Source organism: Diorhabda sublineata, chromosome 7 (assembly GCF_026230105.1).
Source record: "Diorhabda sublineata isolate icDioSubl1.1 chromosome 7, icDioSubl1.1, whole genome shotgun sequence".
Taxonomy (NCBI): domain Eukaryota; kingdom Metazoa; phylum Arthropoda; class Insecta; order Coleoptera; family Chrysomelidae; genus Diorhabda; species Diorhabda sublineata.
Genome location: NC_079480.1, coordinates 32,126,501 through 32,359,538, shown reverse-complemented (window position 1 = coordinate 32,359,538; position 233,038 = coordinate 32,126,501). Strand labels below are relative to the sequence as shown.

Below are 233,038 nucleotides of genomic sequence, written 5' to 3'. Positions count from 1 at the left end.
TTCTAAAAGTAAATTAGATCAATGTACCACTGGTATTAATGACCATTTCCAGTGTAACATATTCATTGAAAGAAAATTTGTTTGTTACTTGATATTTTTTCACCTCTTCAATTAATAGATTCATTCTTCTTTCCCAAAATTTGTACTACGAAGTCTCTTTGCAATCATTTCAAGAATATACCTAAATACAAAAAAAATAATACAATTGAAAATAATAATAAATCAATCATATGAAACATTTGATACTTACGATTGAAAATAATTGTTGAATTGAATTGAAGAATCAAATTGATAAAAAGAAAACACGATAGCACGCCAAAATAAGTGTTAGTGACAAAACAAACACTTTTTAACACACACTTCTACGTTTCATTTTGTTTTTTTCTAACGTTTTTTCTGTAGTACCTATCAAAAATTTTCAAACTTGTCAACTTTCTTTTAATGCCTTAAAGGAGCCTTTACTTAATAGATCGTTACAAATCGATTCCGGGACCACTTCACTGTAAAGACTAAGTCAAAGGACCCTTCAATTTAAAGGAACCATTAGTTAAAGTGCTAATTAGGGTGGGATTACGAATAATGATGTTATTTATTACAATTGTAAGTATGAAAGTAAAAAGTGATACTACGTCTAAAAGCGAATTTACATGGGGATAGTAGCTAAAGCCACTTATCCAAGTTACTTACCATTTAGTATTTGTCTACGCGATATTTTAGCTCGCTCTGTTTAGTCACTGAATGAAAATGGCGTACATCGAAAGAAAACTTTTTAGATCAATCACAAAATAGTGTATAGTTGTATTATGCGCAGAAATTAATAAAGTAATAGAACGTGAACAAAAGAAAAAGAAGCGTATATGGATAAGAAAATGGTTATCTCGTAGAAGACCTCGAGGAGTATACAAACTACATGAGAATGCCCAAGCAACAATTTGACACAATGCTACATAAGGTTAGTCCTTCTATAATGAAGTCTGACACCAATGTCCAAGATACAATGCCGTCAAAATGTAAACACTCGCTAAAAACCCGAACCTAAATTTTAGTTACTGGCTTTAGTAATTTGCCAGTAAGTAAATTTGGTAACTAGTCTTAGTTACTTGTTTAAGCTAATTTCCTCATGTAAATTCGCCCTAATAGATATCAGAATATAACCATTATCCAGTGTTATATCTTTTGTTGACTCCACAAATTCATATGAGTTTTTTACATTATGTACAAACGTGGTGGTTATTGGCAATAACTATTTTATATAAATATATACTGTATACAATTACTTGTTTATCTACCCCAAAAATCGAATTGAAAGGTACCATATATTTTTAGATAAAGTTCAAATAAAATATAGAAACGTTGGTATTTAAAAAAAACTCTTAGACAGTTTAATTTTAAGTCATCAACTCACAACACTATTCGAAACGGTCATACCGTGAATTTAGTCAAAAATTCGTATGGTATCATGTATTTTTTCATGGAAATTCCGACAATGATATCAGTTTTTGAGCCTGAGTAATAGTTAAACACAAAATGCAATTTTCCTTTCTTAATAATGTTTTTTAACTTTCGACTGGACTTTTTTGGTCCTCGAACGTATTATTAGAAAAACTAAAATTAGTTAAAGGCTTTATTTCTTTTTTTTATCACTAAAAATTTTATGGCGCTTATGACCAGACGTTGAAGTATGATTACTATTATGATGATTAGAAGTTGATGGTTCCGTATTATTTTCAATTAATTCAACAGCACATTTTCTGGGAAACCAACCGCGTATCCTTTCGGTATGTTCATCTACTTGCAATTTTTCACCAAAAAGCCAATGCCTGTAAAAATTCCATAGTTTTAAAAATAATTTATATCAAAAAAAGAAACTCACTTTCTCCATCTGGTGACTATTACTGAATCTCCTACGTCTAATTGTATTCTAGGTTCATCCGTGAAAGGGTAACTCAGGCATACTCTAATTCCAAAAGATATCGGAAACCAATATCCCGAAGCTGCCTTCACTATTTTATATAGTCGAGATTTGAGTCTTTTTTCTTGCTTCTGTTCTATTTGTTCAATCTAAAAGGATCAAAATCCCTATGTAAAAAATTTAATCAGGAAAATATAATTAAGTTTTGAGATATAGCAACACCTAATTTAATTGTACAGGATGAATTTCGTGAAGGTCGTCCAAAATTTGCTGTTGTTCCAGAAAGCATGATGCGTAAATTGATTTTGCTTGGCATTACTTCCAATCGCATACATTCAATATTAGCTGTCTACTTTTTTATTAAGAAATGATGGTAGAACATTTTACCAAGTGGCAGAGAGTTCAGGGGTGTAAAAAGGGCAGTCGACCCCTGCTATCTATGCATGTTAAAACGAATAGTTTATCAACCTGATGGTTTCAATGACAATCGATCACACTATTTGAAATTTATCGTCAAAAAATCGTTTTATTTTTAATTTTAACACCCCGTATCTTGGAAAGGATACTTTTGCCTACCCTGATAGGCATAATTTGATTCAAGGAATTTCCCCTAGAGCATTGGCAGTTGAATTTAGTATGTATCTCTCTGTCTATATAGATGTATTTAGCGTTGAGAACTTTTTTTAAGTATCCAAAGCCACATTTGTAGCGTTTTCAATACTTGTTCGAAGTCACCTCAAAAATGGAGGTTAGGTTAAGTTAGGTTAGGGCGAAAAATGAAAAAAAGTCAAAATAATACCACAACTATTATATATAGGTATAGGACATGTATGTATGAGAGGATTCTCATTTTTATGACGTTCTATTAAAGGTATAATATACAGGATGTGCCATTTAAAAAAATCTAAATTCATACAGTAAAAAAAGATGATTCTAGACTCGAACATCACGAAAATTCAATAAAACTAAGTTTTGTGTTTAAAAAATAATTTTGACCATCTCCATCCTAGATTCCGACGATCTTCTACCACTTTTCCTCTTACAAATTCCTTTTATTATATCTTTTCTATGGATTCCTATTTTTCCTCGTACTATCCCATATCATTTTTTTCTCTATTGTGTCGAGTGCACTTTCCAAATCGACGAATGTCATACGTAATTATTCTCCCTGTTCTATTTTCATTTCTATCAAGTTCCTTAATATGTTTACGTTATTTATCGCTTGTTTTCCTTTCTCTAAATGCCTTTAGCTCCTCTTCCATTTCCTTATCAATCTATTTCCTTTGTCTCGATGATTCTTATTTGTCTCATATGTTTTCAATCCAAGTAACGATAATCATAATACTCTGCATTTTTCGCATATAAGGTCATCTCCTTTTTTATGTAGTGGTATCAATTGATTTCACAGTCTCTAGGTATTTTATTATTTATGTTCCATTATACTAAATTGATTTACTATCCCTGTTTGTCCTAAATATATTATCACTTCCGCTTCTAAGTTGTCTCCTTCAATATTGATTATTTCTTTTATCTCATCCACTTCCTCCTTCGTGATTTCCTCTCTTGTAGTTACAATTCCTCGTTTTCTTCTTCTCTTGTCAAGTTTTTACATCTGCCACTAAATTTTTCTTCCACGTCTATAATATGTCTTCCGTGTTTACTTTTATATTGTTTCTTCTAAATCTTATTCTTCTTATTTCCTTTCTTTTTTTGTTCCCAATGCTCTAATTTTGTTCAAAAAATTTTTGGTGATTGTTTTTATAGTTTTTCGCTCATTCTTCTCCAAATTGTTTACACGTTTTCTTTTCGGTTTTTCTAAATTTTTTTCTTAATTTTGTTTATTATGGTTGGTTTTGAATGCCTCCTGGTTTTCTTCGCTTTTATTTTCCGTTTTATCTTTTTCTGCTTAACCATTCTTCTATCAATCATCTGGTTTTGTCTTCCTTTCTTTTTAGTCCTTCCTCAGGAAATATTTACAGTACACAGTTGAGTCTTGGTTTAATTTTGTTGTTTCAGTGCTTTACGATTACAAAAACAAAAAATAAGAAGTAACTAATCCATATATTTACCGTTAATGAAAACTCATTACAACCTTCTGCCGTTGGCCAAGACATGATGCCATCACCAACAGGTTGGCAAGAGAAATTGATCACTTGACGTATATTTTTGATGGGTCCTAGATCGTAAGGAAATTTGAAGGATTCCCCGGAAGGTCTCCGTCGCGCAACCGCCTTTTCCAAGATCCAATCTTCTATGCCTGTTCTATTTTTTACAACTGCTCGAATCTATCAAAAAATACTACTTCAAAATTTATTTTCTTTCAAGATATCTCATACTGAACTTGGAAATATAACAGCATCCCAACAGCGGCTACTACTCCAATAGACAATCCGAGCGCTAGTACACAGCAAATCATTCCGTATAGACCGAATTGAACAGAAACATCCCCATAATGATAGTATCTTACCCTATGAATGGATCTGTATAAACAGCAACTTAAAATTACTGAAGCTTGAAAGCATCCCACTGAGGCGAACGTTAGGAAAAACACGAAATGAGCGTGATTTCCCCAACCGACACAATTGTTGATCCATGGGCAGTGATGGTCCATTTTTAATACACAACGACCACCTGAAACAAATGAAACAAAACTTTCCGTTTAGAGAACTTCAGAGGGTTCGTCGATCACAACAAATTGACCATGGAAATAGAAAAAACTTGACATTAAAATATTTATCTTTCCACTTTTCCAAATTTGAAAGAGTGAGTCTTCTCAAAACGCTATTTGAGTTGTTTAAAAATACTTGAAACATTCAACTTGGTCAAAAAATCGAATTAAATCGCAAACATTTTCATTCGCCGACTTTTGACGTGGATTAAACCAACAGGACGAGCTGTTAACAAGCCGTTGAGTTCCACATGGTGCCCGAGATTGCTGCTTACATCGCTGGAGGAATGTCTGGCGATTCGAAGAAACTTGAACTCTGCAGAAGGTAAAAGCTGGTGTGAATGTTGACAAACACCCTGGTTGCTTTTTAACATTCTCCACGTCTAATTGACGAACATATCGGGAAGCACATTCGTCCTGAGTACGAGGAATTGTCTAAGGACGAGCTGCTAGCGAGATGTTTGGGTGGAAACATAGAAAATGCGAACGAGTCGTTCAATTCCAATGTGTGGCGCATGGCACCCGAGATTGCTGCTTACATCGCTGGAGGAATGTTCGATGAAGGCCACAGTGCAGTATTGAAATCCATGCAGTTACTAGATTTGACAATTCCAAAAAATGACTTTTTTTCAATTTGCAAAAAATTGTCAGTTTCTCACTTTGTTGGTGTAACTAGAAACTATACTATTAAAAAATGAATTTTTTTTGGGTCCTTTGTTTCACAGATGGAAATTGCGACTGTATGTTTCCCCGCCACACGATAAATGCACACTCGAGGCGCTTTGGTAAAAAGCTTATTAGGCATGTTATCTTAATGAAAAAATTTGAGAAGACTGTTGAAATTTATAACAATAAACCCTGAAATTTTTGTTTCAATCGGATATGTCTTTCCTTCCCAAAAAAAGTCCCCGAAAAAATCGATTTTTTGAAGCATCTAAAGCAAGCTACTCCCTTAATTTTTAAACTGTTAAAATAATTTAATTAATTAGCATAACAGGTATGCTACACTCGCTTTTATGCCGCAGAATTCAATAAATAAAATCGATATTTATGACGAAATAACTAGCCATTACAAAGGAATCCATTTGGAACTGATGAATCTCAAATAAACCCCTGCTTTTATCAACAAATCAATTCTTTCTTGTCAAAATAGTGCTTTAGCCGGTAGCATTTTATCAAACTGCCGGACGTTCTCCCATATAATCGGCGCTGATGACGTAGTGCCTATTTGGAACCAATCTTGGGTGACATAAAACCAAACTTCTAAACTTTGTAAGTTAACTTGAAATAAACACCATCCTTCCTGTGAAATTAAGCCATATTTTTTATAATTAAAAAAATATACTTTTTTTAATAATTTTCCAAGCCAATTGTAATAATTATTATTGGTTAGAAATATAAAATCCAATATACCTACATTTTCTGCAATGATGAGATCTAGGTGCTTTATATCCTTGGCATTGAACACAAAATTGCAAAAATTTACAATATTCTTCTTTCTCCTACAATATTTTTGGCATTAATAAGCTTCAGAGAAGTATTGGTGCAGACTTGAGAATTTTTTACTTTATCTTGCTTAAAATATAAAAAGTTTCTAGTACATTGATTATTTTTACATATATAAACTGAAAATTGCATCATAGAAATTTCTAGAGGTGAATATTTAGAAGTGAGGCTCCATCCCAAAATTAATCCAAATATTTTTTCCCCATAAGGGTTATTTTTTAGTGTCCCAAATGTACTTTTATGGAACCTATTCCCCATCACTCTGGTGCTACATTGTTACTTTTTTATTATTTTCATCTTCTATTAATTTTTTTCAGCTATTTTTGTTGTTATCAATTTTATTATTAAAATGCTATGAAACTAATAGATAGGTAAATATTTAGGTAATGTTTCGTGGAAGGAAGAAATAGTTACAATATATACAAGTGACTGTGCCCTTAGACCCCATCTGAAATTAGGCCCTCTTAACTAAAACCTCCTTTTCCCTCCACCTCTTCTATTGTGAATGGTGAGAATTTATCAGCGATTTATCATTATTCACTAAAAGGGAAGGAGTTGGATTCCAAAAGGCCTAGCCCTAGTTGGGATCTGAGGGCAGTAGTGTAGATTATAACTCTTCTCTACTCTCACGAAATCTTATATAAATGTTCATACATTCATTACATTGACAGCTTATGGTGAAATATGTATGTACTTCTTTTATTTGATATAGGCTTCAAACCCTTAACAGTTAATCATACTTATAATCTAGTGGATCCTGATTCCTGTGCATACATAAATACAAAATGTGGACAGAGTATGGGGTGATGCCAGAATATTGTTTGTTACATCATGAAATTCTTCTTTAGATGCCTTTATGATAACCATACTAATTGCTTGTATTCATTGGATACAGAGATCCACGATTTTTCACCAACCTTAACATAACTGATTTTACCCCCTAAAAGGTTCTGAAGTGTAGCAAAAAATTCTTGGAATAAGTTTGGTGTGAAGCCCCACATTTAAATATTTACCTATTTGGAATAATTCTTAAACCCATTAGTTAAATATGTTTCAAAAAGTACAAAAATTTATGTAAAAACTTACTGGTTTCCATTTTAACTGTAAATACCCCGGTCCATGGTATACTGATGAGAGAAAGTTGTATAATGTGAGTCCAGCAAAACTTATAAAGCAGAAAAAATTTATTTTTCCTCCTATTGTGTTCCTTGGCCACCACATATTTGAACAGTGAATGGTCATTGCTGTTATTACCTTGATTATACCTAAATGTAAAATAAAAATTCAGATACAACAATAATTTAGTTAAACTAGATAACACACAGCATAAAATTCCTTAATTGAAATTAATGAAACAGTTGCATTCTGGAAGTGTTATTGTACTCAAAATTATGTACCTAGAGCAGTTAAGGGCCCCCAATGGCATATCCGAGTGAAGTGTCCTATAAACATTGTCACAAAAAGATATTTTTGTTGATGTGAATAGGAATGCTAAATATCACAGAGCAGTATAAATACATTTGACTATAAACCTGTAAATATATAAATATATGTTCTGCTTGACTTCATACTTGTAAATAACACACCTAAAAAAGTTTATCAACTCTGTATATAAATAATATAAAAACATATTAATAAAAAACATCAAGTTATTTCAAGTTTTTGTCAATAAAAACTTTATTTGTATATTTAAGAAATGTAGGATCGTTTATAAAAACATCCGTACTATCGAGGAGTAGACACCAACCTGTCAACATCAGAAATCAAAGCTGCGTTCGGTGATGTTGTTCGCGGAACAGAACGAGAAGTAAACGATTTGTATCACGTGATCATAGGTTGTAGATTGCCGAATAACGAAAAAAAACTTAACCCAAAATAATATATGTAAAACTTCTACACGAACAGTTCCTATAAGTGGAAGGTAAAGCGACTAAGTAAAATATATAATGTATCGTTCTCTCTCTTCTCCGATCGCTTCAGTTAGTTTTGTGCTTTTGTGCGGCAGTATAGATAAAATCTCGAACGAATGGATATTGTTGGCTTAAGAAACGTTTTTTGAAAAGTCGTTGGCGCAATTTAAGTAAAATATGGTCTAATCAAATTTTTCAGACCAAATATGACTTTTTAAACCATGTATGAACAACATTGGAAAAGTTCTTATACGAATCTTAAAAATTGTCCTGGATTGTTTTTCTGTACAATATATTTTGTAAAAGAGAAGAAGAAAAAGATCAAATATACATATAAACCTTGACAGGTATACGCTAAGAATTTATTTTTTTAAGAATATATCAAAATATTTACAAACTATAAAAACATGGACTATGATTATCTTATAAAATTCCTGGCTCTGGGAGACTCCGGAGTGGGAAAAACTAGTTTTTTATATCAGTACACGGATGGAGTATTTCATTCAAGATTTATATCAACAGTTGGAATTGATTTCAGGGAAAAGAGAATGGTACGTTAATAGTTTAATTTGTATTCAATTCAACAAAGTTAATATTTCAGATTTATCAGTCAAAAGGCAGAAATCACAGAATCCATTTACAGCTGTGGGATACTGCAGGACAAGAAAGGTAAGTAAGCAAACATTTAATTACAGGCTTTTCAAAAATTCAATTTTGTTTTATATAGAAAGGTGTAAAAAGTAAATTTATTTGTTATACTTTAGATTAAATTAGGTAATTTTTGTCATAAGTGATGAAACTAGAAATATATAATTAATTAACTTTCATTCCATAGAATCATCTGTACGTAATTTCTAAAGTGCTTTTGAATTGTAACAGATTTGATTGTCTTATTGTCAAGATCCTATAAAATCATGGTTATTGTTTCAAAATTACATATGATTTTTACGTCTTTTTTACTAATAAATAAAAATAAATTTTTGTTGTTAGATTTCGCAGCTTAACAACAGCATTTTATAGAGATGCTATGGGATTTTTACTACTGTTTGATCTTACAAATGAACAGTCTTTTATTGAGATACGTAACTGGATAGAACAACTAAGGGTATGGTTATAGTAGATAAATTCTGATATTTGACTTTATTTTGCCTGCTTGTAAGATCACAGCCTGGTAGCTTGCATATTTGGCTTTTGCCGTTGCACTTTATAAGTTTTATTTTCAATTTTGGCTCTTTTTATTGTATTTTATTATCCACATTTTCGTATTATTCATTGATTATTAATAATTACAATAGATTGTAAGTTTTATGTCTTTTTTGTATCAAAGTCAAATAGTTAATTAATCAATATCAAAAAATGTCGTGTTCACCACACTTCCTTGTTTGATAATAAAAATGAAATGTAATAAATTTGTTGATAAGGTTGGATAATATTAGAAATAACAAGTATAGGAAATATGTACCTAAAAAATCAGTTGAAATGAATGAGAGACATATTTTAAAAAAAATTGGTCACGGTAGGTCAATTTGGGCCATAATGGCGGCTGTTGTACCAATTAAATGGCGTATTCTCAACTTATATTTCCACATGGCACCACAGGGCACATATTTATTTAATTCGAATATATAATGATATCTCAGAGTTTGAAAAAAATCGAAGACATCGATTTTTTTTTGTTGGGTGAATAGATTTAGAGCAAGACTCATATGATTCGCATTTTATAACCATCCCCCTTCCGCCCCGAATGTATCACTAAAATGTACTGTACTTGAATCGAATTTTATTCTTCGTTATCATGAAAACTAACAGACAGACAGATTACGATTTTTTTTGCTCAAAACACGTTTTGTACTCATTTTAATGTATTTTAAATATCGATCCACACATAATTGTGCTGATGTATCGTGAAAAAGAGTTTAATCGATTCACTTTTCAATAATTTATGTGTGTACGTTAGTTTTGTAATATGAACGACGAGTTTCTCATCCAGTTGGTTCGGAAACGACCAGTTTTTTACAATACGTCACGTTGTCATGTTTGAACACGCACCGGTACGGTACGTCACGTCATGGTATATGTGTGAATCGACCTTAAAATCCTTAACAATATAACATTTTTTGTCGTTACTATACCATCAAACCAAAGGATTATTTTGGGAAAATAACCTGTTCAGAAGGCCTCATATGATCAAAAAAAAGTTGGAATATCTCTTGAACTTGACCGGTTTGTCTTGTATGATATAAAATTAAATGTTTAAGACTTGAAATATTACTTGATAAATCTAGTAATAACCATGTAACTAACGCCCTCTATGAGAGTCACACATAAAAACAAATTCATTGGATGCATCAGCCTAACCAAAACATAAAGTGTTGCCGGTAGTTGCAGCAAAATTGTAGTTCTTAGTTCCTTTAACTAAACGTTTGAAGTTGTCTATCACAATGCTAATAACACTGTTGTCAGATTTAACAGGTGCCATCCATAAATTACGTCACACGTTTTGGAGTCGAGAGGGAGTCGACGAAGTGTGACATTGCGTGACAAGGGGGTGGGAGTGGTCCTAAATTTCGTGACGCCACATTTGAAAATTTATTTTAATACAGGTGGCGCAAAAAGAACGGATGTATTTCAAATCTTTAGATTATCCAATTTATGACTTTGTTCATGTCCTTGGAATGTCGATATGCAATGTTTGTAGTGAACTGATCACTTTTATAAGATTAATTCAGACAGATGGCGTCTTACCGCGTCGATACACATCAAAATTCTTTCTTGGAAGTTTCCCATTACTTTTGACAATCATCGTTCAGTATGTGTTGCAACGAGCGTCGCGACAAGTTCAGAGCTGGGGCCTATACCACAATAATACTTTGCACTTATCACTTTGCAGTTTATAATATATTTTCAAATTCCTGTTCCACAATAACAAGAAGTTGCAAATTGAAAAGTGCAAAGTTGCAAATTATTATTGTGGAATAGGCCCCAGGAGTGCGTCGCCTAGTGGAGCGGCGAGGATTTTGAAGAACCGACGCCCTAACTCTATCGATATTTTGTGGGACTTATGCCGTGCGAGGACGACCAGACGACTTCGCCTTCATAAGTGATTCAGTTGTGCGAAAAGAGACAACCCAACGAAGTGTTGTGTTCCATTTCGTGGAACATTAAACCCTGTGCGGAAGAGCCGTTGAACAGTAATAACAGATTCATTACTTTTGAAGTAAACGCGATGCGCCGCGGTCCACTGCTCAATTGCTACTAAAACTGGACGCCTTAACCTACAAAACAACCAGCCCCTGCCCCTCGGCTCCTCCCACTACTCATGCGTTCTTTTTGCGCCACAATTATATCTGTGTAAATATAAGATACCAATTGTTTTGTCAACTAACATACCCTCATTCCTTTTCCCTGTATTCCTTATTTATACGATCTCGGGCGAGACGTTTTAAATCGAATTGTAAGTTTATTCTTTTTCGAGACAGCGAAGCGAGCAGATCTCGAACGACTAGATTCCAACGGAGCTAAGCTGCTCCTAGAAATTCGATACGCGCGGTTTAGTTTTACGTTTTGTATATATTTTCTTGTATATTGTTTTGTTGATGTATATATACCTCAAGACAAGCGCCCAATAATATTTTGGTTTGAATTTAATAATAATTTATGATAATTTTTTCAGTTACATGCCTATTGCGAAACACCCGACATAGTATTGTGTGGTAATAAAGCGGATATGGAAGATAAAAGGGTCATTACTGAATGGCGAGCTCGAGAATTTGCCTCATCTTATAAGTAAGCTTTCTTTATGTCACTTGCACCCGCTTGAACAGTTGTTACCTCGCACTTAAGTTGAATTTATAAACTCAAACGTTCGCGCTCGCGCTCTCGTTCGCGTCAAGTTCGAGCTAGAGTTTGCGTCGGAAACTTATTATAGTTTCTGAGTTTGTGACTCTCCTTTATCAGAGCCATTAAGTCACAATTTTACATTTTAAGCAAATTCTGAAATCGTAATTATTAATCATACACAAACATTTGTGTGGCTTTTTTAACCTAGTAGATAATAGGCTTTGTTATAAAGTATCGTCCCTGTATATCATATTTGTATTTATTGTATTATATTTATGTTATAGACTACCGTATTTAGAGACCAGTGCAGCGACAGGACAAAATGTAAATAGGGCCGTTGAAACTTTGGTAGAACGAGTAATGATCAGAATAGAAACCGCCGTAGATCGCGCTATGCTTCCAGGAAGACGAGGTCGACCAAAAGATTTGAACGAACACGATTCGGTACAGTCATCCCAAAATTGTTCATGCTGATGTTAGAATAATCAATTACTTGTCAGGTTATATCAAATAAGATATTCCGACCAAATTGGCGACAAGACAGTTTTTGATTAATATTTACAATTATTTATTTTTTTTTGTCACTATTGTCGTTTTTCTTTGGCTTGGTTGTGAAAACAAAGATTCCAAACCGATCAGAACAGTCCAGTCCAACAAGATGCATTTTTTCAACTTTTCATTCAGACCACCAGTTGGAAATGGCAGTTTTCACGAAAAAGTATTTGATAAAAACGAGCAGGCTAATTTTTTTTTGGATTTTTCGATTTTGTCCCAAGCGTTGATTATGTCTATTTCGAAAATGTTGAGAAATCTGGTTTTTTCAGGAATATTTATTTAAGATCGAAGAAATGTTATTGCATGAATGTTCGACAGTTTTTTGGAAAATTTTCACTATTCTGACGCTCTGAAATTGTTGATTTGACAATAAAACGTTTGCAGTAGCAGCAAGTACGATGGTGGTTCAAATATGAAGAGGAATTTGCCATTGAAGCTGAAATTTTTTACATAATCCAGTAAAAATAGCTGAAAATTGGCAGAGGCAAAAATCCCCTTCGATATTATTTCTGCAAAAAATTTTATTCAAGGTTAAAAGTACAAAATTGTTATCGTGAAAATAAGTTAGTTAAAAGTTGTAGATCATACAATTCTCTACAAAAATGGTCCAGTCGCTTTTTCTCTTACGACTCACAATTCGTGAGATATCGCGGTTTTAATCATTAGAAAATTCATGTTTTAGACGGGGAGCTGGCTACAAAAACAGGGTCGATAAGGTGCGCGCCATTTCAGGTTGTAAACTGGCGGCCCCAACTTAGTACATCCCCAAACGCCACTTCTTAAGGTTAGCATAAGTCGGATATGGAAATACCAGACGGTTTTCCCAGAAAAGTTAACTGAAAAACCTCATAACGTGCGCGCGCGAAAACTTTTGTAACGTGCGGCTTAAACCTCAAATACGAATACGAATAGCACAAGAAGCTTTGGAGAAATATCTGTTTAGCTACCCCAAATTAAAAAAAAATCGTCAGGATACGATGAAAACTGGCTGAAATATAATAATTTTTTATCGTGCGCGATTTGTAGTAATTGAAAATCAAATCTTAGGGTACCACGAGCCGTTACTTCATTCTGAGCAACTTTATCAAAAAGTATAACCATTCCCAGAAGTTTTAAAAAAAATTAGAGCCCGTTTTTTGCGTTGCTAGCGACGGCTCGAGTATGTGGGAAATGAGTAAGTGCTATAAAATCAACAGATATTTTGAATGAAGACATCAAAAATATTTCCCCATTAAGTCGAATACAAATAATTTTCATTTCAAATATACGCCGGTTTTTCCTCCAATTTTTTCGGATCGCTATCACACTGCTTAGTTGAGACCCCAAAAACCTAATGAAAAAGTTTCGCGCGCGCACGTTTTTCGAGGTTTTTCAGATGAGTTTTCTGGCACTTTCGATCACTTTCGCAAAACTTCTTGCGCTATTACATCGCTTGTATTTGAGGTTTAAGCCGCACGTTACAAAAGTTTTCGAGCGCGCACGTTATGAGGTTTCTCACCAAATTTTTCTGGGAAAATCGTCTGGTATTTCCATATCCGACCTGCGCTGACCTGCGTTTGGTGATGTACTAAGTTAGGACCGCTGGATTACAAGCTGAAATAGCGCGCACCTTACCGACTCTTTTTTTGTAGCCAGCTCCCCGTCTAAAACATGAATTTTCTAATGAATAAAACCGCGATATCTCACGAATGGTGAGTCGTAAGAGAAAAAGTGACTGGACCATTTTTGTATAGAATTGTATGATCTCCAACTTTTATCTAACCTATTTTCACGATATTTACCGTTTTCGAGAAAAATGGTGAAAACCTAAATTTTGTACTTTTGACCTTGAATAAAAAAGTAAACAAAAAGCTTGTCCGGAAACCTTCCGTCGATAGTGTGGTTGTGACCAGTGACCATGCGTGACCGAATTAGACAGACTGAAGTAACTAGTTTTCCGCACGAACTTCACGACCAAAGAAGAAATACAAGAGTTTAGAGGCTCGCAATTTCTTCACCTCCAACCTTGTATTTTCTCCTCGTGCAGAAGTGCTGCCAGGCGATGAAGGTTGGCAAAGTTTTTACAACCAATTTGTTTGATAGTGCCGAAAAATTTCCACATTTAATGCATCGTTCAAAATATTTCTTAATTGATATAACCATACTATTGATGATAACATTATTTGTTACATAATTCAAATTACAGGAATTTTAAGACTTCTTAACATATCACTTAATAAGTCGTGTGACTAACTAAGAAAAAAACTGTTTTTTGGCCAAATATCGATTTTATTCAATCTTTCCAACGCTTTTCTAGTTTCTCGATGCCGATTTGTCTTTTGCCTCAGCTTCAACAATTTCTTCTTCATTTGAGCTCAATTTTTTACCGGCGAGCATTATTTTGAGATCAGTGAATAGCCAGTAATCACTGGGGACCAGATCTGAACTATACTGTAGATGAGAAAGCAATACGTTCAGTTTAACCATCGTTGCTATCGATTTGTGAAGCTAAATTATTAATTAATGTCGTTATAAAGTTGGTACTTCATAAACGTCATATGGATTTGACAGCGCCATCTGTGTGTAAGTCACACGACTTATTGAGCGTTGTAATACATTCCTCAAATGGTGCAAATTGTTCAATTTTTTCATATTTTATCCTATGAAAGTTTCTACTTTTTTATATTCCATTAGATTTAGTTAATTAGCGCAAGTGCTATTCAAGAGATGCTCGAAGAATTTTGCGCATCTAAGCACGACGTTCTTCCCTGATTAAACCATTAACCTTAAGATAAAAAATGTTCTTTTTGAGTTACGATAACCAAAAAAAAACGTCATTTCAAATTTTGAATGAAACTATTTGATGTTCATTTCAATAATTTCACCTCATCTACTTTCTCAACCTTGGAGTGATCGAAAATACAACTTTTGTTTTACTGTCTAAGTAGTTCGAAAGATTTAATGATTAATACGAAATTTCCGTAATTTTTACTAATTATATTTTCAAATTTTAAACTATTAATTACAGGGTTTTTGTTGTCCTTAATTTGAAATTTATTTTTGCTTACAATTCTTGAAACGATCACTAAATTTAGGGAGAAAAACTTGTTCGGGGCAAAAAAAATTTTAGGGTATTTTTTAGGGACAAAATAAATGATTTCTTTGATCGATTTTTTTTCACATAAACAAACTAGACAGTAAAGATTGTAGAAAAATAAAATTTAAAGACGCCAATTCTTCTGAATATACAATTCGGTCCATATGTATGGAATAAATTCAATTTTATCGATATTCAAAATAATCCCTGTGCCGAATGGTTCTTTTTATTTTTTAGGGGTGAAAACTATCCCTTATCGTAAATTAAGCGTGTATTTGAGTAAAATGCTGTTTGAATGAATTATTCTTAGATTTGTTTATGATTAATCGCTATCATGCAACCACTCCAAATACTATCCTTCGAGGGTAGTAATATTGAAAGCTTTTTTTAAAGACATTTATTATAATCTCGATTCTAATGAAAATTTGAATTCAAGCTCTACTCACCTTCTTCTACGAAATCTACCCTGTGCCTAATAGGGCTTTTTATTTTTTAGGGGGGAAAACTATCCCTTATCGTAAAAGATTTGAAAATCTTCGATCTCGGGGTGTATTTGAATAAAATGCAGTTTGAACGAATGCTTCGTAGATCTGTCAATATTGTTAAACAAGTTTATGATTAATCGCTATTATGCAACCCCTCCAAATAGCATCCTCCGAGGGTAGTTATATCGAAAACTTTTTTACAAATATTCAATATAATATCGATTTTCATGAAAATTTTAATTCAAGATCTACTTACCTTCTTCTACGTAATTTTCCCTGTGCTTAACCGAGCTTTTTATATTTTGGGGAGTGTAAACTACCCTTTATTGTAAAAAAAATTAAGATCTCAGATTTTATGCATGTTACGGGTAAAATGAAGTTTCAATGTATTATTCGTAAATCTGTTCACATTCTCAAATACGTTTATAATCAATCAGATCCATGAAACCCCTCCAAATCATCCCCTAATCATATGAAAAATAATTTCGAGGATTGTTTTAGTAATTAAAAATTATTCAAAAGTGTATTGATATTGAATTGAGTATATTTCTTTTGCTTTTTAAATATTTCCACCCCTATGAAACCCAACTTCATAGACCCAAAATTTCAAAATTGCAGTTTTTTTACAGAAAAATAATAAAAAAATTAAAAATACTAGAAATCAATAATTTTTTTTATTTAAAAAATAATATAAAAAAGAATTTTGAATAAGTATATTTCATCATCACTAATATCTTCTCCCTCTTCTCGTTCGTGCCAGCTGTTGCTCGATTGTACGCTCCACGTTTCTTTTTTCCATTACTCCAAAATTCGTGCTCCGAAATTTTGAAAAAAAAAACTTTTGGTTTTTCAACAATAACTCGCTTAATTTTCGAGCTAGAAACTTTTTTAAAAAAGAATTTTGTAGGGAATTTCAAGTACTTCAACTTCATATCAATTAAAACTTGTTTTCGTTTTCGAAAAGGGTGCAGCTCAAAGGGGTTGCATAAATCACATTTGGTACGCGAACGCAAACATTGAACTAATATATCTCCTTCAATTTTTATGATACGTAGATTTAAAAAAGTTCAAAATTTTTGGCTCGAAAAATCCTATTTGAAACATTTTTCAATAACATGAATAGTTTTTAGGTTATTTAAGAAAAATTATTTATTTTTCAAGATTACGGAAATGCAGTGTTCAATTTAATCACTTATTTTTTCTAATATAAGCATTCAAAACCTGTCAAATCGCATGGATCTTTTCAATAATACATAAATAAAGATTTAATTGCTAGTGGATTAGGATTAATTTCAATTAGGGTGGTAATGGCGAGGGTATGATCATTTTTTTCAAATAAAAAGAAGGAAATTTATTTTTGTTATAAATCAGTCAATTATTATATAAAAGACTTTTGACATTGCTCGTTTTAAAGGTTTTTCTATGTGCTTTGAAAGAGTACTCTTGAGTTTTTTTCAAAAATTTCATCAATTTCTTGTTATTTGAGGTTAAAGTTTTTCAATTTCGGGGTTCTCCAAAAATAGACATTCTTCGACACAGTTATTATTGAATTTACAGAATCTCTTTGTTTTTTATTAGCTACATTATTGTTTTCAATGATTTTGTCGATAAAATGAAAATTTTCAAGGTTATTTACCAAAAACGGTAAATATTTTTTCAATAAAAAATTAGTAGTCTATTAACTCTAAAAGTAGCAACTTTAAAAAAAAACTTTGTAGAATAAAAGTTGCTTAGAATTAGTCAGTCTATCGATCTACGAGATTATTTTGATGAAATAAATTTTCATCACCAAGAAGGGTGGCTTTCATCCCGAGGGCAGTAGCAACATTCCACACAGGGTGGGTTTATAGGGTTATAAATATTACCTTCATACCCTATTTCAAGAAAATCGACCTTGATCATAAAAATTCCACGGGAAATCGGCTGGTACCTGGCCTATATTCAGTGAGAACATTGTTTGTTGATAAGACTGTTAAATGAAACATCATTTGATAATTGTTACAAAAAAAAACGTTTTTTTTTGTTATTGAAATTTATTATCAAGATATTGTGCGATGGATAGTTCTAAGTATAACATGCTGGCAAAATTTTTTGCATTATCAACAATATAAATTTTATATCAACGTTTCGAAATTAAAAGTTTTACTTCTAATAAAAATGTTGAGTTTCATACGAGATGTGATCAAAAATACGGTTGTATTTACATAAAAATAAAATATGTTGCAAGTTACGAAACGTTTTTTCCAACATTCTAACAACAAAGTCAATTTTTTTTCCGAAAGACACTGTATATGTACCATACTGTTAAACTTTGAAATTTCAGTGTTTCAATAGTCTATTGTTAATTTTAAAAAAGTTTATAATATTACGTATTAATGTGTAAATCGACAAATTAAAGATGGAGCTTGACTAATCTCTGTCCATCCAAGAAACAGGGTGTTCGAAAATATTCTCAAGCAAGCTGTTTGTACAAAGTCCACTGAAATGTTACAAGGGGTGCAAACCCCTTTTTCGCGATATCTCGGAAATTATGCGTCTTCCAAAAGATTCGTAAAGACATAATTTGTTGCAAATTGTTGTGCCCACAAATATGCTTATATAACTTTTTGCCCAAAGTTTGAAATTTAAAGAAGTTAGAAGCACAAAATTATTATAAAAATTTCTTTTTTGCTCTATAACATTTTACAAAAAAATTACTCCAGACAAATCTTGTTAATGATCTTTTGAGGACAATTTTTCTCTGTTTTTTTTTTAAATTTCATTCATTTTAAACGCTGTTACAGCGCTCCAAAGTTAACCGGGTTCGTCAATGCTCATGAGAATCCGGTCAAAACGAAATGTCAAAACTTATTTGTTTTTTTTTTATTGTAAATATATTTAAAAAAAATTATTGTTAAAATCGTACAGCTTCACTTATTCATTGCTCACTGGTTTCCCCGCTATCTATGAGGTAGAGACTGTAGGCGCGTGGCTGTGCCTCAGAATCTAAATGAATATCAAATGTTAAAGTTTGAGGGACGACAGGAGTTAAAATTGTTGTCATAGTGTTGGAAGTTTATCTTCGAATTCATTTTCTTCTATTAACTTTGACATTTCCATGATGTTGTTGCATGTTTCGCCAGAACATTGGAGGCACACTGCGAAGCATTTTCTGTACACAGTTTTCTTTGCATCTGCAGATAATTTCATAAGATCGGGGGTGCTTTGGAGCGCTGTAACAGCTGTAACAGATTATCTACAAGATTGATCTTAGTTATTTTTTTCTAAAATGTATAAAAAAAATTATAGAGCAAAGAATTTTAATAAAAATTATCTCATTTTTGCTCATAACTTCTTTTTTAAATTTAGTGATAGTCGCCCGTTTACCTTAATCTGTTGGTAACTTATCTTGTGTACATACACACAGTTTGTTTAGAATATAAGGTGATTCTTTAATACAGTTTAATACAGGTCATCTAAAAAAGACTTGCTTGGAAGAATTTATGGATTAACAACCCAAATGTTGTGTGGCCTGCGTTTACCCACGTTCTGTAGACACTAATTTTCATCAAATACTGTCGTCTCCACAATACTGTTTCTGATGCAACAAATTTTTTAATTTTCAAATCAAAACTAATTTTTTTAGTAATTTGTGGAGTTTCGACGTTTTGAAATTGATTTGGGTAGGTCAACTTTATCAAGTGCATGTTTCAAAACTGAACGTATGGTTGGAAAAAAAATTTCTCTAATAGCGTTGAAATCAAAATTGTCATATCAATTATTTTCCTTCGTATGGTTTTGAAGCCGGACAAGAATATTACCCCAACTTCATTTATAGTGAATATCCAAAATTTTCATTCTTCTCATTAATATCAAAACGCAGCTTTTTCGTCTTCTTATTAGTTAGTTAAAACGAAACTGACCTTCCGAGACTGTAGATTAAATCTTATTGGCCAGCGTTAGGAGGCATGTTTATTTTAACCAATAGATGCAAAGACCTGTGGTTATCATACTTCGATCACGCATAGATTGTTGTTTGGGTCGATCTGTTTGTTGGATGGATTTAGTATAGTGAAATAACTTTAAGGTTAAATAATATATGGCATAAAATATAAAATATATATTTATATATCTGTTGAATATTCGAAATATTTATCTACAACTTACAATTACTGCCAATTACCACAGTATTATGTTGTAAGAGGATATCTGTAACTCATATCAAGTGTTTTTTAGATATAATCATTTTTAAAGTTTTCTCAAAAGTCTCATAAACCCCGAGTTTACATAGTGTATAAATTTTAGTATCTCTTTGTATCATTACAGGTAGCACACCTACAAATAGGTCTTTTCAATGACAAGAATACTGGTAATTACAGCCCTCTAGAGTTATAGTACTCAAATATAGTAGATTCGCTTTGTAACGAGGACTTGAAAGAACTTGAGGATTTCATCGATATGAAGAAAGATCGTTATAAACAGATAGCATTAACGAAATCGATTTTTAAAATACTATCCAGCCCAGTAATACACATTTTCTAATAAAACAAGGTAGAATAATAACAAACAGTAATAATTTATAAACGTGATAATTAATTTTATTACATATTGATTCATGAAGTCTTCTTTTTTCGTCTTCCATAGCAATAATCTTTATATTGGAATCGCGAACTATTCTCCGTAGCCATTGGATCTTTCTCTTGGTGAGTGAAGAATTAGTCGATGATTTTAGCTGCATCTGTTGAGAAATTGAAACTGGTTCTACCTCTGGATCTCAAATTCCTCTTGGTCACTATCTTCATCTGAAACTCCAGCTATGGTAGCAACTGCTTCTGTTCCTGGGCACCACTCACCGTTCACAAATGTCTCCATATCAATGTCACCACTTCCAAAAGCTTCCACGGCGGCACCATTACCTACATAAACCATAGTTGGTTTTGCAAATTCTTTAAAATTTACAAACCAGGTCCGTCGATTTGTCATATGCTGCGAAGCTCCAGAATCAATGAGCCAATGATTTTGTCCACTCCCGGTAGTATTCCCAACAAAGGCTTCTCTCTTTTTACTTGACGAGCCTTCACTTTTATTTGGACAGTCCTTTAATAGATGTTTTTTGGAGCCACACGAAAAACAACCCCGACAGTCTTTAAACGTGTGGTTGTTTTTGCGGCATAACGAACAACGCGTCACAGAATCAGCTGAAGATGACTTCCCGAAACGATTTTTCTTTCCAGCAAACTTTCCTGAAACTAACGCTACTTTAGACTCATCTTCAACATTTTCTTGACTGCCAAATCTTAGTTCTTCAGTTAGTAGTCTTGTTGTCAAATTTTCTAAAGTACGTTTGCTTTGTTCTGTGGAATTCCAAGCACTGTGAAAGAAGTTGAATTTAGGTGGTAATGTGGAGAGTATTCTCGTTATCAACATAGATTCCGGTATCTTACCACCCAACTTATCCATCTTGTTTGCCAGCTGCTCAAGACTTGATATGTGACGCGCAATACCACCATCATGACTCCACTTAAATTCAAAAAATTGCTTTTGTACCAACGCAAGGCTCTCTTCGGATTTAAGATCGTAAACACTGTGCAGTTTTGACCACATTTCATGAGCCGTTGTACAATTCATAATTAACTGCAAGGGTTTTGTTTCAATTGTTGTGACAATCAACTTACGGGCAAGTTTCTCTCTTTTGATCCATTTTTTAAGTATATTCTGGTAGTCCGTAAATCCTTCAGTTGGCCGTTGTTCTGTCCCTTCACAAATTTCTAACGAGTCGTCACTGTCCAATAGCGTTTGCATCACAAACCGCCACTGCGACCAGTTGTCAGCATCACGCAGTTTATCTATTTTCGGTTTGTCAATTTCCATTATGGCAAACTTGACCGGCGAACGATAGCCGAATGCACTTAGTTTTTACTCAGTCGCACCCGCACTTCACTTTTCCGTTACACCGAAAAAAAACCGAACAATTATTTACTTCCACTACACACCTGGGCCCATAACCTGTTGTAGAATTTTTGTGGATCAGGTGAAGTAAATAATAAACTCGTGAAAACTGAATACTTTAATTAAAACTCGTAACTCGAACGTTTACAAGTAAAGCAAATAACCGACTGACTCTAGTAAAAATACGATACACTTTTTAGACCTCTTTAAACAAGAACAGAGCGTCATTCTGATCGTTAGCAAAACATACACATAAACGAAAAACTAAACCAGTAGATATAAAAACGGTCAATGTATCGTATCGATTACAATGTATGTATCGATTACAAAAAACTCGTATGTCAGCCTAAAAATGCCGACACGCTAGTCAGTGATGCTTTTAAACACTTCAATACTTCATAGATGGTTTCATAATCTTGCAGCTGGGGAACTATCGAGCTGAAACCGCAGGCAACTAATCGTCGTCGTCTTCTCTTACCGCTTGGTTCTCTTTTCTACTGCATGTTTCAATGAATCTTCTCTTTGTCACCTCATTCCATCTAAGTTAGAATTGCTGGAACCGTGATTTTCATACTGATTACACTGTTCATACCAACACTCACTCTCTGACGCATGTTTCGATAACCAAGTTATCGTCTTCAGAGACTGAAGGTAAACTGAAACCTATTAACTTGACTTACCTGTTTTATACTAAATTTTTCCACCAATAAAACTTCTCCCGCGAAAATTAATTCCAGCGGTAAAGAACTCCTTGGAATTCCCGCCAAGGAATTGTATTATGTCAAAACATTTGTACCAAATCATTTTTTAGCTTTTTTGTGCCATATAAATCTTGAAATACGTCTTCTTATAGCACCACTCCATAATACACTGGGCATAACTATGTACCACAGTGTTTTGTTTTATTATTGGTTTCAAAGATCTATTGTCGTTTTCATTTTTTTTTTATTGTTTTGGGGTTGAAGAATTCTTCATTTCTTAATTTGTTTTTTGAGGTTTTAGCACTATATTTTCAAATTTATTATCTTCATTAGATAGTTTTACAATAAATGACTTGATTTTTCATCAAATATTTCATTGTCATGTTTTATTTAATTACAATATTTGCAGTAATTAAAAATGATCTGGGTCAGTATTATTTTAGAATATCGTTGGACTGTGTGTTTTATGAGATTTTGATAAAACTTTTAGAATACAAACTGAATGTCTAATAAAATATCAAAATATTATGTGTGACTTCGAAATTGGCAAGTGTTTTTAGTTATTATACAAGGTTATTGAAAAAGGTATCCGGGATTTTGGAACGAAATAAAAATAGTATCAAAAAAGGAAAATACTTATTTTTAAATCAAACTAAGCGGAGAATATCTCAAATTTCCTTCCAAGTTTAATGTTCAGAAAATCTATTTACTTCTTCAACGATTAGGCCTCCATAACATAAATTTAAAAATTTAAAGGATTTGTATCTAAAACTCCCAAAAACAAAAGTATTAATATTATATATCAAGTACCTTGTACTGATTGTGAGCTGTCTATATAGGGCAGACATCTCAGTATTTAGAAAATAGACTAAAAGGTCATGAATACGATAAAAAAACTGCATTAACGAACCACGAAATACCAAAACAACATAAATTCGATTACAAAAATTTTGTATAAAAATCCTTCGACGTAATTCTCTATACGGATGCATCTAAAGCTGAATCCGGTGTCTATTGCGTAGTCACTACAAACCACGAACTCATAAGTTCTTTCCGATTAACCTCCACGTGTAGTGTTTACACTGGTAAATTATACAGTAGCTTTCAAATTTATCACTCCATACAACCATATTCACCGACCATCCAATAGTCCAAAACATTCACGACATCTACCAAACTCTCATTGTTCTTGATAACAGTCTTTCTCATCTGGCTTCAATCGCACACTGGAATTGCTGAAAACGAATCTACAGATTGCCATGCCAAAGAAACCACAAAGAATCCTCCCGAAATCCCAGTTCAGCTTGCCAATGATCTGAAGACTAACTCCAAAAAACCCTTTCAAAAATCTTGGCGCTATATATTGAGCTAGAGTACTGCTGCATTACATAACATCTATCCACTAAACTTTCTGAATAGGAGAGAAGCTGTGACAATAAGAAGTCTCCGCGTCAACCTCACGGCTATTTGTGGTCAGAAAGTCGTCCTATCTGCCAAAGTTGTAACGTTCCTGTGTCGGTTAAGCACACCGACTTCTACCGCATACCAGCAGTTTGATATGAAAACCAACCTCAAGGAGACACTTAATTGCCCGACGGAAATGAAGAAGTTTCTTGAAACTGTATGAGAAAATATAAAAAAAATTATAAAGATTCGAAAATTTTTGCAACGGAATCTACTACACGTAAAAGAAAATTGTCAGTGTCAAGTCATATTTTGATAAAGACCTCAACGTGAAATTTTCACCTTTTCGTTAAAAATAAGAGAAAAAAAAACCTAATTTTAAATCAGAAGAGACCTAAAATCAATCTCCGATCATATATAAAGGTAAACTGCGCTGTCTGCTGTACTGTATTCATGTTGATTGACCAGCTACACTTTTAAGTGTAAGTGTAATTTCCTCTCAATATTTTGAAACGAAAATTTCGCTTTGACTTTTTAGATTTGTTGGTCATACTGTTTACTACAATTAACATACATATTCACCTTTTTTGATGAAACGCACGCAGTCAATGTACTTACCATATTATTGTGATTATTGGTGTGTTATTGAATAGTGTGTTCAGTATATGATGCTCGATCTCTTTATGATTTCGTTTTTATAATTTTATTTCTCGAGCACTCACAGAACCAAATCACGATAAATACCTTTTCCGATGACCCCCGCATTAAAAAATATTTCATTTATCCTCAATGATCCTATCATTTGCTTGTTTCAAAAACAACAGGTAACACTACAACAAAACAAAAATGTTCAAACCACCTGTTAAATTAGCATTGGGATTTTTTACATGAAATATAAATATAAGCTTGAAGTTTTGTTTCATTATTAAGGTTAATGATTATCACACACACAAAAGTCGTTCTGCTGAACAGTGGCGAGCTCAATATTGGACCTTGGTCACCTTTGTGAGCAGCAGCCTTGTCAGAGAAAATTACACCTGGTAGGTTTCGGATATTTACAACGCCAGTGATCATAGCGAGATACTCTGGAAGATACCCACGAACAGAATTAGGGGATTAGCAATCTGCAAGACCAAAACAAATGGCTGGAAAACTAGCACTTTCGATCCAGGCGTTTTTAATAGCACTGAAAAATCACCGGATCGATACTGACAGTGCGGCGGCAAAAACAAACGAGGAATCACCAATGCCTGTGATGCTTCTATGCCTTGGAAGTGAGGAGGAAACAAGTCATCACCGGTGTACTGGTGGAGCGACTCAATCGAGTACACCAGAAGGAGAAGTCTTGCGAAAAGGGCGCGGATAAAACCACAATTCGAAGAACTGAGGACAAAATACAAAGGGACTCGACGGAAAATCAATAAAGCTATCAGATTCCTTAAGAAGCAATGATGGTGCGAGCTGCTGGATGAAGTGGAGGTAGGTCATGACGCGATTGAAAAACCTATATATGCCACTGCCAACATGCCCTCAGCTCATGCAGAAGAGTGTTGAAGTTTCGTTTCCAAAAATATCGAAACTATCTTTACGTAGAACAGTATGAGAGGGAAGACGATTCCGCCAATTAAAGAAGAAAAACTGTGAGAAGCTTACGACAGAGTGAAAAACGTAAAAGCGTCTCGTCCAGGTGGAATTCCCACCGATAAACTTTTTCCCGCGTAAATTAATTCCAGCGGGAAAAAACTCCTTGGCGGGAATCTTTACATTTATTCCAAGGAGCTTTTTCCCGATAGAATTAATTTTCGCTGGAGAAGGTTTATTGGCGGGAAAATTTAGTATAAAACAGGTAAGTCAAGTCATTAGATTTTAGTTTACTAGTCTCTGAAGACGATAACTTGGTTATCGAAACGCGCAAGTGTACTTGTGAGTGTTGTTGTAGTGGTGGTGTAAACAGTGTATTCAGTACCTCATTCCTGCTGATCCTTTGTACTGCGTCCAAGACAATAGCCTTAAAATTTCCATCTGTTCTTACCAATTCCATTAAAATCCATCTTCGGTAGTGACTTAAGGCTTTTTATGACAATTTTGTCCATTGGTTTATGGACACTTCTGGTGTTAGCACTTGTGGTATTGGTTAGATCGGTTATAGCAGGATGTACAAGGCAGGTATCTACCAGAAGCAATCTTATTCTTATTTTTTCGATCCCTAGTCCAGATGGTATTCCAAACATTTCCCTCAAAATAACCATCAACTCAGAACCAGTACTGATCCTTGATGCTCAGAGCATAACGAGTGTTTTGATGATGGAACATTTCCTACCACGTAGAAGCGGCAGAGACTAGGGCTTCTGTCAAATGAAAAGAGGCCATCGGATGAACCATCGTCCGCTCTGTATGCTAAATACGGCCGGTAAAATCCTTGAACGTGTACTACACAGAAGGATAGAAGCCGTAGTAGAACTAGGAGATAACCAAAACTTCGTCGTCAACACCGCAAAAGAATCGATCTCAGGTGCCAGATGGAAAGAAGGAACTAAAAACTAGAACGCCTTTAATACAATTAGATCGGACCGCATTATGGAGGCCCTTCGAACGATAGGATACCTGCAGAGGATGGTAGCTTCCTACTTCACCTACAGAATCCTCATCTAACATACAGTGAGCGGCCCCAAGAAGTACAAAATAACTGGAGGGGTTCCCCAAAATTCAGTGCTAGTACCATGGGCTACTAAAACTGATTTTGCCGAGGGAGGCTTGTAGCTTTCGCGGGCGACGACGTCGTGGTTGCAAAGCACACAATTTTACTTACGGTTTTTGACAGGATTTGTAAGTGGATGAATTTTTATTGTACAAAATGCGTTAAAAACAATCGCAGTACGGTATTTTGAGTTAAAGTTTATTAATCTTGTCTAGTGTTAATATGATGCGATCGATTTTTTGTAAAGATTCATTTCTATATTAGTCTGTACTATACTTTACTAGCTTTCGACGCACTTTCCTATATTAAGGTTTTATATTTTCCCTTTTGGGCTTCCCTATCACTAATCAAGTATCTCTTGTAACAATGAGGGCTGATTAAACTTCTTTTATTCTAATATAAGTACAACTGTGTTTTCTCTAATTGCATCGGAGTGAATAATGTCAAAAAGTAAAATTTTGTTTTTATCTGTTAGATCCGTTGGAAAATGTATTATATCTATAAAACCGTTATTAAAGTATAAACAGGATTTCATTTAATACTTCGAATTACAACAATTAACATATTCATAAATTAATATTTACATCTAGCTTTAATTTTTTAATTTTAATTTTAGCAGTCTGTAAGCTCAGTTCGGTTAGAGATAGCTAAATAAAAATTCTAATCACATTTAGAAAAAATGTACAAAATTGAAAAAGGTACAGTTTATCAAATTTCTGCTGCCCTTGTAGGTAAGTAGTAACATCTAATTTGTAACTAGTTCGTTTTTCTGTTCTTTATATTTTCATTATTACCATATACAGGGTGTCCCATGACGAGTTAAAACTATCTTATATATATACTTATAGTAAAATCATGAAAATTTCTACATTTGGATTTTCGGATAAGAACTAAAATTTTAGTATACTTTTGTCTGAAACTTTTTTCGAAAAATGCATACTTTTTGAGTTATTAATTTTCTTGTAAAAAATTTGACCGTTGCAGACCCTTATAAATTATTTTTTTACGACTACATCCTTAAAGATATGAAAATGTTTCCTGTTCGTTTGCTTTTAGCAAGGCTAGACGTATTTGAACCTATGTTGTAAAATTTTTCATTTTATACAAGGTGTGTATAAAAAGTGTTGAAAGTTTAACTTCATAAATATCAAATTTCTTTATTTTTTTAAATAGAACCACCCGGATTTTCCTTTTTTAATACATTCAGGGGTAAAAAATAAGGCAAATTCATGTATACTTTTCTACACCTAAAAAAACTTACCGTTATCTAGATATTAAATGTTTTCTCTAAATTTTTAGAGATGCAGGTGTGGTATAAATTTTATTTTGTCAAGGTGTGTGAAAAAAATCAAATTTTGTTTACAAATCCCATTCCAACTTTTACTCGTTTCCGATATATTTGAGGTTTTAAATTATTATTGTATTTTTTAACAAGTTTTAATTTTTCATGTATAGTTTTAGTAGGTTTCGTATTAAATGACTTTCGAAATGGCTCGTTCTCAATTTAATAACTGAGATTATGTAAATTTGCTTTTAATACATGGTGAATGTGACAAAGTTGTTACAAGAACATGTAGTTTATTTGCTGCATGATATCCAGATGGACCTCGACCAAACTCGCATACTGTTAAAAGAATTCTTAACAATTTGAAGCTATGCGGTTCATTTGAAGCAAAAGTTAATCGAATTAAACCAGTTATTGACCTGCATTGGCATTTCTAAAAATTTACAGAAAACATTTAATATCTGGATAACGGGAGGATTTAATTATACGAAAGTATACATGAATTTGCCTCATTTTTTACCCCCGAATGCATTAAAATAGAAAAACCGAGTGGTTCCAATTGAAAAAATGAAAAAATCTGGTAATTATGAAGTTAAACTTTGAACCCTTTTTATGCACACCTTGTATAAAATGAAAAATGTTTCAGCATAGATTCAAATACGTCTGACCTTGCTAAGAGTAACCGAATAGAAACCATTTTCACATCTTCAAGGGTATTCTCGAAAAAAAATAATTTATAAGGGTCTGTAACGTAGAAATTTTCATAATTCTACTATTATAAGTATTTTGCCATATACGGCTAGTTTTAACTCGCCGTGGGACACCCTGTATGTATGTGAATATGGATGGTGTTTCTAAAAAGAAAGATTGTGGACGGGAAAGTCACCAAAATAATTTGTAAATTATCATTAATATAACGTTGAACTATCAGATTGCCTGCAATAAACATAATAGGTGATCGGCTACAATAAGTAATAATCATTCAAACTGTTACTTCAGTAATCCGGTGCACATACCTGTCAACAGCAATTCCAATATAAAGTCGATACTGCGACGAAAAGGTCCTATACCTAGCAATAAATCAGGAACTCTATAAATATATGCCAAAGTTTATTATTATTAATGTTATTACTTATACAAATAAAACACATAGTTAACATTTTGAGTTTTATTTTAATTGAAAAGACATTATCGTTAGATATAATTATTTTCTCCTAGTAATTTATTTCCATCATCTTCAGAATCAAAAGAGCTGTTCTTGTCATCGCTTTCTCTACCATCTTTGGCGTCATTAATTTTGTCAAAACCACAGTGTTGCAGAAGCTCGATTTTAATAAATCCCTTGCTTCTTTAGGAAGGCACTCAATTTTTTTTCTTTTGAAATTTTCTTTTAATGGTTATGACGGTGGAAAAATTTTTCTGGAGCCCTGATAATGATTATGTCACACTGGTGTCAAGATAACTTCGCGTCCACTAAAACCGCTAGAGCGTCTTCCCCTGACATAATTTGTTTCTCAAGCGACTTCTTAAATGCTATCGACTCGCACGTGTCAAATATGTACTGGTAATATCAACACTTTTGAAAATTGCGTTTTTCTAGTAGCTCTTAAACTAATTTGAATGGCATAATTTAATACATTTATTGATGTAGACTATCTCAACTATTTTGTTTTTAGTCGTTTCGTTTGCATCGGAACTTTCTGGGCGATCTTTTTTCCTTTTAGAAGTCTTTACATCTTATATCATTTTAAATGGAATTGATGTATCAAGCCACTCAGCATTATTTTTGAGAAACCCCTTTTTTCTATTCTGAACGCTTTCATCCAGCGCGATTTAAATTTGAAATATGATAAAGTTTTATTTAAGCGCTTTAAAAGCTCTTCACTTTCACATTTCGTTCGTTTCATTATTTCATCTTTTAAATAATCAAATTGTTCATCAATTTCATTTTTATTTGAAATTCTGAGAATATTAAAGAGTTCTATCCTCCACAGACAAAAATTTTATAAAAAAAATAATTGAAAACTTGGACTACATTGGAAGCCAACTAAAAGCTTAAATATATTTTGTAAATTGTTAAAATAATATTGTTTTATTTTGTTTTTTGTTTTAAATAATATTAACTAAATACATAAACTTTTCTACGGAGATTATGTTATTAAAATGTTGTTACACACCTGAAGTCGAAGGTTCCATGTTGAAATTCAAGCAAAAAATTTGAAAATATAACTTTAAATCCACACAAAAAAATCTACAAAAATGCACGTACACTATCAATAGAAAACTGACTTTAGTACATGTAGTAAACGCTTGGGATTAATGTTAACATTAACATTTACCTGTGTTGTAATAAAGGAGATATTGGTTTCTCCAAAAATTATGAAAAGTAAACTTTTTATGCTAATTACTTTTTCGATTTATTGCCAGATATAGGACCTTTCTGTCCCAGTGCGGTCGCTCTCTTTTCTACGGTCGTCGCTGAGTACAATATTACGCCATTATGGCTCCAAGTACTGCTGTTAATAGCCACAGCTCAAATATTGACGACAATTGAATGGTGAGAGTGAAAGTGGTCATGAGTCAGTTTATGAGCAGTTTGAGTTCATCTAATATACAAATATAAATACTGTATCTTTTATTATATAGTGAAATAATGGGCTAAATTGACTCAATTCACTTTAATAATAATAACAATAATAATGACAAGTCCAATATGTAATAAATCGCCCAAGGATTTGTCTTTTGCCTCAAAACAGGCTTAAAATTCAGCAATTGCTTCTTCATTTGAGCTGAATTTCTTTGTTGTGTGTTAACAGCGAATAGCCAGTGATCACTGAAGGCCCGATCTGGACTATACGGTGGATGAGAAAGCAATTCGTTCAATTTAACCTCCGTTGCCATAGACTTGTGAATCGGTGCATTGTCTTGGTGGAACAAACGATCCAACAACTCTATGTAGTAATTGCTATTGATTGCCTCTCTCTTTTGGAGATAATTGATGAACAATATTCAATGCGCATCCCATAATACTGATGCCGTAACCTTCCCAGCTAACTGTTGTGCCATTGAACGCTTCGGACGTGGTTCATCGGCTGCAGTCCATTCAGATGATGATCGTTTTGATTACGGAGTGAAATGCTGGATCCATGTTTCATCCATTGTCACATATTGAGGCAAAAAATCTGATTTATTACGTGTAACCATGATTAACCACTGCTCTGAATCATCAACACGTTGTTGTTTTTGAAAGATTGTGAGTAAACGCGGCACCCACTTTGAAAAAAGCTTTCTGATGGTCAAATATTCATGCAAAGTAGTAAACACACTGCCTTCTGATATCTTAAGGGCCTCAGTTATCTCAATTTACGATGTTTTCTGTAGTAACAATCTCAATTGGACGACCAAAACGTTCACCATAATCGGTGTTTGTACGACCACGTTTAAATTCGGCAAACCAAAAACAAATAGTTCTTTTGATGGAACAGAGTCCGGATAACACTTTTGAAGCCATTGCAGAGCTTGTACTGTATTTTTTTATCAAGAAGCAATGATAAATTAACACCCGAAATTATTTTGAAAATAACTAAAGTAGTTTCACTTAAATGGCTGTCACTTTTTTCTGACTATTTGAAATATGAAAATTATGGAATGTAAAGTTAATGAGAACCATCTCCATATAGTAGCAAGCGGAAGAATTTAAAAAAAAAGCGCCACAAACTATTAGAGTAGGATAGTAAATTAAATTACAAAAATATTTCGAAGAAACTTATAATATACAAATTTATTCGAAAATTCTACATAAAATATATAACAGCTAATTCATATTTTCAATTGCTACACTAGCGCTATTTTGGCGAATTTTCGTATTATAATTTGCTGTTTTCAACTGGACACTTTTACAACTAATCTTCCATACAAGAAGGTTTTCCTTCTATGGAATATTACACATAGTCTTCTGACAGTTTGTACTTGACAGCGCTATCTGTGTATCAGTCACATGACTTATTGAGTGACATATTTAGTCGTACATTCATTGTTGGTCTTATGTTACTGGTTTGCGTCATATGCTTCTTCTTCTTTTTCAGTATTAGGTTAATCGATTTCTTTCATATAGTATGACAGGGGTCCAATATTTTGAACAACTTCAGAAATATTTAGATTTATAGAGAATGGACGATGCCATGATCCTATATTTTTAAGATTATTATTTATGCTTTAAATACATTTATTTTTTGTAGCTAATTTAATGGCAATTTCGGATGGTATGACTGTAGGGTGGACGTCGCCAATGATACCTTACTTTGTCAGTGGAAAAGGTCACATAACCATGACCCAACACGAAGCTGAATGGTTGGAAACGTGGGTTTTATTGGGAGCTATCATAGGACTTCCTTTTACCGTTTATTTAGTGAATAGAATAGGGAGAAAAAAATCATTACTTCTTGCTTCTTTCTTACTACTCGTAGCTTGGACTATTCTAATATTTGTGACAAGACTCGAATTTATTTACTTATCACGTGTGATAGCAGGAATGGGTGGGGATATGGCTTTTGTTGCAGCTCCTTGTTATATTGCGGAAATAGCAGATCAAAAAATCAGAGGATTTCTATCTAGCATAATATATTTGATGATGCTTACAGGAGTTTTAACTATTTACATAACAGGTCCTTACGCACCTTACAATACGCCACCGATTATAGGTATATGCTTGCTAATAATTGAATTAGCTATTTTTTCTTTGTTACCGGAAACTCCCTACTACCTACTTCTTTGTGGTAACCGAAAAGCGGCAGAAAAATCGTTGAAATTTTACAGATCCTACGATTCAGTTGAAAAAGAACTGACTGAGATTATGTTGGCCGTAGAGAGACAAAAATCTGAAAATGGCGGCATTAAAGATATTATCAAAGTAAAAAGTTATAGAAAAGCTTTTTTAATTATGACCGTTCTGAACGCAGCCCAACAATTCAGCAGTGTCAATGTCATATTAATGAATATGCATCAAATATTAGCAGCGGCCGGTTCGGTGTATTTGGAACCCTCATTGACGGCTATTATTTTTGCAAGTATAATGTTTTTGGCAGCTGCACTAGCCTCTAGTACAGTCGATAAATTTGGAAGGAAAATGTTGTTATGTCTTTCCAGTATATTAACAGGTTTAAGTCTTCTTAGTTTAGCCGTATATTTTCATCTGAAGGAATTAAAACACGATTCTATGGACTTTAATTGGCTACCCTTAGTTTCAGTTATGGTTTATGCTCTGGTTTATAAATATGGTTTAGGGATGGTGCCTATAGTTATAACTGCTGAAATTTTCGCGTCAAAAATCAAAGCTTTGGGCATGGCTTTGGTGGATACCGTATACGTCGGATCGGCTTTGATTTCAATTAATTTGTACAACATTATGAAAGATACTTACGGCATTCATGTTCCTTTTTATTTTTTTGCATCTTGTTCTTTTATGACTTCATTGTATGTTATTTTTTTCATACCGGAAACGAAAGGGAAAACTTTGGACGAGATACAGTTGATGCTAGAGAAGAATTAGTTAGTTCAAAATGTATTTTTCTAATTCTTTTTTGGGGTCTATTAGAGATTAAGACACTTGTAACTTTAACTTTTACTTAAAACTTACTGAAGTGATACAAAACAGCAAATATCCAAACTCATTGCAGTAAATATCCTACAAGATAAATAAACTATAATTTGAGCTGTCTAAATAATTGCTTCATAGTATAAAAACAGTAATGCTTCGATGGGATTGTCAGAGATGTATATTATAATGAATGTAAATAAACATTGTTAATTTTGATCTTAAATCTTTTACCTTTGTTAATTTGTGAAGGATCCACAATCATTATCCTAAGAACCCATTGCAATAAACAACAAGTTGAAATGGGTAAATATATTAATAAAAAAGACTAAGATGCACGTGCCAATTTTAATATTATTGTAATCAAATTTTTTTACCTCAGAAATATCTTTCCCAAGAGTATTGCTTAAATTTAAGGCAATTTCATCATTGGTTCAAAGTTTATGGAGGAAACTTCAATGATTCGATAACCAATTGTTGAAATTCACAACATTCGGTAGCATTTACCTATTATAGTAGCATTGGGGAAGAATTATTTTGAAAGTAGTAACCGAAAAAGAGGAATGGAATGAAGGATGATCAACTCCATCTTCTAGATATTTTCTTCCTGGCTAATGCCTCCACGAATATTGAATTACATCTTCTCTTGAATACGGTTTGGAATTGCAAGGAAAGTTTTATATCTACTACCCATTTTCGACGGTATTACGTCTCTCTAGTGTTCTATAACAAACCTCAAGAAGCGTTGCTATTTGGTTCACGTAATTTATTAGAATTAACCAATAAGATCATTTTACCGTTGAACAAGTTTTGTTTAGTTTTCTCTTTTTATTTTAAAAATCTAGTCGTTGTAGCGATGATCATTTTATACAGATTTTTGTACGTTGCTATTCAAATTCCCTAGCGATCGCTATCTGGCGCCATCTTCACTTTCACCTGCTCAAATTGCCCGTATTACGATATAGGCCAAACAAATCAACGAGTTTCCCTCAGAGTAAAGAAACTCTTGTTGCTGTCACCAATTCTGATATTTTCTTCACCCTTGCCGAACATCGTATCCATACCGGTTACACAATCGATTTGAATAGAAGTAAAATTATAGCTCTAGTTCGCTTCTTCAAGTTCAGGATTATTCGAGAAGCTATCGAAATAGAGAAACGTCCAAACTGTCTGAACACGAGAGGCGATAACCAAAGATTATCGTTAACACCTTCTTCATCCACACAACAACAACATTTCCTCTAAAACCCCCGGGAAATCGAACTCCACACATTTAATCCTCAAAACCTGCCATCGAGACTAGAAGTGATTGTGTTTAGTGTTAATGGTAAGCATTTAATTTTTATTTTCTATTTTAATCATTTCATAATTTTTTTGTTTGATTGAGACCACTGAATCGGAATACGAATGAACGAAACACCACCACCCTTCTCTTGATAATGGCTGGCTCCAAAGTGGGAGCCGAAATTCCAACGCGGCTCAATCTAATTCTTTTGTTCATCTATATGCAGATTGGGAGTAGAACTAAGACCAGAAAAAATAGTACGAATGAGGAAACATGGAATACGATGTTCTGGATGTTAAATAACGAGACTGCGCGCCTAGAGGGTGCCCTAGACGGGTGGAGTACTAAACGAGTAGAGCGTTGGGTATCTAGATATCTTGTCTATGCACTTCTATGACAATTCTCTATCCCGTGAGCGTGTTTTTGAGTGCTTTAAGCGCTTTAGTGAGTTCTGAGAGAGAACTGAAGATGACCAGCGCCCAGGTCGCCCTGTGACTGTTTCCACTCCGAAAACAGTGACCAAAATCAACGAAATTGTGCGTGCAGATCGTCGATTGAGCATCCGGATGATTGCCGAGGCTGCTAACGCCGATAAATAAACGGGTAGAAAAATTTTACACATGACAAAAGTCTTGCCAAAAAATCCAACTCCTGACCAAAAGCTCTTGCGTCAAAGGGTTTGCTCAGATTTCCTTGAAAGGTTAGAAAAAGATCTGCTTTGAGTCGATGGAAGCGGTAAAGCAAACAACGGCAGAGCTCCTGAAGGCCTTCACCAAAGAAGACTTCCAGCATTGCTTCGATCATTGGAAAAAATGTATGGAAAGGTATGTGGAGAGAGTAGGGGAGTATATTGAATATTTTTTAGTCCATTACTGTAGGTATTGAGTTTACCAATGAAAAGAATAACCGGTTTGCACTCATATTAGCTAGCTACCAAGAAGGCAAAAGCTTACTGATCCTTCATACGCTGTTTCCAATATCATATTAGCATATCTAGTTCATAGAAATTATAAATAAAAATTCCCTTTTGTTGGGAGTGAACGAATAATTTTTATATCTCTTCTATTTCATTTATCACCACTACAAGTTATCGTCTTCAAAGACTGAAGGTAAAATAAAACCTATTAACTTGACTTACCTGTTTTATACTAAATTTTCCCACCAATAAACCTTCTCCCGTGAAAATTCTAGCGGGCATAACTCCTTGGCGGGAATCTTCATATTCATTTCTTGACTACTAAACTATTGAGTGGGCTGTAAGGAATTAACCCAACATTGTTAAAGCTCTATTGTTTTCCCAAAATTCACAAACCTGGGAAGGCAATGAGACCTATTTGTACACCTAGTTTCAATATTTCCAGGTGGTTAACTAAGGAGTTTGAAAATCTTCCCATCAAAATTGAGAGTTTTTCAGTGAAGAATTCACAAAGTGAAGACTACAGAAATTAAAGATGGGGAAATTTTAATCTCCTTTGATGTAAGTTCCTTATTTCTCAGCGTGCCGATCCCGCAGACCTTCGAGTACCTTGAGGACTTACTGAGATCTAATAATTTGGGAGCTGATGTAATTAAAGAATATCTACAGTTAACCAAAATATGAATGGAACAAAACTATTTCCAATACAACAACAAAGTCTACAAGCAAGACAAAGAAACAGCAATTGGAAACTGCCTATCACCGTTCATGACTGAACTGTTCATGAGTCATTTTGAGAAGCAAATCAGTCAAGAGTTTCAGTATTTTCCCGAGGTATATAGTATAGGTATATGGATATTTTCGCCATAGAAGAAGGCAAACTAAACTCAAAATATCCATCTATAAAGTTCACCTATGAAATGGAAAATAATGGACAGTTACCATTTTTAGATACTTTAGTAATTAAGAATAGTTTAGAATTTGATGTATTTAGGAAAAACACGCTACGTGCAGGTATATTCCGACTGATTCTTTTCATTGTATCCATCGTTTAATCCATTTTCCACTTTCCATCGAGAGATAAAATAAGGAAAAGTCCTTCATTGAAGATGTAGCTGTAATCAATGGTTATGATAAAAGAATTGTAAATAGGTTAATAAATCGTCATAGGTTTAAGAAATCTCTATGCTAGACCAATTTTTTCCAAACCCAAAGTGAAAAACGAGGAAAATTTGCTCAGGTACATTTCAATCCTCTTTATACATACAAAAGGATTGGAAGGAATATTTAGCAGAGTGGGTTTATAAATCAAACAATACATTGAAAAAAAGTGGTACTTATATATGAAATAAACTGTGGTGATTATGACGGCATATCGGGCAGACTAAGAGATCCGTTATTGTCCGGTTTAAAGAGCACATAGCTCATTTGGAATATGGTCGGACCGGAAAATCAGTTATTGCCGATAAAGCTGCTAGTCACAATCATGACATAAATATTAATAATGTAAAATTGTTAACAAATGTATCCAATAATATATCGTTGGATGCATTTGAAAGCATGGAAATTGCTAGATGTAAGAGTAGCTTAAATAGGGACAAAGACCCAATTCCTTACAGTCCACTTTATAGTTTAGTAGTCGAAGAATGAATGCAAAGATTCTAGAATTAATTAATTACAATTAATTTTCTCAGGAGATTGTTTATTGGTGGGAAAATTTAGTATAAAACTGGTAAGTCAAGTCAAGAAAAACTAGGACGTTAAAAGATGATTGTGACATGTGACACGTGATTTTTACGTCTCCAGGACATAATTTGTGGTCAAAAAATAACTAAATATTGACGTATATAAGACGACACCTGGCTTATTTTGTGGCATTCCTGATGATTTCCCGTAAGCTCGGAAGTTCAATAAATAGTTCTCATTTCCAAATTTGCTGCTATACCGAATATCCTAGTTCTCATATACAGGGTGTTCATAAATTCGACTGCCAATACTCTAGGGTAAATTCTTTGGGTCAAATTATAGGGAACTTATGCCAGCAAACGCATCCTTTCCCAGATACAGGGAGTTGAAGTTTGAAAATAAATTTTTTGACGATAAATCTCAAATGATAGATTATTTTTAGTTTTTTACGTGCAGCAGGGGTCATTCACACAAACCCCGACTCCTAAAGTATAATTTGACCCAAGGAATTTCCTCTAGAAGCTAGGCAATCAAATTTAGGGACACCCTGTATTTATATATACACAGGGTGTTTTGTTAGTACGATAAAATTGAGTGCCTCATTTTTCCTTCGAGATATCAATTTAAAAATTTGAGGGATTATAGCGGTTACCAAATTATTTACAATCTTACAGGGTTTTTAAGAATGCTGTGCCTTATCGAAGTTACATTTTTTTGCATGAAACATTTTATATTTTATTGCATATTTTAAATTTCCAAATTTGAAGACTAATTATGGATATAATATCTCAAATGTTCAAATTGATATCTCGGAGGACAAAGGAGGCGCTTTTACACTAATCAATCACCCTGTATACATCGAATGAAATTATTTTTTGAAAACTTAGTGAACGGATATTATTGGTATGGGAATGGAGAGGTTTTATGGTATAGGTATTTAACACATTATTGGACCACTTGATTATGATGTGTTATCAATTATTAAAAATTGACAAAAAGTACAGAAAAAATCATGCTTATGTTTAAATTTCTAAAATTTACCTTTATACAATAAATAATATAGGCGATCGGGCCTTAGCTTATCACAATTGCTTAACAAAGTTTCAATATGAACTATAACTATTTAATTTTAATAAAGTAATTGGCTGGACATTTTCTATTATGTTTCTTCAACTTTCAAATCACTTGTAGGATTTTTGGTAAAAAGAATAATTATTAAATTCTCCTATTTCATTATTATACGATGTTAAGAATCGTAAGAATCGGTAATCGGTAAGAATTGCGTTGATAATCCAGTAGTTTATTACATACAAGCATAAATGGAAAATGTCCATTTAATCTTAATTAAAATTTAATCCTCATGCGTGATGTTGGTGAAGCTCTTGTAGTGATAAAAGAAAAATATAAGAAAAATTGCGAAGGCTGTTGGAAATGTAATTCTCGCTATGACGTCTATGGTCTTTGCTACTCGTATAGGATGCGGAGGCTCTTTTTTCCTGACCTGTAAAAAAGACACCTACTAAAGGTTAGATTATTTTTGAAAAGAAAACAGGTCCGATCTATTTCCTTTAAATAAACGAAAATCGAATTTTCGGCGACGTTCCAGATCCGAACTTAGTTTACTATGTATCACGAAATCACGTGCCACTGAAAAGTAGTTCTGAAACGTTTCCTGACATTCCTGTTCTATTCTATGAATATTCTCGTACTAATCCAAAATTAACACTTTAATGGCACTCTTAAATCATGCGAAAAAATTGTAGACATGCTCTATGAATTAAATTTGGGTAAAAGACTAACCAATGGAACTTTTAACACGTCGGCTAGATTAAGTAAAAAAAATTCTCTTCCAGTATCAATTTTGTGGAATAAATATATTATTTTAAGTCACTGTTTATTCATAAACATTTATCGATACTAAAGAGAAAATCTATTCCAAAAAACAAGGTGAACGGATTCACAATAGATCAATAGCTCAACCTCCTGTCAGTTCAATAGAAACTCTTCTTAATTTTTTCCTCCTCCCATAGTTCTATGGAAGATTCGAGAAAAACTTGGTTAGGTTAGGTCCTCAATTATAGCATCTTGTACCGTGTGATTTTTCTCGTCACTTTAATCATAAACATTTATCGATACTAAAGAGAAAACCTATTCCAAAAAACAAGGTGAACGGATTCACAATAGATCAATAGCTCAACCTCCTGTCAGTTCAATAGAAACTCTTCTTAATTTTTTCCTCCTCCCATAGTTCTATGGAAGATTCGAGAAAAACTTGGTTAGGTTAGATCCTCAATTAAAGCATCTTGTACCGTGTGATTTTTATCGACACTTTATTCATAAACATTTATCGATACTAAAGAGAAAACCTATTCCAAAAAACAAGGTGAACGGATTCAAAATATATCAATAGCTCAACCTCCTGTCAGTTCAATAGAAACTCTTCTTAATTCTTTCCTCCTCCCATAGTTCTATGGAAGATTCGAGAAAAACTTGGTTAGGTTAGGTCCTCAATTACAGCATCTTGTACCGTGTGATTTTTCTCGTCACTTTATTCATAAACATTTATCGATACTAAAGAGAAAATCTATTCCAAAAAACAAGGTGAACGGATTCACAATAGATCAATAGCTCAACCTCCTGTCAGTATAATAGAAACTCTTCTTAATTCTTTCCTCCTCCCATAGTTCTATGGAAGATTCGAGAAAAACTTGGTTAGGTTAGGTCCTCAATTACAGCATCTTGTACCGTGTGATTTTTATCGACACTTTATTCATAAACATTTATCGATACTAAAGAGAAAACCTATTCCAAAAAACAAGGTGAACGGATTCACAATAGATCAATAGCTCAACCTCCTGTCAGTTCAATAGAAACTCTTCTTAATTTTTTCCTCCTCCCATAGTTCTATGGAAGATTCGAGAAAAACTTGGTTAGGTTAGGTCCTCAATTATAGCATCTTGTACCGTGTGATTTTTCTCGTCACTTTAATCATAAACATTTATCGATACTAAAGAGAAAATCTATTCCAAAAAACAAGGTGAACGGATTCACAATAGATCAATAGCTCAACCTCCTGTCAGTTCAATAGAAACTCTTCTTAATTTTTTCCTCCTCCCATAGTTCTATGGAAGATTCGAGAAAAACTTGGTTAGGTTAGGTCCTCAATTATAGCATCTTGTACCGTGTGATTTTTCTCGTCACTTTAATCATAAACATTTATCGATACTAAAGAGAAAATCTATTCCAAAAAACAAGGTGAACGGATTCACAATAGATCAATAGCTCAACCTCCTGTCAGTATAATAGAAACTCTTCTTAATTCTTTCCTCCTCCCATAGTTCTATGGAAGATTCGAGAAAAACTTGGTTAGGTTAGATCCTCAATTAAAGCATCTTGTACCGTGTGATTTTTATCGACACTTTATTCATAAACATTTATCGATACTAAAGAGAAAACCTATTCCAAAAAACAAGGTGAACGGATTCACAATAGATCAATAGCTCAACCTCCTGTCAGTATAATAGAAACTCTTCTTAATTCTTTCCTCCTCCCATAGTTCTATGGAAGATTCGAGAAAAACTTGGTTAGGTTAGATCCTCAATTAAAGCATCTTGTACCGTGTGATTTTTATCGACACTTTATTCATAAATATTTATCGATACTAAAGAGAAAACCTATTCCAAAAAACAAGGTGAACGGATTCAAAATATATCAATAGCTCAACCTCCTGTCAGTTCAATAGAAACTCTTCTTAATTCTTTCCTCCTCCCATAGTTCTATGGAAGATTCGAGAAAAACTTGGTTAGGTTAGGTCCTCAATTACAGCATCTTGTACCGTGTGATTTTTCTCGTCACTTTATTCATAAACATTTATCGATACTAAAGAGAAAACCTATTCCAAAAAACAAGGTGAACGGATTCACAATAGATCAATAGCTCAACCTCCTGTCAGTATAATAGAAACTCTTCTTAATTCTTTCCTCCTCCCATAGTTCTATGGAAGATTCGAGAAAAACTTGGTTAGGTTAGATCCTCAATTAAAGCATCTTGTACCGTGTGATTTTTATCGACACTTTATTCATAAATATTTATCGATACTAAAGAGAAAACCTATTCCAAAAAACAAAGGTGAACGGATTCACAATAGATCAATAGCTCAACCTCCTGTCAGTTCAATAGAAACTCTTCTTAATTTTTTCCTCCTCCCATAGTTCTATGGAAGATTCGAGAAAAACTTGGTTAGGTTAGGTCCTCAATTATAGCATCTTGTACCGTGTGATTTTTCTCGTCACTTTAATCATAAACATTTATCGATACTAAAGAGAAAATCTATTCCAAAAAACAAGGTGAACGGATTCACAATAGATCAATAGCTCAACCTCCTGTCAGTATAATAGAAACTCTTCTTAATTCTTTCCTCCTCCCATAGTTCTATGGAAGATTCGAGAAAAACTTGGTTAGGTTAGATCCTCAATTAAAGCATCTTGTACCGTGTGATTTTTATCGACACTTTATTCATAAACATTTATCGATACTAAAGAGAAAACCTATTCCAAAAAACAAGGTGAACGGATTCACAATAGATCAATAGCTCAACCTCCTGTCAGTATAATAGAAACTCTTCTTAATTCTTTCCTCCTCCCATAGTTCTATGGAAGATTCGAGAAAAACTTGGTTAGGTTAGATCCTCAATTAAAGCATCTTGTACCGTGTGATTTTTATCGACATTTTATTCATAAACATTTATCGATACTAAAGAGAAAACCTATTCCAAAAAACAAGGTGAACGGATTCACAATAGATCAATAGCTCAACCTCCTGTCAGTATAATAGAAACTCTTCTTAATTTTTTCCTCCTCCCATAGTTCTATGGAAGATTCGAGAAAAACTTGGTTAGGTTAGATCCTCAATTAAAGCATCTTGTACCGTGTGATTTTTATCGACATTTTATTCATAAACATTTATCGATACTAAAGAGAAAACCTATTCCAAAAAACAAGGTGAACGGATTCACAATAGATCAATAGCTCAACCTCCTGTCAGTATAATAGAAACTCTTCTTAATTCTTTCCTCCTCCCATAGTTCTATGGAAGATTCGAGAAAAACTTGGTTAGGTTAGATCCTCAATTAAAGCATCTTGTACCGTGTGATTTTTATCGACACTTTATTCATAAACATTTATCGATACTAAAGAGAAAACCTATTCCAAAAAACAAGGTGAACGGATTCACAATAGATCAATAGCTCAACCTCCTGTCAGTATAATAGAAACTCTTCTTAATTCTTTCCTCCTCCCATAGTTCTATGGAAGATTCGAGAAAAACTTGGTTAGGTTAGATCCTCAATTAAAGCATCTTGTACCGTGTGATTTTTATCGACACTTTATTCATAAACATTTATCGATACTAAAGAGAAAACCTATTCCAAAAAACAAGGTGAACGGATTCAAAATATATCAATAGCTCAACCTCCTGTCAGTTCAATAGAAACTCTTCTTAATTCTTTCCTCCTCCCATAGTTCTATGGAAGATTCGAGAAAAACTTGGTTAGGTTAGGTCCTCAATTACAGCATCTTGTACCGTGTGATTTTTCTCGTCACTTTATTCATAAACATTTATCGATACTAAAGAGAAAATCTATTCCAAAAAACAAGGTGAACGGATTCACAATAGATCAATAGCTCAACCTCCTGTCAGTATAATAGAAACTCTTCTTAATTCTTTCCTCCTCCCATAGTTCTATGGAAGATTCGAGAAAAACTTGGTTAGGTTAGGTCCTCAATTACAGCATCTTGTACCGTGTGATTTTTATCGACACTTTATTCATAAACATTTATCGATACTAAAGAGAAAACCTATTCCAAAAAACAAGGTGAACGGATTCACAATAGATCAATAGCTCAACCTCCTGTCAGTTCAATAGAAACTCTTCTTAATTTTTTCCTCCTCCCATAGTTCTATGGAAGATTCGAGAAAAACTTGGTTAGGTTAGGTCCTCAATTATAGCATCTTGTACCGTGTGATTTTTCTCGTCACTTTAATCATAAACATTTATCGATACTAAAGAGAAAATCTATTCCAAAAAACAAGGTGAACGGATTCACAATAGATCAATAGCTCAACCTCCTGTCAGTTCAATAGAAACTCTTCTTAATTTTTTCCTCCTCCCATAGTTCTATGGAAGATTCGAGAAAAACTTGGTTAGGTTAGGTCCTCAATTATAGCATCTTGTACCGTGTGATTTTTCTCGTCACTTTAATCATAAACATTTATCGATACTAAAGAGAAAATCTATTCCAAAAAACAAGGTGAACGGATTCACAATAGATCAATAGCTCAACCTCCTGTCAGTATAATAGAAACTCTTCTTAATTCTTTCCTCCTCCCATAGTTCTATGGAAGATTCGAGAAAAACTTGGTTAGGTTAGATCCTCAATTAAAGCATCTTGTACCGTGTGATTTTTATCGACACTTTATTCATAAACATTTATCGATACTAAAGAGAAAACCTATTCCAAAAAACAAGGTGAACGGATTCAAAATATATCAATAGCTCAACCTCCTGTCAGTTCAATAGAAACTCTTCTTAATTCTTTCCTCCTCCCATAGTTCTATGGAAGATTCGAGAAAAACTTGGTTAGGTTAGGTCCTCAATTACAGCATCTTGTACCGTGTGATTTTTCTCGTCACTTTATTCATAAACATTTATCGATACTAAAGAGAAAACCTATTCCAAAAAACAAGGTGAACGGATTCACAATAGATCAATAGCTCAACCTCCTGTCAGTATAATAGAAACTCTTCTTAATTCTTTCCTCCTCCCATAGTTCTATGGAAGATTCGAGAAAAACTTGGTTAGGTTAGATCCTCAATTAAAGCATCTTGTACCGTGTGATTTTTATCGACACTTTATTCATAAATATTTATCGATACTAAAGAGAAAACCTATTCCAAAAAACAAAGGTGAACGGATTCACAATAGATCAATAGCTCAACCTCCTGTCAGTTCAATAGAAACTCTTCTTAATTCTTTCCTCCTCCCATACTTCTATGGAAGATTCGAGAAAAACTTGGTTAGGTTAGATCCTCAATTAAAGCATCTTGTACCGTGTGATTTTTATCGACACTTTATTCATAAACATTTATCGATACTAAAGAGAAAACCTATTCCAAAAAACAAGGTGAACGGATTCACAATAGATCAATAGCTCAACCTCCTGTCAGTATAATAGAAACTCTTCTTAATTCTTTCCTCCTCCCATAGTTCTATGGAAGATTCGAGAAAAACTTGGTTAGGTTAGATCCTCAATTAAAGCATCTTGTACCGTGTGATTTTTATCGACACTTTATTCATAAATATTTATCGATACTAAAGAGAAAACCTATTCCAAAAAACAAAGGTGAACGGATTCACAATAGATCAATAGCTCAACCTCCTGTCAGTATAATAGAAACTCTTCTTAATTCTTTCCTCCTCCCATAGTTCTATGGAAGATTCGAGAAAAACTTGGTTAGGTTAGATCCTCAATTAAAGCATCTTGTACCGTGTGATTTTTATCGACACTTTATTCATAAACATTTATCGATACTAAAGAGAAAACCTATTCCAAAAAACAAGGTGAACGGATTCACAATAGATCAATAGCTCAACCTCCTGTCAGTATAATAGAAACTCTTCTTAATTCTTTCCTCCTCCCATAGTTCTATGGAAGATTCGAGAAAAACTTGGTTAGGTTAGATCCTCAATTAAAGCATCTTGTACCGTGTGATTTTTCTCGTCACTTTATTCATAAACATTTAACGATACTAAAGAGAAAACCTATTCCAAAAAACAAGGTGAACGGATTCACAATAGATCAATAGCTCAACCTCCTGTCAGTATAATAGAAACTCTTCTTAATTCTTTCCTCCTCCCATAGTTCTATGGAAGATTCGAGAAAAACTTGGTTAGGTTAGATCCTCAATTAAAGCATCTTGTACCGTGTGATTTTTATCGACACTTTATTCATAAACATTTATCGATACTAAAGAGAAAACCTATTCCAAAAAACAAGGTGAACGGATTCACAATAGATCAATAGCTCAACCTCCTGTCAGTATAATAGAAACTCTTCTTAATTCTTTCCTCCTCCCATAGTTCTATGGAAGATTCGAGAAAAACTTGGTTAGGTTAGATCCTCAATTAAAGCATCTTGTACCGTGTGATTTTTATCGACATTTTATTCATAAACATTTATCGATACTAAAGAGAAAACCTATTCCAAAAAACAAGGTGAACGGATTCACAATAGATCAATAGCTCAACCTCCTGTCAGTATAATAGAAACTCTTCTTAATTTTTTCCTCCTCCCATAGTTCTATGGAAGATTCGAGAAAAACTTGGTTAGGTTAGATCCTCAATTAAAGCATCTTGTACCGTGTGATTTTTATCGACATTTTATTCATAAACATTTATCGATACTAAAGAGAAAACCTATTCCAAAAAACAAGGTGAACGGATTCACAATAGATCAATAGCTCAACCTCCTGTCAGTATAATAGAAACTCTTCTTAATTCTTTCCTCCTCCCATAGTTCTATGGAAGATTCGAGAAAAACTTGGTTAGGTTAGATCCTCAATTAAAGCATCTTGTACCGTGTGATTTTTATCGACACTTTATTCATAAACATTTATCGATACTAAAGAGAAAACCTATTCCAAAAAACAAGGTGAACGGATTCACAATAGATCAATAGCTCAACCTCCTGTCAGTTCAATAGAAACTCTTCTTAATTCTTTCCTCCTCCCATAGTTCTATGGAAGATTCGAGAAAAACTTGGTTAGGTTAGATCCTCAATTAAAGCATCTTGTACCGTGTGATTTTTATCGACACTTTATTCATAAACATTTATCGATACTAAAGAGAAAACCTATTCCAAAAAACAAGGTGAACGGATTCAAAATATATCAATAGCTCAACCTCCTGTCAGTTCAATAGAAACTCTTCTTAATTCTTTCCTCCTCCCATAGTTCTATGGAAGATTCGAGAAAAACTTGGTTAGGTTAGATCCTCAATTACAGTATCTTGTACTATGTGATTTTTATCTGTTTCCTAAGATAAAATGCACATTGAAACATTTGAGTCAGTTGAAGTTGTTGAATAGGAAACTATTTCAAACAATTTAAGATTTGCATGAAGCCTTGTAGAAATAGAACATATAATGAGGCATATATATATGAATTCAATATAAAAATCAATCATAGCATCAGTTTTGCAAATTATAATCAATCCTCATGCGTTTGACAGATTTTATGCATAAATTATATGGGACATTTCAACGCTTCAATATCGTTGAAGTGATCTACAGAGCAGTATTGATTATCCGTTCAAGTAATGTGTAAATATACGTGTTAATTTAAATGAGCGCAACTTAAAATTTAAAAAGCGAATGTTAAGGTAACATGCATATCAAACAACAATGTAATACCCCGTATATATAGACACAACAGGTCGAAATAGTCTTTTCCAGTTATATTGTGTGCGTTTTATACACCAAAATGTACTAACTTTAATATATTTCGAGCTTTCGAATACTTATGTATTAATCGTTTGGGAAATAATTAATTTATTTCAAAAATCAATATTCAAAATGCCGCTTGATAGATAAATCAATTAACTTGATGTTTCCATAAAGAATCAAATTGTATATTGATTTTTGAAATTGATAAATTCGATGTTTTTCAAAAGAAATGTTTTGTAATGTGGCGATCAAACACCAAAGTGCACTCTGATTAATATAATTTGTTTCCATGCTTTCGAATACTTATATATTCATCATCAGGAACTATAATTATGGTCATAGTACAATGTAAAAATATTTATAAAAAAAATGTAACAATATTAATATTTTTTTCTTAATCCGTGCATCCATGATAATTTGTTCTTAAGTGGGATCTACTTTATTATTTTTGCTCCATCCTCTGCACGTTCCCGTATTAAATCAACTGTTTTTCCTTAATTTATTCTGTAATTGTTTCTTTCAGGTTCATTTGTTATTTTAATGCGTCGTTTCTGATTAGATCTTACCTTGATGTTCTGTTTGCTTTTCTTAGAGTGTCCATTTCCGTGGCTTCTATTTTTTTTATTCAGTTTTCGGTCCATATACCAACGATTCTCTGTTGTTTTTCTATTTCAATATTCCAGAACATTCCATCCAGTGATTTAGTTATTGTTCTTGCTATGTTTATTCTCCATTTCTTTTCTGTATCATAGGTCCTATCTTTTACAAAAATAATTTTTAGATAGTCTTCACATATCGTTGTAATTTCGTTGTTTTCTAATTGTATGTCTGTTGTATCTTCTCTTAAACACAATCACTGTGTCTTTTCTTCGTTCATCTGCAATCTTGATACACCGTATTCTTCATCTAGTTTGCGTACCATATATTCTAAGTAATCTCTGTCTTTTGCACGTATTACCTGATCATCTACAAGTTGGATGGTGTATAAACAGGTGTCATCTTCGATTTGGATCCCCATTTTGTTGTTATAGCTTCTGAAACATATATTTTGAGAAGTGTTAGTGAGATGTAGTCTTAAGCCTTCGTTGACTGTGAAGGATTCCAATTTCTACTGCAGACTTCATATCTTTATACAAGACCTTTTGTAAATCTATAAACATTAGGTTTACTGGTCTATTTCTTTCTGTTTTATTCTCTATCATTTGCTTTAAAGAGAATATGTTGTTTGTACAGGACCTTCCAGTTGTAAATTCACCCTGTGCTTCATCCCCGTAATTCCTGATCCTGATCTATTAGTTTCTTTATTATTTTTGTACATACCCTGTTTATTATACTTGATATCCCACAATAACTGTTGTATTTTAGTTTGTTGTCCTGTTTATGTATAGATATGATGAACCAAACAAATATTTGTTTCACTAAAAAGTCATTTCCGAGGTAAATGAGATTATAAATGACTCGAATTTAAAAATGTTTTTACTGTTATACTTTCAAATCTGAGTTAGAGGTTTTAATTTCAATATGAAATAATCGTGAAGCGATTTTATCAATAAGGTCTCGAGTAATTTTAGCAAGGTCTTTTGTAGTGGTATTTCCTTGGAATCTTAAATCACGAATTATCTTACTATTCAAAAGACAAAGAGTGTATAAACCACAAAGAACTTCTACTTTAATATGTTATATGATATCAACAAATGTAATATTTTGAGGTTAACTAACTATCTACTGTTATTTTAATTACTATTTGAAAATAAAATAATTCTTAGCTACTGGCCGTTAACTGGATGGACAAAGTTGCCTGTTTCGAGCGCCCATCTATGGAAATAAATTGTTCCGCCATTTTTAAAATACTTTTCGTGGATTTTCTTGGTCTCTAATGCAACAATTTGTACCTTCATCTTGTGGTGGGGATCCTTGATGAATTTTCCGTCAATTTTTGTTTCATTATCATCCTCTTAATCCCATTTTATGTGGAACATGTTTATGGTCACCGGTTCCTGATTTAAAATCTCCATTCCACGAAGAAGTACAAATTTAACAAATTCTTGTTCGGCTGATTGATTTTGTTCTTTGTACGCGGTTAGGTTCTTGTCACTAATCACTCAAACCTATGATTATTTTCATGTTACGGCCAGTTTTTACTACCAGAATGATCCTCAATTATAAGCATTTACACGTTGAATGTTAATATTCATCTCCTCGTAAGGTATTTAAAATATTTCTTTTTCTTTCACACTTAACCTTTCATACATTCATCCGTTTATACATTCAATCTTTTGATATTTCTTTTTTCTCCATCTGGAATTGTATAAACACCAATTTTGTAGGGACTAAAAATGGTAACGATTTGTATTTACCTCTGGACATCCGTTATTTGCAGTGTGTGTACATGGATTTGGTCCGCAATTGGTGCACGTGATAATTTCGTTAGGAACCATTGAATCTCTTTTTTTGTTGTTCTGCTGCAAAGGCAAAATAAAAAATATTCATTATTTCCTAGAACCCCAACAAAATATTCGTTATAATAATGTTTAATATGAACGATTCGGTTAGGTTTTTCCAATTTCTCAATAATTATTAGTAAACGAAAAAATCGTATAAGAGTAAACCTAAGAAGCATTATGAAAGCATATTGCTAGAAAATAGTCAGTAACTCCAGAAGTGATACTATTAGAAAGAGTAATTTCCTAACCTCAATGTTTTCTAACAATAAATTGAGAAAAAACTATAATAAGAATGCTAGCGACTTTCACAAAAATAAATTTTCAAATCCTAATAGTACAAGTTTATGGACTATTTTTTATGAACAAGAGAGTAATAAAATGATGAAGCATTCGTAATACATAGACGTACACTTTGGCATATACAGAAATGAATAAGAAATACGCCGGTAAATGCGCCTTGCTAAATGATGGTAGTAGGGATTCGTACGGTTCCTCAAGCAAGACGACAAGATTTTCGTAACACAGTTGAGACCTTTATTTTTGAAATGGAATAATAGAAAAAATATTTATTAAGCCCTAACACGTACCACTTTTCAATAGCTTGATTATCCCTGTTTACATTAGCACGTATGTAATTTTATAAAAGGGGCGGCGGTTAATATCGGTAAATTTTATGGCCGAAAAAATACCTGTACCGTATTATTCAGAATAATAAACATAAAACTAACATTAAAAATTAGTATTCATATTAAATGGTTTTCTATTCATGGTACAAAAAGTTATTATAAAGACGAAAATGTCGCATCAAACGTGCCGCAGCTGCAAAATTTGTCCTGACCGATTTTGCTATATTTGTGGAGAATTTATGGTGAAATCGCAAGCCGAGGCCATGTTCGGAAAATGTGAAAAAAGTCTATTTCAAATATTTTGGTACTTTAATTGGAGACCAAGACAAGCAGAGTGGCCCCAACGCGTGCTTTGTTAGTTGTAGCGTGTCACTGGTGCAGAGGATGAATGGGAACAAAAAAACCTTCATTTTGCAATTCCAATGGTATGGCGGGAACCTATTGACCATTTTGACGACTGCTATTTTTGTCTAACAAAGACTAAAAGTTATTCTAAGAAAGGAAAGTACAAAATCGAGTATCCAAATTTGCACTTTGCTATACGATCTGTTCCCCATAACGAAGATTTACCAGTACCAATTACGCTTTTAAATCCGCAAAGTATTGTTTTAGAAGATACTAGAGACAACAAGAAATTCCGAAGAACAATGCACCGACCCTATTTTTACTCCAAGTACCAGTTCCACATTTGATTGTTCAAAGTAACAGTCTGAACTTCTTGCTTCCTGTCTTGTTAGCCAAAGAGACAAAAATTACGCCCATTAGAAAAAGAAATTCTATATTTTCTGCATTCTACAGTATGGAAAATTTGTTGTGTACGTGTACGGAAATTTAAAAACATCTGTACCAACTGCTCATTCTTCGAAGATGAAAGAAACTTATAAAAATATTCGCTTACTTCTAGACAAAATTAACTACAACAATTATAAGTGGCAGATATGTGGGGACCTGGAGTTGATTGGAGTTTTAATGGGACTTCAGAGAGGGCTTACGAAACTTTGCTATCGGACAGTCGGGCAGTAGATCAACACTATGTAAAAAAAATTGGCAATCAAGAAGTGAGTTTAAAACGGGATCTTAAAATGTTAAGTTTATACCCCTTGTGGATTCCAAAAATGTCCTTCTGCCCCCCTTCACATTCAACTTGGATTGATGAACAACTTTGTAAAGGCTATGGATAAAGAGAGTGATGGATTCAAATACCGTAGAGAAGTCTCTCCCCATTTGAATGATGCCAAATTAAAGGAAGGTTTTTTTATTGAACCACAAATAAGAAAATTGCTGGACGATAATAAAAAAACTCACCAGGCAGGATCTTAGAGCATGGAAGGCGTTTGTTAATGTAGCGAGGGGATTTTTGGGCAACAATATTGATCCAAACTACCAACAGTTAGTGAACTTCTAGAAAATTCATTTCCTCCATTCCCATCTGATATTTTTTGAAAATTTGGGAGTTGCCAGTGATGAGCAGGGTGTAAGGTTCCACCAAGATATTAGTACAATGAAAATTCGGTGTCAAGGACGATGGGATTAGGGTATAATGGGTGATAACTGTTGGTTTTTAAAAAGAGAAGGTGCAACCCGTCATTAAAGGAAAAAGTAGAGCTAATTGATATTTAAAGTATTTGTTTTTAATAGATGTGAGGCATTTTTATTAGCTGGAAACTATAAATATTGTCAATATATACGAATTAAAAAACGTGAAATTATTTTTTTCAATAAATATGAAATATTTTACCAATGAATATGGTTCTATAAACGTAACTTAAAAATCTTGCGTGAATTTTATTTTCGATTACCGAAATGTTTTTAAAAACTTTATTAAACTCAAAATTACAATAATTTTATAGAGTTGAATGAACAAAATTAATTTCACAAGCAAATTAACTATATTCGTTCATTGAATGAACTAAATTCATTAAAAAGTTATTTACAACATACAACATAAACAAAGTGTTTATGATATTTGCTCCTATTGCGTTTTATTTAAAGAATCTTCTGGAATTTCCTCCATGTAACTCTTCCATCCCTAAGAATGAAGAACAACGGAGGTATATTACACGTTTTGTTTTATTCTTTCTTTTAATTCGATTTCTTCTTTCTCCTTTTCCTCGAATTTTATTTATTTCAAATACTTTTCAAAATCTATGCTGGTTAAATTTGGAGATTTATAAATTTGATTATTTAAAAATTCGAAGTTTAATTTCGGTAATATTATCGATTTTCCTTTTTTTAATTTGTATGTTGGTTGAGAAAATTTCACTTTCTATTTGAATGCTGCAGTTCTTTGGAATTTTTATAATTGATGGATAACTTATTTTCAAGTAACGGTGGTCCGAAACACATTTGGAAATCACTTCAGTTTCTTAATTTGGAATTATTAAAAGTTTGTTATTTGTCACTTGTTCTAATATAGTTTCTCGGAGATTTATATTACTAACAACACAATTTTCAACATTTAACAATTCAACAGTATAATTGCCTTTTAACTTAAATGTTTCTTTGCAATAATATTTTTCTTCTAACGCCGGACATTCTTCTTTGATAAAATTGACTTCTTGATTTCTGACCAAGTAGGTTGAGGAGGGATAAATAATGTGTGATTTTGAATTATAGGATATAAATGGAAAAATTCGTAAGTTTTTGGTTTCAGGATTGGAACATGGGTAGCAAAAATAATTTTGGATTTGGAAAAGGTTACTTGTGAGCCCAGAAAGGGAAAATATTATTAAATTTTGGGATTTGTTCTTCTTTATAAATAGTAATTAAATATTTAATCATTTCTAAAATTTTTTGACTCGATATTACTGAACTGTGATTTGTATTTAATTTAGAAAATGTTATTGCGTGTTCAATAATATCAATTAATGTAATTAAACTCTGATTAATCCAGATTAATCTGTGAAATTGTACTATAAAATGTTATAAAATTATTCAAAGTTATTATTTTATTTTCTATTGAAATGTGAAATTTCTCTAAATTATCAGAAAGTTTCTGTTGATTGTTCCATAGAGTCGTAATCGATTTATTATAATGATCAATTAATTTTTTGTGTAACTATATTTGCAAATTAACTTCGTGAATTATTTATTTTTGATATTGTTGTAAAACATTTATATCGTTATCGTATCTTTTTTCATCATCTGAATCTAAAGCTCCAAAAAGCTATTTATCTAATTTTCCTACTGCATTTATTAAACCTCTTTTCAATCTTAAATGTGGATAAATATTTACTGATTTTTTATCTAAAATATGAATCAAAATTTCTGTTCCACTCATTGATTGTTCGGCTAAATTATGATACGAAATAGGATTTGTGGCGTTCGCTATTTTTTTAAACTATAATAATATTGTTTCAAATTATTAATTTGTTTATGAATAAATTCTAAATCTATATAATATAAAAAAGTGTGTTTAGTATAAATAAGGTTACTGGTTCCTAAATTAATGGGTAATAATAAATTGTTTACTTTCGTAATTTCTATATCTTCTGTTTTAGTTTTCTTGTAAATAAGTAGTATTATTAATATCGTTGCCAGTTTCATCTTCCCGTAACAAATTTATGGTTTTAGTTTTAGTTTTGTGTTTTCTAATTATATTTTTATGATAAATTCCTTTATCTGTTTCTAACAATATACCAGAGTATTTTATGATTTCTGCCTTTTTGAATTTGGGTAATTTTTTATCTCTTAATATAAGCTATGTCTTGGTTTGCGTAAGAATGGGGATCATTTCTATTTTAATTTCTTTTATTGATTATTTTTTCTTTAATATCAGCATTTCTATCTTCAATTTTTTCATATAATAATTTTGTGATTCTGAATATAATTCGATATTATTGAGTGATCTAAATACTCTAAATCAAAAGGATCAGGGTTATTTATGTGGTATTTAATAATTTCGAATGGTGTAAATTGTGTTACAGAATGAATGGAGTTATTATATGCCAATATTGAGTGTTTAATTAATTGATCAGGTGTTAAATTTTTACAAGTTTCTTTTAAGCATCTAAACTGTTCAATTAGAATAGAATGGAATCGTTCCACAGGTGAGAATTGCTATTAGTCGAATTTTTCAAGGAAAAATTAGACTATTACAGTAGGCATGACTAGAAGAAAAATGGGGGGCACATCATTTTCCCCATGTGTTGAGACCTCCTGAACAAGATAATGATGGTTTTTCAAATGTCTGTAGTTTATATATATAAATCTATATATCTGTTTAAGCTACAATTCTTATTTTCGTCTCTCGAGCAATTGCTATGGATCCGATTTGGTTCAAAATTAGCATACATGGCTTTTTTGACGCCGGATTGATGTTATTAGAGTTTGGTTGAAAACAAATGAATATTTCGAGGGGTCGCAGTGCAAAAAAAGTGGTTTTTGACCTTTGCTCGCCTCTGCAGGTCAAATTAAAAGCGACTGAAAAATGAAATTTCACATTTAGGTTCAATTAGTTGCGAGATGATTTCCTGTCCAAGGTCGAAACTTTCCATCTCCACCCCTCTCCATTTTATGGTCATTTTTGTTATATTTTCTTATTTTTTGGCCAGAAAAAGTTTAACTAGAGGGTTCGAACTTCGCATGCAAGTAGGGGTGATGTTGAAGAATTGTCTTTCTCAAGTTCAAAGTTTTCTTCTTCAGTTCTTCTAGCACAAAACGCCCGAAATCATTTTGATCGTTGTAATTGTTGAACTGGACCGCCTCCTATTTTAATGAATAATACGAGTATGATCGTTGCTAAGGTGATTTTTTTTACTTCCCATTTTCAAAATTTCTTGTCATTATGACAACTTCTTCTTTGTTGTCAATTGGAATTGAACAAGAGTGTTCGAGACCACCGGGCCTATAGAAATTATGAATTTTCATTCGAGAAAGAGAGTTAAATCGAGTTACTTATAATAATTTTTGAAACTAAGTTACAATTTTCTGCTTCAGCATGTGCAGCTAATACCCTGTCTATTGTTACAGTCTCAGAAATAGAACTCGTTTGCTGATGGAATTTTGTCTTATTACTTGTAAAAGTTATTTACGTAATTAATTATGAAAAGAGCGATATTGTTCAACAAACATAATATTTGCGAAAACGAGCACAAAGTTTTATCTAACTTCGCGCTTAATATTTAATAGAATCTTCAATTACACTGAAAATATTGATGTGGAATCAAATGGTGATAGAAGTTTTGTTACTATGAAAGCAAACGACGATTTTTCGAAACAAGTCAGAAGTAATTACTTGAAATGTCTCGAGTTAGCAAATCAGGCATTCCATTTGAAGTAAGAGTGTCTGTAAATGCTGCAGTGGGTAGTTTAATACCAAAAATTTGGAAAATAGTGCGATTTGAAAAATATTAAGGAAAGGTAGTACTTGCTTATTATGAAACCGTCAGTCCACGTGGACTCATCATCTCCACTAATTACCAATGGTAGAATTGAATTGGGAGTTGAGTTCAGGGTAAGAAGATTATTAAACAACAAATACCGCATGATTTTCATATTGTCGAGGATCATCATGCTTTTAAAAAAGTGTGAAAATGTTTGGAGAAATTATGTTAGGCATACCGAACAAATCTAGAATATTGATATTGATACCGTGATAATAAATACTAGTGAAGACAGCGCAGATTCCGGACCGGATAAACTCTAAAGCAAGATTTTCAGTAATATATTCTGCTATCAAAGTTACAGGAGTATGAATGAAATTACTAACGCTGTGAATACAAATAAGTTTATGAAGTGAAATTTCAACTTGGTTAAGAGGAACACCAAGTTATTAGACTAAATATTACGTCCTTTCTGTGAACTATATAAATATGTTGGTGAATAAGTTTTCCAGTAATAAGATAATATTGGATTTTATAACTTACTCACCCAGTATAACGATATTTTTATCAAAAGAGTTTGCTGAATATATCGATGTTAACGATATACATACGATTAAAAAGATGAATTTGTTTTTTAATTACCAATTCGTAAAAGGTCGACTTTTGGAATATTAGTCATAACGATTATTTATACTTAGTTGACTTATATTTGATTTGCTCCTTATTAGTCACGTGATGGAAGACCTCCACCGTCAGCTAATGACGATTTGGACCGAATTTCAAACTTATAATTAGATCACCAAAATAAAAACATTTTATGAAAGATGTACATATTAATTTCGAATATTAGTACAAAGAATACTTGAAACTAAGTAATTCTGTTGTAAAGCAAGTAGTATACACACCAGGTAACAATAAAAATAAATCAAAATGAATGATTGAATTCATATTTAGTACGCTTATGGATTTTTTGGCCAATTGATTGATCTATTATCCCGCCGAGTTTATGATTACACTATAATAATTTTTGATTTAAAAAAGGAAGCGTGTATGTAGTAAGCTTGCTATTTTTAATTCAAAGAAACCGAAACCAGTGAATAATATGCTTGTACAGTATTGGATATAAAATTGTCAAAATAATCTACAAAGCAATGTAGGCTTCCGCGATTTTATACAGTCTGAGAATTGAACTTTCCGTTGAGATGTGGAATGGTTGTAGCCTCAAAAAAAAATTTTTTAATACATATTATATATAACGAAAACAGAATTGGAAAACTTCAATTCTCAAGTCTACAAAGCTGTAAAATAACTATTTTAGCAATAGTACCTGAGGCTTGATCACCAAAGCTTGCAGCTACAATAACAATAAAGATTCATCAGATTCCGAATGGTTTGAATATTTCAGAAGAAATAAATAAAAATATACATGTTTAGCAAAAATTTGTGATTCATCAGATTTCGAATGGTTTGAGGATTCCACAAGAAATTAATAACAATATACATGTTTAGTAAAAATGGTTGATTCGTCAGATTCCGAATAATTTGTGGATTTCAGAAGAAATAAATAAAAATATACATGTTTAGCAAAAATGTGTGATTCATCAGATTTCGAATGTTTTGAGGATTCCACAAGAAATTAATAACAATATACATGTTTAGTAAAAATGGTTGATTCGTCAGATTCCGAATAATTTGTGGATTTCAGAAGAAATAAATAAAAATATACATGTTTAGCAAAAATGTGTGATTCATCAGATTTCGAATGTTTTGAGGATTCCACAAGAAATTAATAACAATATACATGTTTAGTAAAAATGGTTGATTCGTCAGATTCCGAATAATTTGTGGATTTCAGAAGAAATAAATAAAAATATACATGTTTAGCAAAAATGTGTGATTCATCAGATTTCGAATGTTTTGAGGATTCCACAAGAAATTAATAACAATATACATGTTTAGTAAAAATGGTTGATTCGTCAGATTCCGAATAATTTGTGGATTTCAGAAGAAATAAATAAAAATATACATGTTTAGCAAAAATTTGTGATTCATCAGATTTCGAATGTTTTGAGGATTCCACAAGAAATTAATAACAATATACATGTTTAGTAAAAATGGTTGATTCGTCAGATTCCGAATAATTTGTGGATTTCAGAAGAAATAAATAAAAATATACATGTTTAGCAAAAATGTGTGATTCATCAGATTTCGAATGTTTTGAGGATTCCACAAGAAATTAATAACAATATACATGTTTAGTAAAAATGGTTGATTCGTCAGATTCCGAATAATTTGTGGATTTCAGAAGAAATAAATAAAAATATACATGTTTAGCAAAAATGTGTGATTCATCAGATTTCGAATGTTTTGAGGATTCCACAAGAAATTAATAACAATATACATGTTTAGTAAAAATGGTTGATTCGTCAGATTCCGAATAATTTGTGGATTTCAGAAGAAATAAATAAAAATATACATGTTTAGCAAAAATTTGTGATTCATCAGATTTCGAATGTTTTGAGGATTCCACAAGAAATTAATAACAATATACATGTTTAGTAAAAATGGTTGATTCGTCAGATTCCGAATAATTTGTGGATTTCAGAAGAAATAAATAAAAATATACATGTTTAGCAAAAATGTGTGATTCATCAGATTTCGAATGTTTTGAGGATTTCACAAGAAATTAATAACAATATACATGTTTAGTAAAAATGGTTGATTCGTCAGATTCCGAATAATTTGTGGATTTCAGAAGAAATAAATAAAAATATACATGTTTAGCAAAAATGTGTGATTCATCAGATTTCGAATGTTTTGAGGATTCCACAAGAAATTAATAACAATATACATGTTTAGTAAAAATGGTTGATTCGTCAGATTCCGAATAATTTGTGGATTTCAGAAGAAATAAATAAAAATATACATGTTTAGCAAAAATGTGTGATTCATCAGATTTCGAATGTTTTGAGGATTCCACAAGAAATTAATAACAATATACATGTTTAGTAAAAATGGTTGATTCGTCAGATTCCGAATAATTTGTGGATTTCAGAAGAAATAAATAAAAATATACATGTTTAGCAAAAATTTGTGATTCATCAGATTTCGAATGTTTTGAGGATTCCACAAGAAATTAATAACAATATACATGTTTAGTAAAAATGGTTGATTCGTCAGATTCCGAATAATTTGTGGATTTCAGAAGAAATAAATAAAAATATACATGTTTAGCAAAAATTTGTGATTCATCAGATTTCGAATGTTTTGAGGATTCCACAAGAAATTAATAACAATATACATGTTTAGTAAAAATGGTTGATTCGTCAGATTCCGAATAATTTGTGGATTTCAGAAGAAATAAATAAAAATATACATGTTTAGCAAAAATGTGTGATTCATCAGATTTCGAATGTTTTGAGGATTCCACAAGAAATTAATAACAATATACATGTTTAGTAAAAATGGTTGATTCGTCAGATTCCGAATAATTTGTGGATTTCAGAAGAAATAAATAAAAATATACATGTTTAGCAAAAATGTGTGATTCATCAGATTTCGAATGTTTTGAGGATTCCACAAGAAATTAATAACAATATACATGTTTAGTAAAAATGGTTGATTCGTCAGATTCCGAATAATTTGTGGATTTCAGAAGAAATTAATAAAAATATACATGTTTAGCAAAAATGTGTGATTCATCAGATTTCGAATGTTTTGAGGATTCCACAAGAAATTAATAACAATATACATGTTTAGTAAAAATGGTTGATTCGTCAGATTCCGAATAATTTGTGGATTTCAGAAGAAATAAATAAAAATATACATGTTTAGCAAAAATGTGTGATTCATCAGATTTCGAATGTTTTGAGGATTCCACAAGAAATTAATAACAATATACATGTTTAGTAAAAATGGTTGATTCGTCAGATTCCGAATAATTTGTGGATTTCAGAAGAAATAAATAAAAATATACATGTTTAGCAAAAATGTGTGATTCATCAGATTTCGAATGTTTTGAGGATTCCACAAGAAATTAATAACAATATACATGTTTAGTAAAAATGGTTGATTCGTCAGATTCCGAATAATTTGTGGATTTCAGAAGAAATAAATAAAAATATACATGTTTAGCAAAAATGTGTGATTCATCAGATTTCGAATGTTTTGAGGATTCCACAAGAAATTAATAACAATATACATGTTTAGTAAAAATGGTTGATTCGTCAGATTCCGAATAATTTGTGGATTTCAGAAGAAATAAATAAAAATATACATGTTTAGCAAAAATGTGTGATTCATCAGATTTCGAATGTTTTGAGGATTCCACAAGAAATTAATAACAATATACATGTTTAGTAAAAATGGTTGATTCGTCAGATTCCGAATAATTTGTGGATTTCAGAAGAAATAAATAAAAATATACATGTTTAGCAAAAATGTGTGATTCATCAGATTTCGAATGTTTTGAGGATTCCACAAGAAATTAATAACAATATACATGTTTAGTAAAAATGGTTGATTCGTCAGATTCCGAATAATTTGTGGATTTCAGAAGAAATAAATAAAAATATACATGTTTAGCAAAAATGTGTGATTCATCAGATTTCGAATGTTTTGAGGATTCCACAAGAAATTAATAACAATATACATGTTTAGTAAAAATGGTTGATTCGTCAGATTCCGAATAATTTGTGGATTTCAGAAGAAATAAATAAAAATATACATGTTTAGCAAAAATGTGTGATTCATCAGATTTCGAATGTTTTGAGGATTCCACAAGAAATTAATAACAATATACATGTTTAGTAAAAATGGTTGATTCGTCAGATTCCGAATAATTTGTGGATTTCAGAAGAAATAAATAAAAATATACATGTTTAGCAAAAATGTGTGATTCATCAGATTTCGAATGTTTTGAGGATTCCACAAGAAATTAATAACAATATACATGTTTAGTAAAAATGGTTGATTCGTCAGATTCCGAATAATTTGTGGATTTCAGAAGAAATAAATAAAAATATACATGTTTAGCAAAAATGTGTGATTCATCAGATTTCGAATGTTTTGAGGATTCCACAAGAAATTAATAACAATATACATGTTTAGTAAAAATGGTTGATTCGTCAGATTCCGAATAATTTGTGGATTTCAGAAGAAATAAATAAAAATATACATGTTTAGCAAAAATGTGTGATTCATCAGATTTCGAATGTTTTGAGGATTCCACAAGAAATTAATAACAATATACATGTTTAGTAAAAATGGTTGATTCGTCAGATTCCGAATAATTTGTGGATTTCAGAAGAAATAAATAAAAATATACATGTTTAGCAAAAATGTGTGATTCATCAGATTTCGAATGTTTTGAGGATTCCACAAGAAATTAATAACAATATACATGTTTAGTAAAAATGGTTGATTCGTCAGATTCCGAATAATTTGTGGATTTCAGAAGAAATAAATAAAAATATACATGTTTAGCAAAAATGTGTGATTCATCAGATTTCGAATGTTTTGAGGATTCCACAAGAAATTAATAACAATATACATGTTTAGTAAAAATGGTTGATTCGTCAGATTCCGAATAATTTGTGGATTTCAGAAGAAATAAATAAAAATATACATGTTTAGCAAAAATTTGTGATTCATCAGATTTCGAATGTTTTGAGGATTCCACAAGAAATTAATAACAATATACATGTTTAGTAAAAATGGTTGATTCGTCAGATTCCGAATAATTTGTGGATTTCAGAAGAAATAAATAAAAATATACATGTTTGGTAGAAATATTGGTTTCGTCAGATTTCAAATGTTTTGAAGATTAAAGAAGAAATAAAAAAGAATATACATGTTTAACAAATTATATTTGATAGTTTGATATAACTATATAACTTCAGGCGGACCTTTCTTCTTATTCTTTTGAAATACAACTTTACGTTTTGCCAATACATACAATAAAGTTACTTCTAAAAGAAGGCGCCTCAAAATTTTCATTTTTTAGTATAATTTGACCGGATTCTTGCTTTAGCACGCACAGATTGGAAAAATAATATACGATAAGTAGCTAATAAATGGTTACGAAAAAAGGTTTTATTTTAAAAATTATTCTACATTCGAATGCTCCCCTTCAAGTGACAATTGTCTACAAGTCTCGTTATATAATAGTCAGACCTCGTAATACAGCTTAAAAAACTGAACGGTTAGACGTATAAGTAACAGACAATAATCGTATTGAAAAATGCTACTTTGAATTATTATTTCTTAAAAGATTTTGAACCAAGACCAATTTCAATTACAAAAACATCTTTAACTGTTTGTTGTGCTATTAATCATTTCAATATTTTTATTTCATCTTCATTCCAACATAGTCCGGTCATTTCAAGTTTTATCTATGGAAAAATTCCTAGTCAACGAAATTTTTGTATACATCTTAATTACTGTGTTGTAATGAAGATGTGAAAAAGCGACATCGAGATCGTGTTGGCTAAATAAGGTCAAAAAGTCATGTAAATCAGTTTTTCGCAAATATTTCACAATCTATCGCTCGAAGATCAAAAGCGGTTATTATAAAAATTCTTCCTAGTAAACTAAACAAAAAATGTCTTTTGCATTTTTTGCAAGATTTTCTTATTCAAGAATAAATCGTTTTATTTCGGTATATCGTTTTTTCTTATTCCTTGTCGATATCTTCAGTTTGTGTATTAGTAATAATTGTTGACAAAACGTCGAGAGGACTCACATATACATGTTCATCATGTAACACAATTTTGTCAAAAACATTAAAAATAACAACAACGAATACACCAACGTGACTAAACTAACGCCAACTTGACTACAAAGAGCTGCTACCTCGCTTGCGCAACTAACACGTGATTGTCTGAACTTTTCCAACCTATCCAATCACTTTCTACTTTTAGATCGTTCGGGTTAAAGTTTCAATAATCGAATTATTGTTTGGCCAATCAATTTTAGATTGTGAGAAACTTTTTTTTAATCAAAATTAGCGTCTGGCACAGTTTGAACAACAATAAAAATATCTGGCAATTTAACAGCAACGAATACAATAATGTGACTAAACTAACGCCATTTTGACTACAAACAGCTGCCGCCGTCTACCTCGCTTGCGCAACTAACACGTGATTGTCTGAACTTTTCCAACATATCCAATCACTTTCCACTTTTAGATCGTTCTGGCTAAAGTTTCAATAATCGAATTATTGTTTGGCCAATCAATTTTAGATTGCGAGAAACTTTTTTTTAATCAAAATTAGCGTCTGGCACGGATTGAACAACAATAAAAATATCTGGCAATTTAACAGCAACGAATACAATAATTTGACTAAACTAACGCCATTTTGACTACAAACGGCTGCTGCCGTCTACTTCGCTTGCGCAACTAACACGTGATTGTCTGAACTTTTCCAACATATCCAATCACTTTCCACTTTTAGATCGTTCTGGCTAAAGTTTCAATAATCGAATTATTGTTTGGCCAATCAATTTTAGATTGCGAGAAACTTTTTTTTAATCAAAATTAGCGTCTGGCACGGATTGAACAACAATATAAATATCTGGCAATTTAACAGCAACGAATACAATAATTTGACTAAACTAACGCCATTTTGACTACAAACGGCTGCTGCCGTCTACTTCGCTTGCGCAACTAACACGTGATTGTCTGAACTTTTCCAACATATCCAATCACTTTCCACTTTTAGATCGTTCTGGCTAAAGTTTCAATAATCGAATTATTGTTTGGCCAATCAATTTTAGATTGCGAGAAACTTTTTTTTAATCAAAATTAGCGTCTGGCACGGATTGAACAACAATAAAAATATCTGGCAATTTAACAGCAACGAATACAATAATTTGACTAAACTAACGCCATTTTGACTACAAACGGCTGCTGCCGTCTACTTCGCTTGCGCAACTAACACGTGATTGTCTGAACTTTTCCAACATATCCAATCACTTTCCACTTTTAGATCGTTCGGGCTAAAGTTTCAATAATCGAATTATTGTTTGGCGAATCAATTTTAGATTGCGAGAAACTTTTTTTTAATCAAAATTAGCGTCTGGCACGGATTGAACAACAATAAAAATATCTGGCAATTTAATACCAACGAATACAATAATTTGACTAAACTAACGCCATTTTGACTACAAACGGCTGCTGCCGTCTACTTCGCTTGCGCAACTAACACGTGATTGTCTGAACTTTTCCAACCTATCCAATCACTTTCTACTTTTAGATCGTTCGGGTTAAAGTTTCAATAATCGAATTATTGTTTGGCCAATCAATTTTAGATTGTGAGAAACTTTTTTTTAATCAAAATTAGCGTCTGGCACAGTTTGAACAACAATAAAAATATCTGGCAATTTAACAGCAACGAATACAATAATGTGACTAAACTAACGCCATTTTGACTACAAACAGCTGCCGCCGTCTACCTCGCTTGCGCAACTAACACGTGATTTTTTGTACTGTTCCAATATATCCAATCACTTTCCACTGTTAGATCGTTCGGGCTAAAGTTTCAATAATCGAATTATTGTTTGGCCAATCAATTTTAGATTGCGAGAAACTTTTTTTTAATCAAAATTAGCGTCTGGCACGGATTGAACAACAATAAAAATATCTGGCAATTTAACAGCAACGAATACAATAATTTGACTAAACTAACGCCATTTTGACTACAAACGGCTGCTGCCGTCTACTTCGCTTGCGCAACTAACACGTGATTGTCTGAACTTTTCCAACATATCCAATCACTTTCCACTTTTAGATCGTTCTGGCTAAAGTTTCAATAATCGAATTATTGTTTGGCCAATCAATTTTAGATTGCGAGAAACTTTTTTTTAATCAAAATTAGCGTCTGGCACGGATTGAACAACAATAAAAATATCTGGCAATTTAACAGCAACGAATACAATAATTTGACTAAACTAACGCCATTTTGACTACAAACGGCTGCTGCCGTCTACTTCGCTTGCGCAACTAACACGTGATTGTCTGAACTTTTCCAACATATCCAATCACTTTCCACTTTTAGATCGTTCGGGCAAAAGTTTCAATAATCGAATTATTGTTTGGCCAATCAATTTAAGATTGTGAGAAAGTTTTTTTTTAATCAAAATTAGCGTCTGGCACGGATTGAACAACAATAAAAATATCTGGCAATTTAACAGCAACGAATACAATAATTTGACTAAACTAACGCCATTTTGACTACAAACGGCTGCTGCCGTCTACTTCGCTTGCGCAACTAACACGTGATTGTCTGAACTTTTCCAACATATCCAATCACTTTCCACTTTTAGATCGTTCTGGCTAAAGTTTCAATAATCGAATTATTGTTTGGCAAATTAATTTTAGATTGTAAGAAACCTTTTTTCAATTAAAAATTAGCGTCTGGCATAATTTGAACAACAATAAAAATAGTTGAAAATAATAGATTAACGTGGCAAAAAGTTTAATAAAAACAATAACAAAAAAAGAAACTTCTTAAGATGATTTGAAATTATAACTGCTATTGACTTCTAAGCAATAGATCGCGAGTTATTTTCGTGACCTTTTGACCTTTATAAATTTTTTAGTCGGCATGATATAGATGTCGATTTTCCACATCTTCAGCTCACTAGGAATTTTTCCGCAGATTAAGGTTTGAAGTGCCCAAAATGACAATTATGCGTGTACGTGGTATTAGTTTGAAAAAATTTTCTAATTTTTTGGAGATCTTGCCTCTAGTCATCATCATACAAAACTGTACTTTTCATATCATTAATTGTTTATATAATTATAGATGTTTATCTCATTACAAAAGCAAAAACAAAGAGGATAGCACTGTCAAATATTGCGTACTGGTCTAATCTCTTATTATAAAGTACAAATACTACTTTCACTCCTCTGAGGGCTGCAACAACTTTGAACACGCGATTTTTGAAACTAGCAAAATAATTTCGATCGCTAAGTTTTGACTAAATTTTGAATCACACATTCAACATGCAACAAGTGTGATAAATTTCTCAACCAATATGGTTCAAACTTTAATAGAAAGGATGATAACTTGTAATGTGAATTGTGTTTTTTCACTTTTTGATTAGGAAACGGCATACTTAGGTACACTGTTTCCAATAATGGAAATTAATTCAGAATAAATTTTGAAACATTTGTCTTTATTTAATAACCACACATGCTACAAAATTTTGCTGGTAATTACTCGTATGAAATTAAGGTGGAACTTTCCTATTACAAAATTTGTTCAGCCAAACCATTTCCGAGATATCACCCTTAGAAAGGTGATAAATTAACTAAAATTAAATGTTTTTTAAAATTTTACTAGAGTTAGAAACTTGAAATTTTGTACATACATACGGGTATTTTTTTAATATTACTGTTACATTATACGGGGGTGAAATTGGCAACCCTTTATTTCATATCAAACCTTTTTCCAAGATGAAGTTTAATGAAATTTTTGCCCTAAACGCTATTTATTGATAGCAACTATGGGTGTCCTGTAGACGAATGATTAATCCCCATGCTCAGAAATCACAAGGATTTAGCTTTGGAGTTCGGGAAGGCCAATGCATGGCATATGGTGCATCTGAATGTTGCCTAGCAGTCGAATAAGGGTTACGAGTTATCAGTTTTTATTTACAATTTTTGTTATTTTCCAATCAGCTTTTATATGTTTTCCAAGTCTATAAAACACGCGCGGTATTTTGAGCCGACAGCGGAACTGGAGAGATCCAAGAAGAGCAATTAATATCCACTTATACTTCAATGTATTTTCGCTTAAAGCTTATAAGCTGTTTAACTTATTGATGGAAATCATTTTTTTATTCTTATAATTATAGTACAGTCGTTTAGTTGAAAAAATAGAGGTTACCTTTAAAGTTCTCCTGGAGTTTTGAAAATTGACAATTTCATAGATTTTAACGTGTTATTTTCGAATTTAAAAATTGTCATCTCGTATATTTGCCGCTCGCGCCACCATATTGGAGAAAAAGCGTCTAAAAGCAGTTTTTTCATAATAATTATTTCTTGACGAAATTTTACAGGAAAAACAAGAAAATTGTAAAAAAATTTTCCTACAATTTATGTCAAAATCTTTTTTGCCTAATTTTAATAGTTTCGGCGTACATCCACGCCTAATATTTAATTTAAACTGCTTAGTTCACCGAGTCGTTTGGCAACAGGGCGAATATTTTTCATCTATTTGCAATGAATACATTACCTACGTCGAATTGCATTGAATCTCCAATGTCAATCTTAGTACCAAATATGTAGAACAATCCAGAGGATCACGAAAAATTGCTTCCATAGACAAAATTCCTTGGTAATGATGCGCACAAGAACAGCCTCATTGGAATGTTGAAGACAAAATTTGATTTTGTAGTAGGTGTCGGTGAAGATAAAGATCTCGTTCTTTTGACGAAGCAAATACATTCTCAATTCAGCAAAAGAAAAAATTTCACGGCAAAAATACTCCATAAATAGTATGAAAGATGGAAAAGTCGCAAAAACCTTGATTTAAATGAGGTTATCGAAGTATTTAAAAATCGAAATGCTGATTCAGAAGTCATTCCTAAAGCTGGAGAACGTTTCCTCATCGAATGATACAGTTACAGAGATGTGAGAAATCGTTACCACCAACAGAAGCTGCAATACGATACAATCGTTTCGAACTTATCACCAGGTTCATCAATGGTATGGGAATGAACAAAACAAAATGTAGAGCAATGAAGATGGAAAAAACCATTCCAGTTACTATATTCGAGCCTCCTGCACCGGAAAGCTTGTCGAAACTTATTTCTTGCTAATGCAAGAAAGATTTGCGGATGCCGAAAGGCTGCGCTAAACTGCTCCGTTGTGTGACCAAAATGTGATGGTTCATATGATAATTCGCAATTTCCATTACAAGATAGCAGTGGAGAAGAAGAAACGGACACCATTCCCGAGCAATTAAACAACGAAATCGAAAACGAAGAGGAACACGATGAAACCATCGCCGATGATGCAGAAGAAAATTCCGATTTTTATATTTCAATCAGTATTGAAGACGATGAAAGCATAATACCTGGACCTTCAACAACAATGAACTGTCGGAGATTGAACTACATTTGGAAATTGTGAGTCATACGTGGATTAGGCCTATTCGGGATACCACAAAAAAACTCGCCGCTTTCTTCAACTCCTGGTGGTGTGGAATTGAGTATTTCTGCTGGAACGTGTGTTATTATCAAAAAACTGCTTTTAGGCGTCGTTTTTTCAATATGGTGAGGCGAGCGGCGAAGATACGAGGTGGCAAAGCCGAAATTCAGTAAGAGCACGTCAAAACCTATAGAATTGTTAATTTTCACAACTCCAGGAGAACTTTCCAAGTACAAATACCTAGCCTAAGCTAACCAGAGATCATTGCTAAAGCTGGATAACGTTTCGAATTATACAGTTACAGTTGCTACCACCAACAGAAGCAGCAGCACAACAACATTCGTTTCGAACTTATCACCAGGTTTATTAATGGTATGGGAACGAATAAAATGTAGGGCAATGTGGATGAAAAAAAAAACAATAATGAGCTCATTACTGTTATTAATTTCGAGCCCTCTGTTCCAGAAAGCTTGCTGAAACTTATTTCTTGCGAATGCACGAGAAGTTTTCAAGAAGTTTGCGGATGCAGAAAAACAGTGCTCGGTTGTGTGAGCAAAATGTGACGGTTCTTGTGATAATTCGCAGTTTCTATTACAAGATAGCAGTGAAGAAGAAGAAACAGACACTATTCTCGACCAATTAAACGTCGAAATCGAGAACGAAGAGGAACGCGATGAAATGATGATCCCATCGCCGATGATGCAGAAGAAAATTCCGTTTTTGATATTTCAATCAGTACTGAAGACGATGAAAGCACAACGCCTGGTCCCTCTACAACAATGAATCGAAGGAGATTGAACTAAATTTGGAAATAGTGAGGCAGACGTGAATTCGCTTTCTCTAACTTATTAAAAAACTGATTTTAAGCGTAATTTTTCCGATATGGTGACACGAGCGGTGAAGATACGAGGTGGTAAAGTTGAAATTCGGTCAAAACCTATAAAATTGTTAATTTTGAAAACTGCAGGAGAACTTTCCAAGTACAAATACCTACTGACTGTACTATTATTGATTTAGATAAATTTTTTTGTCATTAATAATAAAAAGATGTATTGTTTTATTTCTTGTGCGTATGGTTGATCAACAAAACTGTTGGAATGGAATAATATCTATGTTCGAAAGTAGGAACCGTGATTTTCCACAACTCTGTAATGTGCTATCCTCTTTGTAAGAATTGTTAACACTCGCGCACACCAAGAACCAAAATTAACACGAATAAACAGCCAAAATAACAAAAAAATTTATATTGCTTACTAACCTGCGTTAAAATATTTTCTGCTGGTCTATAAACGATATTATGTAACGGCCTTTTTCTTCCGACGTAATTAACACATACGAATTCTAAAAGGGAAGCGTATATGAAACACATACAGACCCCGTCCCAAACGTTCATTGCTGTTAAATTCGATACTACAGGTAATGTTGAACGAAAACCGTTTGAAGTTGTGAAAAAATTGAGCATTGTTGTTACACCTAAAAACAAAAACATATACAAGCATTGAAATCGATATTTAATCCAGTCGATTTAGACATTCGAAGTTACATAAATTACCGTCAAGTCGAAAATCAATAAAATTGTTTAAAATACAATTAAACATAGAATTTGAATGTTCGCCATCACATAAATTATCAATTCACGAAGATGTTGCTAAAGAAAAATTGCGAAAAACTCATTTTTTTGACCTTTGTTGTTGAATAAAATTTTTTCCATACACGGAAATGATGGGGAACATTCAAATTTTATTCTCAATTGTATATTAAGCAACTTTTTCAGCTTGATGGGAATTTATGTAGCTTCATTCTTATTTTTTTGGTCTAATTTGACCAGACTAATTATACAGTGAGCGGCTAAATTCTGTAATTTTCGTGTACCCGCAAAGGACTAATCACGGGTATTTTTTTAAATATTCCTGTTATATTATAAGGGGGTGAAATTAGCAACTCATTTCATATCAAAACTATGTTTAAGATGAAGTTTTATGAAATAAAAAAAAAACTTCTTAATCATAATTCATAATTTTAGATTAATAATAAATGTTGGAAATAACCACCTCTAGCTGAAATACATGAACGTATCATGGATTGCCATGCATTTTTTATGGTATCACACGATATTTTTATACGATTTCTCAAATCGTTAACATCAACTATGTGTGTCGTGCAGACTAATGATTTGAGTTAACTCCATAAACAGAAATCACAAAAATTCAGATCTGGAGATCGAGGAAACCAATGTTGAGGCCCTCCTCGACCAATCTAACGGTTAAAATATGATTAATCTAAATATTGGCTAGCAATCCGACTGTATACTGAAACACCATCGTGCATGAACCACATACTTCGTCTGATATTGTGTGCAATGTCCTCAAGTTGTTCAGGGAGATCATTTCCTCAAAAACTGGTGAAAGAAATGTCATTTAATGGATGAGGCAAACAATGTGGCCCGATTTAGTTATCCTCTACGATTTACGTTCACTGAAAAAACATTTTGATAATGGTGCTCTGTAATCTCATGGGGATTCTCGTCTGCATAAACTTGATTGTTGTGAAAATAAACCAATAAACACAAGAATCATCTGCTATGCCAAGCTAAGTCCTGCCAAACGAAGATACCACATAAACGAAATCGAATGCCTCGCTGTCGACTGGTCAATTGAACGATTCAAGCAATATCTCCAAGATCAACATATCACTTTCTATACTGACAACAGAGCTTTGACTGGGCTAAGCAGATTCAAATTGGAGAAAGCAAAACTCCTAAGATTCACTTTTCTTCTACAAAAACACAACCTCAGCATCTACCACGTCTCAGGAAACTCCAACGAGCTGCTAGACTATCTCTCCAGTCTCTCCGATGCAGAAAACTTCGTAAACGAGTATGAACTTTTTTAAAATCAGTTGAAACAAACGATTTCCCCATCTCATACCTTCTAGAAGACTCCCAAGTAGTCCAGGAAGAAAGCACTAACTACACATCGCCAGATACCACAAGACGCACTGTGGAAGTCTGAAACAACGCCTGGAGACCAAGAAAGTCTGGAAAAAAAGTGAACAGGCTCTATCAGGGGACTTCTTCATCTAGAACGATATCTGCCTCTACACAACGCCAAATAATTTTCCCCGGAGGTCACGAGAAAGGAGTCCTAACCACGAATCGACATCTTTTGGAACGGAAGAAACCTCCAGAGCCATCAAACGATTATACTACTAACAAACACTCCAGATATCAAGATATCAAGAAATACATCAAATCAGCTCTGGTCCGCCCCACTATCAAGTCGTCACCAGCATTGATGGAAGGAACCAAAAGAGATCTGGAAGATTGTCTCCTTTGACATCCTGGTACCTTAGAAAAAAACCACGAGAGGTAATCGCCCGATCTTGGTTGTAACAGCCACTTCACTTTTTTAAATGAGAGAAATATCCTGTACCACATCATGGAAGGCCAAAGCAGTGTTCAATTTCTGGTAGAGGAATCTGACAAAGAAGGAGCTATCCAGAACTCGCGATTATAGACAAAGACTAGTTCCGTTGCGTTCGTTGGTGTGATTGAGAAGCAAGAGCGGCAAAATAGTATAAAAACACGACCTAATCACTTCTGATTGACTTCACTTCACTTCTTGAGCGAAAATCTTCTAAAATTGAGCTTTATTTCTTTGTGAGGATAAGTGATGTTCTTAGAAATCCCACGACGACAATCTCAAGTAATGCACGTCCATATTGTACGTGTTTTGGTAGTGATGGAATCCTTGGCATCCGTATCATTGTACAGGTCCATCATGTTTCTTTAATCCTTCTTGTATGCCTGCTCTTCTGCTAAATGTGCTGTGAGTTCTTTTGGAAATTTGAGGTGGTTGCAATGTTCAACATACTGATTAAAGCACGTCTCCCAGCGTATAATCGCTTACCTACATGCTTTAACGCTGATCCATTATGATCGCGCTAATTTCATTATAAATTTTACAGGGTGATTGATTAGTGTTATAAAGTTCATTGCCTTCTCTGTCCTTTGACATATCAATTTGAAAATTAGCAGAATTATAGCCGTCATTAGTTTTCACATCATAAAATTATTCACAGTCTTACAGGGTGTTCCAGAATAATGTGCCATATCTATACAACGATTATGTACTTATATCTAATTAGTTGACAATTAATTGTGAGTTGGCTATGATTGATTTGTCAAAAACTGATAATTGACAATGACATGACCTGACAATAGGTACATTTGATTTGTTTTTGACAGATAAATCGTAGCCAACTCATAATTAATTGTCAACTAATTAGATATAAGTACATAATCGTTGTTTGGTACAGAAAAATCGATATATCTCAAGAACTAATAAATAAATTAAGGGAATACTTGATAAAAAAGAAGTAGAGGGTAGATTTCTTCGATAATCACAAAGCGTACAAGGTTATTTATTTGAATAAAATGAGAAAATGATGATTCAATTAATGAAATAAATAATTCTCCAGAATTTTTACTGCTATTCGAATGTTTTAGCGGTAATAGATTTTCATTTCTGAATTCCTCTTATATAGTACAGGGTGTGTTATTGTAATAAGGAGGTTTCCAAATCTGCAATAAAATAAATAAAAAAACTGGAATCTCCTTTTGAGATTGTAAATAATTTTGAAATGTGAAGACTAATGATGGGCTGTAATCCTTCAAATTTCCAGAGGACAAAGGAAAGAATAAACTTTATTATACTAATCAATCAACTTGTATAATCGAAATTATGACTTATTTATCGTAAATTACTTGAAAAAAGTCCCTATTTGCACGCCTTTGTTTGTTGTAAATTCAAAAGAGCGAACAAATTTTACCATGGAATTTGAGTTGATGCACGTATTTCTATTACGGAAAATTTGAATTTCCAATTGAAGAATATTATTTTTGTTCATACAAAATTAAATTCTCTGGATATTATTATGCAAATACAGTAGTTTGTATAAGAAATATCCAATGAAATTTAATTATCGCTCATTCATATGTACATACATTTGGCCTCAATTCACTTATTATACGGGGAGTTGAAACTGCATATTTGTGAAAATATTCTCGTGAATAAAATTTGATTTTTGAAACGTACCAATCATTACTCTGGCAGGTACAGCATTCCATTCTAGCCAGAACGTGATAAACGAAGACGTAACCAATATTATACCTGGTATAAATACTGTTGTGAAGTAAAAAGCTCGATCTCTCGTAAATATTAATTCTACCATTAAACAACTATAGTTCCCTGAAAGTAATCAAAACTAGTTAAAACATACAAACGAAAATTTTATAACTACCACTACCATTAACACTACTTGTGTAATAATTTCCTAAAATGTAGATGTTGATGATCAAGTTTTATGCTCATAATAATAAATTGGTATAAGAAAGTTTAAAGTTCTAAATAATGGAAAACAAAAAAAATTATTGATCAAAACATAACACAAAATTCGAATATGAGAAATTCAGTTCTGAACAAAAATTTAGATTATCAGAAAAGCGATGCTGATCTTCTTTTAGCTCTTAGCCGATGTGGTTATCGAAAATTGATGCAAGATACAAAACAAAGTTACGATTGAATATAAAGAGAAATTTTTCATTATAAAGAAAGAAAGATCGAAAGATCGAAGTCATAGAAATAATGGAAGAATTGATAGCGAATTCATCGGGGAATATTTCAAGTTAAAATTATGTGAAAATTATGTTATCCATGTTATAGGATAAACGAAAATGGTAATAAAAATTAACGAGTAAGTGACAAAAGCAAGATAATGCTAAATATATACAAAAAAAATGTAGACAATAAGACAATACGAATACTAAAGAATAACAAAAATTAATCAAAGTTGAATTAATCAATGATGAAGAAAACTTGCAATTCTATTCATACTTTCACAAATCGGAAACTTCAAATAATGTTTTCATTTTACAAAATTTCGAAAGAGGAATCATAGGATTATTAAGCTTCTGCGAATACAAAAACATCACAAAATTTCAAGTTTCTACGAATAAATTAATTTGAGGAAAAAACTAAAATACTTTCGTTCGACCAGATCAGACCTTTTATACAACGGGAAATAATAAACAAGATCTTTAATCCGTTGCTTCAAGTGATTTTACTATTCCTGAATATACTGGAGATCCTTGATTCTATAATTGGTATGTTTCTTAGTCACAATCGTAAGAATAATATTTCAACTCCATATAATTCTTTTTTTCTGAATTTTATTCTGCAACAAGGGCCAAGACTTCTTAAAATAAACAAATGAAGGAAAATGACAAATTAATTGGTATGCTTAATAAGCACAGGAGCAAACAAGAAAGAATTGTTGGATACGAAAAGTCGGTTGACAACTATTAAGATTTGATTTAATTTTAGAATGTAAACGAATATTTTGGATCATTTGGTAAATTACTATGATAAAAGCCTCTTAACAAGTAGCCCAGAAGGGCCAGAAAACCATATTAAGGTTAGTTTAACACGGCAAGAGACTTGACACCTCACCAACTCCCTCAATTTCTGTCACAACAGAACCTGGATTGCAAAACTATCGATATCTCGTTAAATAACGAGACAACAACTTTTTTCTCTTAATACAAACATCCGCACTTTTTATCGACCTTCTCAAATATGCATCCACTCTCACTACAGCCATTATCATGGGTTACTTCAACTCCTGGAATACTCTTTTTTGTGATACAACAAACAACATATCCGGCAAAATTCTTTCCGATTCTTTATTGTCCCTTCCCCTTTCTCGGATTAAAAACCGGAATCTGGGCTCTTCCATTGTCCACTATATGATATGCCCAGACAGATTAATTACCCTCTTCGAGAACGAATGATCTACAGGCAACCTATTCACCTCATCTAGTGGGGTCAAAGCAAAATCAATTTAAATAGCAACTGATGAAGCTGTATGACAGGAAAAAATAAAAGGGCAACAACGATTCTTCAGAGAAAAATGTTGACAATGTGGAACTCAAGGGGTAAGACAAATAACAAAACAGGAATTAATAAAAGAGAAAGTGAGAATAGAAAAAGTTGAATTTGTATGAAAACCTTTACAGAATGGAAACAGACTCACGAGAAAGGAATTGAAAGCAGGATGCAAATTTAAGGGAAGAAAAGGTAGGCCGAGAAAAATGTGGTTAAGAGGTGTAGCAAATAACAGAACAAGAACCAATTAAAGAGAAAGCGAGGACATAAAAAGTTAAATTAGGATAGAAACCTTTACAGAATGGGAACAGATTCAAGAGAAAGGTGTTGGAAGCTGGATGCAATATTAAGGGAAGAAAAGGTAGGCCGAGAAAAATGTGGTTAAGAGGTGAAGCAAATAATAAAACAAGAACCAATAAAAGTCAAATTAAGAACAGAAAAAGTTGAATTAGTATGGAAACCTTCACATGATGTAAACAGAGTTACAAGAAAGGTGTTGGAAGTAGGATGCAAAATCAAGGGAAGAAGAGGTAGGCCGAGAAGATTGTGGTTAAGAGGTGAAGCAATTAATACAACAAGAACCAATAAAAGTCAAATTAAGAACAGAAAAAGTTGAATTAGTATGGAAACCTTCACATGATGTAAACAGAGTTACAAGAAAGGTGTTGGAAGTAGGATGCAAAATCAAGGGAAGAAGAGGTAGGCCGAGAAGATTGTGGTTAAGAGGTGAAGCAATTAATACAACAAGAACCAATAAAAGTCAAATTAAGAACAGAAAAAGTTGAATTAGTATGGAAACCTTCACATGATGGAAACAGAGTCACAAGAAAGGTGTTGGAAGCAGGATGCAAAATCAAGGGAAGAAGAGGTAGGCCGAGAAGAATGTGGTTAAGAGGTGAAGCAATTAATACAACAAGAACCAATAAAAGTCAAATTAAGAACAGAAAAAGTTGAATTAGTATGGAAACCTTCACATGATGGAAACAGAGTCACAAGAAAGGTGTTGGAAGCAGGATGCAAAATCAAGGGAAGAAGAGGTAGGCCGAGAAGAATGTGGTTAAGAGGTGAAGCAAATAATAAAACAAGAACCAATAAAAGTCAAATTAAGAACAGAAAAAGTTGAATTAGTATGGAAACCTTTACAGAATGGGAACAGATTCAAGAGAAAGGTGTTGGAAGTAGGATGCAAAATCAAGGGAAGAAGAGGTAGGCCGAGAAGATTGTGGTTAAGAGGTGAAGCAATTAATACAACAAGAACCAATAAAAGTCAAATTAAGAACAGAAAAAGTTGAATTAGTATGGAAACCTTCACATGATGGAAACAGAGTCACAAGAAAGGTGTTGGAAGCAGGATGCAAAATCAAGGGAAGAAGAGGTAGGCCGAGAAGAATGTGGTTAAGAGGTGAAGCAAATAATAAAACAAGAACCAATAAAAGTCAAATTAAGAACAGAAAAAGTTGAATTAGTATGGAAACCTTTACAGAATGGGAACAGATTCAAGAGAAAGGTGTTGGAAGCAGGATGCAAAATTAAGGAAAGAAGAGGTAGGCCGAGAAGATTGTGGTTAAGAGGTGAAGCAAATAATAAAACAAGAACCAATAAAAGTCAAATTAAGAACAGAAAAAGTTGAATTAGTATGGAAACCTTTACAGAATGGGAACAGATTCAAGAGAAAGGTGTTGGAAGCAGGATGCAAAATTAAGGAAAGAAGAGGTAGGCCGAGAAGATTGTGGTTAAGAGGTGAAGCAAATAATACAACAAGAACCAATAAAAGTCAAAGTGAGAACAGAAAAAGTTGAATTATTATGGAATCCTTCACATGATGGAAACAGAGTCACAAGAAAGGTGTTGAAAGAAGGCTGCAAAATTAAGGGAAGAAAAGGTAGGCAGAGTAGAATGTGAAGAGATATGGGATCAGAAAGAAAAAACTTAATAGGAATAAGAATAAAAGTAGGAGACAGACACATAGAATGAAAACTTGGGTACATGAGAAAGAGAAACTTTACTCATTCTATACTAATAAACATCAATTCAACATTCTTGTCATTCAATAAAACCAATGATGCTAAATTGGGACATGTCGTTTACATTATTATCGCATGTAAAAATCGTGATTAGAAATGATAATAAAATACTAGTTTAAAAAACGAAAAGTATTGTTCAAACTATTGAATTTATTTGAAATTACATATTCTTTCTATATTGCTTCCGTTTAAATGACAAATCCAAAGTAATCATACTTGAGTTTCTTTGTATTTTACTACGTACAGATTGCAAAAATGTTTATTGCAGTCGCCATAATACCCGCGGGCCGAGAGTTTTTTGACACCCTAGTGCAGTAGATAGTTGAAAATGGGTAAATGTGATTTTTAATTATGTTAGGATACAACACAAATATAAATGAAAATTCGCTTCCTCTTACCTCTCCAACTAGATTTGATTGGGCACACTAATGTTGAATTATTTATGAGGTAAGCATTCAAAGTCATCAAGCTTGGGGATTTGCGTAAAACGTCTTCGTCGTTTTTCCAAACGTACTTGATTGCCGTCATCTCATAAGATACTAAAAACACAAGCAGGAACTTTCATATAATCGAAGCCTCTCGTTCTAAATGATTTGAGTTATTACGATTTGCCTTGTCAGTCTGTTATAAGCATCCATTCAATGAATTCATCCTTATCACACATTTCAAACACAAAAATAACAATACTCACTACTTTCCATTGAAAATGTACACGTTGGGTCGTCGAAGGGAAAAATATTTAAACTTCCTTGACAGGATAAAATTAAATGTCTCCTACAAAAAAAAATAAGCGTTGAAATATTCACTTTTGCATCGTTTTATCTTCTTACACGAGATAGTACGATCATTTTAAATATAACAGAATATTCTAAATATTTTCAATAGTTTTTCTTGATAACAGCTTTCGAGCTTTGTATTGTTCGAACAGCACGAAATCAAAATTCCAAATGACAAATCATTTAAAAGAAAGACCTCGAAGAAAAGTTCATCCTTAGAAAAGAATTTTCGACTACAGACAAAGTTTTTGTCAATATTAGGAGGATTATTCTGTACAGAGCATTCAATTCAATAGCTTTCAACTCGATTTTAATTTTTGTCTTGTATTCTTCACAATTTTATTTTTAGCTGTATGACCACACATGACTTTTGGAGACTTTGTTAGTTGTTGTGCACCTTTAATCAAAGCTCTAAAAGCATCTGATACTGGTGACACGATTTCAACAATAAATTGTACAATCAACTTGTCCAAATTAACATATCTAGAACCAGTTGTAATCTGCACAAAAGACCCACTTTTAAATGCTTCAAGAAATTCGTATTAGAAATAATACTACCCCTTATAACTTTTGGACATACATTGCATGTTGCAAATATATCCACAACATTTACATCGACTTGTTTAATATCTTTAAAGCAATGCTTCGAAATTTGTGGTGTACCCAAATTGTTTTCTATCTCTTGATCCCTGAAAACCCAAATAGTGTTAGATTAGGTTAAAAAAGGAATATGAAACCCCCGGGGTAAAAGAAATACAAAAATGACCCACATCAAAATCAATAATTCATTGATGTTCGTTGTTTTGCAAGCACTGACATAAATCTTCAGGTCAGTGAGGTCGGTGCTTGTATATGTGTGACATTAGTAAGAAGAGTCGCCATCTATCGATGTGATGTTGGACTAATAATGACACAAATGCAAATACATATCTTGTATCTTATATTTGAGATACTTGTATCTTAGTTAAGTCAAATCTCCGCCTATCTCAATACAATTTAGTTATTTTAACAAAGGGACGTCACTGAATAGGTCAGAACTTTCTTTCGCCGATATTCAAGAGTATAAGGACTACACCTGTGTGAAGATTGTTTGAAAACAGTTATTACCTCATAAGATAGTTTACACTTCCATTTCTGTATATCCTCAGCGAGAAATGCATCGGTATAATTGGGTCTTTGAAATCCCCGTGCATAATGAAATAGGTATCGGGAATCCAGATATCGCTGTGGTGGTGAATGGCATTTAAATAGTCGTATTGGCTTTGATTAGAATATTTCAATCTTGGATCGTACCATTGCTGTTGCAATAAAAACTCTACTTCATATTTCTGAAACGAGAAAATGCATTTCCATTATCTAATCGCAACAAATATTCCATCACAAAACAACAAACAAACAAGAAATATACGTTTTAGGTTAATATATGTTTTAGGTTAGGTTAGGCTGGGTAAGTTCAAAGTTAGGTTATTAATTTTAGGGTTATGAACATTTTATTTGTATATAATTCCATCACTCTTAATTGTAACCAAAATAATTGTGTAGGAAGTTGAAAGAATCCAACCAAAAAATGACGAGGTCATAAATTAGATGCAAATATAACTTGTATATTAAATACAAGAAATTTAATTTAACCTGATCCAGCATAACCTAAACTGACGCGTTTAGGTTATGTTAGATGTATGTAGATAGTGGGGTGTCATAAACAGTGCTATCCAAGGGATATATTGTGTCTTTTTGATATGAACTCTCTTTTCATTTTCTTCTAGTCAGAAATCCAAATCCTCCTCCAGAAAAGTTAGCAAACACAACCCCACGCAACCCCAGCCCTGAAGAGGAGCAATTCCTATATCAGTGCGCACTCCAACAAACCCTCCTCCTATTAAAATTTCCCTTTTCCTACCAAATTATATCCAACGAATCTCTCTTTTATATTCGCTGGTAAGTTTTCTTAATACAAACTTTACTTTAATTCGAAGTGTAGATAGGTAGAGGACGATTTCGAATACATTCCGAGGTTTCATTGATAAACTATGTTTTCTATACACACAATACCCTGATCGGTTGCGCGAGGCATTGGATAGACAAGACAAAATTTAGTGAACCAATCAGTAATTATTAAAACAAATCTCTCACCAGATTTTGATTTTGGATAAGGACTTTCCAAATCAGCCGTAATCCATTGACATGGAGAGTTAATATCCTTATAATGATCCATAACACCAGCTTTAGGTGAATTTTGGGTTTCACAAGAAACACAAAATGAACATTCATTCACAGAGCTCCTGAGTTTTGACCAATAGTATAATTCAGAGAAACAAGAAATATTTTTAGATATGCTTAAATGAGCACCTGGTTCATTGCCATGAAATAACATAAATTCTGTTAGGGGTAGAAACAACAATTTTCCAATTGGATAACTTACTTTAATTAGAAAAGCAGTTACTAGTTAACATCTATGCTTTTTTCTTTTCATTGCTCATTTTTTCACTATTCTTCTATTTAGTCTTCCATTTAGCCTTCCATTTAGTCTTCCATTTAGTCTTTCATTTAGTCTTCCATTTAGACTTCCATTTAGTCTTCCATTCAGTCTTCCATTTAGTCTTCCATTTAGTCTGCCACTTGGTCTTCTATTTAGTCTTCCATTTAGTCTGCCACTTGGTCTTCTATTTAGTCTTCCATTTAGTCTTCCATTTAGTCTTCCATTTAGTCCTCCATTTAGTCTTCCATTTAGTCTTCCATTTAGTCTGCCACTTGGTCTTCCATTCAGTCTTCCATTTAGTCTTCCATTTAGTCTGCCACTTGGTCTTCTATTTAGTCTTCCATTTAGTCTTCCATTTAGTCTTCCATTTAGTCTTCCATTTAGTCCTCCATTTAGCCTTCCATTTAGTCTTCCATTTAGTCTTTCATTTAGTCTTCCATTTAGACTTCCATTTAGTCTTCCATTCAGTCTTCCATTTAGTCTTCCATTTAGTCTGCCACTTGGTCTTCTATTTAGTCTTCCATTTAGTCTTCCATTTAGTCTTCCATTTAGTCTTCCATTTAGTCCTCCATTTAGTCTTCCATTTAGTCTTCCATTTAGTCTTCCATTTAGTCTTCCATTTAGTCTCTTCAATATGTGAGTCCAACTAAACTTTCTCGTTGTTAATCACCACAATCTTGTTGTTTTGGCTTTTCTTTTCGTAGATTGATGAGTTCACAAATAAAGGTATTCCTTGAATTTCTTGTTAAACTTTTCTTCAAACATTCTGAATATTCGTTTGTTTATGTAATGTGGCACAGTAGTTACTTCTGATTTATTTATTCTAGTATTGGATTTTATAAAGAAATTATTTTGTTATTGACCTCCCACTTCATTCGAAAATTTAATAAAACCTCGGAATGTATTCGAAATCGTCCTCTACTTATCTACACAGCATAGTCTACTAATTTCAAAGTTCAAGTTTTACATCGATAATTCCCTGACTTTTTATATTTTGATAATTCAATTTTTCAATATCAAATCATCGTTTTTCTGGTCAAACAAAAAAATTGTATATTATACATCGGAAAAGTACTAGATTTTAGCTTTTTCTCTTGTATAATAAATAAATATTCATCAAGAAAAGTTACAATTAATAATATAATAGAAATTCTTGATTAAAATCATAGTTGCAATAATTTTTTATTGATTTTAGAGTAACCTTTCCTAGCACCTTGTTAAGTATTGACCTAGTACGATGCAGTTGTCACGTAATTGCATGAGTAGATATCTGGAGACTTAGAGGTAAAGAAAAAAGTCAGAGAATTTCCAGAATTGCCTCGGTGGCGACGATAAAGCAGATATCTGTAATTTAATTATTAATATTCGTGTGTAAAATATATCGTTATATTATTATCAAAGGTCATTTGATCAGGAATTACCGTGAATCATGCTTCTTACTATCGACTGGACGTTGATGGAAAATGTGAATAAACCATATTTTAATTCAGTCAACGTTATACCAGGGAAATATGAAAGTATCACCGTCAGTAAGCGTATCAAACGTATCAAATCAAAGAAATCTATGAGTCAATTAAGTAAAATTTTCGCTAAATGACAAATGAAATAATGTCAAATGAGAAGTAGATATACAGAGTACGTCAAAGGAAATGGTATTCATCAATTTTTTATCAAATGGTCGAACAAGCCGATTTTTGTTCATAATATTCATAACAGAAGCAAAGAATGGATAAAAAGTTGACATCAGTCTATATTTTTGAAGGTGATAAATTAATATTTTCCCTACGTTTCACACATCGTGTGTTCCTTATTTAAAAGAGAGGAAAAGTGAGATTGGAAGGGAGGTAGTTGACAAATGACAGGTGTCTGTATAGTTGAAGTATGTTCCGCTTAGAATAAAAATCGATGTGTATCAATATTTTCTGGTAATATGATGAATACTACCAAATATAGATGTGGAAGGTTATATGTGATCCACTCTGTATTAAACCTAACATATTCGAGGCACAATAATAAACGAGAGAAAGTAGAAACTAGAAAATTATTTATTCATTTATATATAAACAAGAAGGTGAAGAAGGGAAAGCTGCTGTTACGAGGGTAGTTTCGAGAGCACGTGCGAAACATTTGGTGAAAGTGGATATTAGACTGATGTTTTACGGAGCGTAGAGAACAGTCAGGATAGCATAATCTCATTTTTTAGTGTACTTATAGCCATGGGCGAAAAGGACATACCAGTATCTGTTGCGCACGCATCATTTGTTTTTTGGTAAAAGATAATGTGAAATCTGAGGAAATTTTCGGAAATTACTGAAGAAATGAGTGCCTCTTCAAGACTCGAGAGGATGAATGGTGTTCCGCTTTTCTAATAAGCCGAAAAGTGGTGGTAAACTTGCCCTTGAACAAATGTTACCGATAAAAACGTCATCGCTGTAGAAAAACTCATTTTGGGAAACCGACTCATTCCTGTACGTGATAAGGCTAAGGAACTGCAAATTTTTATCCAAATGGGTACCAAGAGTTCTGATTTTTGAGCAGAAATTGATTCCAAATCTCTCTTTTCATATAGTATCGAAAAGTGTATCGGAAAAAACGTCACTCAGAAAGGAAATAACAAAGAAAAACCGTCTTCAAAGATAATTACCATACCTGGAACTTGCCAAAATTGTGGTATCAAAACAACAAACGAGACATGAACAGAAATGTTCTCAAATTGCTCTAAAACAGCAGAAAGAACTGGAATTAGAGTACAAGGGTCTAGAAACGAATACTTGGTCACACTAAAGATTTTTCAAGCAGAAATAATATACACAACCAAAAAATGCATCCATTTCAATCCAGATAGGAACTATTACAAACGAAAGATCAACATCCTGTTCATTAGAGGTCTAAGCTTCAATATCATGAAATTCAAAATAATATGGAAATGCCAGGACCTGTTAAACCAGATACGCAAGTAAAATATAGTTACTCTGCAATGGATTCCGACCCATCGGAGTGGAGGGAAACAGACTCACTAAAATAGAGGCAGACACACCCTTCATAGGACTTGAACCCTTCTGTGGTATCAGCTACTGTCGTCTCAATTGACAGCTGAAGACGCTAGACTTTGCAGATAATGCAGCGTGTAGATTCTCTTGCGCAGAGGTCAAAACCTCTTGAAGTATGAGACACTACGGAAATTCGGAGTACTACCTGGGAAAGTATGGTATAGAATACGAAGATCTGTGACATCTACAGCCATAGCAACATCTAAACTTTTTAAGAGCAGTGTGATCAATAGATCAGCTGTATTTCTTCATACTAGTATTTGTTGTAATTAGAAAGTATCCATCGTTCAAAATTTGAATCTGATAATAATAAGTACTCACCAAACTCGACTCATCCGGAGATGCCAAACTCAGAAGTAAAACACTTACGTTAACTGTCAAAGACTCTGTAACAATAAAGATCAATTTATGATAGTTATCCAAATAATTTGTTTATGCTGATATTTTCAATGATTTTTTTTTCAAAAATGTAACTAATCTTCAACTAATTTGAGATCTTGTGATATTGACAGTAGATTATGTATTAAATGTATTACACGTTTCTTTTTGACTCCTACGCCTATCACCTTTTCCTAATATCATTAAAATATCAATTCGTTCTTTTTCGTATTAACGATAGCTATAATAGCTAAAAACGAAAAATATACAGGGTGATCTAGTTGGTACAACAAAGTTCATTATTTTTCCGGAAAAAGGAAAGATCTGACAACAATGTAAATACCATTAGACCCTTTCGCACAAAAATTTATAAAAATCGTACAAGCCGTTTACGAGGTAATTGAGGTGTTCCATATATAAAACTCACCCTGTATTCATTAGTTTTATAATGATAAGCTTAGATTTGAGAAAACAAACAGAAAGTTAGGTTGGATTCAATGGATATTAACGAAATAAATAATTTTTTAGATTTCTCACTACTATTCGAATGCTCTGATCGCAACAATCATATCTTGATTCTTGTATTGTTTTTTACATTATACAGGGTGTTGATCGTGTTACGATTTTTATGGAAAAAATGTAGCTTTGATATGATACACAAACAGGTAAAAACGACTCCATAAATACATAAACAAAGAAATGTTGGAACTTCTTGATACAGTTTGCACCAAGCCTTTTGAACTTGTGTGAAAAGTGATAGTTATAGCCCAGTTAAATAGTTAGTAACCATAATAATGAGGTGAATCAAGTGAATTATTGGGAATACTTGGGACAGTAAAGTATATTGGGTTAAATGTAAAATTTAATTTAATTTTTTGACTAAGATAAATGTTTAAAGTATCTGTAAACAACTCAAATAGCGTTTTGAGAACGTTCACCATTAATATTGTCAAATTTTATGATGGTAATATCAAATTTGACATACTCACATCAGTGTTGCCATATCTCAAAGTTTGAGTAGCAACCCACAAATTATCAATGGATATAAAATGACTGATAATACCACCCTGCATCAAAATCAAAATGAGCAAAGATCAAGGTTAAGCAGCTTTTCACGATGATTTTAAAAATTCAATCATCAATGGGTCAGTGAAGAATCTGTATTTTGCCTATTTCAACTTAATATTTTGAAATCACTCAAGAAACATCTGAGTGGACACTTTTTATTGATTCCTTTCAAAGAAGTTTGAGGAGAGTTCGTCTAAATAATGGAAATAAGTACGCCTCAATTTCAGTTGCCCATTCCGTTTACTTGGAGGAAACATGGTGAAATTTAGGGGCCCTATTGGGCAACATTAAATATGCGGAGCACCAATGGCTTGTGTGTGACGATTTCAAAATGATATGCCCTTTGATAGGTCAAAGCTGGGCTAGAGATCGTGACAAACACTGGAAACAAAAATTGTGCCCTAAACTATAAAATTTTGTACCTACCCATCCTGCATGAACCTTTGATTGACCATAAGAAGATTGCTTGCTTCAAGTATTTTTCAGAAAAAGTCAAGACGGGAATTTTCGTAGGTCCATAAATCCGAATTCAGATGGAAGAAGCAAATTTTGGAAAAGTATTATTCAGAAAGAAAAACTAGCTTATATTAGCTTTATAAAAATGTTCGCGGGTTTCCTGGGCAAGAATAAATATCCCAAAAACCTACTAGGACCAAATTACGTCGTTATAAAAATCTTGAATGAAACATGATCGTGAAAGAGCACTGCCTACATTCCCACCTTGATTATTTACCTCAGAACCCAGTGAATTACATTGAAGAGCATGGTGAGCCGTTACACTAAGACATAAAAGAAATAGAAAAACTGTACCAAGGTAGGTGGAATAAAAATATGTTAGTCGAATGAAATTAGATTATAAAACCGAACAAAATCTAAACGTGATGGAGCTGGTTCCCGGACTATAAGAACTCAACCGTATCGTTCTTATTACTGAGCAAACATGCATAATGGCCACATAGAGATACGTTCATATCGAACTCATTCTATAATATCCAGAAGAGATAGTGGTGACAGTTAATTGAAAATTTATCAAAGCTTCTGTGTGACCATGAAAATTCAAATAATAGCTTCGAAGTTCCCAGTTATTCTTTTGTTTACATTTATCTATCCCGAGAAAATGGAAAAACGAAAACTTATTTGTGAAATATTATATTGAAAACATTACAACTAGCTGACTCGGTAGACTTCGTACTGCCTCAATCGATATATACAAGACTTTTGGATAAAATAAACTTGAAACAAACAATAGGAATCTTTTTTTATTAAAACAAATAAAAAAAATGCTTGGTATGATTGAAGTTTTATTATTATTATCGATTGCTTACTTACAAAACAGAGTTTTTAATAAACCAAATTTTTTGTTTGATTGTCCATGCACAAAACAAGGAAACTGCAAGTTCCTATCAAATTTCCAACGACTGGCCTTGCGATTTATTTATGGTCAACGCAAATGCCAGACGTACCTGAAATTGTAAACGTTTAAAATCGAATGGTGAATCCGTTGGAATCATCAGTATACGCGGGATCAAGAAATCATTTCCTACGTATTTTTCTTTCATGATTGTTCGCAATTCTGATCTGTCTCTCTCTGGTCATCAGTACGTTTAACATGTGACGTAGCCCGCCCACTGAATGCGACGATCTCCTCGGAATCATAAGTTGTAATTAATAAAAATGTTCTGTTGTTATTTGGGTTCTTTGTTGAAAAATAATGAAGAAATGATACTTGTTTTGATTAACTAAACTTTTTATGAACAGTCGTTGGATTGTTGCTCAATACTTAAAAATTCTTAAAATTACAAATTGGAACACGTTTGCCTGTCACAATGTTTTATGTCATACTGTCACTGTCACTGAACATATCTAAGAGTGCTTGTCCCTTGCCAACTTAAATAAATTAAAAATTTATATAAAAATGGCTACCAACTATACAAAACAAAATAGTGTGAGATAGGGATACGTTGGGTCAACTGTTAATTTGATCAATTATCAACAAGTTCTCGCGCACTTAGCAGTAATCGTCACTCCCAAAGATTGAATGATGCGCTTTTTGTCTGGGGTATCGCTCGACATATTAGTTGGTTGTCAAATGTCAAATATTATGGTTATGTGATGAAATTTGACGTTTCAACTTTTCTTCGAGTCTTTATAAAAATGTGATATTGACAATTTGCGTATTTATATTAATCAATAATAATAATTAATAATTTGATTTGATAAATTATATACAGTCATATATTTCATTGTCACGATTCTCAAAATCTCAAGGGAAATTTTTCATTTAATTTTTAAGCAGTCTAAAGATTTTCGTTTCTCTTTATTTATTCAGGTGATTGTCGTTCATGGAATCGTGGATTTTTACTGGACAAATGGATTAGTCATGGCTGACACTTGATTAATATTGCAATCGATATGTTTTTCGAAGTAAATCCCATATGATATTTGAAAAAAATGTACATGTTATTATTTGACAAGATCTTAAAGAGATAATGAAACTACTTTTTTCAAGGTATGAAAATATTGCCTAATGACGTATGATAGAATTTTTTTCGCTCTATATTGTAAACAACGCATTTTGATACTGTTTTGAAGGTATCGATTGCCCTTGACAAAGGGGCTGCAAGTCAATCCTTGGGTTATTTTAATTTTCCATTTCATCAACACCGTTAAACTAACAATGGTTTATATTAAAGTATTGAAAAATATTTCAAAAATCCGCTTGATAAAGGTTTAGAATGCACTAAAAGTGAAAAAGGAAAGAATAGGTGTCAAGGTGGACAAGGTTGGTACGTATGACGTCAGACGAAAAAATTCTTCAGTCTAGCCATTCATTTGTTGAAAATGGTATTACAAAACCCTACTGACGTAATGTAATTTATGATTAAGTATGATTGAAATATTGACAATTAGAAGTTTTGAAGTTGATAATTCAATGTGGTTGTTTCGAGTTTCTATTAGCTTATCACGCCGATATTATTGTTACGACATGCACTTTGAAGCCGGTCCTGTCCGGTTATGATGAAAGTCCATGATTTGGCGAATACGCAGAAAGCGACGGCGTCTTTGATATTACCTTCATTACAATTTTTTATCAAATCGGCGAGTCGTGTATCTTGGCACCAATTTTTAGAGTTGAAGTCTTGTTTGTTCGTTTGGTTATTTTCTAGAATTTTTGAGAAATATGTTTTGGGTATAAAATATATATAATTTGTTTAGCAGCTAGAGTTTAGTTTATAATTAAAATTCATATTGAACGGAACGAAAAGTAACCGTCGAAATTATATAAGTTAGTTAAGTCCAGTCCAAGTGTTTATGTGAATAAAGAGAAAGACAGTGTGTATAAATTTTCTCCGCCGTTTGAAAAAAGCTTAATTGAGTTAGGAAATAAATAAAACATTACATTATTATTGAAAATGCCGCGACCAAGACGATTCGAACCATTGCGCATGAAAGGACTGAACAAAACCAAGAAATCGAACCTGAAGAGCGCTACGTTATGTTGGCTTGTCTTCATGCTTCCCTTTTATAAGAGCAAAGCGATGCAGCCCGCGAAATCGTTGATTAAAACTCAGAAATCAACAACTAGATAATTTCAAACATACAAGAACAAATTTATGAAGTACTGATTTGATTCGAGGAGTGTTGCCATACTATTGCAGTACTTTTACTGCGTTCGCATTGAGCCAAAAGACGTTGTTTGCGAATATTGCGAAGCATTAATGTTTTGCGGCGAAACGCAAGGATTGTGCTGCCTTAATGGGAAAGTGATATTGCTATTATTAAGTCCGCAACATCAGTATTGTCTTTTATAGGGACAGCCTTGTACAATCTAAAGATAGCAAAAATAACTTTTTCAATCGATTTTTTAGCAAAAAGGAACTCTGTCAGATCTGTTATTCGTCACCTGTCCATGTAGTAGAGTCTAAAATTGTCATTTTCGAGCACCTTCTGCGGCAGTATACGAATTGAGAATACCGAGCTTGTTGGCAGGTTTCTGGTGGATGATGTTGCACACACATGGTTATGCCAGTGTAGATAGTCGGTATTAGCTAAAAACTACAAGCAGATGTTATATGTTGGATGGTTGGATGTTTGTTGGCACTTTCTGCATGTGTCAGATTGAGTGTTGACATCCTTAATAACATTTTTCTTTTAGTTAATGTGTTAATAACTTGATCCTGGATAGCCATCATGAAGCCTTCGGTTTCTGGAAATAGGTTGCCGCTAGTTTGAAGCCACCTGTTTGAAGCTTCTTTGTCAACATGCGGTTGGTTGTGATGGTGTCTACCATGACCACTGCTCCAGCTTCTCGGTGTCCAATACTACAAGTCAGATTCTGGCTATGCGAGGTTGAGGGTGAATAATCCTTATCCGCTTTGGATATAATCTGGTGTTGAGATTTCCGATTTAGTATGAAATAATTCACGTAGTTTCATTAACTGTCGAGAGTGCAGGTTAAGAAGGTCAATCAAGCCTCTCCTACACTTTTCGGGGTAACGTTAGTCTAATAGTGGATGACTTCGGGTGGTGGTTGTTGTTCTTCGTCATCATTGTTTGTGTCAACCTCTGAATACCCTCTAGCTCTGTTTTCGTCTACTTCAGGAGTCCAAAAGAGTACGTTAAAACGTTTGTGGTATAGGTGTTGATTACCTGCATTTAATTCAGATTTATTGATCCTGGATTCTAGCTTTTGCCTGCTTGTATTTCAGCAGCTTAGCCTGTGGAAAACCTAGGTATTTGTAGGTTTTTCCGTTTTCCATCGCCTATACGATATCTCCGTTGAAAAGGTGCACATCTCCGTTCATGATAATGCCTTTTTCGATATCTGGAGTCTTGCACTTGGACAATCCAAACTCCATATGTATATCGGTGGAAAATCGATGTGTTATATCGAGAAAATGATTGATTTGACGCTTATTCGCAGCTTATTGTTTGATACCGTCCATATAAAGAAGATGGTACAGTTGGTGTCTCTGTTCGCTTTAATGTTGAATCCGTACTTTGTATAATTGAGCATGGTAGAACCCTTACTTATGGGTATTTTGTCAGTACTGAGATAGTTTGGACTGATTTGAAGATGCAGGTTCGTTCGCTATCTCTTCATCGTTGTTAAAAGGAAGCTTATAATAGTTGGGTGAACTTTGTAAATCTGCAAGACCTCCACAAGCCATGAATGAGTTTTTTGTTCAAGTACTACAGGAGACGACTAGCTTTAGTATACTGTGTGAAATGAGATATCCATTTTATTATTATGTAGATCAATGTTTTCCATTTTTCTTAAATTTCGATATTAAGCTGTCAGCTTCATATGGAATTAAATTGATGGAAAACTCAGTCTATATTACACGATAAGGAGGAAAAATCTCATATACTTCGCTAAATGTCTCTTTTTATAAAAAATTGACCTTTCAAACTACCTCGATCAAAATGTTTTATCTTATTTTGATCCATTTGTCTTTTCTTCGATTCTCCCGTATTTGTCTTTTTGTCTTTGAGTCCGTGTGTCCGGGTTTTTGTGTTTTGTATTACAAACTGTTTTTGTTCTTGGTCCGGTTCCCTAAACGTTTTTCTATAGTGAAGCATCTTAAAGTTTTTTAATCTATTCGATTCTTTTTTACCAAAGTTTTTCATTCATCACTATTCATATAAATTTTCTCTTCGTTAAGAGTTTTTTCGTTTTTCATAATCTTCTTTTCATCTTCATCACTTTCCAAATCGATAACGCCTCCTTTATCTTTCAAACCACTCTAATTATGTTTTGAATTGTACAGGTATTCCTAGATGTCTATCTTCTCTTCCTTTAACTGCTTGTTTTTTTTTTCGTTACCTTCATACTCGTTTTGTTATTCCTCTTCAGGGATCACTCTTTAACTCTTTCATCATCTGTATTAGCATATTCATTTTATTATATTTTCCGTATTTTCTTGGTGGTGTAATTAAGTCCTCATCATTTCGTATTCCATTTCTTTTGTTTATTGTTAAATCTGTGTTTTTTCACGTACTTCGTAATAATTTACGTTATATCAATTTTCTATATAAGGTAAGGACTTTTTGTGACCTAAAAATTGTCTATTTTTAGCTCACAGGTTAATTATTTATCGTTCTAATCTATTTATGTTTTTTTGATGGAAGGGTTTTTATCGTTTCAAATTACTTATTCAATTTTAGATGTTTGTTCTTTTACTTGGCTCGTAAAAAATTAAAATTCACTTACAGGATGATGTAACCTAATAGTCCTATATTAGACGTGTCTTGAGCGAGCGAATCGCTTCTAAGCAATATTTTGTTTATGCAGAAATATCTTTTTTCTACCCAGCAGTTAGGGATTACAGACAGGCCAACTTAAAGTTGTGGCATCATCTTTAAACACGTTAACTCCAAAAACTGACCGCTCTCCAATTTCATGCATCTATTTGATGAGAATAGCTAAGCCAACACCAGAGATAACGTGTTGTGGTCGTTCTATATAATGCCTCTTTTGACGTTTTCGATATATTCTTCACTTGCTAGAAGGGTTATCTGTTATCTAAGATACCATCTCCACACTATGGGAATCACGGATACCCCGGAATGCCTTTGGTGTAATCAGGGTGAAGAAACTGCAGACCACGTCTTCAGCACTCAACACGCTTAGCTCAAGATTTGTGATTTTGAAAATCGATTTAGAAATATGTCTTTAGAGCCTCATAATGTTGTGTATTAAAGGCAAAGTGAAATCCCACCGACGGAAGCATTTCCTGGTGTTAAAAAAATCCACATAACTTCATTCGTGACCTCCTTTTATATTGTTAAAATTGTAAAAGAAACCTGGTATTGTGAATGATTTAAGAATTGAGGCTTCTCCGTTGAGCACTACCTCATTACCTTAATAATTACTTTGTGAATTTAGCCAAATTTTTACCAATTCTATGACTCTTTCCTATACTTCTAATGTTAATGTTGACTTACACAGTTTTTTCTACTAAATTTTTTTCTGGTACCGATGGGTTTACATTAAACGTATTTTATAGTCTGCCAGAATGCACATCAAAACACCTCTCCACTTTATTGAACATTTCGTTTTAAAATGGCAATTTCTAAATTGTTTTAAGAGGACAATAATAATACTTTTGCATAAAGAAGGAGATAAAGATTAACCATCGAATTATCGCTCAATTGCACTCCTTCCCACGTATGTGAGATCATTGAAATATTGGTCGTCTAGCATTTCTGTTTAAATATGAAATACTCACTAGTTGATGATATATACCATCACCTAAATAATTTTCACTCCATCACTAAACTGCAGCAACTTTCTGTGATTTTTCTTAGGCTTTCTATTATGTAAGAAATAATATTCTAATTATCAAATTGCAGTACCTTTTGGGGTACTTCTTGTGCGACGCAATTTGAGAGAGCGAAGTACGATTTTGATCTACCTACTACGCGTTCAGAGTTACTTGAAGGCTCTATACTGTACAATCCGAAAAAATGCACAATCATTTGAAAATTTGGAGGTATATTTACTAGAAAGTGATTTCTGCGCTATGAACGACGTGTATAATAATTCTAATATTATTTCTAAACTTTCTACATACTGGTTTAATGTTAATATTTATTTTCGATAGAAATTTTCACATATTTGAGGATTGCCATTTATGTAATTCATATCATTGAATTTGTTTTGCGCTCATACCAACTATTTCCAACCTCTATAACAATTTATCACACACCCTTTTTTATATCCATTTAGGAACGCGAAGCACGATATTGTTACTTCAAGGCTCAATAATGTACAATGCGAGAAAATGAACAATCATTTGCCAATTTGGAGGTATATTTACTAGAAAGTTATAAACGACTTGTGTTCTAATATTAATGTTCATTTCTGAACATTCTACATATTAATTTTTAATAGAAATTATTATGAACAAAAAAAAAACAATAGAATTTTCTACGTTAATTATTTTCTGTGTAAAAATGATGTGTTTGGAAGTGAAAATGTTATTTCCGCATCACACCCAGTCGTAATGTAGCTGGGAAAGGATAAATGTTGATGTTGATGTTATGATTTTAACAATAATTGCTTCAATGCTTCGACAGTTTGATACGTAAATTTGTGGTAATACCAAATGTCAGTCTGAATTAGTTTTTGGTCTCTGCAAAACCTATAGATGTAAAAGTTAGCAAAGGTAGTAAGCGATTTACTACATACTACTAGATACCTGTACGTGAACTATAAAAATATTCCATTTGTTCTTTCACGCACCCTGTACAAAGGGAAAACCTTGGCACAAAATTCTAGAAATCGATAAAGTGAACTATTTTGTATTGTTGGCTGATTTATCTACTGTTGTAATCAACGGCAAGCGTTTTTGCACAGCTTTTGTTCAATAGAAAATTAAATATAATAAATTCGTATCGATCTCATTGCAGCAAAATTTACATACCAACTCTTGGGTGTACTCATTAGTGATATTCATAAAATCTTTTTTAAAGAGTACGAGAGAAGTGTTATTTCTTAGAATACCGATATTTTGTTGAAAAAAAGCGTAAGTTAACCATTATACAATATGATAAAGAACTTTTTCTGAATAACGGTTAGAGAAATCAAAAACTCATTCGCCTTAGATAAATATTATGAGATCTGACAAAGGAATATACCATATTCAATGGAAAAACATATTTTACAAATAAAAGAAGAACCACTAAACTTGTATCATGCTAAAATAAAGAATATAATAAAAAATATAATCTCTTTGTTCAAGTCAAGCAACTGTGACATTTGGAATTACAAAGATTCCCAATATCCTCACATTTACATTTTTTAATCATGGAGTTAGTTTTACATAGATACATGGTTTACAGCTCAGACTTCCTAAAAGTGACTGTTTGATTGCAAGTTATCGTGAACTTTTTGTTTCCGGATATGCACTTTTCAGATCTCTAACATTCTCATTAAACACAAATGGTTTCTGGAAAACATTTTTTTCGATAGTTTCTCTCTTGTTTGCTAGTTTATAAACATCGTCATCGGTTTTTACTCTCACTGTATCTCCAACAAAACATTTCATTTCATTTTTTTTGCTTGGTTTATCAAATTTATTCTTGCATTTAGTCTGTTCAACTGCAATTTTGGTCTCATTTACCAAAGTTTCTACATTATTGGCGTTTTCTCTATAATTATCTACGTTTTTCATACTATCGTCTTCAGCTTTAGCAAAGTAATTACACAGATTGTCTGCTTCCTGGTCAAAATCCTGGTCTTTGTGTTGCTCTTGCTGAGGATGTTGTCCCATACCAAATTCCGTGACGACTTTCTCCAGCTCTTTTTCGGTTCGTAGATTTGCGACAGTTTCTTTTGAAAAGCTGATATATCACATTCTGCACTTTTGGTCTCATTTACCAAAGTTTCTACATTATTGGCGTTTTCTCTATAATCATCCACGTTTTTCATACTATCGTCTTCAGCTTTAGCGAAGTAATTACACAGATGGTCTGCTTCCTGGTCAAAATCCTGGTCTTTGTGTTGCTCTTGCTGAGGATGTTGTCCCATACCAAATTCCGTGACGACTTTCTCCAGCTCTTTTTCGGTTCGTAGATTTGCGACAGTTTCTTTTGAAAAGCTGATATATCACATTCTGCACTTTTGGTCTCATTTACCAAAGTTTCTACATCATTGGCGTTTTCTCTATAATCATCCACGTTTTTCATACTATCGTCTTCAGCTTTAGCGAAGTAATTACACAGATGGTCTGCTTCCTGGTCAAAATCCTGGTCTTTGTGTTGCTCTTGCTGAGGATGTTGTCCCATACCAAATTCGTTCGTAGATTTGCGACAGTTTCTTTTGAAAAGCTAATATATCACATTCTGCACTTTTGGTCTGATTTCCTAAAGTTTCTATATTTTATGAATATGAATTATGATTCACATTTCCCATACTATCATCTTGACATTAGCTTGCTACAATTTGAATAAACATGGTAAATGATGTGACAACAGTCTATTATGCTGAAACTTTGCAATTAAAAACAACGTAGAGGTGGTTATTTTCAGCATTCATTATGAATCGTATTACATTTCACATTTTTACTGTTTTCTACTCAATTAATAAAAAAATTATAAATTATGGTGTTTATTTTTTTTCTCTGAGGCTATTAGTTTCGGGGAAAAACAATAAAAATATTTTTGAATAAAACAAGGATTTCAAGTCATAATTTTATTTCATAAAATATAAAACATCACTAAAAAATTTATTGATATGAAATGAAATAAGGGTTGTTAATTTCACCCTCGTATAATGTAACAGGAATATTGAATAAAAGAACGTAGTTAGTCTTTTGCGAGTGAACGAAAATTGCTGAAATTCAAGTTTCTAGCTTTAATGAAATTTGAAAAAAAAAAATAAATTCTCAATTTTAGTCACCAATATATCTCAAAATAACGTGGGCTGACGAAATTTTTTTATAGAAAAGATCCATCTCAATTTCATACGAGCAATAACCTCCCGAATTTTGTCGCATCAATGTAGAAGCACCTTGTACATCAAAATATATAATTTTTATGATTCACCTCTGAAAGTTACTCCGGAATTTCATGTTTTGAAAGCGAGATCAGCAATTCTTCGAAGAGAACAACTAATTTCCTGCCTCATCCACGAAGAATATTGAATCAAATCTCATATGAATAACGTCCTTTTTGTAGAGGATCTTATGTTTGATGTTATTGGTAAAAGTCTAGGCTGAGTCTGGATGGTGGAAATCAACTTTTACCCAGTTCTTTTATATGCACTTCTTCTTCTGAGTGAAGATAATCGATCGATAAGTTAATCTGGTAAATGAATTTTTAACTGGTTGTTAGCAATGGCGTATTTTAAAAATTTGACTCCCTGGGCCGATTAGGCTTATCGCTCCATAAAATAAAAAATGAAAAAAGACGATACAAAAATAAACATCATTCAGTAAAAATTCTGTATAAGGGAAAACTTCTTTTTAATCTAATTAATAAATAGGTTAAGTTGCTTCAAACAGATTTTCTCGTTAACGACCTTCTCCATGATCTTGGTAGTGGCTGGGACTGCAGCAAATGGACGGTAGTTATTGGGAAACGTCTTTTACTATTTTTTTTTTTTGGTGTGGGTTGAATCCAATATTTCAGGGAAAAGACCTCGCAAAGAGTTTGTATAGCGGACTTGTTAGCTCAGCTCAGCTCAATACAATTGGAGGTATTCCATCTAGGTCACTTGCTTTATTGGTGTTCAAGACTTTGAGATCTTTTGTAATATTAGTGTACAAAGTTCTATTCCTAGTATCGATTAACAAAGGTAGGTTGGGTGGTAGTTTTCCTGCGATACAAGACAAATTAGAAGTTTTTCTTTCGCAGTCTCTGCGATTTACCCATCGTCTCCAGTCAACGGAAAAAAGCTTTATATGATTTTCGGCACTAGGATTTCAGCGCTTTTTGCGATAAGCAGTATGTTCATTTCCTGTAAACAAAGAAACCTGATTCCTCTATTTTTTTCACTACAACAGATTGCACACATTATGCGTATTCAGAAAAAGTTCTACAGCTTGTAGAAAAATCGTCATTTGTTATGTTTCTACCTGTCCCCCAAATTGGCTCACAGAGTCGTGTCGTATTAAGCTTATATGGTTCATCAGATGGTTTCCAAAGGACATTTGCCACGGAAGACTTCTAATTTCTAATCTATAATAAGAAAAGCTGAAACACATAGATTCACCTTCAGCCTCTCTTACCAAACAACTGCTCTAATTAAATGAGCGCAACCCGACTAGTGACCAGATTTTTAACTAAGCAAGGACATCTAAGATGACATCTCCACACCATGGACTTCACGAACGATCCAAAGTAATGCTGGTGCATAGAGAAGGATGAAACTATAGACCACGTCATCTGTGAGTGTCAGAACTGGTTGAAACGCTTGAGTCCACCAAAGGTTCAAGTCAAAGTGCCTGATAGGCTTCTCAAAGGACTTTTGGTAAGACAATGTCAGCTTGTAGATATCCATTGATCTACCAATAGATAAAAAAGTCCTAATAATCCTTTTACTTCGATAAGGTCAGTTGGCATAGCAATGCGATCTTCTGTTGTGTATCATATGATTGCATTGTATGGCTTACAATATTTTCTAGCATGTCTGTGGCATAGAAACATTCCCAAATTTCCTTGTTATCTCCTCTATATCGACTATCTCCTTGCGCACCTGGTTAACGTGCTTTCTCCACTATTTTCCATCTTTTCAAATTAATCAAGGTGATCGTGCATCATCAATTCCTTCATTTTGTGAAACTTCCAAATTGTCGTCTTGTGAATTTTCATCATCATCTTCGGGTTCGATCTCAGAATTCGTCTGAACCTCGCACAACAGCCATAGCAATATTTCTTGCTCAGCTTTATAATTGGCAATGCAGGTTGCTCAAACCGCAACTCCAAATATCTTGGCAACGATTTCTGCGTAAAATAGAATTTTCTGTGAAGAGGTCAGATGAGAAATTGAGCTTGGTTTGGAGCAACATGAGATTATCAAGACCTATTAACCCATCGAAGGTTTTATAGAATTTGAAATCTCTTATCTATAATTCGATAATATCGGTGTAATAGTCTTGGGAATGATTTTGTAATATGAGGGGTTCGTATAACTATTAAATCATGAGAATACTTGGAGGCGATGGCGATAACAAGATTAATGAAATATTTGGTAGCGTCAGTATCTATGAAGAGTTTAGGAGGAGGGTTTGGTATAGTTTCTTCTCATTATATTTATTTTGATTTTCCTCATATAACTTGCTTCATCGATATTAATTGTAATTGAAGTCTACAAAATTTTGTTGCTTGATTTTAGTTGTGGCTTAAACGTCAATACTCATGAGAGTCGGGGGTGTATTAAAGATTTAGAAATCTTCTGAAATGAATTGGCTGTCCACTGCTGGTGGTCTAAGCCTAAATTCATGTGGTTGAGACTACCACTACAGTTTAAAGCCTCAAAGTTTATATCGTGGTCTGAAGATTGGAGGCTGAAGACATAAGAAATGCTGATGATTTATATTGGAGATTAGTGTTCATATGTCTGATGGTTGATGGGTGGGTATTCCATGTTTCTCATTACTCTGAAAGTCGGTTTCAAGATTTCTCGAGGTCCTGATAGCAAAGTTGTTAATGCTTTGTTTTGTAAAAATCAATTCTTACTTGTTTTATATTGGAATCGTTGTTATAAGTTTGATATTATATTAAGGAGAGCCATCACTTTCTTATACTAATATTGAAGAGATCCATTGGGTCCTTCTGGCAGATTCACTAAGTCTTTTATAAGAGAATTCCAATAACATTGGTAAGCAAAGTGTTTCTTTCTCATGCTCCCATTTTATAAATTGGTACACTGGAATGACTTCTCTAGGTTGTCGTATCGGTTTGCTTAAGATTATTTAATATAGAAGATTATTGTGGAGGCTTTGGATTTTATTACTGTCCCAGAAATCCAGAAATAGTTTATTAGGAGGATTTTGGTTTTGGAATTGTAGAGATTTCCATGGTATGGTGTTTTGTACCAAAGCATATGGAGATGGAATCAAAATCTGGGTGCCTCAAATCTAAGGATTGACGGTCTTTATATGTGTATGTGTTTGAAGAGTGTGTGCTTGAAGTAAGTTAAGAAAATATGCAAAATTACAATTGCTGACAGGCTGATAATGTTCAGGTACATTCCTGCTCTTTATTCAGCTATTTCTTATCTTCTCTTCTTTTGTTCTAAATTTTTAATTCGCTTGATTTTCCAAGGGTTTTTCTAACTCCACTTCTACAATTATTATTTTTTCTCTTTCTTATTTTTTATAACCTACGGTTATCTTCCAGTGATTTGGATATTTCCCAGTGATTTCTTATTCTTTTTGATCCACGATTATTTGAATCTAATTTTAACGTATCGGATGGGCAACTAATAAATGCCGTTGACAATATCTCAAGAACGGATTACGTTGAAGCTTCAGGAAGAAAGAAATTATAATTTTCCTTTTGTTTCAGTCATTGAATTTCTTAAATTAATTTCTTCAAATAACTAGCGTTTAAACCGCACGAAATACCAATCAAAAGTGATCTCAGTATAAAGATAAGCAATTTCAAGAGAAGTCTACTCTTCTAATATTATTCTTTAACATCAAACTAATGGTTTTCGTCAATAAAAGCTTGTAGAAGTAGATGGGAACATTTCTAATACACTTAACTTAGTTATGACCTATTTAATAAGTTTCCTCAGTTTTCTCACGAATCGAATTCATTTTATTTGGTTTTCTCGTTTAAGATTAGAAGGATCATTGATTCCAGAAGTTCCAGTTTTAGTTTATTCCATTTATTAAAACTTATTTCACGCTTTGTGGGTTAATTTACCCTGGACTTTTGCCAAAGAAAACTTCTGGGAGAATTAATAGAAGTTTTCCACTGAAATAAATATAGAAATAAATAGTTACAATCGGTTAAAATTCCAGAAAAGTATGGATCGATTTTATATAGACTTCTTGGAAGGCACCTAGATAGAGAAAGCCCCGATTTCAATTTTGGAAATAGAATCGATAAAAATTTTCCCGATCTCACAATATTCTATATAATTACTATGATATTTTCTGGCTATGAACTTTTTTTCATTTTTATTACATACGGGGAATACTACTGAAGTTTTGTCGACACTGATGTCAAATCTGACTTTACCTTCATAAAGTTTTTGGTGTTAATGGTGAATGTACCCAGAAAGTGTTGTCACACGAATGATATTTAAGCTATTATCCATCTTAGTAAAAAAATTGAGTTTTCGACGTGGATTGAAGTAATTAATCCGTTAATTTAAATGATTATATTGGGGTTGTTAGAGATTCTAACCAAGTTTTCGAAAATGAGTCATAAAAGTTGATTGAATACTAAGGATTTCTAATGTTATACAGGGTGCTTCAGGACTTAATGCAAAAAATTCTGGAGCGATCAGATGATGTGTAAGTAATGCTATAAACAAACATTCAGTTTACAGAAATAAAATATGTATTATTAAAGAATTGTTTTCATTTGTTCACACCCGTTCAACTTTTCTAATTTGAGGTCAGTATTATTAATCGTCAACCCTCGAAGGAAGTTTATAAAAGTCTTGGATTCTTACTAAAACTTCTCCGGCGCCTTTATAGTAACTTTGAAAGAATCTATTCCATCTTCGACTCGAAATTAGTCGATTGTAGTGACGATTTGAACCACTGGAGATTAGTAGTAGTTCAAATATTAATCGGAATTTTGCCATAAAAATACCATTATTAAGTTACAGGGATGAAATTTTTAATAATCTACACACTTTTATAATTTCTCCGGAAAGTTTTTGAAGTATTTTCCTGAAAAATCTCCAGGCTATTCACGTAACCTTTAACACATGAAGAATTTTACCTCTTCAGTGATTTCGAATCGCAATCCGTCAAATGCCTTTTTCAATGAATCAAATAAATAATCACGGCGACAAATCAGGACTATAAGGAGGGTGTTTCAATGTTCCAAATAGGTCTACGTTCCCATCATAAGCAGAACTGTATACAATTCAGCGTTGTTTTGATTGGTACACAGGTTTCACCGTGTTTTTTAGGAGATCTACAGTTAGTTAATTAGTGAGAAAATCAAAGGCAACAAGTTTCGCCTTTGGTGAATTTGCTCCAATTACCAACGCCGATTCCTAATTCTTCAGCAATATCATGTAAAATTTGCCATTACTTCTCGGCCTTTTTAGAAACTTGATACATTTGAGTCTTGGAGAAGCACTTAACCTCGAATTGCTCGATTTTACATTAGATCTGCTCAAAAAACGAATATTGATGCGTTGCCCAATACATGCAGGTACATCATTCTCGCTCATGGCTATAAGTACAGTTGAAAGCGAGGTTACGCGGTCCGCGCTGTTGTCTTTCGGTTTATATTTGAACCACCCTCGTATTATAAACATTTGTAACGTAAAATAAAACGTTAAACAAGTTACATGTCAGAATATTGCAGGGAATTGTATTGTTTAGTGAAATTTTTGGATTTAAAACGTGGACAAGTTTTGAATAGAGAAAGGAGTGATCCTCCAAACAATGTATCACATTTCCAATTTTTCCAAATCAAAAACTGGATGCTGTAACTCTAATTCAATTGGAGTTACAAGCGCGAAGATCAAATTCCCGAAAAACAAACAATTCATGATCTAAATATGGACTTACTTTCACTACGAAACGCTAATTTTATCACAATTTTAACAATCTCACAATGTGATCAATAAATGAATGTTACTTTATTGGATTTCTCGTGTTCCTCGTTCGGCGTTGAATGGTACTCTGCAAATGGGAGTATATAAGCATGCTCTGGATAATGTGCCTTAGCCTCAGCGTACGTGTGTTCACTGTGAACAAAAAAATAATAACAATACTTAGCTGTGTGCTGTGCCGTGTGATATAAAAATCAAAAATAAATATTCAAACATAAAACAAACTAGTTTAAGCAATGGAATCACAGCATAGGCAACTAACGAATAACATACAATACAAAGCATTCCAGCAAAGGGCAATTGAGATAAATACTGCTAACTTTGAAATGAATAGCGGGGCTACACGTTTTATAATATTAATTATATTTAACTTACAGTTATAGATTATACATAAAAAACAAAAAGTTTTACATAAAAGCCTGCGATTTTTCCCATAAAATGATTGTAAATGTTACTACTTGTATCAATCCTCTTCTTTTTTCTCAATTCTGAAAGATCAAATACTCATGAATCAGCGTCTTCCTTAAAATCCCGAGGTCCCCTACAGTGTCATTGAGCCAATCGGTACTTTATTATACCAATGAGGTTGTGCTCCGTATTGTTAGAAATTGAGTTCTCTAATTTATCTTCTTCCAGCATTCTAAAAACATTTGGCTTCTATTCCATTTCCCCATGAATGTATTTCCTCCTCCAAAATATATCACTCTATAGTTTTCGCAGATTAGGTCATACCCTTTTTTATGTTGTGGCATCAATCGATTTCACAGTCTCTGGGTATTTTATTTGTGTTCCATTCTAAATTGTATGGAATTTCTGGAACCGTTGGCGATATTCATACTGAATATACTGTTTACACCACAACTACACCAACACTTACAATTACACTGTCTAATGCGCGTTTCGATAACCAAGTTATCGTCTTCAGAGGCTGAAGACGCGCGACAGACAGTGTAATTGTGAGTGTTGGTGTAGTGGTGGTGTAAACAGTGTATTCAGTATGAAATGTCGATTTATCACTGAAAATGATATAAAATTTCCATCTTCATTGAGCAACATTTCTTTAGAAAAGTTAGCATGCTAATCCTAATCTGTATGCTTCACAGCCCGTCATAACTTCCGAAGATGAGAAAGTAGTAGTATGCATGTCCGAAAACGTCTCAAAATAGCCGTCACAGAAGATTCTAATAGACGAATAACCTTGAGAAATGATTTCTTCGCGTTATTTATGGAAGTTTCTGGTTTTTATTTAACGCTTCCTTCACCAACTTTTGGTTATCCCGATTTTTTCGGTCACGAACTAACTACATTCAAAGAGGACGTTTTCTAGAAAATTTTCAAAATGTAAAACACAAACTTCTTGTTGATCGTTGCTACTAACATCTTGTTTTTAAAAAAAACCTTGAAGGTTTTCCTAAAATTGTGATATGATCATCACCGCGATCAATGAACATTTCTATCCTAAATTACTATGTCTTGGAGCTTAGGGTCTCTTCTCTTTAGTGTGGTGTTGACGAGGAGCTGGATTACTTTCATATTCACAAGTTTTGAGAGCCGCTGTTTAGTGGTTTCTATTTCCTTCTATTTCCAGGTCCCGATGAAGATCGTACAATCAAAATGCTTCTAGCAATTTATTTTAGAATCTCTGGATTATTTGAATGTTGTTTTCGCTGATATATCTCCATAGTTGAATCTCGTAGGTACTCAACGGTTTCAGGATTTGTTTATTTACAAGTAAGTTATCATAAATAAACAGAACTGATTTTCTTCCCAGCAACCACCAATACGTTTTCTTGTATCTTATACCTACTAGGTACTTTTCGTTTCTTTTTTAGGTAAGGTTTTTGATACATCCTGCTTATTTCCATTTGTGAAATTGACATGAATCGACTATATTTCTTGTTCCGAAATTATAGCAGCGAAACTTTCCATATGAATTTACAATGTTGCCATAAAATCGTTTAGTTTGATGTATAATACGTAACTGTTAGTAAAATTAAAACCTCATTTCTATTCATTTCAAAATTTGACGTATATTATACTTATCTGAAAACACTACGATTCCATCTGTTTTTACAAAGATGTTGAGGTGGCATTTTCATATCAGCGCATGGAAAATAATTTACTTGTAAAACATTTTCTAAACACAACAAAATCATTAATATATTTAGGAATCATTGGTATTAATAATAACATTTATTTTATAATTCATTCATTCTTGATAACTGAAGTTGAAGCTGTTGGTTTGCAGATGTTTCGATTTTCCTGATGGAATTTGTCTGTATTACAAATCAGTTGTGATGTTTCTTTCTTTCTTTATATGGATTTTTCTATTTGCTACGTTAGAAGAACCCCATCTTCCGTGTCTTTTCAGATTGATCAAAACAGCGCTGTTTTTTACCAAATAAGTTGACGTAGAACGCCTGAATCCGGTATATTCTTAAGGGATTTTACAGTTTGAGGTAATTCGCAACAAGATTCGGAGCAGCTCTGATGGTATGACATCCAACAAGTTGGGCGCGACACCTACGATTTCGGTATGCAACTGATAATCTTCTATTATTGATACTTTTAGGCCGTAGATCTGTGGATTTACGGTGGGGTGCACAGATCTCGAATGCACTTTCCTTGACATGATTTTTTCCATCTCGTAAAAACAATAAAGCGCCCATTATCTACCATAACGTTCAAGCTAGAACGTATTAAATCATCTCTATGACATACAAACATTGAAATCACTTTTGCCGGTATTCAAAGCGGTTTATATGTATGGAATTAATTCAATTTGAGCGTTATGTACTATGTGAAAAAAACCTGAAACAGGTAGATTTTTATTCTTAAATTTACAGTAGAAAAATATTATTGCCCTGCAGCATCCCTTCTGAATTATAAGCGCTCTATCGGAAATTTTAAATAAGAGAGGGAGTCGTGAGGCACCTTGTTAAAAAGGAATTTTAGTCCTTCGTTCATCAATATAAAGTTTTTTTTTTTATTTTGTGCAATCATAATTGAGAAAATTGATTTTTGAGATGTAAAATTTTGATAATATCTCTATCACAAAACTTTACGTAGAACGAAGAGTATATTTGAATAGACGGGACCAGGGTCGGATTAAGTTAGGGGCTTGGGGGGGCTATAGCCCCGGGCTCCAAGTCCAAGAGGGCCCCAAACATTCTGTATTTTGTGATGTGTTGATATCACAAATCTAACGTATTGATATTATTTTTTAAATTTTTTCGGGTTTCCGGGGAAATCGTCATTATTTTAACCCCGGGCCTTATGAATCTTAATCCGGCCATGGACGGGACAATATCGCTGATTTAGAAGTTAGGATAATGGAAGAAATTAACAAAATAACACTTGAGGTCATGTAAAATTATGTACGAGAATTCCAAAATCACCTCGGTTATTGTCAAGAATAAATGGTGGTTCATTTGAACATGCAACTTAAATATTAAGTAGATTGAAAGATGCATTCTAAATATTATTATTTTCATTATACGTAAAGTTTTGTGATAGATTTGCTGAACAAAGGATTAAAATCCTTTTCCAGCAAGGTACCACACGACCACCTTCCGTACTCAAACATTTCGAGTGGCTGCTTATAATTCAGAGGGAGTGCTAGATAGGGATAATATTATTATATTGTAAATTGTCAATTTAAGAATAAAAATCGGTCTATTTCAGGTTTTTTTCCACACAGTACACAGCCTGGAGCTTGAAAAGTCATAGTTTGTGTTGGCATTATTTCTGTTAAAAACTATACAACTCTTTGGCATTGAGAAACGACGAAACATGAAAGATTCCATATTCTTGAGATTTCCAAAAGAATTAACTAAAAAGACAGTCTTAACTTTTTTGTCATCTCATGTTCATATCTCGACCTGGATTTTGCTGCACTGGCTTTACCTCTAGCACTGATATGTTGTTAGGAATTTCTGGATTTTGTTCCGAATACATTTTTTTATATTTAACATTAATTAAACTGACAAAAAATAAAACAATCCCATTCTATTTTGCGTTGTTTTCAGATAAATATAATAAAAGTATCGTTCAGAAATGGATTTTTCTTGCTAGCACGTAGCACGACTTTTCGAGGATTTGTCAAGCGCACACGAAAAAATCCTTATTTCCAGACTCCTAATGAAATTTACTATTTGTTAATATGTTCAGCCAATATTTCTACATCTAATGATTATTAATACTGAAATTTTGATAAATTATAGTTATTGAATATGTAAAGAAAAAAACGCATGCTGATTGTAATAGATTTTAGTTGTGTAATAGTTATTTGTATACCAAGGACTGAAAGTGCTACTTTGTTGGATGAGTCTGAAAATTGCGAGACGAGCGAAGCGAGACGAGCAACAGACGAGTACAACAAAGTAGTATTTCAGCCGCGGCATACACATTTTTTAAACAACGCATAAGATCCAAAACTTTTTCAATTACATTGAGGAAAGAAAATGTAAATGATAGAGAATTATAAATATCCAGTGGCGTGGATTCGATTAACTCTTCATCGCTGATGTTTTCTTCATCATTCATTGTTATTCATTAATTTAGATAAAACAAATAATTTCAGAAAATTAAAAATTTAAGGTTATGAAAAATCATCGAAGTGAAACTGTCAACTGTCAACATTGAAGTGGCTACTCCAGAGTGTCTCTAAAGTGTTTTGCAGTACGGAACTGACACTTTCACCACATGGAACACTCAAAAGTTTGTAATAAAAATTGTTATAACTTATCAAGCATACAGTTTTAGTGATGCAACAAATCCAAGACATAAACACACTCAGCGGATACTTACACAGGGTACATTCCACTAAGCACTCATGACAATCATGTTCACAATCTTTCCCGTTCCACTTAGTCCGGAGCGTTATAATCTTAAACCCAAGTGGAATGACTTACGAGGCATTTTGAGCATCTAAAGTTAAATAACAACTAACGATAAAACAAAAAAAAAATAAAGCGAAAGCTTTAAGACGTTATGTTATAATTTGTAAGTCATTGAATTTTTTAGTGGAGTCAGAAAATACCTTCTTCGACGATAGTGAAATATTTGGTGGTGCGTCACAAGAAGTACTTATAATATCCCATATCGCATCAAATAATGAAATGAGTTCTCATAGTTTCAATCTGTGTTGCTTGAGTTGATTCTTTCAACATTAATTTTGACCCACCTCTTAACAAGGGTTTTCGTGAACGTTAGTCATGAGTGACGTTCTCGTCGCGACTACAACGATCGTAATAACTATGTGGAACGCCCAAAAGAGTATTTTAGGCGCCGTGAACACTTAGTGGAATACACCGATAGAGGATTTTTCTATTATCAAGAAAACTAGAATCATGCTAATTTCGAAATCTGTGCCAATCAATAAAAAAACTTTCGTTTTATGTACAGAGTCCTTCACGACGAGCTGAATCGATATGTCCGAGACCGTCGAATTGCGTGAAAGACAACTTCAAGTGTACTTGAATTTCAATGTTTTTGCTGCGATAAAAAATGACAGTATGCTGGTGGTATATTTTTATGACAAAAAGTTTAATAGTAATCTTACTATTTGAATTTGAGGGTGAATTTTACTTCAAATTTTTGTTTAATTCGGCTAACAGATATCTAGAAATATTAGAAAATTATTCACATTCACTAAATCTGAATTGGAATCAGCTGTGGTATCAGCACGACGGATCCCCACCACACGGTAGTGCGCTTGTAAATAACTTTTTACAGACTCATTTTGAGGACCGATGGATAGCACACGATGGACCGCATCAATGGCGTCCCTGTTCACCGGATATCACCCCATTAGATTTTTTTCTTTGGAGTCGTATAAAAGATATCATGTTTGTTTCGCCGCTAACTACAAAAGAAGACTGACAGGAAAAAATTTCAAATCCAGAAATGTTTGAAAGTTGGGGCAAACATTTACTTTAGTTTAATTTTTAGTTTTGTTCTTCTCCTCTTAGTGTACTGTTTTTAAATATTTTCTAATTGACTAAAGTATTTTAATTTTTGATAAGTTAACTTTTGTTATTCGTTGTGCGCCATCGGCAGGTGACAATTAAGAACCTTGAAACTGTGATAAGGAAGGGAGGAGGGACAAAAAATCGTGTAAGGATGACCCCTGATATTTAAAAAAAATTTCATGTTTTATCGTTCTTTTTGGAAAATCTTGAAAAAAATTCAAATTATACGAGTGTTTTTTTACGAGCACATATCTACGATTTGTATTGTAATTTCTCCAAGTTGTCTAATACACGTTCAAATAATTTTTGTAGAAGTTAAGTAAAGGAACACTTAGAGAGTTATTTTACGCAAAAAAAGTTTTTATTCAGTATTTATCGGTATTAACCTTTTCACTGCGTCGGCCCCCTATAGTCGGGCCAGTGAGGTTTCCCGGCTTTGCCCCATTTTAGTAAGTCTAGACGGATATTCCGTGCTTGCGTACCACCTCTGAAGCTGGGCGCATGATTTTCAACATTTGAGTGCTGCAACCGTCTAAAATAGGCCCATGAACGGATTCTAATGAACTTCAGATATTATCGATAAAATGATACTAGCAGTGTAATGGTAAAAGTGATAAAAATGATTCAAGAACCAAAATATATGCATGCAAAATGTCTATAACACACATACCTTAAAGGTAATAATCACAATGCGTCCACTAAAAAATTTCTGTTACAAAATACATTGATATTGTAAATACTACAACAGATTTTGATTTATTACTTATAGCTAAAATATTTCAAATAAACCAAAATAATTCATGATATTTAATCGCTGTTTTATGAAAAAATAAAATATCTAGAGTCTGTTTTGTCTGTTTGAAGCCCGCTCACTTATCTCGCGATTGGTTTGCCATAAGGACTCATTATTGTATTTTCAGTCATTACTTTCTTTACATTATCCACAATATTTCATATATACACACGGAACTCATACACAAATATCTAACAGTCAGTCCACGTGGACTCATCATATCCACTAATTACCAACTAAAACAAGCTGTCGGAAGGCGTACGTACACAGTTTCTTCGAAATATTCCTGACAATCTGTGATAAGCAGTGGCGTTACTTAGTGAGATTCTTTTAATTTTTAAATTTCTTTAAATAAATAGAAATATGGCATTCTTTAGACTGCTGAATCAACTATAGTAAATAAATTTTTTTGGAAAAAAAAATTGGAAATGGGATACAAAAAGGGTTCATTTCACGTCTGGTAGCCTGTTTAAATGAAACTTCCTCACGAGCAGGTACATGGTACTCGTCTATTTACGTTTTATAATTAATTATTCAGTTTGAGCATATTAACGATAGAACGCCGTCCAATTTATAATGATTCGTTTGCCTTTTATTAGTATTAATAAAAATAATAAATTTATAAAATGAGGTGTCTACGCCTATGGTATATTAAACAAAATTGTTCGCAAGGGTTTTTATAATCTGCAATTGATATTGGAACAACTATGAATATTTGTTTGAGCGGTTTTGTGCTTAAAGTTAAGTAAATTGGTACATTACATAAGACTTGGAAATTACACTACAGCACGAAATAATTAGTCTAGTGCTAAAATAATGCATTTGTCACTGTAATGTTGAAACTATTTACAGAGTGATTCATCATATTTTGACATTCCATTTATCGCCGTTAGTATTGAGGATAGAAAAATATTTTTTAACGAAATTCTTATAATTTTCATAAAATTTTTTGGAAACCATGACAAATGCTTCCAGTTTCATTCCAAGTGTCAAACTTTGACATCAACTCTATTTAACTTGAATGAATTTTACTATTTTGTTAAGTAGCATTCTATTTTCTCTTTTCAAAAATAAATCAATACAAAATGATCGTTTCCCAACTATTGAACTGGAAAGGCGAAAAATTTGCGAATTTCACCTATCTGTTGATACAGAATTTTGCATTTAAGACGCGTATATACGAATTTTTGGATGCGACACACGTCACATGTCACATGTCAAATGACAAAAAACTGACATCAATATGTCGTCATTTAATTACATCATTAATCACGTGATACGTATAACGTGATTATGAATCACATGGTATAAATATATTTTATTTCAACTCTTTCCTATACGGCAGCAACGCGGGGGTCCTGTAGCCGTTCATACCCAGTTTTAGAGCGTTTTTTGATGCGTAGAATCGATTTTTCGAGGATTCCGAGCCGAAATCTGGTCAAGAATTTGTTATAAACAATTTAATTGTTTATAAAGCTATAACTTTTGAACGAAGAGATATATGGAAAAAAGTTTCAAATAAAGAAGATTTGTTTTCAAAAAATCTACAAAAAATGTCTCTACAGTTTTTTGCGAAAAATCAATTTTTAAAAAATTATCGTCAATATAATGTAAAATTTTTGCAAAATCGACGTTTTTCTCACTTTATCGGTCATTACTTGGTTTCTACATGACGTAGAAAGATTTTAAACGACTCATTTTAAACATTAAAGTTTGAGCTTTAAAATGAGATGTGATAGACCCTTAATAGGTTACAGAAGTTTCACTGTACACTTTTTCATGAAACAAACCAACTTAAGTGTTTTAAGGATATTTGAATTTTGAAAAAACGAATTGCACTTCATAGTAGCCTAAAGTGCTTAGTAATACGAATATTTTGATTACTTTAAAGTTTAAAATGAGCCGCTTTAAGTCTTTCTACGTCATGTAGGAACCAAGTAATGACCGATAAATTGAGAAAAAACGTGAATTTTGCAATAATTTCGCATTTTTTTGATGATAACTTTTAAAATGTAATAAACAAATAAATTATTTATTACAAATAACGTGACCAGATTTCGGCTCGGTATCCTAGAAAAATCGATTCTACGCATTCAAAAACATAGGAAAAGGCTCGAATCGATTTTTCGAGGATGTCGAGCCGAAATCTGGTCGCGTAATTTGTTATAAACAATTTAATTGTTTATAAAGCTTACACAAAAAGAAATATGAAAAAAGTTTCGAATAAAGAAGATTTTAAACAGCTCATATTAAACGTTAAAGCTTAAGCTTCAAAATGGTGTAGTAGACCTTTTAAATATTATCTTTTAATAAATTATACAAGTTTGATTGTACAAATTTTCATGAAAGAAACAACGTAATTTGTTTATAAGTGTTTTAAGGATATATAAATTTAACAAAACCGAGATTCACTTCATAATAGCTTAAAACGCTAATCAATACGAATGTTTTGACCACTTCCAATTATATTTTCGACCCTTAGTTGTAAAGTACTGCAGGTTTTAAACTGAGCGATCAGAAGCGCGCCCTAGATTACTTCTTTAGAGTAACTTGATTGAAATTAATTTTTCAATTATTCCGCTTTCTGTGATAAATCTACACTATGCTACAATAAAAATTGAATGAGTTTTGGGGACGAACTGACGCTATTTAATCTCGTGAGATTGGTATGAGGACTTGACAATGTTATCGATCCGTCTCGGTAAAGTTCATCCAGCTAAAGTGGCTCTATCGTCTGGATGTTACGTCTTGATCTGGAAATTCATTCCACACGCCATTATTTGAGTAAAGCAGATTATTTATACTGTGATTATTAGATAATGTAATTTGGTGATATGTAAATTCCTTTTTGGTTCACGTTAAACAACGACAATAATAAATAAACAATCTGATTTAATATTTTGTTAGAGCATATTCCTCATTCAGTACTAATGGGGAATTATGCATCAACTGATTTGTCATTTGACTGGGTGTTGTTTTTTACTTCATCCCCATTATTAGGTTTTGCTTGGCACTCAATGCTTTTTTTAAAAAAAAAAAAAATAAATCAGGAGATATGGCAGGCCACTCTATTATACTCTATTCTCTTATCAATTTGTCTTGTGAAATTTCATTTAAATATAATCTGTTTTTATGTATTTACTGATCCAAAATTTAGTATAGTTAATTTATATATTATTACAGAATAATCTAAATATTTCCTATAATTTTCATAATTTTAAATACAAGTTTCCGGGCTTTTATTGGTCTTTCATAACCTTAATTTGTATAGAACAATAGAAAAATGTTTAAACTAATTTGTCAAAAAAGTTGAAATTTTGTTCTAATCTTATTTCTTCCTGACAAATGCTCCGAAAATACAATTTAAGGTTTTCCATATACCAAGGTTGCTACCTAAGGTTTGAGATATGGCAACACTGGTGTGGATACGTCAAATCTGTCATTACCATAATAAAATTTGCCATTTTTAATCTTGAACGTACTCAGAACGTGTTGTTATAGAAGTACTATTGTTTAAAGTTGTTTAAAGATATTTGAAACATTCATCTTGGTCAAAAAATGAGCTCAAATCGGGAACATTCTCTTGTGTAGTATCAACTTGGTTCGACTTTTGGTGATGAAGCACCATCTAGATCCACCGTGTTTCGCTGGTTTTCCGAATTCAATCGTGATCGCATTTCACTCGCCCAAAATCGGCTGTAGTGACAGAAAAAATCGATGCTGTGCATTAACAGATATTGCAGGATCGTCGTGTGGCATATCATCAGATTAATGCATACTTGGACATTAGTTCTCGTAGCATACTTAAAATATGACATGAAAATTTGACTGTAAAATAATTCATGAACATACTTGGGTGTAGTTTTGGAACAGTGATGATATTTGAAGAAAAACATAAGTAACCCGGTATTATTTCAAAATAATTTTCGACAGTGGTTTGTGGATTGTGAATATATTTTGGAAATATTAAATTTGGAAATTATTTCAGAGGTGTATAGTAGTATTTTACCATCATAATCTATATTATCAGCGACTACGGTAGATTTCTACCCTTCCAATGGTTCGCAGTTGGATTGGGGATGGCGCCAACTAGCGTTCGCTGGGGAATGTTTAACTACACGAACCAAATAGCGATGCTCTTTGACGTTATATTTAGTTCGGGTCTCAAGTTAGAACGAATGTTGTTAACCTACTCTGATGAGACGTAATAACGTCGAAACTAGTTAGTGGATACAAACCCTTGCAACTGCGACGCATTGGGCATGTTAATATCGACAAACAGGGTCGATTGACATCACACTCTTCGGAGTAATTCAATATCCGTCGAGCCAAGACAGTAAATGTTTTCTCCTTTGAAGAACGGCAGAATATATTTTCGAAATATTATATTTCGAAATTATATCGGAAGAAACACATAAATACTATTTTCGAATGCTATCCACAATCTTATAGCGAACCATATTCACGAAAACAATACAGAAAATTAACGACTGCAATATTTTTTACATTCTTAATCAGTCACTACTTTTTCCAATGTAATTTTTTTGTATGCAAGACAAAAAGGTTTTTGATCCCATTTCTCCAGCTTGCTATCTTCAGGAAAAAACTGGTCTACACCAGAATGACCATAGAATAGATAATCTATGGTGATTTCTCTCGGTATACCCAGTGAAGTGGCAGCTTCTAAAAAGCCGTCAACAGAGATATAATCTATTGTAGATTGACAAGATATTCTCTTTAAAAGGTTATCACCGCCGAAGTCAAATTGATTATATAAATAGTGGCAAAGGTTGTCATAAAAACTTTGGCCATCTTTAGATGGGAACCAAGGAATTGTTCTTTTTTCCTGGCAATAATTTGTTTCTTTTAAACGTTTCATGGTAGAAAGAATTCAGTGGTACATATATGAAAATGAAAAGATGCAGTGGTTTCTTGTGATCAAATGTTTCTGGTTGATCTTCGAAGCCCCGCGTTTAGGCAATTTTCTACCAAAAAGAGAAAATATGAAACAAGAGCAGGATAAAATTTTAAAATCTTCTCAAGGGTTGGGCCTAATGACAACCACGTAGTTGGTACATGTTTGACAAGTTCTTGTCACTGTTTATCGTTTTCCTTCACGAATTTTTTCAAGCTTCCTCTCCTGAGGGGCAAGGTGGGACACGGGACCGTCCCGGGAAATATGGGACGGTTGATAACCGTATTTACGATATCATTGTGAACTAAACCCGATTGAACTGGTATGGGCACAGATAAAAGGACAAAGTTAAACAAATGTTTTTAGACGCTGTAAAAGCAGTTAAACATAAGATTAAAGAAGAAGAGAAAACTTGGAAAAGTTGGATATTATGGAACAACGAAACATTTTAAAAAAAATGCGCATCTCTACCTTTAGCTGTTAAGTTGGAATTTCTGAAACCGTTGGCGATATTCATACTGAATACACTATTTACACAATTACACTATCTGACGCGCGTTTCGATACGCAAATTATCGTCTTCAGAGACTGAATGTAAACTGTTTATCTTCAGTCTGTGAAGTAATTAAAATAACAAATATTTTAGTTAAAAAGATCGTATCCGAAACCGAAATGATTTTGCTATAAATATTTTGCCATATACTGATAGTTTTAACTCGTCGTAGGACACCCTGTATATTCGTTATAATTATACATATGTGTCCACTAAACAAAAAAATTACATGTTTCAGTATATTTTCAAAATCCAATGATTATACCAATTATTAAGTAGAAAAAAAATTTAATGGAAATTTAAACTTTTGGCCAATGAACTTGAAATACCTATAACTAATTATAAATTACGTCAATCCAATCTGATTTACAGTATAATAGTTCGGTTATGCACATATTGATATTGAAGGAATGCGATATATTTAGATCTAACCTAATAACATAGAAACAACAACGTCGAAAATTCCTTATTCATATCCAATTCATGTCAAATCATCTCTATCTAACGATCTACCAGGCAACACTGACAAGTGCCCGTTTCTACTAAAACTTACCTCTAACAGGCGGTAAAAGCCTCTTGTCGTAACGTGTTGCTTTAAGAAGGTTGTCCAAAATTTCTTTGTCGGATTTACCTTCTTCAAATCTGAAACAAGCATAAAAAAATAGGATGCAATAGAGGAGTACTGAAGATCAGCCTGATCAGGAAAGAAACTAATGAAATATGATAGTCATGAATGGTATTTTCCATTAAATATATGAACACATGATGTAAAAATAATACTGTGACATGAAACATTTTCTCTACTATCTGAATACCAGGGGTGGATCATACCCAATGGATAGCAACGGGAAAATTGAACGAAAATATAATTGACAACGAGACTCATAGCAATTGAGGAAAAAACGCCCATGTGAATCAAAATCGAGATTTTAATTCCAATAACTTGAACTCATTCTAGGAAATAGATTCATAATGTATAATTTATGAGAAGCTTGATTAAAAGTCGAAACAAAATCGAAGGGGATGCAAAAAATTCGCCATAAAGATAATGCTGTAACATAGAAAAAAATTTATCATACGAATTATAAGCCTTTGAAGTTACGAAATCAGAACTAAAATCATTAAGTATGTCCATGTAGTGCGTTTAACTGAATAAATACTATCCGAAGGCCAGTGGCGGCTCATGCCCAACGGTTAACAATCCGTAACTTTTACAGGGACAACCTGTACAATCAACAAAAACGTACTCTTTGCTTAACTCCACAAAATTTATAGTTTAGGAGGTATGTAGATTTTTATATCGGTGCACATGCCAAGGGAACGGTTTGCTATAAAGAAAAATTCTGAAGAAAATTATCATAAATTGTAATTATTTAGTGAAAATACTTACGTATTGAAGCACAATGAAACATTTTTAATGGAACTCGATACTGTCGATTATGTTATTTATAAGAGGAAAAAATTGAAGTTTAGGAAAATTCATCACGCACTATTTCTACCTATAAATTAACACAAAATGGATGTTGATTCTTTGTTTGAATTGAACCGTGAGGATTTTCATCTGCCAATAAATGTAAATTAATAAAACCGTCTCGTGTGAAGCCAGCTTCATCAGTAAACAGTACTTTTTCAACAAATGTTTTATCGACTCGTTGTTTATCCAGAAACCAACGAGCGTATGTCACTCTTGTAGGAAAATCCTCTACTTCCTTGGTATGGATGTTAAAGGGGTGAAGAAGTTGCTCTTGAAATATCCTATAAACAGTTGGGTTTATAGGTTAAATTGTAGTGACATTTTGCGTGCGCTAGTTGTGGGATCAGCATCTAATGGTGCTGGTGTTCGTATAGTCCGTTGTTGAGCTTCGCCATCCTTTTTTGGTAAGATACTCCCTAATATACAATTTTATAAGTAATAATGGAACTAGGTTATTCGATTCACTACAGGGACAGCCTGTACAGTCTAAAGATTTTTTTATTATAACCAATCGGAATTTTTTTTACATTCTATGGGTTAATTTGATCGCGAGTGCTAGATAATCTAACATCTACAATGTCTTGGTTAGGCTTACATCCTCAGTGATGCAACCTCTTACACCTCATATTAGGTCTATTGGCCAACATTTTTTCAGTCTTTTCGCGTTTCGTGGCGTTAACTCTTAACAACTCCTCTAGTAGTGGATTTGGGTGGGTTTCTATAGTTTTGTACTATTTGATGATCCTTTCTTGTATAATTTCTTGTATCTTAATATAGCAAAAATAAATTTTTCAATCGATTCCTCAACAAAATGTTACTCTATGTTTAACTCAATAAAATTCGTGGTTTAGGAGATTAATTTTTCATGGAAACCGTTCGTCATAAAGAGACATTCTGAAGAAAATTATCATAAATTGTAATTATTCATTGGAAATACTAAAAGGAGGTACAGGTTAGCCTTCAACTGATTTCGTAGTGGGCATGTTTCACTTCTACACACCTCCAGAGTCTACGGACGATATTTTTCTGAAGGTTCGTCCATATAAATTAAGTAACCTAGTTCCATTATTTTTTATAAAATGTTATTTTAGAGAGTGTCCAAAAAAAGATGGCGAAGGTCAACAACGAACTATACGAACACCAGCTTTAGAGCAAAATGCATTAGTGCAATTGATGCTGATCCTACCAGCTAGCTCAAGCAAAATGTCACTATAATTTAAGCTATCAACGACAACTGTCCATAGGAGCAACTTCTTCGCCCCATTAACATCCAGAAAGTGCAAGTCATGGAAGTAGAGGATTTTCCTACAAGAGTGACATACGCTCGTTGGTTTCTGGATAAACAACGAGTCGATAAAACATTTGATGAAAAAGTACTGTTTACTGATGAAGCTGGCTTCACACGAGACGGTTTTATTAATTTACATTTATTGGCAGATGAAAATCCTCACGGTTCAATTCAAACAAAGAATCAACATCCATTTTGTGTTAATTTATAAGCAGAAATAGTGCGTGATAAATTTTCCTCAATTTCAGTTTTTTCCTCTTATTAATAACATAATCGACAGTATCCAGTTCCATTAAAAATATTTCATTGTGCTTCAATACGTAAGTATTTTCAATAAATAATTACAATTTATGATAATTTTCTTCAGAATATCTCTTTATGGCGAACCGTTACCTTGGCATGTGCACCGATATAAAAATCTACATACCTCCTAAACTATAAATTTTGTGGAGTTAAACGAAGAGTACGTTTTAGTTGATTGTACAGGTTGTCCCTGTAAAAGTTACGGATTGTTAACCGTTGGGCACAAGCCGCCCCTGGCCTTCAGATAGTATTTATTCAGTTAAACGCACTACATGGACATACTTAATGATATTAGTTCTGATTTTGTAACCTTAAAGGCCTATAACTCGTATGATAAAATTTTTTTCTTGTTACAACATTATCTTTATGTCGAATTTTTTGCATCCCCTTCTCGATTTTGTATGAAAACAAGAATTTTAATCAAGCTTCTCCTCATAAATTATACATATCGGAATTCAAAATCACTATTGCTATGAGTCTCGTTGTTAATTATATTTTCTTCATATTTTCCCGTACAACATATTATAATATTGGAAGTTTTTATGGCGAATAGCCTCCAGGACACTCAAAATTTGGTTTTCCGTTTATAACATCTATCAATAATACATATCGATGACATTTGCTCGTTAGTGATTCTCGTATAATCATTTCAACCGATCGAATTCCCCAAGGACCTTTCGCTGAGTTGTACCAAAATAAAATTCAATTATATTGACTCATGTTGAATTTCAATCAACGACAAAGGTTTTCATTTGCCCTATAGACATCGGCGTATCGAAGTTCTCTTTCAACAAAAACCTATATAGTAGTTAGTCATTTTATTTTTTCGACGAATTGGTCAATTTTCTTAGAACTGTAGCGACATTTATCCATCAAAAATACAGGGTGATTTGTACAAACCAATAAAATAATGTATTAGTATTTTGATTCACCCTAAATCAGATTCAATGAATATAAACAAAATAAATAATGTTCCAGAATTTTCACCACTACTCGAATGCTTTGATCGCAACAGATTTTCATTCTTCAATTTCTCTTATATTGTGCAGGGTATAGAACTTCTATGGAAAATTGGTTATACCTTTTCAAATACTTTGTAGAATGTATCACAACCCTATATTATTGTGAACTGTTTTCAAATATAATATAGGGTGTTCCTTTAATATAGATCAACATTCTGGAACATTCACATTGGTATCTAAAAAGACAAAGAAGGCACTGAGCTCTATCATACTAATCAATCACCCTGTAAAGATGATTATTGTGGAAAGGCAAAGACTTTTCTTGAATATATACGGATCAAGAACCACGTGCTCAGCTATTTGAAGCAAGGGAAATTCTATACGGAATTGAAGATTTATGTATAAAAATTGTCATTGAAAACTCTATCAATTGTTATGATATTTTCAAACGTGATTCGAGTGAATTTTTTTGTGAATACGCAAAATGTCAAAACAATTCATCAGAGATTATGACCACAGTGTTTGAGATTCCAAAGCAACCACATTGTTCAAAGAAAAGTCTTTTCCAACATCATCTACCAAGAGCTAAATGAAATTAGAACTCTATATTGAACTATAATTACAAGCTTTTGGGAAGTATTCATCATCATCATCATCATCATGAGTAAGACCCAATTATTTTGTTTCAAAACAAATATAGAACACGAGGATTCAACAATGGATTTCAAGAAGTTTCAGTTGAGTACGAAAATGACTTACTTAGAATCGTTTCAAATTATGGATAAAATATTAAAAGGCATGAATAGGTCTGAATGAATCGTGAAAGTGTTTATGAATCAAACAGATTCTAAAATGAAAAGAGCGAGGAAAAATAGAATTTCGTGTTTTTGAAAATATGTCCTACCATTGATTCGTAAGTCTGTGATATCGTCAATGAATTGCGAAAAAACAACTGGACCCAAAAATGAGCACTGAGGCATTGCACTGGTAGCTGGAAATTTACTTGAAACTCTGTCATTAGCTTCTTGTTTTCGACATTCAAGGTAAGATATAAACCATTTTAAGAGAACACCTTGAGTTTGTTAATCAGAATTTCATGATCAACACAATCGAAGGCATTAGCAAAATCACAAAAAACTGAATCCGCTCTCATCTCCAAATTTGCTGCTATCCCCAATATTCTAGTACTTGTATGTATCTAACAAGAACTAGAATATAATAAAATTCAAATAAAAACTATCACTATGCGCAAAAATAGAGTCAGTATTCTAGAAGTCTGTAGAAAGAACGAGACAAATAGCGAAACAAGTGAAAAAACATCTCAAAAGAAGTCGATGACTTGAAAAACCGTCTCGAATATTTGAGAGGGATCCACTGATCTATTAGGAAAAGAAGTTGAATCCATACCAGGAGTGAAAATTCGCACAACAACGGGCCAGAACTTAGAGGTCAAAAGAGAAAACGAATGTTGAAATAGTCTTGGGTTTGCCATCGTTTCTACATGAGTGCTGATATCATAGACGAAGTAATCCTGGGAATTCATTTCATGAGAAAACACGAGTTCATACTTAACCTAGACAAAGGCATACTGAAGTACACTTCCATTTAGCCTAAGTTCACGCGAAACAACAGAGGTCAATGAAATGGTTATCGAGACTCAGCCACCGAACTCTGAATCCTGCATCCTAAAAGCAAGCTGTGTATTTATGAGGGTGATATGGTGTTATTTTTTGAGCCACAGCGCTAGAAGGGACTGTATTCAAAACTGTAATCAGCCTGGGAGAAACCATACCAGGTAAAAAGAAGTAAATCGAAAGTTGTCCATTGATTGTTCCAGATTGATTTAGTTCTTCACAAGTTTCATTCTTGCGACGGCACATTAATTTCTATGGAAGCTATTTAGTTTATGCGTAACGAATTACCGTGTTATGCCTCAAACTAAATTTCAATTAGGGCTTCCTAGAAATAAAATTATATACACTAATCTCCACAATACTTTCAAAAAGGTGGAAATTTCCTGAAGCAACGTATCTATCAAATTAGTTGAGGATTACTTCCTTGCACCTATTTGTGGCGGCATGACACAGCTCGCGGGTGCTATCTATGCCAGTCCAGTGTTTTATATTGCGTAGCCATGACATTTGTTTTCGGCCTATGCCTTTCCTTCGATCTTTCCTTGTTATGATCATCTGGGGTATTGTATATCATTCTCCTCTAAGAACCAACCTTCCGCACCTTGATCAAGTTGAAGAGCTCTCTCTCAGTCTCCGTTCTTCTTAGTACATCCTCGCTCTGTCTGTCCATGGTATACGCAATATTCTTCGGAGGATTCACATTTCGAAGGCTTATAGTTTATTGATGGACGATATATTTAATGTCCATGTTTCCATGTCGTACAGTAAAATTGACCACACATAACATTTGACCATTCTATACCGAGGGTCAAAGGATGCGTGTCTTGCGTGTTCAATGCGGCATTAATTTCCTGCTGAGGGTCCCATTTCTCATTTATAGTTATCCCTAGATAGTTGAACGTCTTCACTTGCTCGATAGGCGTGTTATCTATATGCAGTTGGACACTTAAAATTGTATTTCTACTTATTGCCATGCGCTTGGTTTTTGTTGCATTTATCGTCCGCATAGCGAATATTATTCAGTGGTTATCCATTAACTTTAACGCCATAATCAGAGCCCTCAAGAGCCTCAGTAAGTACATTCTCTACATAGAGATTGAACAGCATAGGAGACAAAACACACCCCTGACGTACCCCTTTTAAAACTTTGAAGTCTGTATCTGATTCAGTCTAGTCCTTGCTTTCTAGTTCCAGTAGAGATTTTGAATAATTCTTATATCTCTGCTGTCGACGTTGGCGCTTTGCAGAGTTTTTATCATAGTGTCATGCTTGACGGTATCAAACGCCTTCTTGTAGTCGATGAATGTGATGTAAATGTCTTTTCGTTGGTCAAAGCACGATATTTAGGCAGAAAACTGCTTCGCGTGTACCCAAACCGCTTTTGAAACCAAAATGGGTCACTCCATTTAGTTCTTCTAACTTTCCGAACATCCTTGTGTGAAGGATACGGAGAAATAGCTTGAGTATATGACTCATTAAACTAATCAGTTAATTATCTCTGCATTTTACCGCTTTCGATGTCTTAGGAATCATTATAAAAGTAGAGTAGAACCAATCGTTGAACGTCTTCGAAAAGGTTTACCAACATGTCAATGTTATCGTCTTCGAACAGTTTTATAGCCTCGGTGGGAATGTCATCTGGTCAAGTAGCTTCGCTACTTTTATGTCGTGTTCTACCTCACATCGAATAAAGGGAGGGCCGGATAAGTTTTCAGTGGGTATGCTTATCCTAGGATGCGTAACCTCTCCATGTCTTAACCAGTTCCTCCTGGGTATTTATAAAATCATTTTGGTCATTTTTTAGGCGGGTGGTTTTTGTGTAGTCAGAAGCTATCGTCCTTCGTTTGTAAGAGTTCTACTTGTTCGTAATGGTCCTTTATGCAGTTTTCCTTTGCTAATTATTTAATTTTTGTTCTTATCATTTCTAAACTTAAAGCCAAGTACTTAATTTGAGCGTGCATACGGTTGCTGAATTATTATGTTATGTTGGGAAGCGTCACCGGATCACGTTCATTGTTTTTCGGAGCTGATCGAGCTAGAAATAATCCGAAACTTCCATTCTGTATAATACTGAGTCTATAATCATTTGTACAAATTTTTTGGCTTATGCCACCGGCTCAACACTCTAAATAGTTGAGTCTTGAAGGTCATAGATTTCGGCTCAATGATTGAATCGATGGAAAGTTTTTTCTTATTCAATTTTAATGCAAATTGTACTCACATATCGGATAGAGCTAAAGTTTGATTAGTCACAAAAAATATTGTAGCCATGCGCACCAGCATCCAAGACTGCTGACCCATATTAGGACATCTGAAACAGAATAAATATATTCCTGAAATACGAATTCAATTGGAAATTTTAAAATATGAAAATCGTTCAACTACTTTTAAAAAGATCAAATTTTTTCGTTCTTCAGAAATAATACAAATTGATTTATTTCATCAAACTTACGGAATGTATATTTTCAAAACAATTCTATTCACCTAATAGTAATTGAATTTCCCGCTATAAGTGCAATCTATTGCAATTACAGCGTGGCAAATACGCAGAAATTTGTAGGAGTCGAAATAGTTATTTGTATGACAAGGATTGAAAGTAGTATTTCAGTCGCGGCGTACACAACATTTTTTATACGACGCATAAGAATGTTATGAATAAGAATTCTATTATATGTTCTCTAGTTAAAGTTTTTGATTTTTTTTGTAGTGTATCCTTTGTTTTGTTTCTTCAGAAAATTGATGAGTTTTGGATATTTGTTGATGTTTTATTGCGAGAGTACTTTTAATCATCGAGAATGTAGACCATAAAGTAGAACTTTTCCAGATTTTCTTTTCCATCATAATTCATTGTTATTCATTAATTTAGACAAAACAAAACGGATAAAACAAATAATTTCAGAAAATTAAAAATTTAAGGTTATGCAAAATCATCGAAGTGAAATTGTCAACTGTCAACACTGAAGTGTCTTGAGTTACATGTAAGGAAGTTCAAGTTGTCTACTTTAGAACGTCCCGGAAGTGTTTTGCAGTACGGAACTGTCACTTTAACTACATGGAACGCTCAAAACCCAACTTTCGATATGTAAATGAATACAGAATGAACAACTTTCAAATGGCGTCGTCTAAAAACGTTTTTTTCTTATTAATCGTATAAATTATATCCGATTCTCGGCTTCCGTTTCGAATATAGTAGATGGCAGTTTGAGGAAGGACACTTTGGAAGACATCTTTAGTGGTTGACAGCGGATATCGCATTCAGAGATACCTTTTAACAAAATTGGAAAACGTGAATACAAACGAAACGAAAATTGATACGATGAATCCATTATAAGAACAAGGAACGTCATAGAAATAAAAATTTTGTAACAATCATCTACAAAGGATTATAAATGATAAAATTTATAATTAAATCGAATAATTAAAATAGAGCACCAAAGATAGAGCCAAAATAATTTTTTTTCTAATGACAGAACAATGCTCCTGGTCTTACTATTAACCGACATTTCACATTTACCTCAATTTTCTAAGAACTTTACTATCCTAAGTATTCCCAATGATTTACTCAAGATATATAACTTTTCACACAAGTTCAAAAGGCTTCGTGTGTTTGAACCTGCGGAGTGAGTCTTGATTATCACCTTCAGCAATCTTTTTAATCTCGTCTCTGACTGTTTTTATATGGAGATCTTGGTGTAGATCTTGATTGTGGATATACCACGAAGCGTTAACAATCTTCCTTAGTATTCACTTTTGTACTCTTTGCAGTCAAGCATAATTACTTGTACAGCCCCATAGTGGTCTACCATGAGTCCATAGCAATTTGAGTATTTGCTTGTATACTAGCACGTTATTTTTAAAAGTAAGTTGTGAGTTTTTTTTTTCAGTTAGCAGTATTGTTTTTTAAATGTTAATTGTTTCCAGGTATAGTTCTATATATTTGTTAGTTCTCTTATATGGGATAAACTTATCGTTTAGTGTAACTGGGAGGTGAAGTTGATACCTGCAGGTTTTCCCTAATTGATTTTGATACGCCCTTTATTAGTCCAGGCATTTGGATTTGTCATTTGAATTATGAAGATTCTTGACAACCTCTCCAACAACTAGTTTTGCGGTGTCTGCAAATATAGCCATTTTCCGTAACAGGGATGTCATAATTATGTAAAAGGTACAGTTTTAGTCGCAAAATACTGCCTTGAGGAACCTCTACTTCAATAAGTCGAATATTCTTATTTAATGAACGGTCTTTCAGGTAGGAATCTATTATCTGAACATAATAAGCAGGTTGATATTTTAAAAATTTTAGTAAAAAGTTCATTATGATCAAGTAGTAAATATTACATCTATTCGAGGAATGAAGAGAAAATAAGAATAATCCCGAGCGTTGTAAAGAGATAGATAGAACAGCCAACAGAAATATGAAAGAGGCTAAAGAAAAATGGTCAAGAAAAAATGTCAAGAGATATTTACCTGTACTAACAGGAAAAGACAGGTTGGGAAATTGGTTGACGAAAACAACAAGATTATTATAGACAAAGAAGAGCAGTTTGAGATATGAAAAGCCTACATCAAAAATTTGTTCACAGATGATCGTCACGCAATGAATACTGTTGATCTGGATGGACCCGAGAAAATAAAAGCACTAGAGCAAACAAAGCATGGAAAAGCAACAGGATGCGAAGAAATACCTGTTGAATTTTTGAAAATTATCAATGAGAATAATCTGAATATCTAATCTGCTTAATAAGATCTCGATACCGGTCAAATTCCATCCGATTGGTTGAAATCTACTCCCTAAAAAAGTGCAACGAATATCACCTGATAAGCTTAATGAGACACACCCTGAAGTTATTCTGAAGAATTTTTCATTACAGAATAAGAACAAAATTAGAAGAGCTTTTGGTCATATACAGTTTGGATTTAGATGCGGCTATGGGACACGGGAACCCCTCTTTGCGATGCAGGTCTTGATTCAACAATGTCTAGATCAACAAAACGATGTTTATGCTTGCTTTATCTATTACGAGAAAGCATTTGAAACTATCAATCACGACACACTTCTAGAACTATTAATGAGAAAGCTCTTGATCAACCGCAACCTGAGCTGCTTCACGGTGTGGAGGAAGGGTGGACACTAAAAGTAGAACAATACAAAAATTAGAAGCTTTTGAAATGTGGCTGTATAGACGCATTTCAAGAATACCTTGGATTGAGTAACCAATATGGAGGTACCGAGAAGAATGGCTAAAGATTTAGAGTTTCTTGTAACAATTAAGAAAAGAAAAGCGTGCTACCTAGGCCATAAGGTTTGCTACAGCTTATCGTGGAAGGCAAGATAGCAGGTTTAGGTGGAAAGAGAAAATCCCGGCTGAAAAACCTATGCGAATGGTTCCAAATATAATTCATGTGGAGCAAAATGATCAAGTATGGTTTTGAATAATTGGTTATTCCTAGTTTGGGTACCATTATCACTTTTTCTGTTCTTCACTATATCGGTACGTAATGAAGCCTGAATACTTCATTTAAGAGGTTGGTGAATTCCTTAACTGTTGAGTTATATTTCCTGTTATAAGGTCGTATCCGGGAAACGGAAGGAAATGTTAGTGACAAAATAAGTTTATGTGAACTTCCCTTTTTTTAGATAATTTTTTTTTCGGTCTATTTAATTTCGTTATTGTGTATCGATCACTGCTTTATAAATATTATAGTGCGCTAACGCCTCCTGTCCTTTCGACCCCGCGAGGTAGCTTTAAATAATTGTCCTTGACATCGAACGGGTCGACTGTCTTTTTCAATGTAGAATATTTGAATATTTATTTAGTTATAACAGGCAATACATAATAGTTCAAAAAACTAAGGAAAACACGCGTTAATAGGAAAACAAATTAGAAAGTACAATGAAAATCTACTTCTAGGATAGATAGAAACCTGAAAAATATTTGTTGTTTGTTTGGTAAAAAAATACACATTTTTCACGATTTAGCCTCAATTTTATACAAATATGCTTTGGAAGATGATACATCCAATAAATTTGTTTTTATGTCTGACTCTCATAGAGGGCGCTAGTTATACAGTTCGTACCAAGTAGTATTGAACATAACTTTTGCAATACTAGATTTATTAGGCAAAATTTCAAGTGAACTTGAACATCATCTAATTTTAGAACAAAAAAGGTACTTTTGATAAAACTCGATACTATATACAGTTTTCGGAATATTTTGATTGAAAATTATGAAGTAATAACCGATGCTGGTATAAAGTATTAATTAAACTAAAAATTACAAGAAAAATTCAATTAGAGTAGGTGTTCAGAATGTTTTCAAGAATACACAAGTTTATCCTATCTTCTAAAGAGTCCATTAACCTTCTAAACGATTTGGAGTCAGCTATGAGGTCATTAAGTGACTTTGAATTCTGTCTTCTGATTCTTGAGGTGAATTTACCTCTTCACCATAAACTTTTTCTCTAAGATACGACCAAATTATATAATCCAAGGGATTAAAATCGCAGGAGGCCAATGAATCGGAGTTTCTGCAACCTCTACCAATCCATCAATTCGGAAAATGGTTACTAAACCGATTGCTTAATAAATCTAGGTATATATTATCATTTAAATTTCCAGGTAGAATGTGATAACCTATCAATTTGTTATCTAAAGCTGCTGCCCAAACATTAAAATTAAATAAATGTTAATAATGTTTGACAAAAAATCCACTCCAACCAGTAGATCCTCTGCCATGAGCTCTTGGACTTGTCTTTAATGATAAGCTGTTGCTCTTTAAGTATCCTCCACGTAATTTAAGAAGACGTTTTTGTTTGTCTTGCCACATTCCTTAAGCTTACTGCTTCGATCAACTAAATTTAAAATCATATTTTCTTCTTCTATTAATGGTTCTTGGCCTACAAAAATTTATTTTTCGAGGTCTCACATTCCCAGTTTCTCAACAACGTCCATACTTTCCGACCTGTCACCCTAGCTGAGTGATGTTCAACTTTTTCCTCAGCTTGAACAGTTGTTTGATAAGGAGAATTCGCGCTTGTGCTGGAGTTCGCGCTGGAGGATGACCAAACACGCATACACAGCAGAAATAACACAATTTAACCACAAATAGAAACAATATTAACAAATTAAATTTGAAACAAATGGAACGGAGACTAGATTTTTCTTCTACCATGCAAATGAAATATCTGAATATGGAAAATATTTTTTGTTTATAAGAAATAAACGTTCTTGTTGGCCCAAATACGGTTAGCTGATCTTCAACGGCAAAATCGAAAAGTTGCTTTCCAAAATATTCTTATTGTTAAGATCAATAAACTTTGGCATGCGTTTAAACCAATTTTTGAAGCATTTCTTTCTATTGATTGAGGTACCTCCAAAACATGTGATTTGGATGCATCAACTCGTACTTTTTCAGATGTAGAAAAACGTTGACTTCACAAGGACTGTACGGCTGATAACCCACCAATTCAATGTTTTGATTGTTCCAAAAGGTTTTTGATTTTTACCATTTTTGACCAAGACGAATGTTTAAAGAATCTGTAAAAAATTCTAAGTACGTTCACCATTTAAAATGTCAAATTTTTTGATAGTAAAGTCAGATTTAATATATGCATATCAGTGTTGCCATATCTCAAACTTTGGGTAGCAACTCTCGATAATAGTTTCTAACGCGAACTCTAGCTCGAACGTGAGCGTCAGTACGGGTGCGAACGTGAGATTTATAAATCAAATTTGTCTGGGAACAGCGATGTGTTGGTGAATAGCAGTTATTATATACATGTTCTTCACATTATCTAACGTACTATTACCCAAATTATAGGGCATATTTTAATCAAATTTCGTGTTTTCCTTTATTTATCAATTTTCACCTCTTTTGATAAAAAAAACTGTAATTTCAAGTCACCAAGACGCAGTTAGTAACAGTGTTTAATTTAGTTTCAGAATCAATACTGGTGGAAAAGACTTTTCATAAATAGGAATAAATTAGTTCAGTTTATTAGTGAATATTATTTTGATTCTATCCTACAAATCGGCTAATATGAAATAGAATTAATTTCATTGAGAGAGAGGGAAATAAATTTCCATTTAATCATTATAAAACACGCTAGTTCAAGGAAAAATGTAAATATGTAATTTATGGACGTCTAAGGAGACTTTGGTGCCTGGCTAGGATTGAATGAAGAATATTTCGTTATTACTTCAATTCAATTTCAAGATGCTTTCTTATGGTAAAAATAATTTTTTCCCATTATCGTTTATCAATAGTCAAGGTGGGTCAAGGTGAGTTTAATAATAAATCCGATTGGAAATTATTTCGCATGTATTTCATGGGAATACAAAAAAGATCTATAACACCACTATGTTCTGGGCTATATACCAAAAAAGTCCGAGCTTACAACGACAGAACAAGTAACCACTTTTGTATACGAAGCTTTTGATGCATAATATCTACTGGCAAAAATGATTTTACTGTTTGGGATCTATAGCGCAGATGTTTCAATAAATAAAGCGGTTTCAATAATCTGACTACTGTTTTCGTTCGATGCTAAGACTATATATGACAATCTATGCTAGTTTATGTTCTCTTAAATACTAATTCTATTGTATACAAAAGTTATAATTAATATAAAAGGATACGTAATTTGGATAATCGAACTTCAAGTGTCCAAGGGACATTTGGAACTGCTTAAGTAAGACGTTGAGAACGGTTAGTCTACAACAGATCTTGAGGTTATCCGAGACGATACGTTAGAGAATAAAATGAGAGACTTATTGTATAACTTAATTTATGGTTGACAGAACTTAATTGGCTTCCATCAGGAAAGTTCAACCAATGAAGAATGTACATTCGAGCTCTGTGCACTCTAATTTAAATATGCAGATCTACGTCCAAATATATGAAGTACTGAAAATTAGACCAGACATGGGTTAAAACGTTCTTCGGCAACTATGTTTGTGGAAAGCGGCGCTAATTTGCTTACACTGAAAAACCTTCGAAGATGAAGCTCTTCAAATGAAGAATATAAGAATCCATCAAACAGAAACATAGGAGTATCACAGTATTATTTGTATACCAAGGAATGAAAGTGCTTGCGAGACAAGCCAAGCAAGACGAGCAACAGACGAGGCATACACAACATTTTTTAGACGACGCATAAGATCTAAAACTTTTTCAATTACGTTGACACAACATTACTTTTTGCAAATAATTAATAAATTGATATTGACATTGCAGCTATCATTATGTACATTATATTGATCAATAAATTAAATGTTTATAATTCTCTATTATTTATTTTCTTTCGCTAGTATAATTTGGCTTTGAACATTTGTTGATGTGAACATCTTGTTTTATTTCAAGGGAAGTTTTAATCAATGTAGACCATGAAGTAGAACAGATTTTAGATTTTTCTGAAAAATAAGCGAGCACTACGTTTTCCGTTGGATTTTTCGCCCTTTTCTTGTGACACCACTTGATAAAGAGCTCGTACTGTTTTTCGAGATTTATCCGACAACGAATTAAGAACGGCCGCATTGCTTTCTTCGGTAAGATCAGGGGGCGTGGATTCCAGTAACTTTTCATCGCTGATGAGCGTCCCGAAACTGTTTTGCAGTACGGAACTGTCACTTTCACTACATGGAACACTCAAAACGAACAACTTTCAGATGGCATTGTTAAAAAAAAATTGTTTAACCCTCCTCACTTGCACTGCGTTATTCCATCAGTAAAATAAAAATCTGCGAACCGCCTTATTCGACATCTTTAGTTCTAAAGAATGAAATACAAATAATTGTAAGTATTAATACCTACTAATTATGTTGTTTCTTGTTGTTTAGAAAATTTTTAAACATAAATAAGTGTTTTTGCTTCTAATTAATTCCAATTTAATTTTTTTATTTAGCGCACTGAAAAAATATCAGACAGCAGGAAAAATATTCCGTGTCCTGTTCTGAAACTGCCACCTTTACAAACTGATTCGAAAATCAGTGTCATTGGATATTGTGAGAAAGGTTGTTGGCCTTAAATAGGATCATCTCCTTCCTTATCGACCGATGTACTCTACGGTGATTATTAGTTTTATGTGAAGTATGAATCGTTTCTTGTAAACTCACTTTTTCATAAACACTACGATGTTTACAAGAAATTTAAAATTATACACAATTAACAATATAGAACAACTAAGACTGAACTCATACTGAATTTTACAATTTTGGTTTGGTTAATTTATATTAAAAATATTGATATGGTTCTTCTAATATCAATTGCCGATTATAAAAACTGGTTCGAAACCATTGCCGTCAATTTTATTTGATCTACATTAGGCGTAAATACCTCATTTTATATGTTTATTATTTTTAAAAATACTTTAAAAAATATGTAGATCTAATGCGAGATAGTATTTGTTAAAAAGCGAATCGAATTATTATAAATTGGACTGCATTACACGCCATTATTTGGACAGATGCACTTAATTCTAGTCCAACCTGGAAAAAAATTATTATACCTCGATAACTTGCCGTAATTGAATATTAAATTATAAAACGTGAATAGACGAGTAAAATGTATCTGCCTGTAATGGAGTTTGGTTTAAACAGGGTACCAGACGTGGACTGAGCCTTTTTTGTACCCCACAGCTTCAGCCAATAACTCAAATAGCTCTTTTTTAACTATCATGGATGTCATTTATTAACACTAATATACAATGCGGTTTATATATATGGAATGAATTCAATTTTAACATTTTTATGTACTATGTAAAAAAATCTGATAAAGGTCGATGTTTATTTGGTAATTGACAGTATCAAAATATCATCCCCCTCAAGCACACTCCCTGAATTATAAGCACCCCCTCCAAAATATTAAATAAAAAACGGATCGTGTGATACCTTGATTTAAAGGGATTTTAGTTCCTTCGCTAAGGAGTATCTAGCTTAGGACGCCTAGCCGAATTTGCTACAGATTCAGGGCTGCCTTAATCCGGCACTGCTACGAAGTAATCATTCGTCACACATTTTAACTTTTTCTTCTCTTCTATCTTAAGTAGTAGTAGATTCGCTTCTCAAAGGACGATATGATGTAACCCTCTTAACTCTTAAAGCTGCAGGGAAAATTCTCATTAACTTCTCTTTTCAAGACACACTTTCCTTGAAATACTTCCATGTGGTAGATGTGGAGAATGTCTTTTTAACGATCTTTGACATAGAACAGAGTATAAAAAGACCTAGAAAACTGTGAACTTAAAAATCGATGAACGGATGCGCTTCAACATGTGAAAATTTCTTGATATAAAAAAGTTGAACGAAATTCGAGAGTAGATATTGTTGTAATAATAAGAGATAATGTCGTTTTTATAGTAAACTAAACTTTGTGTCTCAGTTGATAGCAGAGATGTTAAATTGAGTCTAGAAATTAATGGCATCCCCATAAATCACTTGGAGGAAGGAAAGGAAAAACCTCGAAGTAAGACCTACGAGAGAACGGAGTGGTTGGCTTCATCAGATATCGATAGAGTCATTAACTCATCTAGCAGAAATCAGGAAACTCAACTTATACTTAGTAAGAAGAATAATAAAAGTTAAGAGTTTTATCATGCAGTGTATTCGTATGTGAACTGATTTTTGGTTGTAATATCTTAAAAAATTTGATGTATAATCAAGTATGAATAAATAATTTTTTTAATTTACTGTTAGTAGTTTACTGTTAGTATTGGATACTAAAAAGAGTCAATTCCTCTTCTTTCTTAATTTACAGAGTGATTTGCGAAATTGGTTATAAATTTTATTTATTAAAATTTCACTTTCATTACTATCGACTGGAAAGTCCTGGACCGGCTTTGGAAAAATCGATTTAGAGATACATATCGAATATTTCACTTTGTATATTATTATTTTTTCTAATTCAATAAGTGATTTTCAAACTTCATATGCGACAAAGTTGTCACACTTTTTTATAAATTTAATTGAACGATTAATAATATTTAATTGATTAATAGTTTAAGCAAATTTTATAAATTTCAAGTTTAATTAATTGAAATAATTACCTACACATAATTTTATATGTATAGTACAGTGCTTTTCAGATAAAAGTATCCACCTTTAATAACTTTTGTAATACTGGTATTTAGAAAAAATCCAAAAACACGTCAATTTATGTTGGAAGGGGCAAGCATTATGGCTTATTTAAACTTACTGGAAAAGCCACCTCCCCACCCCTAGCAGCATACCCTTTATTTTTTTAAATTACTTTTCATATTTTTTATGTAAAATTTGGATACTCCTCTTTGAGCTGATTTCAAAAATGTATAATACTTGTAGGTTAAAGTGGTTAGTTTATGAGATAAACAATTTTTTTTTAAGAGCACAAATTTTACTTATTATTTACTTTCACCTTATTTGCCTGTACTAAAATGAGGTTGTACAACAGTTCAAACTCTTTTTAACTGTGCTATTTATTCTACTTAAAAAATCCAAACAACAAAAAACTCTACTTTTTATTAAAGTTTGACATTGTCAACTAGAATTTGTAGTCACTATTGATAGTGTAATTTGATACATTATTTATTTTGTTTCTCTGAAATGGTTTACTCTTTGCAAGAAAGAATTGAAATTGTAGGTTTATACTACCAAAATAATAATTGTGCAAGAGCTGTTGCTAGAATATTTAACGAATTACATGACGGAAGACATGCAACTCATAAGTATGTAATTCAACTGATGGAGAAATTTACCACAACAGGGTCTGTTTGCAATAAAGTGCATAAGCGAGAGGGACTCGTAAATAACGAAGCAATCCAAGTGGCAATTTTAGGGCAAGTCAGCTTAGAGGCTCAACAACCCCAATCGTTGTCAACAATAAGTAGAGCGATCGGTGTTTCATCTTCTACAGTTTTCCGAGTTCTACATAAATTCAAGTACCACCCATACAAAGTTAAGTTGGTGCACGAGTTGAATAAAGATGATTTTGATTGTCGTCTAGAATTTTGCGAATCAATGACGCAAATTATCAATAACAATCCACAATTGTTAAACAATATTTGCTTTTCTGATGAATGCTCATGGTCATTAAATGGTAATTAGTAAGTAGGCATAATTGTAGATATTGGGCTGAAAGTGATCCACATATTATGCGTGAATTCCATACACAACATCCCCAAAAGTTAAACATTTGGTGTGGTATCCTAGGTGACCACATTGTCGGACCTTTTTTCATCAACGGAAATTTAAATGGTGAATCATATCTTGAGTTACCCACGTATTACAACAATAATAGAAAATGATGAAAACCTTTCCGAAGATTTACTGGTATTTCAACAAGACGGAGCTCCCCCACACTATGCTATGCCTGTCCGACAATTTTTAAACGAAACATTCCCCGCTCGTTGGATAGGTAGAAGGGGGCAGATGATGGAGTGGCCACCTAGGTCACCGGATTTAACACCGCTAGACTTCTTTTTATGGGGGTATTTAAAAACAAAAGTTTATGCTACCCAACCAGAATCTCTGGATGATTTACGAGAGAGGATAGAAAATGAATGTCGACAATTAAATCCAGCCGTATTAAGCAATGTCAGAGAGGCATTTCAAAATAGATTATACCATTGTATGGAAGTGAATGGTACTCATTTTGAACACTTATTGTAACTTCATAATAAATAGCACAGTTAAAAAGATTAAAGAGTTTGAACTGTTGTACAACCCATTTTAGTACAGGCAAATAAGGTGAAAGTAAATAATAAGTAAAATTTGTGCTCTTAAAAGAAAAATTGTTTATCTCATAAACTAACCACTTTAACCTACAAGTATTATACATTTTTGAAATCAGCTCAAAGAGGAGTATCCAAATTTTACATAAAAAATATGAAAAGTAATTTAAAAAAATAAAGGGGATGCTGCTAGGGGTGAGAGGGTGGCTTTTCCAGTAAGTTTAAATAAGCCTTTATGCTTGCCCCTTCCAACATAAATTGACGTGTTTTTGGATTTTTTCTAAATACCAGTATTACAAAAGTTATTAAAGGTGGATACTTTTATCTGAAAAGCCCAGTATATCAATTCAACTGTATCTTTACTGTCTCTTTGTATTATCTCTAAGGGCCGAATCAATTGTTTTTCAGTTTTTCAATTTTTAGAGAAAAATCGCATTGGGGCATTATTTTCGATAAATAATAAATTCAATTGATTGAAAAGTTCAACCTCATGTATGTGTAAATGTGTGCCGATTGTAATTAAAGATTAAAAATTGAAATAAAGATAATGTATTATTATCTGACCTAAAATTTCATCAACTGTACCAAATAGACACAACGAGCAACTCAAAAAAGGTTTAAAGTTGAAATTTTGTAGATGGATTAGAAATCATCGACCAATTAGTAGGTCATCACTTTTTGATCGTCCTTTAGAGGTTATCAACTCGAATTTTGTTAAAATTAAGATTAGCGTTGAGTATTCGTTCTTTGGTTCTATAATTGTAATGGTAGAGCTGTTGCTGTGGAATATCACAGATTTCCTGATTGTCGAAATACTAGTCGTCCAACATTTGGATCAGTTTTTAATTATTTGCGAGGAAATGGCACTTTTCCTGGTGGAAAAACACACCTACATGTAGATGGAGCGCAGGAAAATGACATTATTAAGCCTGTTACTATGAACTCTACAATAAGCACTAAACAATTGAGTCAAGAACGCAAATCTACTCAATCAAAAATACTCAAATCATATTCACGTGGTTCACTAACTACATCGTGGAGATGAAATCGAAGGTTGGAATTTTGTATATGGATTAACAATCATCGACCAATTAGTAGGTTATGATCGTCCTTTAGAGGTTGTCAAGGCGAGCTTTGTTATCCAAGGGATCTATGTTTACCATGATGAGGCATCCCCTTGCTTTTTATTGGCAGTGAAACAACATCCAAATAATGTTTATTGCAACAGGCGGATAGGACCTATGACCTTCAATATTTCCTGATTTCAATCCCGTTGATTATCATATTTAGGACGATAGAGTTTACACGAAGAATATTGATAGTATAAGTAGAAGCTGCTGGGTTCAATTTCGGGAATCTACTTTGAATTATTGAAGTATTTTTTCAAATAATTCGATGTAGTTCATCATTTTAGTTGAAATACTCGAAATCTATTAAGACTGAAGGTAGATTGAAAAAGTTTGGTTTGCTAGAAATGTGATTTCGATTATCATATGGGAATGCTTCAAACTTTAAGAAATCTGTTTTCCTTCAAGTATTCGTTAATAAATTTAAACTCACAAAATAAAAGAAATGAGTTGGATACGTGACTCTATAAAAAAGTTAGTAGCTTTTTTCTTCTAGTCCAACTATATATTACTGTTCGTTCCTGGTCCGAACTCGGTCTGATGAAATATTATTAAATGTAAATTATGTGTGCTCTGGTCCAAAAATCTACAAATGCCGACAGTACCATGGAAAATGTTTTCTTGTAATTAAAATATAAAGATCCATCAATGGATGCATTATTTATTATATGTTTTCCATCTAGAGGTCCTAAGCAAATCATTAAATTTGGAAAATTCCGCAAAATAAAAATGGTATCATGAATTTTTTAACAGTTAACTTAGGTTTATTGAATTTTCGTGATTTTCCAATCTAGAATCATACTTTAAAAAGAGAAGGTGGAATAATTCCATAGGTATAGAATATGTATGTATGATATATTTTCATATATCGTTTATTAAAGGTATAATATACAGTGTGTGCCATTAAAAAAGGAGATTTTGTTATTTACAAAATTCGTACAATAAAAAAAGACACCCAGTATGATTCTAGGCTCGAAAATCACGAAAATTCAATGAACCTAAGTTTTGTGTCTGGAAATTTATTTTGCAAATGATGCCAGTTAGCTCCAGTTTTATTTTACGGAATTTTCCAAATATTACAATTTTTCAATAAAAGTTCAAATGACCTTAAATATTTCCTAAGCCGTGTGGAAATCAAATTGGTTAGTTTCTTGAAAGTTCCCTTTGTTTTTGGCACTAAATCAAAAAACGCACTGAAATATAGAGTGTTCAATTTAAAATTCCAAAGTTGATATCGATATTGAAGAATTAGGACACCCTGTATGATCCAAGCTACTATCAAATAAATTAGGTCGTGATACATAAATGTATTGTATCATTCTTTTTTCTATCTTATACAGGACCTGAGAAAGAGTAAATTTCATGTCTAACAATAGCTGAGATATAGAGTAGTCTCAATCAAAATGGGACACAGTGTACAATGATTTTTTTTCGTGGGAATATCGCTTCACGTAATTTCATGTTTTTCTAACTATTTTCTTAGTGACTTTCCTTGAAATTATTTTAAACCTACTCCAATTCATTTGGATGCACCCACATTCTTTTTCATGTTGATAATACCATCTTCTTGATCAAGAATAAAAGATATAACAGCTAATTCTTGTATAGAAAAGTTCAATGACATTCTCCGGCTACGAATATTATAAAATATTAAATACTCTAAGGTTTTATTTTAGATAGTTTTTAAATATGATTGGATTTCACCAGACTTACATCGGACCGCCAACGAACCTTATAGTGTGAATCCGGCCTAAGAGGTGTTAAAATGATCCAACCCTCTCATAAATGAAAATTATGAAACTAAATTTGATGAGCTTCATACACACCATACATTTGCATTTTATTTAATTCACCCCATTTCGTTGACTAATTTAATACATTTCTCTCGTGATCCTGGTCAACTAAGGAAAATAACGTTTTATAATCTGGCATAACTAGGTCAGTAACCATTTGAAAATATATCACTGACTATTATCGAACAAGTTGAGCCACGCCTTGATTTATTTAGGGTTGTCGTGGAAAGGTTTTGATGGTTTAAAGAAAAAAGAAAACTAAAGAATCAAAAACTTTTACAACTTCCAAGATTTCATTGACCGGATTTGTGATGAATAAAAGAGAATATAACCTTCAAATATTCTCATTAATATTTGATCAAACGAGATATGCGATTCATATTTTTTTTCTGAGAAGATGCGGATTCCAAGTAACAGATTCCACCAGGAGAGTTGATGGTTATATGAGACTCTCGTAGCCTACCCACTAAATCACCATCTTCTTCTAACCTAACTAACCAGGAATTGTTTTAATATTACTTCTGGATGATGGGTCTGTCCTTATATGATTCCATTCGTTACATTTCTATTATGATATGGTCATACCAGGCAACCGTCTACATTCCATCGCCTAAGAATTCTCTCTGTATAGGTAGTCAGTTGTCAATATTTTACCTTTTGCAGTATCACCTGGACGATATTATCAGGATTTATGTTGCCGACAGTCTCCTCTACCTCATCTGTTAAACCACTCCAGTGGTTACACACGAAGAACGTGTGTTCGGTATCGTTTTCACAATACGTACACTCAGGTACTTCTTCATTTTCGTAAGATACCGTTGGAAATAGCCGTAAGCCGTCAAAAGCTGAGTAATGTAAAAGTTCACCTTTCCAAACTTCCTTTTATTAGTCGTCTCGTCCATTCCGCTGATTTCTCTTCTATCCATCGTTGTTGCCACGTCCGTATTGTTCTAGTGCGTTCAATAGTTCCGCATCCTGTCGTGTTATATCTGAGCTGCTTCTTTATATCTTCATACGCTCGAAAGCTAGCAGGTCCACGGGAATCTTACCCGCCACCAAGAGGACAGCTTGTTTAGAGACAATCTGATAGGAGCTGGCGATTCTTATTTCAACTTGTCTGTTTACCATCGTCATCGCTTTGCTGTATTTCTTCATTCTCATGACGTCTGACTAGACCTTCGCCTCATACAGAAGAATTAAATAAGTTCTCGCCATCAGCAGCCTTCGATTCTTCGGCTGTAATCCAGTAATATTTACCATTAAGCGGCTCAAAAATGCTGTTCTTTCGGTCGCTTTTTAAGCTGTCTTTCCCATGTGGGGCTTGAAAGTCATCTTCTTATCTAGGCTCACTCCCAAATACTTTATTTCGCAAATAGACTCTATTTCGTTTGTCCGATCTCGATAGGAAGTCTTGTCTGTATCCGTTTCCTTGTGAGAAACAGTTTTTTCCGTAGCAAATTGAAGACCGTGATCTGTCATTCATCTCCCTATTGTCTGGTTCAAGTTAAGTTGCCCTAATTCTGCTTATTGTTCGATAATCACAACTATGACATTATCGGCGTAAATAACGACAAGCACGCCAAGAGGAAATTCCACTCTAAGCAGACTATCATATAGACTGTTCCATAGGTCCAAAAATAGAGCGATCTCTGCGGTAATTTGTCTAATCACCTGTCGTCTCGTAGATTATTCGCCTGTTTCTCAGACAATCTCCCACCACTTGGGTCAAGTAATCTGGGATCCAGAAGCGGTCTTAAGTGCCTCTAGGATGTCCACTTACCTGACCGAGTTGAAGGCATTCTTCATGTCTTGTATTGCTAGCACCACAATCGCACCGCATGGCAGTATGTGCCCAGTTCCAAAAAGGAGTCGATCACCTTCTGGAGGCTCCGGTTGTTGATCGGCTCTGAAACCGAATTGCAGGTCGGAAAGGTCGCCTCCTGTTGTCTCGGTTTAAGTAGATGTTCGAATAATTTACCGGTTATTATTTTCACTACTTTTACCATTTCTATGGAAGCCCTGCAATTTTTTTATTCTTGTTGATAATATTACTACATCATCAACTTTATAGAGAACATCGTGACGTAAATCCTATCGTAATTATTCCGTTCATTTGTAATTTATAAAGTCTAAAAATTGGTTAACTATAATAATGAAATGGACTAATACCGCACGTTAAAGGACTGGTAGTCTAGCACCGATACCTATGGTCCAACCTGGATCTTTCGGTTCCCAGCCAGTAACGTGCAATCCACAGTTTCAGAGTCATAATTAACAACAACCACAAACCTGTCCTATATTACCATACCAACCTATTAACCTACAATTCAAGAACCACCCCACACCCCATTTAATGTTAATAACGATTGGCAAATAGTTAAAGGTCCAGAAAAAGAAAATAAAAGATCACGAAGACAAACCAAAATGAATTAATACTGGCTTAGTAATACCACCACAAGTCATAGATTCAGCATACTGAAACCCGGGGAAAAGCCAAAAGAATTGAAATCGTATCGCCCAGTCAGCTTGCTACCATTTCTTTCAAAATTATTCGAAAAATCTTCGAAATCTTATCCTAGACCACTAGTTCGGTTTTAGATCTGCCCATGGCACTATTGAACATGTATATAAAGTAGTGAAAAAGATATCTTCAGCTCTGGAAAGTAAATCCTACCTCTAAGTGGAATTCCTGGACACTAGCCAAGCGTTCTATAGAGTTTGATATGAAGCCCTTATATATAAGGTTAAAAAACGGTTACCATGTTGCTTTTTACCTATTCTAAAACCCTATTTATTGCACGACATTATTTAGTTTTTCCAAGAAACATATCCATCAGGTTGTTTAAGTCTGGTCTAAATCAAATCACGTCTATTATATAAATATCTGAAGAGAAACAAGTTGAAGAAATATACCACGAGAGTTTCTGGTAAAGGGATTGAGAGGAATACAAGACATAAGCTGACATTATCGCGTGACTTGGAGTAGCAATTGTTGCAATAATTTTTTGTATAAACATATCAACTCGTCTAATTCAAAGTCTAGTTGCTTATCTGATTGGAAGGAAGATACTAAAGGCAGACATTGACAACTTTTATTAATGTCTAGACGCTTATTGGAGTGTATTGACTTAAGATGTCTTATAAATCTCTATCAGGTTATCGTATTACCCAGAAATCATGGTCAATAATTTATTACACTCCCAATATCACTGAGTTATATATATTTATACAAATTGATTTGAGAAATGACTCACTTTTTGGTAGAAGGATTTGTCCTAAGAACGGGCGAAGTCAGTCTATGTGACAGCCTCGTTTCAGGATATTAACATATTTTTTTGTCCTTTCCATAAGCAATATACGCGATACCATGGAACCTGAAAAGAAGATGATAATTATAATAATTAGCTATTACAATCATATTCTGGATTTGTTCCATTTCATCGAAAATTGTTTAGAAACGTTCATGCTAATGCGAAGTTCGAAATTGGTGTATCAATTAAAAGTGGACGATTCATCGGAGAGTTTTGAAGATGCCTCCATCTTATTTAGAGAATGGTTCAGCTTATTATTCGATAATGTTATTTGTCAATAAAAAAAATTCCTCATTCCGTATAAATAGATGAATATTTCGAATAAAGATGATTTAAAGTTGGACAAAAATGAAATTTATTTAGTTAATTGAGTCACTTAGGTAGCCGTTGTATTCATTCTTGTATTTTGCACCTGTAACAGGAATCGGCAGCCTGTAGCTCGCGAATCACGTGCAGTTTCTAGTGATAATTGGTATTAACAAAACATCTCATGAGTCTACTGGTTGCTTTAAAGCCATTGTAAATGACTTTGTGTAGCATCAATAATTTCCGTTAATGAAATATGAACTGAACTTATCCATCTCTTTAATAGTTTATTATGCCCTTATTGAGTTGCATCTCCGATATGATATGCCCTTCCCTTCTAGGGTACGTCTGGTGCGACTCAATTTGAGCTTTAAACTACAAAAGAGACCTGTTAGATATTTACTTGGACTAAATAGGGTTCACCACAGGGACTCCTTTAAGAGATTAAAAATTCTGACTCTTCCTTCCTTATTAATCTTTAAATCCACTTGCCTAATTCGTAAGCACGCTTCTCCACTTAGGAAAGTGGAGCACGACCTTTCTATATACCTATCTACTCCACGCTTAGAATTGGTTAAGGGCTCAATATTTTACAATGCAAAAAATGCACAATCACTTGCCAATTGAAATCAATCTTTATTCAGTTATTTTTATGTTTCTTTCCCAGTTTTTACAAGCTTTTGTCTACAAATGATAATAATAAAGCATAAGCTCTTCCTCTATGTTGCTGTATCTTTTTTGCTATGATTCATAAGATATATAATACTTAGTTTCAGTTTTTGTTTGTTTTTAATGCCCTAATTGAACCTCTTGGTTCACCCTTCAAGGATGCCCTTAGATAGGTCAGTTGAATTGACGCCATATTGTAATTGCACCATCGAAAGACGACAAACTAATGGTTGACAATTCAACACAGTTACCTGCTGGTCTGTGAGGGAAACATACTTCCTTTTTTAATCAACACAACTGTCAGTACTTCCTCTTCCAACATTATCCGGCATTTATTTATCAAAGTTACTCATAATTTGTTTGGCTAGTTTCCTCCATACCTTCATAATCCCCTATGTATATATAGATTTGGGGTTTCGTATACACTGCAATCCAAACAATCTACTGAGTCCCTCTTTCTTGGTGCGATATTGGAGAATCCAGGGTTCACAGCTGATCCATTAATCCCACTCCTTTTAAAGAGTTTCCCAGGTGTAGTGCTCTGGTGTGTTTCACATTTCAAGAGAATATGGATAGAGGTTTCGTCTTCTGAGCAACCAAATCTGCGCACCGTTCATCATCCCCTAACATTTTAATTTGAACTTCGAGAAATAAATCAAGTAACGCTCCAATTTTTGTTATTAATCTTTGTGTAAAGTTAGTGATGTAAATTTCGAAGGAAAGTTATTGAAAAACTTGCTTCTTGAAGTTGCTAGAATTCTCAATTCCTCTTCGGCCATTGTAATTTAGTGAAATCATAGGAATTCTATGGTTTTGCTGATTTCCAATTTTCGGTTCTCGTCTCCATATTTTTACTGTTTTACTGATTGCCATTGGCTAACAATTATCCGTTATTTCAAATAAAGTAGGTGACCCAAATAAGGCCATGGCACTAATAAGGCTAAAAGCTTTTATTTATATAAGTACTCACACTAGGCAGATGAGCGCAGCACCTGTCAGTGGATTATCGGTGATGATGATGTCCTTGTGGTTTAAAGTTGGTTTTTGAAACAAACTGTATCAAATTCTATTGGTAAACAGGGGTGCCAGCAGCTGGCCTTATTAGGGAAGTTGTTTAATACATGTTTCAACCTTTTTAGTAGTTCTATAAATATAAATAATTTAGAAATATAAGCCTTAGTATGTTGCATTGAGCGAATGGAGCAGGCTTTGAATGTTATTGGAAACGGAATATCCGTCAACCAGGCTTCAAGGAATTTTCGGATACCAAGGAGGACCTTACGAAATTTTATTATCTGATCAAGAAACTGAACTTTGCTCAAGAATCTTTCTGTTGGCTGATGTTGGAATGCTTATTACAAGATAATTCTAAGAAATGTGTTTTCTTACAGAGAAACAAAAAGCTGAACGTAAGTGGTTTAGACTTTTTCTGAGTCGCCATCCAGATGTGGCTACACGTAAAACACGAAATTTGAATCCGTCAAGAGCAAGTAAACTTAATAAAGTGATTGTCACTGATTTCTTTAACAAATTGAAGTCATGGGGGAATTGGATGTTGCTGGTAAGCCTCGGAATATTTACAATATCGATAAAAAGGCTGCCGTTTTACAACGCACCACCAACAGGAAGTTTTTACCAAAAAATGAACCAAGAGAATGCATATAGTAGTACCTGAGCACGCTGAAAACGTGTCATGTACCAATGCTAGCGATCAGTACATACCACCGATGATATAATTTAAGCTTCAAAGGCTGAAACCAGAATGGGAAAAAATCTTCCTCCTGGAACCAAGGTCGTTATGATACCCAAAGGAAGTATGACACACGATGTTTTTGTGCCATGTAGGTAAAAATGCTATATTAATTTTTGAAGGTGTCAAATTTCATTTGGATGCGAACATTGTAAAAAGTACGATATTACTTTGTTTTGTTTGCCAAGTAACACAACTCCTAAGCTACAGCCTATTGACAAGTCGGTTTTCAAATCTTTTGAATCTTTTTGGGACGACGAGGTTCTTCGTTATTATATATAAACAATCCTGAACGCTCGATAAGACGTACAGTATTTGGTAAAATATTTTCTGAAGTATGAGCTAAGGCAATGACACCTGGAAATATTATGTCAGGGTTCAAAACTACGGGAATATATCCTTAGTAATTCCAGAGTGTGCTTTTGCTCAACCACTTCCTCAAATCAGAAGAAAAAGTGAACAAAGTTCTTCTGCAGAACCGATTACTCAATCTTCAGCTAAGAGGATCAAAACGTTCTTCCAAAGACCAAGATGTTTGCTCTGAAAGCAATGACTCTTCAGATTACTCGGTTCATAACATAAGCTTATCAGACGACGAATGGAACCTTTGAAGACGTCAAATCTAAGCTAAATACGTCCTTTACAGAGATGTTTTTTAAATTCACGAGCCCAAAAGCTGGTAGTTAACTTGTTTGACGCTCATTCTGATAAAAACAAAGCAAAGATAATCCATCAATTCCGTCTACATGTAGTGTGTGTGTGTATGATTATCAAGCCATCAACAAAGTCTTCGCAGAAAGGTGTCTCCTAGAAGGACAGTTAATACTGTTTCATTTGTGACGAGGACCAGATCAAAGTTATGAGGATGTGCTACTCCTGTGAACGGTATGTTCACGAAGAATACGTGGAACTTACCAAATGGGACAAGGACGAATTTAACTGCCCAAAATGTACTTTTTACATGAATGAAACTTTTACATTTAAATTTATTCAAAGTTTTCAATTTCAAAATTGAATGTTTCTCTTTTTACACGATTCAAAATTATATTATTTGAATTTCAAAATACAAGTGAAATAAAATGAACTTACATTTGCAGTCAATTTATTTTTATTCTTTAACCTAAACAAACACCAAACGTGTTTTTTTGTATTGGCCTTATTTAGAACCTCTGGCCATGATAAGACCAATTTTCAAAAAATAGATTTTACAATATTGTTTTTGTAAAATTGAAGCGCGTGTTGATTGGCAATAAGTTAACTATGATTTTCAGCTACTTTGTTATTTTTTCAGTCCAGATTCACCTTCAGTTCTGTACACTTAAAAATTTGAAAAGTGAATTTTTTTAGACCAGATTCGAACCAGAGAGATTGAAGTTGAAGTTTCTTAACATACTATGTTTTTCGCAATTTAGAAATCGAAGTAGCTTTTAAAATATAATAACTTCTTTGACTCAAACCTGTCAAATATTATTATTTGTCTGTAGAGATTTCTTGGTATTTAGCCGAACCTAACCTAACCTAACCAACTAAAAATTAATGTAGAAAGTGAAAATTTACAAAAAAAAATGAAAAAACCGCGAGAATTTTACAATATTTTCTTTTGTAAAATTGAAACGCGTATTGATTGTCAATAAGTTAACTATCATTTTCAGCTACAGTTATTTTTTTTCAGTCAAAAGTCATGGGTCTATTTTCAACGTGCACAAAAGTATCCAACAAGACTCTAGTTGTTTTATCATACTGGAAAATGTCGTTTAGTTTCTAATAATGTTATTTCATTGTATCAAAATCATTCCATCAATATTATCAAATAATATAATGATATATTTCATCTACACTTAGTTAAAATTATTAATCACTAATTGTATGTTTTGCCAAAAGTGCAGTGGTTTTATCTTCGACGAAATATGCCGGCGTGGGCCAAGAAGCTATAATTATCCCTAGCTACTGACCTTAAACTTGTGTACTATTAGAAAACATTTTATTTCAATCTGCATACCTACCTAGTTTTTAGAACTAATGACAAATTCCTTGGTATAAATATTTAAGCTTATTTTCTTATTTACATAAAGCATGTGAATTGATAGAATTTTACAACACCATTTTTGTACAATTTTGTACTTTGAAACTCGCAATGAATTTATATGATGTGGAAAGTTGTTTTTTATTATATCTCAGACAAATTCTGGAATTGGGAATGAATTCAACAGTTGGTATTTACAACCGCGGTTTTTAAATAATACGTATACAGTGTGTCCTAATTTACAAAATATCATTTATAGGAAGTGTGAAGTTGTACATAACTGTCAAATATTAAATGACAGTTTCAAAGGCTCTCTGCCATAATCAGAAATTACCATGAGATCGTAGAGGAAAGATGACAGATGACAGAAACAGAATTATTAATTTTGAGAAAGTAGTACATTTGAAGAGGTAAGTAAAATTAGTGAGAACATTTTTATAATTGATGAACAACATAACCTCACAATATGTCTTGCATTAGTTTGTATACTTTATAAACATACTTCCTATAAATGAAGATATAAGGTGTCTAAAAAGAAATAATTTTGAAAGAAATAATGAGTTTATTGAAAAAAGTAACATCGGCATTTATTCAATCCAGCTCTAAAATTGTCTATTGTCTACTCGGCAGGTATTCTCCGTGATGGTTGCCATTTTGTAGCATATATTTCCTTTTAATTGTGCCCCGGAAGTTAGCATAAACTTTAGATTTGACAAAACCTCGCCCCATGGGTGTTAAATTGAGACTAAGTGGAGGCAAACTTATGTCATTTCTCTTATTTATTGGATGTTCATAAAATTATTCCATCCTACTGGACCCATTTTCCTTCGTTATAACTATTTAAATTAAAAAGATCCTTCTGTAATTTAGAGAGAAAGTCCTAGATCTCACACTTATATGTCCTGCAATACAACATGTTCCCAACATATTAACATTCGCTTCAATCTCAAATCAAATGTCAAGCAATAAACAATAAAAAGAATTGTGAAGCGCACAAATTGACACCAATATCCCGAGTCGATGAGAAATACCCAAGAGAGTTGGTAGTGGACACTACTGAGAAATTGATCCACAGAAACTACTCAACTAATAATTTCGGCATAAGAAAACAGCAATGCACTGAAATATCTCAGAAACAATCGAGACTTGCCCTCATGTACGTTTGACACAAAGGGCCCGATCCCTTTATAACAAATAGTCTACCTCCAGGAAAATAGAGGACAAGACTGCATATAAGGCAACCAACTTGGAATAGTGCGTAAATCTCAAAGAAAAACGTGGCGTGTGATCTGAGAAACACACAAATACCCAAAGTCCTAGCAAAGGACCATAACGATGGAACAGAGGAGGTTGCAAAGGAAGTACCTGGAGTAGTACACACGGTGAAACAATGTTGCCACTCTTAAATACTAATTTTCCAGGCTCTGCTGTTATAGAAGGAAGCACACCCGCCATCGAAGGCTGAGAAGCCGAAGCGGGGCTCTCGTGAGGTCGCTTCCCAAATCTTAACGACAAAAAGTATCACTTGGGATATATAATCTTCCAAGCTGTACAAATCTCCAGGAAAAGACTGAATCTAACCTATTCCACTACAAGAAGGACTACCAATCTTTATAAGGAGGTTTATAATACTTTTTCGGGCTACCTTCATGAACTCACATCCCTAAGTCCTGGTACTTAAGTTAACTTCATCTCCAAAGCAGAAAGAAAACCTAGATTAAAAGCTTAATCCTATCTATTAGTATATTTTCTTTCTTGAAATCGATGGAAATAAATTATTGAATCGAACATCAGATCGGAACTGCTTATAAAGATCCTTCTACATAGAAATCAATTTGCGTACCAAAATGGAGAGTCGACTGTCTCCGTCCTGCATCAGACTCTGGGAAGATGAGGAGCAGTACCAAGCATGGTATCTTGGATTATAGCAACCTCGGAGTACCTTTTTGGTTAGAAATTGAATAATGTTTGAGTTCGCTTTAAATTTTGCTTAATAAATCTAATATTGAAAAAGTTACTACTTGGTACGAACCGTGTAACTAGCCCCTCGATGAGAATCTCACATAAAAATACATTCAATGTACGTATCACCTTCCAAAGCATATTCGCATACAATTTTGATACAATGTTGCTAGTAGTTGCAACAAAAATTGTAAAAAATGTGCATGTTTTTTTCAACGTTTCTTGAATACGGATAGCGGAAACTTAAAGTGTGAATTTCGGAGCGTTTCCTACAGGCGAAAGCCATATTACTGCAGAAATTCCACGGAACATGAGTCTTGTGTATGGAGATAACTTCATGAGCTATGGTGTTGTGCGTGAATGCTGTCGAAAGCTTAAAGATGGCCGTAATGATGTGTATGATGAAGGGTGCCAAAGATGGAAATCTGTCGTTTTAGATGACCTGGTTCAACGAGTTGACAGAATGGTTGGAGAAAACCGCAGAATCACCATTACTGCTTTGTCTACGGAATTTCCAGAAGTTTCCAGGTCTGTTCATTGGCGGTAACTTTCTTTGAAGGGAGTATTGAAAAGCTTGTCCACAGATATGCCAAATGTCTCAATCTCTTCGTTGATTATGTCAAATAGTAACCAATGTGTGGTAATAAAATTATTGTTTTATATGAACTTGTCTTCTATTAATAGCGTATCGGAGGCTGAAAAAAAGACAGCCCGAGGTATTAAACACACTGTTTACATTATGGGAGTTGGTGTAGAGGGGGTGTAAACATCGTATTTAGTCTCAATATCACCTACGATTCCAGAAATTCCAGCTTAGTTAAGTTAATGATCTATTATATTCGTAATAACTAATCTGAAAGTAAATAAGACGTGAAATTAGTTCTCAAAACAACTGAATTTAACATTAATACACGTTCCATCCAAAAAACAAAGTAAACAAAGCTCACATAACCTCAAAATACTTCAACTTTTAGTATGGCCAGTTTTTGAGGTTACGTCAATTATATCGTTTTCTCTTTTTTACTATTATTATTGTTAATTTGAAGAAAACATGACGTCTTGTAGTTAGTTTCGTGAAGAAGACAATCGATCTTTTTGTTGTTATGAATATATATATATATATATATATATATATATATATATATATATATATATATAATACAGTTGGTATGGGAAAAAACATCCCTACGTTAAGGTGCCGATAATATCCATTTTCTGTCTTGTTCGAGACACTTTATCTATACTGCGCATGCTTGAGAATGCGCAGAACCGAAGTGAAACCTCGGAGGATAGACAAATCGTTGTCATTTTGTCTCTCTTAGTCGGAACAGCTTCCACTTATGGAAACTTTCCATATAGAAATATTACATATATGTTATTATGTTTGATTTCTATGGATAGAAATACAACTTGAATATTTTTTGAGGCGAATTTAATGTAACCGATGTATTGAAAGTGAAGAATATTTATATTGTATTTTTTTGAAACCTTTCTTATATTATTTTTCTTCGTGTATATTACAAATTGATAAAATCACATATCATGCCAAATTTTAAAGTCGTCTGTAGTTGACGAAAACGATGAATTAAATATTTAGTGTACGAGCCAATGGGAACTGAAATGAAATTCCCAAAATAAAAACACAATAAAACTAATGTATAGACAAATAAAATCAAAATAGTTTAAATATGCGTAGTTCACAATGAGAATTGATTGTAATTCAAAAATAAATAGTTTTATTTCCAATCCATCATATCCATTGGACGGACAGAAAATTTTATGTGGATAATATACACCGGAATTTTTTAACTTTTCGGAGGTCGCTCACTACGGACTCTCACTCTGCAGCTTTATTATTTAAAGATTATTCTAGAGTGGGCTTGCATCTACAGCTGCACTCAGCAGTTGTTTCTTGAGAGAGAAACAGATTCGTTGGTTAAAGTTTGGTAGGATAAGGAGGAATTTTTGTAAGGTATGTGGTTTGTTGTTTGAGTAGGCCCTGATATAGAAATAGCTCCTCTGCAGGGCTGGGGTTGTGGTGGTTTCGTTAGGATGTGTTTGCTTAACTATTTATAACGGGGAATTTTGCCGAAGGAAACGAAGTGGTGAAGCTTGTAAGTAAAAACGGCTCTTCTCGTTTTTTTTTTGGAATTTTGAGTTTTTTTTTTGATTATTTTAAATTTAATTTGGGCGCGGGTGGGTACAGCTGCGGCTGTATTATTCCTATACGTTGGCCATTTGGCTGGAGAACCGTATCACCAGGTTGCAGGGAAACCACAGAAAACATGCAACACCGACGATCGTTGTTTCTTGAAGTAAAGTACAAACTTTCGTCGCAATTGGTGCAGTTATTTTGTGTGTGGGAAGTGATTAAAGAATGATAGGGAAGGAGGAGTAGATAAGGTACCCAAAGAAATTCACAGCTAAAATCCACCAATCACGATCGTTCAGTCATCGTTCGACGCACCGCCCTGATATTTATAAGTCGCCCGGTGTTTAGTTGTTGCAGTGTCGAAAAAAAATTTTAAAAAAATGTTTTACCGCAAATTGATCATCATATTTTTTTCTGGTTTAACACGTGTCTGTGGTTAGTTTGTTTTTTGTGTTTATCATAATTTGTTTTTTCAGAATGGTTCGTGACTTCGAACGCTGACAAAAGGTCGTGGTCCAAAGAATCCCCACGGGAAGCACTTCAAGGAATTTTGGATTGAAAAATGGGTTATTTTGAAACAGATAAACAATTTGATGTGCCACAGACGACATTAGAGAGAAAATTTGAGGCTACTCGTCTAGTATTGCACGAAATATCTGATAAAAACTCACACATACCATTAGGTTTTAAACTATTTTTTCTTTGTCTGTAGAGAATTTGCTTTTTGCTTATTTATTAGAAATTTATTAGACATGGATTTACGGTTAAAGATCTAAATTATACCACTAAGCAAATGAAAATAATAAGCCTAATTCATTCAACGCTAGGAAAAAAGAAACTGGTAGGTAGGGAGTGGCTTCCTTAAACGACACCCAGAGCTTTCAATTAGAAAGCCTGAAAATACTGCTATCAAGTGATATCAAGAAGTGATCTGTATCTACTAAACGTATTTCCCAACGTGGGGCTTACGCACAACAGGGGGGCAATTTGATTGTAAAGAGGGGCAATTCAAAAATTCGATTTAACTAATTCGTGAATAACTGCGGTCAATAAACATTTTAAAGTCGTTTAACGAAGTTTTTGATATCGTCAAGTTAACCTCTAGAGCTCCCGGACTCTTTGGAATCTCATTAAACAACGCTGTTGCTCGCATCTGAATAAAGTAGGGATAGGTATCGATGGTTTCACGAAAACATTGATCATTGATCATCGATGATTTTATTTCGATGTTTTGGTAATGTCAATGATTCCTAGTTGTTGAAAGTTACTTCAATTAATAAATTTCAAATTAACCAAGGCTAATTATTTCATTATTTGAATCCCCTCCTATGAATAAAAAATGTTGTGGAACACGGGTGTACGTTTTGAGTGAATTCAGAGCGCATGGCAAAAAAAGAAACAATCGATAGATGAATCAATACCCGAAGAACTTTCATTATACTCAAATTCCCCAAACGAGAATAATCAGCAGAACCTTCTGGCTTTCTGGAAAATGATGAATGACACTTACTCTACTATTTTTCAAGTAGTATTCAAATATGTGCCTGTAATCGCCACTTCCTTTCTATCTGAGCGTCTATTCTCCCAAGCAGGTCTGATTTTGAAATTTCCCAGAAATCGCTTCTCAGAGGATATGGCTGCGAAACTTATTTTTCTGCATGAACTAGATGACAAATTTTGGGAAATTTAATACCCAATATTTTTATTTCGAAATTTTTATCTTTTTAATATTAATTGATCAATTGTTCTATATTGTTTTTAATTATTATTACAACTTAAAATGTAAAATTTATTTCTTTTTAACCAAGTTTGTTTTGAAGCTCATAAGCCTTGTTTTTTTTCTAATTATTTTTGTGTAATAATGAGTAAAAAATTACAGAAGATTTTTAATTGAGTAATATAGCTAAATACACATTAAAAATAACTGGGTTTCGATTTCGACTTAAAAAATTAATTTCAGGATTTTATTTACCAATGAATTTTAGAGAAATAAAAACTTATATTTACCTATCAGCTATTACGCAAAATCAGTTAACTTACAAACAGAAAAATCAGCTAATTTACAACGTTTCTTTAATATTTTCATGAAAATATGAGTTTAATTGCCTTTTCATTCCTTGTTTGTTCTTTTCGGAAAACATGTTTCAAAAAATCGATGATTTTCTTCCGATTTTGTCTATAGATACCCATCTCTCGCTGACACGTGTGTATTTAGACGTAGATTTCGTATTACCTACTTCAGGTTTCATTTTAATGTTATCAAATCTAAGGAAAATTTTTTTCTAATCAGGGCATTAAGTTTTTTTGGTTCTGAGTTAAATTCAAAAATACTTCGCTTCCTAAAATGAAAATCTCGTGAAAATTCTTATTCAACGAATAAGCATTTATCGCATTTTTTTGTTAATGCGGTTTTTTAAATTAGAAAGTTTTCTGTAATGATAAAAAGATTAACCCTATGAATGAAAAATCTACAAAATGAACATCACGTCCGCTACTGTTTTATTCCACTCTGGAAATCAATATCCGAAGCATAATTTGGCAACTATATACACACAATTTATATATTAAACTCGTGTCTAGTCATGATCATGCAATAGTTGTCCTTGAAAGTATTTAGGTCAGACTGATAGAGCCTTCCGTGTGAATGTAAAAGAATATCTGAATGCTACAAAATCATGCACGGACAAATCATAAGACATATATACGATTTTCTACACATTTTAATTTCAATTGTATGTGAATTGAGGTGATTGAGGTTCAAATTATGCCTTAAATACCATTCAATGAAATCTACCCAAAAATTAATGAATCTATTTTCTTTACAATGACTGTTTGAATGGAAAGAGACAGATACAAATTTGCTGTGATGTGAGGGAGGTTTCAAAATTGTTGAATATTGATGCTTGTAGCTGACATTTGAATTTCGAATATATCTCTTTAATTAAATATGAAATAGGGTAGAAAGGTGGAATCAAATATTTAGATATAACCCGGGACAGCAAGCCTCTTTGGAATAAATACGTTGTGAACAATTAATTATCTACATATTTCTAGCTGATAGAAATTAAGATTATAAACCTAAACTACTGCTCGGGGTGTAGATTATTATCAAGATATTTATAATAAGATTTGATGCGGTAATTTGGAATAACAAAGTATGAGTTAGATTAGGAAAACCCTCAATGAAATATGAAGCCTCTCTATGTATTACGAAAACTTTGGCACCACCAAACTCTAGAGATTATCAGATATCACACCTGGTGATAGATAGATCAATCCACGATTGATAATGGTGACAAAATATCTAAGGTACCAGTAGTTTTATGACTGTAAAGAATCTGAAAACGAATTATGGATCCTCTTATTAAAAAAGTGAAGGGTTTCCCTACTGGCAAACAAATGCTAGTGTGCCATTAATAATCGACCGTTTTACGTCTAACGAAACGGTGGTGACATATCCAAGTATTCCAGGAAACAGGCGAGAAACAATTGCTTCGAAGTGCTTTGTGCGCGAACAGTTTTAGTTTGATTTAACTCGTCTTGAAAGACCCATTGAGTCGATTCGTGTTCATATGCATAGATCCATGATACGTCGCCTATCACGATGTTATAAATGTTCATACAATATTGAATGAAGGCAAGTGGTACTAATGCCTAAGTATGCAACAATTTCACGGTTTGTCACATGACAATCTTGCATCGATGTTTTCTGACACAGCAGTCAATTCATCATGTAGCGAAATGCGATCACGATTGGTCGGCGGTCGGCTCAATCCAAGTTGATTTTGGACGACCTTCGGGAAATTCATCCTGTAACTAAGTGGGTCCGTGATTGCATTTGAAAAACTAGCTAAACATGATGCTTGATTACCAAAAGTCTGTGAGTTAATTGGTTTAATCTACGTCGAAAGTGATAGAACATTATCGCACGTAAATTTTCGTGATTTGATTACATTTTTTGACCAAGATGAATGTTTCGATTATTAGTAAACAACTTAGAAGTGTCAAACTTCATTATATCAATGTCAGATTGAAAAAAATCATATCAGTATTGCCATATTTCAAAATTTCAGAACCAACCTTCTAAAGGGAAAATTCCGCATCAATAAACACTTAATGATACTATGTCTAGAAGAAAATGTCGAATGTTCAGATGGAAAGGGAAAGAAACGTATTACCTTGATTTCGACGAGAAACTTTCACTGGAGTTACTAAGATCTTTGGAGCTCCGATATTCTTTACATATCATCCATAACTTTTGAAGAACCTTTAAAATAATAGACACCGTAAAATATTTCAATTTCAATCAATAAATTTTATTTATAATGACTAGTATATACTTGTCTTCTATATCAAAAATGCTCCATGTAAACCTTATTTGGAACAATGCTGGTGGTCTTCTTCTGTCATCTTCTTAAGGACGCCTGCCACTATCCTTATCAAAGATTCCACAAACACATCTTTTTCATTCCAATATAAATAATTTTGCCATAAAATGGAGTCATTTTCAATGGTATTCAATGAAACGCCTCAAACAATTTTGCCATCTTCAATCATAAAAATTCGCTGAACGGATTTTTTATTGATGTTTCCAGTTTTAGCGACTGTAGGCACACTTAAACGATGCCAGATGTATCGTATTATCCAGCATTCTCATCCGGTTTTAACGTGGAAGTGCGACTAGAGAGGACATCGTGATGCAATCATACTTCAGAAATAATGTGTCAAATAATAACATATTTGGAGTAAACTGCATGAAAGAAGTTATATATTTTGAAAGCGAATTTTATGTGGTTAAGTCATGTTTTACAGATGGTTTACCTGTACTTTATGGGAACCAAATTTTGATGTTTTATGTGTCGTGAAATAAAAGCAGATGACTTGCGAAATTACGAAATTGTCAACGTGCCAAACTCTCAAATTTTCAATAACACGCCTTAAAAATGAGGAAGCAAGATTTGCTAGTCAAGAAAAGGTCACACAAATTTATAGATCGAATAATTTTTGATTAAATTCACTATTTCGTTATCGATTTTACCGGGTGGGCAACGAAGACTTCAGGGAAAAAGAAATTGGTACAAAAGTGGTCAAAACTATTTCCTGAATTTTAGGTCTACGACAAATGGGCGTATTTGATAATAAGCATGTGAAAAACCAAAATTTTCCAAAATTTAGCTTTTATCCATCAATATATAAATTCAAAGAAATTCAGTTAGTAACGTGAATTCAAGAGGGCCTTCATATATGTTATATTCAAATTGAAGTACAGAAGTTTAAATAGATCTTTCAAAATTCAATTAACATTAAAGCTTCCACAATGTCTGGCCAAAACGTAGAAATCCTTCAGGAAACCTTTTTTATGAATTGCATTAATAAGGATCTAACACACTCTTTTTCATTTATTTTGGCGCTTAAAAAGGAATTCGTAGCCCATTATTTCAATTAATTACTCTACGAAATATAGGTCAAATGATGAAAAATTTTATAATTTCAAATCCCAACTAATTGAAATAATTTCTTCTCAGGCACTGTAAATAAGTTACAGCTTGTTCGATTTCTACGTACTGCTGCGAGTTACCTATTCGTGGAGGATTTGATGATTCAACAAAATATTTCAAATTCCATTTTTTTTATCAATTATTATAGTTTTTTTGTTTAATTTTGCGTCTTCTTTTATCACTTGACTAGCTGTAAGTATCTTTAATCATAAAAATCAATTGGATATTCTCAATAAAACAATCCTTCTAATGATACCAAAATATGTGTTCAGTTCATTTATTAGATTTCTAAGGAAGAGGGGTGTTAAGCAAAAATGAACCAATACAACAATCAGATTCATAATCAGCATGGTTTTCTGAGTTCAGAGCCGAATGCTGTCTTCACATTTTGCATACTCAACCCCATCCAGCTCCCGGTCTATTTGTGACAAGTCTCAATATTCGCTATTTCACTCCTGTCAAAAGTAAAATATGACTCGTTGAAAATAATTTCCAAACTTTTACCGTGCGAAAACTCGTCTCTGAGTCTGTTAAATTTTGATTTTTGTTCCAATTGTAACTTCTGAGAATTTTCTTGTTTTTTGAACTACATTCTGTTCATTTAGAATGTTGTTTATATATTTGTCACTAATTTTGAAATTTCTATCCAATTATCATAAAATATCTCTCTGAGAATCTTCAACCAAAGCTTCTCTATTCTTTTTTGGTTTCTTTTTTGTTTTTTTTTGTCTGATCCTCCTCTCAATCGAAATACCTTTTTCAACACGCCGACAGATCGTAAATATTTTGTCTGGCTGTTAAAATTATTTATGATCAACCGTAAACGATTTCTTCGGATCTTGCTTTTTTTATAAAGCTTGACAATTATTTCACGTCTTTCGTTTTCTTTCAAATTTTCCATTGTTTGTTGTTATGAGACTTTAATCGGAATCAAAAATCAAAATCAGAAATTTTTAAACAACACAAAGTGAAAATAGACCTCAATCGACTTTAATGGATGTGAATAGAATATATCTGACAAAAGTGAATGCCAATACACCCAAATATATAAGAATTGTTGTTATACGACTTTAATCAGAATCAAAAATCAAAATCAGGAATTTTTAAACAACACAAAGTGAAAATCGACCTTAATCGGCTTTAATGGATGTGAATAGAATATATCTGACAAAAGTGAACGCCAATACACCCAAATATATAAGAATTGTTGTGATCCGACTTTAATCAGAATCAAAATCAGAAATTTTTAAACAACACAAAGTGAAAATCGACCTCAATCGGCTTTTATGGATGTGAATAGAATATATCTGACAAAAGTGAATGCCAATACACTCAAATATATAAGAATTGTTGTTATGCGACTTTAATCAGAATCAAAAATCAAAATCAGGAATTTTTAAACAACACAAAGTAAAAATCGACCTCAATCGGCTTTAATGGATGTGAATAGAATATATCTGACAAAAGTGAATGCCAATACACCCAAATATATACGAATTGTTGTGATCCGACTTTAATCAGAATCAAAAATCAAAATCAGGAATTTTTAAACAACACAAAGTGAAAATCGACCTTAATCGGCTTTAATGGTTGTGAATAGAATATATCTGACAAAAGTGAACGCCAATACACCCAAATATATAAGAATTGTTGTGATCCGACTTTAATCAGAATCAAAAATCAGAAATTTTTAAAAAACACAAAGTGAAAATCGACCTCAATCGGCTTTAATGGATGTGAATAGAATATATCTGACAAAAGTGAATGCCAATACACTCAAATATATAAGAATTGTTGTTATGCGACTTTAATCAGAATCAAAAATCAAAATCAGGAATTTTTAAACAACACAAAGTGAAAATCGACCTCAATCGGCTTTAATGGATGTGAATCGAATATATCTGACAAAAGTGAATGCCAATACACCCAAATATATAAGAATTGTTGTGATGCGACATCAATCGGCGTCTATAAAAATCAGAAATTTTCAATCAACATAAAGTGACAATCGACCTCAATCAGTTTCAATATCTCTACTCAGTGATCTAATTGGAAATTTATCTTTTAGAGTCGAGATAATCATATACTGATTTCTTCTTAGATTGAAGATGATTTTCGTTTTCGCTACATATCATTACGTCATCGGCATAACACAGGATTTTGATTCAAATATCAATTCGTCCTTCATTTATAGTAACAGCTGAATAATTAGAATTATTTGTTGAATAATCTTTTGTATGATTGATTCAACATTAATAAATGATTGTAGTTTTTCTGTGTTAAAATTTAATAAGAACATTGATTTTATTTATAAATATAACAAGGTTTTTAGTTTATTGATTACTACGGTCGACGCAAAACAATACCACAACGTAAGTTTTTGTATAACACATACAATAACCTCAAAAATAACCGAAAGCGGAAAGTTATAATATTTCAAGTTACGATTTGAGACTATATAAAGCAATTGATTTCGACTAGGAAATGGCACTGAAGTTTTTTCAAGATATTTGAAAAATAAATCCTTATTTCGATTCGAAAATATTATAGAATGAACAAACTTTTTCGACATCATTTTTTGTAAGGGTAATTTCTCTAAAATATTTTTTACCAAAATCGATTTCTTTTTGACTTTATCGAAAAACTATTGAAATGGTTGTCACTAGTTCTTATAAACATCCTGTATATGAGATGTTTTTTTATAATAATTTAAGTATATTTTCACTTCAAGTACTGTCGTAGTTTTTATTTTAATATATTTGACATTATCAGATTTGTTCATTCTAAAAATAATGTTTGAAAGACCATAAATATATTAAACACTCTCTTTTGGTTGAATTCGTCAAATCTATTTCTCAAAATAATATATTATTAGCTTAGAATTTCGCAAGATGTAACAAATTGAGGTTGACCATTTAATAATAGTAGCGAATTACCTTCAACATTTGCGTCACCTCTGGTAATACCGCATTAAATCCAAATAGAAAAACCCTCGCATTAGTCCGACAACACCCCTCGCTACACTTACTTAACACAACCACAGTGGAAAACTAGAGGAAAACCGTAGGAAAACGCGTGTATACGTACGACTAGTGACTGCGCACCGAAAAAAAATTTCTCATCGATGTTGTCGACGATTTGCTGAGTCGAACTAATAATGGTCGCTATTTTTGTCGCACATGATATTATTGTGAATTTTTTTATGTATTGTGATCCAAGAAATCCATACAATCTGCCGCCAAATACTCACATGATGTAGGGAGTCGCACGGGTTGGTGGGGCCCAGGTGTAGCGCGCAGCCACTGCAATGTCGTTCTTTGTTGTGATAATTAGAAATTACTTCTTCGCTGTCAGTTGGAAAATGACTTAATAGGGGCGGATAGAGTAAGAACTTAAAGGGTTAATTCATATTATAATCTATTTTGTAAAGTAATGCATCCAATCCTTCACTTCCAATAGTGGATGAACCTTTTTAACAGCTCGTATTTGTTTTGTTTGCCATTCGAGGAAGAATATATATACAGGGTGTCATAGTTATTTGTATACTAAGGACTGAAAGTGCTACTCTACAAAGTAGTATTTCAGCCGCGGCGTACACAACATTTTTTAGACGACGTATTCGAATCTATGATGAAAAATTTTTCATTTTATACAGGATGTGTATAAAAAGTGTTCAAAGTCAAATATCAAATTTCTTTATTTCTTTAGATAGAACCTCCCGGTATTTTTTATTTTAATGCATTCAGGGGTAAAAAATGAGACAAATTCTTTGGCTTTGTAATAAATGACGTTTATTTAACTGTCATTAGTCGATTGTTGATACTTTCGAAAATCATTAAAATTCAATAACGAATAAATAAAATTTAAACTGTAAAAAACACCAACAATTTACAGAAAACATTTAAGGTTTAGGTATAGGAAAGTATATATGAATTTGACTTATTTTTCACTCCTGAATGCAATAAAATAGAAAAAACCGGGTGGTTCTATTTGATATTTATGAAGGTAAATTTTGATCACTTTTTATACACACCCTGTATAAAATGAAAAATTTTTCAACATAGATTCAAACACTTCTGACCTTCTGACCATTTTCATATATTTAAGGGTATCCTCTTAAGAAAATAAATTATAATGGTCTGCAACGGTCAAATTTTTTACAAAAAAATTAATATTAAGAATGTATTAATATATAGGATGTTCTATCAAAAATAACAAAGTCAATTTCCTTTAGAACCGGAAGTCAGCCATCTTTGAAAATATTTTAGTTAAAAAGATTGTATCCAAAAACCCAAACGCAGACATTTTCATGATTTTACTATAAGTGTTTTTCCATATACATATAGTTTTTATTCGTCGTGCAACACCCTGTATAGTTTCGCGTAATTTTTGATTAAAAAATAAAACTTAATAAAGATTTTTTTTGTTAAAAACTTGACATGATTTGTTTTGTCAACAAATATATAAACATCAATACGAATTGGTTCAAGTAAATCTGGACATTCAATGCTATTTATTTTATTCAAAGAAAGGTCTTATGTGTTCGATTCAATCAATAACAACAGAAAGTGAAAAAATTCATTAAACTATGTAGTTTACAGCAAATTTGTTTCAAGTGCGCAAGTTATATAAACTGATATTCTAAAATTACAAAGAAAACTATAAAATCGTAGAATAAAATATCCTCAATCGCGATATATTGTTGTGAAAAATGTGCAAGTGCTGTAGCAGATTCTCATTATCTGAAAAAAAATAAAAGACACTTAAGAAACTTAATAGAAGATCATAATTCTCAAATGAAATTATAGTCTATTTTCAAAGATAAGAGAGTAATAAAACAAGAAAGCATTCGTAATCCATAGGCGTTTCACTTCTATAGGAGACATTTGAAATATCACGAGCATTTTCTTATTAAATATTACTTGTCTAAATATAATAAATATATAGTGGATGCACTAATATTTTCACCTAATTAACCTGCTTATAATAAACAGCTCAAGGTGAAAAGGTGCAATCATTTTTCCACGGTGTATGAAGAACATATCTAGATCCATAATATAATCCAACGATTCTTTAAAAACCTCAACATCACCGGAACAAGTAGTTCCAAAAGTAAATAAACCACCTTCAACAACACCTTCTGATCTACCTATGTGTACTATGATCAGTCTGTGCCTCTTTGCTGTTGGTGGATTTAAGCCCTGAGATGAATTATTAATAATAATAGATAAAAACAATGAAGATGTAGACGAAGCAAAAAGAGCAATAGGCACAATAGAAGGAGATATAAAAGCCTATCAACTGAGGGATTAGAAAAAGAGATTGGGAGATGGAAAGACCAGTATTCAATCAGCGTGTTTAGGTCGATGCGAATTAAAACACAAACCATTACAGCAATGTTACCAACTAATGTTATCGAAACCTCACTCAGAGAGACTAACATAAGATAGGGCATAGCCATAAACAAGGTATGGGAAAGGATAAAGATAAATAAATGTCCAATAAGCTAAGAATACGATTATGAACCATCCTAAAATAATGGCCTCGACAGAATAGGATCATGTTTTCGCTGTGGTAGGACAGGACACGACATGAAAAACTTTCAGAAGAAAACCATATGAAAGGGAAGCATGTAGTGCCCATAATTTGAAGCAGCTCCAAAACAGACCGGATCTGAAAAGAAATATATCAATATAAGGGAAAAAGAACAACAAAAGATAGAAGTAAAAGCCACATTGACACAAGAGACGAAAACATAAAAAAATTGATCCCAATAAACCTAAACAGATGCAAGGACGCTCACGACTGTACTAAACGGAACATAAATTGAATACAGACTTCCTGTATCCGGTATCCGGACGTGATTCACCGCCTGCAGTCCATACAGATGATTATTGGTTTTATTTAAAAAAGCAAAACAGTTTTCTGATAGTCAAATGTTCATGCATAATTGTAAACACACTGCCTTTTGATGTCTTTACGGTCTCAGCTATTCAATTTACGATTAGATACAACCAATTTGTGGACTTTTTTGATTTTTTCTGGAGTAACTCTCTCAATTCAACGAACAAAACGTTCAGCATTATCGGTGGCTGTACGAACACGTTTAAACCAGCAAATAAATAACTAATGGCTCTTTTCGTTAGAGCAAACACTTTTGAAGCAATGATGAATTAACATACGAAATTGCTTTAAATTCATTGTTTCGAAAATAACAAAAGTAGTTTCACTGAAATGGCTGTCACTTTTTTACACATAGTCTTTTGAATGTTGCTATTTCATAAACGATTTGATAATAGCAGCGACATCTGTTTGTCAGTCACACGATTTGTTGAGTGGCTCCGAGAAACACGTGGAAATCATTTTTAAAATTTACTTAATTAAGTGGCACTTTATATACGATAATCAAACTCGTTTTATGAGGTTTAGTCTACCTCTTCAACTAAACCTTGTTGGAGAGTAAGAGCCTTATTATGAACAAATTCTTGGAAGTACAATTCTTCTTAACTGATTTTATTAAACACGATGTTGTTTGAAAGAGCTTTTGATCAGCAATAGAACAATTATAAATTCCAATCAATGTACGAGGATATATTGAAAAATTCTTAGCCCACTATAGAACCTGCAACGTCTCTAGAACGTTCAAAAAAAAATATTTCTTCTTGCTCTGCAATCCAGACCTCCACAGCTTTTATTACCTCCTCGTTGGGAGAAAACTTACGACCTCTTAAACTTTTTTTCAGTTGAAGAAAGAGATGATAGTCGGACGGAGCCAAATCTGGTAAATAAATGGAGTGTTCTAATAATTCAAACGCTAAATCACGAATTTTTCGTATGACAACATGAGATTTGTGTGCAGGGGCATTATCCTGCAAAATCAGAACACTTTTGGTCAGTTTTCCATGTCTTTTCTCTTTAATTTTTTCCCAAAAAACTGAAGCAAGAACTTTTTCAGAAGATTTTGGAACACGAAATTTCTTAGGCCTTGGAAAACCAGAGTGTCGCTATTCCATCGATTTACATACTAACCACCCCGATGTTGAATCGCCGGGGATTTTTTTTTGAACCAGTAGTGGATATTTTGACGATTCAATCTACCATTACTATGGAACGTAGCTTCGTCACAATATGTAGGTTCCTACCTATATTTTCTGCTTCTATTCACTAGAAACTGTATAAAATATTTTAAAATAACGGAGAAAATTCAACACAACTCACTTCTTCAGCTTACTAGCCTTTTAATGAAGAATTCTCGCCGTTTACACATTTCTAGAGATATCTCGTGGCAAAATAAAAGTTTTCATTGTTTCAATATTAATTCAGTTTACTTTTGGAAAAGCTACGTGATGTTCTACGCTTCTATTCAAATTTGAGAAGAGAAATCACAATATCTAAAATATATGAAATAACGCACTCAGGTTGCTAATGAAATTGGTAAGAATTTATATAAATTTTGCTTAAGAAAATCGGCTAAGCAGAACCGGACTTGATCATAACAGAGTTTCCACTCTCCCCCATCTCTTATTTAATAATATAAATCAAAAGTTGTGGGATGAAAAATGAATGAATTTCTAAAAAATTCGATTATCGTATATAAAGTTTATGGAAATTTTCGTTAACTAATTTTATCTTTTCAAAAACGCTAGTGAGGGACGTGAGAATCTGAGAATAATTCTCTGGTATTTTTCGGTGCCATTTTTGCTATAATTTGAATAATTTCTTTGAAGCTGTAAAATAATCTCGTTCTTAGATATGGCCGACGGCCGATCTTAGTGACTTTGAAAATAAATTTATGGCCCAATCCATATGGTATGATTCATTATTGAGATTTAATTGAAATATTGATACAGTACCTTTGTAAATGATTCAAGAGACATTTTTCCAATAGCTACAGAATTCAACGACAATGTTTGTTGGGATCTAATCATCATTAATAGTAGAGTTGCTCTAGCTTTTTGTGTTGCTTCCGTCCAATTGGTTTCATTATAAATTACATCAGAAACGGATGTACTCTGAAATCAAATACTAGATTTTGTTTTTGAAATTTATCGTGTCATCGATTTGGGCTACTTATCACCTTTTGAAAACAAACAGTTGAAAAACAATCTTTTAGAAACTGGCTAAAGATAAAATTATACTATCTCTATATCGAGACATATACAGTAGTATGAATAGTAGTATGATAAATCTTGCCTTCATTTTCAAACACATTCCAGGCTAAATACAAAAAGAAAATTGAAACCTGGTATATTTGATGACCCACAAATTAGATTTCTAATGAAAGACAACGATGTCACGAAGAGCAACGTATTAAACTCAAATTTCTAGTTATATTATAAAAAAAACTCCAATTGAGTGCCATAAATTATTGTAAGAGGCCTATGGGGACAATTCTCTATCTCGTGCGCTAGTTTTTGGGTGGTGTAAGCGCTTTAGTGAGGACCAAGAGAGCACTGAAGATGACCAGAGCCCAGGTCGTTCTGTGACTGTTTCAACTCCGTGAACAGTGACCAAAATCAACCAAACTGTGCGTGCAGATCGTCGAATGAGCATCCTGACGATTGCCGAGGCTGTAATCACCGATAAAGAAACGGTAAGAAAAATGTTACTCGAGGAATTACACATGGCAAAAGGCTGTGCGAAGTTACTGCCAAAAAAATCTTATTCATGACCAAAAGCTCTTGCGTCAGCGGGTCTGCTCAGATTTCTTTGAAAGGTTACAAAAAGATCTGCTTTGAAAGGGACCCGATTTGAATCTATGGAAGCGGAAAAGCAGAGCTCTTGAAGGCACTCATCAAAGAGACTTCCAGCACTGCTTTGATCAATGGAAAAAACGTATGGAAAGTTGTTTGGCGAGGTGAGGGGAGTATAATGAAGAGAAGCATTCGAATGTAGAATAATTTTTATAATGAACTCATTTTTCGTAACCAGTGCCGTTATTTAATAGCCAGACCTCGTATGCATTTAATGAATAAATTAGAAGCAGCAGATTAAAAATATTTCAATGCTATTACAAAAACTTCAGAACTTCAAAAAGATCAGGAAGTACAAAGTATAAGAAATTTGTGGTAAATCGTTTAATTAACCTCAAAAATCTCGAGTGTAGCATTAGCATCTAGTCTAAAGACAGTATGTCTGATGAGCGTTTTGATAAAATCAACTTATCGTCTCCAGACAGTGCAAGGTGTTGGTGTAGTAACAGATGATCTGATGATCAGCTGAATCAACGTAATCAACCAGTGCACTTCTTTCAGGATGTTGTACACCAAGCAGAAGTTGTATCGAAGCACATTGACAAGCCCTTACCAGAAACGGCGCCTGGCGCCGAAAAACTGAATGATGAACGGGCAGCAGTGAATTTAAATAAGCTCCTGAAAAATAACCTAAATTTCAGAGTCATGAGGAAAGAGATAGACACAGAAGTCTTGAGCATCGGATGCAATAACCATCAAAAAAGAGGTCGAATACGTAATCGTAGAAGAAATCAGAGAAGGATGGATATAGAAGGGTACCATCAGTGAGATAAGACCATTAGCAGGAAGCCAAACGTCAGCTACATTCACCATGCCTATAGATATTGCGACCAGATCACTACAGAAACCGAAAATTAGAATCAGATTCTATTCCATACTGTACCAAAAATGATTTAAATTCTGCAGGTATACCTAGAGAAAACAAGCACATGACATGGCTTTCGATAAAGCAACTAGATAAGGCACCGATATTATGGTAATAATGGAACCTTACAAAAAGATCGCAACAACCAATGGTTGGGTTATGCATAGAAGATGGGACGTGGCAATAATCAACCTAAGCAAATAGTCGAGGAGATTTAAAAAGGAATGATGAAGGACGTTATTGGCACTATGGATAAAGTTTTTGAAGTAGCCTCAAGAAACCTGACTGAATCCTTGGTAGTAGGAGACATGAACGTCACATTCCCTCACCCTACATTGAGAAATCGTTGAAGAATTGAGTTGAAAATTTTTCCTCATTCCTTATAAGAAAATAATTTTCTTTGTTCCTAAAATTTTGTGGAGCCTTTGGAAACGCTTTTAATTATAGTAGCTCTATAAAATCTCCGTAATCGGTAGATTCTAATTCTTGAATATTTCCTATTTTTACAACTATTATTGTTTGTTTCCAGACAAAGGTCATATCTAGATACAAATACGAAATGCTGACATAAGAAGCAAAAATTGCAGCATAGTATTTACATCATGAAAGTAATTATGTAATTACGTTACATATTAACTACTGTAATTCACAATTTATCGCTTATTGAAATAGTAATAACTATTATTATTGACTTAACACAATCTCCCGATCACGACGTTGACCTGGTGGCCACAGAGAGAGATAATTTAAAGTTCGTGAAATGAACCAGCCTCGTTTCCAGATCTGTATGAAAGACCGCACACCATCTATTAGACACTTTTGTAAATATAAATATAGTGGTTTTTGTGGTAAAATTATGGCTATCAAATATATGGAACTGTTTATAATAGAATTGATGATAAACTATCTTTCTATAAACATAGAAGGAATCATAAAATTTCGGCAAAACGTTTTTTTGCAGAATGTAAATAGGATCTCAAGAAATTTTCCACGAATCCTAAGTACTAGATGTACTCTTTAAGCGATCCAAAAGGAAAGAATCGGAATATAGAAGATGTACTTTGGTCCAAATCCTCTTGTTCTGTAAGATGAGTTGTACGTACCTCAACTTGAATTTCGTTTGCAAAATAGAAGAAGAAATACATTTGTATTACAGACATCGAAAATGCAGCAAAGCATCGTATTTTTATTTCGAGAGAATCTTCCTGAAACACAATAATAAAGAAATATAGATAAATAATGAAAACCCAGCAATATTTTCAGTATAGATATTATGATGATTATTATAAGTCGAAATAAATTTATCATTGAGAAAACCATATCATTTTTATATATTTTGTTTAACTCTTCGGAACTTACTATGGTATATGAAGAACGCCACCTTCAAAGAAATACGTGCAACTTGAAATTCCTCAACTTGTTTGTCCCTTCCTTTTATGTATCCTCATAAGGGACCCTTGGGGTAGTCATGTACGTATTTACTTAGCGTTGGGTATTGTTGAAAAGTTATTAAGTTAAACATTAATTTTGTTTGTAATTATATGTATGTATCATAATGAAAGATTTCTACTATTAACCTCTTAAATAATTCCGAAATTGCATATGCCGTTCTTCAAAGGAGAAAACAGCTACTTTCCTGGCTAATGTCTCGACGAATATTGAATTACAACTCCTCCGAAGAGCGTGATATTAATCGACTGGGTGAGGGACTTAACCACTAAATAGTTTCGATGTTATTGTACTACATGTACATGTACTACACGATGCGTCCAATGCTTCCAAAGTAGGTATGATTGGAAGTGGTAGTCTGGTAGTGATGCGCATGTCATTCGACGATTGGCCATGGCCAACGTTGGCATTGAGGCCATGGAAAGTGGGTTATTTTGACCCGCGTCAAGGTAGTACCTACCATTACAATGGAGCTGAAACCAAAACTTGTGGTATAACTACATATATTTCTTGTCTTCTTGCGCGTGAAGGCTACGTTTTTCTTAAGAAACACCAGAGTTGTCAGTATCATCCAATTTATTTCAATTCATATCTGTTGTATGCTGTTGCCACATTTCCATTCAGTATTCGTTCAATGTTTAGCCGCTCGTAGCAAGGTGAATGCTGAACGCATCGTGTAGTACCGGCTTAATTATAAACGCCCAAACTACATCATTAATAATATGTACTTACTGTTAAGATTGGTATCATAAAAGCAGCAATATCCAAAACGTAACTACAATATTGTATGAAAATGATTCCTTTCAAAGAAAATTGTATCCAGTTCATCAATCTGAAAGATTTGATATAGTTGACAATTGTTTTGTTTCTCTTAATATATTATTGATTCTGGGCATGTTTACATCCACAATACGTAAAACGATCAATCATTTTATACAATTCACTACTCTTCTTCTTAAATTTTGAGATTTGTAGATCACATTTATATAAGTTTAAATTTCAGTAAAAGCCATGCATAAAACTGCAACTACGACGGAGCGTCCGTTTTTGTAACGCTTGACAGTTTGTCAATTACATAGCAAATGGCGTGTGGTTGATAATCTCATAATGACAAACTTCTTAATATTTTCAAGGAAAAAAAACGGTTTTGTAGATTTTTAATAATAAAGTTACTAAGGATATTCTCAAGAAGATAAGTTCTATTTGTATGGTTTGTCCATTTTCATTTAAAAGAAAAAGTTCTTGTTGTCACTAAAAGTGCCTAAAAAGACCTACTCCATAAGTTTCTAAGATGGCCGGGTCGCATTTAGGCAGAATCTACCATTGATTAGCAATAGGCTATAAATTAAGGTCCCTCATTGGTTGTTGCTAATCGCTGGTACGTTTTGTACCAACATTGCTAATCGCGGGTAGATTTTGTCTCCCTGGGAATACTATGCGCACTATTGCCAATGGGAGAAATGGTTTGCCTTGACGTTGCTAATAGTGGTATGTTTTATCTAAACATTTTGAATTATTACAGTAACATTTTTATATTTCGTGCGGCTTCGCATTTGGTACATTTTTATTTACATTGAAATTTCTTTTCATTTTTGAGTGTGCTTTTTCACCAGTTGCTGGTCGACCTGCAGGTCGACGCTTAGTGCCTCTAGTTACACCTGGTTTCCTTCTGGAGATGGACGTCGGCTGAATTCTTATTGAAGCACCAGCTCGATTGCATAGGCCACTACCCCACGTACTTAAAAATTTATCCCAACTATTTTTTGTTTTAGCTTAATCCAGAATTTTTGAACATGTGCTCAAAAGTGCATGTAGGAAATGTTCAAACTGATTATCATTCGCATTTTTGCTTTTTAGGACTGACAGTGTTTTTGTATCTTCATTTACAGCTATAATTTAAACCTATTTCATTTAAATCTGGATTATTTGAACAGCTGATGGACTTACTTTCAACAAGCGGTGCAAAAAATCCCATTCCTTGGCGTTATCTCCTAATGCAAAAACTGTCATCGGGTATCTATCATTAGCCTCAACTGCAATATTTGTAGAAAACGTACCAGTGATTAGCAACAACCAATGAGAGACCTTAATTTATAGCCTATTGCTTATAAATGGTAGATTCTGCCTAAATGCGTCCAGGTCTTAAGAGTGTGTTGGACTAATCAAGAAAGACGTCGAAGATTTTTTATACCTCTTTATATTCTTCACTAATTTATTCAGAAAGAGTTTTGATGTATGTACTAAACATTGGTTATCGGAGATATTTTATTCATTATCATCAGTGCCTACTTCATCAGTGGTGTGTCGAGTAGCGCTGTTATAGATCAAACTTTTCAATAGTTTGATAGGATACCCTTTTTTATGTAGGGTATCTATGAGTTTTTTGTTATATTTTGAGAACAAGATTGGGTGTGAAATTGTTGCAATTCTGTTTTCATTCCAAGCGCTAAATTAACTTTTATTGTGTATGTGCTATTTGGTTTAAAATTGAAATATCTCCCCGAACTGGTAGGTTTCACGTACCAACCAAGGATTGTCTTGTTTTCATTGGTTCGTATCAGTTTTGTGTCTAGCAATGGTCCACATTTGTCAGATTCATTTTCTACTATGAATTGAATATGTTCATAGTAAATATTGAAAGTTTCAAAAGCAATCTCAATTATACCTGCAGGTATCTCTATAGATAATAAAACAAAGAAGAAGAAGAAGAAGAAAAACTGGAGAAAGCCCTGGCAGAACGACGTGGCTATATTATTAACTTATAAATCGGTTTGAGGAGAACAGGTACACTGAAAATGAAGACCTACTGGCATACGCAGACAATGTAGTAATAATTTCGAAATTGGTAAATGAGCTTAAGGAAACTTGCAGAGCCTTCATGCCAAAAACAATGAATTTACGAGTCAACAAAGATAAATCGAAGTTCATGGCAATGATAACACCACAAAGGAAAAGAGCAATGATAAAATTGTCGATACAACTGAAGGAAGAAATGGCGATGATCTTAGAACAAGTTCAAAGTTACCTACATCTTGTGGTAGTTATCAAGGACGACGGTGACGAAAATGACAAAGAGAAATAAACAGTTGGGAGCGCTGAATGCGTTAATAAGATTTAATAGGATTCAAAATTATATCCATAAAGAAGAAACCACATCTATACAAAACAATAATAAGGCAAACAGAGAAAGGAACTCAGGACTGGAAAAATTTCTTATTTCTCAGCCCTTTTGATATGTTTATGCTTCTATAATAGTATAATTTTATATCATTTGTGTATCCATTTAGCTGTTTGTGTGTTTGTTTTGTGGTTATTTACAAGCTTCTATTAACAAATTTTGAATAATTTTTTAATAATTAAGCGTTCTCCTCCTTTTTCCTTCTGTATTTGCACTACCAGAAATCTTATAATAAATGCGGAAAATTGAGATTCTTACCTTATCACGTATTGGTGCATTTTGACGCAATCTCTTAGACGTGAATCACTTGATTTTCTATTTTCGAAATAACTATCATCCCTTTCAACTTTATTGAAGTTGATATTTTTCAGATAATACTTCAATAAACTAACCTGACTTAGAAAAAATATGACTAAAGACAACGGTACTGTTTTATAGTAAGAAAACAAAAGCATGCCGCAAAATACAGTGATTTTGTCAAAAGCAGAACATATCCACGGATAGTTATCAGGAGAAAATGGATACCATATTTGAAAAACAAAACCTTTATTGTAGGGACAATCAGGTTCGAATTCTGCGTGCTCAGAGTCACTGAAAACATGAGAATTTGTTAGAACTGTATTTCCAAAATTTCCATAATTAGTGCAGTACATAAATTCGTAGTATAGCATAGGCAGAAAGGCCATAAATAAAAAAAACTGTTATCACATTTCTATATATTCTCCCTTTATTTCTACAAACTCTTCAGGCGTCTAACTAAATCTTCTATGTCCCTATATCTTTAAATTTAAAATTATCGTACACTGACTGCTTCATTCCATCATCGCTGTTAACTCTTTTATCTCACAACTTCAGCTTTGCAAACAAAAAATAGTCGAACAGGACAAATCGGGGCTATACAGTGGGTGTTCGATGTCGTGTACATAAGCCGTGGAAAACGAAATAGTAAGGACGGGAGCATTGATATGAAGCAAGTGGACACCTCTGCTGATTTTGCCGCGCCTCTAACTATAATTTTTTGACCAACGGCCTTCGTAAGTCAGAATAATATGCTGCATTCATGGTTGTATTTGATTTTTTCGGTTTTTCGTCACATTTCCTCTGTTGGCACATGCTCTCCTTTCTACTTTTTTGGTCTTCGCTCTAAAAATCGCTCCAACCATTCTACTTGTACTAATTATTGTCATATTTCAATATTCATATAGAACCGTCGGGACACTTATTTTCGAAAAATTCGTTTTTAGTCGGCAGTTATTTATTCACGTCTCTAACGAAACAATCTTCAATTGTTGGAAATGATGAACACGATTTGCCTTAGACAGCCTCCATTTTGTAATATTTCTTCAATCAAAAACAGCGTAGAACTCAATTTGAGCCTGCAACAATTCTACAGGTTTACTGGCCAAAAAAACAGATAGTAAAGGAGGGATAATTCTTCAAAGACCCTGTCTTTAAAACCATATTTCAACATGTCTTTATTCCAGTAGACAACCCAAATGTCTTAAGGATTCTGCCAATGAGACCGATTTCATAACCTAACATATAATCTGGAGCCCCCATAGAATTACCCACCTAAATCAGATCATATCACTTCACGCACTCTTCATTATCGAGTTCGTTGAATCGGCTTGCGAGCTGGAAAATACTCCTGCTTGGAATAATTATTTTTTCTTCAATATTGGAAATCCGGCAACATTCTCATTATTAAATATGGCAAAGACTCTACCAAACCTGGATGTTATCGCCCTATATTTAATTTCAGGAATATATCAACTAGGCAGCGAAATATCTTTAAAGATTTTAAGGGTTTGAATGGATCGACAATTGTAAAATAACGTACCACATCCCAAATTTCCTAATAACGATAAATAGTCTTCAACCTCAAATGAAGAAGAAACAACAGATGAACCAAGAGCTGGGCCGTCAGGCAATAAAACCTTGGAATTTAAATGCAGAAACCCTCGAAAAAGGAATTAGCTAGCCGTTTCCAAAACTAGCTAGGAAAAACACAAAGAAAAACTTTGAAAAACAATGATAACATCTGACACCCTAGAGAAGGATGAAATCAGAAGAAACGAGAGCAAAAGAAATAAAATTGGTAAGAACTAAATTTGGGAAAAGAACTCCAAAAATTTCGCCGTTCAAAGAAATTGAACCAAAAGTTGCACAAAAAATAATCAAGTAGTGGAGACCTCTTCCGAAAGTGGAAATAGCGTTCCTTATGGGTCATCAGATGAATGAATCAGATAGTGCAGATGAATAAATAAAGGTGATAAAATCAGCCGGTGCATTAAGTGTGGTCGTTGGGCTCATTCCAAAAGTGGAAAACCTATGAGTGTGAATATTATTTAAATGCAGAATTTTTATAAAAGAAGAAATTTTGTGTTGTTTCTGAATTTTTTCAATTTTTTTTTCAAGTTCAAGTAATAAACTGTTATTTTGTTATTTTTTTACTGTCCGTTTAAAGGTACCATAGGGTTGTTCCAAGGTACAGGGTTCTTCACGAGAAGCTGAATCGATGTGTATATGGAAAAGTACTGCGACTAGTGTTCTGAAAATTTATTTGCATGGGTTTTCCGAAACTTAAACTCGCTCGCTTAAACTAAAATAATTTCAGTTTTCTGAAACTTCCGGTTATACCGGAAGTGGACCTAAACTTCGTTATTTTAAAAGGACGGATATGGTTTTTATCAAATTTTTGAAATCTACTCAAAATTTGAATATATGAACTTTATATGAAGCATCGTATGCCTAAAGGCCACCATTTTTTAATTATTTCACATTTATGAAATTTTTGGACACTTGCAGCCCTCCACTAAAAAAATTATATTTCTATGTTTAAGTGAGTCAGGACTGATATTTTTTGGTATTTCGACAAATAACACTTACAGCTTTCAATAGCTGTGAAAACCTTGACAAAAATTTATATAGGGTGATCAGAAAATGGTGCGGAATGTCGCTATCTAAAAACTTCGAAAACTTGATTCTTTAAAATAGCATTTTTCTCTTCACCATTGGATTCTACGTTTTAAATTAAGGGATTTACGTTAGTAAATTCATATATCTTAAATTAACGGTTTTTGTAAGTCTTACTTTTGTTCTTCTTCTCTTAGTGTAGTATTTTTGAATATTTTTAATTGACTGATTTTAATTTTTGATGCCGTAACTTTGTTATTCGTTGTTGGCCCTCGCCAGGTGATAATTAAAAACTATAAAAATTTCAGTTTTTTCAAGTTTCTGGAAAAGCCATTAATTTGAGATATATGAATTTACTAACGAAATCCCCTTAATTTAAAGCGTAAAGAGAAACATGAGGGTTGCCATTTGAAAAAATTAAGTTTTCCAAGTTTTAAATAGCGAAAGTCGACACCATTTTCTGAACACCATATAAACATTTTTGTCAAAGTTTTCAAAGATTTTGAAAGCTGGGTCATTCGTCCAAATCCCAAAAATATTAGACCTGACTTACTTAAACTTAAAAATATATTTTTTTTCAGTGGAGTGGTCCAAAAATGTGAAATGATTAAGAAATGGTGGACTTTAGGCATACCATGCCTTATATAAAGTTATATTGAAATTTCACGTACATTCCAACAATTTAGTAAAAACCATAGAATTCCGTTTAAAATAACGAAGTTTGTGTCCTTTTCCGGTATAACCGGAAGTTTCAGAAAACTTAAATTATTTCAGCTGAAACGAGCAGTTCGGAAAACCCATGCAAGCAAATTTTCAGAAAATTAGTCGCAGTACTTTCCCATATGAAATTCAGGACCATGTACATAACCATGTTGGAACGGAATATAAACAACAACAAGTTTGTGTTACCCACTCTTAATGCATAACTTTTTTAAAAAATTTAATTTACGAATTTAATACATGAATGGACCCAAATTGAAAGGACCCATTCAAGTTCTTGCAAAAATTTTTTCTGTGCGATAATTACAAAAAAAATGTTTCAAGGTACTCTCTCATATTCTATTGTGATTATGCTTATTTAAAGTATTTTTTTTTAAATATAATACGGAAATTACTAAAATTACCTTTGTCCTAGAAAATACCACATCCAAGAAACAATGTTGACGTTCATAATAAAGAATAGAGCTAATGCGTTGTTTTTCCAACAAAACTTCTCATAAATATTACGAGCTTCCTTTTCCTTCTTCAAAATTATTTTTTGTTCGTATTCCAAAATCCAGTCGAGATTTTTTTTAATTTCTTCAGATTTCAACAAAATAGTTAATATAATCGCTATAATAAAATGTACGTAATAAAACACTGATTCGAATACGGCTTTGGAACATTTGTTATAAAATACGATGGTAAGAAGGAGATAATGGGTACATATGGTAAACGAAATGAGTACAACATCTGAAAAGTGATTGTAAATTTTTTTTATAAGAGTGTTATTATCGAATTTCCATTGTCCGGCTAATATCATAAGTATCTTCAAAATTTTTAAATGACTACAACTAAACATTTCGAAAGATGATTCCGTATTGAGGAATTTTCATTGCTTATACAATTTGCAAATTATGGGATCGAATAATAATGACATAATTGACCAGTTGGATTAATTCCCACTCGAATAGAAAATAATAATTAGTTAATTGTTTGGTACGTAGAGTGGTATTAACAATTATAAATGGTAATTAAGCATAAAACGATGTTATTTATATTTAATAACTCGTTATTGTACATATTCAATTCTTCACTATACGGCTATAACAAAAAGAAAAAGTTTGATCTTAAATAGAATAAATATAAGGTATTCAACTGTTGAAATAGGTTCTGGCAGGGAGGCAATAGCTGCTTGTATCGCTTCCACAACGCGTTTGGTGTTGGTTCAGCCGAAGTTGACGCAGTTCTTTCCACCTTCAGGTCTTTCTCTTCAAAGGAGAAACGTCTACAGCTCCAAAACATTAAGGAAAACCATAGCAAACATTATTCCAGTAGCTTTCCAGGTAAAAGCAAAACTTTTTAGTTAAAATGACGCGATCAGAGAAGCAAGCATCCTCTGAAGGATTGAACGATAGCATTCTCGGCCTGTTCCTTATTAATATTCAATCACTAAGACAAAAAACAGATCAACTGTATCTTTTACTAGAGGAGCTTCGTTTTCTAGAGATTGTTGCCATCACTGAACTAAATAATAATGAGTCAAAAACTATACCACAGTAGCCAGATTCAGTAATTTATCTCATGAAAGTACTTCATGTCTACAAACAACGAGATTTTCGAAATAAACAGTTCAATGATATAATATCTAAGAAAGTATTCGAATTTTCTAGTTTTTCCAGTGTGTGTGCTGGTCAACAATGAAGACATTCTTGACCAATACCAGAATAACCAGTTCCAGTACTATAGATAATGTCGTGTCATCGTACGATCCAGAATCCACCGACTGTACTGTCTTTAATTTAGGTCTAAATCCAATACTGAAAATGCTTCTCGCAATTATGGAACTATACAGAAAAAATTATCATAAGACAATAAAAGCTGCCAAAGATATTCATTATAATAGGAGACTCGCCAATTGTCGTAATGTTTCTAAAGAAATATGGTCCATTGTGGATGATCTAAGAAATAAGGCTTCTTCATTATCATAATCTCTACTTCACCTGATAAACTCAATAATGAATTTGTAAATGTAACCAAAAACTTATCAAATTCTATAACTCTTTTTCATGATCCGCTTTCATATCTACCTGATACTAATGGTAACTTACAGTTTCTTCTTCATGACCGTAGTTTAAACAGAGCTTCGCAGTACAATTAATAACATCAAAAATAAATACTCATCTGGAACTGATGGACTTACATCAAAAATGTTTTCGAATCTACCCGATTGCACATTAAATCACCTTACCACTTTAATTAACGTTTCATTTCAAAATGGCACTTTTTCCAATTGCCTCAAGATCACATAATTATACCTCTGCACAAAGAAGGAGATAAAGATTAACCATCGAATTATCGCTCAATTGCACTCCTTCCCACGTTATCTAAGATCATAGAAAGATTGATCAAAAATCATTTTATCATTTTTTCTTTAAACTACAAAAGAGAGCTGTTAGATATTTACTCTGACTAAACAGTAGGGCTAACTGCAGGTACTTCTTTGAAAAATTAAAAATTCTGACTCTTCCTTCCTTATTCATCTTTGAAACCATTCTCCACTTGGGAACGTGGAGCACTACCACGTTCAGAATTAGTTGAGGGCTCAATATAATACAATTCAAAAAAATGCACAATCACTTGCCAATTAAAATCGATATTATCTTTTCCCGCATTTCGCAGTAGTTTAAGGGCATATTTAATGGAAAGTGCCTTCTACTCTATAAACGATTTCTATTCTAATAATATCTAATTCTGCATACTTCTCTAATTTTTGCTATGGACTTATTTACTAATTATTACGTATTACTATTACCTTTAATTTAGTTATGGTTTTATTCTATATATTGGAATTTTATTGTATTTGTATTTTTATTCAGATATTTTTATGTTTGTTTTTTAGTTTTTACAAGCTTTTGTCTACAAATTGTAACAATTTTTTGACAATATTTCTCTCTCTCTCTCTCTCTCTCTATCTCTCTTTCCCGAGAACTCAGAAAGCACGAGTTTTTTCAAGATGATTGGAAGCAGATATCAAATTTAAAAGGTAGGGTGGTGCATTTTATTACAAAGTTCATATCCGAATATACCTTTCTCAGGCGCCGTATCAATTACCAATTATTAAATAATTCCATCATCCAAAGCAACTTACCTTACCAATTGACGCTAGGGTCTTTGAAGAACCTTGACCTTCCGGACAACTGTTCTCCATTCGATGTTATACTTTTCTCCGGCAGTTTGGGACGCCTAATTCTTTTAGGTCCATTATCCAAAGGTCCTCTTGGACATTTCGGCATCCCTAAGCGTTAGTACGTATGCACCGTTCTCCTTGGTCTTGGATTGGGCCATAGATGCGAAGAGATACTTTCTTCTTTCACGAGTTCGTCTCTAGCAGTCATTCCCCAAGGTTCATAACCATACCTAACAACTGGCCTTAATACGGTAGAACTTGGGAAGACATGGACTAGTCGTTGTGGTGAAGCTTGAGTTTCTCAATGACCTCTCAAGCTCCACCGACGGCAGCTTATGCTACTGATGGGGTTTCCTATGTATGACAGATTCGTATGAAAGACACAGAACAAGCTCCATAGCCGTAGAGAAGGTAGTTCTTCTATTGATTGGATGCCAGAAAGACAATATCTCCTTCTTTGGGCTAGAGGTTGGGCTTGGGGCTAACGACCCCATCTCCTGAAAGACCAACTGTAATAAAAGCTTCGTAATAGGATAGAATGAACGGAAGAGGATTTTGAAATTTTGTACTAAAAGTACGTCTATCTAAAGAAACGAAGTTGCTACCAACATTAAATGCTGGTACAGTGTATAGGATACAAGATATTGATGAAATAATTGAAAAACAGAAAAAACAACTTATTTAAACCTTTATTATTAATTGAAAGAAATTCTGGGAATTATTAAAATTTTACAAGATCTTGTTAGTACTTGTTAGTACTGATTATGATTCTTATTAATATATTCACCTGCATCATAATCATTTATGATGCTCAAATGATCACCACTAAATTGCGAAATAAGCGGCAAGGCCTTGAAATACTGAAACAAAAAAAACTTAATCATTATATGGATTATTTATATGTTACCATATTTATAAACTTTTAATTTCATTGCATTATACCCTATTTTTACCTACGAGGAATCGTTAAAAGTTACTCACTGTTAAAAATTTCTTTGGTAATCTTACCAAAAATGTGTGAGATACTCAGTAAATTTACTTTGCAGTGTTGCACTCAATTAACTTGAACTCAGTTTGAATAACAAAATAAAGTTTTTTATTCAGTATATCACAAAACTATCAAGCTATTATATATAGTTGTGATTTATTAAATCAGAAACTGAGATGCCTCAAGAATAAATGCAAACGGCGTAGCTAGCGCCATCTATTGAATACTTTCATCACAATTTTTTTGTAATTTTACAATGAAACATAAATCAAAATCTAGAATTTTTTTTCGATCTTCAAACATTGTTATTGAAAAATAATAAACAGTTAAGTATATTACTTTCCAAATAATATTTATTTTGAAGAATCGTAAAATTACACGTAATTTTTTTTAATTACGTAATAAAATTTAAATTCACATACACTGATCAGTAAATTTAACCATAAATTATAATTTTAAAAAAATTTTCTACAGTGTGCTCCAAAATTTAATACTGTCATTTTAAATATTTTTACAGAATAATTTAGATTTCCTAAAATTTCCATAAATTTACATGATTCAATATAAGTTTTTGATCTTTTATTAGCTTTTTATAATTATAATATGTACAGAGCAATAGAAAAAGGTTTGGACTGGTTAAAATCCCTTCGTATTGAAAACTACGTAGCCATATCATAGAACCTAAAACACCTCTAAACTAATTACACTTCTCAGGAATATTGATATCCAAATATTGAATTCTGATTAACCATTTTCTTACCAGAAGCTTACTTATTAATTATAACACCCTCTCTTATATTGGGATAACTACCATGGATCCGGATGAATTTAAAATAGCTTGTCGGAATTTTATGACCAAAACACAACTTAAACTAACCTAACCGGATTGGAATTTAGATTTAGGTATAATTCTCAGTAATGCGCAAGAATCTCACTGAAAATAAGGCTTTGGGTTTTTTTCTAAATAGTGAGGAGGCCAAAGCTGAGTATACTCAACAATTTAGTGTGATTATGGGAAATTTGGAAGGACTACGTAATATCCGTAAAGCCCTGGGAGTCATATCTTCGCTAGCAATTTTTTCCGTAACCCTGAACAAAAATTTTGAAACTTTACTCGGACATAGGGGAAAAATCATGAGCTCAAGCCAGCTAAATATAGTTTAAAGAGACTGTGTAAAACAAGGTGGATAGAAATGCAAGAAACCGTGTTGACTGCACTCCCCGCTCTTCTTGAGGCTATTGCTACTTCAACGGAAGGTACAGGAAGTAATGACTGTGCTTTCCTATATTCTATACTCTATTATGTCACTCATTGTCTTATTTCTATCTGAGAAACTTTACCCTCAACTCGCAAACTCCGAGCAGAGTACATGGAAGTGCACAAAGCTTCTAAACTCAGATACAGAAAATTCAGAAAAAACGATTCAAAATTTGTCCTTACTTTTTTCTGTTGCATCTACAACTTTTCTTGGAATAGATTGACTAATAAAAATTGAAAATCTAGTACAATTGTTTACTATAACTTTGCTACTTTGTGATAAAAGAAACATACAATTGACTTTCCATTTTTGTATGCATCTTATACCACCTAATAACTTATAAAAATAAGAATTTGGAATGTTAATTTGTTAATTTACTCGCTACACTGTTCTAATTTTATTTTCTAGTGGTAGTAGAAAGACTATTTTAACGCATTAATACCAAATTACAAATATACTTACAGATGATAAGCCGTAGCTGTCGTATGGGCTGCAATCAGCAGGTACTAGAACATGCACTATTCCTGGTACCAAATTTCCATCGGGAGCATATGCTTTAATCTTCTCAATATAGTCTTTGATATTAACGAGTCCTTTTTGCAGAACACTGATTTTCTTCTCAGTTTTATCTTCACGTAAACCAAGTAATAAATTCATTCTTGATTCAAAGTTGGGACAATTGTTCAATTTTTTGACGATCTACAAAAAGTAACGGTTTTATATGGATGTTTACCTCAAGATTTTATGTTTTTTTCCCTACCTCGGAATCGTTTATTTCGAAGATAACCCTTAAAAGGTTTATCTCGAACTGAACACCATTTCCAAGATCTTGCAATCCTTGTTGTATTCTAAGTGGACTACTGTCGACGAAGAACAAGTTCAGCCTGGCGTTTCTCTTTGTTAACTGCTTCGCTATTTCTATGGCCAAAGCGCCACCTGACGATGTGCTGACTATATTGAAGACGCCTTTAGGATATACTTCGAACATTTTCTATAAAATGGAAAATTGATTATGGTATGAATATGGAAAATGTCAAATCTTACCCGAGCATAAGCTTCAGCAAGCTTTTCCCATGGCCAAGGATTTGTTGGTAAAACAGCGCAAAAAGTGGGATATAGCAAATTTTTCAGCATCTCTTCCGTCTCTGTGAAACCAGTCAAACCAGGAATAAGGAATAGTGGCGCCAATTCTCTTATTTCGATAGGGCCTTCTGTTAGTACTTGGACCAATTCAGGTTCATTAGAAGTATTCTTTTGAAGATGCAGGATATCATCAAGGCTAGGTACAAGTTTTGTAACATCTGAAAGAAGATGGATGTGGTGTATTAAGAAAACTCCTAGCGATAAATAAAAGTGGTACTTACCTTTAATTGCAGCCTTGAACATTTCTTGTGCTGAAGTTTCCTCATTGTCTCGGCTCAATATGACGTTGCTCAGATTTGAATTTAGAATAGTATCCAAACCAAATATTGCATCTCTCAAATTTTCCTCATTTGTTGGGATAATATTATACGTTTGAAAATCTGAAGAGGATCTTCTATAACATACCCCTAAAACAAATCAAATGGTATTGAGAATTATCTCAAATCGATACAAAGATAGAAAGTGAGAAGTAATCCACCTCAAAAAAGGATTTTAAAGCGCTAAAAGTGATAGCGATAATTCAAGGATTGAATAGCTTGATGATGATGATGATGACTTACCAAGGTGGTTCAAGAAGAGTGTGTACTGAAAGCAAATTGTCAATAGAAAACAATGGGATACAAATATTAAAATGAACAGATCATTCCAATGAACAAATCGTCACTGGAAATCGATCACTGGTATGATAATATGCCCATTGGAAATTGGAGAATTGTATAAAAGCGTTTGGGTAAGCTATTGAGTTGAATACCAAAGAAAAAAGATTACTAATCACTCCAAAACCAACCGGTCTGTTTCCAAGCTTTCCAAATCTGTTAATAAATTTTTTTCGGTCAATTATTAATTTGCTTGGGTTATTACTACTGAAAACCGAATATAATTCATATTTGATGACATAAGTTAATATCTTGATTTATTGATTTACCTGCAGCCGAATCATCAAAATTAACCAAAATAGCTTCAGGAGCTACATCTTTCAGTACAGACTCGAAAATCTCAACCGAATCATCATGTCCAGTACTATTCGATTGTTGAGGTAATGTGAAAACCACGTGTGGTTTTCCCAATTTACCAACTTCTGCCAAAAGTTGTGAGGCATGCTGTTTGGTTTGGATTTTACTAGATCCGATTATCAATGTTGCACCATAATATTCTTGAAGAATTTGAAGTCTTCTATTGAGTTGGTTCTTTTTAGGTTTATGGTCACTAGCTATAACTATTTTCCTCGCACCTCTGTGAACCAACCATTCTGTTACATAAGCCCAATTCGTTGCAGATCCACCTAGAAAAATTATCAAAAAAATTAATTGGAACTTTATTTTCATCATTATATTATAAGGATATGCAACCTAAAGATATTTTTCTTAATATTTGATGAAGTTATGAACTGAATTAAAAATAATTGATATCAGGATATTAACACGTTGAGCGCCAAACAAACATAAACTTTCCAAATAATTTTTTTGTGGTTTTATGCTCCATATGAAGTGTGGATCCAAGGAAAAATTTATTTGAAATAAGAAGTGCGAAAAAATGATGCTTTTTTGTGGACCCGAGGGAAAGTTTAACGATTATTCGAAGAATAATCGTTAAACTTCGAAATGAAGTTTTATATATTATAATGGAGTTGAAGATCATGTAAAAAAATCGAATAGATCAAGTGTAGGGTAATGTTTCTATGACCCAGGACGGTCTAACCAAACTGTAAAACATATTTAAATACGGTCACTAGGGCCGAGGAGAAGATGAAATAAAATACGTCGTACAGTCCATATTATCGCTCCGGTCTGTGGGAAAGTTCAGTTGCGGACCTATGGACCGCACCGGGGCTTAACGTGTTAATATATCTGTCCCAAAATTGTGAATGACACAATATTAATTGTTAAAATTTCGCTGGTTTCATTCTCAAGTGCAGAGTTAGTTTGAAGATTCAACAAAAATCATTCTAAGATTATAAAACAGTAACAATCAGTTAGCCTAGGCCATTTCCATGAATAAACAAAATATTGCGTTACCATAGCAACGAACAATAACTTATTAGAAGTGTAAGTGTAAAGTTTGACGTCAAAAAAGTAAACCAGAGTTACGCAATAAATTAAAAGAAAAAAGATGTCCACCGAAATTGAGAAAATCGAAAAATTGGAGTATCGAGCCTTCATCAAGTATCTGTATTTAAAAGGGTTAAGAGGTAAGCAGATTTACGAAGATATGCTTAATACCCTTGGTGATCAATGTCCTTCGTAAGCGACCTCGTAAAATTGGAATACAAGCTTCAAAAGAAGTAAATTTTCCATTGAAGATGATGATCCATAGGGAAGGCCAGTTTCTCTATTAGTCCCCGATGCACTTCATAACATGATTTTATCAGACCGTCGAATTCGGCTAAAACAGTTTTGATCTGAAGCACTGAATATTTCATACGAACGCGTTCATCATATAGTTCACGTCAATTTGGACATGCGAAAAATTGCTGCAAAATGGATCCCCAAATGTTTGAATGTAGGCCAAGAGCATGCATGGATGATACTTGGGTACATTTCTATGATCCAGAAACAAAGCAACAATTTGGTTTTCCAAGACCTAAGAAATTTCGTGTTCAAAAATCTGTTGGAAAAGTTCTTGCTTCAATTTTTTGGTATTGCCATGGAGTAAACATGATTGATTTTTTGGATAAGGCTAGAACAATAACTGAATAACTGGAGATTACTGTCCGACAGGTAGGTCATGGACTTTACTTGACTGTGACAATTGTTATTTAAGTTAACTATAGTATCGTATCGAACTTCGTTTTAGACTAAAACTGTGTTATTTTCTCAAATAGTGGGATTGGGAGAGTATCAGGTAAAAAATAAACCGTAAAAGACATTTGTCAATGAAGGAAACAGTGCGGGCATCGACCCTCCTGAATAATGAAGCTGGTTCGTACAATTGAAGACCAGGACAAGAGCTAAAACGTTGCACTAATTAAATTGATGATCGTTTTTTGAAACAGCGTTCTCTCAGAGACAGGAGAGTCACCAACAATCTGCTCAAAAATGAATTATCAGAACCATTAGAAGACGTTTATATGAAGCAAGGTTAAGCAACAGAAGACCAGCCAAAAATCCTTGCTTACCAGAGAACACAAAGTTCAGAGATTAAATTTTGCAAGACCACATCAGAATTTAGTTCTCCTATGAAGCTAGAGTTGGAGCCTTAAAGCTCCAAATTGACGTAAGTGTGTCTGGCAAAGACAAAGAGAAATGTTTGCCAGCTGTAGTGTCCTAAAATGCCTTTTAGGGGTGGCTTCAAAATGTGTTAGGGAGGAATTGGTCCCTATACGTACGTATGAATGTCTAATATTACTTAGACAACATCGTTGTCGAACATGTTATGCCTTTTGATCCGTTTATTGGGCCAAAGAACTATCTCAAAGAGGGGATTCGAAGTCATAGTTTGCTTGTTTCTTATCGTAACCAATTCATAGAGGTCGCTATTGAATGCGATGATATTTCATTATATATTGGACAAGAAACTTACCTAAGATTAAATATGAACTTTGCGAATTGCATATAAATCTACTTGGATCTTTGAAATTTATTTTGTTGATGCTCATTGTGTTTCCGGTCTGAATTATAACTTTTCCTATTGTTTCTGGATCTTGTAAGACTCTAAAACAAAATTTGATGAGGATTAGTACACTAAATGATATATAATTATATCATCCATTCAAAAATTAGTCAAAACAAATTGGGAGTATTCGTTTTATGTAGAATTATAATTGAAGGTATTTAATAATTGACAGTAACCAATTTATAGTTCCATAAAAACACATCTGTTTACAATATTCAGCATCTTCTTGATATAAAATTTGAGGATCTTCTGATAATTCGATTATGAATTATGAAGGTTTTTCGGATCTTCATCAACACGAACTCGGATCGAAGAGCTAATAGAAGCGCTATATTCAATTTGGAATGGGAAGCTATTGAATGTTAATCATTTTTTTTTTTTTTGGTTTGAAATATCAAACCATAATATTATTATACAAAAAACTTAGAGTACGACTTACTAAATTGGTGGAAGAGCGTTAACTATACGGAAAATTTGATGCTACATCCTTAATGTTTACAAGCTCAGTGAAAATACACCATCACGAGATTTAATACTAAAGTAGAGGAAAACTTTGACATCTTTGTTTGATAGGATTCGTCAACTTTTTCACTTGGGAGGATATCTGTCTCTTTCTCTCTCAAAAACGCTTTATGGTAACCCGTTATCTACCAATATATCCTAAAGACAATAACTAAAATGGTTGCTACCGAAATTTTGAGTATTTGTCCACGTTAGTAATTTAACAATCGCTCAAAAAAAAATTCCGTGAGGAAACCATGAACCCGAAACTGAAAACCAATCGGCTCTATGGACCAAATAGTCACCTGTTCTCTCTAAATAACTAGATATGTCACCACCGTTCCATTAGAGCAATGGTAAAGGATCAATTCTGAATATCATCATCATTCTTCATCTCTCACACATCAGTTCAAACAAAAACGTTTTATAATAGTCAAAACATCGAATTGATGGGTAATCCGTCTTTTTGTCACCCAATGATTCCTTCTAATTCTCGTAAATCAAACATAACTTGCGTGGTCAACGTTTTTCTACACATGGAAAAGCGGTTGATGCGTTCAAATCAATTGGTTCAAACGCATGCAAAAAAGTATTGATCTTAAAGGAGAATATTTCGAAAAACAATAAAGCCATATCCAATTATAAATATTTATTTTTATTCATCTATCTCAAAACTTAAGTAGGAACCCTCGAATCTATGCCAGCCATGTAACTCCAATTTGAGCTCAAATTCCTCCTTGGATATCTTTAGGGTTTGATAACTACAGCTATACTCTGAATGGATGGAAATTCTTTATAAATACATAATTCATAAGAACATATCATTCCAATAAACCCCTTCTCTATATTTCAGAAAATATCAAATCAAAATAAGAAACGAGAAACAAATCGAGGATCTTTTGGTTATTAGATTGGAAATTGGACCACAGACCGGCATTTCCAAAACAAGTACTCTGAAGTAATATACACTTGATGAGTCACAATTTCAGAATTTTCCGGGAAATTATCAAAGCTATGAACTTAAAAAGTCCCAGTATGATTTCAATGTTAGAGAATATTTACTGTTTTGTATCTATATTATGGCAACAAAAACAAGAAAAAATTTTTGCCAAAGATTTCTTAGCTCTGTTACTATAACTTTCATCAAAAGTGCTAAATTACTCTAGCTTTTAATTTTACTGAGATTAACTTCGCTCGTAAGATATCTGGCAGAATTATTTAAGGGAAATGACAACCATAAACATACTAATATACCACAAATATTAGAAGAATTACATATCAGTCAACAAGAAGTACAAAAAGCCCTTGAATGTCTGAAAAATAGGAAGCCACTCGGGCAAGACGGTATACCAAACAAGCTACCTACCAATCTGACCCACTGCAAGATACCTGACAGATGGAGAACTAGTACAATGATTCCAATGTTTAAAAAACAAGAAAAAAAAGTGCCCAAATAACTATAGGGGCATAAACTTATTAGGCACAACTTTGAAACTAGTCACAATATCATTAACAAACAAAATTAACGCAATTACATCTTTGTTGAAAGAACAACAAGGCTTTGGATCCGGAAGGTCATGCGTGGACGCTGTATTCATATTGAGACAAGTAATTGAAAAATCCATAGAATATAACAAACCAGCATATCTGTAGACCTTCATAGAAAGCGTTTGATCGCATTCAACTTGAATATGTTATACACCTGCTATATAATAGAGACATCCCGATAAATATTGTTCAGACCATCGAGAACATCTATTCCCAAGCCAGAATTAATAACAAGTTGACAAATGCTGTACCTGTAAATAAATCAGACAAGATGACTCATCGAGCCCCATTTTATTGAATATAATAATGGACGAAGTTATAACTTACTGTTCGCTGATTCCGAGGACGATCTCCAGACACTAGTACACATCTTCAACACAGTAAGTAAATAGTACAACAGGTACTAAAATTTAGACATAAAGAACTATGATGTCGAGAATGAGGTGCGACAGCTAGTCATCAAAACAAATAAAGTAGCAGGACGCATCAATATCACTATTTGGAAAAATAAACATCTCACAAAAGAGACAAAAAGCGGAATATATAAAACAACAATTAGACCTATAATGACACACAGCAGAGACAAGATCTGATACAACTAAGACAAAAAGACTACTAGAGACAACGGAAATGAAAGTACTCAAGAAAATAGTAGCGATAACACTTTTAGACAGATAAAAAAGTGAAAATATAAGGATGGACAAACGAAAGACTAATGCGTATCGCGAGGGATAAATCGCCAACAGGCAGAAGAAGTATTGGTGACCGATAGTGTGACAATCTTCGTCCAGGAGGCTGTAACTGAAGAAGAAACAGGTTTCAAACCTATCACACAAGAAGGAAAAAGAAGAAGAACTTCGCTCGTTATATTCAATTCTTAATGGTAGGTTTGAGGGCCGATTATGGTTTTACAAAGTGAGAAAAATCTGAAAATAGAAGGAACGTAACAGTGGAATCAAATTCCTTCGAAAATATTGTGTCTCCAAATTTAAATAGGCTTGTTCGACAAATTTCAATTACCTTAATTCTCGATACGTTTTGATCCTTCCTTTTGTTGTTTATCCTGTTCCCCTATTATTCTCATTTGTTTTATTTTCCTTGCGTTTATTTAAATAACAGGGTTATGATGACGAGGACAAGCTAGTTAATAATTCGTGATAATATAAGTGTTTCTAAAGATAATATCAGGCGGTGTCTTGTGATTCACTTGAGTGATCATTTATCTGAATGAATCGAAAATTGAACCGACTGATATCACCTTTAGTAGCATGAATCTAACTTGGAGATAACCCAGAAGAAACAATTCTTAATAATAATATAGATTAAATTAAGAAAAGACATGGATAGAGTTGAAGAAAGACTATATACATAAAATTTCTAAAAAATTATACAACTCACTTAATAACATCCTTAATTTCATCAGGTCTAAGTACAACTCTTCTTAATGTCCTAACGAAATATTTTTTAATGCCGTCTTCTATCAATTGATGAATCTCTTCTTTGATTTCGTTATCCAGGAAAAATATATTTTGCAAATCTACGCAGTGAAGAGAGACATTGTACAAAAATTTGAACATACCGACGCTAGTACCTTCTTCCATATCATATTTTCCTGTGGAATATTAAAGTAATTTGAGATTCGATGCGCTTAATGAGAATTAGAAAAGTGATAACCCATAATCCAAGCAATCCTAAATACTTATCAGATTTTATAAGATAAATAACTTACCATACTGGATGAATCTACCATATGCTGCAATACATTGAAAAGAACTCTTAAGTAAACTTCCTGAAACACAATTTAAAACAACTTCTGCTCCCTTAGCGCCAGTCGCACATAAAAGGTCATTCTCGAATTTTGAAGTATTGAAGTCTAAAATATTTCGGAGTTGTAACTAAAAAACAAAATATGTATTGAAACCTCAGGAAAAAGAAATTCGGACATTCATCATGATACGAAGTGTGATCAAAAATCTCCTATATAGCTGGAAAGGCATTCATCTTAAAGTTGCATCCGTTATTGGAATCATTTCTTTCGGAATTACTCCAATCTGCTGTCTCATTGCCTTCTCAATGATGTTGCAACGTTCTAAATAAGCAAGACTATCTTCAAATATATTTTCTGTACATTCAAATCACTAATATCACTTATGAACAATTCTCTAAGCTAACTACATCATAAATTTAAACAGATCTTTTAGTACTCCTTAACGTGAAACAAAATATGATGTTTTCCTTTTCTTGTGAAAGAGACTACCCCCTAAAAATCTGCTCTCGCTATCGCTCTAAAATCTGCCATTCTCTGTATGTGACACAGTCATTCCATTCTTTTATATCTTATTACTTTGCTCAGTTCTGCTTCTCCAAATAAATTCCATATTCTGTTATTTGTTCTTACTCCTCTTCACTTACTAGTATCCTCCTTGGTACACATTCCGCCTCCGTAGTCGTTGTTGGTATTATTTTTTACAGATGTAGATTAGAGTTTTTGAAATTTGTTTCTAGACTTTTTATCGCATTCAGTACTTCCAATTGTTTACTTCCCTTAGATTCCTTCCTTCGTTATCGTCTTCCTTGGTAAATCTCTCAAGAAATACATAACTTTGAATTTGTTGTAGGCTTATTACTTCTTGTTCATTTAGTTGTATCAAGAAACTTTTCATTGCTCTTTACCTTGTCATTATCAAGTACTTGAATTTATTTCCCGTTTCTATGGAAGCTCTGTAAATATCCTTGAACTCGTTTTCTCATATTTTATAATATATATTCTGAAAGGATTACCACGTCGTCTGCTTATGTTGTCCTTTTTTTCTCTTTAGACCGATTTTACGTATTATCCAATCTGATACTATATTGAACAGCCTAGTGAATGAAGAATTTTGATATTGTTTGGTTTGTCTCTTTCTTCGTTTTTGTATGTTAGAGTGTCATTTTCGTGAGAGTTATACTCAGATCGTTCATAATGCTGTACAAATAATTTCAGTTCAAAGTATTTTCAAAGTTTTTTGGAAATCTATGAGAACCATTCTTTCTCTTTATTTCTTAACTATTCTGTGCTATTTTTGGGATTACCAAAGAAATGTATCTTTCAATATTACCAAAAACCCCAATGACGAGCACGTTCAATAAACCAAAATGTCAACGTTAGGTTTTCCAGCGCTACTGTGAGAGTGGAAATATTTTCTCTCGTTTTCGATCTTTCTCTCAATACCCCTTTAGGTAGTTGAACGATGCAACGATTCTACTTTGAATATCTTCTACACCTCCTCTTAGAGTATCAACGGATTATGAACACTCATCTGTGATGTTTCTTTATTCGACATTAACAGAAACAAGGACATTGGGAAGACCCGGAAACCATATCTGAGCAAAGAATCTTCGACTTAGTAATTTCCAATTACATACCATGCCATGCATCGATGTAGATGGCTACAAACATTTATACACTACAACTGATTCAGAAATATTTTCCAGCAGCAGTATACCTGCACGAATCAACATTATTTGCAACGCCTTCACGGTTTTGTGAATACAATAGTTAATTTTGGGAATTTGAGTTTGATTCCTACCATTTTAACGAGACTTATATGAGGTTCTGGATGCCACACACCATATTTTGAGTGACGGTCCTCAGTTGTAACAAGTCACTTCTTCCACTCGTAATTATTTTGCTGCTTAGTATTTAAGTGTTTAATCGCGCTCGTTTCTAACCAGCGCAATCTCAGCTTTTCTTGAGAAAACGCAGAGCTTAAAGTTGACCCTTTTCTCAACACATATAGGTGAAAGGCATTAAAGTAATTGCTGTTATAAAATGGAATCGTGTGATCACACCTATAATCTAGTGACGCTATGAGTAGATGATTGAATCTTGATAAATAAGAATGATAAACTTACAAAGTCGAACTGTTTCTTCAAATAAGCTCTTTGCCTTTCGGATGCGACTGTAACAAATACTTGGCATCCATAGCTATAAGCTATAGAAATAGCTGCGAGTCCTATAGCCGAACACCCAGAATGTATTAAAACAGTCTCTCCATGTTTGACTCTTGCTTTTATCACCAGCATGTAGTAAGCCTGTAAATGAAAGTACCAATTCACTGGAAGATGAGCTTTCAATTCATTAAGAATAAAGAAAATGGTGTTACTTAATTTAACTCAAGATAAGGAAGAGTTAGAAATAAACACACTAAAGACTAGAATAATGAAAATATCAATAATATCAGAGAATGATCATCATACAAGTCTAAGAAGAAGATGAGGATTGATGGAGAGATCTCCAACAGGTGATAAAACAAGAATCACATATAGAATATTGTTAACAGAGATAAAATACTGAAGTACTATAACAAAATTAATCATACATCATGAAGTCGAAGTATTTTTTTCTTCTTCATGGGGAAATCTTTTCCAATCAAAGGCATTCCAAAAATTTGAAGAAATATTTGAAGCTAGGTACTTCCAATTGGAAAACTTCCTTGGCAGTCTTCGCAATTGTTCCTTGATAACTAAACTATAGAATGGACTGTGATTATTTGACCTTTTGTCTCCAAAGGGGAAATTAATTTTCACGGGAAAAGGTTTATTGGTGGGAAAATATAGTATAAAACAGGTAGGTCAAGTCATTAGGTTTTAGTTTACCTTCAGTCTGTGAAGACGATAACTTGGTTATACGTTAGACGCGTTAGACAGTGTAATTATTAGTGTTGATATAGTGGTAGAGAAAACAGTGTATTCAGATTGTAGGGAGATTGTAGAAGAGCTGAAAATATCTATCGTCATTATCGAAAATGGCCATGGATCTTCTCGGCATGCCAGAAAACATCTGTAGCTGCGGAGAGGCTAAGTATACCACTTAATAACTGTATCTACATTATTATATGGAGAAAGAAAATAACAAAGAAAACGATGGGTTGGATAACACTGGGGTAATGTAGGAGAAGCTCAAACAGGGTCCAATACGAAACCAAATAGATGTTGAGAGAAAATGAACAGAGGCAAAAAGATTTAAGAATAGAAAGTGAACGAGGAAGCGAGAGTTAGGAAAGAATGGATGAAAGGGGAAGAAGAAATAATTTTTTTGATAGAAATATTCACTTACACAAACATATGCGTTTGGAACAGTAACAGCCGATTCTAAATTCCAGTTGGAAGGTACTTCCCACGTCAATTTATTATCAACGATTAACTTGGAATTTTCTGTATCCAAATATCCCAAACCCATCACTCGTTTGCCGTTTTTGGCAACACCGCAATAATCAATATTACCAATTTCACATTTGCTTCCAACATTCAATGTTTCATCAACCAAATTCACTCCAAGATAACTAATAGTTTTGTTATCCAATATTGGAGTAGTGGAAGGTCTCTCTGCAATCTTATTCTTTTGAATATTCACAGATAGAGGTAGGTGAGAAAACCATTGTCCATCTTTAAGGACTACCAACGAAATATCCCTTCTTATTGCTTCATTTAGTTTATCTGAATTCTTATCTAAATTGTAGAAAATTCTGATATTCTGCATATTGGGTGAAGCTTTGATTTTTTCATAGAAGTGATTAAATCCTTCTGCTGGTACTGTTGATATAACTAACATTATTGGAAGTTCTGTTTTGGCGCATTCTTCGGACGTTCGAAGAAGTTCTGAAACCCACGGAGTAGATTTTTTCTGCACGTCTCTAAAACTGACGATAGATTCTTTCACATTTATTATCTTCGGTTTAACAGTGGTAGCCTAAAGAATAACAATACATAAATATATCTTGTACGTATTTTAACAAAAAAAAATATTTTCTCACCTTCCTACAAATTATGTAATGGTCCTGACCTATTCGGAAGTATGCTACGCGAGATAAATTCGGATCCAACTGTTGCGTACGATCTACCTTTGCTAACAAAAAGGAAGTCGATGATTGATTGAGCAATCTTATTACATCCTTGTTAATTATATCATTTAAAATTATTAGTTGAGGGAATGAGTCTGTTACGGTGACATGTTTAAGTTCTTTAACAGAAGTATAGTTTATCTGAAACAAAGATATTTTAAAACAACCTTCGTGATCGTACCTATTGCAGTACCAGCTTTATCATATCAACTTACATAATACATGCTATAGTCCTTGATAACTTCCTTTATATGATCCTGTAAGGAGTCACTAGTGATTAATTCGGAGATATATACTTTCGTAACGTTCTGTTGATTGAAATTGGCCATACATAACAGTAGTGCCTGTTCGATTCCTGCCGCCATATTCTGAAATAATAATTGAATGGATTCACTAGATTCTTAAATATTGTGCTCCGAAATCTAATGCTAGAAATTCAGGTAGATGACATACTAGGAAGGAAAATAATTTTATAAATGATATCTTCACGACAACACACAGAGGTAACTCGAATGTTGAAGGCTTGATAAAGACCAAATAAAAGATCGAAACGTTGCCAATTTGAAAAAGTCGAAAGTCCTCAGCTCGCAGAACCATTTGAAATTATAAAATGATAGAGGAAGTGTCCTACCAAAATAAGTTGGCGAGGGTTAAAACCGAACTACACGAACACCAGCTTTAGAGCAAAAGGCATTAGATGCTGATCCCACAACTAGCGTACGTTAAATGTCACTACAATTTAACGCATTAACGATTCATAGAATTTCTTAATCTCTTTTCAATCCTGAAAATGCATGCCATGGAAATAGAGGATTATCCAGTAAGACTGGTTTACGCTCGATGATTTCTAGATAAACAACGATTAGATGAAACATTTGTTTGAAAAGTACTGTTCACTAATAAGCTGGTTTCACACGAGATTTAGCGCAGATGAAAATCTTCAAGGTACAATTTAAACGAAGATTCAACATCGATTTTGTGTTAATGTCCGGGCATGAATAGTGATCGGTGATATTCAGAATTTCTCCAAAATCATTCCCCATCCATATTATGTGATATTCATCTAAACATTCGCAGAGATTGAAGACTGAAGACATTCTTGACCAGCACACACATGGAATTAGTTTACGTTTTAGAGGTAAGGACTCTAGTAAGATCAGTAGTTTGTGACAGTGAGTATACACGTCAGCTTTAAGTGTTCTGGAAACCTTTTGAAGACCAGGGTTTATTTTGCTCATTTTTTATACGCTTGAGAGGAAAATAATTGGATGTCAGACTATTTAGAGTTTTTATGAATCTAGAAAATATTAAATGCACATCACCAAAGAGCATGTACCAGTCAGTTGTTTGACAACTGTGCTTGAAGCTTTAAACTTTAAATACTACTTTCCGAATAATTTGACATAATTTGCGAGAAGCATTTTTAGTATTGGATTTGGACCTGAAATAAAGACAATACATCATACGATGGTACGACATAGTCTATAGTACTGGAACTGGTTTTAGTTATTCTGGTGCTGGTCAAGAATGCGATAAATTAGTGGTATAGTTTTTAACTCATTGTTATTCAACCAATGTTAAGTGATGGAAGAATCTCTGGAAAATGAGGATCCTTCAGTCAAAAACACAATTCATCTGTTTTCAGTCTTGGGGAATGAATATTAATAAGAAACATTCCGAGCATCCTATAGTTCAGTCTTTCAGAGGTTGTTTACTTCTCTGATTGCGTCAATTTAACTAAACATTTTTACTTTTACCTGGAGAGCCACTGGAATAATATGGTTTTCCTCAATTTTTTGAAGCTGTAGATATGTGGTTTATACACGATAGAGCCCTTACCTACTTCTTAAATGATGTAAAACATCATCTTGATAATATTTTTCCTAATAGGAAACATTTGCAACACTGGTAGACACGAAATGATCGATAGAATAAACTTCCATTGAGACGCTATCATGAAGAATCTTGGAATGCCCTTCCAACTTCAAAGAAATATCTTCCAAAAACTCCGGAAGTGTGTAGAGGTGCAAGGTGCCCTCTTCGAACATTTATTATAGATTTCATTTTAGTTTTATTTGATAAGTTTTAATTTGATCATTTAATGTAATCTTTCCTAACTATGTTTGATAGTAGGCAGTTAAATTAGAAATGTTTGATTGCGTTTCAATACCTCCTGTAAGTACTTTCAATAAAGAATTACAATTTATGATAGTTTTTTTCAGAATGTCTCTTTATGGTGAATGGTTTCTTTGGCATTAACAATGATCTAAAAATCTACATATCTCCTAAACCATGAATTTGGTCGAGTTAAGCAAAGAAAAGCTATCTTTAGATTGTACAGGTTGTCCCCGTAAAATGTAACGAATGTTTACTACAGGCTTTCAAATAGTAATGTAGAATTATTTACTCCGTCAATCGCACTACATGGACACACGTAATCATCTAGTAAAATCGAATATATAGTTTAGAAAATATACTTAAATATAAGTTCTGATCTCGTAACTTCAAAGGCGTAAGGGTTCCTTATATTACAGCATTATATTTACATCACCCACTCATTCCCGAATTTTTTGCATCAAGTTCTGGAATACTCTATTTTACAGTTCATATGCTTACATTCAAAACGCTATTGTCCAATTGAACAAAGTCCATTTTGCAAATCCGAATATCTTGCGATTTTTGATCGAACGGTACAGTTTCGATATCGGTGATTTCGATTCCCGGAGCGCTTAATATCCTAGTATCGTACTCGAAGTTAACATCAACTTCTGTTTCATTCTTTGGTAATGCATTATGTACCACGATAATTTTTTGAATACGTTTCGGAATACGTGACTCTTGATTTCTTTCTCCTTCGTTGAAAAGTTGCTGTTGGATCATAGTTTCGACTAATGTCAACCATCTATTATGCCATTGAGCTCTACCAACAGAACCTGAAATTCATAAATAAGAATTAATTCTAATTTTAAGTAATGCGAGCTTCTCTTGGATACTAACCATCAAGGGTCAATGTCAAATTTTTAATATTCTTGAAAGCTCCACTATATTTATAACCACGATGCTCCAGTTCCCCATAAACATCATCGTCTTTCAATTTTACATTTTCTTGGTTCAATTCAACTTTAACTTCTTGTAAACTTACATCTTCTTCATTTTCTAAGACAGTCATTTTACCGGTCAAAATTTGATCAGTGTCTGAGAAAAATTCGAATTCTCCACTGCCTAGTTGAATCATAGCGTTTAGGGGAATTGAGCCTGCAGAAGGTATAATTAAGGACTTTTTGAAATGCAGATTTTCGAAGATTATGACTCCTGATGTTGTGTCAGAATCTGATATTTGTAGTATTATATTCTAAAACGAAAAAAAAAAAAACATAACCTATTTTGTTTATATTCGGAGAAATCTACCAGAGAAGTTTGATATCATCAAATAGCGAAAATATTGTCTTTAAAATTGGATAATAAACAACTTGTCCAGGTCAGGGCATCACTATTTAATTTCCAGATTCAGTAAAACATTTGAAAGTATCGATAAACGACAACATTAGATAGAAAATTAATCCTTGGAAATTCCTTTAAACCGGTTGGTGAATCATCAGATGGTACTTTTAGTTGGGTTCCTGGTTCAGAGGCAGTAATTAGTTGTAAACTTTGCTAATACGCGGTGTGTATTGTATGTCAAATGATTCTTAAATAAAAGTTATGTGAACTACAAAGTATACAGCAACCATGGTTTCAAGATCAACCATCAACATGTCGATTTACAGATTCGATTAACGTCTTACAAGAGCCAAACAGTTGAAAAGGAACAGCAACATCTGTCACAAAGCGGTTCAAACCTCTGTTTCAACTTCAAGAGATAGATATCCACGAAATAATGTTTTTGACAAATACTTCTTGGACTAAACTACAAAAATGTCAAGCAAAATATGGCATTGAGACGAAATAGGAATTTTTTTCAAAAATCACGATTAACTACGATAGGCGAAACAATCTATAGAATGCTCCTGGTTCTTAGGTCTATGACATTAAACTCAGATAAGAGATTAAAACTGAGCATGTGTTAGATGGTTTTTTCTAAGCTCTGGATAAAAAAACAATTCTACGCATCTCAAGAATGACAAGTTGGAAAGAGGCTTAAGGCCTACAATTCGTTGAAGAAGAAGAAGAATAAGAAGTCGTATATAATTCTGAATATTTATTACGTACCATCAAAGTTACATTAGAACAATAAAATTCAGATATATTTTCGTGGCAAGAAGCTTTGGCTACCCTTTTTGTTCACCACGAGTTCCTAATATATCTATATAATGCAATCGTACTTTATATAGTTTTCTATTATTAACTTCATTAGATTCACTTTGTGAAGATGATAAAACAAGTAAAACCATTAAAAGTCACAGAGCTATGAGATAAAACTTTCAATGTCAAATTCCCCGATCAAATCATCAAAGTAAGATGATTAAGTCAAATTGCAGTTCCACAGAAATTTGTTTGTTGTTGGCAATAACAGTAGCCACATATGTTGTCAACAGCTGTGGATGCTGCACTAATTCGTTGTCTAGGCTGTTCTTCAAATCATCTGTGTAAGTACTGACCATTTTTGGAGACTATTCCAAAATCTCTAATCTCTTTTGGTGTGAGGGATTTTAGCTGTCGAAATATAGCAAAAATACTATTAATTTGATGAAACATTCAGTTAAAGCAGACATAACGTTATCAATAAAGACAATAAACACCTGAACTTCAAAACGTTTGATTTTCGACTCCATATATGAAAATGTAGATCGCTTGGACGTAGCTAAATAATGAATCATTAAACATTTATCCCGTATTAAGGTCTTCAGGGGCATACAAGATACTTAAGGGCTATCCAATTTTTTATAACTGTTTGACTTGACGGAGACAGCATCAAACATAAAGCCAAATAACATAATTGAAAAGGAAACGACTAACAGTTTTGAACAGTAGCCGTTTGATAAAGTGATAAAACGAATAGATTAGGAGTATCGTAATAAAGAAAGTCAAATCTATTACATGATTTAACAACCACGATACTGTTCGTTAAGCCTGTACGAATGATAATTGGAAATGTAAATCGAAAGTACCCCGTATTATATTACGGTAGGGAGCAAATTTCGGTGAATGATGCATTATTATTTTAGTTGGAAGAATGTCGAGGCAAGCTTTTAGATTACAACCAGTTTATTGAAGGGATTCTTTTCGAGGTTTAGTTCGAATAAAAGTTGATACCAGCACTATGAGCAAACAATCTAATTGTGTTAGATAACGCCTTGTATAATTCAAGACAAATGCTTCTAAAGCAGATATACAGTAGTTTCTACTTGTACAAGATTCATATTCAATGAGCCTTATACAAAGAAGCAACTACGATATTGGTGATTTAGATTAATTGTATTATAAATGAAAACCACAGAGAAAAAACTTTTACAGGAAATTTTCATAGCTATGAACTTAAAAAGTTATTACCTAATATGATTTCACTGTTATGAATTATTCACTTTTTTGCCAAATATTTTCTAGTCCCCTGAATGACTCTCATGAAAAAATGGTAAAGTACCCGAAATTGTGTATTACAAATAAAACTTTGAAGCAACCAATTCAACTTTGTAATTTGGTTTTACTGAAATTTTCTTCGCTGTACAACTTGGTACAGTTCTTAATGGATTTGTAAGGCGATTATGGTTTCATATAGTGGAAATATCTTGATAACATTTTCGCTATTCGTTGATAGGTATTATATGATTGTCGACTCACCAAAAATTGACTAATAGGAAAAACAGCTTTGCCGTAGATTTTGTGTCCATCACATTCGAGAAATTCGCTGGATGAGAGATTGACGTCCACATTTCGAACTCCCTTTTTCGATTTCTGACTATCTTCGTATCTACTCCAATTGTCTGCGTGATTCCAATGAACTAGATCAGAACAAGAGGGCGTATTTCTACTAACTGGATATTCAATCTTTGGATAAATCTTAGAGAGATTCATGTCCACGCCATTCAAGTATAACCTGAAAATCAAAGTCAATAACAAAACAAAGTTTGTTTTCCTTGTTTTTTCTGTAAATTCTTAACGACTTGAAGAAGTTTTTATCGATCTCTCGAGTTTGAAATCTAGTTAGCTATCAAAAAACTCTTTATTAGCAAGCTTCTAGTTATTTTCACGATATATTGAAGTTCTTACAATGAGAAATATCAGAATATAATGGAATTTGAATAATTTTCAAATATAATTATTACTGAAAATCAATTTATGTCATACTTATCTGAAAACACCTTCTTTTTATCATTTTATACAAAGAAGTTTTTCTAAGAGAAGGATTGATAAACGGTGACCAAAAGTACGAGCCCCAAGTTATCCAGATCTTGTATCTCTAGATATTTTATAGGGTTATTCAAAATATTTAAATAGATAAACTGCAAAATCTACGGAAGCTGTGACACTGAATTTGAGAAGAAGTTAATAGCATTACTCCGGAAGTACGTTGGATTTTAAGCATTTAATACAACAGCTAAAAAATTAATTTAATACAACAGTTGCTTATTGCAGAATTATTCTCTGAAAGAGATGGAGATTTTTTCTGAAAGGAATTGACTTACTTTCCAAAGCTCTGTAGTAAGAACTCAGTTCCACTTGGGGCTCCTCTACGGGTGAGTGGAACGTTGATACTATCCTTAACAGCCCTCTTCAAAATAGCTTGAAGCAAACCATGTGGTGCAATTTCAATCAAAACGGAGTCCTTAGGAATATGTTTGATCCCTTCCTCGAATAACACGGAACTCAGCAAATTGTTAGTATGATATTCAGCTGATGAGTTTTTAGCCAAGTCAGTACCCCAGTTGGATTCCAAATTGGAAGTCGAAATCCATTTCGAAGATCTTGGCATTGGAGTCGGTAAGACCTCCTTGAGATATTTCAAAAGGAGTGGTGCTGCTGGTTTGATGTATCGACTGTGGTATGCTATATTAGCTACATTCACTAATTTGGCAAAAGTTCCTTGACTGGATAGAGCATTCACGTATTTCTCCATATCTTCCTCTGGACCTGAAATAGTGCAGCTATCGGCCGCGTTATGACACGCTACTTCTATTGTTTCAGGAATACTGTTTTTGATTTGATTGTAACCAAGACCTAGAGCAGAAAATAGTTATGGAACAAAATATAACGTTAGAGGTGGAACATACCAATTGCAGCCATCATTCCTTTAATGAGAGTAGCTTCAAGAGATGCCTTTCCTCTTGAATATGAAGAAAGGATCATTTGTTCGTGAGTCATACAACCATCAGCATAAGCACATCCCAACTCTCCTACTGAGTGTCCTATAATACCATCAGGTTCTATCCCAAGAGCTCTTAAAACATCTGTTAAAGCTATCTGGAATAAAATATTCGCTCATTATAGCTGAACCAACATCTCAATTACTCTATACGTACTTGCATAGCGGCAATTCCTACGAAGCAATGTAGAATATTGTCAAATATTGTCTTGTCTTCGCTGGTTAATATCTTCATGAGATCAACTCCCTTTTTGCTCAATATTTCGCATGATTTATTAATAGACTCAGCGAAAACGTCTATTTGCATTAAATCTCCCAACATGTTGTTCCATTGACTCCCCATACCGGAGTAAACGAACCAAATTTGTCTCTTATTTCCCATATAATTCTATAACGTGTTGTTATTTGAATATTGCAATAAAAGAAAATTAAAATGAACGATAACACTCACCATTATTTCTTGCTTTGGCTGTTCATTACCAAGAAGAATATAACCGCGATAGAGATGTCCCTGGATTGATCGTGAGAAGAACTGTTGAGTTAAATTGTAGAACTCCGGATCATGCGGCTTTTTTTGTAACTAAAATAGAATAATTGTTGAAATTTTGATTGAGTTATGGTTTGTAAAGATGATGAATGGACAAATCCAAGAATCCTACTGAAAATAGTGGATTCTTCAGTACAGGATAAGCCAAGAGGAACTTTTACATCATCTCAGTACATACTTTCACCATATGTGGAGCCTCTCAGGTAGAATACCATGAGGCTACTAAAAAGTGTCATTTCTTCTTCTTTTATCAATTTATATAGTCAATGGCTTTCGAAAAGAACAATTCGTAGGTGGAAATTTCAATTTTAATTATGGTTTGTAAAGATGAAGACAGGATAAATCCAAGAATCCTACTGAAAATATAAGATGACTATGAAGTCAGTGGCTTCTAAAAAGAAGCCACTGACTTGTAGAAAATTCACTGGAAATGGATGGAATTCAATTTGTAAATATTATAGAATCCAATCTTGTTACATAAGATGATATGAAATTATAAATTTTTCATACAGTAAAAAAATTTTCACGAGCTATAAGTTTAAGGATCACATAACATTTTAATACGACTTTTCTATTGAATTGATAAATAAGGAGGATAAAAACGATATCTGTACCCAAGAAGATATAAACATTTGAATGATAATTACCGTTTCCATAATTTTATTGATTCCCTCCTCAGTTCTAGTAGAAACATTAAGCAATACCGGAAAATTGATTTTTTTCAAAACCTTCTTTTTAGGATTAGCTTTAAAAACAACATGACCGAAGTATGAACTTGTTCCCAAAGCGTTTACAGCTGCAAAAGTTGGCTCCCATTTCTTATTAGTCGTTAATACTTCGAGATTTCCATTTAACAATCCTTTAATCTCCGGATTGGGGGTGGTATACTGTAAAGTTGCTGGAATAGTCTCAGTTTCCATTGCCAACAACGTTTTAACAATTGAAAAAAGTGCTGAAGACGCTTCGGCGTGACCAGTTATAGTTTTAATAGAGCCAACTGAAAGTGGTTTGGGTCTATTTTTACAGTATACTCTTTCTAGTGCGTTGAGCTCTCTCTTATCGATTTCCTGCAAAAAAAATGACATAATAAAAAATCAATTGCTTTTGTCGATGTCGAACTCACTTTAAGTCCACAGCCATAAGCTTCTACAAATTCTACGTCGTTGGATTTAACCTCGCACTTCTCATAAAACTCTTCTAAAAACTTGACCATATTATCTTCATCTATAGACATAAATTTGTCCGGAGTGGTTCCATCAAATCTTGTAGCTACATTAACAACACTGGCATATTGTCTTCGCGCATCTGTTGATCTCTGGATGTATAAAATGACAACACCTTCACTCCGAGCATATCCCTTCGCTACAAGGAATTAAATTAATACATTATTAGCGTATATCATTTGATCAAGGTTCTGATTTTTGAAATATTTTCGATTGGGATCTCTAGATAAGATTTTGAAGCGCAACCCCATAGCTCAAATCCAAATGTCTGTATAGGTTTGTTGAGACACTTGTGGATAAGTACTTTGATTTCTAGCAGGACTTTCTTTTTTGAAACTACTATTGTAATTCGTTGAGATGAACATTCTTTGTTGGTATTTGTGGTTTTTCATTAGTAGAGAGAATGTTCCTGTTGTTGTATACTGTGTCTCTGGTATATCTGTTGGGATTTTAGCTAATATCCCAGGATAACAGGCAGTTGTCTGATGGCGCGCCACGTATGCCTATTCTCCTGGAGTATAAGATACAGACGGACAATAGATTATTCGTCGAAAAATGACCAAACGTTTGTCTATTCTCCTGGGAGCTAAAATTCAGATGTTGATAAAAAAATTAATATCATTACGAGAAGCATCTTCTATGCAGTCAGTCTCGGGAGGACAAGGGTTTAAAAAAATATGTGGATTCAAGCCCGCAAATAAACAATGTGTAACAAACCGTTATTCTTGTTTTAAAATTAAAATAAAATGTGAATCACAATGTCACCAAGTCTCCACGTGTTGCATTAAACCTAACCTAACCTAAACAAGCCTCCACGTGCTGCAATAAATGATTGATTGATTGATATAAGACTTCTTTTATCCTATATTTTTTTCTTATTTTGTAAACCCAATAGTTTGTCATCTTTAGGTAATGTTCCAGGAGAATAAACAAACTAGGCATGCGTGGCGCGCCATCAGCCAACTGCTTACTATCCTGGGATATTAGCTGAAATCCCAACTTGTCTATTGTCTTTCGCAATAGGTAATAGTTTGGTTTCTTCTTCGTTAAGTTTCTTTTGGAAAATTTTGCTCTTCTTTAATTGCAGAAAAAAGAAACCTATGTAAATTTGTAATTTTACGAGGAGGTACTTGAAGCGTTTGTGAAAAAATGTACGAATTAATGAACCTGAAAAATTCGACAGCGGTTGCGATGTTGAAAAATTACTTACCATCAGCATCGAACGCTTTAGTGCTTCCATCGGTGGATAAAAATCCCATCTCTTCATACATGGCATGATATTGTGAATGCATAGCCAAATTTGTAGTACCAATTATGACAGAATCGCATTGTCCTGTTTTGATAGCACAATAAGCCAAACGAAGTAATTCCACGCCGGATACCCAGTTACAGTCATAAGCGACACTTGGACCTGAAATTTGATGAGTTATGTTTATTTCTAAGGGGCCTAGTTACTGAGATATAGAAACAAAAGACTCCTAAAATCAAGAATATTTAGAATCATTAATTTAAAAATATCGTGACGAAAGTTACTAGTAACGATTTTCTTCACTATAGAAATTATTCATATTAGTTTTGGATACTTTGCATATCTGTATATGCGACTCTAACGCGGCTGAAAACAGCTACTCATCAATTATCGAATATTGAGGAAACTCACTTTCGACGGAATGATTGAAGTAGAGTTCATAAAAGCGTACCGACACGACCCGACGTTCGCAGTTATCAGTGTTTTTCACTAGATTCTTGTAGAACTGAGATGATTGTAACGAATACATGTTCGATTACTGGGGTAATTAAAGAATTTGTGTGTATTAGAAGACCAAAGGGGGGAAACTTTCGTTATTTGTAGATCTTAGCAAAAAGTATCTTATTAGTATTTGGCGACACTGCTTACTACCAGTGTTTATGATGAAAAATGGTTTAAAGTTCAAAGATTGAGGATGGATATTGTTATGATTAAATAAATTTATACTTTTAAAACGATCCAGCATCTAGAAATAGTTCTAGTAATTTTTATATTTTTGATATATTATAGAAGAACAAATTACTCGATATACTTTGCCTGAGCTACGATACACACTGAATTTATATGAGATTTAAGAATAGCAAGAGCTGATGTGGACCACAATCGACAAAGCAGATCTACTAATATGAAAATAGTTCTCAAAAACTTCCTGTTGCTTTCCAAAAACTTTTTGATCCATTTCTGGACCATAAATAATTCAGTTTTTTCAATTGTTCTAATACGAGATCATGTTGGTTATTTTTTTTACATAATCTTCTTGACTATTAAGGCAAATGTCATATCTGTGAACAAACGCCGCGAATGATTGGACGTGAGTTATGACGAATTCTTTGAGATCCACGTTGATTGGAAGCCACTGCTTCAGTTGCTTCTCACTGCTTCTCACTGCTCCCACACAAAATACTAATATACTAAATACTAATATTTTAGTATTGATTACTGCTAATAAGATCCATTACTTTAACAACAAATCTACTTTTTGTTCTACCAGTCCGAATAATTATGGATGAACCCACTAATATCCATTCACATAGATAGTGATGCATAAATTTTTTTCTCGCCTTTTTTAATTAAAATAATATTTTCAAAATTTAAACGAACCTTCAGCCGCCGTAAGATTATGGTAACTGTTTGTTGGGACCAAAAAGGTGTCCTGCTTGTGCAGTTTATGCAGCTTGGAACGAAAATTAATGTAGTTTAACATTGTGAAACTTCGCGATGTTCTAATCTACGACAGTACCCGTCTCTATACCGCTCGTGTAACCCAACAATTCCTTCAGAAATTTCAATGGAACATTTTCAAACTCTCATTATCTAATCCCGACCGAGCACCGAGTGATTTTCATCTTTTCCTTCAACTGAAGCAGTGGCTTCTAATCAACGTGGATCTTAAAGAATTCGTCATAACTCACTTCCAATCATTCGCGGCGTTTGTTCACAGATATGACTGACATATGCCTTAATAGTCAAGAAGATTATGTAAAAAAATAACCAACATGATCTCGTATTAGAACAATTGGAAAAACTGAATTGTCTCAATTCAGTTTTTTGGCCCCAAAGCTATTTATGGTCCAGAAATGGATCAAAAAGTTTTTGGAATGCAACAGGAAGTTTTTGTGAACTGTTTTCATATTAGTAGAACAATGAACGCTCATTATTAATCTTAGCTGATGAGTCGCACTGATCTTATAAAAGAAGAAAATCGTTTTTCATCAAGAGAACGCATATTATTTACAGATTGATAAACTATAATAAGAATCAGTGAAATAATGTCCGAATGGTTGAAACGACCAAATGATTTGTCGATTTTGGATCCACATCAGCTCTGGCTATTCTTAAATCTCGTAAATTCAGTGTGCAACGTAGCTCAGACAAAGTATATCGAGTAATTTGTTCTTCTATAATATCCATCCTCAATTTTTGAACTTTAAACCATTTGTCATCACAAACACTGGTAGTAAGCAGTGTCCCCAAATATTAAGAATATACTTTTTGTCAAGATCTACAAATAAAGAAAGTTTCCCCCCTTTGGTCTTCTAATACAAACAAATTCTTTAATTACCCCGGTAAGCGAACATGTACTCGTTACAATCATCTCAGTTCTACAACAATCTCGTAAAAACACTGATAACTGCGAACGTCAGGTCGTGTCGGTACGCTTTTATGAACTCTACTTCAATCATTCCGTCGAAAGTGAGTTTCCTCAATATTCGATAATTGATGAGTAGCTGTTTTCAGCCGCGTTAGAGTCGCATATACAGATATGCAAAGTATCCAAAACTAATATGAATAATTTCTATAGTGAAGAAAATCGTTACTAGTAACTTTCGTCACGATATTTTTAAATTAATGATTCTAAATATTCTTGATTTTAGGTCTCTTCTGTTAAAAATTAGTTTTCTTAAATAATTTTTGAAAGATAAAATTTGACGTTTCGACTTTTCTTTAAGTCTTCATCAAAATATTACAATAAAGGCTTAAAAAAAGTTAAATTTCATCTTTCTTTCGAAAATTATAAAAAAAAACTAATTTTAAAACAGAGGAGACCTAAAATCAAGAACATGTAGAAGCATTAATTTATCAAAAGGTCCAAGAAATAAGAAATTAAAAAAATTTAATTTTAAATTGGCACTTTTATTTTGAAAAGTTTCGATATTAGAATAACGTTATTCTAGCACACATTTTCGTGTAAAAATGGACTTCGTTCGTAAACTGTTTTTAGTGAATTTCTGTAGTGGGTTGGTGTCCCTGGAAAATAGTTTATTTCTGACAGGTGACTGGACGATGCATTCGGTCATGTGTGAAGGTGATGTGAGGTTATTTCAATTTTTAGATATCATTTACAATAAATTATAATGAGATTTTAAACAAAGTAAAAGTAGTCATGAAATATAGACAAAAAATACAGCTCTACAGTAAATATATTTCTTGGAAACACCTTATATAAAAATGAATGGATGGTTTAATATATTGAAATTATTATGTGTCACTCTCTAAAGAAGTAATGTGATAATGATGGTAGAAGTCACATCTCGCAATTCTGGGGGTGTAAAATCTTCACCCGACATTTCGTTACATGATAATTGTTTTTCTGACTCAGCAAACTTTAAAATTCAAATACTACTTCAAAAGTCAACTGTCAAACATGAATCAGTGCTACCGACCGACTATCTACGTTACGGTGTAATTTCCCTGATGTTTATTTTTAACAATGGCCATTCCAGCATTCGTGGGACTCTTGCTGGAATGAGAAGCCTTCTGTTACATTCATTTTTATATAGTATTCGGCTATAGAAAATGCTATAAACACATAAATAATCAATATCGTGATATCTACAATAACATGTTATATAAACTCTGATACAATTTTCAAATTTGTACGAAAAGTTTTATTTTCTCTTGATAGTGGAAAAATCAATTACCTTTTAAGTTAAGCCAGTATGAAATTCTGTTGGCCAACATAGCCCTGGAGTGTCCAGTCACACCAAAACCACTAACAACTGACTCCATAAATAAATGGTCGTTCTCACCAATGGTGGATCCCATGAAAACTCCTATTCTCTTTCCTTTAACTTCCGCTACACTAACACCTGAACAAATTTATTAAAATTGTATACAAAATCGAAATATGCATTTTAGAATAACTATTTTATCTCTCACCTGCATCAGCTAGAGCTTCAAAAGTTCTTTCTAAAGCTAAACGATGCATAGGGTCCATGTAAAAGCATTGTTGTTTATGTATTCCAAAATAGGAGTTGTCGAATAAATTGCTATCGATACAACCAACAAGACCACTCGCCGATTGTAGATCATCTAAAATATATGTATGCATCAGTTATATGTCTAACAAAGAAAATTATATTGTTTGTCCAAAAATCTACTTTATTTATCATGTAATCTCCTTCAAGAGCAATCAAATCATCCTAATGCTTATTTAATTTCTCGATGCCATGCTTGTAGAAGGATTTTACTTTTGCCTTAAAACAGGCTTCAGTTTCAGCAATTGCTTCTTCATTTGAACTGAATTTCTTACTAGCAAGCATTTCTTGAGATCGTTGAATAGCCAGTACTCACTGGGGACTAGATCTGGACTACACGATGGTTGAGGAAGCAATTCGAAGTATAATTCTTTCAATGTAACCATCGTTTTCATCGTCTTGTGAATCGGTGCATCGTTTTGGTGGAACAGTGATTTTTTCTTCGACATATGAGCCATTTTTCCTTGATTTTTTCATTCAAACGATCCAACAACTCTATGTAGTATTCGCTATTAATTTTTTATTCCCAAAATACTGAAGCAATAACTTTCTCAGCTGACTGTTGTGAATTAGGACAATTCGGACGTGATTCAACAGCTGCAGTCCACTCAAATGATGATCGTTTTGATTTCGGAATAAAGTGATGGATCCATGTTTTTTCCATTGGCAAAAAATCTGATTTATCACGTGTAAACACGACCAAACACTGCTCTGAATCATCAATACGTTGTTGTTTTTCGATATTAATCGGGCATTTGACAAGGTATCATTTATAAAGAAATTTGAGTGGATGGAACACATGTCTAAAAATAAATTACAAGATAATGGGACAGCGCAAAGCTGTGTAATAAGCTCAACATTATTTATTGTAGAATCAAATAGTATTTTAGAAAATATAATAACAACTCTCGAAATAAAAATACACCCTGACGACTTAGATGTTTTTATGGAAGGTAGAAATTTGACAACAATGAATAATGTTCTCCAAAATTTTCTCTCACACCTGGAAAACTGGTGTTCACAAACAGGTGTCCGTTTCTATGCATCTAAAACCCACTGCTATTGCAAAATTAGAACTTCCAACCTAGTCTCAGACTGCATGGCCATAATCTGAAAATGCTAGCATCAGTAAAATTCACTTGGACAGCAAATTAGCTTGAAGAATATAAATGAATAATCTACCCTTGGAACGTCAAAAGAGATTGAATGTTTTGAAGGTGGTAGCTAATAGAAATGGGAAGCTGGCAGACCACTATGTAGACTCCAGACAATGAGAAACTTCACTTTAAGGATCATATTTTTCAGAACTACAACAGTGAAAAGTCGCAGTGGGAATTAAGAGATCTCCTCTTAATTTAAGTGTCCTCATTCCAATAAATTGGATTTCTCACTAGATACTCGAGAAAATCAATATTAATTGTGACTTGTCTTTTATTTATCAGGCAGTTTTTCATGCTGTAATTTGTATTTAAGGTATTTTGAATCCTCTCTAATGTCTGCGTCTTCATTACCTGTATGTTCTTTTTCTGTTTCAAGGTATTTTAACGTGCTTCACAGTTTTAATCCATGTCCGTCTATTTCTACGTTTATTGTTTGTTGTTTGAGTGCCTTTTCTGCAGACTTTTCTATATTTATTTTCATATCAAACTGCTTTAGTGTATTGTTTCAAATGTCAAAGTTTTTCTGTAGATCTTGATTGTATGCAACAAGGTCTGTATCACCAACATATGCTCTTGCAGATATTTTCACTATTTGCAGAATTTTGTATGCAAAATTTTCTCTAGATTGAATAAGCAGATATTTATTATATCATTTAGAAATATCTCAATCAATCCCCTTTATTCTTTCTATGGTTAGAAATTAGGTTTTTACTTTGTTAATAGTTCACATTTTACATTTCACATCTCGATTATATAAGCTCATAATTGCAATTAAATATTTATTTTTCTTCTTTCTAAACTTTATAATACTCTTATTCTCGGTACTACATATCAATAAAACCAAATAATGTATCTGTATTTCGGCGAACAACCACTTTTTGCATCATTAAATGTATTTTTCACGTTCGGTCTCAATTTGTTATTTAGGATTTTATCGAACAATTCTTCTAAAATTGTTATTTACGTACTTATATATAACAATGCTATTTCTGTCTGCTGGTATCTGTCGTATTCGAAATTATGTTACATATTTTTGTAAATAGGTTTATACACCACTCTTTTCCATAGCTTTTCAGCTATTTGATTGCTTGTATAACTTCTTAATTCGTTATATTTTCTTCGTAACCATCGTAATCGTCTTTTTCAACTATTTGATCAGTTTCTTCTACGACATCCACATTTCTATTATTGTTGCTTCTTCTAATAAATTCTACCTTTTTCATCCCTTATGTTTCTTACCCTTTCTTGAAGATTCTAGTTTGCTGTTTCTGGTTTTTTTTGCTGTATCTTCCCAGTTTGTTACCGAAGTCTGCCTATCTCGCTTTCTTTGCTTCGGCTAACACATATTTAACTTTTTTTCTTTGTTCTTTGTATTTGTGACAGTTTTCTATCATTCTCTTGCAAAGATGTCGTTTTCATGTGTCTTATTTCTTCCTTTATCTGCTTCATCCACCATGGTGTCTAGTTTTTATTGATAGTTGTTTTGCATATTCTACATACTTGTTTTGAGTCTTCTCTACTTTGAAAAAACGAATAATATCCTTGTATTTTCATTATTAACTGTATTCAATACTGCTGAATTGATACAAAACTGCCATAATGTAGTTAAAACGCGCGCTGTTGCCAAGTGGTTTATATTCGTAAAGAAACTGCTTAAGTTGTTGAGGCGTGAAATATATTTCCTGTTTGATTTGTTTTCTATTGTAGAGTTTATTAATATTGTGACTAAGATATGTTGGATTAAATATAAGTTAACCAACATTCAATCTTATTCTCAGGGACGCTACACTGTAACTAGAATTCTCAACGAATTTCTCTCAATTCCATCGGGGACTTCAAAAAAATGAGAAAGAACTGATAAAACTTTTATTGGTCAGTTTGTGGATAACTTCAAATCGATGTTTGGAGACATTCTCTCGAAATTATCGTTTCATAAGAGAACAGAAAATGGTAATTCAAATGAATCTTCTTCCGATAAAGATCTATTGTTTGCTTCTTTTGGAATTTCTCATAATGTCTTTTTTCTACATATGTTTAAAAGTTGTAATATAAATGTGCTATAATCGTAATTTAGGATAGATTATCCCAAATCTTGAAAAATTTGTTATGAGAATTTGAGTTTAACATATATTTAAACAGTTGGAGGAATGGTAACTTACAACGAACAGTGTAATTCTGTCCCATCACCGAATTTCGCTTTGTAAAAAGTTTAATTCATATTCATACTTCTGCTTATGCCACTGACAGTCCTTTAACCTAGCAATAAAGGATTTTTTATTCCATTTACTTGAAAAAATAAAATGCTAATCAGGAGCGTGAGGAAATGGGCCGAAAGAAAGCGTTGGCTATTATCTATCAATTGGATTGAGGGCTTTTTTGTAATGTTCTAACCGATAGATCGTCTGGTAAGAGCTCTTGGACTCATCTGTAATGATGAGGATGTAGCTGTTGCTATTTAAATATCCTTAAAAGTACTGTTTATCTTGGCTAATTTTGAATGACTGAATTTAAAATCATATTTTCTTTATCAATGGTTCTTGTTGTTCACGACCTACCAGAATTTATTTTTTAGGTCTCACACTCCCAGTTCAATGGTCCTAAATATATTTTTACTTGGTAAGGTTCTTTGAGGAAACTAACTTTTCTGCGTAACGCGTTACAACTGTACTGGAATTTCCTAAACACTTTTCTAAGGTTATTTGATTACATTTTGATTAACAATATCTATTGTGACAAATAACAAGGCTTCAGAAAAGAAGAAAAAAATTTTTTACTGGGTAAACACTTTTCTATTTATCCTAGAAGCAGGATCACCTTAATTAAACATGATTAACTTCTTCATACCAAAGATATATTTATTATTGTTATTGTTATAATTAATTTCGATTGAATTCTTTGTCTAGCACACGAAAAATAATCGGAGCTCTGAAAAAGTTTTCCTCGCGCTGTTTTGAGAATTCCACCTTTTCGTTTTTGTAAAAACAGATGAAAACGAGATGTTTCCAGATGAGTATATTAAAAATGTTCATTTACAAGCTGTTTTAATTTTTTATACTTACTTTGGTTGAAGCGTTGTGATAGTAAGGATTCGTTGGATAATAACCTTTCTTTAAATTCTTCTACATTGATAGCTTTGGGAAAATACCCACCAATACCAGAAACAACAACATCACAAGGTACGATATCCATTTTTCCAGAAACAGCAACAACTCTCGCACCTCGACACGAAATGTTGGCAATGGTAAAGAAAATCAATATTTATGTGAAAAATAGAATTTTTAATTTATTCATAACCGGACATTGAATTCCTTTTCACGTAAAACTAAGTTAAAGGTTATAGAAAACAATAAAGGTCATAAAGGTGTGAATATAATTTACTCAATTGGTGTGAAAAAATATTATGTTTTAATAAGTGATAGTCCAAAAAGTTGAGGGTTAAATAAGGCGATAGAGATTTAAGATTTATTTAGTGTACGTAAATAGGATCGTTTCGAATAGATATTATAAAGTCAAGAAGTCAAGAAGTCAAGTTAATAGAAAAACAAAACAAAATTTGAAAATCGACGTATTGCTTGTAGATAGTTCATTTACTTGTGAAAATCTACCATCAGAACAATGATATACAGAGTTGTGCGAAAGTTATATTATATTACAGCTTCGAGGAAAAGAAAAATAAAAAAGCGGCCCGAGAATCACGTGGAAACTATTTTCAGAATTCAAAGTACATCACTAGAGGGCGTATTTGAAAATATGAAACGGGAGAAGCAAAATTTTTTTAGCAAATTTAAATAGATGCATGGAAATTTATCTAGGTTTTTTAAAATCGATATCTTTTTTCTATTCCGAGTTACGTTGATGAATATTGCTTATTGAACTTCACTTCTCGGTAATTCTTGCTCTGGGGCAAGTTAACCACCACTTTTCAGCATTTTCAGAAAACAGAACACCGTTTATACAATTAGGTTTTGAAGACTCCAAATTGCTAAAATATCTTTCGAAAAATTTTCCCGAATTTCACATTAACTTTGACCAAAAAACTAATAACAATGCGTTGTATATGTGCTTACGTATGTACAGGGTGCGGCAGCATAACTTCCTTTTTTAAAAAGTTCGCCATTTAGTCGGTAGATGTCGTAACGGAGTGCTAGTGGTCTCGTTCGAGAGGGGGGACTATAAAGTTTTGTCCCGGCACAGTTCAGTCGCCATCATGCGTTGGAACAGTGAGGAGCGTGCGTTTGCCGTTGAGGTTTACTTTTCGAGCGGATGTTCTGTGATCGCAACCCAGCGCGCCTTTCGGAATCGCTTTAATTTAGCCCCCTTGGCCCCTGTCCCGGACCGGAAATCAATTGTTACGTGGGTCACTACGTTCAGACAAACTGCAAGTGTGACAAGACGAAGAACTGGAGTCCCTCGGCCCATTAGATCACCGGAGAACATTGAGTTAGTTAGAACTTCAGTGTTGCGATCACCACGGCGTTCTGCGCGCAAACATGCGTCTGCCCTTGGACTTTCCGATCGTTCTGTGAGGAGAATACTTCATGATGATCTTCATTTTCATCCATACAAGATGGCAATTGTGCAGGAACTTTCTGAACGTGACTTCAATTCTCGGAGGAACGCGTGTGAGGTTTTTCTGGAAGTCGTTCCTGAGGACGCTATTGTTTTTTTTAGTGATGAAGCCCATTTTCATTTGTGTGGATCCGTAAACAAACAAAACATGCGCTACTGGGCTGATACCAATCCTCGACAATTGCATCAACGGCCTTTGCATTCACCTAAAGTCACAGTGTGGTGTGCAATTTACTCACGTGGAATTATTGGTCCCTGGTTCTTTGAGGAAAATGAAGTCACAGTGACAGTGAATTCGCACCGGTATGTAAACATGTTACAGGAATTTTTTTTCCCACGGCTAGATGAGTTGGACTTAGGGGACACTTGGTTCCAACAAGACGGAGCAACGGCACACACTTCAAGAACATCGATGGCTGTTTTAAGGGAACACTTCCCAGAGCGCCTTATCTCAATTAGGGGCGATTTGGAGTGGCCAGCCCGCTCTCCCGATTTGACCCCTTGTGATTATTTCCTATGGGGTTTTTTGAAATCCCGTGTGTATGTGAACCGTCCAAGGACCCTACAAGATTTGAAGACGAACATCCAGGAAGAAATTGCCAACATAACGCCTGCTATGCTGGCAAGAGTCATGACAAACGCCAGAAATCGGTTTACTCAGTGTATGGAGAATGGGGGACGTCACCTAACTGATTTGATCTTCAAAACTCAGTAAAACAAAACTTTATGTATGTGCCTGTATTATAAAAAACGAATAAAAATTTTCTGATTCATACAATAAGTTTTATTAACTTTTGAAAAAAGGAAGTTATGCTGCCGCACCCGTTATACAGGGTGAGTTTTGAACTTTATTGTTCTAAATAGATCACCCTGTATATTTTTTGCTTTTCGAAATCCTAATTATTTTTCATCTAATGTTCCCTTTACTTAAATGTCATAATTACATTTGCGTAAAAATAATACATTTAGGTGGCTATGACTGCTACAATAACAAATTTGACGTATTAATAAATATCTGAAGAAGAAGGAATTGATGATTTAATGATATTAGGATATGGTGATAGACGTAGCAACAAGAAAAGTGTAATATATTTAATAATTTACTAATAATTTACAACTACTGTCAGTAAATTAGTGAAAAAGTTTAACAAAACTGTAAAATCAGAGCGCGGAAAAACTGCATCAACTGAAAACAAATCTTGTCCTGTTAGAAGACGATCTACACTTCAGTACTAGACAAATATCCAGGAAACTTGATATTTCGCAAACATCCTCAATGAAAATTTCACGTGATGATAAATTCCATCCATACAAAGTAACGTTGGTTGAAGAGTTGTCCGATGACAATTTGACAATTAGAACGATCCAATTTTTCAAGTATTGTTATGTTTTGCGATTGGGCCACTTTTTGTTTTAATGGAAACGTAAATCAGCATAATTGTAGATACTGGTCACGTAACAATCCTCGTTGGATGTGTGAATCCCACACCAAATACCCCAAAAAACTGAAGGTATGGACTGGAATAATAAGCTACAAAATAATTGGTCCCTTTTTCATTGAGGGTGACTTAAATGGATTATGTAGATTTATTTGAAAATAGTATTATACCTGAGTTGGCTTGAATATTCCCAGCTCCAAGCCAATATTTTCAAGGTGGCGTCCCACCTCACTATACGTGTGTGGTGAGGCAATACCTAAATTATGTGTTTTCCAGAAGATATATTGGAAGATTTTATCGAATGGCCCCCGCGATCAGCCGATATGAATCCTTTAGACTATTTCCTATGAAGTCACTTAAAAAACATCGTTTATAAAACAAAACCTGCCAATATTCAGGAATTAAAATATAGGATTTCTAATGACACAAAATATATAGGGCGATCCATTTGAAATAACAAAGTATATTATTTTCCCGGAAAAAGGAAAGATATGACAGCAATGGAAAAACCATCATAATACCGGCCATATACACAAAAATTTCTAAAAATCCTACGAGCCGTTTCCGAGAAAATTGAGGCGTTTCATATATAAAACTCTCTGTATACATCGTGATGCTGCGTGATGTCTTTTCAATACAATTTTCTGATCTCTAAAACTTTTTTATAAGTGATTTTATGAAAAAAAGTGGAAATGCAACCATCAGATATCAATTTTCTGAAGCAGTATACGAGGTTTGACAAAAAATTTGAATTTTGTGTAAGAGTAAATTATCTTTTTTTTTATAATACAGAAAAATGTTGTTTTGAATTAAGAGTTATATTCAAATATGCAATTACAGCCATTTATTAAGAAAATTCAGGTTTTGTGATTATTTACTAATAATAATAAAAAATTTAACGCAATCTAGGCGGCTATAACATAGAGTATGTGACAGCGAAAATCAGATTGAGTTGTTGTTTATAACATTACAATAAAAATTGCAAATTTACTAAATAGTGAAGAAAAAATAGAATTTGTGTTAATTGTTGGAGACAATTACAAAATACAAACAAATATTTTTAACAATATATATATCCGTATATGAACATTGGTCAGTCAACGGTTACAAACATTTTAAATAAATTTAAGGTTAGTAAGTATAGAAAATAAATTTGAGAATAAACGCCGAAAACGGGTTGCGATTAAAGACGCTGAATTTAAAGTGATGCTTCGTCGTAGAAGAACCAAAAATATCATTAAGAAAAAGGGCCTCTGCAATCCAAACTACTTCAGTCAGTAAAGATACACTGGCAAATATTTTGAAAGATATTGAATATGTTGCATACAAACCGAAATTTGTACACACTTTACTACCAAGGGATTACGATAATCGTTTTAAATTCTGCGCTCTGATACAAGGAAAGTTTTTTACGTTTTTTTTTTCAAGAACTATAATATTTTCCGTAGAGGCCACATTTTCTTCAAACTGACTCATCACAGAATTATCCCTGGTGGTCTAAAAGTAATCCAAACTTTGTAATATAAACTCGGTTCTATATTCTTTTAAAACGAACGTATGGTGTGGTGTGTACAAAAATAAATTTCTTGGACCTTTTTTTTTCGACATTTCTAAAATGCCGCACAATACTTACACTAATTAGAAAATCAAGTACGTGATTTTTTGCACGATCTCACAAGAATGTTCTAACAAAACGGTGCTTCCATCCATAGTACATCAAACGTTAGAATATTCCTTGAAAATATGTTTAATGGGAAGGTGATTCACAGGTATTCAGATATTTTTTGGCCTCCTAGGTCTGCTGATTTGACTCCCCTTAACATTTTTTATGGGATTACTTAAAACAGCAGGTTTATCAGCGAAAGCCATTTGATGATGTAGACCATTTGGAGAGGATTATTTCTAAGAACGCTAAAAAGTTATTCCAAATATGACAAAAGAAAAATTAAATGTTTACAAAAAGAAGACATTAAATTAAAATTTAATTATATTTGTTTATGTTTAATAAATATTCGTATGAATTTTTCAAGTTTTACAATAAATAATTATCATGCATTCATTACGTATGTAAATTGCAAGGCTATTTAAAAACAGGGTAATTATTTAGTTTACGTTGCACAAGCTCGATTTCCTTGAAATTTTAGTATTTCATACAGTTTTTGATGCTGAAAATGAAGATGTATATATGTTGAGCGCGGAAATCATCCATTCACATACTTTTTCTAAATTGAAAATTTAGATAAGTTAGGTTAGGTTAGACTATGTTAGGTTAGGTTAGGTTAGGATAGGTTTGGTTAGGCTAGGTTAGGTTAGGTTACTTATCTCGTTATGGAGAACTAGATCTCATTATCGTCAGAATTTTGGGTAATTTCTATTTAAAATAAATTATTCATATTCCAATAGAATTGAAGCATTTATTGAAAGAATGTCACGAATGTATCCAATAGAAATTAATGATTATTTGTACGTGTAAATAAATTATTATTGTTAGAAATTGATTTGTGTCATTACATTAGTCGTAACTAATTATATTTATTGTTGGAGAGGATTGGGGGCGGGGAAGGGGCTCATAAAAGCTTTTACCTGAACCTCTCCTATATATATGTATATATATATATATATATATATATATATATATATATATATACATCTTCTTTTTCAGCATAAAAAGCTGTATAACATACTAAAATTTCAAGTAAATCGGGCGCATGCAACCTAAGCTAAATAATTACCAAAAACAGTGATGAATAGAAAGGTTTTCATATTTTTAACAGGTACAAAGATAAACTGTATCCAGCCAGAATAATTAATACGTGATGATTAGTAAATAATCACAATACCTGAATATTCATAATAAATGGCTGTAATTGCATATTTGAATATAACTTTTCATTCAAAACTACTTTATAACATTTTTCTGAATTGCGAAAAATAAGGATTTTTTACTTTTGCATAATATTCAAATTTTTTGACAAACCTCGTATACTGCATCAAAAAACGGATATCTGATAGTTGCATTTTAACTTTTGAACCATGCAGAACTTTTTATCAAGAATAACTTTTTTTCATAAAACCACTAATAAAAAAGGTTTCTATATGGTTAAAATCAGATATTTATTTATCAGTTCATAGAATTGCTATTGTCGAACATTGACAAATTGAGAGATTTTATCTATTATACCATAAAAATATTATAGTCATATTTATGACGCATGTTCAGCATAAAGGATTTAAAGTAAAACCGTCTAATGGTAGAATAACTAGACAAACAAAACGGTGTAAATTAAAATAAAATATTACTGATATCAAATGACTGAGATGGAAAATATGATTATTCACCTTCCAAATAAATAATATAATAGGTGTTATTAATTTTTATTAAGACAACAGGGTGACCTTTTATTTTGTAAACCAAACGATTCTGCAAATAATTTCTAGATAAATACTTTTTATATTTGGCTGAACTTCCGAAAAACGCCAATGAAATTTTACAGGTGACGTCGATATTTTTGAAATTCCTGCGACCTCGCAAGGTCGAAAATCGTGGTCATTTCGTCCGCAGGTTGTAAGTAGGAGCAGAAATATCCGCCATTTTGCTCGTTCCTCAAATTAGTGGTAAATAAAACATTGCAAGCTTAAAACATTTCTTGTAGTTTGGTTTTTTGAGTTAAAATTAGAAGGAATACTTTCAAAAATGTAAGATGGGTTAGGCTAGGTTAAGTTAGGTTAGGTCAAGTTAAGTTAGGTTGAGTTAGGAGGTTAAGTTAGGTTAGGTTAGGTTAAGTTAGGTTAGATAAAGTTGGGTTAGGTTAGGTTAGGTCCAGTGCGTTAACTATCGTATTTCTATTTTTCTTTCCTTTTCCGTGGCACGAATAGGCCTTTTTAGACCGTTTTTAGTGCATGCGCACGATCCCAGGTATATTTTCTTACTCCTTATTCGATTGTGACCATTCTCTATCATTTTTACTTTCCAAATCCTCTTGGCGTTTTTCGGAAGTTTATCCTTTGCAAAACATTTTGAAACTGGAAAGTATAGAAATTCTCTAAAATGGTATATACAGAGACTTACCACTGAAATCATATTTTATAAATCTAATTTTTATTTTTGTTGTTTTAAACGTAAACCGTTTCTGAAATAAACACAGCCGTAAATTTATGAATTCATTAAAGCAGGTATTGAATGTATTTTCAGGGATCGACTCAAATATTTAATGCCAGATTTTTTTCGTTACTATTTACTGAAAAAGCAAGAAATAAAAAAAATATGATTATTATCAAGAATAAGATGAATTCACTATTTATATATCTCCCAACCTATTGATATGTATCAATTTTATGAATGGTTTGGATCTCATTAAAAGGCAGGGTTTCTCATACACGCTACCCCTTTTCGCCCACATAACATTTTAGGTACCTCTTCTCAGTTACCGTTATTAAGTAAACATTGACTGCAATGGAGAAATTTGTAACTATTTTATGTAGTATACTTTCAGCCTTTGAACAAAAACGCCCAATATTTAAAGAACAATCCCCTGGGTTCCAAATCCATATACATACATAAGGTCTGCATACTCAACAACCTTCAATTTGAACCTCAGAAATATCTAGAAAGTAGCAACCAATCTAGTTATGGAAAAAAACCTACAAAAAGGATCCCCTTTTTGCGTGAATCCTACCAAACTTTCAGAAAACTGCTGATTGGATACTCATAATATGATGATTCCATAAGCACTTGCAGCATAAGCAGATTTTTGTGTCAAAAAACTGTTAATTAGACAATCTAGGGTAAGCTTATATACGGCCGTGGGGGTAAACAATCAACTTTCACGTTTATACCCGTGTTAGTTTTTCTTGGTTTTTTCCGTTAGTGAGGGTTGTTTTGTATTATTTTAAGGTATTAAGATTATTCCATAGATACTTTTAATATCCATTTCAGTGAAACTAATACAGCTAAAACCGAATATTTTTGCAGTTTCTCTTCAGTCAGTCTGAAGCAGTTCACAAAATTTGGAATACTTCTATTTATTTTGGGCTTAAGTTACGGGAGTTGTTTGAACATCAATATCCACTTTTGGGATATTGACAACAAGTTTATTAAATATAAATTAGTACTTCTTAAAGGTACAAAGTGATAACCCAGTTCCTTTTCATTAGATAAAGAGTTCTTTAGTCATAATTCTGCTCATTTTACTCATTTATCACATGTTTCCAATATATTCACCTTTCAGAATATATTTAACACTTATCTACACTAAGCACAGCACTGAATAGTCGAAAAAAAAAATGAGTCGTATTAACTCTTCAAGAAATCAAACTGGAAATCATCAGAAGGTGTAAAATTCAACAAATAACTTCACAAACCGCACACAAACTTACGGTAAAAGCATTTGTTTACCCCACGATGACCATTTTTATACGAGCATCAGCTGATTTTGACAGTTGGCGAGACCGCACAACTAATTGCCAGCAATATTTAAAAAAAAAGCTTGAAGATGCAAAGTGATAACTCAATTGCAGCAAAGGTATAAGGATAAACTTTAGATTGAGTTAATTTCTTTTCATTAGATAAAGAGAGCTTTCGTTTCCAATCTATTCACCTTTCAGAATATATTTAACACTTATCTACACTAAGCACAGCACTGAATAGTCGAAAAAAAAATGAGTCGTAGTAACTCTTCAAGAAATCAAACTGGAAATCATCGTAAGGTGTAAAATTCAACAAATAACTTCACAAACCGCACACAAACTTACGGTAAAAGCATTTGTTTACCCCACGATGACCATTTTTATACGAGCATCAGCTGATTTTGACAGTTGGTGAGACCGCACAACTAATTGCCAGCAATATTTAAAAAAAAAGCTTGAAGATGCAAAGTGATAACTCAATTGCAGCAAAGGTATAAGGATAAACTTTAGGTTGAGTTAATTTCTTTTCATTAGATAAAGAGAGCTTTCGTTTCCAATCTATTCACCTTTCAGAATATATTTAACACTTATCTACACTAAGCACAGCACTGAATAGTCGAAAAAAAAATGAGTCGTAGTAACTCTTCAAGAAATCAAACTGGAAATCATCGTAAGGTGTAAAATTCAACAAATAACTTCACAAACCGCACACAAAATTACGGTAAAAGCATTTGTTTACCCCACGATGACCATTTTTATACGAAGCACAGCTGATTTTGACAGATGGTAATACTAGTCAACTAATTGCCAGCAATATTTAAAAAAAAAGAAGATTTCTCAAACTCTCTACTAGAAATTCTAAATTCTCATTATCAAACATAAATTTTTCGAATACTTGGAAGACTTTAAATTTAGTAGCAAAATATAATTAGTTCTAGATAAGTTAATATAATTTTTTTCAATAACTCACTATGCACTCTAATGGATATTTCCACCGTAATTTGTAAAAAGAAGAATTTGAAGTAAAAAAAATATAAATCTATTTTGTGAGTGAAAATTTTGGTAGATCTATCGCGTAAAAATGTTTACAATTATTAGTGTTATCTATGTGGTAGAATTCATATAAAAATAGCCTTATCAATAGTGTCACCTTTATTTGTGAAAGATAACCTGGAGTACCTGGCTCGTCTAATAAACTGTACAATAGATAAGTAATTAATATGTGTAGTGCTGCCATGAGTTGTGCAGAGGGGATTGTGAAGTTTTTAGTTGCCGGAGCAAATCTAATTTTTGCTGTAAGTACTCCTACATTCAAATAAGAAATTTCTATTAACAAGTATTTACAAACACATATGATTTGATTCAATTTACGTTATTGGGTAATTGATAAATATTTAGAAAAAGTAGTGGCTGAAGAAAGTAATAATCTATCACTAGTTGTCCGCTAAATGGATAATTAAAACAACTAAATCGTGCGATTATCCAATGGACATAATGACTTAATCGTTCTATAACATATTGTTATGAATAAGATCACAAAATGGTTCCTGTCCAGCTAGTATGAAATTTTAATAATTCGGCGAATTCGCGCGGCGTCTTTTACATTTTTTATAAATGGCGGAAGCGCTTTTGATGACTTTTTATTATAGCGGGCGGTTTATTCACAATATTTCTTTCAAATAATATCTAGAAATGTCTATTTATTTGTTTCTTTTTGTTCTAGAACTTTGTAGAATTCTATTTGTGGTATATAAATAAGTTTATGTAAATTGTTATAAGTTAAGTGAATTATAGTATGTAAATAAATTAAGAACGTGATTGTAAATAAATACGAAAAACGTTACTACTTCGTAGACATCCGTACCTGAAAATTATCTCAAATAATTATGATTCCAAAACAAGGGAAAGACAACATAAAGCCACATCTTACTAGACCTTACACTTATTAGCTTGCAGTTCATCTTGTCCAAGGTATTTGAAAAAATCTAAGTACATGAACAGATCAAATAGCATTTTAAAAGAAATAAAAGTCATACCACAACACCAATTCGGATTCCAAAATAAACATGACACAAGGCACACCGACTAATCAAAGAATTTGCTCAGCAGCCTTCTTGGACATCTCACAAGCCTTCGACAAAGTAGGATTATAGTACAAATTGTATTTAATCTACTACTAATTAGCAAAACAGCATTGGGGACATTCTCTGATGATACTGCCATATTATTGTCCCACAGATATCCCACAGCTGCCTCAAGGAAGTTGCAGCTGAATCTAAACAAGATCCATTTATGGCTCAATGTATGGCGTATTGAAACCAATGAATCCAAGTCCGTTCATGTTACGTTTACACTTGGAAAGGAAACATGTCCTCTTGTGAAAAATTAATGAAGCAAAACTCCCACAAGTTAAATACTTAGGACTTCACTTAGACCGAAGGCAATAAAAGCATCGTCAAGCCGGTATGGAGTTACGAAATTTAGCTCTGGAGGACAGCCAGCAATTCCAACATAGAGATCCTGCAGAGATTCCAAAACAAGGTGCTGTGCATTATTGTCAACACTCCCAGATATGTGCTCAATAGTGTTAGTGTGCGTTCACATTGGCGACGCTCAAGCGGTGAGCGATGCCGCTTTTGCGATGTCATCGCGCGTCGTTTTAGTTATTTTCTAGCTTTCGAACCAAAAAGACGAAACGAATTTGGTATCCAAACGATTATTACACGACTGCGAAGGCTAATTTTAAAGAAAAGCAAAAAATACAAGGCGTTCATGAATTTAATAGAGATAAATTTGCTTATGGCGAATTCCATCACCTTTATCATGAACTTCGTAGTGATCCAATACGATTTTTTCAGTTTTTAAGAATATTAGTGGAAAAGTTTGATTACATTCTAGGTAAAATCATGCAATTTTTATTTGCATGTTTATGATACGTTTATAGTAAATACAATAAAACGAAAAAAAGGACAATGCATGTAACTAGTAATGGATGTTTTGCATTCTACAAGCTTGTGTTCCTGAAGAATATTCTGGAGGTACTATATATGCTTATTGGTTTTCTTGAGGATGTGTTTCTGAAGAATATTCCTGAGGCACTATATATCCTAGTTGGTTTTCTTGAGGATGTGTTTCTGAAGAATATTCTGGAGGTACTGTAAATCCTTGTTGTTTTTCTTGAGGATGTGTTTCTGAAGAATATTCTGGAGGTACTATATATCCTTATTGGTTTTCTTGAGGATGTGTTTCTGAAGAATATTCCTGAGGCACTATATATCCTAGTTGGTTTTCTTGAGGATGTGTTTCTGAAGAATATTCTGGAGGTACTGTAAATCCTTGTTGTTTTTCTTGAGGATGTGTTTCTGAAGAATATTCCTGAGGCACTCTGTATCCTAGTTGGTTTTCTTGAGGATGTGTTTCTGAAGAATATTCCTGAGGCACTCTATATCCTTGTTGGTTGAGGATGTGTTTCTGAGGAATATTCTGGAGGTACTGTAAATCCTTGTTGTTTTTCTTGAAGATGTGTTTCTGAAGAATATTCTGGAGGCGATGAAGCTCAAAAAAACGAACAAGATCGAAGCTCTAGCAGCGCGATGCGTTCCATCGCGCGACGTTGAGCGGCGGTCTTTTGCATTGTGTACACATTCATTCAAAATCTATAGCCAGAAAGATGTTTTAACACCGCTGAAGCGGCATCGCTCCACGCTTACCGCTTGAGCGTTGCCAATGTGTCAATAGACCAGACAAAAGATTATTTAATCGGAGTAGTAAAAGCCGGCGTCTTAAAATAATTAGGCCATCTGTTTTAACAAATATAATCATGTAGTTATAAGTAATTTTTCTTAACCCTACAAAAAAAGTATGTACTATAGTACACTGGTACTACACAGATTGCCGAAGTGTCTCCTCTGTTGGTTGTAGTCCAGCTATCTAATGTCGTTTTCCACCTGAAAAATTTCCACGTAATCGTAGCAATCAAGGATAGTCATTTTATCACTTTTATTTCCTGGTGTTTATTTAATGATCAAACATAGATAATACGTCTCACACCTCTTTATACGGTTTTGCTCGAAATGAGTAATACCAAACAAATAATCAGGAATCATCCTGATGAAGCAATCAAAAGTTGTGAGAGAAATATAAAATATAAATTGAAAGTCGATAAACCAGATTCTTTTAGATATTGGATGTGTTAATGCAATAATTAATGAAATGACAAAATATTTTAGAAAACCGCGACAGGCCGATTGATAAGTTACATCCCATTTCCTTGGAAAAAAACGTTAAGAAAAGTTTTTGCTAAAATTACATATTGAAGAAAGAGAATTGGGGGAAAAAGACAAATCATTTAGGTTTAGGTTAACCAAACACTTTGAAGTGGTCGATATAATAATATACAGTGTGATTAGATTGAAAGCATGAAGTAAATCTAAGTAATATACAGGGTATCTCGCATAAGAATCGATACAGAGCAAAGGAGAATCCAAAATATAACAATTGTGAGCAATTAACCTCCATATCAATTTTGATCCAAGGGGAATTATAGGTCTTCTAAAATAAGGCTCGAAATTTGTAAAAAAAAATTTCTTAGCAACCCTTTGATTCAAAAATATCAAATTTGGTCCACTATATGAAACAGTCACCAAGTAATCATCGAACCATATTGGGAGATTGATTGACCTAATTCCAGGAGAATTCCACTTTGTTCAAATTTTTCTGCATTTCAATTTTTTCCTTATGTAAGTTACACGATGTTCGACAGTATGCAATTCAATTAGAAATGTTTTATTGTATTTTAATTTTTCCCGTAACTATTTTCACTAAATAATTACAATTTATGATAATTTCCTTCAGAATGTCTCTTTATGACGAACGGTTTTTTTGGCATTAACAATGATCTAAAAATCTACATATCTCCTAAGCCATAAATATAAAATATATTTTTGAAATCTACGTAAAATTTTAGTATATTTTTGTATGAAAATTGTTTTTGGAAAATAGAAACTTCTTGTAAAAAATTTGACCGTTACAGACCCTTATAAATTATTTTTTTACGAGGATTCCCTTAAAAATATGAAAATGGTTTCTATTCGGTTGCTTTGGGCAAGATTAGACGTATATGAATCTATGTTGAAAAATTTTTTATTTTATATAGGGTGTGTATAAAAAGTGTTCAAAGTTTAACTTCATAAATATCAAATTTCTTCTTCATTGCATCTCTAAAAATTTACAGAAAATATTTAATATCTTTTATGTATAGAAAAGTATACATGAATTTTTCTTATTTTTCACCATTGAATGCATTAAAATAGAAAAAAATGGGTAGTTATAATTTAAAAATAAAAAAAATCAATATTTATGAAGTTAAACTTTGTACACTTTTTATTCACACCCTGTATAAAATGAATAATTTTTCAACATAGGTTCAAATACGTCTAACCTTGCTTGAAGCAACCAGATAGAAACCATTTTCATATCTTTAAGGGTATTCTCGTAAAAAAATAATTTACAAGGATCTGCAACGTTCAAATTTTTTACAAAAAAAATTAATAACTCAAGAAGTATGTATTTTCCGAAAAAAGTTTTCAGACAAAAGTATACTATAATTTTACGTAGGTTTCAAAAATATATTAATATACAGTTTGCTCTATTCAAAATAACAAAGTTGCAGTCGGCTATCTAATATTTTAGTTAAAATTTTCATGATTTTACTATAAGTATTTTGCCATATACAGATAGTATTAACTCATCATGGGACACCCTGTATATCTCCTAAGCCATAAATTTCATACAGTTAAACAAAGAGTACTTTTTGATTGAAAAATTCATTTTTTTATCTTTAGATTATACAGGTTGTCCTTGTAAAAGCTACGGATTGTTAACTATAGGACATGAACCGCCCCCGGCCTCCGGATAGTAGTGTAGATTTATTCATTTCATCACACTACATAAACATACGTAATCATCCATTAAAAATTCATAATATTCGACATATGACCCAGAAATGAGGAGTCGTATGGTCACGTCATCTATTCATTCCCGAATTTTTTGCATCAAGTCCCGGAACATCCTGTATAAAACCTATTATTATTTCCGTACAGCAAATTTTCTTAAATCTTTGATGTAACACATACTAATGTTCTTTGTGCTCTTCGTTGGATACCCTTATTACAGTATTGAAATCATAACCTCATTTTATCGATATATATTCTTATTCGCAGACACTCAGTAACATCTTTTAGACTCCCTTATGAAAACCTACTTGTTCACTAAATCTACACTCATCCTACTTTGTAAACATTAATTTTTATCTATTATTTCTTCCTAATGTATTTTTTAAACCAAGTTTTGCTTCTTCGCCCTCATAATGATATATATCTTGATCGAGTTCCATGTAATGCCTCGTCACAATTCACTTTTTCCTTTTTCTGAACTTCGCTGTCCTTCACTTTTTACTTTTATTATCTCTAAGACTGATCTTAATATGCGGAAACTAGCACAGATCACATTCATTGTTGTTTGAAAACTCACCGAGTCAATTTGTTCGCAGTCATATGATTTTGAACGATAAAAACTATTTGTTACCCTTAAACGGCTGTCTACTGTCAAATTTCATGAACTGCGTTATTGAAAAGTCACTGATGTTTGCCGTTTTTATACTTTTCGGTATTTCAGCTTATTGGTATTAAACTTTAGTGCAAAATCCGCGTGATGGATTGAATTTTTGATAACTGCTCAATAACAATTTTAAAAGACCAAGAATCGATTTCATAATTAGATAAATATCATGAAAAAATTACACAAAAATCGAAAGTTTCCACAGAGAATTGAATGCGACGTTAGAAAATTTTTATGGGTTAGTTATAGTTTCCGAAAAGTCTTTCTGTAACCCATTGTGTTTTTGGTTATAAAACTTCGTTTTTTCTTTTTCCAATTTAACGATCAATATAAAACAAAATTATAGAACCTCTTCAACGACACTCATATCGGTGAATTAAATTATTATCATTTTTATTGTTATTATCTATATATCGAAATATAATCATTTAAGAATCTTATGATTCAATGACGTTCATTCTTAGATAAATACTAAACTTAGATAAGTCCTACTTATCAGAAGGTATGAGTAATTACTGAATGGAAGATCAAAGAAAATTGTTTAATAATTTGTAGAACCACATAATGGCGTTTGGTGAAAGTTGTGTGAAATTTTACTTATCAGGAGCTAACTTTACGATTTCTGTGAGTAATTGATAAATCTTATTTGAAAATATATTCTTAATGTTTTCGATGAATATTTGATATTTTTATCAGACGAATTTCTGGTAAACACATTTCACGACATTCTTTATCTATTTCTACTTCTATTTCCAATGAAAAAACAAATAAACAAACAGACAAAAGTTAGTTCTTTTCTAAACGATACAACTGGACTATAGGAACCTAAAGAGCTCGCACGTGAAGGCGGCTAATAAAATAATAATACAGAAAATTAAACAGAGAGAAAAATCCACCAGGCCAAAAAGAAAAAAAAAAGCCGTGAGCAGCAGAGCTCCATCACGAAACTAGAATTTTTTCTACTGAATACTCGGCGATAGACCCGGTGCACCGGGTGGTCTCGAACCCTCTTGTTCAATTCCAATTGACAACAAAGAAAAAATTGTCATAATGACAAGAAATTTCGAAAATGGGAAGTAAAAAAAATCACCCTAGCAACGATCATACTCGTATTATTCGTTAAATAGGAGGCGGTCCAGTTCAACAATTACAACGATCAAAATGATTTCGGGCGTTTTGTGCTAGAAGAACTGAAGAAGACAACTTTGAACTTGAGAAAGACAATTCTTCAACATCATCCCTACTTGCATGCGAAGTTCGAACCCTCTAGTTAAACTTTTTTTGGCCAAAAAATAAGAAAATATAACAAAAATGACCATAAAATGGAGAGGGGTGGAGATGGAAAGTTTCGACCTTAGACAGGAAATCATCTCGCAACTAATTGGACCTACATGTGAAATTTTATTTTTCAGTCGCTTTTCGTTTGAACTGCAGAGGTGAGCAAAGGTCAAAAACCACTTTTTTTGCACTGCGACCCCTCGAAATATTCATTTGTTTTAAACCAAACTCTAATAACATCAATCCGCCGCCAAAAAAGCCATGTTTGCTAATTTTGAACCAAATCGGACCCATAGCAATTGCTCCAGAGACGAAAATAAGAATTGTAGCTTAAACATATATATATATATATATATATATATATATATATATATATATATATATATATATATATATATATATATATATATATATATATAAACTAGAGACATTCGAAAAATCATCATAATCGTGTTCAGGAGGTCTCAAAACATGGGAAAAATTATGTGCCCCCCATTTTTCTTCTAGTCATGCCTACCGTAATAGTCTAATTTTTCTTTGAAAAATTCGACTAATATTACAGACTGCTACAGATAAAAATGACAAACAATATGAATAGGAAAGAAGAAAAAAAGTAAAGGAAATGTGTAGTAGAAAACAATGAAAAGGAATGGAGAACAGAATGAATTAAACTATAAAAAAATGTACAATTCCAAATAAAATCTAATAAAATGCCATCTGAGCAGAAGACAATGTATATAAAAAATTAGAAGGCAAATAGGAAGCAAGAATAGTAAATGCAGGAAACGATGGAGCAAGTTAAATTAACTCGGTTGTTGGTATTTCTTATTAATAAAATTGTTCGTGAAATGAATATCAATCTCAAACTGTTTTTAATCATTTTTTTTTGTTTTAGCTTGGAGGACTCGCTCTTCTGATCGTAGGCATCTTATATAAGGTGAATTTCAGTCACTACACAGATGCAATTCCAGACGATTATCAATCAATAGGTCTAGCGCCTGTTTTGACCATCATAGTAGGATCTATAATATTTGTCATAGCTTTTTTTGGATGCTGCGGAGCTTTCAGAGAGAGCTCATGTATGCTAACCACAGTACGTATAGACAATATTTTCATTTATATATGTAGAGTTTATGCAGTATTATCGCGTGCTTTTGTCTCTAAATGATGCGTCAGATAATAGACACGTGTCATATTTCGAACTTCGATACACCGCATGCCTTAAATTGTTACGCGAACACCACCTCTTCCAAATTTGGGGAAAATAAGAAAATCAGGATTATATTTAATACAGTTTCATTCACTTTCTTCTCCACCAACGACTAAATACCCCATCTTCATTTGAAAAATGTTTTACAACTCGACAAAGCAGGATATACGATCTAAAATATGTTTGGCATGCACGGATCCGCGTGTTCCAAAACAATTTTGCTCGTATACAACTAGAATAAATCGAGATCAGACTAGAAATGGCTCGAAAGGCATTTGTCAAGTAATCCTCAATGTTTGCAAACAGAAATCTAAACCTCCACGTCAGAATAGGATTCATGGAATGTTATGTGTGGTCAATACTACCGGGAACTTGGACCTTGACAGCTCAAATGATCAAAAAACTTGAAGCATTTGAGATGTGGACGCTACCTGAAGATACCTGGACTGATAGAATCACCAACGACGATGTACTAAGATGCTTTGGTCGCTAAAGAAAGCTGTTGACCATTATTAAACAGAAATCTAAACCTCCAAGTCCGAATAGGATTCATGGAATATTATATGTGGTCAATAATGCTGGTAACTTGGACTTTGACAGCTCAAATGATAAAAAAAACTTGAAGTATTTGAGATGTGGATAGATCCTGAAGATAACCTGGACTGACGGAATCACCAACGACGAAGTACTAAGACGCATTGGTTGCTAAAGAAAGCTGTTGACAATTATTAAGAAAAACATCTTACATAGCACACGACGAATACCTACTGCTACAGAACATAATGCAGGGCAGAGTAAAGGGAAAGAAAGGTATCAGAAGGAAGAAGAGACGTGTTGCGAGGGACAGAGACGCATTTAAAAACATAGTCGCCAACCTGCAATGAGAAGACGGCATGAAAAGAAGAACTCCTACTGAATAAATTCAATTTATACCTGGATCGTAAAATGTGAAACTTTCATATATTTGAAAAAATTAGAAATTAAGTCATTCCCAGATCCAGACTCTTCAAGTTCTTGATCACGTGAATTCCTAATTTCCTTATTTTTGATATTTTATTTGTGATGAATAATCTCATATAATGGTTTGTATCCCAAATTTTTTACTGGAGGGATAGATGTAAAAAGAAAGTCTTAATCGGTACACTTTTTGTTTGATATTGATTGCAATTGTTGTTGTTCCTCGTTCTTCTGGTACAATCAAGGGTTCTAAACTCTCCTTCAATTTTTTTTCTAAACCTCATAGTAGATGGACGTTCTTCCGAACAAAAGTTAACCAACACATTTTTTGCTAGCTCACCACTTACCATTTACAACGTCTTTCCGAATAGTCAAGTTACTATCGGTATAAGCTTTCCAGACTATTGATTCCAAAAAGGACATTTCGTGGATATTCTGATGTTTGTCTCCTTTTTTGTCTCGTACTTCGGGCGATTTTTTCCCAGACTGTCGGCCAGTTTCCTTTTCCGACTCTCTGTTACTCGGTGGTTATAGTGGAATACATTGGATTTCGATATGACCAACAACCAAGAACTTCAAATCTATGGTACAAATGTGGGAGTCAAAAACATTGTTGCACCAAATCTATTTAAATTTTGTCCTCCGCATCGATCACTGAAACACGGTATGCGACTAATTCCAAGAGGAAGTGTTGCTATTTCACAACTTAAATCGCTGCTGGTGAAAGAGGGCATTATTTCTAATATCTGTTGGTACCAATGGAACATGCTGCAACTAGTTTCATCCTTTACCAAAAGACGTAAAAGTTTCTTCAAATCCTTCAGCGTTAGAGCTTGAGGTTTTTTTTATTTATACAAATATGGCATTTCGGGGTGGTGGAATCCAAGATTATATTCTTCATTTAAAATTTTCCGGTATGCATAGGGTTTGGCTACCTCGCACATTAGATTAATGATGAGTGAAGGGTCTAGATATTTACGTTTTATATCAAATTGGCTGTAAAGTGATCCGCCATATGTATCGAACTTTTTGATCGGATTCGATTGTATTTTCTTTTGTCCTTTGGGTCATGACAATGTCAACAACACCTTTACGAACGCCTAGTGTGTTTAGAAACGTGGTCTTGCAAACCTTCACTTTTTATTTGTAGATAAAAACAAACAGTATAGTTTTATCTTGATGCCTCAGTAGTAGTAACTTTTTTCACAATACTATAGTACTTTCTAAAAACACAAAGTCTGCCTTTTGAAAGCTATTTTTTCGACATGTTATATTACATGTAAGCATGCTCTAGGAACAAATTTATTTCTGGTAGAAATATGAGCTTCTCCAGAAGAAACTACTTACCACAACGAACATTGGATTGAACATGTAATCATGTTATTTACAATATGTTAATTGAACAACTAGAAAACTGGATTTGGTGAGGTCTTGGTCTAGCAAGAACAAGGTAACTCAAAATATTTACCACCTCCAATTGAAATGTCTTATGACTTATCTAGTTATAGCATTGGAAAGAACTGAATCATAGCGCTACAAACCTTTATGTAACATTATTTTCCAAAAAAAGTCCAAGTTACTTAGTTGTTGTTCTAAGCCCTATCATTTGAGGGTTATTTTCTAATATTTCTTTGGCTATTTTTGTTCCAGTACGCTGTTATTTTACTTATCATATTCTTCATGCAAATTGCTATAGGAATATTTGTTATGGTGGAAGTGAATAACGAGGATACTTTCAAAACTAAAGTAGAATCAGCTATAACGAAGGTATTTACTCCGGTCATACAAAATACAGATAACACCACCAAAGAGCTGGTAGACCTCATCCAAAAAGAGGTAAGTTTCAATTTTATTTATATTTGTATAATATCTCATTTATCAAATTCTAATTTGAAAGCATAACGAACTATATAGTTAGAGAACTTTAGAAAATTCACAAAAGAGCCGCGTCACACTCATTTTGAACCCAAGCTAGATTTCAATTGAGCTACGCCAACCCTCTAGCGGCGAAGAAGAAAAAATTTCTGGAAGAAAGAAATAATACTGTTGATATATAAATTGTATCTTTGACATGGTGCAGTCTATGAGTCCTTGGCCTTCAAGAATTTGTAGAAGGATTTGGAGCAACACAAATCAAAAACAACATTTTCGACAATTAAAAATTGGAGTTGTTTCGCTGGGGACGAGAATCATTAGAAGATGACTCACGCGCGGGAGGTCCTGTGATGGTGACTACTCCAGAACACATTAAATTAATAAAAAAAATTTGTTGTCAGTTATCAATCTAAAAACATTCCAGCAAAGACTGGCATTTCCAAAACAAGTGCTCTAAGGATCCTACAAGAATATTTAAATATGACAAAAATACGAAGGTATCCTTATTGACTTTAAAGAATCAGAAGCTGGCAGTGTAATTACGACCACTGAGTAGATCTCCGCGTTTATAATGATAAATAAACGGTTTTCTCAATCACGTTGCTTTGGAATCAAACACTTTCGATATTTTTATGTCTATAACGATATTTGACATAACTAAATAGACCTCATTGTTAATTGAAAAAGTGTGATTGAGCAAGTAATTGTCGCTCAATTTCTTTTTTGTAAGTGGAGGAAATAAACAATGTTGACTATATTTTTTAATTTTTTCGATTTAATTGATGAATAATGATCTATTATGATCGCTCAGCTTCTGATCATCGTCGGTTTTAGACCCGAATCGAAGGATTCACAGTGAGACAATGAGAATGAATTTCTCATGGGTTCCATAGGGTTTGAGTTTTCGCAAACAAAAACCGTATCGATGACCGCAACTAACAAATTCAGTCTAAAAAACAAGAAAATGGAACATATTTCTGTTATCATGACTTCACGCCGACTGACATGATCCGAACTGTACAAATTTTTGTTATTGATCTTATGGAGATGTAATCCCTTATTCTTAATTTTTTTCAGTTTAAGTGTTGTGGTATAAAATCTTCGAGTGATTGGACTACCCCACCGGATACTTGCTATTCAAATCAGAATTCTACAGGAACTTTATATACTCAGGGCTGTGCGGAAGCTTTTTACGAGTTTTTGGAGAACTCCTTGAAAATTATCGGAATCGTTATTTTGACCCTTTCATCTTTAGAGGTAAATACTAAAAATTGAACTCTTCCTGATTGAGATGATTGAAATAAGTGTTTTTTGTTAAAAGTGAAATAAAATATACAATAAAAGATGAAAATTCTTTGAGTTATAGTTTTTGATTTTGAGAATCGGTCGCTAGTGACCTCTTGGGGAGTCGTGATGATTCAAAAGTTATATTATTGTGATTATAAGGTGATGAATAATATTTTAACCAATATTTTTTTTTATTTCAGATAATTGGCTCTATATTTTCACTTTGCTTATCAAGCAGCATCAAAAATAGGGAAAGAAGATTTAGGTATTAAATTTATCTGTTATCATGGTTAGATAACGACAACATATTAGCAAATATTCGAACAAATCCAAAAATACACGAAACTTGTGAACGTAGAATATTTTATTGAACTATCAGTATTTGTAGACAAATAAATTTTGTTATAACACTTTTGCAAATTTCTTCAAATGATTATGACTTCCTAATTAAGAAATGTACCAAATGCGACGCTCTTTGACGTCGTCTTCAGATCGGTTCTCAAGCCCGAACGACGGGTGTTAAGATGCTCTGATGAGACGTAATAACGTCGAAACTAGTCAGTGCTTAAGACCCTCTCCTTGCAATTGCGAGCCATTGAGGATGTTAATATCGACAAAAAGATCAATTGCATAGATAAGATATCTAAATCCCCAACGCACTATTCGTTATTTTACCACAACCGTCAAGGTCTCCCTCTAGGCGCGCAATCTCGTTATGTAGAAGCCAGACCTCGTATACGTCGTTTCCATAGTCCTATACTTTGATTAATGTTTCAAATATTCACACTTCTGTTCATTGAAATACAAAGTATTTCAAAAAAAGGCGAACCCTCTCTTAGTTAGAAAACTGAAAGATATTTGCGCTTTGATCAGTAAAAAATTTTCGTAACTCCATCCGTATCCTCGATAAAGGGCGTATACACATTTTTAACGAATTTTGCCGTAACTACTGGCGAAATTATATTCAAAAATTGTTTTGAAATACCCTGTATATGTATTTTTTTCCTCGTTTCAACATACAATAATTTAATAACCTTTCTATTGTAGCAATCTTGTGTAATATTAATTGAAAGGAGCTGAAAATAAATATTGTAAATAGTAAAATCGATAAAACAAAAAAATTATTTATTTCATTTCATTTCATCCATTGATTTTTGCAATTCACCATCTATTGATAAATACAGTAAACTATTCAACAAGTAGAGATGTCGATATACATTTCACTTTATTTCAAACTTATAGATACTGCTACTCTCCGACAGGTGGCAAGATGTTGAAATTTATTGTTTGTACTGTAATTTTTTAATTATTATCGCCTAGATTTATCGAAAGCAAGCAATTAGCAAAATATAGAAGCAATTTCGCAAGCTTGGTCATGTAAGACAAAAAAAAGCATCTGCCGATACAGTGAGTGTTGATATGAAATTATATATCATGCTTGGCTTTCAAGAAAACCCACATAATTCTGGTCAAAAAGCAACTCCGCCGTTTAAAGTTAGCCACACATGAATTTGTCGAAAATGAAATGCATCCCTATGAAATAATATCAACTCAGATAGTCATGGAGAGATATCCAATTAGAAGTTGTTTTGTTTTGTAATGAGAGCACATTTAAACTTCATTGGATGAGCACACAAAAAATATGTTTGCAGAAATTGTTGGACATTAAATCGTAGGTCTCTTTATGTCCCGATCCAGCAAACTCACTAATTCCTGAGAACATAATATAGTTTCAGAAAGGTGGAGCGCTGTCACACCACCAAATCAATATCGGGCAGTAACTGCACCAAATTTTTCCAAAACGCGGATCGATACAATAGCCAGCACGATCTCCTGATCTGATATCATTAGACAGCTTTTTGTAGGGATATTGTATACAAAACTGAACCTCTCAGCTTGGATTACTTAAACAGACGAATCACGCTCGCGATTAGAATAATCACGCCTGGGATATGGAATAACTTTAGAAGACATTTCTGTACCAGATTAGCATGTTGCCACGTTTTAAGTATAATGTAATGAGTTTCATTTAGGAAATTATATACAAATAACATTTCCTAAAAACAAATATCTTGTTTGTTTTTTTCTTGACATGAGATTTGTTTATGATTGTCTGGATATCAATTCACTTAAAAATAAAATAGTAGATGGTGGTTTTTAGTGAAAGGATTGCTCGGATTAAGTAAAAATGCATTGCATGTTTCCAGAATTGTTCATCCCGGATTGATTCATTGAATACAAATTCCGCTGATTTACATAGACTTTTTTCAAAAACGATAATTTGCATACAGTTTATATACACTCCATCCAGGATGCATGCGCTGATTGTCTTGAGATTTTGGAAAATGCAAACTGTAGTTGAGGGGACTAGTATGACACTCTCAACTGAAAAATGTTCAATTACGTTTTTCACTAGACATAGACCCACATTGGAGAGCTTAACTCTATGTGATCGAACATTATAGGTCTTCAACGAGTATAAATACTTGGGTATCATACTAGACAGTGAATTACTATGGTCCAAACATACGATGTAGCCCATTAGTGTGTGCAAGTGCAATAACTTACTTAAGATGGAATATACAAAAAAAATTTAAACAAAATTGTTATATTTGCACAGATACACATTGTTCAGTCTAAGAGTGACAACATGAAGTAAAGTGTTTTTAAATTGTGACGTCGCCAAATTGGAGCAAAAAATATGAAGATTTAACGAAATTTGGTGGACTCTAAATGGTGCATAGTAAACTTTATTAGTGAGAAGTAACTAAATTTGAAGGGATAAAATAGTTTTATAAGATGGTAGAATAATATACTGGATGTTCCATTAAAAAAAAAATGAAGTTTCTGCTAATTGAAATCTCCTGAATTAATGCTTACGAACCCCAAACGAAACTTCTACTCTGGGCAGTATTTATAGTGCACCAATGTTCGTCAAATCTTCATATTTTTCGCTACAACTTAACTTCACAATTTATGGGAAAAGAAAAGACAGGGCTAGGGCTAGATGCAGACGTTTACCCTTAATACTGTGTCCTGAACTTTACTTCATGTTGTCACGCTTAGGCTGAACATCCTGTATACCTCAAAATATTTTAGAAATGTGTATTTATGTAAATATAACAACTTTTATTTAAATTTTTTTTGTATATTCTATATTAAGTGAGTTATTGCACTTGCACACACTAATAGGCCACCCTGTATAAGGTATGACACGACAGCCAATGTTTTAGTGCTTTTACTATTGCTGTGTTTAATGGAAGAAAATGAAAACACAGAAAGATAATTATTTAGTTTTATTTACTTGCAAAAATACAACTTAAGTAGGTATCTAAGCTTAAACATATTTATAACTAACAAATAACAAACAAACAACAAACAAATATGAAATTAATCCCGACTACAGCAAAAAAAACTTTAATGAGATTTATAGAATTGTGATTTTTCATCGACAATTGTTTGTAGTTGTGGATTAATGAGATTTAAGATGCTCATTAGTCAATTTAGATCTGTGAACAAGCAAGGCCATTTTCCGGAAATGTGAAAAAAGCCTGTTTAGTCCATTAGTCCTTATTCTTATCCTTATTTAGCTCAATTGGTAATTAACAAGTGTAATAGTTATTTATCAAATAATGCCTAGGCACAACGATTTTTCCTATAATGAGATACGCGATATGATTTGTGTGTTTGCTACCCAACCCAATTACAAACTGTACGGAAATCTTTACAACCGCTTAGGTAAAACGGGGTCTTTACGCTATAAAACTGAGCACGGTGCTACAAAAAAACATCACTGCCGATGAAGAAGATGAAATTTTAATTTGTGTAACAGAGAATCCAGATATCAGTACTCGCCGATTAAGTCTGCAAACAGATTTTTTGCAAGATAAACAAAATGTTAATCCAGATTTTCCGGATACAATACTTTTTACTGATGAGGCAACATTTACCAGAAGAGGATTATTTAATTTTGAAAATAATCATTTGGGGGATTCTGAAAATTCACATGCTATGAGGGAAACACATTTTCAGCACGAGTGTGGTGTAATATGTGGGTATTTAATAGGTCCTTTTGAACTGCCAACCATTTAAAATCGACCTCTTTATTTAGATTTTCTTCAAGAACATTTACACGAATTACTAGAGGATATACCTCTCGCTTTAAGACAAAATATGTGGTTTTTGCACGACGGAGCACCACCACATTATTCTTTACAAGTTCGTCAATACTTAAA

General features: G+C 33.2%; 7 protein-coding genes across 21 annotated transcripts; 3 read left to right on the top strand and 4 right to left on the bottom strand.

Annotated features, from left to right (window-relative positions):
- Positions 1-1,611: 1,611 nt before the first annotated feature.
- On the bottom strand, positions 1,612-7,851 carry LOC130447027 (palmitoyltransferase ZDHHC6). Of its 2 annotated transcripts, XM_056783632.1 has the most exons (8): positions 7,673-7,851; positions 7,484-7,618; positions 7,173-7,351; positions 5,998-6,082; positions 4,254-4,543; positions 3,982-4,197; positions 1,874-2,061; positions 1,612-1,820 (listed from the first exon to the last, which is right to left on the bottom strand). In XM_056783632.1, the coding sequence occupies exons 2-8, from the start codon at positions 7,536-7,538 to the stop codon at positions 1,625-1,627; spliced, it is 1,209 nt and encodes a 402-aa protein (XP_056639610.1). In that variant the 5' UTR covers positions 7,539-7,618; positions 7,673-7,851; the 3' UTR covers positions 1,612-1,624. The 2 variants fall into 2 exon arrangements, with proteins under 2 accessions (XP_056639610.1, XP_056639609.1); XM_056783631.1 differs by having other exon boundaries at positions 7,484-7,851.
- A 464-nt stretch (positions 7,852-8,315) lies between these two features.
- LOC130446397 (ras-related protein Rab-27A) lies at positions 8,316-20,360 on the top strand. 2 transcript variants are annotated; one of them, XM_056782642.1, is made up of 6 exons: positions 8,316-8,547; positions 8,598-8,665; positions 8,987-9,101; positions 11,670-11,782; positions 12,121-12,280; positions 20,258-20,360. In XM_056782642.1, exons 1-6 carry the CDS (start codon positions 8,404-8,406, stop codon positions 20,324-20,326), a joined length of 669 nt encoding a protein of 222 aa, XP_056638620.1. In that variant the 5' UTR covers positions 8,316-8,403; the 3' UTR covers positions 20,327-20,360. The 2 variants fall into 2 exon arrangements, 1 of the variants encoding a protein (XP_056638620.1); XR_008910143.1 differs by lacking the exons at positions 8,987-9,101; positions 20,258-20,360 and having other exon boundaries at positions 8,514-8,547; positions 12,121-12,974.
- Positions 20,361-20,689: 329 nt separating this feature from the next.
- On the bottom strand, positions 20,690-155,934 carry LOC130446395 (glutamate-gated chloride channel). Of its 12 annotated transcripts, XR_008910142.1 has the most exons (13): positions 155,602-155,799; positions 138,249-138,368; positions 120,592-120,681; positions 113,263-113,351; positions 83,094-83,158; positions 78,351-78,571; positions 77,159-77,241; positions 76,866-77,006; positions 72,596-72,748; positions 68,758-68,972; positions 49,306-49,410; positions 38,490-38,964; positions 20,690-24,815 (listed from the first exon to the last, which is right to left on the bottom strand). XR_008910142.1 is itself a non-coding variant. In XM_056782630.1 (12 exons), exons 3-12 carry the CDS (start codon positions 120,669-120,671, stop codon positions 38,800-38,802), a joined length of 1,317 nt encoding a protein of 438 aa, XP_056638608.1. In that variant the 5' UTR covers positions 120,672-120,681; positions 138,249-138,368; positions 155,602-155,934; the 3' UTR covers positions 38,406-38,799. The 12 variants fall into 12 exon arrangements, 11 of the variants coding, with proteins under 11 accessions (XP_056638608.1, XP_056638611.1, XP_056638610.1 ...); XM_056782630.1 differs by lacking the exon at positions 20,690-24,815 and having other exon boundaries at positions 38,406-38,964; positions 155,602-155,934; XM_056782633.1 differs by lacking the exon at positions 20,690-24,815 and having other exon boundaries at positions 38,406-38,949; positions 155,602-155,881.
- LOC130446394 (facilitated trehalose transporter Tret1-like) lies at positions 27,286-38,286 on the top strand. The gene is made up of 2 exons (XM_056782629.1): positions 27,286-27,414; positions 32,207-38,286. The coding sequence occupies exons 1-2, from the start codon at positions 27,363-27,365 to the stop codon at positions 33,514-33,516; spliced, it is 1,362 nt and encodes a 453-aa protein (XP_056638607.1). The 5' UTR covers positions 27,286-27,362; the 3' UTR covers positions 33,517-38,286.
- Positions 155,935-157,316: 1,382 nt separating the features above from the next.
- On the bottom strand, positions 157,317-170,955 carry LOC130446711 (odorant receptor Or2-like). The gene is made up of 5 exons (XM_056783105.1): positions 170,951-170,955; positions 164,465-164,564; positions 163,387-163,488; positions 160,519-160,677; positions 157,317-157,407 (listed from the first exon to the last, which is right to left on the bottom strand). Exons 2-5 carry the CDS (start codon positions 164,558-164,560, stop codon positions 157,351-157,353), a joined length of 414 nt encoding a protein of 137 aa, XP_056639083.1. The 5' UTR covers positions 164,561-164,564; positions 170,951-170,955; the 3' UTR covers positions 157,317-157,350.
- Positions 170,956-174,385: 3,430 nt separating this feature from the next.
- LOC130446292 (fatty acid synthase-like) lies at positions 174,386-207,398 on the bottom strand. Its single transcript, XM_056782445.1, has 26 exons — positions 207,224-207,398; positions 202,907-203,059; positions 202,669-202,836; positions 198,929-199,129; positions 197,619-197,857; positions 197,143-197,562; positions 196,400-196,528; positions 196,106-196,336; positions 195,857-196,046; positions 195,272-195,803; positions 194,427-194,682; positions 191,646-192,000; positions 191,265-191,581; positions 188,864-189,016; positions 188,562-188,789; positions 187,865-188,497; positions 186,661-186,840; positions 184,496-184,661; positions 184,165-184,378; positions 180,625-180,755; positions 178,031-178,387; positions 177,327-177,512; positions 177,007-177,263; positions 176,723-176,953; positions 176,425-176,661; positions 174,386-174,575 (listed from the first exon to the last, which is right to left on the bottom strand). Exons 1-26 carry the CDS (start codon positions 207,351-207,353, stop codon positions 174,468-174,470), a joined length of 6,402 nt encoding a protein of 2,133 aa, XP_056638423.1. The 5' UTR covers positions 207,354-207,398; the 3' UTR covers positions 174,386-174,467.
- A 9,328-nt stretch (positions 207,399-216,726) lies between these two features.
- LOC130446520 (CD63 antigen-like) lies at positions 216,727-229,924 on the top strand. 2 transcript variants are annotated; one of them, XM_056782834.1, is made up of 5 exons: positions 216,727-216,873; positions 224,370-224,567; positions 227,292-227,477; positions 228,594-228,773; positions 229,004-229,924. In XM_056782834.1, exons 1-5 carry the CDS (start codon positions 216,799-216,801, stop codon positions 229,073-229,075), a joined length of 711 nt encoding a protein of 236 aa, XP_056638812.1. In that variant the 5' UTR covers positions 216,727-216,798; the 3' UTR covers positions 229,076-229,924. The 2 variants fall into 2 exon arrangements, with proteins under 2 accessions (XP_056638812.1, XP_056638813.1); XM_056782835.1 differs by lacking the exon at positions 216,727-216,873 and adding an exon at positions 222,682-222,820.
- Positions 229,925-233,038: the final 3,114 nt, after the last annotated feature.

What these genes read in the sequence shown, in the direction of transcription:
- LOC130446394 (XM_056782629.1), top strand. Translation starts at nt 27,363, where the DNA reads ATGTACAAAATTGAAAAAGGTACAGTTTATCAAATTTCTGCTGCCCTT. An exon ending in AATTTCTGCTGCCCTTGTAG is followed by an intron (nt 27,415 to 32,206) that starts GTAAGTAGTAAC and finishes TATTTTTTGTAG; the next exon opens with CTAATTTAATGGCAATTTCG.
- LOC130446292 (XM_056782445.1), bottom strand. Translation starts at nt 207,353, where the DNA reads ATGGATATCGTACCTTGTGATGTTGTTGTTTCTGGTATTGGTGGGTAT. An exon ending in AGGAATGATGGCTGCAATTG is followed by an intron (nt 195,804 to 195,856) that starts GTATGTTCCACC and finishes TTTCTGCTCTAG; the next exon opens with GTCTTGGTTACAATCAAATC. An exon ending in TTGCTGAAGCTTATGCTCGG is followed by an intron (nt 176,954 to 177,006) that starts GTAAGATTTGAC and finishes TCCATTTTATAG; the next exon opens with AAAATGTTCGAAGTATATCC.
- LOC130446711 (XM_056783105.1), bottom strand. Translation starts at nt 164,560, where the DNA reads ATGAACTGGATACAATTTTCTTTGAAAGGAATCATTTTCATACAATAT. An exon ending in CAAACGAAATTCAAGTTGAG is followed by an intron (nt 160,678 to 163,386) that starts GTACGTACAACT and finishes ATTTGATTTCAG; the next exon opens with AGTACATCCGTTTCTGATGT. An exon ending in CTCTTGAATCATTTACAAAG is followed by an intron (nt 157,408 to 160,518) that starts GTACTGTATCAA and finishes ATTTTTTTTCAG; the next exon opens with ATAATGAGAATCTGCTACAG.
- LOC130446395 (XM_056782630.1), bottom strand. Translation starts at nt 120,671, where the DNA reads ATGGGTCAGCAGTCTTGGATGCTGGTGCGCATGGCTACAATATTTTTT. An exon ending in AGTGTAAACTATCTTATGAG is followed by an intron (nt 77,242 to 78,350) that starts GTAATAACTGTT and finishes TTTTTTTTGTAG; the next exon opens with GAGACATTTAATTTTATCCT. An exon ending in ACCTGCCAGAGTAATGATTG is followed by an intron (nt 68,973 to 72,595) that starts GTACGTTTCAAA and finishes TTTTGTTTTTAG; the next exon opens with GTGTAACAACAATGCTCAAT.
- LOC130446397 (XM_056782642.1), top strand. Translation starts at nt 8,404, where the DNA reads ATGGACTATGATTATCTTATAAAATTCCTGGCTCTGGGAGACTCCGGA. An exon ending in GAATTTGCCTCATCTTATAA is followed by an intron (nt 11,783 to 12,120) that starts GTAAGCTTTCTT and finishes TTTATGTTATAG; the next exon opens with ACTACCGTATTTAGAGACCA. An exon ending in ATTTGAACGAACACGATTCG is followed by an intron (nt 12,281 to 20,257) that starts GTACAGTCATCC and finishes GTATCATTACAG; the next exon opens with GTAGCACACCTACAAATAGG.
- LOC130446520 (XM_056782834.1), top strand. Translation starts at nt 216,799, where the DNA reads ATGTGTAGTGCTGCCATGAGTTGTGCAGAGGGGATTGTGAAGTTTTTA. An exon ending in GCTCATGTATGCTAACCACA is followed by an intron (nt 224,568 to 227,291) that starts GTACGTATAGAC and finishes TTTTTGTTCCAG; the next exon opens with TACGCTGTTATTTTACTTAT. An exon ending in TAGACCTCATCCAAAAAGAG is followed by an intron (nt 227,478 to 228,593) that starts GTAAGTTTCAAT and finishes AATTTTTTTCAG; the next exon opens with TTTAAGTGTTGTGGTATAAA.
- LOC130447027 (XM_056783631.1), bottom strand. Translation starts at nt 7,538, where the DNA reads ATGTTTATAGGACACTTCACTCGGATATGCCATTGGGGGCCCTTAACT. An exon ending in ATCTCATCATTGCAGAAAAT is followed by an intron (nt 4,544 to 5,997) that starts GTAGGTATATTG and finishes CATTTGTTTCAG; the next exon opens with GTGGTCGTTGTGTATTAAAA. An exon ending in GTAATGAGTTTTCATTAACG is followed by an intron (nt 2,062 to 3,981) that starts GTAAATATATGG and finishes TGATCCTTTTAG; the next exon opens with ATTGAACAAATAGAACAGAA.